This window comes from Crassostrea angulata, chromosome 7 (assembly GCF_025612915.1).
Source record: "Crassostrea angulata isolate pt1a10 chromosome 7, ASM2561291v2, whole genome shotgun sequence".
Taxonomy (NCBI): domain Eukaryota; kingdom Metazoa; phylum Mollusca; class Bivalvia; order Ostreida; family Ostreidae; genus Magallana; species Magallana angulata.
Window position 1 is genome coordinate 56,533,152 of NC_069117.1, and position 257,928 is coordinate 56,791,079.

Genomic DNA, 257,928 nt, shown 5'->3' on the forward strand with positions numbered 1-257,928 from the left:
TATTCTTTATACATGTAATTGGATTTCAAACATCGGGCTCAAAAACAATAAAGGCTCCTACCCTGCATGGGGGCTTAAATTTTCGGTGTCATCTACTAGTGGTATACCACTATCACTGAACATATGTCTAGAATTTGAGATTCGGGTCCCGGCCACTTATAGAACACTATTCAATCATTATAATGGGGTTTTAATCATCGGGCCCTGAAACATCAAGGGCCCCTACCCTGAGAGCTGAAATTTTCAGAGTCATCTTCAAGTGGTAAACCACTGCCACTATAAAAATATGGTGATATGGTCATCTCTAGTTTATGAGACATTGGACCCTAAAGAATATGCACTATAATTATTAAAATAGGATTTAAAAAATCGGGCTCTGAAACATCGGAAACAAAATTTCTCTAAAACAGAGGTTTAGCCTGGATGAAATTTTCACAAACAGACAAACAGTCTGATAAATTTATCAAGAAATTCTTAAAACATTCTCGTTAAATACAATTTCAGAACACAGAATTATGCATATAAGTGTATAACTTGTAAAACTTTTTTCAATAAATTACCTAAATTAAGTTCTATGTGTAATTCCATTACACATAATTATGTTCAACTTTCAGCATTGTCTATAAAAATAATAAATCGGCAAACCGAAACTTAACCTGTACAGATGCATGTATGCAACCTGGGAGTGTAGAAACATTGATTTTAATCCTTACTGGATTTCCATAAATATTTTTTATAAAATCTGAACCAAAAACGCGAGGGAGAAACCCTACTATGGGGGAAAAGCTACTATATAGTAACTTTTCCCCCCGGGGGGAAAGGCTACTATATAGTAGGTTTTCCGGGGGGAAAAGCTACCATGGGGGAAAAACTGCTATACAACACCGGTATGGTTTTTTTTACAAGACCGATGATTTTCTCAAATTAATCTTTTTCACTTTTTACAATAAATTCCCTCCAGTCTACAATTAGAGATGGGGGTTTATCCCTTCGTTGGTTCCATTTTAAAGGCGATTGTTCGGAAGACAAATGAATGGGCTGATGTGTTTTCGCGTTCTTTTAATTTTCAGGATGATTGCATTCACTCAACAAGCTCGGTGCATCTGAATTAAGACCAATTGCTTTCTTCTCAGATTTGTTCAATGTGGTTGAAACTTTAACTGACATTCTCGTTTTTACAGCGGAAATTTCTTTCAGTACCAAATATCTGTCTTCATATATTTTCATCAAATAATGTCACTGATGAAAAATTGTTGATATCTTCTTTGGATCTACAAACATCAATTCAAATCAATTGCAAGACAGTCAATTCGTTGATCCAGGGGAATTAATATAGACCCAATTTGTCATTTTCAAATTAGATAGATAGTTTCTGACCGGTTATCAATCCGATGTTTATGCGGCTCATGGGAATACTTTCATTGGATAAACTAAATATAATTTGAGTGTAGTGGTTTAAAAATTGTCCATGATGGCCAAACTTCAATCGAGTGGTTATATTTCGCTTATCCAGGGCTTTTTAGTTCATACTATTTCTTTTTCAACTTGCACTTAATTCTTCTGAGCACTTCTCACCGCTAATCCCTCATAATGATAGGTAAATTGAGAAGCCATAAGCGACCCTGTCATGCTCATTGATTTTCTATCACGTCTGCTGAGTTCTCTACATGATTATCGTGTTAACTTTTGGACGTGATAAGCGATTTTCGGATAAAAACGGACTTATCAATCTATCATTAATCACACCGTGACCAGAGTGAACTCATGTAGCCGGACAGTCAGACGTCGGCAAGCCAATGGACCGTGAAATTGACCAATTCATCCAGTTGACCAATACGTCTGATTAACTGTTCTGTTCAGATAACTTTTTACTATATTTTGTTTTTATAGCGGCTTAGCCACATCGAGATTATTTCAATAAGATAACAATAACCCCCTCCCTCATTTTTTGGTGAAAAGTTTGTCAGGTTATAACTGTATAGGATGAATGCTATAGAAATAACAAATTTATAGATCCTTTTCCTACATGCAACACGCTTGTTGAAATGCTAATCTTCAAATCCACCAGATCTAGAATCACTTTCGAACACGAAGATTTTCTCAAACATTAAATTAGATGCTGAATATGAATTCCATATGCATATATTCATCAAGGAGCCAGTACTCGGCCTAAACTCAGAGGAAATAGTAAACAACACGTAATCCAAATTTTCCTTATCAAATTTTGTCTGTTCTATCGAGGCTGATCAATCTTTTTGAGGCAACGAAACGGATTCTGGGGAAATAAATGGGGAAATAATGAAAGAAAAGAAGTCAATTTCTAATCTTGTAGATTTCTCGTGGTACGCCAAAAAACTAGTAGGTTGCTCTAATCATGTGATGGATGCTGTGCTTGATAAACCTTTTCTTCTTCGTCTTCGACGTTCGTCATAATTATGAGCACAACATAATTACAAAATTGACTCTCCGTCACTGCTGGGAGATAACGCATGATATAAGACATTTTGGTGAATATTCTATCTTAAATGAATTACATTATCGTGTTTTCGAATCTTGACAAGAAAATTAGATTTTTCAATCAGGAGAAAGTGGAGGCCATTAATCAAAGTGTCTTTGCAAAAAATCAATTATTAATTGTTATTTGATGTCAATTTCGGATTTAAGTGATTAAGATATTGAGAATGTTTCCTAAACCCATTGCAACTGATGGTGAGAGAAGATGCGGGTCGTCCCGGACAGACCTATCGCTTTCTAGATTGAAGTTTTCAATTAGACATATTTTGATGAAAGATTTTTAAAAAATCCCAATATGAAGAACGAATCATGATTTTTGCGGCGTGTCAGCAGCGATACGGGTATATACAGAGACTATAAAGCGGGGATCGGCAGTATTTATTAGCAATATAATTTGATTAACGAACTGTTTCATCTCTTTTTGTCAATTTTATTACATTTCTATTCGCGGCCAGATTTAATAATCTGGCGACCTAAGCATATGTCACTACATTTCCCCACACGCGTAATTGTGAGGTCCCCGCGGTTATTAGATCCCTGATTTCATTAACTATCGGGTTTAAATACTGAGATTGCTTTCTTTCGTTTCGTCCACCTTTGTGCTAGGTACCTAAACAAATTACTTAATGAAAACTTGGGCTCTGCGTTCTTACAAAGATATAAACGTGCTCCTTACATTCAATATAAGTTGACCGTGGGTAGAAAATTGGAAATCACACTGCGTTTTCTCTTACAATGGTAGCATAATCTGACTCGTAATCGGGAGTGGATTTTACCATTTGAGGATTGACAATAAATAATCTGTTCTTTTATTAATTTCGATATCTTGCCGTTATGCAATTTCATTGTACTCTCGGATAAATTGATATCTGAAGCGGCTCAGGTATGCTCCGTGGCCCTACTGATCTTATCCAATAGGAATATGATATGATGCAAAATTTGATGCCTTGATCAATCTTGATTAATCTTGATGTATAATAATATATATAGAGAGAGCATGACTTCGTGGACCACTGTGGGTAATTGTTCATAATTGAAGAACTGGAAATTTGCCACCATCTTACCGAAAGAACCGGACAATGGTGTGATGTAAAATTTGTTTATCCGATCCTGGCATTTTTTTCATCATAAAAAAATGTTATTTTTCCTTCAAGCCTTATCAATGAAATAAAATAAAAAGAATTTTTTTTATGTTAACCATGATTTTGGCCACGATGGATATAATGGAATAAATTCAAATTAGAAAAAAATGATGGTGTCTCGAACCCTTTACCCTAGTACTAGGTCTCGTGAACCTACTAAGCCAAGTAGCTCATTGCATGGTGTGGATGATATCAACACTATAATGCTAATCAAATTTTTTTTTACACAAAAAGCAGATTTATAGTACGAATAAAAAAACAACAACCAAAAACCGAATAATTTAGAGTTATCGAACATTGTTGAGGATTGGAGATCGCAGTTAATCTAAAGCGACAGAAAATTCGAAACAATGAATAAGATCTAGCGTTGATTGATTTTGATTACCCCTACACACCCTGACCAAACCCTAACTTTTTCACAGTAGCAGTATCAAAGCGATGTTAGATTATAAACACTTTTTTGTATATAAAATACTCAAATATGTTTTCACACAGTATAATTTAATGATCTTGTTAGTTTGGTACACTATCTTATAGCTACTAGATATCACAATAGAGACATTTTTGTCGAATGTAACAAACATTTATTGTGAGAGTACAAACCGGTGAAAAAACAGTTTAAAATTCAATACAATTGAACACAAATTTAATTTTACTCAAATAATATCTTATTTCCTTATCTGACGAGAAGAGGGATTTTTGCTTACATTGTTTAGAGTACCATAGAAAAAAAAGGCTGTACTTTCCGTTAGTACATAAGGTGTAACGGGTATATGCATACGCGTGTGCGTTGGGGGGGGGGGGGGGGGGGATTTGCATCGGGATCGAAATTCTAAATTTTAATGTCCTTGACAGGTGGCGCTGCGTACACACTCCGCCATATTGCTGTTGCTGATTCACAACATAGTGCACTACATCTATTTGAAGATTAGAGGAGGTATAAGATAAAAGAGATTTATGACTAGAAACTACATAAATGTTAAAAACATAAGATTTTGAATCGAACTGTTTGATAAATATTTGTATCCGTGATAGACAACAGTCGGTGTTTACAAACATGAAAATGACCACCCCCTTCAGTGCTCTTTGCATTGCTTCAGTTTTCGTTCAAGAGAAGGAAAGAAAAACATGTAGAGCTACACAGGCTTAAGATATGTCAATCATATAGCTTAAGCGACATGAAAATCAAGATGAGAAATTTAAAAGTTTCGTTACAGATGTTTTTGTTATCCAAAAATCATAATTATTATGATAAAGACTGATGAATGTTTTAGTCCCTTTCAAGATATCTTGAACTATGGTTTGGGGCATGTCATCAGGTCATTTTATACTAAATAATGTAATTTTGATGTCAGTGTTTTATTCAGCATATGCAGTAAGCTAATTTCCTTCCTCTTTGCCCAGATCGACAGGTGTAACCATGGCGGCTGGCCCTTATAATTACTCGTACATATTTAAGTACATCATCATCGGGGACATGGGAGTTGGAAAATCCTGTCTTCTCCATCAATTTACAGAAAAGAAATGTGAGTTTTACAGTAAATATGGTTAAAGCGAATCACCCAGTAGCTGCAGGTCTGTAGCTCCAGGTCTTAAAGATAAATTGGTTGAAGAACCTGGGAACTACAGTTCTGTACATATTAAAAAGGTACAATTTACAATTTACAGTGCTCAAAAAATTGCGCTAGACTTAGACTGATTAATCATATTTCCAAACACATTTTGACTCTGTACAAATACACGATTGAAAAAATTACCTCAGACATCTCACTACAGATATTGTCTCTTTACTTGCTCATAACATTCTTTTAAACACCATAACCAGCCCTGTATTGTGAAGTAGTGTAGTTGTTGCATGTATAAATGGCGACCCTGGATCAGCAAGTAAATTTAACATACTTTTTTTTTCTAGGCCTGTTTAACAGAAAATCTGAGGCAAAAAATCAATGTCTTCAGTAGTAAATCTGAAGAATTTAATGGTACAGATTTTTTCCACATAATTTGAATATTCACTCTAAAACTATTGGAAGTTTTGTGGGCCATAAATTGCAACTTTTTAACAGGCAAGGAACTGTAGCTCTCAGGTCGTCCATCCAAATATTTTCAGATGGTGATCTACAGAGCTGCAGCTAAGAACCAGGGACAAGTGACTTTGATTTGCTTAGCACTCGATAATTTTATTATGCAATTTTACATATTGGAAATGATATTGAATCTGCTAAAATCATTACAGTAAAAATTTAGTCATAGCAAAGCCATAAGGACCAGTTGTTTTACTTGATTTATAAGCTGTATCACAAATTGTTGAATTCGTAGTGATATGTATAGCAAATTTGTTGTAATATACATATTTTCTCCTACCAGACTACAATTTATGCTAACTGAGGCGTAAAATGAAGAAAAAAAACTATTATGTCAAATGGTATTGTTAACTTTGTAAACTATAAAGAAATTTGTTAAATGTTTTAGAATTAATCTTTTTTTTACCTCTATAGGATTCAAAATTAATTTGCTATATCTGTAATTTCGTTATACATTTGTATATCCAAATTTATTATAACCATACAATTTTTCTTGGATTTGTTAAATAATTTTTACGGGAACTTCCAAAAACTTTGCTATATCTGAGATTTCGCTATATCGGTGTTGGTACTTAACAAGTTTTACTGTATTCATTTAAACATTTCTGCTTAAGTGTCAATCTGTTACCTTCTATTTTACAAACAATTCAAGTATTTCAACTGTATTTTAATTTATGAATTTATCAATTAAAATTTTTTGTAAGAGAATTTAAGTACATTTTGTGAGATAGTCTTTTCATCATATAGTCTATGTTATGTAACTGCATTATTTTTTTTTATTATGTCCATCTTTTTCCTGATGGACAAAACTTTCTATAGTACCATACTGTAGCATTTGATATACAATAAAAATGTAAAATTGTGATTCTAAATTCTATTACAGTTATGGCAGACTGTCCACATACTATTGGAGTTGAATTCGGAACAAGGTATATTTATTACTTTTATTCATGACATTTGTGTGATTTGTATTTATTAAATGATCCTATCAGATTTTTTTTCAGTTGATGTGAGACTGTAGGTGGGTGGTCACCAATATGTTTATGTTTATTGTTGGGCCATTCATCTGAGGACATTTGATTTATTTATGCAAGTTAAAAGATTTTGCCAGTAGTTTCAACATTTTAAAATAGATAGCAATTAATGCTATGATGTGGTGCCAAAGCCAAAATGGAAGATATCTAAATAGAATAATTCATCGCAAACATAACATGAAAGTATAGATGTTATCTTATTAGTTAAACTTGATGCTACCTTAGTCTTCTGTATAGTACACACTTGTGTAAAATACGCACTCCCAAAGTTGGTTGTAAAATACTGATGAAAAAACAACGCTGTTTCTTTGTATAATATGCACCGTTAAAAAATGAAGAAATTTTGAAAAAACAACTAATGTGTATGCATTGATAATGTATTCCAAATGGATTTGATGTCTTGACACAGGAACAAAGTTTTAAGTTTTAGAGCGTGTCTCTGGATAGTGCGAGAGTTTGACTGACGATATAGTGTTTATGCAAGTTGTATGAGTTTTATCAGTACATACATAACTTATTCTGTCAAAAAATATTTTGTTTTTAATTTTTTTTTCTATGTATTAGAATATTTCTCCACTTTTCCTTACTTCAAAAAAGTTCTCACTAGTGTATTATTTGCCATTTCCAACACATGCAAATAACTCCCTGTTTCACATCCAAATTTTTTTCTCAGTTTTTCATTACTCCATATGTATTACAGTTATAAAATGATTTCTTTGTTATGGTAGTGTTTTGTTTGAACAGTCTCCTGATTTTTGTTCCGAGAAGAAAGGAAACGGGATGTTTTTAAATAAGATATTTTGCAAAAATTAAATTCAATAGAGACTTATTTTGATTTACTTAATATATTTTGAATTCTTTTGAACTTGCACAGGTGTTGTCTACATGTAGATATAATTATGTCCATCACACTTGTAAAAGACCATGACCATTCAGGTGTTTATAACAGTGATGTTATTTAGTACTTATTGATTTTTTTTCTGTTTACAAAGAATTTACAATTAATATACTGAAAAAATCTATACTGTTGAAAGTGTGCTAGATTTTTAAATTCAACAAATAAAAATCATTACCATGAATTTGATTAATATGATACACAAGTATGTATTACATTTAAAACTGCATTAAGATGTACCATGCAAGTTGCCATTACATCTTTAGAACTTGTCTTACCAACTAAAATTCACATACCACACCTGTAGATTTTATGTCATTCTCTAGTTATCTCTATAAGTATGAATGTCATTATCTCTGAAACCCTAAGAAAAAAATGAAATTTTGTTACTGTTAGGATTATTGAAGTTTCTGGACAGAAGATAAAGTTGCAGATTTGGGACACTGCTGGACAGGAGAGGTTCCGGGCGGTGACCAGGAGCTACTACAGAGGAGCAGCAGGGGCATTGATGGTCTACGATATCACAAGGTTACTGCTCATCTTATTACAAAAAATATTTTTAGAAAGTAAAGGCTTTGCAAAGAAGTTGGTGTTTGACAATTGAAAAGTATGGCTTTTATGTGGTACATGTACTAACATCAAAAGAATAGTTGGAAGTAGTTTCCCTTGTTTGTACTTGTATCCAAAATTTGTAAGCTGCAATCAGAATTCAACATATTAAAAATTGATATGCTAAGATAAGTTTAAAGGAAATCAACATTCGGAATGTAATTAAAGAGAATCGATTATATAACACACTGACAGTTTTTTGTCTGAACATTGAAATCATCCTTAGTCATGAAAATATCAGAGATTTTTTTTTTCAATGTTAAAGATTGTTTGTGATCAAGAGGAAAAGAAGAACCATGATCTGATATTAATGTATTTCTTACTAGGAGGAGCACATACAATCACCTAAGTAGCTGGCTTACAGATGCGAGGAACCTAACAAATCCCAACACCGTAAGTTTGTGTACTGTTGTGTGATCACATCACCACGAATAGGCACTTAGTGTTAAATCAAAGGGAGAGATATAAAACAAAAACAGACCTCCCTCATTGAAATAAAACTACCAGAACTATGTTGTCCCCTTCTGTTTATTCATTTTCTCCTTTAAAAAAACATGCTTAATATAATACCTGGATTAGCTGAATTACTTTGTACGTTAAGTTGATTATCTGGTCACTCTTTGTGGGACCAGTGCCTTTGCACTAATGCGTGAAATTACCACATGTTACAATTGATTTACTACCGTAATTGCCCTCAGAACTTGATCTTAAATCCATATACCCGGTATATGTATTTTCAACCTGACCTGATTAAAATTGACCTTTTATAGTTTAATTGAAAATTTTACAGTATTTTTAGCTCACCTGAGCTGAAAGCTCAAGTGAGCTATTCTGATCACATTTTGTCCGTCGTCCGTCTGTCCGTCCGTCCGTCTGTCCGTCTGTAAACTTTTTACATTTTGAACTTCTTCTCTAAAACTGCTGATCCAATTTCAACAAAATTTGGCACAAAGCATCCTTATGGGAGGGCGACTATAAATTGCAAAAATAAAAGTCCGATCTGTATTCAAAGCGGAGAAAACCTTGAAACTGTAGAAAAAGGGGGGTGCATTTTTAAAAATCTTCTTCTCAAGAACTACCGAGGCAAATTCAACGTAGTTTAGCATAAATTATCCTTATGGGAAGGAAAATATAAATTGCAAAAATTAAGGGATAATTCTGTTTCAAATCTGAGTTATTACGAAAATAATAATAAAGGTAAGGCGTGTTTCAATCAGTTTAATAGCTTCGGGCTCGGCATCCGGTAAAATGGGTAGGCAAGACTTGGCCTGGGCAAAACCAAAGATTGGCAGTTATTAATCTGCCAGTTTCATTAAAATTTTAGGATATTTGATGGACTAGTATATTTGTATTCGCTGTAAATATTGCTACAAAATAATGCGTATTTGGAATTGACGATTGCCGATCTGCCCCGGCTTTTATTTTGCCACGGCCCGGGTTTGCATACCCATTTTACCAAGACTCGTATTCCATACTTCTAAAACGAGGTTCTTTGTTTAAAGCAGCCATGACATTATACGAAAAAGGGTCGATCTGACTATGATGAATTTGCTTGTTGTGCAACAGCTCGCGTATGAAGGGAAATTTTGAAACATGAAAAATATATTGGTGCCGATTTTGTGAAGTAAATTGAGGCTAAATATTTCAATGCGTTGACAGTTTTCACACATGACGTTGGTGTTAGCTTGTTCTGATTTTCGTTTCGGTTTCATTATTTATGCTTTGTAACCTGGAAGCTATCGTCTGCATTTCGTGATTTTTACGTATCAAATCAAACAGAGACTTCGGTAAATCAAACAGTTGCGTTAACTGTTTACCTGCGCAAATTAAGCAAAATCTGATGTAGGTGTATTGAAGTACAATTCATTATATCGGTAATTCGGCATTATCTTTTGCGTAATGGTAGATTAATGCAATAGGTTTTGTTGAGATGCTCGGCATTTTCTTGAGTTTATTCAGTTTAAATAGAGTTTGATATCGCTGACGGAAATATGTAGGTATATACATGTATATATATGATTCATTTCGACAAAATAAATTGTGTTCTTTATTTGTTATATATGTAGTGCATGTTTCTTGTGTTTAATTATTTACAATTTCTATTTACTAACCATATTTGAGTGTTAAGCTTCGAATTATAAGCAAGATACAGAGATTTGCTCACAATTCTATGTTTGTACACAGATCTTAAAAGCTAAAGATTAAAAAAGTAAAAAATTTGTCAATATTCATTACGAAAATTTTCAAAGTCTGTTCTTCCAGAAACCAACCTATTGAATTGTAAACTTAACCCTTTTAGCTCACCTGAGGGTGGGGCCACAATGGGGGGTCGAAGTTTAACAAATGAATATATAGAGTAAATCTTTAAAAATCTTCTTCTCAGAAACTAATCGGCCAGAAAAGCTGAAACTTGTCTGGAAGCATCCTCAGGTAGGGTAGATTCAAAGTTGTGAAAATCATGACCCCCGGGGGTAGGGTGGGGCCACAATGGAGGATCGAAGTTTAACATAAGTTTAACAAACTAATCCGCCGGCAAAGCTGAAACTTGTGTGGAAGCATCCGCAGGTAGTGTAGATTCAAAGTTGTGAAAATAATAACCCCTGGGGGTAGGTTGGGGCCACAATGGGGGGTCGAAGTTTAACATATGATTATATAGAGTAAATCTTTAAAAATATTCTTCTCAGAAACTAATTAGCCAGGAAAGCTGAAACTTGTGTGGAAGCATCCTCAGGTAGTGTAGATTCAAATTTGTGAAAATCATGACCCCTGGGGGGTAGGTTTGGGCCACAGTGGGAGGTCGATGTTTTACATAGGAATAAACAGAGTAAATCTTTAAAAATCTTCTTCTCAGAAACTAATCAGCCAGGAAATCTGAAACTTGTGTGAAAGCATCCTCAGGTAGTGTAGATTCAAAGTTGTGAAAATAATGATCCCCAGGGGTAGGGTGGGCCACATTGGGGGGGGGGGGTCAAAGTTTAACAAAGGAATATATAGGGTAAATCTTTAAAAATCTTCTCAGAAAGTAATCAGCCAGATGATTCTTTTTAATTGTTAAGACTTTGGCCCCAGGACAATTCTTTGGCCTCACGAGAAGGTTCAGAGTATGATGTACGTTTATATCCCATATATAAACTATTGTTAGGGATCTTTTTGAGAACTGCGATACTCAACATATGATAAAATCATCCTGTTAGAAAAGGGACTAATGATTATAAACATAAGAATATCCAGGGGAAAAATGGATTTTATTTATATAGGATCTACATGTATTATTGTACATTGTCCAGATAGTTTGTATTATGACTCCATCGAGCTGATTTTATCATACCTATTGTTCCTCAGGTGAGCGATGTGGCCCATGGGCCTCTTGTTGTAATTACTATTGTGTATACCCAAACCAAACCCCATAGAAAAGGCCAATATTAGTCAAAATCATTCATAGTTTTTACTCACCCATTTCATGCAACTTATTGAATAATTTTGACTCTTGTTAGAAATGAAATTCAAAACTTACATGTACATTGTAGTGTTTTTTCTCACAAATGTAAATATTTACACAATCATGCTATTATGCTCAACACTAGTGACACCGTGAAAAAGAAAATGTCTGCATTTATATGCTGTAAACCAGCTTTTGTTTGCGACCACTTTATTTGTAAAATTCGTTGATATAAACTGGTTCCCAGAGACTAATTTTTATGATCAAGATGTGAAGCGTGTTACTAGAGACTTTTAATACCTGGTTAGCTGCAAGAAATATTTGAAATGGCAAAACTTTTGAGAACCTTGCAAAAATGTATTGCTTGCAAATAAAAGTCGGTTTACAGTAAGTTGCTATTTTACAGAATGGCATTTACTACATACATGTACCAGGTATTTAAATAAGAGCAACTTGTTTGCAAAGAAGTAGATCATATTGATGTACACGTGAGGATCTTTTTGATTAAGTATGTCTTTGTGATTTTGTAGGTGATATTTCTGATTGGTAATAAGTCTGATTTAGAAGCCCAGAGAGATGTTACATATGAGGAGGCTAAACAGTTTGCTGATGAAAATGGTAACCAGATCTTTTAAAAGTGTTAATTACATGATATTTATGAATATTTATTATTATGAATACAACATGTTACATGGGATTGTCTGATGTCTATATCAACAAAATTAATAGATGTATACGAACTATATATACAAGATTCTTATTCTTGTAAATAGTTTTTTCTTGCTGATAAATAGTTATTAGAAAGTGTAACACTAAATGCGCATATTTAGGAAGAGGGTGTTATTTAAATTCAGATAGTATCAAAAGTAACCCATTAATAGTCCTTGGACCTCCCCAAATATCATCCTTAGGACAACCCTTGTATTGGAAAAAATAATTCTGGATCTGTATATGGTAGCTATTCAGGTTACCTACATATGCTCTTTTGTGAGAATTAGTGTGGACTAACTTAATGCTTATCACTGGTAAATCCCAGAATCAAGTTTATTTGAATAAAAAAGGTTGGTTTACTGCATGTAAGAGAAATAACTATATTTGAATTTACTGCATTTTTTAATTTTCTAATGTAGTTAGAGTGAATGGGGTTAATTAAAACCTTAGCAGATTTTTGTATGTGCAGTACCGTTATTTATTATAGACTTGTGTATATTATTTTCTGTTTTATTTAATTTCAGGTCTAATGTTTCTTGAATGCAGTGCCAAAACGTAAGTGCATCAGATACTTTAACAACAATGAGAAAAATCTTTTGGGCAGAAAAGATTCCTAGATAAACATGTAAACATAACTGATTCCTAAGTGTAATTTAGTGAAAGTTTATATTTTTCTGGGGGAAATGGTTTATGCGTAAGATTAATTGACACATAAATAGCAAATTAAAAGGGGGATCGGAAAATGCTGCTTTGATGAAACTAGTCAATCAAATGTTAACTATCATGTATGGAGTAATTTTGAGTTTAAACTATTGTTAACATTGCCAATGTTCACTTTTGTATTGTACATTGCACTAAATGCACATTACCACTTTGACCTAAATATAGTTCAGGAGTATATATCACTTTCTTGAATAGAATCTCATTTTGAACATTTATCAACATATCAGACTCAATAAATTTTTCTCTGTTTTTAGGGGTGACAATGTAGAAGATGCATTTTTAGACACAGCAAAGAAGATTTACCAGAACATTCAAGACGGAAGGTAAGAAGAAGAACCTATTTTTCATAAATTCATTCCTATAAAATAAGGCTCAAAGCTGATTTGCTAATGAATTAATAAAATAAAAAAAAACCCAGGTTGTTTATATATCGATTTGCCAACATAGTGTCTACTATAAACCAACTTTTATTTGAATGCTAGAAAACTTCAGAAGGTTTGCCAAACCCCCATTGTATTTTTCATTTTTAACCAATCATTCATTTGTTCAAGATGATTAATGCCAGCTTGCTTGCAAAAATTAGTCATTGCAAAGCAGCTAGCCACTGGTAAATCATTAAGTAAAGTTGTGCATTATAAGTTAGATCATAGTACCGGGTACATGTGTGGTCATTATGCTAATGTGATGAAACTGATCTTGAAGTGAAGTCATCATGATTAAACATTTCTTTACAGTATATGTATAGAATTTATGCTAATGCAAGGAAACTTATTCTTGTTTGGTAGCTTGGACTTGAATGCAGCTGAATCAGGTGTTCAACACAAGCCAGCCACCCCCAGAAATCCCATTAACACAGACCAAGCTCCCATTGACAAGGGCTGTGCCTGTTGATGACCCCGCCTCTGTCCTAGACAGGTTGATATATAACTGTGTATTCATTCCAAGGATGTGTGCAAACTGTTCTCTTGATCAAAATGGTTCCAGTCTCGCAGCACCATGCTGTAGAATCTTCATGGGAGTTGTGGAGTTTATATTGCATTCTATTTACTCTGGATGTAGGTCTGTTATAGGAAATGAAAACAAATTGTGATCCAAGGCTGTGGTGGAAGACTTTTTGCAAATAATCAATTCAGAGTCATAATCTCTCTTTATGTAATAATGGTGCAATATTTCTTTATTTATTTAAAATGGGCTGATGAATTATTTTGATCATTGAACACATGCATTGACTGCAATTCATTTTAAAATGAACACGAGTCATATTAAACTGTGTTTTATTTGGGACCTGGATGGTGTGTGACAGTGTGTGAGATTTTCCAAGCAGGGGGAGACCCCTAGTCATGTGGTAGAACTAAAGAATATGATGGAGATAATGTGATTGTTCTGTTAATGTTACTGTTTTGTTAACTTATGTATCAACTCCTCGATGTACGTGTACTCCCGTGGCTGTTGCACTTTGATATATTGATAGATTCGCTGGACCATTCTTTTAATATTGACATTGAATGTTTTTTCCCTACCAATTTTCTTATGATTATAAACCAAGTGTTTAGCTTCATTTAAATTTAAGGGGAATATAGGTAATAAGAAGTTAAGAACATGATAAATTACCAGTATTGACCAATAGATAATTGTGGTACTTGCTTTGGGGGGGAGGGAAATTCACATCACTTGGGCAGGCCCAGTTACTAGTTATTGATGTTCTAAAACATTAGGATGTACATATGTACTCATCACTCAGGCTGTAATTGTACATACCAGTCGTGTAAATACCACCCCCATGTCGGCTATATGTAGCATGTATATCAACATTGTCTTTCTAGCCTAGTTTGTACTTGTGTCCTTATTTTAATGCTTCTTGTGATATTGAAAAGATTTTGTAAGGAATTTCACATTACACCATCATCAGAGGCCTATGCTAACCCAGTGTATGGGTACTGTCATAGGCTCTGATGATATTACATATCTCTGCAAAAAATTTTGTTCATGGATTTATGAAATTGTATTTGTTTTTATGTATGTGTATCAAGAGTTGTATAGCTTTCCATCTAAAAATTAGAGCAAGTGCTATTTATATTGAGTGCTTATACTTAAGTGCTGTAATTTAATTTGATTTTAAAATTATCTACCATCAATTATGGATTGTGCAAATTGATTAGGTCACCAGGTCATCTACAAGAGCAGATTCCTGGTAGGATAATTTATCTCATATTATCAGGGTCTGTTTCTGTGTTAGTAATTTATTGTTCCCCTACATGTAAATAACCAATACATAGACAATAATCCACTGATTGATATGAACTAACAGTTATTGCTTTATCAATAATATTACGTGGGCGTTATTTAAAAACATTCTAGGAAAATTAAATGTAGAAAAAAATTGTGATACCTTTACATGTGTAAATTACCTTCACTCATTTAAGATAATATATTGAAGTCTAAGAATAAATAATGAAATGCAAATGCACTTGTTTGTTATTTATGAAACTACACACTGGCGTTCTAAAGGTCATCTCTGCAACATGTAGGTCACTGCCTCCCACAACTTTGGCCACTTTCTGATTTCCCTTTTTATAGATAAAGAACTACAAAGCTGTGATTTTGGTGGGTTTTTTTTTTTTTTTAATTTTTTATAGCACTCCTGTAAACATCAACAATACTGTGCAGTGAGATACGTACATGAAGTGTTCAACCTCCAATTATCAGAAACTTATTTCCATATTTTGATTTAAAAATGACGAAAACATTTTTTATTAACAATGATAGTAGACATTTGTCATCAGCAAAAAATGATGGTTAGAGAAACACAGTGGCAAGTCTTGCTAATTTCGAGCCTTTGTACAAGTTAATTCTGTAAAAATAAAAAGATTAATAGATATAACCATTCAACCATTAACATATCAATTCATGTAAAAAATTTACAATTTGATCATTACTGGAACATAATGGAACAATAAAATCATTAACAAAATGTAAATATATTTATATATAAACAAGAGTAAGTATCACAGTTTAGACAGAACAAAACAATATTAAGTTCTTCAGCAGAGATTGGCCTCACAGACCTGATGTAGCCTTTAGCTCTCTGGTACTCAGTACCGAGATTGAGCAAAAATTGCATAAATATAATACTGTATCAAAATACTTCGTTAAAAGACATATCCTAAATTATAATTAAAAATTTATCACCAAGGTAAAAGAAAAACATTTATTAAAAAAAAAGTAGAGAGGGAGAGAACCCACTAAATGCTCAGCATTGAACAATTGAGGATGCTGTTGTTTCTTCTCAACAAAGTCTCAAAACATGAGAAGATCTACGGCAGATATATTCTATGAAAATCTACCTGGGATACACATGCCAAAATAAAGCAGCTTCACAAGTGTTACATATAATACTGATTTCTAATTGGCTTTTTGCTACAAGCAAACATGATCACTATGTATAAATACAAATTTACTTAAATTAACATTAACAAACATGTTTAAAACAACAAAAGCACTGGCATTTTCACAACTTGTGCTTGCTTTTTCAGATCACATAAGCTAGGCAGACAATATCAATAATTTTTTTTAAAGTCAAAGGTGCACATGATCAAAATCAATTTCAGTGTAAATACTGAAATAAAAAGTAATTTGCATGAAGATTGCTGAAAAAACATTAAGATGCCAAAGTTCTTCAAAAGATTCATGATCACACAAAGTCCAATTGTTAGAATGCTTCTCCCAGAGTCCATCTGTGGTCAGACTTTCTACGACGGAGCCGAATAATACTGCTGTCGACAGAAGAGGCGAGGCCTTTTCCTTTGATGTCATTCCTGAGGCGGAGCTGAGACAACTTGAGGAGCCCGATGTTACGGCTGGTAGCAGACAGTGACTGAAGCAGACCATCTCCACTCTGTCAAAACGAGGTTAGAAAAGGTCAAAAGATTTCATTGGTTTGCAAAAATTGTTCATTAACTTTTAAACTAATGCAAACCATTTAAATTTGTGAGGTCCATTTTTTTTTTCATTGGCTGTTTTGTGCATAAGCATGTTATTTCGTAGATTTACTTCAATGTTTCATAATTTGTTAATGAAATTTCTGTCCAAGGATGCCCATGAAATCCACAAAAATTGAGCCATCGCAAATTTTAATGATTCCACAGTATTTACCATAGGTATTTGTGTTGATGATGCATATGGTATGGAATTCTCATAGATTGTATACCTTATCAGAATCTGTTCAGTTTAAATCATTCTCTAAGGGACATCATCTTTGAATAATTTTTTCTCTCAAAATTTTACAACCCCTACCCTGATAATTTCCTGGGCCTCTGGCAGCTGAGTTCCTGGGTGTCTCTGGAACACTTTGACCATTGGACGATCCAAACGCTCACGTGTTGCAATATCAGAATAAGCAACTGGACCCTATATCAGATAAAAAAAGTGTAAAAAATATGCTAATTTTTGCATTTAAAAGAAATCCATATGGGTATTTTTCTCCCTCTATATTAAAGAAGAATTTATAATGTTGACTGCTTTAAAATATTAGTTTGAATGAAACTACCAGTATTTACCATTGTGTATCCTCTAGCTTTGTCGGTGGCATCGTACCATCTCTGTGCACGGTGGATACCATGACGATTCTCTCCCAAGCCAACCCCAAGGTGTTGCTAGAATACGAAATAATGTCATGATAAATCTGATATACACAGAAAATATTTACAATATTACAGATTATGGATATGCAGATAATTTACTTTCTTTTTTTATACAAGATTTCTTTCTTTATGAAGCTTTATTGGAGATAGTTCACTATCAACACATTATTGCCATTTGCCATCATAATTTTGAATGACTATTCTACATCTATGAGTTTTACTGATTCAGTTCAGTGATGGTCTAAGGTATGTATATGTTTATTTTTTTAAATATCCATCTCTGACCTTGAGGGTGATGGTTTCGGCCACTTTCTGTGTGATTCCGTCATTGACAGATTTGTGAGCGGCTTTCTGGAGTTTCTCCGTTCTATCTATGGCATCCTTCAACTCTCGCCTCAGGTATGCAGATCTGGCTCTTGCCTCCTCAGCGTCCACCAAAGCTTGGTCAGCTTCAGGGGTGTATGGACCCAGGGGGTCGGGCTGACCTGTATCAATGCAAGGTCAACAATGTATGACTTGTTCTCCTAAGGAGATAGCAAGTTTTTAGATTAAAAAATGTTAAGGTTAAAAGGTTTCTTTTTATATTAAGTAAGAAGAGTCCAAAAAGGTGAATATAACATATGTCTATAAGTTAAATATTAATTTCATTATTAGAATAGAATTACTGAAGAGAGAAGTTCTTATTGTTAAATCTATAGAGGGTTTATATATAAGGGTTTTTTAAAAGTTATTTTAAATACATCATTAATTATCAAAAGTATTTTATATTTCAGTTGAAAACATGCATATGACTGAAGAAACATTGGTTAGAGTACGCTGTAGGTGAACCAGGCATTAACAGTTAGTTGATTGTGCATCACGACAATCAAGAAATTAGTGTACAGCAATAAAGACTGCAGAAAATTCTGTCAAGGTTAGTGGTTAATATCAAAATAGATTAGAGTGTATACAATGTTAGAGAATGGTTACAATCATGTGGATGGAACATTTTATATTTGATCTAATGAACTGATGTGAAGGAAGAATTCCAGACAAAGCCAAGGCAGATCAACTGCCCACTGAGAGAAAAGGCAATTCTTAGACACCCCCACCCCAAAAAATATAAAATATTGGGATAAAAATCATATAACCCAATTAAAAAACAAACAATTTATGTACTAATAGGACTTTTTGTACCCCAAATTTGTTTTACGATAATTTTCCTTCAATACATCGAAGAAATGCCAGTGTACACAGATTCACATCATCCAACATCTAACGACTTTATCAAAGATTTTATTTACCTAGGGACATGAATCCTAGTTTACCTGACATGTCTTGTAACCTAGACAGCCGACCATCCATTGAGGTACGGCTTCGCCCCACCCCAATGGGGGCGCTCTGACTGCCGGCGTTAGCAGCTGAGAGGGCGTGGTTCAAGAGGTCCATCACTCGGGATCGCTCATTCAGAACGTTAAAGAGCCGACGTCTGGCTGCATCTAGGACCTATAACAAAAACATCATTCTTTGCATTTAAAATCAAATGTTGATTGGATGTAAATTGGTACTCGAATTGCTTTTTATATTAAATACATTTTTGTTTAACTTTGTCTTTTGTTTCAAAATTTTTGAAGGATACATGCATATGTGTGAAAAAAACCACTACCCATTTTTTTAATTATATATAGTCAAATTATTTAAATAATGCTTATATCTATAAATTATCTTTCTTTCCTTATGGAGACTTTGCCTTAAAATTTGTCTCTTATTAATATCTCTTGTTAAATAAAATGTTGATAAACAAATTAAAGAATGCTGAATGTTTTTTTTCCTCTGATTTTGTTGTTTGGGGATGCAGTACTATGAGGACTGGCGAGGACTGACCTGCAGCTGTTGTTGGACGGAGCGCAGCTGGGCTTCCAGGGCTTTCTTACAGTTCAACAGATGGGCCCGCTCAGCGTTCAGCAAGTCGTCAGCACCATCATGCTCCTGTAAAACAAGAGATTCACCTTGTCAGAGATAATATAATGACACACCTCAATGGAAGGAAACAAAGCTATGTTAGTGTAACTGAATCATTCTAGCAAATTTCACTTTGAAATCTACAAAAGCTGAAAATTGTTTAGTCATTATTCAGATATATAAGATAAAGATAAAACCTATGTATGATTTGATGAAGACTATCATTAGAGTATCTTTCAAAGGAGAGTGTGATGATGAAATACTTCCAGTGTTCAATTATTTGAATTTCTTATCTCTCTTTGGTTCAATGGAGCTTATCTGAACAATTGTGTCAGTATCCCAACTTGAAAAGCCAAGCCTACATGCTTGATTATTTATTTACCAGTTTCTTAAAAACTTTAATGTAAAAATTGTAGAGTATTTATTACCAATAAGTAAATTGAATAAACCTATATACAATTACTGTTTGTTGGATGTCACTCAGGCCTCATTCGTTGGAGCTTATCAATTGTTTGTGTGATTACTGAGGCATGGCTCTGTTTTTAAAACATTGTATACAACACACAATTTATGAAGACTTGGCAGCAAAATGCAAGCTTCTAGAATTGTTGAGCATATTATGGTTACTTATATACTCTTGGTTTACAACTGTTTTTATGAACTTGGCTATTGATTAACCAGGCACGGGCAACCAGTATGTAAAGCTATAAACACACGAAAACATATACTGAAATGTCGTGAATAATTGAGTCACGACCTTCTACCATATAAGCTAAATAAATGTTTAATGCCACATTACCCTGGATCAATAGTAAAAGCAAACACAGAGTTTTGTCTCTACCCCTTTATAGCTAAATCAATACACTGCTTCAAAGGTAAAGAGTAAATTCTCTATAGATGCAATTACCAAAGAATTTGCAAATATACACTGTACTTTTTACTTGTTGTGTGTTAAGACTTCCATATATATTTATATCACAATATATGCATGAACAAACTTTTATGAAGGCTGTGATAGAAATTATTTTCATAGCACTGACCATCCTAGAACATGTATATAGCATTAATTTGACAAATTTGAACATCAAGCTAGGTGATTGCATCTTAATCATCTAAATTCTCTATAGATTTACATGCATCGTAAGGCCAGAGAGATATTTTAAACATGATATTCCAGCCTATTATAAATGTAAGACTCTAAAGTGTGATGGTCTGCGCTAAAGTCTGATTGCCAGCCACACCAAAGTCTGCATGATGCTGTCTGAATATGTATGTTACATCACATCATTGTGACGTCATTGCTAAAATCATTGCCATCTTCAAAATCAACAACCAAACATGGATAATTGAGATAAAGATGAGTGGTAAAATTTAACAGTGACAGTTTGGGAAGGTCTTTGCAGCAGACAACCTTTGCCTTAGGCATGTCAAATGCAGTAGGTTCCAACCATCGTAGTTTGTCGCAGACCATCGGACTTTGGCGTGACAATCAGACTTTAGAGTCCCACAGCACTCTGGAGTTCTACATATATTTCATTTACTGGTATTTCTCAATAGAAAAAGTCCTTTTTTTACAAAGGCATACATCAACCAACCACTGTTAATATTATTGTTTCTATAACTGAAATGAACAGAATTTTTTTTTATCTGAAATAATCTGCATTAAAAATAAAGGTTGAGTACATTAAAATAATAATAAGTTTTTTTTAACTCTTATTTTTAATATTTAAGATGCCAAAGTCTTTGATTAGTCTACATTTAACCAAAAGGTGTCAGGTAGTTATATTTTTCAATATTCAGTAAATATTATGTTTTATTATAAAATGATATCATTATAATAAGAGCAAGAGCATATATTGGCTCATTCCCTCACTCCAACAATTCATTTTTTGAACATTTCTTTTGTACAAATATTTACATTATGAAAGCTGATTATGGTGGTTTCGACTTTCCTTCTAAATTTACTGCACTTCTTGAATAAATAAAACCTGTATATTTATTTATACTTCAAACCTTTTTACCCCCATTGTAGCTCGTTTAAAAATTTTTTGAATGAACTTTGTTTCAGAGGTTCTTGGCATACGTCCATATCAATTTCACACATGGAAACAGTAACTGTTGAGTTTTTGAAGAAATGAATACCTTCTTTCTGACCCGTTTCTGACCTCCGGAAAGGCTTATGTCAAATCATAATGTGATATTTTAATTGCTTATGTGAATAAATGTATTTTCATTGTATGGTATCTACCGTAGATCAGTTTTTACTTTTAAAAATCCCCACATAAATATCTGCAACATTTGTTGAAATTTTAGAGTACTTCTTTTTAATTTGTGAGTTTCTATGATAGTATTTTTAATTAAAGATAAATAAGATTCATTTAATTTAAGCATTAAATTATCTATATCAATAATCTCCATAAAAACACACGTTTATCTTGTTAAGAGTTTTAATTAGTTACTAGGAGGCTTGATCTAGATGTTCTTTTAACAAACACAAAGATTTAAATTCTCAGGATCGTGTTGTCTGGAGTGTTTGACAACAGATTTTGCTGTTGAACAGTGTTAATAGCCACAACAAAAGGAATCTAATCTGTTTGAAGATTTCTGATATTTACACAAACACAAATGTACATATATTTCCCTGGACTAGATTGATTTTTATTCAAAGTTGATCGATCAAAACTCAATATAGTCCATTGAAATTTGAAGCTGTACCACTGTCAGATGCTCAGATCTTTATCGGGATACATAAAAAAAATTTAAACAAAAAATTAAATAAAGAAAAGAAATAAAAAATAGTCTAGTGAACTTTTAAATAAATTTTGAAGGTGTTCATGAGTATAGGTATTAGGCCCTTACTATTTATATGTGTACCTAGCCTTAACTTCTGCTAAAATGTTAGCTAGAGTAAATTCTAATATAATAATTGATTTCTGACTAGGATTTTAAAGCAATATGAGCTGCAATTTTCATGATGAAATTTTTTTCACGAAAATGTTATTTTCTACAAAAATATTATGGTTTTAAAAATGTTTTTCGCCAAATTTTTGAGAAAAGGGCCGTTATTTTTAAGAGCCTTAATTGGAGCAAAATTGAATTATTGTCGCCCTGTACAAAAATTGATATGCTATATGTTCCTTAGAAGAGATATTTTTCCTCAATTAAATGATTTTTTCCAACCTTATTTATCATAGAAGTTTAAGTTACATGTACATGCAGACTTAGCATACTAGCAGGTTTTTATAGCAAAATAAAATTCTAAAAAGTACAGCTCATATTGCTTTAAACAACAACAATGAACTTTTATCTTGACATTGCTAAAAAAAATCAATAGAACATTTCTGTTTTATTTTGAATAATGCTACTTTGTTGAAATGTTTAATCAATAAAGTTGTTTGTCCAATATTAATTTCTAAAAATATGGATAATAGATGACTTTTGAAAAGGATATATAAGGAACATTTTAAATCAATGAGGAAACAGCTGAAAAATAATGGATTAATAGTTTATATGGATCCATCAAACCATCAACCCCCTCCCCTATTCCCTCTCTCTTTTGTCCAATACTAAAAATACCTTCTGTCCTAATTTCAAACCAGATTGTGATTTGGCAACATGCATGCAGGTAGATACATTATAGTACTTGGTTCAGTAATAACAATATGAATTACATGTACTGTTTATATGAAGAGTCAAGAGTGGACTGAAGACTTAAACTCTGACAGGTAGCATTGCTAGGGAAGGAGGAGGATTTGATTTGGAAAGGATATAAAAATTAATCAATAAATGAATCATTTTTAAACATAGATTTCTGGAGTCTGTGGCAGTATCACACATATTTTATGATATGTTAAATTTTATCCTTAGACCTTGAGAGATTTAAGCTTTAACATGAATACATGTATTTCGATGTAAATTTAGTTGCATGTATTTATTTGCAATTCATAATTTTCATAAATCGTTATGTCAGATTAATTAGAATTAAGATAAATTTTTTTTATTTATGAGACATTTGCGTACAATTAAAAATGGGTTATGGAAAGTACTTAATTAAGACTGATGCATGATCTATTGAAAAATTAGCTTTTTGTAATTTCTGTATAAGAGTTGAATGGAAACAATTTTTGTACTAGACAGTATAATTCTGACATTGATATTGTCATAATGGTACATGTACTTCTTTTCAAAACTGTTTTAAGGGGTCATAAATATTTTAAAACTTTAATTATTGCAAAATTGCAAAAATTTGCCTTATGCAAATACTTTCAGGCATACAGTTTATAGTGTGATAAAGTCTAGAACATGTTGTTTCTTTGAAGTTTTGTGCAAACATCTTGTTGTAAATTTTATGGTATGTTATTGACTGTGGATAAGGAACAACATTGTTAAGTCATTTACCTATTTATTTATGTTGTCATAATGACAAAACTGGAGATATATTGACTTAACAAGAGTCATTGCAATGCAGAAAGGTACAACAAAAATTAAGATTTTAAAACATGATGTAATGAATGATGTATCAAAATTAGTAAGAAAAGGGGGTTTTGGAAGAGGTTTGGTGTTCAAAATGCCAGCACACTATTATCAAAAATTCTATGCATGATCGAAATGCTTTGGGTCGCCATAATAGCTGATAGATTTTAGTAGTTTACTTCAAATTGAATTATAAACTTTTAAATAATTGTGTCGTGATGACCCACTGTTAACTACCTAGGTAGGGAATAAAAGACTGACACAGTTTATAATAGAAGAAAGGTGGATCTTTCTCTCCTATTTAAAAACAAACTACTGTGGACCCAAATTACTTCTTAACAGAGTTTATAGAGGTATTACAATTTATTCTTATTACCAAGTAAAGAAATCTCCAGATATTCACACCTTGTGACAAAACAGCATCCTAGCTATATATAACACACTCTGTGCAACCTTACCCTTTCTCTGGACGGTCTGGAGACTCTTATTTCTTGGCTGTCTTTATTCAGAGCAATATCTTTTCTTGTGTGTTCCAGAGCCTTCTCCAAAGCCTCCTTTCCTCTGGTGAGAGCTTTTATTTCTTCGTTTGTGTCTAGTAAACTTTCACGAAGTTTAGCTACAATAACCCTGACTTCTCTTGTGTATCTGTGAATCTCGTCATTACTTAGCTGTGCAACTGTGTCTCTTAGGTGAGGAAGGGGATCCAGTGATCTTCCAACATCACAACTTTTATCACTCTTCTGAACTATTGTTTGTGATAGTTTAATTCCTTTGAGTGTTGAATTTCTCCATGATTCGGGTCCAATCGTGGTGGCAGCCTTATTTCCCAACATGTTAAAGATGTTCAATGTTCAAACTTGCTATATAAGCCGCCTTCCGTTCGGCGTAATTGTGTATTCACTACTAGTTTAATTAATGCAGGCCTTGGTAATACACATTTGGCGTCTTCTTCCCCTTGACGTTGCTCTTGGAAACGCTATTAACTTCCGCCCAAAGAATCACTTCCGCTGAAGACTAGACTGGACTCTCATTGGACAAAATTTTAACGTACAAAATATTAGAAAATTATCCTCTCTTGAAACATAAGATTTCGATAAAATTGCAAAATACATTTTAAGCATACTTCAAAACTGTATCTATATTTGATAACTTTAAGTAGCGTAAAAAGGTCGGGTTAGCAACCATGTTGGTTTGTGTGCTGTGTAGTTTTCGCTTTCGATTTCAATAAAATTTCTTATCATAATATTTTTTAAAATGCTTAAAACTGCAAATTACATTGGTTATGTAAATAAAGAAAACATTCGCAAACACTAAGTTTTTTAAAGTAATTTTATTTATCTGAATAAAAAAATATTCGCTGTCGGTTGGCTCGCACTTGCTTTACTGTGACGTCACCGGTCTGATATTTGCGGAGAACAGAGGTGTATCCGGAAAAGAGGAATCCACACAACAACACAACCAATGGTACATACTCTGTTGATATTATGTTTTCCTGACACGTGTTTGTGAGATGGCTTCAGTCGGTCAATGGAAGCCGAATCCAATTCCTACCAAGTTTTACTTAGATCGAGAGGAAACTGACAGTAATCAAATCAATTCTGACATTCCACCCACGAGTAGAGACGGTTTCTCATTCACTCGTTCTCTCTCGGACGATAAGGACGGCTCTCCGGGCACACTACAATCGGACAACAGGAAGGATCTTGCCATAAGAAACTCATCTGACAGGTTAAACGGAAATAATTGTGAGGGTTATCAGGATATAAATAAAATGGGTAAAGATACATTACAAAACTCATCTCCGGCTGATGGCCACTCAGGAAATGTAATCACAAGTCACTTAAAACATGTACAAAGTAACCCTTTCTTCTTAAACTGTGGGGTAACTCATCCTCATGGAAGAATTTTGGACGATCAACAAAAAAGGAAAACGTCATTACAAGAAGACAGGGACTCAGAAAGTGGTGCTGAATATGGTGTAAATTCGGGATTTGTGAACAAACTTAAACAGAAATTCACAACCTTGAATCAAAGAGAGGAAAGTAGTAACAGATTTCCACCAAGAAGGTTTGCAAGTGTTGAAAATTTACTCCAGTCTTCTGAAAAAATTACTTTTGAGGAGAGGACAAAACCATTTGGTTCGGCAAGGTCTAAAACAGTTGAACAGAATTCAAATTATGTTAGAAAGAAGCCTGCTTTGCCAAAACCTCAAAGACCTCCAAAGCTAGCGCCTGAGAGGAAAAGAAGTGATTCTGAAGTAGAACTCAAACATCACAAATCCTCCTATTCTGAGCATGAAGCACCAGACATCAACAAAATTGGTAGAAATGACATAATTATTATTGAACACTCTAAACCTGCCCCAATCAAGGACAAGAGTAAAGAAGAAGAAACTCCGACAAAAATGAATGGCCAAACCATCAAGGCTTTAAAAGACAAAAAAAATGATGATGATCTTCCAAAGCCAAATACTGTGTCATCCTTTCGATCTATGTTTGAAAAGAACAATTCTTCAGTGTCCAGGAAACTTCTGCCTGATGCTCCGAAGGTAACGAGTGCAAGACCAAGTAAACTCAGAGTAAATCGCAAAGAGGCAGCTGGGAGCTCTCCTCTCTCATCGCCAATAAACAAATCACCAGATGTCAAGGAAGAGAAGCCAAAAGACGTACCAGCAGAGACGACTAAAGAAGTAGTCAGACCTAGTACAGTGAAAGAGAGGGCTCAAGAAACTCCCCGATCCCTGGACTCGCCTGTTACCAGGAAGAAAACTTATGCTGAAAAGAAATCTATCTTTGATTCAGACTTTAGCATCAAACCAGTTAAAAGAGAGGTAGGCGTTAAAAGTCACCAGCAGAGGACCAAATCGGACCCGTCTGGGATTGGTAATGAGGGTGATGCAAAAACAGAGGAGAAAATGTTAATGAAACTCAAACCTGTAAATGACAAAAACATTCTGAATGAAACGACTGCAGTTAATAAGGATGAAAAGAAGGATGAATACTTTCCAGCACGTAAAGAAATATTTGATTCTTCTCTTATAGCACCAAGCCCAAAACAGGATTCTAAGGAGAATATTATTAACTCAATCAATGATAAAAAGAAGGTAACTTCTCCAAAAGCTAAAGCATCTGAAGAGGCATTATCAGGCAGAAAACAAATCTTTGACTCCTCCCAGATTTCTTCATCTAACTCCTTAAGTTCAAGTTCAGCAAAGAAAAAAAGAGCCCCTAAACCACCAAGTTCTACTTCTGCATCTTCTGTGGAGAACAAGCCAGACATTGCGGCCATTGATGTAGTAAAAAAATCGGAAACTTCATCTATTGGCACCACTAGTGTGGTAACAAAGAAGCCAGAACCTGCGAGTATCCCTACCCCTACTCCTGAGCCGACACCTCGCACCCCCCGGGCTCAGCCCAGCAAGGTTATAACCACCTCAGAACCTTCTCCGGTTCCTTGGTTGGCGCAAGATCAATTCTCATCTAAATCAAGTAAAGTGGAGAAAACAGAAAGTGTGGTTTCATCAGGGAAAGTGAACAATTTTACTCCTATTGAAGTGTCTTCAAGTAATGATAATAAACCCACCAGAGGGTTACCCTCTGTTATAGCAAACAGACTCAGTAAGAAAACCAAGAATGTTCCTGATAGCAAAGAAGATAATGATGTATCAAGTGATGACGATGTTCAACCAAATCTCGTTAAACCAAGTCAGTTACGAAATAGCAACTCCTTGTTCAAAGTCTCAGATAGTCCTTCTGTGCCAAATACACAAAACTCTGATAGTCCCAGTGAAACCCAAAACTCAAATACTAATGTGCCAGTCAGAAACATTGAAGATCTCATTCGAAAGAAGCGAGACAAGCCCGCTGCTTTGTTTGACTCCAGTAGCATTGTGCCCAAAGTCCAGAACGGCATTCCACCGCTGGACCTCACAGACTTAGTTACAGACCAGCAGAACCACCCCTACCAAGAGGGCTACATCCCAAGCAAGATCAAGCCCTGCAACATTGTGTTCCTGGGGTCCGGGGTTCTTCTGGAAACAAAACCACTCAAAAAGAGCAGGAGTGGTCACTCAGTAAGTGTATTCTAGGAATTACATATTCCTTTATGTTTTTAATAAGATTGTTACAGTTATGAGATCAAGTTGAAAGGAAAATCTATACACAAGAAGTACATGTACATTAGTTTTTGGTTTTGCCTGTACTCATATTATCACAATCATTGCAAAGGGGAAAGTGTAGACAACTGTTTAAGCACGTTTGAACTCATCTTTAAAGATAGAGTTTATTTTTTAACACATTCCAGTGTGAAAAACTCTTATATGGTATAGATAAGAGATTGGTATGTTGTAGATATAAGAGGATTCTAGACTTCCTTGTTTGTTGTCAGACATCCTCAGAGAGAGCTTAATAAGTACGGTACTAGGGAAGTTACGATTTTGGATTCAACCTTATTTATAGATAGAAAGTCAAGATGTTAGTTTACAACCTTAAACATGTATATACATATAGAATTCAAGATATATACCACAGACAAGTCCTTGTCTGTGTATTTACAGAAGGTCAAGATACTAGAATTACCCTATAATTAACATAGAAATTCAAGAAATTGGATTTTGACCTTATACATGTATATTACTCCATAGATATTAAGTAGAGATAGATGCACCAGATGTAGTATTTCTACGTGTGTATATTTTTGTTTTACTTGCATCCTTTACACAAACATGTATTTACTGTATTTTCTTGATAATTAGATCAGGTGCTTCATTAATTAACCAGCATTGATTCTGACCCTGTAGCCAGGTACTAGACCAAGAAATAATTCAGGTCATAAAAGTCAATGCGTAACTATGGACTAAACCTGTATAATGGTTACCATAGATATTCATTTGGACATAAAGTATGCATGTTGTCATAACTGCAAATGAGCTGGATGTGTATTGACATTTCAGAAGTATGTACCTCCTGTGGTGATAGTGAATGTACACACAATCTATAAACAAACTCTGCACCAGGAACGTGTTAACTATGACCTCATGTGAATAGTTTTGGGGCTAGAGATATAGTTTTTATCTGCAGTAGGTTATCAAATAATAACATAGGACAACTACTCTCTATAGCCATCGAGAGTGTTTGTTCAGCACAAACTTCAATGCTGCCAACTATTAATACATTGGTTTTGCACACAATTTGTTTTTGAAATTCGTATTTATAATGACATTTGGTATCATGTAATAAGTATGAAAAATTTAGAATTAGAAATTACGTCTTCATTAGCCTCACTTTGCGGTGTATTTTGAACCCCACCCCATATAATTAGAGCGACCTGCCACCAGCTGGTAGTCTGAGTATGTACAATGAGCGGATGTGGTGATGTCTATGAAAGGAAATAGGTATAGACGCCCTTGATGTCTCTTTGGTTTTTAAGAGTACAATAACAAGTAGTCTCTATTTATATAACTTGATGTAATGTCATTGGTCAGTGTTCACACTGTTCCCTTCGCCAGGTGCTTTCGACCATTTGTGAGTCTGTATTAAAGTCCACTCGGAGAAATTAGACTCCATACTTGTACTATTTTGTTTGTTTATCTATAATTGGTTTGGTCAATTAGTGATTGATTATGCTGTTTCTTAACTTTCTTTTTATATTATTTTTTTGTTTGTTTATTTCAATGTGATTTGGTTAATTTTTTATCGTTAATGCTGTTTCTCTGTATGAAGATATTTGTGCCATCTCTAATGGTTTCCATACATCAGAGAAATCTAGATCATTGATATCAGTCACTCTTCATTGGTAGTCACGAATCACATGAAATATGGATATGAAAAAAATGCAATCATTCTAGATGGTCACAAGAGACTAGGAGAATTGAGTCAATATTGTAGAGAACATTATAGCAAAAGATGATGGAACGATTGCATTAGGGTGTCGCTTTTAAATGATATTGCTTCAGCAAGGAAAGTGCTTCAGCAGGGAAATGCTGTGTGATCACATTGTGTGTGAAGATGCTTTGGGGATGGAATGGGTTTACTCAAATCTCAACGGCATATTCATTGCTAGGATTTGGAAGGTCCTTCTCTTGTGCTTATGTCACAAACATTCATAATCTGTTGTAAAAATTCAGGCCACTAATACTCGGGTCAGTATTGTGGAATTAATTGTCAATGGCTTGTAGACGTCCAGGCAGTGATGTCTTTATTATTCCTCATGACAGGGGTACACACTTTTTTGTAGCTGTGTCCAGAAGCTCCATAGATAAAGCACACACAGAAACATGATGAAATCTATTAAGAGGCTAATTTTATGATGAAGTGATATCATTATACAAGTGTTACAGAAAGGTAATTAATAACCAGACCTTGGAAAAGGTTTGCCAATCAGGTCTTTTGTTAGGCCCAGGTTATAACAAGGGGACGTATAAAAGGAAGACCGAACCTGACATACCTATGTGAATTTGTTGTTTGATGAGCTTTTGTGTTGTACATAACAGACAGCAATACGTGTACAACATGTTTTGTGTATTGTCAGTGATAAGAGCTCTGGGAAAAAATGTGCATTCACATCAAATTTCAGTATTTAAATATTTTAGATATAAAGAATAACAAACACACCCTCAAACAATATTTCAAGATGAAAGGATTCATAGAAAATTAAATGGTTGGAAAATATCCCCATTGTACTGGTTATCCCTAGCTTAAATTCCTGTAATATTTGCAGTATTTGGTGTGATAGTAAATCAAGGTGTTTGAGGTCACTCCACTTCATAATGACCAATGTAAGGTAGACAGAGCCGGTATATGTAAAGCCTTATCTATTTATCAACTTATCCCAGCCTCAGTTTATTGTCCATGAAGTGACTGCATTTAGTGTCATTGTAAAAATGGAAATCTGGATATATGTGAAATTTATCTTAAGTGAATGTCTTGATAATGCTTTGATAGTGCCCACGCCTATGAATGTTGACAAATGGAAGAAATGCACCCTGGGTATTTTTTCACCACCAAGGTCAACATATTTGTGTAGATAAAAAGCGTTTCACCTGTACAAGGCTGATGGTGCTCTCGCCTTACAGCAGCTCCCGATCATCGCAATGTTTCACCTGGGCAACCATTGTAACGTGTGACCACCAGGGGATTATGTACCTGCCAACATCAGCCAAACCTCTCTAATTGCCGGCTTCTTAGATTGAACAAAGTTTTGGCTGTTTTCCTGCAAACATCACTTTCTCTCATAGTGACATATTGCCTTTGTCAATACCTTGAGGAAATCTTTCAAAAATATAGATTTTATTTGCCATGCTTTGTAGAAATTGTTTTAACAAGAAAATACACTTCAATCTCATTATGAAAAGCAAATTGTTACAGATGTTTTGTAATTGTTGGACTGAAATCATGTTGTATTATAATGTAAGACTTGTGCAGTGTGTCCCTAAAATGAGAATCAATTTCATGACTCATCTCTTTGTGTACAATTCTGTATGGTTTTGTCGGAGAGAAAAGTACAATGTCTTGTGAAATGCTGACAAAAGAAACATGGTCTGATCACTTGAAATTCTTTCCCCGTAATGCTTTTAAATTGTAAAATTATTTACTAGCTTCTTTAGAGTTTAAAAACCAAGAAACTTTTAAGTTTCTTAATCTTTCAAATTATTCATGGGGCTAAAAAGAGTTAAAATGAAAACCTAAACATGGCTTTTGAAAGCCTAGAGGACGGGCTTTACCCCTGGTGTTATTTCGTGTGACAATATTTGTAGATTAAGACATAGCAGATATATGTTAACAGTCTATCACCTTCCATTAATGAAGACGTATTGCCACGGGCTAAGCTAGAGACAGGCCCACTGAACACTTAGTCTCGCACCGCACTGACCAAAATATCGTTGTACTTTCAAAGAAAAAAACATATCAGCTGTTCCATAATTAATGAAGAAACCTTGTCTTGTCATCAGAGGTGCACACTGTCACAGAGAGATGAACTAGAGGAAAGCCTGCCTTTGTCTAGACCAAATATGTCCTCTTGGTGTATTGGTGCAATCAAATCAAAACAGATTTCCTCTCTGTTTGTGATTTAGAAGATAACAGAAATAAGAAAAGAGAGCTTGAGTTTATAGATAGTTTGATTCGATCATTAATATTTTATTGCACTTGATCCCATCTCAATTTACATGTAAAACTTTGCATAATTTTTTAAAGGTCTTTTAAAAGAACACCTTTTAGTTGCCTCCTCTTTTAGAATTAACGTCTCTCATGTGTATGTATATGTGAATAAATTTTTTATTGAAGACTTTTAAACCGTTTACAGGTAAAAATAAGGTAGAACCTATTGATATGCTCGTCTGATCACGACTTACATCAGTTGATTAGTCATTAGAGGCGTTCATCTCGTTTACATAAAGGATAGACTTGGAAAACATTTAAAACAACAGCGCAGCCCTATTGTTTGATTAGGGGATATTTATGTTGTTTATTTGACGGTTTAAGAAAAAACTAGATGACTCTTGATCCTGTTCATTAGCTATAGAAAACCAGACTCCATTTAGTAACCTTTGTCCTGTATATATATTTAATGGAATTCTGATATTATAGGATGGATTATTAATTTATCATATATACTCATCAAATGAATTCCCTTACACAGGATATTAACAATTAAAAAAAAAAATTAGTTCATCTACATGTGCTTGGTAGTTTGATGATTAATTTAGCAAATCATGTGAACAACACGGCGAAAAAATGACAGTTTGCAAATTATCACCACTAAAACTCTGCTAGAATCATAAATATAGTGAAAGGGTGTCTGAAGGTGTGATCGACTAAAGGAAATAAAGATCAAATCAAATGTATTAAACACGTATCTGACCTCTAGAATCTAAACACACTTAATTTAAAAGACATGGTCATCTAAAGTAAATAATCTATTTTATACTTACTCCATTTGCCTCATTTAATTTATTTCCTGTTTTTAATATTTAATATAAATTTCCTCAAATCTTAATTATCATGGTCCATGTATAGCATATATATATTTAATTATATATTATATTTAGTTTTGTTTTGCCTCTGATGAGACAGATTAGCTGTGGAATATGACTTTGCATGCATTATAGGAGACCCTGAAAGCTTGTACTTTGCAAATTAATTAGGGTCTTCCGTTTTCAACGGAAGACCCTCTTGTTATTCTATTGTTTCTTTTTCATTAGGGTCTTCCGTCTTCAGCGGAAGACCCTACTATTATTCTATTGTTTCTTTTTCAATTTTCGTATTATTATTATTATTCTTTTTTTCCTTACACATTTTGTGCAGGCGATTTCTCGGAAATGGCTGATTTGATTTCCTTCAAATTTTCACTGATGATGCCTCGCCATCTGAAGTTTGTACCCCCGTGACATTTTTTCAAAATTCACTTCCGGTCGGAAGTTATCGTCAATAAACGATTTTAAAAAGTCAATTTTGTCTGTCAGGTTTCTCAAAAACGAGTAAAGATATAGAGCTCAAATTTTCAGAGATGATAGACCTACCGTTTTTCTGGTGCACCTCGGTAAAGAGAATGTCCGCCGTCACTTCCGGTCGTCATCGGAAGGAAATTTCAAAAATTGAATTTTTCGACTTTTTTATTTTTTAATATTTTTTTTTTGAAATTTTTTCACCTTATAGTGACCCTTTTTCTTATTCAGAATATGTAATTTGTTTTAAAATCGATCAAGGCGTTCTCGGGAAATTAAGCGTCAAAGTCCTGAAGCAAGAGTCCGAGTAGCTCAGTCGATAGAGTCGTGGACATGGCCAAGGCGACCCGGGTTCAAGCCTCGAGTGCCGCAAAATTTTTTTTTACTATTTTTTGCTTAGATCTATGGTTTTATCTTTGAATTGATAAGTTTGATCTAATCTATTCAAAAATCGGACGGAAGACCCACTCGTTGCTTGCAACGAGATCGAATCTAGTTATTATTATTTTTCTTTTTCTTTATTTTTCTGACTTTTTCAAAGCTTAATATCTCAAAACGTTTTGAACAGATTTACATGAAACTTTCAGGGGTTATGAAGCATTATTGTGCCTCAAAGTTTTAAAATTTTCAACTACAACGTCACTTCCGTTTTTACGTTACGTCAATTTTTAAATTTTAAAAAAGTAATTTTGTCCAGGGCGTTTTTCAAAAACGGTTCAAGATAAAGACTTGGAATTTTCTGTGTTGAAGCAATGATCGTTTTTATTTGGACATAAGACTGGAAATTAGTTTCCGTCACTTCCGGTCTAAACCGGAAGTGTTTTAAAATTTTCGAATTTTCGAATTTTTCGTTTTAATTTAAAATGTTTACGAGGTTTGTAGAGTTTGTTATGCTGAACACGAATCTGAAATCCGTTTGAAAATCGGACGATGCATTACAGAGATATCGGGGGTTAAAAATTGATTTTTCCGGAAATTTTGATTCCGCGTCCTTGGTTTAAAAAATAGCGTAATATTCAAAGTAAAATTAACTCATACCAAAAATAATTGTTAAGTCGTACTTGAAGACATTCGGATTTTTTTTGTTAAGTCGTTCTTGAAATCGGAAATGTTTTTGTTAAGTCGTACTTAAAATCATTCGTATTTTGTTAAGTCGTACCAGGAATAATTCGATTTTTTCATCTTTTTATTTTCGTTACTCTTGTTGTTGGTTTAAGAGCTCTGCTTCTGAAAGGAACTTCCAGCTTTACTTCTGACATTAACGGAAGACCCACTCGTTGCTTTGCAACGAGCTTTGCTCTAGTTATTATTATTATTATTATTCTTTTTCTTTATTTTTTTCTGACTTTTTTAAAGCTTAATATCTCAAAAAGTTTTCAACGGATTAACATGAAACTTTCAGGGATTATGTAACATCATCGTCCCTAAAAGATGTTAAATTTTCAACTACAACGTCACTTCCGTTTCAACGTTACGTCAATTTTTATATTTTAAAAAAGTGATTTTGTCCAGGGCGTTTTTCAAAAACGCTTCAAGATAGAGACTTGGAATTTTCTGTGTTGAAGCATTGATCGTTTTTATTTGGACATAAGGCTGGAATTTAGTTTCCGTCACTTCCGGTCTAAACCGGAAGTGTTTTAAAATTTTCGAATTTTCGAATTTTTCGTTTTAATTTTAAATGTTTACGAGGTTTGTAGAGTTGGTCATGGTGAATACGAAACTGAAATCCGTTTGAAAATCGGACGATGAATTACAGAGATATCGGGGTTTAAAAATTGATTTTTCCGGAAATTTTGTTTCCGCGTCCTTGGTTTAAAAAATAGCGTAATGTTAATAGTAAAATTAACTCGTACCAAAAATAATTGTTAAGTCTTACTTAGACACATTCGGATTTTTTTTGTTAAGTTGTTCTTAAAATCAAGAAGGTTTTTGTTAAGTCGTACTTAAAATCATTCGGATTTTGTTAAGTCGTACCAGGAATTATTCGTTTTTTCATCTTTTTATTTTACTTTCTCTTGTTACTGGTTTAAGAGCTCTGCTTCTTACAGGAACTTTCAGCTTTACTTCCGACATTAACGGAAGACCCACTCGTTGCTTTGCAACGAGCTTTGCTCTAGTTGCCATTATTATTAGATACTGAAGTATTCAGATTTACTTTTCAGAAAATAAAGTTTTAACTGCTCTTTGAAGAACCATCCTTACCCCTTTTTCAAAAGAAAATAAGGGTTGTTTTGGGGATTAAGCCCAATATAAAGTCACCTTTTTAACATATATATTTTTTCTACCTCCTGACTTTCAAACTAAAATGTCTGTAGCATCGTCTGGTTGCTAGTCCCCAATCATTACAAAAGGTGTTATGGGATCTGGGGCTATTACTTGGAGATGGGTAAAGGTAGCAATTTGGATGAGGTCTACTGTGTAACTCAACATAAACAAAGCTATCCTGATGATAGGCGCTGACATAATATGCAAACTTGTCTTATTCGCCTATCGGACCAGAATTCCTCGGTGAACAGCTCCAGAAAAGTGACTCAGGAAGTTTACTTTTCTTTGCTTTATTTTTCGTTTTGTGGCCTTCCCCCCATTTACGTCGAGCACTTGCAGTGACAACAGGAGACACGTTAAGATAATGATAGAACCTTTGCTGTGAACTCTCTGGGCCGAACAACTCCATTTCTACGTGTGATAATGCCACAGGCAGATGACAATCACTCTGTTCTGTAGTGCTCTTTGTGTGATGACTGACAATTGGTGACGCTTCAAGTTACCTGGATTTAATTAATTTACAAAAAGGAATAATTAAATAACATAATTTATTAATCTGACGAAAGTTATTGGGAAGCAAACAATAACAGTGTGTAAAAATAAAAACCTAATCGACAATGAACTGTTTGCTTCAAGCAGTTGTGAGGAAAATTTCAATATTGGAAAAAGGATTTTGAAATCTTCATGCCAAAGACATTTCCCTCAGCTATCATGATGTCGTCCCTAGAGTATGAGGATCCTTACCGGCGGGGATGTACCCTGATTTGGGACTCGGGGAGATTCTTGTCAAACAGTCAGAGGAATGGCGGCAAACGAAAAGTCTATCTCATCGAAGGAAACTTCCTACAAAAAAGTCGAGTGTTGTCCAAAATTAAATACTTTGAATCCAAAGACACTGTCAAGATGATCTCTAAGACCACTAGAAAGGTATCAGTCATTGCTTTCAGAATCCCATCTCTTTGTGAAAATAAGTGTTTGAATTACCAGTAGCTTAATATTTTTGTTTTGAAGACCAGTAATGAAGGTTTGTTGTGTAGAATATTTTGCCGTAATGTTGTCTTGCAAGTTATTTCTCTTGTAAATTGTAGACTACATAGGTCCTAGACTAAGATATCAATTGGTTCTTTATATATGAAGTTACAAATTTACAAAAACGTAAAGACTGGAGGGCTGTATTGGGGCTATATCAGATTTTTATTGGAAACATAAATGTGAGAACGATCTGTATTTTGTTGAAATAAAATGGAGAACGAATGTGATGACCCGCAGGCTGCCCGAGATCAACAAAGTGTTTTAAAAATTCCTCACTATTGTTAATAGGAGTTAATAAGCAATTTCTCTGTCGGAGGTGGCCCATTATAATTGATGTCATTATTTCGGGTAACGTCTCAATCTCCAAACCATTCACACTGCCCAGCTCTCTAGATCAGACGGTAGCTTGATTTTGTTTTTTATTTTGGGAATATGTTTCATATTAATATTCTTTTTTTTGTACATTGGTGAATATTCTTTTAAATGAAGATTCATTATTGGTGTAAATATTTCAACTTTTGATAGGTATCAATATACATTTTAATTTATTGCCAAGAACTGAGTGTTCACCCTTTCTTTATAACATACTTGTACTTGGGGTATATATTGATTTAGTCTGTTTTATCAAGTTTTTTATGGCAACCAAAGCTTGTAAATCTTTTCTTTTTCTGTTTTTTAAATGGAGCTACAGGGTGCTTTTTTCCCGGAACTGTATGTTTACATTTCTCTTATCGGTTGCAAGTTATGCTGTCTAATGCAGTTAAATAAAGAAAGAAAAATCGATTGTTAAAGAACAAGGAAGAAATTTGAAAAAACTTTGATGGGTTATAAGTTGATGACTTGTCACAAATGATAAAATTGAAAAAGCCAATCACCTCGCAATCTATTTTTGACCTGGAAGTGTGTGAAAAAAAAGACAAGTTTGAGTAATCGATGTGAAGCGAAGCACTGACAGTCTATGAATATATATTGGTGCACGGCAACCACATGGTTACCACAGCGACAGGAACAAAAGATGGATGTCACCACATACTGACACTGGTCTAAGCCTCTTCCTGGAATCTTTTTCTACAGTGCATCAATGTTAAGAATCCAAAAAGTAAAACACCAATGTACCTGTATTTTACACATATTCCCATTGATAGGTGTTTATGAGCATGCATTTTTTAAATGTAGGGATTTTGAAAATGTAATAAACATGTTATTTTTGAACTAGAAAGGTGCAGAAATAATTTGAAACAATGTACAACTGAGCATGTATCAAAGTCACCTCTCACTAATATACTTTCTAAAAATCTACATTATGGAAATGCTGCTGTCAGCAATTGTTGCTTCTTTTCGTTTTGCAACTCTGGTTCCTGAAAATCTACTTTATGGAGATGCCATTGTCAGATTATCAAGTTTTTTGTTTTGGAAATCACTTGAAATGAAATATCAGAAAGTATAATAGACCAGCCAAAAGGACCAAGCTCGGTGTGAGAATGAAAACACAGGAGGTTCTTGTCACTGTCTTCTTGTTTCATAATAATTTCTTTCTACATATAAAAGAGGGATGGAGGAAATGTAATCCAGTTACAAGTTATAAATAACATAAGTAATTTGCGGCCACAATGATAATCCAGCTGATAGAATGAAACAGCATAAACTATAGAGACGGAATATTAGTCGGTGGAGTAGTGTGTCCCTCTCATAGTAAATGGATCACAGCCATGGTCTATTGACCAAGAATAAAGCACAGAAAAGAAACAACTTTCTTAGATAGAGTCTCCAAAAAATAGCTACATGTATCATCTTTGCATATATTTCGTAAAAAAAAAAAAACCCTAAAGAGTTTGCAATTTTTCCTCTCTGGCCATTAAGTATATGTATAGTGTCTGGACTTTGAGTCAAGGGGTCACATGCCATACTTAATTAAGGAAATCACAATCTAACATGTTAACTTGTACACATATATAAAGCATTGTATCTGTATTAAACTAGAGTACTGCAGAGTGGTACATTTGAATTTTTTGCTAGATAGTTAATAACTATAGTCAGGAAGAGGAAAACAGTGCTGTGTGGTATTTCACTATAATCAGATGAAATGCTGAGAGATTTCCTGATCATTTGTGAAAGAAGAAGCACTGATGTACGATTGATAGAGTTTTTTGGAGGATTTTGTGTGTTTGTTTGTCTGAATGTCATCCTCAAACTGCAAACCCAAGTCTTTACAGGTACTTGTTGGTCATTGATTCAATTGAATTCAACATATTTCATTGTATAAAACATATACAAAAGGATCAGTTTTGTACTTGATTCAAATCTACATAGAGATAGTTGTTGCTCAACTGCATGATGAGCAGATAGTTGGTGCCTTGGTGCTCAACTGCTTGATGAGCAAACTTGATATTAATGTTGTTTATGGTTTACAGACAGAAGAGAATTTTTGTTGGTACATGTATTGAGTTTACCATAAGCTTTCGTGAAGAGAAAAATTGGTAAAATGTAGTTCATATGCTGGAACCTTCAGCTTCACAAATATGAAGAAATGGGAAATATGTTTTTGTGTCATTAGTCAACATGTAGCTTGTGGTTTAGTTTTGGAAAAACAAGAAATTGTGGTTTGAGAATACACTTGAGAATTTCTTTTTAAAAGCGATCTACATTAGGTTATTTCTCATACATGTAGGGAAATATAAATAGGCATAAGAATGTCTATCAAGGTATATTATAAATAGACATGAGAAAATCGAGGTTTATTAGGAATAGACATGAGTAAATAGAGGTTTATTATGAATAGACATGAGAAAATTGAGGTTTATCATGAACTGACAAGAAAAATTGAGGTTTATTATGAATAGACATGAGAAAATTGAGGTTTATTATGAATAGACATGAGAAAATTGAGGTTTATTATGAATAGACATGAGAAAATTGAGGTTTATCATGAACTGCAAAGCTACTTTAACTATGTGGGAGAATCTCCACCTTACTAACTTGACTCTTGGGGATATTTTGCGTAAACGACATTTACCGGTTAATGTATTGTAAAGTTTTTTATACATACATAAATGAGAATATTGAGACTTACCAAGAGCAGACACAAGTATGTTGAGGTTCATTATGAACAGTCATGACAAAATAGGTTTATCATAAATAGACATATATAATTGAGGTAAATAATGAGCATATAAAATAGATATAGAGATCTGCAGCAAAAGCAGCCATTAAAATATTTGAGGCTGTATGCGGACTAATGAGAATGTCAAGAATCTTCCTTGAGCAAATGGGAGAATATTGAGGTTAACCGTGAGCAGACATGAGAATATCGAGAATTGTTTTGAAATGACATTACATTATGGTGATACTTTTTCAGCTTCGCATCCAGTTTGATGACAAAGCAGTATCCACTCATGAATATCAGTCGGAGACCTCGGCACTGGCACAGTATCTGGAGGAAAATCCTCACGAAAAAGACGTAGTGGAGAAAGAGCAGGCGGACATCGAGCAGACGTCCATCAGTCTAGATCTGGAAAACTCCGAATCCAGCGACGATGTTGTGGAAACCCCGAGAGACACAGTAGCCATGAAATCCAACACCGCCATTGGAGCAGGTACGTCAGTCGTCAGTAAGGATGTGTATCATAAGGGGAAAGAGTATCACGACACGTTACTATATAAGGAAAATACATATCAATTATCATGATGTATCAAGTTCTTATACTATTTTCAACTTTGACTTTTTCTTCCATTATATGTTTTGATTTTTATTGGAAAAAAGTAAGATTCTAACAAATTTTTCACATATCTCATTCCTGTGGTCTTTAATTAATACTTTTTAACTAAACAAAGATTAAAGTAAATCAAAGATATTTCTTTAACACGAACACTGGGTTGTTGTTTACCAATAGAACAATACATGTACTGGCTACCAATACATTGATATATTTTTGCACCCTTAGAGGTCAGTGATGTCGCATTCTCAAATTTTGTTCAAACGTTGAGTTATATATTTGGTTTTTTTTAAAAAAGAGATTGACTAAAAAATATAAGTGAAAATGCACATACGAGACACCAAGAGACAAAATGGTGTACTGATTAAAAAGACATAACCACAATCCAATACAGGAAATAATTAAGTTTCGATAGCAACTTTGTGGAGATGATGTATTAATTTATAAGATCAGATCACACAAAAAGCCATTTATGTGAACTCATTTGTTGTAATCTTGTACGATAAAAAACCCCCAAAGGAACTGTGTTTTCATCTGATGCGCAATCTCTGACTGAGAGTGTTTGTGTCATATTGATTACAAACATTGACCTCTCTTTAAACACTACATCCATTCTCTACGAGTCTGACCTTGATTTATTCACCCTAAATCAAGACAAAGGAAATATACTTAGATCAGGACTGGCCCTTGTCTAGGTGTAATGTGAACTAAGTCACAAATTTGTTTAAATCCTATACAAATGCGCACTAACAGTCTAAGCTTGTTTTGACTTTGCGTACTGTAAAAAGAAATCCCTCAAGGGCAGTTAGACTTAAAACCACCTTTTTAGAAGTGAACTTTTAATCGGAGGTCGTAATTAGGCTGTTGCTGACAGTCAGTTGATGATTCATCTTGTGTTTTTGTATGTAGGTGTACTAAAGCAGGGGATTACATCACTGCTCAGGTCACAATTAAAACAATACTGCCTTATATCCGGCTAATATATTCTTCCTTTGTGCTGTTCTTTGCTGGTCTTCTGATATAGCAGTATGGTACAATTGGTTAAACAAAATGCTCAATGTTTAATTCGGACATCTTTGTCCCTCCCTTTTAACTAAAGAAAAAGTCACCTTTTTTAGTTGCTATACACTTGATAAAGTTACGTAATGTGAGTGTTCATAAGCTGTTAGCCGGGTAGGGAAAGGGAAATTTTACTGCTGTTCAAACAGAAAGAAACTTTAAAGTTTACATAAGTTTATACAACCAGTGGTTTCTGTTGCACTCCACTAGTTCATTAAATCGAGTTTCCACCACATGAAGTCTGCATCAATTTAAATCGACTGGATCTACCCTAGAGATTATTATCCATGCAAGAAAAGACTAAAATTGAATTCAAAATCACTGTTATCAAGTAGTTTTTTATTCAATAAAAATAGAGTCTAAATTTTGTAGAGGAAGGATGTGTATCTGTAATTTCCCCACAATATTTGGGACCTTTTCAATTTTTTTTTTCATTTTATCAAAACGTGCATAATCCTTTCAAGTCTTTTCCTATTCTGGACACGTAAGGAATTTTCGTGCCCCACAGAGATTATAGATTATTGCACCTGCCGTTTGTAATCAGATTAAAGCCAGACTTGTTACTGTGAGTTTGATAATATTACTACTGCTGGTACCAGACAAGGTGTACCAAATTCTCCAACAATGGGCCCTCTAGTTGGGCAAGGATTAGAAGTTAATGAAAGGGAAAGTGATACAAGAGATTTTGACTCATTGACAAGCATAAATCCTAAAGGTGTGTCATTAAAGCTAACTCCCCTTCCTTGTTGATTTTAATTAATGTCTTGTATTGAAGGAAACAATTAGGAACATATGAAACAAACTGCACTTCATTTCCTCAATGTCATCTATAGAATTATGTCAACTTCACTAGTTGTAACAAGATATGTGCAGGTACATGTATCAAACATACTGTAATCTTAAATATCTGAGGTATTGTTGTTGACCTGAATATTTTCTTTCTGTAACAGGAGAGCTCAGTAACTACAAGTCCAAGATCCAGTTAGAGGAGTTTCAGTTTGGGATGTCCATGGCAGAGCCGGAGCCAAGTCCAGCCACCACTCAGGAAACAGAGGTCAATCCAGATGACCTTGACCTTTTACCTGCAGAGGATGAAAACTCTATACACTTCACTGGGACTGAAACATCAGACATGTTGTTCTGATCATCACAATCATTCCATGTGTAACCTAATTTGGGATTCACAATCCTGATTCATTACATGGTTGGGATTATTAACTTTTTCGTCTACTTTATATTCAGCCTCTTCTGTTGGAAAGAGGACCCTGAATCAATATAAAGTATAAACTAGTGTTCCTCAAAATGAATTTGCATGCATGTGCACAGATTGTGCTATTGTCTCCAGTGCATCATTGTGCTAGCTATGTGACAATTGAATGCTGATGCAACATCAGTCAGAATTGTATTACGTACCTATGACAAACTCTTCATTGAAATCATCTAGTGCTTTATGACATCCCATTATTTTGGTCTGTTTGCTTTTTTGGGGAGGTCTGAATAGTGTGTAGTCATATTGATTGCAGGACTTTGTGAATACAGGACCACAAATACCCAGAATGTGGGGAAATTAACAAAAATCTTTAGGGTAACCCTGTCACAGATGTGATGTATTGGGTAATTAACGGATTTCTGTTTGTTTTGAATGTGTATAAAAAGAACACACACAAATGTGATTTAAAACCAAAGATAGAAAAAATCATTCTAATCTCACCAAAGAATGCCCACATTCCTGTTAATTAATTATAATAAGTAATAATTCTGATTATTTAAAAGAAGCATTTCCATGGTGACTGGAAATCTAGAGCAGGTCACTACCGATGTCATTGCTAGTTTACACGTCAAAATTAACTTAGCATTTGAACATAGTATAAATGAGAACAGCTTTATCATAGCACATTCCAAAGCTTTTTCATATGTCTAGAGAGCATGTTATTTTATATACTGGCAACATTCTTATCAGCTTAGCATTCCAAATATAATATATATATTTTTTGTTCATAATTTGTATAACTCTTTGATATAAACGATTTTTGTTATTTATGCTCAATATGGCTCCAATGAACCTAATTTGTTGATTTTTTTTTACATTGTAAATTTTTACATTAATTCAGAGCTTTTAAGTGATTAAGTGTGTTATACCAAATGGTCCTGAATATGGATGTGTAATTTGTGTGTTATTGATGGTCTCTATTGCTCTAACTTATATTGTAACGGAACAGAAGTGTGACAAAATGAAGTCTGTAATCATGTGACCTTTTATGAAGTCCTCGTATTGACATCGATCAAATGCCTTTAAAGAATTGTTTGCGGGATTTATTTTTTTTGAAATTGTGACTTATAATTGTTGTAGGGATTTTTTTTTTTACATGTATTGTTGAAGAGAAAGAGGAAGAAGAAAAGGAAGCATAAATGTATTGAACTGAGTGATTTATTGGCTCTGATGTCTTGACAGGGTACATGTTTTTATGGTTCTATAAATGACAGATAACAAACACAATTTGAAGTCACCAGGGAAGTCTTGGTCTCCACAGAACAAAAATCAATTTCTGATATCCTTACGAGACATTTAAATATTCAGCTCATTTCACTGGTTATATAAAACTTAGAGAGGATTTTGAACAATTTTGTTTTTCATTGTTGTTTATTTCTAGGATTGGATAAGATGTAATTATTTAAAGGGCAATCTAATACATGTCTTCATATATTAATATTTTTGCAGTAGCTTTGTGCATTCCATCGACAGACAGAAATATTACCCTCGTTGTCTGCACCACCATGACCTCATTACATTCCTAATTGAAGATTGTACTGTAGAATAGCATTTACTTAATTCTATTTCATTATGTTAATGAATTAATCAGGCACCGCATTTAGACTAAACCATGGATATACTGGTACAGTGTACACATTAAAAGTTGTCATCTCCATTTAATATGCCCGCTCTCGTGTATACGAGTTGTCAGTAGAAAGTCTTGTATTTATATGATTATAATATAATCATTGCATAACACTGTATTTAGGTCTCAACTATTCAGATTCCAGATCTGTATATGCGTTTCGGAAATTATCTTTATGAATGAGACAAAATGTCCTTTCAATGTCCAATGAGGTCTCTGTTTTCTGCGTGATATGGATGAAGTGTGTAGACACCTCATGTGGAGATGATGAATTGGGAAGGAAGAAATCCATCGTCCTGTTATCCATTTTCCTGTCTCTCGTCACTATACAGGTTTATTTAATTCAATTAAAGTGATATCCTTGTCTCTAGAGTTAGGTCCCTTGACTGTTTTACGAGTTATTGATCTGTTGTGGCTGTCTGTCTGTGTACTCATGCAAGCTTCTAGATACTCGAGTATATTGTCTCATATGAATGCTATGTATGTATATTGAGCTCATTTTTCCCTGCAGAGAAACAACAACATACTATGCAAACTTTTGTAGCTAGTAGGAAGTACTTAGCACTGGTGTGTATGTAACACAGGAAACAGGTTATTCTATTGTATGAGGAGCTCACACTATGTGGTCATGTTACAGAACACTTGACTCCATATTGTTTTGTTATTGGGTTTTGTAGAGGGACTATAGACATACATGAATCTTTCACCCAGATTTTTTGGTTTCTTTGTTCTCATTTCTTCTGTGATTATATCAAATATTTGTTATGTCAGATTAAAGCTTGCATATGTTTTATCATTTTCTGTATCATATATTTTTTTTCAATAAAGTCATGTATATTCACACTGGTTTTTTTTTGTCTTATAACTGTCGGAGAGAAATGGATAGCCAATAACATAAATGCGTTTGCTATGCAACACATAACCTGTAGGTAAATCTCTGTGACATGAAATTATTTAACAGTCAGACAAGGTGATCAAAATGAAGTTTTTGCAACTACATTTCAATTTTATGACTTGCTTGTATTTCAATTGCTCCACAGTATTTTGACCCAACTTTTGCATTAAACATGTCAAAACAACAATCTTTTAAACCTGATCACTATAAGATTTCGAAAAATGTTATTGTATGTATTTTAAGTGTCTCGCCCAAATTCAGATATGGCCATGTTCATTCCCTCCCCCTCCCTCAAAGAATTAAAACACTATGTATAAATTGCACATATTTTGTAACAAAATTAAAATATACAAATTCTAAACATACAAAATAATTATACAAATTCTAATTATTTGTTAGAGCTGTTCAGATAGAGCGTAACATCTCGTTAAATCGTGATCACATATGAATTTTATACAGCTTCCTACAATTTGTTCTACTTCTGACTTGGTTACTCATGTAAATTTTCCATCTTTGAGGCTATAGCAGATATAGTTCTAGAACAATTTATCAAACAGAGATACAAACCCAAATCAACTACGGTATTTTATCCTACATTTCTAATGTAGGTCAACCTGATGTTGTTATCTTGATTTTTTTCCCTGTATGTCTCATATTGACAAATTAAATTTTCAGGAAACAATAGCTGTGTTTGTGTACAGATATAGAGAGCACCTGATCAGAGATTAACAAGTTAAAATTAGTTCAGTCCTTCTCTGTGCCATTAAGGTGCATAAGGCTGGTGCTTATCTCTGGTTCCCAAGGTGCTGAGTGGATGAGAGTCATTGACTCCCCCTGGATCGGACACCAGTCCATCCCAGGTTAACCCCCCAGTGTAGGCTGTACCCGACTCCAGCTAGTTGACTGAGGCAATGTAGATTAAGTGCCTTGTCTAAGAGCACAACACACAACATCAAGTGACCATTGGAGTTTGAACCAGCAACCTTTTGGTTACTGGCCTATCACCTATGACCACTGAGCCACGTGCTCCACAGAATTTAATAAATCAATAGACAATTAGCTCTTGGATTTGTGCTAAATAACTAAAGATTTTTTAACGCAAAAGTTGGAGTCCAAATTCATTGGTCAAAATTGAGCACAAGAATAAACAATAAAAAGGTGTTTTTTATAGATTTATTTCACACATATCTGGTGACATGTACATCATATAAAACAAAATGATGATAACGATGATGATGATGATGATGATGATGCCAATGATGACATGGCCATGTGTCTACAAAAATTATTCGTCTACTTTATGCCTCTAACAACATAAAGCTGATCATTTGTTGAATGCATCACCATCCTACTTAAACTAATATATCTTTTGTATTCATGATTTCCCATAACAAGATGTACAAGTAAATATACAGAAGATACTTATGTATCCTATATATTATATATAAATAATGTCACTGATGTACAAATCGATTGCTGCCTTAGAATTCTCAGAGGTGACCTGAATGACATGCACATCATAAATATGTTCAGACCCAGACAAATCTAGATCTTAAGCTGGCTGATGACGTGTACACTGTGTAAAAAAAAATAACAATTTGATAATGTAAAAATGATGATGATGATGATGATGATGATGATGGCTAAGAGAGCCTGTTTACAACAAACATAATTCATTCATTAAAGCCTCTTGCACACAAATAACCTGACCAGTTAAATACATAACATAATTTGTCTTATTATAATATTTTAACTCCTTCATGTCCCCTTCTACCTGTTTATGTACTGAAATGATTCCTTGTGTGTCATCAGATAAACCCCTGCCATCCTCAACCTCTCAGAGGTGATACAAGTAACAAACAGAGAGAACACGGCCTATAACAAAACAGTGTTAAAGACCTAAACAAATATAGATCCAATGCACACTGCCCCATGAATTTCTGTTGTTAACAACTACAAGATGCACTTAACAGGCATGTCCAAGGAAGAGCCAGTAGGTAAAAAGCACTTTAATATAGCACTGTACAGCTAAACAACCTGAAGCATTTACAGCATCTTTACTGGCTACATGTCTCTCAACCAAATGTACATAACCTCAATGTAATGCGTGATTGCACACTTACCAAGAATAAGTCAAATTGAAAGACGTAATAGTTAAATCACTTCTTCAACAGAATATTCTTTTCCTCAGCTCACTTGCTGGATGAATTTAGTTGTGCATATTCTTCACACTTGGATCTCCTCTGAGGAGTTCAATAGAACCAGACAGTTCTCCATGTTGGACCCTAGAAGAATTCATCGATGTCGAAGCCATCATTCCCTGACCCTGACGGCTGCTCCGTCTCCTGTTCGCTGTCAGACTCTGACACCTGAAGGTCAGTGTTAATATCAGTCTCCATAGCAACAGGTGCAGACCCCTCCCCTGACTCCTCCTGCTTGATTTGATTGGCTGCTGCCTCTTGTGCGAGTGAGCTGTGCATGAAGAAGTCAGAGGGATCGAAACTGTTTTCATCCTCCTCCTGAAATTGGACTGGGTACTGGTAGTACTGCTGCGAGTTTTCCCCTTCAAACTGAGACATGCTGATATCTCCCTGATAGTTCTTACTATCCTGATCACCTGCTCAAATAAAACAAAAATTATGTTTACAAATATCATAATGGTTTATAACAATCTGCAGTTTTTCTTCTTTGATGACTGATGACTTGTATAAAAGTCATAGAAGTAATGTTTTTTTTTTTTTTAAAGATTTAGGTACCTGTATCTTCATTGTCCGAGTTTTCAGGAGTTATCTGTAAATCCTGAGCCAGACCATCTCCTTGTCCTGAGGCATCCTTTAATTTCAATTTCAAAATAAATGTCAATTATCGATAAAAGTATGGAACATTAAAATTCTTTTTAAACACTGCAATTTGAACCAGTACCCTGATAAATGAAATCATTGCTCAAGTAATTTGATAAACGTTAGCTCAATAAGCCAATCATTTTGAAAGTAAAACTGTCATTAAGCTACCATAGACATTTAAGTTATTTTTCCATTTTCCTTTCACAGATTGAATCCTGCATATACTCAATGAGTGAGACCTCACCATTCCTCCCTGGATGATCTCATCGTCTCCCTCGATGTCCACGTATTCCGAGTCGTACTCTGAGTGACCAGACTGGTTCAGCTGAAAACGTAACAGCTCAATCTTTATACCTCCACACATACACAATAATAAAGAACTGGGATTTATTCAGAATACTGGGCTGATTTTTACAAACAAACTAACAAAATAATGACCAATCAATAAAATAAAGATAATCATCAGCAACTGAACTAGTCACTTTGATACCATTAAATTATAAAAATAGAGATTTGAAATAAATGTTTATAAATGCAGTCTTGGTGGATTTATTACAGCAACACATGCATTAAGCATGGCATCACTTCCTGCCTTTGTGTCTATTCACATAAAATAGGTCATTAAACTGACTTCTTTGACAACAAGGAATGTTTCCACAGACAAGGTTCATCCTTACCCCTTTCCTGGAGTTATTCATCATCATGCTGTCATCATTTGTATCCTCTGCAATGGTGATGTTTTCTCTTGACATAGACATATTAGAGTCATCAATACTCTCATTGTCCATTCCTAAAAAAGAAAGGGACTTTATTGCTTTTAAGTTAATCTTTTTTTTTGATAGAATTATTTTGTGTTTATGCCAACATGAGATGGTGCATGAATGCTACCAAAATGCTACAGATTATCATTTGTTTATAAATTTATTATCTACTAGTTATCTATGACATTAAAGATTTGCTGAAAACAAGGCAACAATAAAGTTGAGGCTTTCATCCTGATCCAATTTAGAATTATTTTGTCAAAACACCAACATGAGATGAGCAAAGCTTAAATGCTTCAAAAATTTTCATTGAAAAGTTTTAACCATCATTGCTACAAATGAACTGAACATAATACGGTAATGGACGTGTCGTACCGAACAGGCTGCTGTCCTCGGGGTTGGCGGACGTCCCCGTCATGATGCTGTCCGTCTCCACTGCCTCCAGAGCTGCTTCCTGTGCAGCGCGGATATCACTCTCCATCTGACTCAGGCTCTCCTCATTCTGAAAACACAAAAATTATGTCTTAACAACATATATATAGCACACAAAATTAATGTGTCAATATGTCTAAAGACAGAGACTTCTCTGATCAAAACATTTCCTATTGTCTCTAGAACAGGTCCCATATAATCTACTGCAAAAACATTTTCACTACCAATATATTGTGTGTTACTTTGTTATGCAAACTTCAAAACTTCAACAGCATTTGTATGGCTGGCAAAATAAAGCAGACATGAAAATGAACCCAATGACACTAAAACACTGGAATGATCACCTCCTCATGTTCGATATAAATGTACCAACATGTATAATAAAAACAACTACATAACCTTTTCAACTTTTACATGATACACAGATCACAGAGCTGAATTGATTGGTTCCCTTACTTCTTGTAGTCACTTTCTACAGAGATTTGACACTGTACCAGAGACCATGAAACTACATTGAAATGACCAGTCTCCTTACCTCTTGGAGTCTCTCCCTACACAGGTCACTCATCTTGAGGGCCGTCTTGGTGTAGTTGCTCCCCGGCCCGTTATATTTCTCACAGTTCTGGTGAATCAGGTCGACGTCGTGTAGGAACTGTTCCCGCGTCTGATACTTGTGACTTTGCACATTCTGTAAAGGATACATCATTTTGTTGAGACTGACAAACACATCTTATCTTATCAAATTCTATACAATGTCATGTACAAGGAAGTTTGCTTCAAACATTGATTTGCCTTATACTGTGGAATCATCGTGTGTGTGGTTTGATGTTTTTGTGGATTCTGTGGTTAAGAATTATGCATGAATTTACATCCTGGTAAATTTGATACATGTATACCATTTACATGCACACACAAAAGGGATATTATTTTTTTCAACAAAAAAGTATAAAATCATATCCCCATATAGCAATTATGTTAATACACCCATAAACACAGTTTCCTATGAAATGATTCCACAGTACACTGCAATACCTACACTTTTATCAGTTCACTGCTTATCAAAAATGTTTATACCAGAATTAATGGAAAAGCCCATTGCTCATCAATAATAAATAAAAACATAGATCAAAATAATCCGATTGAGAGAACATTGAGTAAAGCTCTGCTGTACCTTCAGTAGAGTGGATAGATCCATCGGATGTTTGATGACGTCGTAGTAATCTTTGACAAACTTCCTGTTCACAGGTTGATGGAAGGGCCAGGACTGCAAACAAAACAGCAGATCATAATTACAATGCAATGATTTATCAAATAAATATCCATTTCTTTGAGCTACACATTGCAACATATAAATGTCCTCACATTTTCTATGGCCTTCATCTGTACAATGATATTCTCTAGGATGAAGGAAAAGGCCACTTGGTCGTTATCATCTAACAGAGGGTTAATGGCCTTTTCTATCCTCATCAGCTTGTCTTCTTTCTGTAAAACAAAGCATAACAAATCATGTCTACCCTTGTACTCTGTAGCTAAGTTTCATACAAAGAACAACAATGGCCATTTTGGCCATTTCATTACACATGTATAGAGTTTATGACTGGACCAAGGGGGATAATCTAAAACAAATGTGTTGGAACTTTTCTACTCTTGCAGTAACAACATAATAATTTTACCTCTGCAAATCTCTTGAAAACTAGCTCCATCATCTGCTGAGCTGTGAGAGTCAGGGCACTCTTTGGACCTAAATAAAGTTCATATGAAGTACTAGATTTAAACTAACACTATATCCAACCAATGAATGAAAGGATTACATGTACTATAGTATATCCAGACCCACACCAAGACAAAGCATCAAACTAAAGACCAGTTGTTGATGAGTGATGCAAAAACCTACCATTGTAGAGTTTAGAAAATAAAACTTCTAGTACTGTGGTTTCATTAATATTCAAGGGTATCAATTTTCGTGGATAAAGTGAAAATCACAGCTTCAAGGATACGTAAATTCGCGGCCAATGACCCTTTCAATACAAAATGTTAATTGTTAATAGAAATTGCATTTCAATGAACATTTAATTTCATGGATCAACTCAACAACGAAATCCACGAAAATTGGTATTCAACGAATATTGATGAAACCACAGTATTTGATCCAGAGAGTTAAAGAGACGATTTCCTCCAAACCATGACAAAACATCACTCTAAAGGCCAATTGTTTAGCGGTGTAGAAACCTACCATTGTAGAGTTTACAGTTCTCCACAATCTGGTTGACATCGATCAGAAACTTCTCTCTTGATTCATACTTCCTCGCTCTGATATTCTGAGAATAAAGCACACAAAATGTAAACGTAAACAGCTGAAAATATTTATAAAGGGATAATTCTGATATTAATTCAACTAAGAGCAATCACATACTTCTCTCATAGTCTGTAAATCCATGGGAGTCTTGATGACTCGGTAATAATCTGGGACTTCCTTAGCACTGACAGGGAACAGAAATGGCTGGGTCTGAAAAACATAACAATGGATCATCTAGTATAGTCCATATCTTAGTTAAAAAGTGAAATTAACGGTAACAGACTACAGTTTTAGTACCTACAATCAAAATAATATTAAATATTTTGAGGTAACAGTTTATCACCAGAAGGCATTCAAACTCACTGCACACCTGTTTAAGGTAATGATCCATACCACGCGAAATAACGCTGCCTAACGTTATTCACGCGTCACGTTATTACGTCAGTCCGTGCCCGACGCTTAGAGTAATGGCAGACGTCACCCACCGTGACAAAAACGGTAAATTCATTTCCAAAAAAAAGGCTAAGAAACTTCAAAACTTTCATAAATTTTATTCATTTAATGTTAAAAATCAGGAAAAAGGTGAAACAGATCACAATTATTCAAAACCCGTAAATAAATTAGAAAACAAAGAGGAAATTCACGAGGACTTTCTGGTGTCCAAATCCGAAACAAAAATAAACAACAATAATGAATACTTATTGGGCCGACGTGTCGTCGATATTCATCATATGGCAGACCAAATGGTATGTGAACAGTGTGGAACATTGCTCCATCTTCGGGACATAATTTCAGAAAAACTTTATGGATTGGCAAGTGTGTTTACGATGTTGTGCCGTTCCTGCCACACAATCAGAAAAATTTCAAGTGGAAAGAGAGATGGCTGTGGAGGATTCGAGATTAACTACAAAGTTACGATAGGTATGTCAATCAAGTACAAAAAAGGTGCCTACCCTAAAGGTCACAAAGTACACGATAAACGTATATTTATAACTTACCCTATCAAGACTAACCCTCTTTAATTATCTCATAATATATATATTCCGTAATCTGTAGTAGGGGTTAGCCTACAGATTATTTTGTCCTTAGGCACATCCATTAAAGGCCATTCCGGGTACCGCATCCATTCCAGGTCCGTTTAACGGTTATGAGTACACAAAAACACATTGAATTAGAATATTGCCACTCTTCTTACATATCTTCCGCCAAGTCGATTCCCCATATGACCCGCTCAGAATAATGAAAATATTAAAGCTTTATAAATCACTCTTTTTGAAAGAAATATTCCCAGCGACTGTTTCTCACAATGAAAAATCTACGAAATGACGTCAGTGATCAGGGGGACACAATTTGCAAGGGGGAATAATTTATTAAATGCAAATGCTGTTAATATTTTGTCAAATACCATAATTACGGATTTACACACACTCTGACAATTTCAAAACTATTTATCATGAACTATATTTGTACGTCACCAGCAAGTATGCAAAAGGGAGGGAGGGGGTAAAGATTATACCACTATAAACATCTTAGTTTGCATCTATTGCGCAGATACGAATGCATTAAAAAATTCTCCTATAAAGATCTTAATTTATTCTACATTTCATTTTCAATAGGCAATTTGCTATCAAAAAAAATAAATGAAGGTCTTTGAATCAAATATTTGTCCACGACCACCCTGAAATCTTCACACACAAATTAACGGTGGCATCGGAGGCAAATTGAAAGTAAAAGGGGGGGGGGGGTAGGCTTCACTAATGATCGACTAGCAAACAAAACCAAAAACAAAAATTCACATTTCACTCCCTCAATATTTTTGACAGATCCTTCTTTACAACTGCAGATTCTGTCTTTAAAAGAAAGTGCCATTTCCCCCCCAAAGTTCAACATGTTTTGTTAAATCCTATATTTTTTTTTTCAAATGATCCTCTTCTAATTTTTAAGCACAAAAAAATGTATTGCTCCTCCAACACTTTTTGGAAACAAAGTAATTAAGTAAACTTAACATATTTAGTATAAACCATTTTGGATTGGTCAAAACAAAAACTCCATGAATTTTCTAAATTACCTTGTAACAAATTCAAAAACGATATCAGAATATAGAAACACTAATTATTTTTTAAATGAAAAAAAAAATTAGTAGTATACTAATCATTCTTAAAATGGTTTAAGTTAATAACTTGATTTTAATTTGAGAAGGACCAACTTTACCATCAGACGTGAATAAGCGTAAATTAAGTTTATATATAACTACTGCTTTGTTGGTCTTTTTGATATTTTTTCATCCACTTTATAACTTATATACGGTATATATTTATATAACCTGCCTCCCACCTGTACCCACAATTATTGTAAAGTACTGTTAAATTGTACGTTATGGCAATGTATGTAATGTATACGCCAATAAACTACTATTAAATCTAAATTTCATTTGACTACCCTATATCTAAACAGTGTATAATGTATATTCATTGTGCAGAATCATCAATTTTTTACACATAAAAGTAACATCCACAATAATAATAATCCAATCTAACTAAATTTTCATATTCAATCACTTGTTAGCAAAGCCATAGGCCATGGCAATTTTTCATTTCTAATAAACTTCAAAATATACAAGGTGTACACTTGTAAGAATAACAAGAGGCTAATGAGCCACATCACTCACCTGAGCAACAATAGGCATGATATAATCAGCTTCATGGAGTCTTTATAAAAAATATCTGGATGTGGTATTAAACATGTAGAATAGGTCCTTTATACACAAAAAAAAATCTGCCCCCCTCCCTTGGAAACATCTGCTAAGAAAATGAATGGAAACTACAAATACTCCCCCAATAATTGAAATTTTTCTAAGTCCAAGACACATAACTGTCAAAAATTGCTCGATTGTACCCAAAATTTAACTTGATCTAGATATTATTATGATAAACCTGTATACCAAATTTTATTTCAATATGTACATCCTATGGGAAGAAAATTAACAGTAACTGCAAATATATGGAATTTTTCTATGTCAGAGGGGCATAACGTTGTCAAAATTGCTTAATTGTACCCAAATCAAACTTGATCTAAATATTATTATGATAAATCTGAATACTAAATTTCATTTCGATAAGTTTAATTTCTGCAAAGAAAATGAATGAAAACTGCAAAAAATTGGAATTTTTCTACGTCCAAGGGGCACAACTCTGTCGAAAATTGCTCATTTGTACCCAAAACGAACTTGACCTAAATATTATTATTATAAACCTCAATACTAAATTTCATTTCAATAAGTTCAGCCTCTGCAAAGAAAATGAACGGAAACTGTAAATAAATGGAATTTTCCTACATGTATGTCCAAGGGGCACAACTCTGTTGAAAATTGCTCGATCGTATCCCAAATCGAATTTGACCTAGATATTACATGTATTATGATAAATCTGTATACTAAATTTCATCTCAATAAGTTTAGCCTCTAAGAAAATGAATGGAAACTGTTGGTGGACCGACCAACAGCAGCAAAGCAATAGCCCCCCCCCCCCCCCCCCTCCTCTTCAAGGGAGGCATAAAAAAGATTTAAAGATATTTCTCTATATATCCCTATGTAAAGATTTACTCTATATATTTCTATGTAAAAAGTTGATGCCCCATTATGGCCCCATCCTACCCCAAAGGGTCATGATTTTCAAAAACTTTAAATCTACACTACTTTAGAATGCTTCAACATAAGTTTCAGCTTTCCTGGCCAAATGGTTCAAGTTGCCTGCTAGATGCCCATTACTAAGTGGAATTTTTATCATTAGATTTAGTGCACAAAGTAACTGATTCCTCAAACTAACTATTTAAACAGGGATCAAGGATTTGAAAATCTCAGTAGAGGCCTTTCATCTTCACAATGCACTGCTTTAAGTCCAATATCAAGCAGTAGAAAATTATTGAAGTCATCCATGTGATTGTGCATTCAAACTAACTCCTTGGGGTTTTGACCTAATATATGTTTCTCAAGATAATGTGTCAATATGTCTGACCGTTTTTTAATTTATAACTCTATACAGCAGAGTCAACAATTTCCACCCACAGGGTTTTGTGCTTAGCCCCATCTCATATCCCTTGGACCCGGAAAACGTGACTGACAAACTTAATGAAAATTTAAGTCTTTTCCTGATCTGTTGGAAAGAGAAAATAAGTTTTTTTGACCCACAAATAATAGATTACCATTTTTGTTAAGATGCACATCTTCTCATTATGTCTTGGTAAACTATTTAATTTCCTAAAATTCTGCTGATGATGATTTATGTGTATGTATATAAGAAAAATAAATAAACAAAAATGATAGACTGGTTGGCAGGAATATAAAAATCTAGCTATACTTTATGTAAAAATTTCAGCATTAGTTTGACTCTTCTCTGAATAAAAAATAATGTCTTGCATTTTCCTTTCAGGCATGATCAATTCTGGTATGGGTCCCAGACATGTAAATACTTTTTTAACGGCCTGTGATATTCCGCCAATAAACCATAAAACTATAGCCAAAAAAGAAAACATCATTGGGCAGGTAATTGAAGAGGAGGCCAAAAAATCTTGTGCAAGATCACTCGAGGAAGAAATTCAATCCTCCAATACTTTGGAGTGCAGCTATGATGCCGGCTGGCAGACTCGTGGCACAGGGTGGAACTACAACAGCATTTCAGGCAAGTACAGTAGTGTCCGATCCTCATCAGTCTGTGTCCGATTAAAATTATCTGAAATAATGAATATTAGTTCCTTTACAAATGAAAAAAGGTAACAAACAAGATTATGTGCAACATTATATTGTAGTGCAGTGTACAGTTGTTGTTATTCTTCTTTAGAGTAAGAGGACCTTCCAAATACAGTAAATTTAATTTTGAACACAATAGTGTATTGTTATACATGTACTTTCATGTTAAATACTGAAATCTGATTGGTTAAGACGCAGTTCATAATCCGTTCTATTACCCTCAGCGTTAGCAACGCACTTAGCAACGGGTAACATTACAAATTGTTACATGCGCGAAAATTATGCGTGTACAGTTCGCTGTAGAATTCATGTTATTCCTATATAAAAGCAGTAAAATTTTCTTAAAATTAAGACATTCAGTATAACAAAACAATAGTGCCTGTTGGGGAGGATAACAGTTGAAATTGACACCCCTCGAAAACCATTGTCAACCTCCGCTTCGCATCTGTTTATTTTTTCATTTTATTCCTTTTTATTTAGTTCAAAATGTTCTATTGTTTATTTCCTCCCTTCTCATATACTTACCTGCCTACTGTACATGCATACACAATTAGCTTAAAAATGGATCGATATGACAGTAAAGTATGGCTCTTGCTAGTTTATATATATATAATCATCGGTTGACAATGGTTTTCTCGGGTTGTCAATTTCAACTGTTACCCTCCCAAACAGGCACTATTTATATAATGTGATATAAGAATGGTCCACTTACTTCGCATGATACTTTGTATGTTCAATCTTCAAATGTAATTTTCATGTCATGTTTTTCTACAGGACATGGAACACTGATTGGGAAGGAAACTGGCAAAGTTCTGCAGTTTGAGACAAGGAGTAAAAGTTGCAGTGTCTGTGACTACCATACAGAGGGTCCAATACCAGTACATCAGTGTACAAGAAATTGGGATGGATCTAGCAAGGCCATGGAGCCAGACATGGCCATGTCTATGCTCCACAAAATGAAAGACAGTGGCCATCCAGTGCAGATCATTCACGGTGACAACGATTCCACCACTTCTTCCTCTTTGAAATTGGAGTTTCCTGAAATCAGAAAAAAAGATGACAAAAATCATATAAAAAAGGGAATTTCAAAAAAGCTGTACACATTAGCCACAAAGTGGAAGGAGCTTAAGTCCCAGTCATCTGTGATTCCATACCTAGTGAGGTGTTTTATGTATGCTCTTGCCAAGGCCAACACCAGTGATGATGTCCATGAAGGACTTTCACAGATTGTGCCTCACATCTTTGGTGAACATAAATTGTGCAGTGACGACTGGTGTTCATTCTCGAGAGATTCTTCAAATTTCAGGTAAGAAAGGAAAAATTTATAAGTGTTTAATCAAATTTAAGCCCTTAGATTAATTAAACTTATCTATGTTAGGTAATATGCATATCTACACATTGTGGCTTAAATACTTACAAAATTCTGAGCAGTGGTGTAAGAGGAGTTGTACTTTTAAAACATTAGGACTGGCTGGGGAACAGGTAAAAACAATGACAACCACCCCCCCCCCCTTCCTCTGGCAAGTTTAAAATAGAAGTGAATAAGATTTTCTTAGATTTATACATTTTCACAATATGGCCATATTGGCCTTGGAAGCCCTATGGCCTTCCTCCTGATGCTCAGATGCTTTACATCATTTTTGTTCAAAATAACCTCAGTAGTTTGAGAGAAGATGCTGAATATGTATTGGTCGTATACATATATTTCTAAGACAAAAGATAACAAAACTTTTTTTAAAATTCAGGTTCAAACACCTACCAAATGGACAGCCACTCAAGGAGGAAGGTCTCAGGCATGCCCTTGAAGAAATGGTAGAAATGTATAAAAAAAAGAGCTGACCAACTCGTTGAAATGGGATCAACCCAAGGAAATGAAAATTTCAATTTTATCGTTTCCAGCAAAGCTCCAAAAAATCGGTTAGTATACTCAATATAAATTTATTTAATTAATTGAAACTTTGAAGTATGTACACTATCATTAAAATGATATGAAAATTTAGGTTAACATGAACATCAATATACAAATGATAATGAATCTAATCATGAACATCTAGTCATTGAATCAAAAAGATTGCTCCCTTTACATTCATCTACTGCACTTCAGAACCCTTTTGACTAACAATTAAAATGTTTACCTAGATATCGATAATAAATTACGGTACAAAAAATAAATACCATATTAGAAATGTTTTTTACCTTTTCATATAACTTTTTTTTAGATGTTATGGGCGTTCACGGTCTTTGATGCACAGAGTATCAGCAGCAGTTCTGCAAAAAAATGAAGGGCATACTTGGATTAACAAGGTATTAACTGTTAACAATATTTCAATTCTTAAAATACATAAATGTTGGTCTAAAAAATGCATAAAATAATAGACTCATATATTTATAATATTTCTTTTCCTTACAGGTATGTCAAGCTGCAACACTCTCTCCAGGGCACTATTCCAGTATTCTTGGCAAGCGTCTTGACAGAAACCGTCTCTGGCAAAACACACGACAAAGGCTAAGAAAAACTAAGAAGAGACGTCTTGAACTGAAAAAAAGGAAATCCTCCGAAGCTTCTTTAAGTACTGTGAGAGAGGGCACAATCTACTCTGAAAACATTGAATTGAGTTCCCCTATGACAGATGAGGAAAATTGCATCATTCCTTCCAGACCAACCCTCAAAGGAACGAAAGTTTTGTCCATTTCGACTTGGAGACAACAGGCCTCGAAAGAACTTCTGATATTGTACAGTTATCTGCAGTGTGTGGAACAGCTGTCATGAACAAATACGTAGTGCCCAGGAAGAGGATGTCACTAGCTGCAAGCAGAGTCACTGGAATTCGATTTTCCTCCAATGACAACCAAATGTTTTGCAAAGGTCAAAGAGTTGAAACTGTAAACGTCCATGCTGCTCTCCTAGACTTCATCGAGTTCTTGAAAGGCTTTGAGAATCCTGTGCTAGTTGGACATAACATCATCTCTTTTGACATTCCTGTGCTCCTTCACAAACTAAGTGAATTTCATCTGCTGAACGAATTTCTTTCAACAGTTCATCTTTGCATTGACACATTAAAATTATCCCGAAAATTATTCAAGAAAGAAGAAGTTGGAAATTTCAGGCAACAAACCCTAGTTTCAGTTCTCCTCAAGAAGGAATATTCAGCTCATGACGCACTGCAGGATGTACTTTTGCTACAAGAGCTCTTCATGGGTGTACTGAATGAAAACCTGTCCAAGAATGACCTGTATCACATCAACTTCAAGGACCTATTGTCTTCATTTACACCTCTGGTTGAAAAAAAGTGTATGTCTTCAACAAGTGCCAGAAAACTTGCTCAACAAGGGATTAGACTTTGTCATTTGCAGATTGCACAAAAGAGAGATTCGTCTTCAGGCGTTGAAATTATTCTTCGCAGTGCATCTCTGAGCAAGAAAGTCGCATCCAAAATTTGCCAGTACCTGAAAGAAGAATGAAATATGTTTTTCTTATGATCAAAAATATTGTTTAATATTTTTACTGAAACTGAATTTGGTCATATTGATTTTTTTTCTTCAGAAACATGCTAATTTTGAAATATACATGTAAAACAATTGTGATTTCCCATGTCCAGCATTGTGCTTCAGCCTTATACAGGTCATTGTGTTTCTTAAAATATGAATTGTAACAATAGTATACTACATCTAATAGATACTAACAATACTTCCAAAATTGTGCTGTAAAAATATGATTCGTAAAAATATTACTAATTGTACAATTAACTGAGTTTTGATAAAATTATTCTTTTCAAAAATGACCCCATAAATATTTTGTATTGTTCAAGTTAACAGAAAATGCCCCTTTCAACACATGTCTGCTCTGTATCCAAACCCCATACAATACATGTACTTATAAAAGAAACTGTCTTTCAATTTAATAATTAATTCTTTTATTTAACAGTTTATTGAAATTTATTTTTGTATATTGATAATTGTTTTACTTTAGGAATGTCCCTTAAAATAGACGTTGTTTGATGGAATCTGTAAATTCAATTAAATATGATTCATAAATGTAAAGTAAATACTCTGTACATGGTATCATAATCAGTATGTCTAGTATTTATAAAGCCACAAAGATAATAAATGCTTTCATAGTTGATTAACATGATTTTGGACAATTTTAGATTGATTTTGGTTAATGTGTATGTCTAGTGGTTCACCTAATATAGCCATTCCATGATTAATTTTTCACACTTGTTCAATGATTTTTGACAGTTACTAAAGAACTATCTTTAATGTTATATATCTGGTGTTTCACCTACCAATAGCAATGGTAGTGATTTCATAGTTGTTTGATTTCTGATTAATATTTTTGAATGTGGTATGTCTATTGCATGGATGGGGTAATAGTAATTTGTAATTATAATTGAGTATATTTAATTACAAATGCAATTGAAAGTAATGTATAATTGACCTGTTTTTCAATTACATGTAATTGTAATTTAGTTAATTACTTTCAAAAAGGCATGCAATTCAAATTACTCTTCAGTCACTAATACTTTCAATTACACACTGATGACTGTATATTATATGAATAAGAAAGCTTTCCACTATCCAACCCCACACTTCCAATAGTACAAAAGTATAAAACAATACAAGATCAAATTAGGAAGAGCACTGAAATGCATTTAAATTTAAGCAAATATACTTGTAGTTTTTTTTATATAAACTTTTTCACTTATTCTGCACTATCTAATCATGAGGTTCCCAAAATTATGTCAAACATGAATATCAAAGTTTGTAGAATTTATGAATTTGTTAGGGACCAAATATGTTTTATGGCATGCTTAATCTCTTTTACCTAAAGATTTGAATATTTATTGGATAACATTTATAGTCTGCTCTTGATCGCAGATTTACCTAACCTGTAAATATTTTCAATTTGAAACAGATTTAGTGGAGATAGCTGTTCACTTTCAGTGTTCCATAAAAGACCTATAAACATGATAGATATAGATACTGAATGATTAATAATCATTAAATGAAACTGTAAACACATGCAGGGGTTGTAGCTAAATCATAAGTAGAACTCTATGTTTGTCTGTCGGTATGAATGAATAAGGTGATGGGTTTATAAATGTAGCAATTTGTGTTCATGTATATGTTAAACAACAAATTAACTTGCAATTTATAATTATATGACAAAAGTCAAGCTTATTTTTAATATCCAATTATCCTTGGTCTTGTATACAAAAAAATAGTAATAATATATCACTGTATAAACTGGTAAATAATACTATATACTATATTCTATGATTATTTTTTAACACCACTTCTTGACTTTGTATTTTGGAGAGCGTTTATGTAGGCTTTGCCTGTTGCTTAATCCATTTAATTACTCAATAAAATATGTTTAAATTATAAGTAGATTTTCATGACAAAATTTGTACATGTCATATCTGCTTTATAAATTCAATGTCTATCAATCAGTATCATTCTAAAATGTAATGTGCAATTTGATTTAATTACATTTGCAAAGTAATTGCAATTTAGTTATTTATATTTGAAAATCTTTGTAATGGTAAAAGTAATTGTAATTTAATTCATTTCTTTCAAATGTAATTGACACTATCTCTGAGTCAATTGTTTCAAATACATGTATTAATACCAATGCAATGGTTTCATAGTTGTTTAATGGCAATTTCAGATCAATTTTTGATGAATTCTTGAGAACAAAACTTAAGGAATAAGTTATCTGTGTTATTAAAACAATCAGCATGAATATATGTGTAGTTCAATAGTATGTCTTGAATAAAAATTTGTAGACTTTCAATGAAGCTGACTTTGATTTTTGTGTGTGCATATACAACAAGTCTTTAGCAAGTGTATAATTTATGCATTAATTCATATAGCCAATTATATAATTATTAGAGTAGTAATAATCAGACCAATTTTTCTATCGATAATCAAATTGAATCAAAGGCAAACAATAGATTATAAAACAAATACTGTAAACTTTCAAATTCCAACAAATTTAAATTTCTTCCTCCTGAGTAAAAGATATCAGCATAAATGAAAACAGCTTTTTTATTTATAAATCAGAGATAGATTGATTTATTGAATGAACTTTTCTTTAAACAGATTGAATGTATACCTTGGGACCAACAGAGGGCAAACTTGAATTTAATGCCGTGTATTTTGGAAATATAATTTCAACCATTTGACCCAATTACAATTGTAATGTATTAGATCTGTTTAATGTTGACGATTATTTATGCTTTAATTTGGCAGAGTTATTAACTAGTTACAAGTTCCCAACTAAGCGTAATAACAGCACAATGTACTGTATAATGTCATTGTGGTTGCATCAACCGTATTTATATTAACCCATAAAGATAAGACAGTCGTCACTTCAACTTCTTTTTCTGAGGAAATTCTGGGGAATTTACTGATTCGTCACTGTATAATAATACCTCAGTCATATGTAATATGTATACTCTACGCAAAATGGTTATCAGTCAAGTGACTGGATTTTAGCGACAATCAATGATAAAAATGACTATCGATTGTCGCCAACTTCATCAATGATTTTTTAATAGTCAGCAACTATCGTAACAACACTAAACTTGATTATTTATTTCTTCCAGCTATGGGCGCCGCCATATTGGCAGCCATTTTGTTTTTAAAAAGTTAGTTCAATCATTGATTGATCAGTACTTATCGATGTTTGTTGCCCCTAAACTCGATTAAATAAGTTCCAGTGTTTCAATAGAAGGTAATTCGAATAAAAAGAAATTAAAAAGGAAACCAGATAATTTTCAATAGTGCTTCAATCAAGAAACACGACATGTTCTATGTATGTCTTATCAAATTATCAGATGGAAAATAAAAACATTAAGGTCAAAGAACTGATCTTTTAGATACCGAATAAAGTATTCAAATTCATTACAGCGGCATTTATATGAATTAAATTGATGAACAATGAAAGAAGAAATAAAAAAAATTGGAATCACGTAACTCTCTTCGGCTATTTCCGTAGACAAAACTTGAACGTTTTATGTCTGAGATATGACGTCATAATGTAGACTGAGCATGCGACGTTTAGTTTAACTTTGACGAATGATTTGAGTAGGCAACCATGCAGGCAGATCCTACTGTGTGCGTTTTAAATAGATTTTATCACACAAAAATCAAACTGCATTCTGTTAAATCTGCGCTCGGTCCAACGGTCACACCGTTTACATATTATAGAAGTTGGATAATGAAAAGAACAAGGTAGCTCATAGTTTGGATCTGTTGCACAAGATAGTGAATACCCAGCTCATTGCTATATTGTATTGTGTTTTTACTATACATATTATTTTTAACAAACTTAAAATCGAAGCGAAGAAGATCTGCTTTGTGGTTGTTACATTGCAAGTATATGGGACAAATTCTTACTGTGAGCAGAGACATAAATAACATAACAATAACAATGTTATTTATGTTTCTGCTGTGACTTGAACCTCACCTGATTGCTGGTCACGGTAAGATTATTCTTTCTGCATGTAGGTTGTTGGGCAATAAAAATGCACAACGGAAACGGACTTTTAACATCAAATGATAGAGTAACAAACCTCTAAACTACAAGGCTACTGTGAAAAAATCTATGGATTTTTTACGGTTAAAATTACCCCCACAAGATGGCGACCAAGGGACATAATTTTTGTGAAGTGCGGATCGATAGGTCTACAGGTTAAACAGTTAAATAGTAAATTATTTTTACAAAAGCTGTCCCATGCCATCTAAAACACGATAGCATATCACTACTAGTTAAATTTACCTTGACTTGGTAAGCTGTAAGGCAGGTGCTGCATAGCATGGTTTTGAGACCACAAGTGATGAAAGAGGGAATATTGGAATCGATGTAAATCACCCGTGGTTTACCGGCGATGGCTCATTCATCTCAAATCAAGATAAAGAACGATGTATTTCCTTTCGTCATCTTAGGGAAATCTGACATATAGTTTGGAACGAACTTGTTGATCTGTAAAACTGCCTTTTCTATAAATATTCGTATCATATTCGACCGAACACTGCTTATTCTCATTCATCATCATTTCATGACTTCGAAATCCCGGGAACATTTCCCGTGCGCATGCGCACTGAGGAAATATGAATTTTCTAAACATTGAACCCGATGTCTATTAAGCACATTGCCCGCGAAAGTATTTAACTGCGTTCTATACTTCAAGTAATTTAACAATCAGTTTATAAATTTCGTATAATTGTTTTATTTATGGAAACCTTAATTTTCCAAACGATTATTGTAAAAAAATCATAAAAAGTATGAATTTTAATGAGATTTTTCATTTCAACACTTTTCACTAGATTTGACTTAAAATTATATATTTTTCTTGTAAAACACCCGCTGCTCCAATAAATTTGTATGCCAAAATATGTACATATCATTGGCATAAAACATACTCATTTTAAAAAAAAATCTGTACGTAAAATATCTAGCAGCAACTTGATTTTTAACGACATCACATGCCCAATTTTTAGTTGCATATCTGCAATTCCCCCCAAATATTCCAGATATTGGGTCAGTAGATTAAAATAAATGATAAAACTGCTTTATTAGCATATTTTGACTATATTGCATATGACAGTTTATTTATAAACTCCAAAGTTTTAAAATTAATCACTTAATAGTTTTAATATGGCCTAGACGTAAATTCACGAGACAATGTCTATTTTTAGTAACTGCCCGAACAAAATGAGGCCCGGTTGACCTAAAAATTTACACTTATATTGAAAGCACATATACTTAGTTATAGTTATGTGAAGTTTGGTAGAAATCTGTAGGCTGTATATTTTCAAAGGGTGGTATGGACCATCACCTTAAGACTTATATTACATTGAGTAACTTTTCATCTCATTGCGACATGTTTCATATTACATTTCTCATCTCTTTGCATACCTGTATTATTTACACTGGTAGATATCTCATTAGCAGACCTATTATAAACTTACATTGGGTAGGTCTCTCATCTCATTCAGAATGTTCTCAAATATGCTGGACAGTGTAACAACTGGGTCTGTTCTCCTTCTGTTGGAAGTTTGCTTGGGTTTCTAAGATTCAATAAAATTGCAGTTTAAATCTCTCATTAACTGTTTATTTTTTTAATTAATCGCTAACACTATTGTATTGTAATCATTTAATCTTCAAAATTGCACAATTCATCTCACCTTTAAATAATCACAGTGAATAACAGATCCAAATCTCTTCTTCTTTTCAGCTTTGGTGACTTGTTTAGGGAATTTAAGTACCAGTGATTTCCTCTTCACTTGTTCAGCACTTGAAATAGACAAAATAATGGTCAAAACATACAATAGGTATTAACAAAATGTTGGCAAACTTCATTTGAAAAGGAGTTAGATCATTTTTACAAACTTTCAGAATTTAAACTAAAGACGAAACCGGTAATTGTTGGAAATGTAAACAATTAAACTTTTCACCACAAAAGCCAACCTTTGCAGAGTCTAACAAAAATTCACCGATATGCAGCATTCAAAACCCTTGGGTATGAATCAAGTTTAACAGAAAATGCCCACATCAGAAATGTATATAAGAGATAAGAATCTATAATATACAGTATTAGAAGACATGACTCACTGTTCAACTAGGTTCTTTGAGAACATGACGCGGGTGCCCTCGACCTTGATGAGGTCATCGTTTTGGAGGAGACTCTTCTCCTCTTCCTCCTCCTGCTCCTCCGTCATGGCGACCTGTACGGGTGCGGCGCTGGGACCCGACTTGTTGTACATAGGACACTCCTTGTTTGTCCTCATGTGACCGATCTGTCCACAGGCACCACACTTCAACTGTCACACAAAATATTTCAGGCAAGTTTGATTAAGCCCCATAATTTATATAACTAAAAATAATTGTAGTAGTCAAAGAGACTCAACTAAGGTTATCAGCAGATTTTCATATCTGAAACCAGTTTCATAAAGCCCATAGTTTATATAACTTACTCTTAAAATTGATTTATATAGACTTAAGAAATGCCATTTCTTAAAATCAGATTTATTCACAAATGTATAAGACAGTAAAAGACCCATTTATCGAGTCCTATTCTACCTTGCTATTGAATGGAGTTTCCTGCTTTTTCTTCTTTTTGGTTGGGGGTGGGGCCAGCTGGGCTTTCTCCTCATTCCTCTTGATTCTTCTCAGCCTCTCTTGTAATCTGATACAACAACATGTAACTTTGTACAAAAGTAACTTAATGTATGTAACAGGAAACATACAGTTACGACAAATATCATATAATCTACATGAAGTGTCGATGAATCCAACAATCTTTATGTACATTGACTGTAACTTTACAAAACCCACTCAATATTCCTACACTAACCTTCTCTTCTCTCTTCTCATTTCTTCCTTCAGCTGCTCATCAATCAATGCAAAAGATTTTCTACAAACATAAATTAGATAGGTTAATGTATTGCCAATCTAACAGAGCAAGCAGAAATGGTTTTCCACCCCCTTGACCCCACCACACGTCCACAGAATGGGTACTAACATGAAGGAGAGGTCCTTCTTCTCCCTGATTCTGACGTAGGTATCGATGACCGCTGGCTTTACCACCCACTCTGTTCTTGTGTACGTCGACCCATTGTCATCCTTAAATGTTCTAGTGATCTTAAGTTTTCTTCCAACCTATAAAAACACACAAATACTGCCTTAAATCTTTGAGGCCTTGTCACATTTTAAAATTTCAATCCTTTAAGTCAGCTACTGTGGAATCATTTTTATTCGCGGGGGTCAATGTTCATGGGCAGCCAAAATTTTCCAGGTTTGTGGGGACATAATTTCATTGGTAGCAAGTTTGGGATTATTTAAATAAGTATTGAACAAATGCTTGCATATACATTCCTGGGATATAAATTCGTGGGCAAGGGTTATCCACAAAAGCCAGGAACATTGGTTCCCCATGAACAATGATGATTCTACAGTATCAGATATCTGGTGTAATGTTTTATGATATATAATTCTAAGACGTTTCATACTGCAGGTCCGGAGTCGTCATCCTTGGACTTGGACTTGCTGGATTTATCTCCCTTGTCCTTCCCGTCATCGCCCATCAACATCTTCTGGAGCTCTCTTCTCTCGGCTTCCTCCTTCTCGTGAGACAACTGTGTACAAAACATCAACATGATATAGTCATACTCTTACTGTATATCTGTATGTGATTACATGCAGAGAATCTGTACGCCCTGTACAACTTGATCTACATGTACAGTACCATTAGTGAAACTCTCACCTGGGAGCTGGTCTTCTTATTGGACAGCATACTCTCCAGATTTTTCCCCATTTCCTCAAAGTCAGAGTCGTTGTCTGAGCTGGACCCTTCATCTGTGGATAACACTTCCTCTGATGCAAGGACTCTAGAGAATTTAAAATTAAAATGTGTTATCTTATTCAGAAGTGATGGGAAACATTCCTTTCCAGGAACAGTATGATAAATTCTTTCAATATAACAGATGAGACACCATTTTTTTCTAAAATACTCCTGCATTTAATACAGGACATAAGAGAAGCAAGTTTTCACCTTACACTTACAAAAGACATGAAATATGACTTTACCTGTTCTGAAGATCAAATATTCTCTGGCATTCTTCTCTATACCTTTCTTGATGTTCTGCTACTGAGAATCTGTTTCCTCTTGCAAACTTACTCATTCCAGCTGTGTATGAAAAGTACTTTCTTAATTTCCTATCTCTTCAATGAAATCTGTCCTAGAAATTTCCATAACATGATCCTTCCTTACCTTTCCCCTCCTGACCGGCCTTGGCTTGCTCTGTTGACATAGTTCTAACCACATCAATAACCTCCCATCTAGATAGCTTCTTTATCTGTTATACACAATGTCAATTCTTAAGAGTAAAACAATTTATATTTCTATACAAAGAGAGAACTGCTAAATTTTATAATATCTGGGTCTGGTCCTACCTCAAAAGAATTCCTCAACTCAATTCCCAGCCTCAAACTTGAGGTCTTACCTTTAATTTTGGCCTATTTTTTAAGGTCTTGAATTTCGAATTTCATGAAAGATTGTGGGGCTAGCTGCTCTTTGAGAATTCTCAAAACAATTCTTAACTATTGATAACTACTCAGCCAAGAATATTCATAAAATCCCCACCATTAAACAACTTGAGAAAATTCTCAGACTTAAGTATGGTTTATAGCTGCTGACCCTGCACTTACCTCTGAGTCTGGAACTTGGAACTTTCTAAGTAGCTGCTTGGCGTCCTTCAGACTGAGTTTCCTTAGATCAGCATCTGTGCCCGTCACAGTCTTTTTCTGAGGGGTCTGTTCTTTACCCTCCTCCTTGGGCTGTGGTTTATTGGGGACCTTAACATAGGAGAACCCCTCCCCACAGCCAGTGGGATCAGCCGGACCATTCAAATCCAGTAAACACTTCCCTTTCACAGCACTGATGTAAGCTCTAGTGGTGTTCCAGGGGGCAGTTTTCACCTACAAGTTTTGGCATTTTACCAGTTAAAGGGGTTAAAGGTGAATATTTTGATTGCTGATATCAGTATGCCAACCATTTGGTTTTTCTCATTTACCTCATCTTCTATCTTGGACTGTGTATCCTCTTCATTATCATCTTCTGGAGCAAATAATGACTTCTCCCCATAACCAGCGTCCTACAAACAAACAACAACCAGTCATTACAATGTTTGCGTCTCTATGATACAGCCTTCTACTACAGCTTCACTCTGACCCTAACCTTGAGCCTCTGTTCCGCGGCCAACATGCTGAAGTACCCACAGCACTGCTCAGGGGACACCATGGCTCTCATTTCCTCCTCTGTCGGCAGACGGAAGTCTGGCTTCACGACCCACCAGTTAGAGTCCATTCCTGTTGATTACGATGAGATCACCAAGTTATTAACAGAAATTTCATTTTTGAGTTTAGCTACAGTAGCTACAGATACAAGAATGTATCAAGCTGGTCTTTTTATTTAACTAACCTGTTCTCTTAAAATCTGCACACAGTTTCAGCCTCTTTCTGATACTGCTTTCTGAGTGGTTAGGGAAAGCTTTCTTAATGTCGTCCATTTTGATTCTCCTCGGATTGTCTTTGCTCTTCCAGAATAGTCGATATATAAAGACCTACAAAACCAAGCACATATAGGTAGATAATAAACAACTTTCACTGGAACAGTAAACAAATACTGAATATTTTAACTATAACATTGTACATTACATTGCTGTATAATACCTGTAGAAAATCACGAATAAAATTGTTGGCCCGTTTGGAGTTTGGTCCAGGTACTTCAAACATCGGGCACTCCTGACCCACTGTATAGATAGTGTTTACATCTCTTATAAAGAAACTGAAAAGCAACAAGTTCTTTGAATTACAAACAATATACAGCACTAAATGTGGTTAAATATCTGCTTATCTTTTAGTTTCAACTTTCTCTCGACTACTTCAGATGTAATTGATCTTACTTTTGTCTATTTCTGATGATAAGGAAATCAGTATCTGGAACTTTGTGTTCATAAATGGGAGCTCTAAACATGTTATTCTCAAATGCCTGGATGGAGTTTCCAGGCACGAGGGTTCCAAGGAATGGAGAGGTGTGGGCGTAGGACAGCTCCCCATACTTGTAGGCAGGTGGCTGGGAATCCTTTCCTGGTTTCTTTAACACAGAAGAAAACAAACATTGATGCAAATGCATATAAATATTTCATCTTTAAATCTATATGGAAAGAGAAATCTATATCCGTTATCATTCAAACATGCTTTCAAACTTAATCAGTTATATACCAGGAAATATAAATCATGGGCCTTTCCCCTTTCTCATCTATCAATTTAAAAACATTATAGTGAGATATTTGACTTACTCTTTTATAATAATTCTTGATCTTTGTTGCCATGCCGACTTGCATCAGTAGGGGAGGATACTCCTCAGAGTACTCGGCCATAATGAGTTCCCCGTCCATCCCTGACAAGTCCTGGGGGGTCCTCATAAAGAAAATGTCTCCCCCGCCAAAGGCCAGCCTCTCCTGTTCCCTCAACTGTTTACACAATTTAATTTTTATTAGTGAATGCAGTCAAATATATGCTAACATGTAAATATTCAAAACAATGGGTAAATATAATCTTTACATTTTTCATGGGACAATTTTGTCGCGAGTGTAAAGATTTGTGCTATTTTTCTATAAATATGGTCAACCATAATAGATGATTATGTACAGCATCTTTGGTATACTGTACATGAGTAAACAGTAATTAAATGTACATATTTATAAAATATTACAGGTTAAATGATTATAATTACCCTGGCTTTCCTCTTAATCTGTTTGAGGAGTGGAAGGACTTGATGAGGACTGAACGTAGACATGGGGCCATGGGAATACTTCTTGAGTTGAGGGCGGTGGAAGCTCCTCAGCTTCATAGGGCCCATGTGTGTGGGGAAGAAGGGCTGCCTCAGCTCAAGGGCTGGGGTGGAATGCTATAAATAACACATAGAAACTTAGTACACAGAGAAACTCAGTAAATGCAGTAAGCAACTGAGGATTACTGAGCTGAGCCTTGGCTAAATACACAGAAAAAGACAATAAACCTCAAACAAGCACAAGGTACATGTAAACCCTTTATTACAAGAAATAAACTGTCCAAAATTTAATGACTACATTGGTTCTTCTTCATACACTGGTTGCCATACCTGAATGAGACTGGTTCCTATCCCCCCTTTGACAGCTCCTTCCATTAACTTGGGGTTGTAGAACTCATCGTTGGACAAGTTGAATGGATCTTTACTCTGCATGTTAGGGCCTTGGTCCTGTATTACAAAGTGTAATTCAAGGAATAATGTTACAATGAAAGGAATGTTATCTTTGTCTAAATAAATTTCATGTTTGTGTAATGTAAATACCAGCATGTATAAATTAAACCATAAATAAATGGCTGCTATACTATACCTCTTCTTCTTCACCATCATCTTTGATGATGCCAGCCTTCCCAAGAAGCAGTTTGGATTTTTTCACCTCAGCCTGGAAGTGTCAATTAATAAAAAATTAAAAATATGTTTAAAATACATTCAATAACAACTATGGTGTAACAAAAAAATAAGTTTATCCAAATTTTTCTCAAAACCTTTGGTCAAAAATAATGATACTAAATCAAAGGCCTGAAGGGCCACAATGGCGTCGAGTTCAAATTAATTTGAAGAGTACAAAGCTGAACAACTTTTTTAATAAGTCAGAATAAATTATGGTATTCCATCATTGATCACACATACACTTGATTAAAAAAATCCTTAAACAAATTATGATTCTGTAACTCTTAAGAAATGTACGCACAATAACATGAGACCAACTTTTCTTAATGTTTTGCTGGAAAATAATTTTTTTTTTTAAATTGAGTCAGGCGGTCAATTTAAACAAATAAAATTTAATATAGATTTTATGCAGTCAACTAAAATAATAAAAATATCAAAATGAACTGGGATCTCTTTTATTATCAAAAGCCATTTTAATTTGGTTATTGACCATTCATTTAAAAATTGGTATCAATTATATTTCCTTTTTAAAAACAAATATATTAGACAAAATACATCTGTCGACTACTTTCAGATAAATAAAAAATATGTTTTCATCACAAAATTAATCAAATTTCAATTCATTACAAATTGACTCACCTTATTCCTAAAAAGTTTTGAATGTTACTTAAAATTTTTAATACCGAGCGCAGCGAGAGGCGGGCAAAGCCCGCCTCGCGAAGCGAGGATTAATGGTAACACGTATATATAAGAAAATCAGTAAAAAATAAAAGTTGAATCAGGGGTACTTAGGCCAAAAAAAATTTCTTCCAGCCCTGGGTTGCTGCCATATTGGCAGCCATTTTGTTTTTAAAAAGTTAGTTCGATTATTGATTGACTGGTACTTATCGATGTTTATTGCCCTTGAACTCGATTGAATAAGTTCCAGTGTTTCAATAGAAGGTAATTTAAATTAAAAGAAATTAAAAAGGGCACCAGATAAGTTTCAAAAGTGCTTCAATCAAGAAACACGACTTGTTCTACGTATGTCTTATCAAATTATCAGATGGAAAATAATTACATTAACGTCAAGAAACTGATCTTTTAGATTCTAAATAAAGTATTCAATTTTATTACATTGGCATTCATATGAATTAAATTGATGATCAATGAAAGAGGAAATTTAAAAAAATTCGGAATCACGTAACTCTCTTCGCTTATTTCCGAAGACAAAACTTGAACGTTTTACGTCTGAAATATGACGTCATAATGTACACTGAGCACGCGACGTTTAGTTTAACTTTGACAAATGATTTGAGTAGGCAACCATGCTGGCGGATCCTACTTGGTGCGATTTAAATAGATTTTATTATACAAAAATCAAACTGCACTGTGTTAAATCTGCGCTCCGTCCAACGGTCACACCGTTTACATATTAGAAATATTCTTGGAGTTAAAACATTGTAGATATTTTTTTTTCTCTATTCAAATAGAATTAATTAGTATTAAAAGTATGACTGTATTTAATTCTATATTTTGTACATTGCTGATAAAAACTCTGTCTCTTATTATCAATTGATTCAAAAATCCTATGGGTCCAAATGACCGGACCGAAAAGATCAGGGGTAGATATAAGAAGGCCCCCATTCATATTGTTTACAGTTAAAAGTGAAAGTACGCTAGTTGGTTTAAAGTTACTTAGATTGATATAGTTCTGTGCAGGAAGTTTTTTGTTTCTAAAAGATCAAGCATTTGTACATAGTCAACATTCGATATGGATTCAAAATAATCTGTTTTGCAGGCAGGTATATTTTATAAACAAATTGAGTATGTAGGCCTAACTATCGCAAGTGTGTGAAGTGTATTCATCCGCTGAAACCAAGACATATTGTTTACAATAAAATATGAATATTGTCAAAGACATTATAACTATTTGTTATCTGCCAACTTGTTATATTGACGTACAGTTCTGTTCTAAATGGAAGCAAGTCTTCTTTTATTTCTCAAATACTAAAGAAAACTTTGCACTCATTTTCGCGGATTTATTGATAGCATGCGTTGTTCAGCTCCTTACACTTCCGGTGGACGTACGATCCCTAGATGGCTTTCGAGCTTCGCTCGACGCCATAATAAATATATGAATGATAAATATCAAAGAAAATATTCTGGGGAATTTTCTGAGAATGCATTTTTAGACCAATGGTCTACTTTTACCTTCTCCTTTTTGACTGGTTCTGTCGTTTTTTCATTGGGATCTTTATCCTCGGGAATTTCCAGAATAATGTTGTCGTCATTTGGGTCCAGGGTCAACACTGGGGGAGAGGGAATTTTCTCCATATTCTACATAAATAGAATGTGGTAAACCTCAAACTATTTTGAAAATCTCATATTACATGTACATGAATTGCCTGTGTAGATACATAATCATCTCATGGCAGTATAATTACCTCAGCATCCCAGATGATGTCATCTTCCCATCGCTTGTACAAAAGGTCTTGATTCTCAATGGGGAATATAGAGTACCAGGTCTCTTTTTCCTTACTTTGGTCCTGACTGTCTGAGCCTTCAACAAAATAATCACAAACACATCCACTTATAATTCTGTATGAGAAAGGTATTCTTAGCTATGAACCCTCCCCCTTCTTTCTTCCTCTGATTTCTTACCTGACTGATTTTGTCCAGGCTTGTACACAGGGGAGATCCCAGGGAGAGTTTTGGAGAAACCAGGAGTCATAAAGTTAGGAACCATTTTGGGAGACATTCCAGAGACTGGAGTATGGACTAGTGAAATGAAATCATGAACAATCTCTGATTACATTTTTATTTTTTAGATTTCTTTACCATCTGTATTTAAATTTTTCTGAATCAAAAGTGATTTGTGGTAGAATCTGATGTTAAAATTTAAGCAAATTCATACTTGCAAATAAATTTCAACAACTACTTTTGTTAAGAATTCAAGTAGTATGCTGTTCCATGTATTAAGATCTTGGTTTACCTTGCTGGGTGAACATGGTGGCTGTCCTGTACTGAGTACTTGGGATCCAGCCTGCAGCCAACGCCTTCTGTTTCTGGGACTGTAGAATTTTCTGCTTCACATCCTCTCCATTCCAGATTATATCATCCTCCCAGTTCAGCTGAGTGACCATTAGAAAGGTCTCGGGGTTCACCTTTATATTCTCCAGTTCCTTTCTGTCTGTCTCTATTTCCTCTTTCTGTTGCAGAATATGTACAAATTCAATTACTTATAAATCCAGATACATACAAAACAATATGTTACCAATTTTATATGTATAAAAATCTTAAGCTCACCGGTTTCATCTTGAATCCATAGTCAAAGTTTTCCCCTGATTCGTCGACTCCCAGAAGATCGTACCAATACTGGGCAGGGCCGTATCGCCACGGTGCTATCTTCACACCCCCACTCTCTTCCTTACCCTTGGAGGTGGTTCCAGACACTGATTTATGCTCTAGCGGCTTTAGAAGCACCTCCTACAGCATCAAGCATTCAAAAATGATGAATAACTATCACAAATATCAGTCTTGTATAATGGAAATTTAACATCAGTTTAAAAAAGTTACAGTAAAAGGAAAGTATTACACAATTTCACAGTTGCACATAGACAAAATGCTGGGTCACACAATCAAATATTTATCCCACATCAATCACTTAATTAATAGTCTTAACTTCTGGTAAATTTTAAACAATTTTACAGTTGCATGCCAATGAAGCGTGTGTTTGGATATCTTATTTTAAGACTTCAGCTCATACAGAATCATATGATATTTTCAGATTCTTGAAAAATAAAGATACCACCAAATCATAGTTGGTTTATTTACTCAACTATCTGTCCAGGTCTTTTAATTAATCAATCTGTGTGAGAATGGAAAAAAAAAAGACAAAAAAAAAGACAAGGAATAATAACCTCATCATCTGACAGGCATTCCTCTGGTTTTGGCAATCTTCCAAAGTCGAGTTTGATTGGCTCCTCCCACTCTCCTTCATCTTCACTAATAATTGGCTCCTTTGTAGAACTCTCCTCTTCCGGGGCTATTTCTTGTGATTTCTTATAATTATCTGCCTCCGCAATAACTCTTTCTAATGGAGTCAGTGAAAGGTGATGCTCCTCTTGTTTAGCTCTTTTCTCTAAAAACAAAATCAACGAAAAAACACCAGCATTTAAGTTTTGCATGTTTCAAGTCACTTTACTGACAAATATTTAGTTTTTGCCAAACCTTCTTCCAACGCCTCCTTTTGTCCATCTTTGTCCTCATCAGATGGTTTCTTTTTCTTCTTTCTTTTGTACAAGTGGTGTACATATTGAGGTCTAAACAATCTGGAAAACCTTAATACCTATAAAAAATAGAGTTGAAAATTTTTTTTAACTAAAAAAATATCTACCTTTTCTACATTAAAAATATATTTGTGAACAGAAGACACTTCAAAAATAATTCTAAATTCATATAATGAAATTCACTGAAAATGGAAGAATTTTTACTTGGATAGAAAAAAGCCATCTATCTGTGTAGATTACTAATGACAAGATCAATGTTATTTTCTTTACTCACCTGCCCATGTCTGAATTCTGGAAACAGGGCTGCAACATCAATGTTACTAAGCTCTTGGGGTAACATGGCAGCCAGGGGGGTGTTAGCCTTGCTTTTATCAGGACTGCTCTGGGGTGAGGATTTTTCCGATTTACCATCACCTGATTTAATTCCCTTTGGTACAAATGATGGAGGTGGCATTAGTTTGAGGTCTTTCTCATCGTCATCGTCATAGTCATCATCTTCTGTACCTGCTGTATACATAGATATAGCTCATATAGAGCTTGTTATACAGCAACATCACATAAAAATTTACTTTATTCTTGTAGTCTACAGATTGACCAATGAAGAGCTTTACATCATCAGTTGTCATATATATTGACTGACATACATAAGTATGTTAGCCAAAATCTTTGTTCTTGATAAAGAAAAATACATAATATTTCAATCATTTAAACTAGCTGCTTGGTATTTAATATAGAGTCAATTTTCATGTAATTTATCTCTTCCCCACCGGATAGCAGTTTTGATTTTTGCAGATTCATTATATAATTGACAAATAGCTGGGAGTTACCATTTGCAGGCACAAGAAGACCATGCATGGCTTCCTTCACCCTCTCTGTCTCTTCATCCACTGCCTCTGTTATGTCAGAATAATCAACTGCAGTTGGAGACTTCGCAGAAAAGTCCTCTTATAAAAAATATCAAAGAGAAGAAACTTAAAATTAGTGCATAATTTCAGTATGTCAAAAGTCATCAACAGTGTACGTCACAATGATACAGTGACAGTCTGTTGTGAATGTCAGAGGACTTACCTGACATACTGTCATCATCATCTTGTCTGTCATTTTCTTCATCCCCGGTAATCTCCTTGACCATTACTCCAATACCACCAAGAGAACTAAGGGATCCCAAATGTCTTTTTGATTCCTTTATAAAAAATACAACTTTCACCAACTCATTCATCCAGATGTTTTAAACACCAGCCTATGATGGACCAATCATAATTTATTCAATTTTCTTCATGAGTTTACTTTATTTGTATTTTTATCTTTAACCTACTCGATGGGCATTGCCTACCTCATCTAGAAAATCCTCCGTCAGGTCACCTTTCTCATCAATGTTACCAAAAAGGAATCCTGTCATGGAGGACATTGTTCCATGACTGTCCGAGGGGTCATGTTCATCTTCACTATCCATATTGGAGAAGTTGTGCCTCCAAATCTAAGGAAGCTTATTTCATAGAAAGATCTCAGTCATTATCTGTTGACATGTGTCCATCTACATGACAGTATTCAGCACCAACAGTTCCAACCTACAATATTAAAGAATTAAATACAGTACATCTTCATAAAGTTGATTTAAACATGTTAGCTCCGTTACATCCCAGACATACAAAATCAAATAAAAAATCCACAAAATGGGTAGAGAGTCAATAGTAATGTTTCAAGTTATGGGGATTTTCTTAATTTTTTATTTATGTTTATTTTAGGAAAATTATTCTTTGGTATGTTTTCCATTCTCATTCTGAAATGTAACTGCCTTAGAAAATATATAAACACAATAAAAAATATATATATTTATATATATGCATATATTTGAAAATAATAATTCTGCATTGTAATGAAATGCATTACACTGTAAGTTAATGAGCATCTGACTCTTTTCACTTGATGAAGTTGATCAACTTCAACTTCGACGAATCGACGCCATATTGTTTTATTTCTAAAATAAAGAACCGAACGGACAAGCCGTAACAATCCGGATCATTTGATAACAAAAGAACTTACGACAAAATATATCTTTACAGTCATGTCTTATTGACCCCAACGAGTAAAATTTATACAAAACCTTTACATCTTAAATATTTCAATAATATAAGTATGTTGTATTGATATAAGTTCAAACATTTGGTAGCTAGCATGTTGAACTGAATAATGACTGAGCATTTTCAGTTACTTTGCAAATCGAAAGTTCTTTCGTAAAGCGCAGTCCTCGGGACGTATATAAACTGCTATATATTATATTTATCAATGCTTAACATTTTTATGAATTCCCAAAGGGAATTTCTTAATCTGATTTTTTTTTTTTACATGGTATGCAACCGTGCGTTTTTCTCTTTATTTACAATAAACATGCTTGAGAAATGTTCATCACCTGGAATCTTATTACTCACGAGAATGACAAAAACTTGATATCATTAGTTATAACCACAATTAATGACCGAATATGAACATAAGAACTATAAATTGAAAAAGTTGAAATAAGTTATTCTGACATCAGTAGAATACGCTGCATGTCCGATCCTCGGGACCATAAACTGGACATAAACTACAGTCATTTATTTTTATAACAGATTTTAACAATAATTTAACATTTTCCTTTACATGCTTTAGGGGTTGTACACCATTTACTATAAGAGAGAGAGAGAGAGAGAGAGAGAGAGAGAGAGAGAGAGAGAGAGAGAGAGAGAGAGAGAGAGAGAGAGAGAGAGAGAGAGAGAGAGAGAGAGAGAGAGAGAGAATATATATATTCCGTGATTTAAAATTGATGACTTGAGCAAATTTAAAAAATCAATAATTTTTACACTAGACTTTGTTAATGGTCAATGTGCCGTCTGTCGATTGTTAAGGAATCCTATCTTGTATCTTTTTTAATTTTAATCCACGCAGGAACGCAATATATGTCTTCATGTACCGTGGCATTTAAATGATCTACCGCAAATCCATGATAGAATAATTAAAAAAAAACTTTTAACATCTGTGTCTGAATGTTTGACCACGATTCTGATAGAGAGTTACTCTTGTTGCAAATAAATTATATCCCCCTTTGAGCACCCCAACCCCAAGCTTTAATACACACCTTAACACTATGTAATGCACATGTATTACTAATTAACTTCAACGCTTTTAAAGCTTTGTTTTTTGGGTTTTTTTAAGTTTTGTCTATCACAACAACTGTTACAGACCTAATTATATGAAAATGGTATTTCAAAAAGGTATTGTCCAAGGCATATCGATTTTCCAAGAGTGTTCAAATTAATTCATACGTGGATAGTTTACGGATTTTTTTTTTTTAAATATTTTTCACTCTTCGCTAATTATAATTAGCACTTATGAGTATTTCTTCAGTGTTTGCACAGTATGGCACGGCGATTAGTTAACAGGCTGTGTAATGGCTGGATTTGACATGTGTACATAATCAGCTCGTAATTACATGTAGAGGCCATGTGTCAAATCACGGGGATATAGTACTCAACGGCGGAAAACATTTACCTATAAATCTGAGATCAATGAGTTACTAAAAGACAGAAAGTTACTCGGCATAGAGAGCGGAGTTTCAGAAATCTTCAAATCCAGCAAATCTGCAAGCTTCCAACAGTAGCGTAAACGGGAGAAAATAATAACTTCTCCCCGTTGTGCATAATTCATTATTTGCTATGAATAAACAGTGATTGTGAATGCAGTAGTACAGACAGTGATATCATGTGGTGATTTTGACCGATAATCGGGTGATTGTTTATGTTTGATCATTGCCCACCAGAGATAAGATTCACGCCCGGATTTGTGGTGGGGAGAGATATCTGATCACCGTAATATCCTTGTAAGTGGATCTGGGAAAGCCAGAGTCTGGGCAGCCATGTCGAGCCTGTTTTCATGCTTTGGGAAGAAAAGCAAAGTGAAGAGAGGAAACAAGGAGCCCAAGGACAGGAAGGTGAGACATCGCTCTTTGGTCTTTATTCGTGTCATCCTGATTTTAACTACAGAAATCATTTGTATTAATTAAGCTTCCAAAGCATCGATTTTTTTCTTTGTGTAATTAACAAGTTTATGTTTGTGTATGATGCGTAAGATGTGTATCTCGTTGTCAATACTATAGCCAGCAGTTATATATGAACATCACCGATATATCCAAAACATGTACAATTTATTGGTTTTTCGTAAATCATTTATACCTCGGCTAACAACTAGGGAACGACATCAGCTGACTGGGACATCTTCCGTGACCATGTGCCGGGTTTTAGTTCGAGTAAATAATGTGCAACCTACACGTGTTGTAAATATGAGTCAAAACAAATAATTTATCGACGGGCTTCACACACAACCTTAAAAATTGTCTTTTTTTTAATTTCTAAAATTTCAATTTTTCTAATTGGGAGACACATTATTGATTTTCTTATTAAGTGTTAATTGGGAGAAAATTATTCCTCGCGATTTTTGCCTATATTTTTACTAGATAAGTGGAATAAATACGGTAGCGAAACAATCTTGAAGGGAAGTCGAATTTAAACGTTCTGGTAACTCGCTGTTGCATGGATTAATCCAGATTATGTTTACCGGTCACTAGCTATATTAAATATGCCCAAACCCGGTATATAATTGCTGTAAGAATTAGATAAAAACGGGCATTTAACAGCCGCATTACGTGCAGTGACCGTGACCTTAAAAAGGGACCGGTTATTAATTCACTAAAACCTTGTTTTTCTCCCAAAACAGAAAGATGGAAAACACAGAGAACAGATCCCGGCTCCCATTGAGGACGAACGAAAACCACCGGTAGAGGAAAGTATTCCAGATAAAGCCCAGGTAATTACTTAATTACGGATCACAATGGATCTGTATACATTAATAGTGTTAGCATTGCAGTGATGAAAGAAGATGGGGAAAGGGGGTGGGGGGGGGGGGGGTCGTCGCTCTTGGTAATATTTGAAGTAAGTGTAATGATCATGCATTGGCTCAGGAAATTTTATTTTGCACAATCAGATTTATGACCTTAACAGTAAACACTACTTTTGTTATGAGTTGGTAACATGATTAAAATTGTACATCAGCCCAAACAATTTGATAAGCACATCATAATAAATCGTTATTTTGAATTTAGCAAAATGGGGACGTACACAAAGAGGAGGCGGAAGTGCCACCGCCCGAGGAGACCAGCAGTCCTTTGATTAAGGAGCTGGAAAACAAACTGCAGAAGAGAAGGGAGAAAAATAGTACATCTGACGAGCATACAACAGAAGCGAAAGAAAATGAAGTCATCCCACAGCAAGCTAAACAATCGGGACAAACAATTCCTGAGCAAATTCCCCCAAAACCCACCCGCTCACAGTCGGAGAAAAAATCCGCTCCCATCGCGGCGGAAAAGAAAGATGCAGAAAGCGATGCACTAGAGAGTCAGGTGGAAAAGCTACGATCGGAGATCGCACAACTAAGAACAGAGAATATTAAACTAAGAGAAAAGGCGTCCGAGAATGACAAACTCAAGAAAGCACAGACAGAAAAATTAGAGCTGGAAGAGAAAGTTAAAAGTCTGGAAGACTTGAACCAACAAATACAGGCGCGAGAAAAGAATATGTCCTCTGAGTACGCAGAGTTAAAGAAAAAAGTAGCCAAGGAAGAAGATAGGATGAATGACGAAGTACAGGAAAGGTTAGGAGTTGCTCTCAAAGAAAGACAAAATATTTTGACATCGTTCGAGGAGTTAAGCCAGTTGTGTTGCAAACTTGCCCCTAGACTTGATTCGATCGAGTCAGCAAAAGAGAAACAGAAAACACCGGACGATGTGTTACCGCGCGTGGAAACCTTAGGAGAATCCCAGAAAATGGTCAGTAAAGACGTCACAACAGTAAGGCACCATCTGGATGAGCTGGAACTTCGTATTATTCGTCTGGAGGTGGATAAAGACAATCTGGAAGATTCAAATGGCGAGAAGTTTGCTGCTTTAGAGGATATGAAAAAAGAAAACACCGCTTTGATGGCAAAAATAAAGAAATTGGAAGTGGAACTGGAGGGGAAGAAATCGAATTTGCTCCGTGTGGAGAACGAGAAAGCCTTGATGTCATCACAGCTGTCAGTTCTCATGACGGAGGTGGAAAACCTGAAAAGGAAGATGGACGAGCTGTCGATAGCTCATGGCGAGAAAGAGGCAGAATTGGAGATCTCTCTAAGAAAGCACTCGACGCTGAACGAAGAGATCAAAGTTCAAGGAATCAAGCTACAAACAATGGCGGCACTTGTCAAAGAAAAGGAAGACGCGTGCAACAAAGCCGAGAAGAAAATGAGGGAAGCTAAAAAACTTAACGAGGAACTCATGAAACGGTACGCGATTTTAGATAATGTAGGCAACCTGTACAAAGCACCCGTGAACAATACGCAATTTATTATTCATTGTAAAGTAACATATTTCCGTATACGAAATGAAAACCAAAAAGATGTGTTTTTATTTTAAGTGTTCCTTTTTTGAACCACAGATTACACGAACAAGAAAAGAAAAGTCCCGCCAAAATGAATGGCACCGCTTCACCAGCTGCGCCTCTAGCAGACGACATGGACCGTATGCGGAAAATATCAGAGCGGTTTGCTGTAGAACTTTACGGAGGTTTGTGGCGGGAAGCATTTGAAAAGCTCACAACAGTATTTAAAAGAGAGGAGAAGAAATCGCTACAGATACTGATGGACTTCTGCACGGTAATCTTCATACTCCCAAACATAAGATGTCAATTTTCTAGAAATATCAGTAATTTTCCAAAGGCTTCTGTAGACAGCGTAAAACAACATTGTAATCTCTATTGTTTCAGGAGGCGTACCTTCATTGCCGACGGACGGCCAGGCAACAGTTGGACTCCGTGTACTCTCTACTGACGAACCCCTCCGTCGCTCACGGACGTAACAGTATCAGCAGACGATCGCCCTCATCTGTAAGTATCAATACTGATTTCTTTTCGATTCGATTTCTTCCTTCTTGTTGTGTTGTTATTGTTATTGTTGTTGTTGTGATTTGAACTCTTTTATAAAATCTTGTTTTAGAATATATATAAGAATATTATTATACAGAAACAGTCGACGCCCGAGAATATTCCGCCAAGTCTACGTCACCAGATTGTACAGTTCCGCAAGGATCCAACCAGGGACTTCCTTGATAGCTTATACGATGTAAGATCTCTAGGTTTACCTTGTTTAAACCCAGTTTTAGTCTACCAATAACAGAACCGACTTTATTACATGTAATTATTTTAAAAGTTGTCTGGATTACACTAGGGCTGAATACGGTAGCATACAATCAGTGCATGGTTATCAATTTTGCAACTGTATTAAAAATCATATTGGTTTTTGTATTGCATCAGGGGAATTTAAAAGTACATGTTCTAAAATGTAATATATAGGGAAAAATTCTGATCCACAAAGATAAGAAGGGCAGAATAACTTATTTTTAGAACAAACAAAATTTTCGAAATGTAGAAACCATTTCACTTTGATTATCAGCATAACTTGGAATTCTCATTGAATGTTTTTGATTTCCAGGATTTCCTGAGTGTGTTAGACTTCCAGAAGTCCCGTCACCTAAGAAGCTTCCACATGAAGGAAGTAAAGGACATTGCCCCCTACATCACCAGATGTCTTGCCATTAGCTGGGAGATGGTGGTCCAAGACCCACCCATGTACCTGCAGTTCAAAGTTCGGCACGGAACACCCGTGGATCGAGAAAAGTACAACTTTTACACCACAGAAGGGGATGTGGTAGACTATCTTGTGTGGCCCGCCGTTTTGAGGGAGGAAAATGGCGCGGTGCTTCAGAAAGGGAAAGTGCAGGCTATCTCCCCTAGGCCGGTGTAATGGTCCCAATATTGTTGGGTCGTTCTTTTGCAAATCAAAGATTGACAAGGGTCCACGTTAAAAATTATTTTTTAACCCTGCTAATAGGGATTGTTCAGGAAGTCGCCATTTTGATCAATGCTTGGCATTTAGTTTTTCCTTAACAATGACGTCATGTTGTATTGTAATTTATTTTAAGTCTTCGATTTTTTAATGTGTTGTTTTACATGCATTGTGTTTACTAATACAGAGCCCAGTCTGTACCACTGCCTTCTAATAGTCGTATTACAGATCTGGATCTTTTATAAAGAAAAGGGTCTTTTGAGATGTAAATATTTTTTTTGAATGTTTATTGCATTAAGGCAAAGATTTTTATTATAGTCAGAAAATGTTGGACTCGTCTCGCTTGTTTTAGTTCTTGTTTTTAAATTAGTATTTATTCATCTTTTATTTGTTTTTGCATTTAATATACCAACTCAGCACACAAAATAGATGGGTAAGGTGTTTTTTACGAAGAGGGTGAAGAAATCAATTGTTTAATGATGCTCACGCACTGTCTAGTCACCGGATGTTAACAGCGTCCGGTTGTCGTAATTCTAGTATTACACTAAATGCAATACTTAACGATATTTTTATCTAATTGGTGCCATTTCCCCGGAGATTTTATTTTACACCGTATAACTATATAGAAGTAGAGACTACCATCATATATTTGATAAGGAATCCATTTACCCTGTGGTTTTTAGGACGTTTATTTGTAGTAATTTTTATTGGGTGTTTTTCACTCCCTTTCCATTAGATGGTTGGATGAGTTGTATCAGTTGTTAGTGACATTTTTTTGCTTGGCATTTTGCGGTTGTGTATATCCTGTACATCTGTTGTGTCTATTTTGTTGTTGAGAATAAAATGATGTCAAAGTATATTGCTTTGTGGATTTATATTTAATGGAATTTCTAACAGAAAAAAGTATACATAAAAATAAATAAATACATATACATGTAATATTCAATGTTTGAGATTAAGAGGCGCATTTTCATAATTAACATCATTAATTGAACATAAAGCAAAACATATTTTTAGATACTAGTAGTTTAAACAAATGTCTTATTGACATAGGTGGTTAATTTTGCCATTGATTCTTAATGTGCAACATAAAATTGACGGGTAAGCTTTTTTTTTATAAGACTGGTAATTGCTCATCGAGTTGCTTTCTTTAAATAAGGTCGAATAGAAAACAAATCAAATCGTGAGAAACAAATCGACCACTCTATCGTTACATCGAGAAAAAAAGGTAAGGTCGCGTTCGTACGCGTTTGATGGGATTTTTTTCTTTCATCTTTCATTTTTCCCGTTCAACTTTTCTTGCCTCTTCTCCTCCTGATGGCGATTGGACTGTGAACATGCATATAAAGTAGAATCGGCCTTTACTATAAGGGCCTCTCTATCTGTGCTCTGATTAGGGGTAATAATGCCATCCTTATGTTAACAGAGATCTCAATAATCATCCAAGTGTCCACTGTGCTGTATGCAAGGTGGATTTTCTTGTGCTAGTCTGATTGCATTTCAGGATGACGAACCACCTTTTGACAGTGGCAATAGACGGCCCATCACTTGATGACTGTAATGCAGAAAGGGCAATCCACATTTGGTACACCAACAGACAAAAACGAGGTACGAGGTATAGACCACATTTGGTACACCAATGGACAAACACACGGTGGACCACATTTGGTAAAACAACAGACAGAGACAAGGTGGACAACATTTGGTACACCAATAGACAGAGACAAGGTGGTCCACATTTGGTACACCAACAGACAGAGACAAGGTAGACCACATTTGGTACACCAATAGACAGATACACGGTGGACCACATTTGGTATACCAACAGACAAAGACGAGGTAGACCACATTTGGTACACCTATGGACAGAGACGAGGTGGACCACATTTGGTAAAACAACAGACAGAGACAATGTGGACCACATTTGGTACACCAACAGACAGAGACAAGGTAGACCACATTTGGTAAAACAACAGACAGAGACAAGGTGGACCACATTTGGTACACCAACAGACAGAGACAAGGTGGACCACATTTGGTACACCAATAGACAGACACACGGTGGACCACATTTGGTACACCAATAGACAAAGACAAGGTGGACCACATTTGGTACACCAACAGACAGAGACAAGGTAGACCACATTTGGTACACCAACAGACAGAGACAAGGTGGACCACATTTGGTACACCAATAGACAGACACACGGTGGACCACATTTGGTACACCAATAGACAAAGACAAGGTGGACCACATTTGAAGTAGACAAAGGAAGAGGATGAGGATGCTTTGCTGAATTTCTTAATTGCATATGACCCCTGGCTCAGTGTACAGTTTAAATGATGACTTTTAAATACATAACAAAAAATGACACTTTACTTTGTCTACAGTAATACTGTTTACTTCTTTAATACGTTATAATAAAAAGAATGTGTAATGTATATGCATATTCGGATATTGAGTTACTTAGATAAAATTATTTCATGTTTCTTCTTCTTCTTAAGTACTCGGGCTACCAATTTTTACATTCGGGCTAGTCAGAGCTTGAGTTCACTTGCCCGACGGTCAAGGAGATTTATAGGTTGATGTCTACCCCTGACTTATAAATGAGAAATTCTGGTTAAGAGAGATGATGATATAAACAGCAAAATGCTTCTATCAGCAGTTCATACGGAATAGCGAACCCTTCGGAAAAAATTTCCGTTTACATACTCGGTATAACTTATCCATTAAGGATACGTATCTTTAAAGTTTAGAATCAACACAGCTGTTAATCTTTGATATTAGGTGAAATTAGATTTTGTTTTTTAATTGTTTGTATGGTTTCAAAGGAAGTAACAGATGTTAGTCTCCACGGGAACGACTACAAAAGGCTCATGGACTGCATCTCTCGCCTGAGCACACTGGCTATACCAATGTACATGTACCGGTATTATATCTTTGACTTTTCTTTTGTATTAAACATTTCCAAATTCATGAAATTATCACATCAGTCACGCCAGTAAAGACAACTAGATTTGTTAACAACTGCATATACATCTACTGAGTGCTACAAGTATTTCCCTCCCATTTTATAAGTTTCAGGTTGACTACGTATTGATTAATTATTTCTCTGTCGTGTCGAACTTGGCTATATTATTGAGAGTACAGAATGCAAAGACTGCACGGATGCACGTTACACTTCCAAATAGATGCAGTATATATATATATATATATATATATATATATATATATATATATATATATATATATATATATATATATATATATATATATATATATATGTTTATAAATAGAACCACTTCTACTTTTAAAATGTTTGACAGAAAACGAATATACATATCAACTTTATTATTTAATTAACTAAAACTAAAAGTTGACAAGATAAATTTAGCATATTTTTTACGCATGCATTCGTAAGAAAAGTGAAGCGGCGAGATTAAGTGCATGCATACGCATTTTAAAAGCATTGCTGGCACCAAGGTAAAGTGGTAAATAAATAGCCAAGACTGTCCAGAGTTGTCGTTCCCTTCTCCACTAAAATTACTTTCACTTTGCCTTTCAACAAGACACAATGAGGCGTTTACTTTTAATTTCCAATTCCACTCTTCATGGAGGTGGTTATCTAGATCACTGCAAAGAACAGATAAAATCCTTTCTAAGTAGGTAAGTGAATAAATCAATCGGTTGTATAAAACTCTTTCAAGATAATCGTAAATGGGGGCCAAGAAGGGGGCGTGTACCATCATGTGCATGTACATCATAATTATCACAGGCCTCTGTCAATATAAGCCGTAAATGTATGGAAAGAGAAATAAATATACCCTCTCTACATACTGCATATATATTTATATATGTAGATTTAATTTGATTAATGATCTTGTTTCAGTTCAGTCCAGAAGGTTTTGTTTGTCCCCTATGCTCTTCATGACAGGGATGCATACACAAAGCTTGCAAGAACAGCATTCAACGAGATGGGTACGTAAAATGTATTTAGATCATATATTTTGCGATTATAAGTACATGTAGTATGGTATAAAAACAGCTCGAGCACTTAATTGTCACTTCAACAGGAATAGTCATACTATACCTCTGAATATTTTTGAAGGCTATGATCTTGATGGAATCCATGAACATAAAAGTGCCGTAGAGGCAGTGAATGCTGCTCAAGCCATTTTTATAGGTGAGGTTCTGAACAATTTTACAATGTACATGTATATTGTCTTCATAAATTAATATTTTAAAACACTTAATTATTGATCTTGCTATGCTTTTAATTGTAAATCTAATCCTCAGGTGGAGGAAATACATTCAGACTGCTGAAAACACTGTATGACGAGAAAATTGTGGAGTTGATCAGGGAACGAGTTACCAATGTAAGAGACAATGCAACATAGCTCAACTCTTTATATTAAGCTAACTCAGCTAAAAGAGTAGAGCACCCATATATAACTCCCTTCAAATTGAAGCTCCTCAATTCAATCCATGCAGTTAGCTGTGTTTTGCTTTCCTATTATACTAGTATGTAATCTCAATGTTTATTATGGATCTCATTTAACAGGAGAATGTGCCATATATAGGGTCAAGCGCTGGAACAAATGTGGCCACCCACAGCATCAATACAACCAATGACATGCCCATCGTTCACCCGCCCACATTTGATGCCATCGGACTCGTTCCATTCAACATAAACCCTCATTATTTGGACCCTGACCCCAACAGCAAACACATGGGGGTCAGTATCCATTAGGAATACTGTATTCAGGAAAATATTTGCCCTCGTTTTATTTTTGCCCCTTTCGCCCTTGTTGCCAGCAGGTGAATCAAGACTTGGCAGTTCCATTCTCAAATTATCTCTCTTTAAACACAGCTGTGTCTGGGCTAATTCAAGACAGGGCGAAACTGTCTGTAAGAGTAGAAGGGTGATTATTACCCGTGGCGAAAATAACCCTATATACAGTACTTCATTCCTTAAGTGTTTTTTATTATTTGTAAGTTTTAAAGTTTTGAAATTGATTTGTTTCAGGAAACCCGTGAGGCAAGAATCAAGCAATACCACGAGTATGAAACATCACCCCCTGTTCTGGTCAGTAAGCAGACTAATATGTAATGGAAACCTTGTTTTGTCATATCATCAATAGGTTTTGTGAGGAAATAAGTAATTAGTTCTAATTTAAATATCTACATGGATTTTAATTTTTTCAAAATCAAGTGCAATCATTATTAATATAATCCTGATATTGTAATGTTTATCTTATAATGGTGACATGAACTGCAAATACCATTTCATTTACCACTCATTTTGATGTATTGGCATAACAGAATTCTAAGCCCTTTCATGAAATTAGAAAAGTTAAACTTATGTTTCCATCAAACACATAACCTCTTTATACATACAAATACATGTGGAGCTCATTGTTTGCAGGGACTCAGAGAAGGCTGTATTCTTTTAGTGGAGGGAGACAAAGCAACATTAAAAGGCAAAACAGGGGCAAGGCTATTTGTCAGGTGAATATACTATCTAGCATCTACTAAATAATATACTGGTACATGTATACATGAACCTGGGCACGACTGACATCTGAAAGGTTAATCCACGTACCGGTAAAAATACACAGAACAAGGAGACTTCCATAAACTGGCTTGAACTGTTTGTTACTTTAAATTGTTTGAGTTATATATTGTATCTATTCTTTAATATTATGTAATCTGCGTTTATCTTACTATATTTATTATGTCATCATTGTAGGGGGAAGGAACCAGTCGAATACCAGCCAGATGATGATTTGAGTGCTCTTCTCAGTAATTAGTTCTATCATAGACAGACATTTGACCACAACAACTTTGTTTCTGTTTAAAAAAATACAATTATAATTTAGATAAATATTGATATACAGGATGTTTAAAAATGACATTTTTTCACAGTAAATACATGTACCGGTACGTATGTGTTTACTTATTTAACTACCTGTTCTTTTAATTGAACTGCCCAGGAATAAAATTTAGACTGAGAAATTAGAATTTGGGGGGAGGGGGTGTTACACTCGTGTATTTAAATATCAAAGAAAATGTCCAGAGACTTTTTTATTGGTCAAAACATTCTTGAAAGACATACAGCTTTAAATGGAATATAGTCAGGAGAGAATATTGGCTTGGTGAACTCACAGATAAAGCATTGGCAATAGAGGTTTAGTCATCATGTTTGCAATTCAGCCATTTAGCCAGTAAAAAACATTGTTGAAATCAATTATAAAAACCAAAAATCAGGTGCCCTTTTTTGTATCTATACAAAGTACTCTAAATATATACACATGTATATATGGCATATATTTGTACGTTTTTGGCGGACAACAGCTTTTCAACAAAATGACATGAATTTGAATTAGCATGTTCCCAATCATTTCTTTTCTTAAATATGAACATACATACATGCATGGCACTTAGCTATGTACTTGAAATTAAATGGAAGCTGCTTTATGCCAAAACACTAAAAAGGATACACAGCCAAATATAATATGTTTACAGTATGTGGTACATCTTACAAAGGGATTTAAACACAGATTGTTGAGGGAAATAGACTAACAGAGAATCAACATACGAAAAAATCTGGAATAAAACCGTATTACAACAAGAAATTACCTAATGTACTTATAACAAATATTAACCATGGAATGTTTCATAATGAGATGAAAATCTGCCATGATTCTCCTCCTTAATTAATAATTTCTGTATTAATTAATTTTAAAATTAATCAAAACTTGAAGTAAAAAAATTCACATTTGAACTTACAGTAAGTGCAGAAACATCTTAATTTAAAATTTTTCTTTACATCAACTATGGTAACCATCTGCCCTTACCATAGAAATTTACATTTTAATGTCTGAGATAACACTACAAATTGAATTTCTTTATAGATGTGTTTAAAAAAAAAAAAAGAAAAAAAAAAAGGTAATTTGTATAAGGGCCAGATCCCATATTCCTCATAGAAATGTAAATTTCAGAACCCATAATGATCCTTGGTGTATCGTTCTCAATACTGATATCATTAAAAGTATGCTGTACTATGTCCCCATATATTTCTGCATCAACTAAATTTATTGACTGCATTATAAGAGAGGTTAAGCATTTGAATGTGTACGTGTACTAGTATTTGTAACTAGGGGAATTCCCTAATTTTACAAGTATTACATCCTAATTTCTGCATACTGCGTAATTCTACAAGTTGTACAAAATGGTGTAGAATCAAAAGTACAAGGAGGTGAAAATCTTTTGGAATAAAAAAAAAAAAATATAAACTTTGTGCATAACAAACGTTGTTTTATATAAAGCAAACAATAAATTGAGGAAGACTCCTGTGCTTTTGGTTTTTGATAAATTTTTTGAATTTTGAAAATTTTTTGATAACCAGTGAGAGTAACTGAAATGTTGAAAATGTTAAATTTAATTATTTTACATGTTTGCTTACACGCTCAGTTTATCAAACATAACCTTATTTGTATGTGTACGTGTAAATATACTTGTAGCTTCACACGTACCTGTGGACGCACACATTCAAATGCTTAACCCCTTTACATATAGTCTTATATTCATAAATAAATGCAGCTAAAAATGAAAAATCTTCAAAAAACATTACATAATTTTCAGCCTTGTTAAACATATTAAGCAATTTTTAAAAAAAGAGATGCAGTAAAGAGAAGGGGGATTACAAAAAAATAAAAATAAAAAGTTTGACAATCAAAATTGCATGCACATTCATGGTTGTACAGAAAATAAAAGTTACAAAAGTAAAAAAAATTCTGCCAAAATGCCGAAATGAAATACTGTAATGTACAGGTAGTTGGCTGTCTTTGAGGTAATATGAAGGATGTAATGGATTGGGTTCAAAATAAAACACTTGTGTAAAAACTTGCAAACAATTAGCACAAATGAAAATGGCTGATATAAAAAGGTAATAAAATAAGTTTCAAAAAGCTTTTTTAATGAAAAATAACTCTGTTTCAGACAATAACACCTCATATCATGATTAACTTCTAAAATGGATGCTGAGCAATCAGTATTATTGAAAGTAAGTGTGATATAAGAACTGCTTATTGATGATGTTCCGTGTGCAGGCATGTATAGGTTTTGGTTTTGTATTGTTCCGAGGAGTTACCACCTCTGCTCTCATTGACGATTTCCTCATATCTATCTGTATCATTTGTGAGAATGCATCTTTTTTGTTCTGGCTGGCTGAGAGCAGTAAAATCCTACCCCTGTAATGGGTGAACCCTAATAGAGGCAGATAGGAGGGCGAGAGTTTCATCAGAGGCTTGAAATTCAGTTTGTAATCCTCATCCTTTTTCATGATATCAAACTTTATTATGTCACCCTTGGCATTTATAATGAAATTCAGACGTCCAAATGAAGACACAGCAACCGGCTGCTCCAGATCCAGTTGACCAACAACTTTGCATTCCCTCGTTCGGATTTCAAACACCTGTATGTCTCTGACATAAGTCCCATTTTGATCGATTCCACCAAAAATATAAATCCTTTCTCCGATCACTGTAGAGGCTGCAGAATGGACTGGTGTCATTAGCTCACCCATGGCTCTCCATCTCCGTCCCCTGATGCTATACTCCTCAATAGAACTCAACACATTTTTTCCTTCCTTGGCTTTTGGATTTTTCCCCCCGATGATATATATAGATTCCCTCACAGCTACCATGATGTGGCAGGAGCGACCTCGCTTCATCTGAGCTTCCACCAAGTTCCACTCATTTCTCTCTGCATCGTAATGCAGCAAGTTCTTTGAATTGTTTGTTCCTCCTGACAGATACAAGTCACTTCTGTAGGTTATCATTTGGAAGTCCATCCCAGGGTTTTTGTCCAGTGGGATTGGTGCCAGTGTGTACCAACGGTTCTGGTTAAAACTGAAAGCCCACAAGCACTTGCCATCCTGATAGAATGATCCAGATCTCTCCATGTCATACTCCGTAATCACCATAGTAACCTCCTCAAAGTCATCACTATTGCGCAGGTGAAATCTGGTGGAGCAGAACTCTTGTTGTCTGGCTGGCAGCATGTGATAGTCCCGGGCTTCATCCAACATCCTGCAACAATTGACGTCTTCTGTCAATAAGTCCTCACTATATAATTCAGCCAGAAGATACTCCGGACTAATTTTAACTAATCTCACGTATCTAAACAGTTTGTCAATGTGATCCTCCCTGTGTTTTTTATCCGCTTTCACCCAGCGGATTACGGCCTCACATATTTGTTCCTCATCCACTGGAACCAGATCATCGTCTTTGACGATGTCCAAAATGTCATCCACATCAAGATCATCAAATTCTTTGGTTTTCCACAAACCATTGAAACCCTCCATCACATAAGGGCGACATTTCTCGAGTAGGATTTTGCCTCCAAACTGACGAGCCAGTTTGAAGACTTCAAGGCAGTTTTCTGTATCCATTTCCTTGCTGAGATATTCTTCACAGGAATCTTGTAAAGCCTGTACCTAAAATGAACAAAATGATGCATAACTTTTAATTCTAACCTAGAACATAAGGTGTTATTACTGCTACTGGTATTTGACAGATTAAACAAAATTAACAATGACTAATACTTGCATTGGGATCAGGAAAGTATTACCATTGAATATTTGAATACTTGTATTTTGGAATCATTAAATTCATGGTGGCTCAGTTTTGTGGATTTTGTGGTTACCCCTCATTATTAACATTGATGTACCGATACAAGGTATTTTTTAATCAGGTCTCAATGGTCTTTTGTAATGTATTAATGCAAAATCAAAATCTGTTTATGATATAAAGGGGGGGGGGGGGTCTTTTGGACAGATTTTAGCAGAGCATTTTTTTAATCTATGCACTGTCTTTAGTACTGGAACATGAAATTGTTTTAAATTCATTGCAAACTATCTGCAAGACATGGATATGTATAATATGCAAAGTTGAAGTATTCTAAATAAAATATAACTGAATGAATGAATGGCTGAATAAACAAGGGGAAGCAATATACCGGTACACCACAATGCCACATTCCCTTTGAGAATTGCTGGACTACCTGAAATATAGCGGCTGCCCTCAGTAGTTCAACCACATTCTCGCTGTTTATATCCTCCTGACCTGTGTATATGTAGGTTCTAAATGCCTTAAATGTGGCTTTTTGAATGTCTGGTAGCTCCAAGGTTTTGCTAGTTGTCTCTAACATCCCAGAATTAAACATTGACTTAAAATATGGCGAACCTGAAAAAATGAAAAGTAAAATTAGGATTCTAAAACAAATGTCTGTTTTTCTGCTGATCACAATTTTCTACTGTGTGAAAAAAATTGACTTCAAAGAGAAAATCAGGCTCTTAGATTTTTTGGATAGTATCGCACACATGCAGGTAAGTGATTTTTTACTTTAAACATTTTATTATCAATAAGTACCATAGTATATTCAATAACACATCACAAACTTAATTACACATTTATCCGAGTTATTTCTGATAAACAGTAATTTCAAGTAATTCTCAAATTATTCAAACATGCATATTAAAAAATAACAACTCTGAATATAGTTATGGTCTGTCCCAAGATATTTATGCAGCTCATTTGGACGATTTTCAATAAAAAGACACGCACCCGTGAAAGAAGTGCAATTGAAATAGTTGAAAGGGATAATTTTCAAGATAATTTCATTGACACATTATCGTCTCTCACTCATAAAAATTCACAGGAAAGAAAACAGATTCCTTACAGAGATTTATAATGGGGAATGTTTACATCTTTCCTCCATTCGGAATACATCGCGTAATTTTACAACGTTATCATCTGGGCTTGTTGCAATACAAAATCTCCCTATAGACATCACATTTTTTAGCATTGTATTGAAACCTGATGGAGTAACAGGGGCATTTCAACTGAGAAATCTTGGAAATTTTTCATACTTTTGAATGATGAACATCATTTGAACCCTGAGGTATTTATAAGTAAAATGCAATTAAGCAAAATGTAAATCTAGGATATCTTGGGACAGAGTATATAATGGCTTTTATTATGCATAATCAGTGCATGAACAGTGTTAATTTGTTGTCGGACACCCACCTGCAGCCAGTAGGAGTTTGTGGCAAGGAAAGCTCTCTCCCTCCACTATAATCTCCACGTCAGAGTTCTCTCCCTCCATTCCCATCTCCATGATACCCGCCATCATGCTCTCTAGGTAGCGCTTCCTCGCACTCTCAGACATGCTGTTGAGAAATGACTGGCCCATACCCAATTTGCTCCCTTCGCCGGGCAGCCTTGATTCAGCCATAGTGTGCTAGATCTCAACAGCTATCACCTATCAATAGAAATAGACCTAGTGTTTTACTTATAAATATCTAGAACCACACATTGCCCCAGTTTTCAAGGAAGTTATACAAGGAGATTCAAATACTAGTACTATTAATGCATCTACAGGGAAGTACACAAGTAGACTGTAGTCTGTTGTAAAAAGAAATTTGTCACAAAATATTTTGTATACAAAGATCACCTTGTGTTCACTGATCCATGTACGTTCTTGTCTACCTAAACTGCAAGGGCAACATATTTATAGCTATAGCTAAAACTTAATAAAATGGTTGTTTAAACACAGTGCAAAAATTAAGAAAACAAACCTCTGATACAAAATCCTACAATACGCAAATGTCATAGCTGCTCAGCGGAAATGCTTCTCTAAAGCGAAAGTAGAAAAATCGAGTAAACAACTGTTGTTTTTGTTGTTGTATTTTAATATGTTTAACACATACTGGGGCTATAAGAATATCCTACATTTTAAAAAAAATTGTTATGTTAAATTCACTATAAATAAACACGTAGTTTATTCTAAAGAACAAATGGTCATATTATATCGAAATATTTATGGTATGAGTGAATTATTTTTTTTTCATGCTTTGTGGTTGTGGGGAATGACATGACGTTAGTTGTGTAGGGACGTAACTGGAGTCATTTGAAGGTATGTTATAAGATAAGAAAATGATCTGTAGCATATTTGCATCAGCGTATTGCTCTTGATCAGCTGATTTAAAGTGTATTGTATTAGTTCTCGAATTCATTATGACGTCATAATGAACAAGTTCCCTTTACACCCCCCCCCCCCCCCCCCCCAAACTGGTCCATAACCATACATAAATGTATCGAATTTCAACAGTTGATGGTTATTGATTAAATGATTATGATTATCATGTAATGCCTTATTTTTTCCTTTATTTACCCAATAATAGTTTGATTCTTGAAAAATAAAAGTCCTATATGCACATTCTAACGATTTTTGTAACAGTCATCAGTCTCATCAACTTGGACTTGGAACACAAGGCCTCTGGCATAGTCTGCCAGCGGATTGATCCAACTACTGTCAGAGATCGACCTGATAAGTATGTATATTAGCTATGTAAATTGACTAACATGCAGTTATAAGTACATGCACCTGTGAACACATTGAGTTATTCCTCCTCTTGGTAGAAATTATTGATAGTCCTCAAGTTTATAAGTAAAATTCTATGAGTGGAGGAATGCAGCGTGAGGCATTCTCCTAAGTGGTTATGTTCTGTTGGCTTAACTCTGCTTAAAGGTAACAGGCTGATAATTTAAGGTGAAATCGATGTGAAGTCTCAACCAGGACTCGAACCCAGGGCCTTTGGCATACTATGCCAGCGCTTTCACCACTCAGCTGTGAGATTTGATATTTTGACTACCAGTCACACACCTATTAAGCCGATGGCAATAAATTTTCTGAATGTCAGATGACACTACCCAACTTTTGATAATCTTATATAATTCTACTCTCACTTCCTCACAAACTTTATTAAAGATTTCCATAATGACATTGATCAATCTTTTGGTCTTATATTACTGAGCTATTTTCAAATATGTAGAAAATAAAAGATTTTCTTTCTATTTTCGTATTTGATTTCACATGAAAAAATCCTGTTACCTGGTGTTTTATATACATGTGTGACGGTCAGACCGGTTCAAATACCTGCGCCAGATAGCTCAGTTGGTAGAGCACATGACTAGAGGTTCAGGGGGCCCGGGTTTGAAACCTGGTCTGGTCCGTCATTATTTCTCCCATCCCTTTACATTTGGTGCCGTGACCAACCCCTGGAACTGACAGGTGAACTCCTGCCAGGGGAAGAGTCTGGGGGTGATCTCTGGGGACGAAGATCATTTAAGGGCGGAGGAATGTGATTGTCAGACCGGTTTGAATACCGGCGCCAGATAGCTCAGTTGGTAGAGCACCTGACTAGAGATTCAGGGGGCCCGGGTTCGAAACCCGGTCTGGTCCGTCATTATTTCTCCCATCCCGTTACACATGACTGTGTGTTAATTAAAATTTATAAGATGAGGTTGAGAACATTTAACTATTCAAACATCTATATATATACCGGTACTTTTCCTGTGAAATGATGGGGAATTTGGATACATTTCATTTAATTGTTTACAAAAATAAAACAACTTTTTGATTATTTTATCAATTTGTATTGAATTTAAATGTTGGGTTAAAACACAATTTTTCATGTTATAATTTAAGAATTTAATACCGGTACCTTTTAAATTTGAGCTGTAAGTATGATTACTTTTCATTTATTAGATTTAATTGACGTAAGTAAAGATTGGCATTGGGCTGAGTGCATGCATGACTGTCATCTTCACACTATGGAGCTCGGGTGACGAGGCTAAGCATGCATGTGTATAAAATCATGATGATATTTGAACGATCTGCACTTTGGTCATATAGAAATTCTCATGAAAACTCATTAACCTTTATGATGTTTAGTCATGTGCATCGAGTCCATTAATTATTATTAAGTCATGAAATTTTTACAGAGTCTCTGATCACATATATACTGCCAACCTGATTAAGATCAGCTGTTCTGATATGGGCAAGAGCGGTAGTGTATCAGAACAGTTGATTTTATTCAGATTGATATACTACTTTCGGTTGTATAAGGAGTAATTGTGCGCATCATAATTTTGATTGAAATGATAATTAATATTTGTGAATGAATAGATTGAACATTGCACAGATGCACACTGAAAATGTTTTTGATTCAGAAGTCACATCTTCCGCATATTGTATATCAAATATCTAAATAATTGTATTGGTTATACAAGTACTGATATATACGGGTACTTTCATATATATAACAAAAGTGTTTCAAACAAAAATCTTCAAACAATATAGTATAAACATCAATAATATTATTATAACAAGAAAAATCTAGTTATATCATGCAGAACTTATAAAAAATGTTCAGGAAATACTTTTACTTACAGTCTCCTTTCTTACCAAGGATTTGTGCATTGAACAAAGGTGTTCTCATGTTTTTGATGGTGGTCACAAGGCCTACACGTAGTACATAAGTTAAAGCTTGTGATATCCTGTATTCATAAAGTGAAGCACAAGAGAATTACATGTATTTTCTTTATTATGCTTCCTTATACACAATTAGTATACAAACTGGGCAGGTATTGCAGGTGGCAGTAGTTCATATTTGTTACCTGGTGCACATTATATGATACACATGCATTGGCATGTAACAGTTGAGTATAAATACACTGTAGTATCAAATGATTTACTTACTAAGTTTGTGTCAGTTATGTCATAAAACAGCAGTAGTAATGGCAATCGTTAATACACTGTACAAGTTTATTCATTATTGATCGATGCATTTATAAAATTTGTTTCTTATCCTACTGATACATATATTATACGTAAATAGGAACAAAATTGTTTTAAACTGCACTCTGAGCAAAAACAGGAATTTTCCACTCGTATAACTTCCTTTTACTAGGACTATCCCCAATGTGTTAAAACTACACACCAACTTTATTGATAGTAAGTGTGGTACATGTATTGTTTATCAATAATCCCTTTATGACAGGAAAGAACTGGTTTAGGTATAGTGGTATTTTTGGAGCTAATACTGACTGCTGTCTCTGTCATTGGTGATTGACTTATGTCAACCAGCGTCATTTTAGAATAAACGTCAGGTTTCTTTGTACTACTCGTCAAAACAGCCAATTTCCCACGGTAGTTTGCTACTTCTAAGACAGGACGTAAAGTTTTAGACAGGGTTTGATTAAGGGATTTTATTTCTACTTTTATCTTCTCTTCATTTATCTTCCTAATGTTTACTCTATAAAGCTGGCAGTCAGATACAATGATATAATCACTGCCTAATTTTACTAATTTAAGAGGTTGAGGGATGTTGCTAGGAATCTGAGAAATAATGGACGATTCTCGTTTCCTGGTGTCAAAGACTTGAATGTCACTGGTCCATGTTCCATCTTGTTGTATTCCTCCAAAAATAAATATCTTCTCCCCCATGACAAGGGAAGAAGCTGAATGTACAGCTGTAGGTACCTCCCCAATGCTCTCCCATTTGCGACTCCGGATGTTATAGGCCTCCACGGTGCTCAGTACATGGGAACTGTTTTCTGGCCTTGACTTGGGATTTCTGCCTGCTATCATGAAGATGGATTCCCTAACAGCAGCCATGACATGTCCACATCTCCCCCTCTTCATACTGGCCTCACAGAGAGTCCATTCGTTTCTCTCATTGTCATAATGGAGCAGGTTTTTGGAGTGATTTGTCCCACCTCCAAGATAAAGATCATTCCTGAAGGACACCATCCGGAATTCTAATCCAGGATTAAAATCCATGGGCATTGGAGCTATTGTATACCATCTCTCCTGCTGAAAGCTGAAGGCCCACAGACACTTGCCATCCTGGTACATCTGAGCCGTTTTTTCCATGTCGAATTCTGTTATAATCAGAATCACTTCCTCTAGGTCATCACTGTTTCTGAGCTGGAACCTAGAAGAGCAATACTCCTGTTGCCGAGCAGGAAGCATGTGGAAGTTTCTGGCTTCATCCAGGTACCTCTGGCAAGTGTGATCATCTGTTAGTAGGTCATCAACATAGAGCTCATGAATCAGGTACTCCGGACTGATCTGGATCATCCTGATGTAGCGAAACAATTTCCCGATAAATGATTTTCTGTTTTCTCTATCATGTTTCACCCAGCGTAGAACTGCTTCACATATTTCTTCTTCATTAACAGGAACTAAATTGTCATCCTTAACAATACTCTCCACTTCATCAAACTCCAGTTCCATAAACTCTTGAGTCTTCCACAGTCCGTTAAACCCTTCCAACACATATGGCTTACACTGCTCGAAAAGAGTATGGCAACCAAACGTTCTGGAGATTTTGAACAATTCCAAGCAGTTATCGTTGTCCATTCCAGTCCCAAGAAATTGTTCACAGCTCTTTTGAAGCCCTTCAACCTGTAGAAAAGAAAATACTCCTTTAAGTACTATACTCAAGATGCTTTAATGATAAAATTCAGAGAATATTTGCAAGATTGAATCAAATTTTGTACCTGAAATATGGCAGCTGCGCGGAGTAACTCAACAACATTATCCTGGGTGATATTCTCATTGCCTGTGTATATGTACTCTCGGAATGCAGCAAAAGTCTCTTTCTCTATATCAGGAAGCTCCAGACGACTGCCATGTGTCTCCATCATGCCAGAACTAAACATGGATTTAAAATATGGAGAACCTGCAAGAAGAAAAGATAACTGAATAGTTATATTTTATCAGATTCATTGTCATGCCTCAGAAGGTACATGTACTTGCATTAATTAGATGCACATGAATTGCTATATTGTCAATGTACAATTTATGAGATTAATTGTACCAGAGTCCATTATATGCCATTGTAAATTGGGGAGATTATTTTTATCATGCTTCAACTTTGTTTTATCTTTGCAAATATACTACCATTCATGTACAGGTTTAGTATAACGCATAATCCCTTTTGCAGGCATTATCAAGGTGTACCAGTGATAACAAATTATTTATTGCATGCATTCAATCCATTTCATATTGAGGTAATACATTCATTTCCAAGCTGTTACACCATTTAATGATTTTTTTGTTGAACCTTTAATATTTGAAAATGTCGTACTAGTATTATTTTTTATACATGTATGAGGTCGGTTCTCTCTTATCACTGTTTCCAGAAACAATTACATGTATTTGTTTGTCAGATGCAATGAATTTTGGGCGTTCTGGCACTCTCTCTTTCCTAAGAGCACTTGATTTAGAAAATGTGACGCAGAACTCTTATATGTGTTTTAGTCAGCCAGACTGATCGAGCTGTTAAGTAGGAAGTACCGTTTATGATTATTTATGGTGGTGTTCTTCAGAGTTTTTTAATCCTTGATATCCGTTTTAATCCTATGCATCATTTCTTGTCACGATGAGCTCTCCTGGTAAACTTAATGTTTTGAATGTAAACTTTTTTAGGGTTTGAGATATAGTAAACACATTTTGGACTAGACTAGTATATGTTATTGCATAATTGATTGAATACAGTTATTCAGCTGATTCATGCAACAACAATAACAGATTTAATTTAGACTCTTTCTGAGTTATTTTGGACATTTATTTTTTAAAATCCCTCATTGTACTACATGCATTTTTATTTGGAGACAGTAATCTGAGTATTGAATGCTATATTTAGGAACTTTTCATTTTCAGTTTCGGACTGAAAATATGAAGTGAAACTAGCTGTACAATTTGGAAGATCATATATCATTATCTCATATTCAATCTCTATAGGAGAAATGTGCAATATACTAGAATACATGTAGCAATATTGAAACTTTTTTTCCAGGACATTTTACCGCTATTATTCACTTTGGTTTAATCAAATTAATATTGTGTCAATATTTCTTGTTTTTATCAGTGGATACTCCTCAGAGTCAATGACAAGTACCTGCTTGTATTCAAAATGAAAGTAGGAATTGTTACCTGCAGCCAGTAGGAGTTTATGACAAGGAAAACTCTGTCCCTCCACGATGATATCAATGTCTGAGTTTTGTCCCTCCATCCCCATCTCCATGATCCCCTGCATCATGCTCTCCAGGTAACGCTTCCTAGCACTGTCCGAGAGGTCCTTACCCCAGCTGGAGGTGAAACTGACCCCTCCTCCACTGGCCCCACCCTGCTCTGCCATGCTGCTTGTGTGTGACTGAGGTCGGTGTGGATGTGGCTGAGTGAAGTCTCTGCGACCTGTGGAGTCAACAGTACACGCTGAGCCCATTAGTCAGTTCACGGAAACAAGCCATGCATGATTAAACTTCCTTGTTGAAATAGTCAAGTCCCGGCTTATCTGTCTTTTCTCGGTAACACTGCAGTTTAAATCGATCTGAGTTTACTTGTTCTGTCGTGCATATATATGCCTTAGGCATTTGTAGAGTTCTCATTTAATAGACAAAACGGCCAGTAAATCTAGGAGTGTAATAAACTTTTTCCTGTTATAAATACAAGAAGGGCATTTAATGGCACCCCCCCCCCCCCCCACCACCACCAACAACACACACATACACACAAAAACAAGTACAAACAGAAAAACAAAAGGAAAACATCAAACTGTTGAATAGATATCATGTTCATAGAACGAGCCATATGGCCTTTCACTTACAACCACACACAAACAAAAGTTTGTTCTATTTTAGTCCTGTCATCAATGTTTTTCCTATATCCCTACAACACACATTTATAATCATGCATTTGTTAATTCTATTTTGTGTAGTAAACTGTTCATAGATGTATTTAATTTTTCTAAGAAAAATTATTCATTGATCCTGATTCAGTTTTGTTATTTAATAATAATTTGTTCTTTTATAAAAAAAAATAAACTGCATGAGGCACACATTAAGTGGGACATTCTAATTGGTGTAGCGATTTGTAGTACAAGAAACTAATAAATGTCAGATACCTGAGTATTGTGACAGCTGATGTTACTTATTAAAGATGCATTTATTTACACAAAACAGGAGGTGATTATGGATTGGATTGCAAAGATTTGACTTTAAAAAATGTAAAAGCTTTAAACAAAAAAAAATCAGTCAAACCAACCCGAACATTCCTTCTTCTTTTAAGTTATTTGCATACAGATGGATTTTAGTATAGCACTGTTCCTAGAAGGTCAATCTCAAGAGCTTGGGAACACAAACTGTACCTTTAATACGTACTACATTGCATTTTTTACGTTGACTCAGTGAGACAGAATTTGTTCTTATCAAATTTCAGTTTGTTGTGAAATAATGTCCAGTCGTCCCTGAATTCTTGATTGATAAGGTATCAGTGCTTTCATACTTACCGGTACGATTCTGAAGGCGTCCATGTTGCCGAGTCCATGCCTTCTCTCTTGGATTATCTAAATCCTCAGGTAAGTCCATGATTATACAGTCTTCTTTTTTTGTTGCTTCTCGCCTACATAGACTGTATCTTGAACAGCAGATAATTAACTTTATCTACAACTGTGTTCATTAAACAGTCAGATGAGGTGTCAAAGTCCACCAACAAATGATATAGTACATATACATGAATTAATTCTGATAAAAAATATGTCCTTGTTGCTTGAGTTTTATCATTTCTCAAAATTTCATTGGCGTGGTATTTTTAGTGTTTAATTTTGATGGGAATATTAATGAAGGAAGTGTAAATTAAAGCAAACTTGAAAGTTCCAATCGTGCATACTTGTTTTGTGAAATTTTGAGTATGTATGTGCTAAAATATGATATGTACTGGAAGTGTGAACTAGGTAATTGTTTAATGTAATTTAATGTAATCGTTTATGGAAAAGGATCATATTTAAAGCCCCCCCGTTAAATTGCTCTCCCTTTATATGAACACAATGTAGGATTATCTTGTCATAGTGGACACTGTTTTCAGGTGTGTTTGATTTAAATCATTGTTTCTTAGGTGGGTGTGATGATGAACTTCTCACCCAAAGGCCAGAAATTTTGAAGGTCACATGATCAAAACTATAACACTCAAGCTGTGACAATGAAAAACAAACTGAAAGGACTATGTCCCTATGGTACTGCAAATTGGCTCTCTAAGTTCACATTCTGGTAAGTAACATAATTATCTGTAAATAAACACTTTATGTTATGGACAAAGAGAATTCAACTTTTTCTATGTATCTAGACTTATTTTTTTTCACAAAAGCACTAGGTTTGTGGAAGCTTACAGATTGAGATTTAGAAATTTCTAAAATAAATCAAATATAAGATCCAATGATGGGACACTCATAGAATTACAATAAGAATATGTTGTAATATTTAAGCATTGAATCATTATTTTTTTAAAGAAAATCTCATAACTGCAATGGTGTGTGCATTCAAACTGAGTACTGTAAATTCCTGATTAAACGCGAGGAATTTATGTCCGCGTAAAATCGCGAGAAGCACTCCTTGCTGATTTAAAAACCTTGCCATTATTTACTGAGAGTTGGGAACTATAAGAAATATGGATAAATGTTCCGCGTTCGCAATTTTATATTCATGCGATTTGAAACAAAACAGTGGGATCGTGAAATTAAGTACTCGCTTAATTTACAGCAATGTGCACTGTGTTACGGTGTTATGAAAATTTTGCTTGGGACTCAACAAAACTTTATTATATCTGAGATTTAGCTATATCCATGTTCATACTAAAAAAGTTTTTCTGTAATGTCTTTGGTAATGTAGGCATTTTCTATTTATTTGTTGAAAGTGTTTTTGTGATTTAAGTGGGGGATATATTTATTGATAATTAATGTCTTTGGTGATGTAGGTGGGTTTTTCCGCTGTTCCGTTATGGTTTCCGCCACCCCTTGACACAGGATCATCTGTATCATGTCTTACCAGAGGACCAGTCCGACCTGTTAGGGGATCGCATGGAAAAGTAAGAAAAGTCATGCACACGCATAAATTGTTTCAATAGTCATAAGATTCTTTCTATGGTTTGGTTCAATTATTTAGAAATCCGTAGAATGAAAGCAACTCTATAAATATTTTGATTTTTTCTTTCCCGTCTGTTGCATGCTTGTAGATCCTGGAATGCCCATGTGAAAAAATATGAAGATAAAGGGAAAAAGCCAAGTTTGTACTGGGCAGTGATTGCAGAGTTCAAATGGGAGTGGGGCGTTAATGGCATCTTTCTAGTCGCCTCTGTAAGCATTATGTAAATCATGCACCAGCAGTGTTTTAACTTTTGACATTTATAAATTTTCTGTGAAATTGTTGCTTATTTGTGATACAAATTAAAATTTAAGTAGAAATTTGTTATACCATGAAATGAATCCTAGCGGGTAAAATTTAACTTTTACCCGGGTTTTCCAACGGAAAAATCCAGTTATTAAAATGGTGAAAATGGCGGGGGGCGGCTGCCAAAAGGGTACCCTCATTGTACGGATAACTCCTCCTACAGTTTACAAGATAGGAAGTTGTTCTTTTGCAGATCAATTAAACATATATCGGAGGTATGCATATTGCTAGGATTTTAATTTCTGATAATTTATCGAAAAAATACCAGCTTTTGAACTTAGTCATTTTTTGGCAAAATATTGCATATAGGGTACCCTCATTGTACGGATAACTCCTCCTACAGTTTTCAAGATAGGAAGTTGTTCTTTTGCAGATCAATTGTTCATATATCAGAAGTATGCATATTACTAGGATTTTAATTTCTGATAATTTATCGAAAAAATACTAGTTTTTGAACTTAGTCATTTTTTGGCAAAATATTGCATATAGGAAACCCTCATTGTACGGATAACTCCTCCTACAGTTCTCAAGATAGGAAGTTGTTCTTTTGCAGATCAATTGTACATTTATCAGAGGTGTGCATATTGCTAGGATTTTGATTTCTGATAATTTATCGAAAAGATACCAGCTTTTGAACTTAGTAATTTTTGGCAAAATGTTGAATATAGGGTACTCCATTTCATTGGATACGGGTTGACATGGATTATGGATACAGTTCACATAAAAGAAAACCCGGTTTGCTGTCACATTGACAGCTTTTTACTTGTTGTAAAAACATATGGTTATTTGTGAATCAACATGCTATTACTAAAAGACAGATTAGATTACCTTGTACTTTGTTACCAGATTTAGAAATAGATGCTTTTTTTTGTAAGTTTTGTTTTCACATAATGTGGAATCATTAGATTTCGTGGTGGCTCAATTTTCGTGGAATTCGTGGCTACCTCTCATCCACGAATATACACCCCCATGAACTAATACTAGGGCTATTAAGTCATAATCCTTTGGTATGTATACGAAAAAACACGAAATTTCGTCCCCTCGAACCTGTAAAATTTAAGCAATCCACGAAAATTGGCCCCCACGAATTTTGATGATTCCACAGAACATTAATTTCTTCTTCCACCTGTGTCCATGTAGGAAGGTATCAGGATTGCCCAACCCTACCTGATTGGTCAGATCATCTCCTACTTCCAGCCTGGCTCCACCTTGTCTCAAACGGAGGTGTACATCTATGCGGTGGTGGTGGCAGTCAGCCACATTCTACAGCTGATTGTCAATCCCAAATATTTCTTCACTTGTCACCATATTGCTTTGAAAATGAAAGTAGCTGTGGCTAGCCTCATTTATAGGAAGGTAGGACAAACTCTACAATTCATGGTGTTTACCCAGGGGTGCATGTTGAGGAAGCATATGTTATTCCGCCAAATACCGGAACTAGTAACAAATGTTTTATTATGTACATATACAAATATCAAAACAATTTAAGGAATCTAGACCAAAAACAAATTTAAATAATCAGAGAGAATTTTTCCCCATAAATCAGAATGTTTTTTGTAGATTTTAACATTGCTGACATCATGACTGAAAGGGGAATATTATGTAAATTTGAACGGAAAGCACTGTCAACAGATTCAAAAACAAGAAATCTAAGAACTCAAATAAATTATTTTGGTGTGATTTACTGAAAATTGAACAAAAGAATAATGGAATAGATGTTAATTGTATCAAATATTAGTGAAAAAGTATGTAATGATGCTTTTGTTTCTTGACTAGGCTTTCTTCTGTCCTTGTTTACAATATAAAAATTCGACTGGAACAACACTAACCTATATATTTTGAACTTCAAATTTAACAAGCATCAATATAAAGTTTGATCAATGTATGAATTGAAAAGTGCAACATACTAGAATAAGATAAGTCGAAATTACTCACATGTTTCCTTAACTTACTCTATATTGATATTATAATTCCACTGAATCTAAAATTACTTTAAGTTTGTATTTTTATCCATATCCATGCAATGAAGTTCTCCATGTAAAAATTTAAATCTTGACTTTTTTCATGGTCTGTAAAAAAAAAGGTGACATTTCCAGATACTAAAAATGAGCAGCTGGTCAAAACATTCCACAACATCAGGGAAAATTGTCAACCATTTGTCAACGGATTTAGAGAAGTTTTCATATGTAAGAAAATGTTCCCTAGGTAAATTAATTGAAACAATTCTATGTTTTTTTTGTTGTTGTTGAGAAAAACTTGAGTTTCAATTGAGTGCATACCTGTTGTGTTACTCAGACGATCGAGAGCTTCCATTTTTGTTGGCTGGGTCCCCTGGAGATTGTGGCTATCCTGTACTTGTTGTACCAACAGATCGGTCTGGTCAGCCTCCTTACTCTAGCCGTCACCGTAGTTCTTCTACCCTTACAGGTCATGCTGGGATGGATCTATGGGAAATTGAGGTGCAGATATTTACTGGATTTTTCAAACTGAAGCATATTTTTTTAGTATGTACAGTAAAACAAAAAAAAAACCAAACAAACAAACAAAGTGCTAAATATGCATAACTTTGATTTGCTATAAATGTAACAAATGTAATTCATTATACATGTATCTGATTAGTAATAAAAAAGGTAAAGGGAAATAAAACTGACCTCACTGTAAGGGTGAATTCCTTATAAGTGCATGAAACAAGGCAGAAACGTCTTTCAACATCAACCCAGGTTCATTCTTTTCAGTTTGCCTCGGAATTACAAAATAACAAAGATAACGAAGATTTACAAATTTATTAAGCAAAATCAAATATTGAACATAAATAACATTGTTTGATTCCGTTTATAACCTAAGGAGGAGAAATGAAAATTTACCTTAATGAATGCCGAAAAAAGAGAGAGGGGGGAGAGCTTTATGTCAAATTTTCAATGGTATTTTGGGTTTCAGACTGTACAGGGCATATGTTTACAGTAGGAACAGATTCACATGAACCTTCGTTTCCCGATTCACTATTCAGTTGACAACTTTTAAACATCCTGGTCACGGCACCAAAAATGTAGAATAAATAAACAAGACGGAAACGTCTTTCAACATCAACCCAGGTTCATTCTTTTCAGTTTGCCTCTGAATTACAAAATAACAAAGATAACGAAGATTTACAAATTTATTAAGCAAAATCAAATATTGAACATAAATAACATTGTTTGATTCCGTTTATAACCTAAGAAGGAGAAATGAAAATTTACCTTAATGAATGCCGAAAAAAGGGAGAGGGGGAGAGCTTGGTCCGTAGACCAACAAGAGAGTCTCCCGAATGCCCGATGACGGTTGTATTTATACACTTACAGACAATAGAATTTAAATAACAATAGACAGGGCATCAATAGTCTTAAACAAAATATAAACGGAGTATAAATTTCCGGAATCAAACATATACAAATAAATATAGATATACCACATAAGCATATCTGCTGTAACTGTGATTTACTGTATTGAGAGGTTAATAAACTGTGACAGTGTATTAAAATTATCACAAGTTATGTATCATGAGTTAACTTTCGTGAAGGATGAAGATAGGAGCTGCAGGAGACAAAAGGATCCATTTGATGAACCAGATAATTGCTGGGATGAGAGTGATCAAAATGTACTGCTGGGAGAAACCATTCAGTGAAATTGTGTTTAACATCAGAAGGTAACTGTTACTTTCATTGAGTCTCTGGTATCTGTCATTGCTAGGTTTTAAATGCTGTTTGGCTTTACTGAATTTTTGAAATATCATGAAAAGTGTTTTTAAATCTTTGCTTTATTTATAAAATTGATGAAGTTTTACAATTCAATTATTTTGATTTCAGGTGGGAAGTATCTGAGATATGGAAAGCCAATATTGCCAAGTCCATCAACATGGGATTGTTCCAGAGTGCCTCTGTGGTCATCAGCATGGCCCTATTTGGAACAGCGTGGTACACGGGGGTTCCCCTATCCGCCCAGAGGATCTACAGCACCCTAGGCTGGGTCTTCTGTCTGCGACTGACCATCTTCCTCTTTATGATGTACCTGGTGGAAGATAACAAACAGCTGGCATCTTCCCTCAAAAGAATACAGGTAAACTCTCAATAAATCAGAATACTATCAATGTGTACTCTATTATTTAGTCTTTTTGCCAAAAAGTGGCTTCCTCGTTACCAAGTATATTAATAAAAAATCTTCTTTTTAATTACTTGTCTTGTAACATGTCTGAAACATTACTACATATGCTTTACTTTTTAAAAAAAATTTTTTATAGTCCTTCCTCACAGTAGAGGATATGAAGGTCATTTCTGAGTCTGAAGGGACAACCGAGTCAATGGAGAAGGAGGGTGTGTCTATCTCTATCAGGGACATGACAGCCAGCTGGCTTGGGCATCACCCCCAGGACAATGAGGGTGTTGCCGATAAACTTCTGGACCAGGTGAGTTTGCATGATAAAAATAAAGAATTCAAAGTGACGATTAACAATTTAGTAATGGTTATTAATACCAGTCAGACCTTGCAAGGGTACTGGGTTATTTTTAAATTAAGAGTTAGTTGCAAAATTATAACTTCACAACAAAATTTACTACACAACTCAGTAGTATTCAAAAGATCTTTAATTTCAAAATACTTATAATTATTAAAACATTTACATATTTGCTTTTTAATGGCATCTTCTTTTCTGAATAATATTAGTGATATAATTCAGTTATGATTGTTTATATAAATTTATGTAAATCACAATACATGTATTAAAAAGGCAAGGTTACAATGTTGTTTCATTTCAGGAAATGAGTGAGGCATTTTCTTTGAAGAATATTAATCTTGAAGTTAAAAAGGTAGGAGATGAATGTCAGTTACAAAGTTCTGATATCTTAACTGTTATGATGATTTTTCTTGGGCAGGAAGTTTTCATATCCTTTAAATTTCATAATTTTATATGAATTTCACTTTTTATTTTAGGGAGAACTCCTGGCTATAGTAGGACCAGTTGGTTCTGGAAAGGTTTTTATCTAAGTTCTTTTAAATATATATTTGTAATTTGTTGTTCATATATGTATAGACTGCAAAAGAGTTTTATAATATATTGTCCCCAACAGACATCTCTCCTGTTGAGCCTGCTCAAAGAGCTTCCACCCGAGACAGGACAAGTGTGTGTGCAGGGCATGCTGGGATACATGGCTCAGACGCCGTGGGTCATGTCCGGAACCTTTCAGGCCAACGTCACGTTTGGAGAGAATGTAGAGCAAGAGAGATATCGCCAGGTGTTGCATGCCTGTGCTTTATACAAGGTAATTCCAGGCTCAGTAACTCTGGAGTTAGCCAGAAACTTTCAGAAGCAGACCTGTATTTCAGTTGTCACTTTTCAATCACCACAGTTGTACACTATTTACATTTTCCTTCTGATCCTTGCACTTGGGTTTGGATGGAAGTTCTTAATATCAAGGTTTTTTAAAACCATAAATAATGGAAGTACCTTATCATCTTAAGAAGATTACATAACTGGTTGCTCTCTTTTGTATGAACAGGTGTATGTTGTTATTGAATTCTTAATAATTGTACATAACTGCACACTCTTTGTAGGACCTGGAGCTGATGAGACTGGGGGACCAGACCTTGGTCGGGGAGCGAGGCTTGTTGCTGAGTGGTGGTCAGAAGGCCAGGCTCACACTCGCAAGGTACTGACAATTCTGTGGGGGCTTTCTTAGGTAACCCTCAGCCATGAATCAAAACCCCCTACAAATTATGAAACATTCCCACTTCATTAAATTCAGAAAATTATATTTACATTTGCAAATATAATTCCTTATATTAACCTATAGAATAACAAAAACCTTCAATTCTGTATGAACTTTTTCATGACATCACAATGATCATAGCACGGTGCGTGCTATCGCTTGTCTGTTGGACTATTGTAAACATTACAAACCCGGTTAATTTAATGAATCTGAATGGTTAGTCTTTTTCAAACGTAAATGCAAGTAATAAACAGGAATGTAAAAAAAGTTCACCTGGATATGAACTTGGTTGGTACGTGATCAAATCTTCTGAGAAGCCCTTTGGGCTTCACAGGATTTGATCACATGACCAACCAAGTTTATATCACAGTGCAATTTTTAAATTGCTGTTTATTTCTTAAACATTTCAACAAACCTTTGAAAAATTGACAATTCATGAAAACAATTGGTTCCCTTAAATTCCAGTGAATCAAGAAACTGAGGTAAAAATCAGAAGTGAAAGTTTTTAGTGTTTTCTTTTACTGGTAATTAGGGTCTTCCGTTTCCGACGGAAGACCCTCTTGTTATTCTATTGTTTGTTTTCCTTATTATTATTTTATTTTTTATTTTTTTTCTGGCTTTTTTCGAACGCTATTTCTCGTGAACTACATGACCGATTTGCATGAAATCTACAGGACACATTGAGCATCAAATATACTTGATATTATAAAATTTCTGGCTTATGACGTCACTTCCGGTTCGAGATTTTGAGGATTTAGTGAATTTTTAAGGACCATTTTGTCCACGTAACTTCTCAAAAACTACTTGCGATAGAAACGTGAAACTTTCAGGGATAGTAGATGAATGTCTGTAGATGATCCTATTTATTTGATATTTTGAAAAATGCGCAAGGCGGCGAAGCTCGCCCGAGCTCAAAAATAGGAACCAATTTTTTTCACGAAATTTTCGCACATTTTCGGCCCTAGCTTATAATGTGTAAATATTTTGTTAAGACATGTAATGCAAAAGTTGTTCAGATTAACTAGGACTTGCGTTTGATTTCAAGAAAAAGGGGCTGGCCCCTCAAATAAGGGGCCAAAATGGCTCTTAAGTCTTTTTGCAATAACTCTTTACTGAAAAATAATGTTATCAATTATAGAACCAAAAATGTTCATTGTATATCTGTTTATTTATACAGTACCATGCCTAAGTCATATGTTACGTAATTAGGGGTTTCAAGGGGCCAGAAGTTCAAAACTTTAATCTTTAGTATCTAGAAAAGGAGAAATATTTTGATAGGCATTATAGAACAAAAAATGCTTAGAATAATGTTCTTAACAATATGCTACCTTAATAGTTTTTGTTGGTGGCCCCAGTAAGGATTTTAAGGGTCAGCCCCTAAAACACAATTGTTCAGATATCTTTAGAACGGTCAACAATTTCTGAACACTTGTTGAGCAAAATGTGTTTATATTTACAAGACCTTTTATTTGATATCAAGGAATAAGGGCTGGCCCTTCAAATAAGGGGCCAAGAGGGCTCTAAAGTCTTTTTATAATAAGTCTTTACTGAAAAAAAATTTGTTATCAATTATAGAACCAAACATGTTCATTGTACATCTGTTTATCTATACGGTACCATACCTAAGACATATGATACGTTATTAGGGGTTTCAAGGGGCCAGATGTCTAAAAATTTGGTCATTAATATCTAGAAAAGGAGAAATATTTTGAAAAGCCTTGTAGAAGAAAAGTTGCTCAAAATAATGTTCTAAACGATATGGGATCTAAAAATATTTTTTTGGTGGCCCTGGTAAGGAGTTTAAGGGTCGGCCCCTAAAACACAGTTGTTAGGATATCTCTAGAACGGTTAACAATTCGTGAATACTTGTGTTACAAAATATGTTTATATTTACAAGACCTTTCATTTGATATCAAGAAAAAGAGGCCAGCCCCTCAAATAAGGGGCCAAAAGGGCTACAAATTCTTTTCATAATAACTTATTTTTAAGCGATAATTAGTAATTAATCACAAGGCAGAAAATAAGAGCTTATTATTCATAATTCAAAACTGAAATCTGTTTTAAAATCGGACGATGCAATACAGAGATAAAGAGTTTTAAAAATTGATTTTTCCAGAAATTTTGATTCCACATTCTTGGTTAAGAAAATAGTTTTATGTTCAGAGTTAAATTAACTCGTACCTAAAATTAATCGATAATTGTTAAATCGTACTTTTACAGATTCGGATTTGTATTTGCTATGTCGTTCTTGAAATCGATAAGGTTTGTTAATTCGTACTTGGTATCATTTGGATTTTGTTAACTCGTGCCAAGAATAATTCGATCTTTTTGGTCTTAGTTTCTTATGTTTGTTAGTTTAAGAACCCTGCTTCTTACAGGAACTTCTAGCTTAACTTCCGACATTACCGGAAGACCCACTCGTTGCTTTGCAACGAGCTTTGCTCTAGTTCTTTTTCTATTTGGTGAATTTTAATCTTTTAATGATAATTTCAGCTTGGTAGAGTGCAAAAATGAAGTATGGATACTTTCATGACATTAATACATGTATAAACTCAATTGAAGTTCATGTTGAAATCAAGACATCAATGAGTTTAGCATCACACTTATAAACTGATAATCCTCTTCATTAATTTTTAGGACGGTGTACAGGGAGGCAGATGTGTACCTGCTGGATGATCCCCTGGGGGCAGTGGACACAGAGGTGGGCAGTCACCTGTTCCAGAGGTAAGAGAGAGAGAAAGAAAAAAGAGAGAAAGAGTATTACTTGAGAGAGAGAGAGAGAGAGAGAGAGAGAGAGAGAGAGAGAGAGAGAGAGAGCTCAGTGTTGTTAGAGAGAGAGAGAGAGAGAGAGAGAGAGAGAGAGAGAGACTACAATGGTGATGTCTTTCTATTCAGGTGTATTTGTGAGTTGTTGAGAGGGAAGACCAGGATTTTGGTGACTCATCAGCTGCAGTATCTAAGGTCAGCTGACAGAATTGTTGTTCTGACCGAGGTTTGTTCCACTTAATCTGACCAATGTTGTAGGCAACACTGATGCTTATTCTCAGTCATCTATATAGTCAATAATGTATTTGCTTTGGTCAGTTTAATCCCTTTACTTCTTTGACTGGGAATTATTATAAACTTGTTGTTTTAGGGTAAAATAGTTTGTGTTGGAACGTATGATGAACTGGTGAAACAGGGGACAGAATTTTCCTCCATCCTTACCAAGCATGACAAAGACATGGAAGAAAAAGACGAGAGGCAAGAGAAATTGGACAATGAACAAGGAGAGAAGGTAGGTTCCTGACCTTGTAATGGTTACTGACCTTTGATAAAACTAAAAATATGTCAAACTGAAACTAGATTGATTAGATTGATTAAAAATGGAAATTTTTATGTTATTCGAAACTAGAAAATTCTAGGCCAATTGAGCTGAGGATAAATTTCTTTCTTTAGAGCACTGAGGCGGTCGGTGACGGTGAATATGCGGAGACCGGGGGCATTGGTTGGAATGTCTACAAGGACTACTACCTCTCCGGTCGGCCATGGCTGTATCTACCAGTGACCTTGTTCCTTCTTCTGATTGCCTATGTCAGTGAGAGTAGCTAACAAGATTGCAAGTGTGGGTGTGGGATGGATTGGGGGGGGGGGACAGATAGAATCCATGATATGCAAAATACTTGAACATCTTATAAAGTGGAACGTGTACTAAAAATACTTTGAATTTCCTTTAGGTCATTTGTATCCAGTAACACTGTAAAGAAATTCAATTTGCTATAAAATACATGTACAGTCAAACTTGGTTATCTTGAACTAGATGGGACGGATTAAAAACTTTGAGATATCCGAGTATTCGAGATATCAAGAGTAAAATACTTACAAAATAAGTGGTTTGGACTTACAAATCACATGACATATCCATTGTATACGAGATACATGTATTAGTGTTTGAGATATCAAAGTTCAACTGTATATCAATATTCAGGAAATTTTTTGTAGACTTTTTAATAGGAGAGATTTTACTGAAATATGAAAAGTTTTTGACTACATAGGATGAGTACAAATATAAATATACATTGATAATAATTTTTATGAATTTACAGGCTGCTTATGGATATGGAGACTGGTATCTAGCTAAATGGTTAGTGTTACATGAACCACCCTTTTTCAAAGTATATCTGTACTGATTGATCATGTATAAACTTTGACTTTTCCTATATCATCTATTGGTGTTGTGAGTCATGCCAGTCAATATATAAATGTTTAGACTACTCACCTAGTTATAATCTTACTTCACATTTACATTCATCTGTAATTCCTAAATCTTTTGGATCCAGGGCTGAACTCTCCGATTCTCTGAACATAAAGGCACAAAATGAATCCTATCCGCTATATCCAGTGATTAATACATTGAACCAAACACTGGGATTAAACACATTGTACAACATAACACCCCTTCTACAGACCAGTAACTCTACCCCTGAGGGGTCCCTGATCACCCTCCAGGGAGATGAGCTGATGCAGCAGTACCTGGTGGCCATGTCTGTCTTTGTGGTGGGAATCAGTCTCTTCAGCCTGGTGTATTTCAGAATGTCAGTCATCATCAGCAAGAGACTTCACAACAACATGTTCCAAGTGGTGATGGGGGCCAAGACTCATTTCTTTGACTCAAACCCTGTGGGTAAGGAAATATATATGGAATTTATGCCTGTCTGTCTCCATTAGACCAATGAATGGTTTTGATAATTTTGTATCTTCTAGTAAGAGTTTGTCAGTGGCAGATTTAAAAGATTCTTTTATTTAAGATGTCCATCATCTGTCTCTCAATCAGTCTCTCAGCCTCAATGCTCATGCTTGACTCTGCCATGCTATGTTTTCTTTCAGGTCGAATATTGAACAAATTTGCAAGAGACTTGGGGCTGATAGATTCTGTCATACCTACATTAACAAACATCGTTTTAGAGGTATGTTTGATATTTTTTCCTAATAGCAACTTTTTTTAAAACATAGAATATCATCATTTTGAGAAAACAATCCTTAACTTGAATTCAAGTGTCAAGATGTGGATCTTGGAAAAAGCTACAGCATACCAGTCTTCATTTCGGATTACCAGTAAATTGCCCCAAAATTCACATCAATATCATTCTTTATTTCATAATTTAAAGATAAACTGATGCATTGAAACAAATTATGTCTTTTTTTTCAGGTGACCTTTAAGGCCCATGGGTCTATTGTGATGTTCATCTCAGTTATTTTATTTTGTATTTTAATCTAGATAATCGTTCACTTGGCCATGCAAATTGGTATAACCTGTATCATCAATCCATACTTGCTGTTACCTCTAACTCCCTTGGTCATAGTGATTTACTTAGTAAGATGGTTCTCGTTACCGACCACCAGAAATATGAAACGCTTAGAGGCCATGAGTAAGTGTTACAAGTAAAGGGCTACATTCAAGATCATAGCAGATACTTACTATTAACAATCTTGAGAATTATGCTAGCTAGGCCAAAACAAGCGTAAATTTAATCAGTACATTCAATTATACCCAGATATATAACCTAGCAGGCATGTTATCTGCTATGTACTTGAATGCAGCCCAGGTTAAATCATCTTTTGAAAAATCTAAAAAATTTGAGTTTTTATCATGCATACTTTGTTCAATCTCCTGTTCTTTGTTAAGCCCAGAGTCCTATCTTCTCCCACATCTCTGACACTCTGGTGGGTCTCCAGTCAATCCGTGCCCTGGGGATGAGTCGGAAGTTCCTGCAAGATTTTGACAGATTCCAGGACCGACACACCAGCGCCTTCTTCCTGTTCCTGTCCGCAAACCGCTGGTTCAGTCTGCGCTCTCTCTTCTTCCTTGATGTCTACTTTGTCCTTGTCATCCTGTTGTCATTGGTTCTCAGGGATAGTAAGTACTAGTAGTAGTATCAAAAATACTAAGAAGTGGTCTCAATAAGATGTTATCCTAAGCTGCATTTAACAAAAGAACCTAGAACAAATTAAGTTGCAGTTTGTTGTAGCTGATAAATACTAAGTAATCAGCATTTATGGCCATTAAAAGTAAGTTCTCTTGGGAAACTCAGCCCTGGATCACTTTATATTTACAACTGATAAAAATTAACAAATACACACAATGATTGATGATTTTTTAACCAAGTATGTTAAAATGCTTCAATTTTATCAAAATAGAACTTACCGGTACTTGTCTGCTTCAGTGATTGGATTATCCGGGGGACTGTTTGGAATGGCTCTGAACTATTTGCTGACAATGGCCGACCCTTTTGAGAGCATGATGAGAAGATCTGCTGACCTGAACACACAGGTAGGAATCTTTTTTAGATCAATTCAAATGTTGTTTTGATATCCAGAGAAGAAATTTTCTCATTTGTTAATTCTTCTTTCAATCATTTAATAGATTCTGATTGTAGATGACATCTGTGGAAAGAATCATATCCTACACAAAGCTAGAACAGGAGGCCCCCAAAGTCTCCGATTCCCCGCCCCCTTCCTCTTGGCCTCAAAATGGGGAGATTAAACTAGTCAATGTAGGACTACAGTACTCATCTGATACTGACCAAGTCTTACACAATATAACCTGTCTTATCAACAGCAGAGAGAAGGTAAGTCACGAGTTAAAATAAAAAGGTAAGACACCGTAAGAAAGAGAGACAGACAGGCAGACAGGTGGACAGACAGGCAGACAGATGGACAAACAGATAAGCAAGAAATACTGTTAACATACAGATATATGGATGCCATCAATTTTGTAACATTACATTGGTATTTCAGGTTCTAATGAAGCATGCTTTGACAATGTGATAAGTCTGGATCTTCCTTTCAGATTGGGATTGTGGGGAGGACTGGAGCAGGGAAGAGCTCTTTACTGGCCGCTTTACTGAGGTTAGCGGAGCCTACAGGAGAGATTTATATCGACGATGTCAATGTGTTAAAGATCGGCCTCCACGAACTCAGGAATAAAATCTCTGTCATTCCACAGGTAGGGTCACTAGTTAAGTACCTATTATATGAACTCAGAAATAAAATCTCTATCATTCTATAGGTATGGCCAACTTGACAAGTCACACACCAATTTAATAAATTGATTCAAACATTTTATATGCGAGCACATGAAGTTCATTTCCCTCAACTTTTCTTGTGATCTTAAACTCAACAAGTCTCATTTCAGGGTTTCATTATGTTGGCATTGTTTGACACTTTGGGTCATTGAACAGTGAAGTTTTCTTTTTATCAGGTCTGTTCTCACATGTGTAGTTTATACAGGATCCCATTCAAATGACCAAAACTTTTGCCCTCTGTTGCGAAGAATACTCTGTAAATTTAAACCATGGAATGATGGGAACTGAATTGATAAACTTGTTGTTTTTAGGATCCAATTTTATTCAGTGGTACTTTAAGGAAGAATTTGGATCCTTTTGAGGAATACACAGATGACCAGCTATGGATAGCACTAGAACAGGTACTGACATAGCAGTATAAGACTGGTAGATGTGTGTTGCAAAATTGTAAAAACAAATTATAAATGGTATAAAGTCTTTTAAATGTGTTCCACTCACTAATTAAAGTCTGAAATTGAAATTTAACCAGTGTTTAAGTCTAAGTTATAAACATGGCAGCAAGACTGGCCGATGTTTGTTACAATATTATTGTTGTAATAAGTCTTGAAATTTAATCAGTGTTTACAGATGCATTAAGTCTAAGCTACATTGCATTCTATTACAGGTTCAGCTCAAGGTGAAAGTTCAGAGTGAGAGAGAGGGTCTGTACATGGAGGTGTCTGACAGCGGACAGAACCTGAGTGTGGGGCAGAGACAGCTGGTGTGTCTGGCCAGGGCCATCCTCCGACAGAACAACATACTGGTGCTGGACGAGGCCACGGCTAATGTGGACCACAAGTAGGTCATGGAGTCTAAAGAGGGGGGTGGGATGTCACAAGTAGGGCAAATAATCCGTAGGGTTCAAAAGAAAGTCATGGAGTTTGTGGGGGCTCAGAATTTTCAGAAGTCTAAGTAGGTAATAGAATATGTACAGGTAAAAAGTAGGTCACAGGATATGTGTAGTAGTTGCAATAAGATCGCACAATCTTTAAGAGTCACGAGTAGGTCAAAGAATAGGGATTGGTTCATTAAATCTGTAAGGTCAGAGATGTAGATCACTCAGTCTATAGGTCACTGGATCTGTTGGGATCACATATAGGCCTCAGAATATATTGGGGTTACAAGAATGTCACAGTCTGTAGGGGTCACAGGGAGGTCACACTCACAAGAAGGTCACACAATCAGCAACGGTCATGAGAGGCTCACTGACTCTGTAGGAGTAACGTGTAGATCACAGAATTAATTTTTAGTGGTCACATGAAGGTTACACAGTACAGAATGTTTGGGTAACAAGCTGGTCACATATCTTAATGTCAAATATAAGTTCATTAGGTCAAATATCATAGAATTCATAGAGGTCAATCATGCTGAACTCTTATATTGATACATATAAAAAGTAGGCCTAAAGTGACTGAATGTGTATACATGTAAATCTTTAATCATAGCATGAGGTTATATTCAGTAGCTGAGTTTTATTCTGACAGCACTGACAGGTTGATCCAGGAAACAATTAGAAGTCGGTTCAAGAATTGTACGGTCCTAACAGTTGCCCACAGGATTCATACCATTATGGACTCCAGTCGAGTCATGGTAGGTATCCCTGCCTCATATCTCCACATAATCACTTGTTAAAAAAAGCCAACTTTGCAGTGTACAAAATTTATCATATACCGGTATGTTCTTACTGTGTAAATAAATTCAATACATAAATAACAGTATGTATGGATATAAATAATTTCAAAACACCTGCATTCTTATATTTCTTTCTTATTCCAGGTTTTAAATCAGGGAAAACTTGTTGAATTTGATACACCATATCAACTTCTACAGATAGAAGATGGATTCTTCAGAAATCTGGTCCAACAGACTGGAAAAGCCCAGGCAAAAGTTTTACAGACATTAGCTGAGAGTTTCCACAAAGAGAGATCTTGATATATGTTTTGGTTTAGAACTCTTTTAAAGATTTTTATCAAAATAAATTGATGAATTCAGTAAATTTGTTGCCTTTGATCAATGTGTACACCAGGTCACATGATCCTCACATCGTCAGTGTTAGCTTGATGACGCGACCTCTAAATATAGAATGGCCTTTGATTTCTTTGATTTCCATTTCCTGCGTGTCTTGATCAAAGACAACGTTGAACCTTTCACCTTCAGTATACTCTTTAAGGTGGCCTGGTTAGTGTTTTGTTATGTTTTCTCCATATTTAATGTGTACAATGCTTCAATAAGGCATTTCTAATGGTCAACCAAAATTTTGGTGTCAGTCGTTCAATTATAAGCAATATACACAGCTCATAATGCTTTGATACATACATGTATATGGAAATATTTATAGCTCGTCTTTTTTTTTTACATTTTGAATTTCCATGTTTAGACCTAAAATAAATATGACAAATGCTGGGAACTGTTTATTAGTGTACAAAACAAGTTAGCAGATAGAAATTAAAACTTGTGTGCATGACATTCGTAGAGTAATAAGCAAGTTACAAGGCTCAGAATTCTTGTTATGTAAAGAAGGCTAGCCTTGTGCCATGTTTTTGTTTACATTGGTTCAATATACCGGTAAATTTAAAGTTCTTTTTCAAGATGATTCTATCTGATAATTCGTTTTGAACATGAAACAGTCATTAGCGTTTGTCACATTCATTGACATGTGACAAATTTAGGTCTAAACTTCGAGTTTTCTTTTGAACATTTAAAATGTAAATAAAAACATGCCTTGAGCTTTACATAACAAAAAACTGTAAGCTCTGTAGCTTACTTATAATTTCAACCGAAACTCAAACTTTGGTTGAATATTAAAAAAGCACTGGTTACATTAAAACAGAATAAAACAAATTTTGACCGAAATCGTAACATAACATAAAAAGAACTTCTACTGGTATGTTGAACCAATGGAAAATGAAACATGGAACGAGCCTCGTTTAAATAACAAATAATTATGAACTCTGTAACTTGCTTAAAACTCTACGAATGACATTCAAATCTTAGTTGATCATTACAAATGCATAAAATAATGCCTTAAGCATCGTTAACAAAAAAAAAAAAGAAAAAAAAAATTGAATTCAATTCAATTTATTGACAAAAAGCATACGTGGCGCAAGTCATACATGCAGTATACAAATATAATTAGTACATAGATTTTCTTATGTAAAATGCATCACGTATGGAGTTACAAATATTTTTGTTGATTGAACATCTGATGGGTTAAGATTGTATAAGATATACATGTGTTATTAAAAGATGAACAATATTCACTTCGTTGTTGTTAATAAAGAGGACATACAAATAAAAAATGATATTCAACTTCAACAACAGTATGACGATTAATACAATATCTATCGTCCCTTGGAATAATAGGGTTACAATACCTGTCAACCTCTATTTGTAATTTATGTGCACTTATTCTTACTTGAGTAAAAAAGGAACGAATTTTCTTGGAAATGGAAAATCTAAGAATGGTTGAATTTCAAGCTTGTTTAGATATTGTGTACTTATTAACTGGCTGTAGAATGACAATTTTCCATTGTTAATGTCTTTGAAAACTATATTTTCAAAATAGTTTTTCAAATTATATTAAAAATCATTTATAGATACTGTATTAGTATGTGAACCAATAATATCGTTAAGGATTCTTCGTATACAGTAATGCCAACAAGGTTTTCCATTTCCTGCAAGTTTTTCATCCTCTAAATATGCATGTTTTAAAAGCCAATCTGAGTTCTCTTGATCTGAAAAAATTTTCTGCACTCTGAAATAATATCTGTGTAACGACTTATATATTCTGTTAATAATAGAAAGTGCACCAAACTCTATTCTAACTGCTAAATTAGAAGCTTTATTATGAATGAAGTTTTGTCAAAATCTTTTGCTATACATGTATTTTTAAAATCACTTATCCAAATTTCTGAGGCATAAGTCAAAATTAGCATAATGCATGATTCATAAATCTTATATTGAACCTTTCCTGAAAGACTGTGATTGTTTGGTAGCTTTGATTTGTATGTCTACACTAAAACTTGGCCACAAAAGGCGCCAAATCACCTACCTCTAAAGTCAGCAACAAAAGGCACTAAATCATCTACCCCTAAAGTCAGCTTCAAGAGGTGCATAAGTCAGCAACAAACAGGCTCCTAAAGTCAGCTACAAAAGATTCTAAACTATATACCCCCAATGTCGGCGACAAAAGGTACCAAATCTTCTGTACGTATATTCACCCCTTTGCATTTTCTGAATCATCCCTGTGTCTTTACACATTAAAAGTACTTTGGATGTATATTAAATTTTGCAAAAGTACTTGTTCAACAATTAAATAGTGTCTTAAGATAGTGAGGTTGATGCATAGAATGGGTTCAGAAAAGATTCAATTTCCAGGGGAAATGCAAGTAAGGCCCGCAATAATTATCATGTGTTGACTACTTTTTAGAGTTGTAGTTAGGATTGAAATAATTCGTGTTTATCCCTAGTTACCCATTGATTTTATATCATGTATCCGTAATAGAGAAGAAATATTTTTCTGATTAAATGAAAGTAATAAAGGGTACAGGCAATTTGTTCTCCTTCCAAATTAATTCAAACAATTTAGAGTATTAAATTCACCTCACGAAAAAGATTTTAACTTGAGAATTTTAATTGTATAACGTAAACAGAGATAGAATGAGTGATCTGCCACTGTCTTTCTCATTAACCCGTGTTGATGTAATTAATTTGATTAAAATTAGTTGCTACCTCGAATAGATTTGAAAATAAGAATATTTTGTGCTTTTTATCTCTGATTTTTCGAGGACATTTAATTCAGGTAGATTAAGTTCATTTATTACCACATTTTAAATTAAGGTTTTGGTTCAAGAGAGTTGGTGCTATTTGAAGATGACATTTTAAAGACTTCTTTGGTAAGGAAGTTTAATGCTTTTTGTTGCTGACATTTTATAAGGAAGTTTAGTGCTATTTGTTGCTGACATTTTAAAGAATTCTTTGGTAAGGAAGTTTAGTGCTTTTTGTTGCTGACATTTTAAAGAATTCTTTGGTAAGGAAGTTTAGTGATATTTGTTGCTGGCTTTTCAAAATAGTTTAAGTTTTGGAGATTTTGGCACTGTTTGTTAAAATAACAAGTAATTCTTTAGGTTTGGGATATATGGTTCTATTTGGTGATGACCTTTCAAGAGGGTTAATGTTGAGGAGATGTAGTGCTCTCCGGTAATTTGTCGCTGACTTTTAAACGGTACTAGTTAGATTTTTGAGGTTAGGCGCTATTTGTGGTTTATTTTTCAGAAATATTTTTAAAGGGAGGGATCATTTCTTACTCAAACGAAAGAAAAAAAGTTTAAGAAATTGAACTCAACACATATTGTGACTTCTTGCGCAGTCTATAACAGATTCCTTGGGTAGCTCAATTCACAGCTCCCATTATTTTAATTAAATTTTTTTATATTTGAAATATATGTAAATAATCTAAACCCTACATGTAATTCATTCTTTCTCATTATTACTTACTTATATATACACATGTATCTTTAATTTTGATTCGTTCACTGTAATCTACTTGTTATTTGTATAATTCGAATTTCGATAATGGAGGAAATAAAAAGATGAATACTGACTTTTCAACGGTATTATTTAGATTAGGTATATTTGGTGCTTTTTGACTGTCACATTCGCTTGAGGATTTCAACCGGATCCCCATTTATAATCTCTTGAGGATTTTGTAGCGTGCAGTACAAAAATTCTTGAAACAAATGTACAGAACGGGTGAACTCATGCATAAAAAATGTGAATAAAGCTTGATAAGAACGTTTCTATGCGAGAATTGATACCACTATCAAAACTCTCTATTTTCTTAATTTTATTCGAATTTAACTAAGTTTACGTGACAAATTGTACAATTTAACATTATGGTAACTATGGATATTCTCAGCAACAGAACTAGCAATCTTGTTTTTGTTAACGCCAAAAGTTACGACCACCCTTGTCTAGGCGTAGATATTTGGCTTAACTTAGGTCGGCGCAAAGTTACGTTTTTTAGGAAAACATACCTTAGCCCAAATATTTGATTTATGCCACGCGTAAGGTTACGCCGGTCGTACGCCTTTTAGTGAAATAGGCCCTTGGATTTACAGTGGGTCTCTTATGGCTCCGAATCTTCATGGCTCCAGCTCTTATAGCTAATTATTGCAATTGTTCGAAAAAATTACAAAGCTAGGAAAGACTTATTCAGTTACATCTAAGGGTTTGTACAAATTAAAGTCCGCAGGCATTTGAACTGAATTGTATAAATTGGACAATTTTTTTTTGAAACATTTTATTGAAATTCTTTTACAATTTTACATGGAACAAAAAAAAATTAATATTTAGCGTAATATTTGGCAAAAGAGTTATATATCATAGAGAGATAAAATAAAACAGACAGGCAATCACATCATGTACATCAAACATAAATCAGCTATATTGTAATGGATATTGGGTTTCTAAGTTCAGTATAATAGCTAATATATATGCTACCTACAGCAAATCACAAATTACTTTCCAATATCTTTTATATTCTAAATATTTGCAGTTTTTTAATAGCATAAATTTTTGAATAAGGAATCTATCGGCAATTATGATACTTAAACTAAGAAAGTAAAGTTTTTGGATAGGTTTGAATTTACAGGAAAAATGTATTGTTTTACAAGTATCAATAAGTTCTGAACTCTGTATAATTTATTATTGTTGTATTTACCGAAAAGTATGCTACTTTTATCAAAAACAAAAGAGACATTATATTTTGTTAAGAACAGCTAATCAATTCTATACCATATATACTTAACTTTGGGGCATTCTGTAAATACATGTTTTATTGTTTCAATGTTTAATTTACGGAAGCTACAAAGAGGATAGTCCTTAAGATAAATTTTATAGAGATAATATTTTGAAGGAACAGTTCTATGTAATATTTGATATTGCATCCATTGGAGTTTAGATTCAAGAGTAACTTTAAATGGAAGTTCAAATATATTTCCCCAGTCAAATTCATTCATATCATATCCTTTTTCTCTCCAATTTATTACCGAGGTAAATTGCTTTTTCTTTTCTCTAGGAAGTAAATTGTGCATATCTTTACATTCTTTTTTACTTTTTTACTTTTGTAAAACACTTTTAGGGGCATTGGTATATATGGCTGAATCTTTTGTTTTACTTGTGTCATATTACACGTCCCTATATATTCAAAAATTGCGTTGCTCAGTCCTACATATATTGTTTTTACCTTTGAGTTAATAATCGTTTCATAAGTTACGAAATTACCATTTGGATAAAAAAGGAAGGTCAATAATATAAACCATACCATTATTAAAATGTTGTTTTAGAGACACAGATGTCTTGTTTATTTTAATTCTTGGATTATACCATATATGTTCAAATGGAATTAATTCTTTTATAAGTATCTGCCAATCAGTTATTTTAGTCCAGCTCAGAAGTACTTCTTTCCAGAAACAATTATGTAATTTACATATTTTTAGAATATATTCAGTACCTCTTGACCATAAGTTGCTAACACTAGTATTCATTTCAGCTTCTAAAATATGTATCCATTTAGGCGAGGGATGAAGAAGTCTTCTTCTCCAGGTTGATTTAAGTGCTAACATAAATTCCTTGTAATCGATCATCTTAAGCCCTCCCTGATTGTAGTCTTGAATGATTGTATTTTTCTTAATTTTGTGTATATCTGACCCTCAGAGATAATTGAATAAAGCTTTTTCATACTTTTGTATTAATTCATGGTTGGGGTTTGGTAAGGTTAAAATCAAATGATTCTTTTTAGGTAAAATTAAAGATTTTATAACAACTATTCTTCCAATTGGAGTTAATTTTCTTGATTTCCATTGTTTAATTGTTTGTTCAATTTCCAAAAATTTACTTTTATAATTAAGTTCTGGCATTTCATGTAAGTTAACTGAAAATTTAATTCCTAGTAGATCAAAATATTTGTATTATTCTAGGTCAGTTTCCATCTCGAGTGATGAAAAACATCTTTTGAAATTTTTTACTGCCTATCCAGACCATTTTTGTTTTCGTAAAGTTAATTCTTAGACCTGAAATACTCGCAAAAATATCTGATTGTATAAGAATCCCATTTAATGGTGATCCATTTGATTTGTAACAAGAGATGTATCATTGAGAGAATATATATTCTTCTCAATCTCTTGTTATTCCTTTAAGATCTTTGTTATTTCTTATCAAAATTCATTATATTTCAGAAGATAATAAAAATAAATTAAATTGGGTCACACTGCCTACAGTCTCTTTGGGGTTTAAAATATTTTGAAGAGAATCCATTTCGTCAGACATATGAATTTATATCATTATAAAATGTTTTAACCCAATCTTTGATAGGTTGACCAAAATTGAATGTCAAGTGTCTGATAAATCCCATGATATCGAATCAAAATCTTTTTCAAAATCTATCATCATTAGCAGACCAGGTATGGAATTTCGTTCTGTATAGTTCATAATATCATATATACCGTAATCCTAATGTTTTCACCTATAAATCTCCCTTTTATAAAACCTGTTTGATCTTTACATACGAATTTGTCTAGAAAAGTTTTAAATGCGTTCTGCAATACAACCTGAAGCTATTTTATATATGAAATTAAGAAGACAAATTTTGGGTTGGGTTTCTAACATACCAAAAATAGCGTTAAACGGCATATATACCTGTAACCCTCCCGCAGCATAAAGTTTTTCGCTAATAACACCCACAAACAACCCTAACTATTAAAGTACTGAAACTCCTTGAAGCGGAATGACAATATCTGGATTGTCACAGTTTGTATGGCCTCTTGTAGTAACTAATTCAGATGCATGCTTGGTCACTGTTTTTCATGTGTATTTGATTTGTTTCTTAGGTGAACATAAACATGATATACTAACTTTAACTTAAAGGTGATCAAAATAAAAACATTCAAGACGATAAAATGGAAGACAAACTAAAAGGACCATGTCCATATAGTACAGCTAACTGGCTCTCTAGGTTCACTTTCTGGTAAGTCATAATTTTTTTAAACACACTGCAGCCTTTTGAAAAGAAGGCCAATTAAAAATTCAACTTTCGTAGAGATTTTGCTTTTGGTCTTTGTTTATTTTCGTGCGTCGTCCGTTTTACAATTTTATCTTCTCCATAAAAACTTGAAGTCCAGTTTTTACTATCTTTTTAAGCACTGCAAACAGATAGCCATGCTGTGACCCTATTGAGTACAAATCGATTGTATGGCGAATTAGTCATGAATATTTTGATTCCCATTTTCTGTGCAATAGTTGTTCAAATGCAGAGTGACAGAATGCACTTTGTGGCCTGACGATGGCTTTTGTAAGTACTGCAAAATTATACTGCGCAGTAGTCTTAGATAATGTTATGCTACCAGGTTCAAGATAGGATACGGGCACAATCATATCCAAATTGAGAGTTTATAAACAAGTCAGATTTGGCGACCCCGTGTCCGCATCGATATCACTTGTACTAGATACTTAGCCATGTATGTTACCTTTGTAACCTTTAAAACCATGTACTTATATACCGGTATGTTTCTATATATGATCTATCAATATTGCACGTGGTCTCATAACCATGCCGGAGGCTCAGAAACCCGCATCCCTAGACTATATGATGGACAGTTTTACAGATTGTTTTACTGTATTTGGAAGTGAAATATACCTTCGGAATTTATATAGATACTTGTGCTGTTAGAATTGAGCTTACAATTTTGTAAAACTATACGATCACAATGTGAAAAAAACCTGACATAAAGATCTGACAAGTCAACATAATTATCTGACAAGACGACATCAAGATCTGACAAGTCGACATGGATATCTGACAAGTGGTGGCAGAACTATGCCACCATTCAAAAACCCATTAAAAGGTATATAGATGAAACAGATGCGTCTAAAGAAAGTCCGTTTTGGAAAGACCTTAAGAAACAGACCCTAAACAGGCGTTAGCAGTAATGCGAAAGACTCAACATAATTCTTATGAAATTTTTCCGTTGCTTGCTGAAAGACTGTCATAAATCGTGGAAGACACAGTTGTATATTGGCATAGTGATCAAACATTCTTGACCATACAAAGTCGATAGAAGCAATTTAAAACGTGTCAGTGTTTTACAGTGAGCACATTTGACAAACGTCTACCTGGATATAACCCACGTGACTACATGTATTTGAAATGATTTATTCCATACTTGGATTCAACATGGATCACGCAGGTAATAGCTTTGGCTTGCTATCGGGAAAAACTTGAAGTTTTTCATTTCTTTAGTACTAGTCTAATGTTGTACAAACTTCACAGGAGTATTCTAAATGTATAGTATGTAAAATGTTCGTCTTTCATATTTCCCACAAGTTCGTAGACGGTTAGGCTGGCAATAAGCAATGGCTTTGAAATGAATGCCTGTCCTCGATATACTATATAAATAATTAATGAATGTCGACTGACCCTTACTATGTTGCAAAGCTTTGTGGTTTGCTACAAACTAAATTCAGCGCTAACTTGTTGATTCATATGGTTTAGATATCAAGAGATGATGTGAGATAAAAAATTATGCTGAACTTGAATCTTTATTTTTTCACTATTCACCAGGGCCTATAAGTGCACTCGTTCTTTAGAGCTTTGGTATATACTGGTGAAGCTGTATCTAAAATCAGTAAGACAATGTATGATAATCTATTTTCCAGTCCCAAGTTGTTTAAAAATGACATCTCATTTCTATAAGCAGCAAATGGCAGTTCTTTGATTGCGATTAGGTAAATATCTCGTTTAAGATTACAGATTAACTTTAGAACACAATCTTTATTTGACAAAGGGACTCAACAGGGACAGTGATAGGCTCAAGAAAAAAGATGTTCGTTTGAATACTCTGATCATGGGCTTCTGCACATAGATGGCAAAGTATATTCGGAACTGAAAAAATGTTTACACATCTTAACTATTGTAAGAACACCTAAGAAATTTATTATGGGACTAAACACTGTGACTGTATTATTTGGAAGAATAAACAACAATTTCACTATAGAAGAATGTGACTTACTTGAAGTAAACAGTATAGAAAATAACTGCGTAATGGAGGATCCATGGCTATATTTAAAGACACAGTTTGTATAGTTCGAAAAGACAAGAGGTTTCTAAAAATCTTCCTTAATTAAACCAACAGAAAATATAAAATTAAAAGAGGTACATCGTAGGACGTGTTGTCGCATTAAAACCCAAAAGAAATCTCAGAAATACAGACCACTCAAATCACAGAAGACAAGATTGATGTGCCAAAAAGAATCTCAACACTAAATCAAAAGACTTGTAAACAAAAACAATGATTTATTTGAAAAGAAAAAACAGTAATTTTAGAGTGACTGATACTGTTATGATTAAGATGGAAACTGGAGATCATCATCCAATAAAGAATATACCATACAGTGTAACCTAAATAATAGACAGATAATCGATAATGCCGTTACTGAAATAATGGACTTAAAGTTTATTGAAAGATCACAGTCGCTTAGGTCATTTCCCTTAATAGTGGAGGAGAAGAAAGACGGAACAGACCGGATATGCGTCTATTTTAGAAGTTTAAACAAGAAACTAAGACCTATATCATTCCCACTACCATTGATTAATGACACCCTTTGTTTGTTTGGCAAAGCAAAGTACACTGCAGTTGACTGAAAGATTAAATCAAATACAAAACAGATTTTGCATGTCACAAAGGACTATTCCAGTTCAACCGAATGCCATTTGAGCTGAGTAATTCACCAGCAGACTTTTATGAGCTGATGAATATAAGCATAGTCCTTCAAAGACAGGAGGAGTTTGCCATCGCATACCTGAACGACATTTTCAAATTCTCAAAGACACCAGAAGATCATCTTCGCTATATTCAAAATCTGTTTAATCGCCAAAGAAAAAATGAACAAAAACTGAAACTATAGAAATGCAGTATGTTCAAATCTTGATTTTATCATCAATTAACATGGCGTTACACTTGATTCGAAGAACATCGAAACTACCAGGTTATACGCGCCCACTACAGTCCAAGAAGTGTTTGGCCTTTTAGGTTTGTGTAGTTATTACAGGAGATTCTTACCAAACTTCTTCAAGATTCAGAACCATTGATTGACTTACGAAAGATTTATATGGACACCATGTTGTCAATAAGCGTTTGACTTTCTCAAAGAGAGTTTAACAGTTGTACCTTTGTTAGATTATCCAGATACTAAAGCCGACCTTGTCAGCAAATACAATAATCCACTTGGTCGCATGCTGACCGACGTTTTCCCATACTTATTGTTAAACCATAATTTCTCACCTAATTGTCTACGGATTTTTCGGTTTTCCCGATTACGACAAAGAGCACACGGTGGGTGTGAAAAGGTCAACAGAAGATACTCACTCCTGCATGGCACCTTATTCTACTTCTAATATTATTAGAGGTCCGTGTTTGCTCTACTTCTGTTGTATTTTTTCTTTGGACTTTTGATTTGATCACTGTTCGTTATCACCACATATAATCTTTTACATAGATGTCAGCGACAATTGTATTGGGGCTTGCCTTGCCCAAAGGACAAACGAAGGAGAAAATAAGTCAGTATACTTCTTGTCCCACGAGCTGATCATGAGTAAAACTCAATAAAAGGTCAACCATAGAAAAGAAAGTTTTTGCAACCCACAACGCCCTACAGAAGATGGACCATTACCTACACGGTGCTCAGTTTACTATAAAAACAGATCACAAGCCGCTAAAATACATCTTAGAACACTATACACAATAAGAAAATTCAAATATAGGCATTAAGTATCTCAGGATGTAGGTACATGTATAAGGTGGAGTACACAGAAAGAAGATTTAACTGCTGTGCAGAACTTATTATTATTATTATCTAGATTACCAACAGTTCCCCCTGACTTAGAAGAAGGAAAACAATCTACACATGATGAACCAGTTGTTAAGGTCAGTTTCTGTCAGAAGAATTCACTGAAATCAAACGTATTCTAACCTAAAATATTTGCCAAGTAAAAAGCTAAGCAGCACGACGAACTAATCAAACCTTTTATCAATCTACCAGAAAAAAGCCAACATAAAAGAAAGTCAACAAAACAATGAGCAGATCAAGAAGCTAAAGAATCGGCTAGAGATAGGAACATCAATAGCAACTGAAGAAAAGAAGTTCCTAGAAATAGACTGTTTGATGCACTATCTTTCAGATAGAGACTCATAAGGTCCAATGTTTCGCCGGTATGTAATTTGGAACTTTTGGTAGTGCAGCAATACCATGATGAATTTGGACGTATGGACGTTGACAACACATATGACGTAATCAGACAAAAGTACTTTATGCCAAATATTCCTTTGAAGAGGGATGCATAGTATGCCAAACGAGGAGCATTTAGAAGACTCATCCCCACTTCAATAAACATACTACCTTTTCCAAAGGCTAATGTTGGACTGAATTTATTAGGATGATATCTGACATTCTTCTTAGGAAACAAAATAGTCTCTTTTCATGACATTTACTCTGGATCGCCAGAAGTCTTCCCTGTTTCTGATAAATCAGCTGGCAATATAGTTCAATTTATATTAGAAGAAATATATTCAAGATACGGTTGTCCTCTTCAAATCCTCACAGAAAAGAGAACGTGGATAACAAAGTGGAAGAAACTTTAAAAGAACTGGATATCAACCACGTCATAACATCTTATTACTGTCCTCAATCTAATGGCAAAGTGGAAAGATTTCATCGAACCCTTCACGGTGTAATTGCTAAGAAAATAACAGACAACGCTCAAACATAGGATCTGCATTATAATCATGTCCATCTTAATGATTCGTCGTGTCACAAGGTTTTATACTAGTACATTGTAACATGAAAAAAGAAGAAAAAGAAAGCTCAAGCCGATAAGTAGAGTAAAGACGAAGATTTTTAGGTAGGAGACTCGGTCTACCTAAAAGGACCAGTTAGTTTCGTGGTGAGAGATTAATTGACTGGATTAACCACCAAATGCCATGCACAATAATTTATAATGGCTGATAGTTTTCATTGATCCCTTTCACAAGCTACTGAAGATAGCAGAAGAACTCTGATAAAAATTATTTTGTACAACCTGAAGACGAGCCATCATCGGAAAATGTAAATGTGCAACCGGAACCATTAGATAGAGCTATACAGTTTTAACAACAGGAAAGCGAACAGTCGTTAGACAAAGAAGACACATCCCTAGCAAAACTTAAATGAAGTATAAGAATTAAAAATGTCATTGATTTTGAGTCGGGATCATATGAAACCCTTGAGTAAGAACATTGTGAAGATAGAGGTCAAAACTATGAAATAACCCTAGATAACCCAAATGTACCCTTAGACGAAAATATGGAAATAGATAAAATAATACGAAAAGTAGGTCTATTCTTCAAGCTAACCACTAACCCATGTAAATTACTCCCTAAGCCCTGTAAAGAAATGATAAATAAGAGTAAGCAATAACGATAACTTTAGGGCATTGTTTTCACAGACGTAAAACTATTATCGGGAGATATATGTTGATGTACATGCTGGTCAGTTTGTCAAAATAGGGATGATACCTGGATGAGAAAGGTTCTTCCAAGGACGATTTGTTCTGTTGTGTGAATCCAGAGACACGAACCTTTAAAGAAACAATTGAATTGGAACACATAGTGAAATACACTTTTATCCCGAAGAAACCCGGAAAGCAGTAAAATAGAAGCCCTTAAGATGGTTCATAGCACAAGGACAGTGTCTTCCGACTTAGCAAGACAATTACTCGGAGAGATGAATGAAGAAGAATCTCACTGTGCCAAATACTATAGATCGAACCTACAGCTGGCATGCAAATACATTGAAGAAAAGGCCGCGATATCATCGCAACAGAGGAACACAGGAGATATTAGATCAAGTTCTTCACAAGGAAAACACTCTTTCTTTTCAACCCAATTTTTCATCATCGGTACTTCGAAAAAAAAATTTGGTGCATATTGCGAGACGACTTCTCGCGAAATATCTCCTGCGAAGTTTATACTCCGAAATGAAGCTTAAAGCTGACATGAATTTATAGATACGCATTATTTCCCTTTTAACTCCTACTACCGCCATATTAGTTGTCGATTTCTATTGTTCTGCTCAACGCTACACACCCCCTATATAAGGCTGAGAGCACTATTCATGCCTCACCGCATTCAGGTATTTCATACACCCGAACACGTTACCTTTGAGAAAAAGACGTGAAGAAACGGGTTTTTAACAAAAATATGATAACCGCTGCACTGGCAAGGAACATCCAATAAACGACGAAACAAGAAAGACTGAAATTCAGGCACAGATACTTCAAAAATCCTTGATTATTGTAGACTTTTTTTTCCTGTGTATGTTATAACATCGTACATGCGCAAACAACACATTGTGGCAGATCGAGCAATGTCAATGATTGCATAGATTTTAGAAATTGAGCGTTTTTGTAGAAACCAATGAAAACGATGTTGCATTGTTACTTTCTTGGATTTACTATCATTTATTTACTGTGTTAGATGTAGTGCTACCAGGGTTTTCAAAAAGATGCAGACGTCATGCACTCTGTATGAACGACACACGTCTTTGATATGCATATAAATTAAGGCGACATTATCTGTGCAAAATAATACGGATATCTTGGACATTCTTTCAGAGAATAAATATATTTTGTGTTTTATTGATTATTGTTTTCTTTATTCTTTATGACAAAAATTTTACTACAATGTGTAGATCATGCATTTAGAAGTCCGTGCAACCTGAATGCATCGATCGGAAAGCAACCGACCATAACTTTCTTAACCGGAATATGTATCCCAGTGGCAGGAGTAGAGGAGCGATCGAAACTAATCTGGCGACCAAATGCTTTTATGAATTCATGTCGGCTTTAATGAAAAAATGACAATAACAAACCGTCAACCATCTCAAAAATCCATAAAACGAAAAACAAATTCAAAGTGCCATATTATTCAGTTGACCATCAATGCCGGTGACCAATCTCAAATGAAAGTAAGCTGAGTACAATGATATGAATATTGTACTGTACATGATATTATTTTAACCATGTTACTGTGATGTTTGTGGGTGATGTTTTTTTTAATAATGTCGTTGGTGATTTAGGTGGGTAAATCCGCTGTTCCATTATGGTTTCCGCCACCCCTTGACACAGGATCATCTGTACGATATCTTACCAGAGGACCAGTCCCACTTATTAGGGGATCGTATGGAAAAGTAAGGAAAGTCTTGAACGTTAACGTGAACATATACTGATTTAAGTGTAAGATTCTCTCACTGGTTTGTCCGATGATTTAGAAATCTGTAGAATAGTTTATTTAAATTGGATTTTTTCGCATGGAAAAGTAAGAGAAGTCTTGCACATGTCGTATTTTGATATATTATATGAAACATTCATTTTCGTTATTATCATTATAGTACACAACTTAATTGTCATTCTTTTCCGATGTCGACACGAGAGCACGTCTGCATAATACGATATTACACGACTCGACAGAATAATTAAAAAAAAGTGATTGTGAGACAAAATGCAAATGGGAATTATTAGATGCATATATTGAAATAATGTGCAAGATATTCTTTAATCATATTCTAGTAAGTCAAAGGTTTAATTTCTATTTTTTGTTGTTACTCGTAAAACATCTAGTTAACCCTTCTATCTATTTCCTAATTCCTTAATTAGTTTAGTAAGTCGAATACTTCTACTTTTTGTGTGCAATAAATAAACAGATTTTTGTATGGACGGAACCGTAGCTCCGAAGTCCGACAACCCAAATCTTCAGTGGAGCTACGCATAAAGTTATGCAATATGTAGCTTCTAGGTCGTCCATCCGATTTTTTTTTTTGAACGGGGTCTACATACCTGCAGCTTATTAAGATAGGGATTGCTTGAATTCGTTAATATATGCGCTAATAGTTATTTAAAAAGATTTCAGAATATTTAGGGTCTTCCGTCTTCAGCGGAAGACCCTACTATTATTCTATTGTTTCTTTTTCACTTTTCTTATTAGGGTCTTCCGTTTCCAACGGAAGACCCTCTTGTTATTCTTTTGTTTCTTTCTATTATTAGGGTCTTCCGTTTCCAACGGAAGACCCTCTTGTTTTTCTTCGGTTTCTTTTTATTATTATTTTATTTTTTATTTTTTTCTGACTCCTTCTCGGCTTTATATCTCAAAAAGTTTTCATCCGATTTCAATGAAATTTTCAGAGCATTTGTAAAGTAACCGTGCCTAAAGGATGTGAAAGTTTCAGCATTTATGTCACTTCCGTTCAAATTTGGCGGCCATTTTTAAATTAAAAAAAAGTGATTTTGTCCGGAAGAAATCTCCGTAAACTTTAAAGATATCGCTTTGAAATTTTTACTGATGATAGATGTATCAATTCTATACTGTACTTGGGGGTTTAAAATTTTGTTCATCAATTTTGCTCAAAACCGGAAGCAGTTCCAATTTTTGGAAATTTTCATTTTTTTGAACAAAATAAGACAATACCATCGTCTTATAGAACTTGCCATGGTGAATTCAAATCTGAAATCTGTTTGAAAATCGGACGATGCATTACAGAGATATCGGGGTTTAAAAATTGATTTTCCGGAAATTTTGATTCCGCGTCCTTGGTTTAAAAAATAGCGTAATGTTCATAGTAAAATAAATTCGTACCAAAAATAACTGTTAAGTCGTTCTTGAAATCAGAAAGGTTTTTGTTAATTCGTACTTACAATCATTCGGATTTTGTTAAGTCGTACCAGGAATAATTCGATTTTTTCATCTTTTTATTTTAGTTACTGTTGTTGTTGGTTTAAGAGCTCTGCTTCTTACAGGAACTTCCGACTTTACTTCCGACATTAACGGAAGACCCACTCGTTGACAACCGATTTTAATGAAACTTTCAGAGATTATGTGAAACTATAAAACCTCAAGGTTTGTGAAGTTTCTCTAAAAACGTCACTTCCGTTTTTACGTTACGTCATTTTTAAAATTTTCAAAAAGCCATTTTGTCCGCGGCGTTTCTCAAAAAAACGCTTTAAGATAGTGGCTTGAAATTTTCAATGGTTATGATTTGGTCTATTTACCTCTGTAATAAGGCTCGAAATGAAAATCTGTCACTTCCGGTCGAAACCGGAAATGAAACAAATTTTTCGAAAAAATGAATTGTCTGATCAAATCAAAAATGAATATGTGTTTTGTAGAGCTTATCAAGCTGAATCCAACACTGAAAGCCGTTTTAAAATCGGACGATGCATTACAGAGATATCCGGAAATTTTGATTCCGCGTCCTTGGTTTAAAAAATAGCGTAATGTTCAAAGTAAAGTTAACTCGTACCAAAAATAATTGTTAAGTCGTACTTGAAAACATTCGGATTTTTTTTATTAAGTCGTTCTTGAAATCGGAAAGGTTTTCGTTAAGTCGTACTTAAAATCATTCGGATTTTGTTAAGTCGTACCAGGAATAATTCGGTTTTTTTCATCTTTTTATTTTAGTTACTCTTGTTATTGGTTTAAGAGCTCTGCCTCTTTCAGGAGCTTCCAGATTTACCTCGGACATTAAAGGAAGACCCACTCGTTGCTTTGCAACGAGCTTTGCTCTAGTTATTCTTTTTATTCTTTTTTTGTCTTACAAATTTTGTGCAGGCGATTTCTCGAAGATGGCTCATTCGATTTTCTTCAAATTTTGAGGGTTGATGTGTCGGTATCTGACGTTTGTACCGCCGTTTCAATTTTTTGATAATCACTTCCGGTCGGAAGTAATCGTCCGTTTACGATTTTTAAAAGTCAATTTTGTCGGCTAGAGATATAAAAAACGAATAAAGATATAGGGCTGAAATTTTCAGTGAAGATAGTCTTCCACTTAACCTGTTGCAACATGGTCATAAAATCGTCCGCCGTCACTTCCGGTCGTCACCGGAAGGGAAGATAAAAAATCGGTTTTTTCAACTTTTTATTTATATATATTTTTCTAACGGGTTGATAGAGACTCTTTTACTGATTAAGAATATGTAAAAAATTTTAAAATCGATTGATGCGTTCCCGAGATATTAAGCATCAAATTCCTGAAGCGAGAGTCCGATTAGCTCAGTCGTTACAGTGGTGGACATGTGCCCAGGCGACCTGGGTTCAAGCCCTGGGTGCCGACATTTTTTTCCCTAATTTTTTTGGCGTTAATTAACAATTTAGTCTTAAAAGTGAAGGATTTAATCTCATTTACTCAAAAATCGGACGGAAGACCCACTCGTTGCACGCAACGAGAACGATCTAGTTTTATTTCTCTATCTTTTTGCATAGACGGCTTTCTTGACAGTAATTACTGAGAGAGATATAATATAACTATTATGGACATCAGTTTACGGTCAATATGTGGTTTTATAGACCAATGTCAAGTGATATGGACCGAAGTCACGGAAAGTGATAATGTATGCTTAATCCATATCGATTTTTGTGTACTCAGTCAATATCACTTGACATGGGTCCATATAACAACATATCGACTTACAAATGAAGTAAATAGTTGTATATTGTAAGATTCTCTTATGGTTTCTTCGATGATTTAGGAGTCCATAGAATATTATTTTAAGTCTTTAGATATATTTTCTTTCTTAATGCCTGCAGATCCTGGAATACCCATGTGAAAAAATGTGAAGATAACGAGGAAAATCCAAGTTTGTACTGGGCAGTGATTGCAGAGTTCAAATGGGAGTGGGGTGTCAATGGCTTCTTTCTTATCGCCTCTGTAAGCAAATTGGCCGAATGTTATGTTAAACCTATCAACTTTTGGAATTTCTTTTGAAAGTGTAACTCATGCATTTTCGACCAAACATAATTCTTAAAACAATTGTTATTGCTGGCATATTCATAAAATAAATGTGATTTTTAATTATACATATGGTTGGGAAACAAAAGTCGTTATAGAAATCATTATCCTGTTCTGTCTATTGGAGTTAAAGTTATTAGTAGTTTTGGTTTATCACCCCTTTCAATCCTTGTTGATCATGTTGGACATGAGAGTATATATGCAGCCATGATAAAGGTTTTAGTTAGATGCAGTCTTAGTTGAAGACAAAGTCTAAGTTGAAGACGATTACCTCATTCTAAGTGAGAACTTTGATAAGAGGATAAGTTTGAAGCACATGTGCTCCATGATAGAATATGTGTTTGTGTATATTATTGATTAAAATATTTGTTTAAGAAAATTTATAGCACGGTTAATTTATATATTTCTTAAATAAGCAAGCTAAGGGAGAGCAACCTAATACTTAAAAACATTACAGTTGAACAAGAATCACGATGCCTCAACTAAATGACAGATTAGATTACATTGAACTTGTAGCCGGATATAGAAACTATAATGCTGTCTCTATAAACAATTGTAATTTTTTTTCCGTTTCTTCTTGTCGCGTATTTATATAGGAAGGCATCAGGATTGTTCAGCCCTACCTTATTGGTCGGATCATCTCCTACTTCCAGCCTGGGACCACCTTGTCACAAACGGAGGTGTACATCTACGCGACGGTGGTGGTAGTCAGCCACATTCTACAGCTGATCGTCAATCCCAAGTACTACTTCAATAGCCAACATATTGCTTTGAAAATGAAAGTAGCTCTGGCTAGCCTTATTTATAGAAAGGTGAGACAAACTCTACAATTGACTGTTAAAAAAATTGATCTGTAATTTTATTCTTAATTAATGGAGTTCTCAATGTAAAACTAGATTGTTATTTCATAAACTAAAATAAAAATTTTCAGATACTGAAAATGAGCAGCTGGTCTAAACATTCGACGACTTCTGGAAAAATTATCAACCATTTGTCAACGGATTTGGAAAAATTCTCATATGTAAGACTGTAAATTCATAACAACTATTGAATGATAAGATTTTTTGTTGTTGAGAAAAAATTAATGTTCCATTGATTGTGCAGCTGTTGTTTTACTCAGACGATCGAGAGCTTCCATTTTTGTTGGCTGGGTCCCCTGGAGATTGTGGTTATCCTGTACTTATTGTACCAACAGATCGGTCTGATCAGCCTCCTTACTTTGACTATTATATTGGTTCTGCTACCCCTACAGGTCATGCTGGGATGGATTTATGGAAAACTGAGGTGCAGACATTCGTAATTCTCTGCTAGTGGAAACACATATTTCAATTATTTACAGTTACAGGCGCTTTGAGCAAAACGCCAGAACCCCCCCCCCCCAAATTTTGATTCATTTTAATCTTATGTTTTAAGCCTTCACAATCAGCATGAATCTGTAATATGCATGCTTATCATAACTGTGTTGAACTTTATAAGAAGCTGCTAAATGAAAAGTCTACTGTTTAATACTAATTATGTTGAATGTAATTATGTAGGATGAAGATAGGAGCTGCAGGAGACAAAAGGATCCATTTGATGAACCAGATAATCTCTGGGATGAGAGTTATTAAAATGTACTGCTGGGAGAAACCATTCAGTGAAATTGTGTTTAACATCAGAGGGTAATTGTTACTTTCGTTGAGTCTCTGGTATCTGTCATTGCTTGGTTTTAAATGCTGCTTGGCTTGATTGAATTTTTAAATATCATCAAAATTGTTTAAAATCTTTGATTTATTTATGAAGTTGGTGAAGATTAGCAGTTTACTTACTTTAAGCTTTGTTTTCAGTTTGGAGGTTAAAAAATGTCAATTATTTATCACAAGTTATGTATCAAGAGGTCACTTTCGTGAAGAATGAAGATAGGAGCTGCAGGAGACAAAATAATTCATTTGATGAACCAGATAATCGCTGGGATGAGAACTATAAAAATTTACTGCTGGGAAAAACTTTTATTTACTGTTATTGAGTCTCTGGTGTCTGTCATTGCTGGAATGTATATGCTGCTAAGCCTTATGTGGGAAATCGTGAAAAGTATTACAAATCCTGTCTTCATTTTATCCTGATAAATAGAGAATAATAAAAGCAAAATGAATATTACACCCCACGTCAACCCGAGACTGTAAAATCAGCCCAAGGACCAAAGACCAGAGCAGAGGACTGATTGGTCGATGGTTGATTTTGATACAGATTTTGACATGGATTTTTGTGTTTATTAAACATTTGAATTAATAACACATCTTTATGTTCATGTCAAAAACTTTTTAAAACTTTATCATAGCTTTTCTATCTCCCTACCGGCATGTTTTGACCATTTTATGACAATATATTCATGTCATTTAATCATTGTTCAAACTACAGATTATGCATCAATATAAGAGAAAAGATCTGAGGTATTTAGGAAAAAAGCAAAGGTGTTCCATAAAGGTGTTAGTAAGGGTGTGCTAAAGAGTAAAAAAAGGTGATGCCATACTGGATGTGATGAAGGCGTTTGCCGTTGTTCATTGTTGTATCAGGCCTAGGGAAGCAAAGGCCCTGTATTTTATATCAAGTATAAAATAAAGATTCTTAATTTAATGTATTTAATACATGTATATTGAATTTAGATTAGAGGTGTCCGAGATATGGAAAGCCAATATTGCCAAGTCCATCAACATGGGTTTGTTCCAGAGTGCCTCTGTGGTCATCAGCATGGCCCTGTTTGGAACAGCGTGGTACACGGGGGTTCCCCTGTCCACCCAGAGGATCCTGGGCTGGGTCTTTTGTCTCCGCTTTACCATCTTCCTCTTTATGATGCATCTGGTGGAAGATAACAAGCAGCTGGCATCTTCCCTCAAAAGAATACAGGTAAACTGTCAGTAAATCTGCTAAAGAATATGACGTTGTATATCTTTTTATACATTTAATTAGGAAACATATCAAGGTTGTGATTCCTCATCCCGCCAATCTTTAAGAGTACAATATCTTTATGAAAAAAAATATGAAATACAAATGTTCTAATAAGTCACAGTGCTTTTCTGCCACATTGAGTTGTAATCAAACAAAACAAAATAGGAACCATCTGTTTTAGAGTTTTTAACCTTCACATTTTTAAACATTCTAGTGTATGCATATGAAACATTGAGGCATTTATTTATAAATTACATAATATGTAATATATATGTATATAATTTTTTGATCACATTTTTCCAAACTACATGCACTTTGTCATTATTTTGATTAATTGTCTTTTTACATGTCTGAAAAATAACTACAAATGCTGAACTTTTCTTTCAGTCTTTCCTCACAGTGGAGGATATGAAGGTCTTTTCCGAGTCTGAAGAGACGGCCAAGTCGATGGAGAAGAGGGGTGTGGCTGTCTGTATCAGGGACATGACCGCCAGCTGGCTCGGGCCCCACCCCCAGGACAAGGGGAGTTTTGCCGATAACGTTCAAGACCAGGTGAGTCTGCATGAAAAGAAAACACAGAGACCAAATTGATATGTTCTACCAATTTTATCTTAATTTTTTTTAAATAAAAAAATTTAACAATGTACAAAACTAACGACCATGTTATACTAGTGTGTAGAATGTGTTAAAGTTATAACTTTGGATTTAGAATCTTTTATTGAAAACTTACAAAATCAATTTGAATACAATTCAGACATTAGAAGTAAAGAAAACCTAATATTGATAGTGAAGGGTGATATATTGTGGGCATTTCAGGGGATGAAAAAACCATTTTCTTTGAAGAATATTGATCTTGATGTCAGAAAGGTAGGAGGTGAATGTCAATCACAAAGTTCTAATGTTTTAACAGATCTATTCTTTTACAATTGAAAGAGTCTATGTCTCTTGAATTTCAATGTCGGATGATGTTTTGTAATTCTCTATTTCCGCCGTCAAAACTACAATGCCAATTATTTCACTTTAAGTTTAAAACATCTTGGGATAAAAGGAATCTTAATTATGAAATTTATGACCTTACCACCCTCGGGACCTCATGGACAGGACAAAACTTTCAAAAATTCTCTCTACTCCCACAAATGCGAAAGAGACCTAATTACATGGTTATGATGTCCATGAAGCTCTCTCTATAAAAAGTTCATGACCCCTGGGCCAAGGGTTCAGGCCCTAGGGTTGGGCCAATATTACTATATCATGGAAATTTATTAAATGAAAAAATGACAAAATCAAACTGTCAATTATCTCCAAAATCCATAAAACGAAATACAAAATCAAAGCAGAGCAACACGGACCTCTAAAAAGATAGAGGTAGGATCAGGTGCCATGGAGGTATGAGCATCCTCAGCTGACTGGTCACACCCGCCGTGTCCTCTTTGTCGTAATCGGAGAAAAACGAAAAAGTCCGTAGACAATTATGTGATTAATTATGGTCTAAAAATTAGTATGAAAACGTCAGTCAGCATGCGACCCAATGGAAGATTGTATTTGCTGACAAGGTCGTTGTATCGACCATAGAACCTACGAAAAGATGACTTCAAACGAGACTGTAGATAGTCCTGTTTTATCAACTTGTTTGTCAGTAGCTTGCCTTGCCTTAGAAACTGTATATACGAAGAGTATGTCCTTGTGTATCGAATTAACTGAGAGACAAAAACACCATATGCAGGTGATGAAGGTATATTGCTACATAATTAAGGAAAGTTGACTATAGAAAAAGTCATCGCGTTTATCATAATGTTTTGTTGTTAGGTTACCATCAATGTCAATGTCCAGTAAAATATTCAAACATGAACCAGATGGCGCAGACTCGGTGGTATCTTTTATTTCAAGTTCACTGGCATATATTGAGTCGACTTAAGTATTGAAATAACAATTGTTAATTGATAATCTGTCGTCAATATCTGAATGTTGAGTTGAAGGCCACAGCGAGTGATTTATTTTTTTCACGTACAAGTTTTTGAATAAATTCTACTACAGAAGAATACCAAAATAGGTCTGCTACCAATGGGACACAATTGGTACCCATGGGAATTCCAACAGATTTTTGGAAGATTTGATTTCCAAAAACTGCATAAATGTTGTCTATCAGAAACTGAAGCATTTTTTTAAATCTGAAAAACTGAAATAAAAATATTCTTCACTCCAATAAATATTTGAGAAAAACTGAATAAGCAATTATGATGTCCATGAGGCCTTCTACCTCTAATGAAGCCTAAAATGCAAACATTAGTCAAAATAAAGGCTATGGTACTCAGGGCTTTTGTTTATCATTTCAGGGAGAACTCCTGGCAGTATTGGGGCCAGTTGGTTCTGGAAAGGCTTGTATCTAGATTCAACACTGATTATTTACATTTTTAACGCTACATTTACGTATAGTTTAAAGTATTAAATCATATTTTCCTCAACAGACATCTCTTCTTTTGAGCCTTCTTAAAGAATTTCCGTCTGAGACAGGACAGGTTTGTGTGCAGGGCAGGCTGGGATACATGGCTCAGACGCCGTGGGTCATGTCTGGAACCTTTCAGGCCAACGTCACGTTTGGAGAGAATGTGGAGCAAGAGAGATATCGCCAGGTGCTACATGCGTGTCCTTTATACAAGGTACATATGGGCTTGTTCATCATTGAGTTTTTCAGAACCTTTAAGTGCAGAAAACCTTATGCTAGACTACTAGTAGAAGTTCTTTTCACTCTATATTAGTGACTATTAATGCTGTACCAGGCCATTTGAATCATGAATAAAGAAAAGAAAGTCTGAAAGTACTATCTTAATTTAAACTCTGTCTTTAAGCTATGCTTAGGTATTTATTGGATGTACATGGCTACACACTCAATTACAATCGGTTGGTTATTAAATACATGTACCATGTACTAATTGAGTGTGCATGACTGCATACTTTTTGTAGGACCTTGAGTTCATGAGACTAGGTGACCAGACCTTGGTTGGTGAGAGAGGTTTGTTGCTGAGCGGGGGTCAGAAGGCCAGACTCACACTTGCAAGGTACTCAGTGATGTTTAGTGAGAACCTATCACTTTCAAATGAACATCTCTAACAAATTATGAAACACATGCTTAGTTTAATCTATGCAGAAGCAAATCCATGAAATTATATTCCATCTTGAAATTCCATAAAGATTAACTCTCATGAATTTATATAAATCACAAGTCAAGCTCACTCAGTGTAATATAAACACAACTACTGTGAAATCATTAGATCTCGTGGTGGCTCATTTTTCGTGGAATTCGTGGGTACCTCTCATCCACGAAATAACATCCATCACGAATTTATGAATTAGGGTAATAAAGTCATATTCCCTTTTGTAGATACATATGAATACACGAAATTACGTCCCCACGAACTTGTAAAATTTAAGTCATCCACGAAAATTGGCCCCCACGAAATTTAATGATTCCACAGTATATAAAACTGAGTTTGAAATAAAGATTCAAATATGAGTTCAGCTTCACAAAAACTAGTCCTGCCATTCTTTCTTCTTTGAATTATAGGACGGTGTACAGGGAGGCAGATGTGTACCTTCTGGACGATCCCCTGGGGGCGGTGGACACAGAAGTGGGCAGTCACCTGTTCCAGAGGTATGAGAAAGAGAGAGAAAGGATGTACAGGAAGGCAGATGTGTAGCTGCTGGATGATCCCCTTAGGGGCAGTGGACAAATAGGTGGGGGAGTCATTTGTTCCAGATGCAAGAGAGAGAGAGAGAGAGAGAGAGAGAATATACTTAAATGCTGATGTCTTTCTATTTAGATGTATTTGTGAGTTGCTGAGAGGGACCACCAGGATTTTGGTGACTCATCAGCTGCAGTATCTAAGGTCAGCTGACCGAATTGTTCTTCTGACAGAGGTTTGTTCAACTTAATCTGATCAATGCTATTGGCAGCATTGATGGTTATTCTTAGTCATCTTGAAGTGATGTTTATTGTTGATCAATTTAATTTATTTTTTCTCAGATTGAGAATTGTTGAGGAGAAAATGTTTTTATATATACATAAAGCTTTTCTTTGTAGGGTAAAGTGGTAAGTGTTGGAACATATGATGAACTCGTGAGACAGGGGACAGAATTTTCCTCGATCCTTACTAGGTATGAAAAAGACATAGAAGACAAAAATGGGAGGCAGGAAAAATCTGTCAATGTACAGGGAGAAAAGGTAAGTTCCTGACTTGGAAATCGCAACTGACCTTTTATAAAACTGAAAATATGTAATCATCAAATTGAAACTTGAAGATATTTGATTTTCTGTCAGCATGGAATTTATTATATCATTTATAACTTAAAAAATCTAAGACCATTGAGCTAAGGATAAATTTCTTTCTTTAGAGCACTGAGGCGGTCGGTGATTGTGAATTTGGGGAGACCGGGGACGTTGGTTGGAATGTCTACAAGGACTACTACCTCTCCGGCCGGCCATGGCTGTACCTACCACTGACCATATTCCTTCTTCTGATTGCCTATGTCAGTGAGAGTAGCTTACAAGAGTGCTTGTGCTTGTGTCATTCTATTAGTGTGGGAAGGGGGGTGAGGGAGTGGGGTGGAGGTTTGGAATCAATTGTGTCCATATAAGGATATGCAAAATACTTGAGCATCTATTAAGTGCAACGCATTCTGAAAATACACTGAACTTTTAAAAATACGCTTAATTTTTTTTTAGTTAATATGCAGGTGATGACAAATAAAAGAAATAAAATACGTTAATGTCCAGGAAATCTATAAGACATTTGTAGGGATTTTTCAGTATTATATATATAAAAATTAGATCTTTGACAAATGCAAGATTGAGGGTGGCTTGAATAACAGGTCTAGAATTGTTTAAACAATAAATCTGTTCAAACTGTTAAGGATTTTAAGAATATATTTCTAAGTATCTTTTAAAGGTCCCAGTTTCGGACTACATACTTTAATTTTATAAATAAACTTACAGGCTGTTTATGGATATGGAGACTGGCATCTAGCTAAATGGTAAGTGATGTGTTAACGACCTTTTAAATGTATATATCTGTTCTTGATACGTGCTGTATATAAACTTAGAATTAACTTATTTCTGTGGGTGTTGTGAACCTTGTCAGTCATCTTACAACAAAGGAATAAGTGATAAAGTTTGTTCTTGCATAAGGATTATGCTATCTATGTCCGAACTATACAGGTCAAAACAATTTAACTTTAAAGGGATAATCTGTAATTTTAAATCTTTTCAGGGCTGAACTCTCAGATTCTCTTAACTTAAGGACACAAAATGGATCATATTCGCTTTATCCAGTGATGGATAAAATTTCCCCTGTACACCCAACTCTCCTCAGCAACTTTACCACCGAGGGGTCCCTAATCACCCTCCAGGGAGACGAGTTGATGCAGCAGTACCTGGTGGCCATGTCTGTCTTTGTGGTGGGAATCAGCCTCTTCAGCCTGGTGTACTTCAGAATGTCAGTCATCATCAGCAAGAGACCTCACAAAAACGTGTTCCGGGTGGTGATGGGGGCCAAGACCCATTTCTTTGACTCAAACCCTGTGGGTAACGAATCGTTTATAAGACTTATACTTGACTGTTTGTGTTGAAGTTGAATGGATGGTTTCATTTATACCTGGTGACTTTGTATTTCTAATCAGATTATGTCAGCTGCAGATTTAAAAGATTCTTGTTTTGAAATATCCCACCAAGAAGAATATCATCATTATGAGAAAACAGTCCTTGACTTAAATTTTTCTTTCATGCCGCGGGTTTTGGAAAAACCTATAGCAAACCAGTCTTTGTTACAGATTACCAGTAATATACCACAAAATAGATTTCAATATCTTTCATTTCACAATTCAAAGATAAATTGAAGTATGGAAACGGATTGTGTCATTTTTTTTCTCAGGTGACCTTGAAGGTCCATAGGTCTATTGTTATTGTTTATCGTCAGTTGTTTTATTTTGTATTTTAATCTAGATAATCGTTCGCTTGGCCATGCAAATTGGTATAACCTGTATCATCAATCCATACTTGCTGTTACCTCTGACTCCCTTGGTTATAGTGATTTACTTAGTAAGATGGTTCTCGTTACCGACCACCAGAAATATGAAACGCTTAGAGGCCATGAGTGAGTGTTACAAGTGAAAAGCTACATTGAAGATCATAGCAGATACATATCATTAACAATCTTGAAAAAATATACTAGCTGAGCCATAACAAGCATTAGTTTAATCAGTGTATTCGATTTTAGCTAGATATATAACCTAGGAGGCATGCTAGCTGCTATGTCCTTAAATGCAACCCAAGTCAAATTATCTTATGAAAATTCTTAAAACAATGTTAGTCTTTAATATCTCCACTTTGTTCAATTACCTGTTCTTTGATTAGCCCAGAGTCCTATCTTCTCCCACATCTCGGACACTCTGGTGGGTCTCCAGTCAATCCGAGCCCTGGGTATGAGTCAGAAGTTCCTGCGGGATTTTGACAGATTCCAGGACCGACACACCAGCGCCGTCTTCCTGTTTCTGTCCGCCAACCGCTGGTTCAGTCTGCGCTCTCTATTCTTCCTTGACATCTACTTTATCCTTGTCATCCTGTTGTCATTGGTTCTCAGGGATAGTAAGTAGTGGTATAAAAAATACTAAGACGTGGTCTCAATAAAATGTTATCCTATGCTCCATTTAACAAAAGAACCTAGAACAAATTAAGTTGCAGTTTGTTGTAGCTGATGAATACTAAGTAATCAGCATTTATGGCCATTAGCAGTAGGTTTTCTTGGGAAACCCAGTCCTGGATCACTTTATGTTTACAACTGATAAAAATTAATTAATACACACAATGACTGATGATTTTTAACCAAGTATGTAAAAATGCTTCAATTTTATGAAGATAAAACTTACCGGTACTTGTCTGCTTCAGTGATTGGATTATCCGGGGGACTCTTTGGAATGGCTCTTAACTATTTGCTGACAATGGCCGACCCTTTTGAGAGCATGATGAGAAAATCTGCTGACCTTAACACACAGATAGGAATCTTCTTTAGATCAATTTAAATGTACGTTGTTTTGATATCCAGAGAAGAAATTTTCTCATTTCTTTATTCTTCTTTCAAGTATTTCATAGATTCTGATTTTAGATGACATCTGTGGAAAGAATCATGTCTTACACAAAGTTAGAACAGGAGGCACCAAAAGTCTCCAATTCCCCGCCCCCTTGCTCTTGGCCTCAAAATGGGGAGATTAAACTAGTCAATGTAGGACTACAGTACTCATCTGATACTGACCAAGTCTTACACAATATAACCTGCCTTATCAACAGCAGAGAGAAGGTTAGTCAAGAGGCAAAATCAGCAGGTAAAACACCACAAGACAGACGTAAAACACCACAAGACAGACAGACAGACATTCAGATGAGCAATGTAATAATGTTCACATGCAGATATCTGGATCCCACCAATTTACTTGTAGTAACATTTCATTGGTATTTTAGGCTGTAATGAATCATGTCTTGACAATGAGATAACTCAGGGTCTTCCTTTCAGATTGGGATTGTGGGGAGGACTGGAACAGGGAAAAGTTCTTTACTGGCCGCTTTACTGAGGTTAGCTGAGCCTACAGGAGAGATTTACATCGACGATGTCAATGTGTTAAAAATCGGCCTGCACGAACTCAGAAATAAAATCTCTGTCATTCCACAGGTAGGGTCAAACTGGCTAGTTTTTTACGAATTATATGAAAATTTCTGTAATTCCAAAGAGAGGGCCAACCTCACAAGTCACACACCAATGTGAAAAATTGATTCAAACATTTTATATGCCAGCACATCAAGTTCATTTATCTCACCTTTTCTTGTTATCTAACACTCAACAAGTTTTAGTTCAGGGTTTTGATACGTTGGCATTGTTTAACACGTTGGATCAATGAACAGTGAGGTTTTTTAATCAGGTATGTACATATTTGTACAGTGTATACAGGATCCCATTCAAATGACCCAAATGACCAGAGTTTTTGCCTTCTGTTGTGGAGAATACTTTGTAAATTTAAACAATGGAATGATTAGAGCTGAATTGATAAACTTTTTGTTTTTAGGATCCAGTATTATTCAGTGGTACTTTAAGGAAAAATTTGGATCCTTTTGAGGAATACACAGATGACCAGCTATGGATAGCACTAGAACAGGTACTAACACAGCGGTAAGACTGGCAGATGTGTGTTGCAAAATTGTAAAAATAAATTATAAATTGTATAAAGTCATTTAAATGTTCTACACTCACTAATTTAACTTTGAAATTGAAATTTAATCAGTGTTTTCAGATGCATTAAGTCTAAGCTGCATTGCATTTTATTATAGGTGCAACTCAAGGTGAAAGTTCAGAGTGAGAGGGAGGGACTGTACATGGAGGTGTTTGACAGCGGACAGAACATGAGTGTGGGGCAGAAACAGCTTGTGTGTCTGGCCAGGGCCATCCTCCGACAGAACAACATACTGGTGCTGGACGAGGCCACGGCTAATGTGGATCACAAGTGGGTTACAGAGTCTAAAGGGGGGGGGGGGTCACAAGTAGGTCACATAATATGTAGGGTTCAAAAGAAGGTCATTGAGGTTGTGGGGGGTCAGGTAATAGAATATGTACAGGTCAAAAGTAGGTCACAGAATATTTTGAGGTTGCAAAAAGATTGCACAATCTTTAAAGTCCCGAGTAGGTCAAAGAATAGGGATTGGTTTATTAAATCTGTAAGGTCAGAGATGTAGATCACTCAGTCTATAGGTAACTGGATCTGTTGGGATCACATGTAGGCCTCAGAATCTATAGGGGTCACAAAAAGGTCACACACAAGAAGGCCAACCAATCTGTGAGGGTCACGAGAGGCTCACTGACTCTGTAGGAGTAACATGTAGGTCACGGAATTAATTTTAGCGGTCACAAGAAGGTTACAAGTTCGTCACATTTAGGTCAAATATCCAAGAAATCGCAAAGGCCGAGCGTGCTGGATTCTAATGTAGATATATATAACAAGTAGGCCTTAGGTGACTGAATGTGTATACATGTAAACACTTAGGCATAGTGTGATGTTATACTCAGTAGCTGAGTTTTATTTGACAGCACTGACAGGTTGATACAGGAAACAATTAGAAGTCGGTTCAAGAATTGTACGGTCCTGACAGTTGCCCACAGGATTCATACCATTATGGACTCCAGTAGAGTCATGGTAAGTATCCCTGCCTCATACCTCCCCACAATCAAATGTATAAAAAGCCAACTTTGCAGTTTTCAAAATTTATGATATACTAGTATGTTCTTATTTTGTAAATAAACTTGATTCATAAATAACAGTAGGTATGGATATAATTAATTTTGAAACACCTGCATTCTTATTCCAGGTTTTAAATCAAGGAAAACTTGTTGAATTCGATACACCATATCAACTTCTACAGATAGAAGATGGATTCTTCAGAAATCTGATCCAACAGACTGGAAAAGCCCAGGCAAAGGTTTTACAGACATTAGCTGAGAATTACCACAAAGAGAGATCTTGATTTATGGTTTTTTTAGAACTCTGAAAAAGATTTTTATCAAAATAAATTGATGAATCTAGTAAATTTGTTGCATTTTTTATCTTTGATTTTGATGTTCTGCATACCTTGGGGGCAATGTTGTACCTTTTACCTCAGGCAAGACGGATTTCTGAGGGTCTCATATAATTCTTTATTTCAGTTTACTCTTTACTGAGGCATGGTTATTTCTTTTTTTATTTTTTTCTCTCTCCGTATTCATAATGTTAACAATGGTTCAGTAAGGCAATTTTTAATGGTCAACCAAAATTTTGGTGACAGCCGTTGAATTATAAGCGAGATACACAGCTCATAATGCTTTGTTACATATATGGAAACAATTATAGCCCAAATCATTTTTTACATTTTGAATTTCCATGTTTAGACCTAAAATAAATATGACAGACGCTTGGAACTGTTTATTTATGTACAAAATGAATAAGCAGATATGAAATAAAAATCTGAGTGTCATTCGTAGTTATAAGCAAGATACAGAACTCACAATTCCTGTTATGGAAACAAGACTCGTGCCATGTTTTTGTTTACATTGGTTCAATATACCGGTAAAAGTTCTTTTTCAAGCTGCTTTTTTATATCTGATAATTTGATCGATTTGAACATGAAGGTGTTATTAGCGTTTGCAGAGACATAAATAACATTGTTATTTATGTCTCCGACGTTTATCACATTCATTTTAGGTATAAACCTGGAATTTTCTTTTGAAAATTCAAAATGTAAATAAAAACATGCCTTGAGCTTTGTTTACGTAACAAAAAGTGAGCTCTGTAGCTAACTTATAACTTCAACCAACACTCAAAATTTGGTTGAATATTAAAAAAGCCTTACAAAAGCACTGGTGGTATTAAAAACAGAATTAAAAATTTCCACCGAAATCGCGAACATGCCCCTTTTACAAGAACTGTTCTACTGAACCAATGGAAAATAAAACATGAACTGTAGCGTCCTTGGATGCTACACATACGGATTAAACCAGATTAAGTGTATCAATAAATAACATGTTCGTTATTGAAGACCTTTATTACCCCTTAAACAACGTCACACCTAATACAGGGGCAATAACCCAACATAACACGATAGGGGATGGTATAGAGTTATCTCTCTTAGCATACATAAAATGAATTACAAACACAATATACCTTCTTTTCTCGCAATACATCTATGTTCCAAATAAAAATAATGCCTAATAATCAATTTCAACACACATAAGAATGTCATACTATTTTGTACTTTCGCACAAAATAATTACTTGCGTTGACAATGACATAATGAAATATTCTTAATTTAACATGAAGATTTCCAATTACATTTTACCCATACCAGAAAGCCATAATACAGTTTTTTGCCAGGAAGTTATTAATCCATAGAAATCCATCAAACCTTGAAGGTAGTTTCTCATTTCGTACAGGTCTGCTTTAAACACCAAAAGTTTCACTATATGTATCACTGGACATACTGACAGTCTCAGTGCTACATTAACTTTGTGAGTTATAACTAACATTTTCACTTGGATGTGCCTCACAGTTTTAATCAACTCTCTCATCAATTTCACTCAATTTTGGTTCATCTGACAAACAATTATGTTCTCTCTCCTTGAATTTCTTCAAATGTGTAACATTTCGTTTGTACTGTACACCATCTGATTCAATAACTCCACTATTACCATTCTTCTCAACAACTTTAAACAGTGTTGTATTGAATGGTGTGGATAGTTTGTGATCGCAATCTAGTTTAACAAGAACTTTAGCAACGGTATGAATATCGGATTTAACTGCTCTACGACGTTTATCGGAAGACAGTTTGCCCATTTTCTTCTGTTCCACATTGCCATCGCATACTTCAAGATCATCAACTTTGTAGTAAAAAGGAAATCAATGCCGTTATATTCTCAGAGGAAATACTTTTCGTGATTGCGACTTCGAACTACCTACTATAGTAATCAACTGGTATGAATATGTACTCCTTGCTCGGCAATGGACCTAAGAGATCCGCGGCGAGATGTTGCCAAGGCGCAGAAGGCAACTCATAAAAACAACCTGTGACATGTTCAATTGACATTTGTCCCTATCAAAGGTAAAACCTTTCTCATACAAGACTTTGACAACATTTTCAAGACATCTATCATTTCTATCATCGTTCTTCTTGACTACTTGCATGTACAATGATATCATCCATAATGTACATTTAGACAACGATACGGTACTTACCTGTAGGATAATTGGGATTATCCGAGTCCTTGTCGTATATTCAGAGCTAAATATGCAGTATCCAGCGCATGCGCAGAAAATGACCATTAATTCATAGAAACAATAAAAGTTTTAGCGCCACTACCCATCATAGTTATGAGGTGTGGGCAAATGAGAGAAAATGTGCCGATAAAAACTTTTAAAAAACCAGGGATGGGTAAGGAGGGATTTAGCTATGACTGTATCACAAGGACTTGGATAATTCCAATTATCCTACAGGTAAGTACCTTACCCTTTTCATGTAGTATATTATCCTTCGTCATCTTACTTTTATATCTAAATATGCAAACTTCATAGCATGTATATATTCTATACAGCCTAAGCAGAAGATTGTAAAATTGTCTTTCCAAAAGAAACGTCCAATGACCCAGTCACTTTTTTGTAGAATTTGTTGAAAGTTGAAGAATTTGACCAGTCAGCAACATTCATGATATCTTTTAATAAAAGTCCTGCTTCTAAGGCTGCCGAAGTGGATGCGCTTCTTGTAGAATGGGCACCATATCCGGTGATTCCGGACCTTATCAACACAGATTTAATCCATCTGGCAATAGTACTTGAATTAACTTCCTTATGAGGTTTAAAAATTGAGATAAACAGCATCGAGTTACTCCGTAATTCTTAAGTTCTATTAATATAACACTGCAAAACTGACTTTTCACACAATTTCGACCACTTTGTTTAAGCTGGTAGAATTATTCTTTTGGCCGGCTTGGCTGGTTTAGTCGATTTGTTAATTACAAAGATTGCCTTTCTCGGAAATATCTTCAAGTGATAAAATCCAAAGTGAAAATGATTGTCTGCAGAAACGAAAGCTATCAAAATAGCTAATGTGTCCATTAAATCCTTTAACGATAGTTCGTCATTCGGGTTACTGAATTAAGAAATGTCAGAACTACTGAAACACCCCACACACAAGCATATTTTGGTACTACTGGTTTCAAATTATATACACCTTTCAGAAACTGTACAACAGTTGGGTGCTTTCCAATCTGAAAACCATCAATCCGTGGAATAATGGTAGATAGAGTTGAGCGATAACTGTTAAATGCACTATATGACATATTTCTGAAATTCACAAAAACAAAAATTCCACAGCTTCAACTATAGATGGTTGAAATGGATCCACACTCCTGCTGCTACACCAGCCCAACCAGTCTCCTTGCAGATTGATAGTGTTTATTAGTTCTGCTTCTCCATGCCTTACTAAGTATTTCCGCTGTTTTCTTTGAAAAGCCTCTTGCAATGAAATGTTTCCGCACAGTGTCCACGCAAGTAGCTTGAGGATCTTCTCCATAGTGTGCTTCTGTTCTTGGTCCTAAGACAATGCCCCTAAATTGTTCACTGTTGGAGGGATAATTGGGTTTTTGCAAGACAAATGAAGAACTTGTGGATACCATGGTTGTGTTTTTCAAATCAGAGTTATCAGTATTAGAAGAGGATCGCCCCTTAATAATTTCTGAAGCACGGCAGATATTTGGTTGAATGGAGGAAATGCAAAGACTGTTAGGTTCTTCCATGGAATTGAGAAGGCATCTGTTGTCCAAGCCATACGATCTGGTTGCCATGACACATAACATGGAATCTGGAAATTTAGGCGACTTGCAAATAGGTCTACTTCTTGCTGGAAAAGTCGTTTAATAATCTTGCAAGTAATCTGTAGATTTAACTGCCATTCCATTTGATCCATAAAATGTCAACTGAGAAAGTCGGCATTCGTGTTCTTCACTCCTGGAATGTGAACCGCTGTCAAATGAATCTTCCTCAATGTTGCCCTCGTTGTTGGTTCATCTCTTCCTTAGCCTATTTTGGAAGCAGCTGTAGTTATAATCATGGTCGGATCTTGAAATTGTACTGGCTTCCCATTGTGAATTTCTAAATTCTGAATCCACTATTTTGATTCCATTATTAATTCTGAAGATAATGTCAGTTTCCCTTGGTACGATTGAACTTGAAGCAAGGCTTTTGTTTTGTCTCTTTCAAAACAACTATAATGGAGACGGCCTTGGTAAACTGCAGGAAAGGCTGCAACAAAGAGCCCTATGACATGTGGTACGGAACGAATTTTGGGTTGTACTTGAAGAAGTAAAGTTTGATTTCTTCGAGAATTCGCTGAACATTCCATTGTGGTAAAGAAAGTGTTATCTGTACTGTATCTATCACGGTTTTAGGGAAGATTTCTATTCGTTGATTTGAAAACCTGCTTGTGAAATACGTTCACTACCGGTGAACCTGGTTCCTTCACTGCCTGTGCACTCTTTGCCATCCACAGAGAAAAGTCGATTTAAATAATTGTCGAGAATCGTCGATTTAAAAAATTTCTCGATGAAACTTCAAGGCTGACAAAACTGGCTTTGTGGTTTTTTTAAAACTTCATCGGAGCAGATTTTAATCCAAATGGGAGGCATTGAAACTCGCACCTCATGAATTTTTCAAACAGATCTTTATTTTCGATATTGATAATGAATTGAAATGCATCTTTCAGATCAGCACTGACCAGACAATCTCCTTTCTGCAGTAAATTTAGAGCTGTTTGAAGAGTCTCCATATTGAAATGAAATGTTTCCATAAAATTGTTCAAGGGTTTCAGGTTTAATATTGGGCACATTCCTGTATATTTCTTCGGAACCAAGAAAATTGTGGATATAAATTCCTGTGGAGTTTCTTGCACTTGAATAATTGCATGCTTCTGAAGTAATGAATCTATTTCCTCTTGAAGTAATTATTTTGTAACTCTGAACTGTTTCTAAAATGTTTGCATCTGAAATTAGCATTGTCCAAAATTCTAAATGTTTCTTTTGAGTTTTTTTGTCGTAGACATTTTTGAAGTGTTCGTTGTTGGAGAATTTGGGTTCCATCTTAAGTTTTTTTTTTAATTCTTTTGACCGTTGGTTTTGTAATTGCCTTTGATAAATCGAGAGAAATCACTGGGACATAGACGAAAGGAATGAAAGGGACCTGAGGCTAGGATTTGTTGTTCTTAAAAATGTTGGAAGTAGCCCTTGAAGCTTTTGAAATGTTCTTTCAAGCTTGAAAAAGCTCTGAACCAAACAAGTTGTCGGTAACTTCTACAAAATTTTACACAAATCTTTATAATTTCCTTGAAAGAAATGTTTCAAGTGTTCTTTTCGAGATAGTGACATCAAAATTGAAGCATGTGATAACAAAAAAGTTGCATCTTCAGATAGAGTAAGCAACTCATTAATGATTTCATTTTCAGGGTTTGATTTTTTCAACTCATTCAATTTGTCTGCGAGCATACTAGTAGGATAGAGGCCACTACAAATGTTACCTTGGGTCTTTTGAAGGCCATGATCCAAGTCTTTATCAAACCTAGACACTGGTCGCAAACAAAGACTTTGATGGAGCAGACTGGCAAAGTCAACGTATAGGTGAACATTGCGCCAAAACAGAACCACTATGAGTAGGCCGAGAGTATAATGGCTGGCGTATCAAATTACCACTGGTGGGTCTATCAGCGACTTCGAATTCGAATTTTTTTGTCAGCATTAACAGTGATATAGTGTAGCAATGCCACAGGAAATGTGGGATCAGAACCACAAATGATTGGCATTGAAGCATCTGTGGGCATGATAGTAAGCTGCTCTGAGGCAGCGTGCCCTTCAATGGCCAATGGCGTCAGCATCCCCGGAAACAATGTCGATTCTTTCGCAGTACGTTTGCTAGGGGAGCCCGGGCGCTGCTGGATGATGATAAATTCCTGTTTTTCATCCATATTAATCTAATATAGCACGAAATAAATGAAATGTTTTCACAAAAAAATTAATAAAAAGGAAACAAAGTTGGTGTAATACGCGGGTGGTATTCTCTGAGCGAGCGCTTAATTAACTATGATGGGTAGTGACGGGAAAACTTTTATTGTTTCTATAAATTAGTGGTCATTATCTATGCATGCGCTGGATAAATATTTAGCTATGAATATATGTAAGAGGACGAATGATAATATTGTGTACACCCTCACAACCTTGCAACACTTGTTGCATGACCTTCTGATACATTTCAGGGGCACAAGTAATACCAAACATAAGACGTTTGTATCTAAATAAACCCTTGTGTGTTACAAAAGTAGTGCTTTCTCGAGATTCAGGTTTCAATTCAATTTGGTGATATGCCCAAGTAACATCAAGTTTGCTAAAAATAGTACTAGTGTCCATTTCATGCAAAAGTTCATCAACGGTTGGAATAGGATGACGAACTCTCTTGACGGCGGTATTGGCCTGGCCCATGTCTACGCACAATCAAATGTCATCACCTGAATGTTTCGGAACGCACATAATGGGCGAAACCCACGAACATGGCTCTTCATCGCGTTCAATGATGTCCAGGCCCCAAGATTATAAAAATTAGGCGTGGTCACTTTTGATCTTTTACACTAAATATTCCTTGTGGAAAAGTGAGACTGACTGAAATCAAAAGTCAGCTGGTCTAAGTTTTATGGCACCGGGGGCAGGTCAAGCAGTTCATCTAGCTTGTTGGCGAGTTTGTCACGCAAACTATACGGTATCCGCCTCATTGGTTGAATCAATAGCTTAACACCTGGATCAATCGGAATTTCGAGTTGAAACGATTTCAGCTTTCCTACCCCCTTGAAGCACTGAGGGTACTTATCAGACACAGAACAATTATCTGCGTTGACGGCATTACTAACGCTGCACACAACCTGTAGAACACCCCTATAGAGCTGTATCACGACCAAGTAGGGCCTTTCCCTTCCTATCGATGACCATGAAATCCACATCCGGTATAACGGTTTGGTTGTATTTTACGGTTGCTGTAAATTTACCAGCTACCTTCAGGGGCTCTTGACTTCCATAAGCGACAATATGCTTGTCAGCTTTTGATGAAACACATTAGATACGCTTGTCCCTCAGACTGTTCCATAACGGCATTCCTATGATGTTACAACTTGCTCCTGAGTGGATAATCATATTGAGTCTAACACCCCCAACATTCAAAATTATTCATTCCTGATTCAGTTTTGTTGCGTTTAATGGAGGATGCCAGCGTATTTGTTATTTAATGATAATTTGTTCTTTTATTGTTAGTTTTTGAAGAAAACAAAATTTTAACTGATGCACTCATTAAGTGGGAGAAGAATTTAGAAATTCTAGTTGGTGTGTAGAATAAAAAACCATAAGCTAATAATTGTCAGACTTTAACATGAGTATCGTGAGAGCTGATGTTACTTATCAAAGATGCAACACAAAACATGAGGTGATTATGGATTGGATAACAAAAATAATTAATGGACTTTAAAAGATGTAAAAAAAACCTTATTTTAACAACAAAAAATTCCCAGTTCTTTTTGTTTAAATTTATTTTCCGGTGCATACAAATAGATGTTAGTAGAGCACAAGCTGTTTCTACAATGTCAATCTCAAGAGCTAGGGAACACATACTCTACCTTTATTACTGCTTTGCATTTTTTACATTGACACAGTGAAGCAGATTGTTCTTATCAAATTTCAGTTATACCGCATAGTAACTAGTACGATTCTGAAGGACACCATGTTGTCGAGGACATGCCTTCTTTCTTTGATTATCTAAATCCTAAGGTAAGTTCTATAATTATATATCCTTCTTTTTATGATGCTTGTCACCCACATAGACTGTATCTTGAACAACAGATAATTAACTTTATTTACTGTGTTCAACTAAACACTCAGATCAGAGGTGTTAAAGTCCAGCGTACCAACAGATGATATCGTACATTAACATGAATAAATTCTGATAAAAAATATATCCTTGTTGCTTGAATTTTATCATTTCTCAAAATTTCATTGACGTGGCATTTTTTGTGTTCAGTTCTGAAAGGAATATTAATTGAGGAAGTGTAAAAGCAAACTTAAATGTTCCAATCGTGTATACTTGTTTGGTGAAATGTTGAGTATGTATGTGCTAAAATATGATATGTACCGGAAGTGTAAACTATAAGTAATTGTTTAATGTAATTGTTTATTAAAAAGGATCATATTTAAAGCAGAAATTGAACTTGGGCCCCTTCATATCGAGTAAGTCTTATAGATATGTTAGGCTAGTATACATGGTCCAAATTATTAGTTTTAAATACTGCTTTCTCCCCACCCCTACCCCCTCCACCCCACCCCCTCCATCCAATTAAATTTCTCCCCTTTCTATAAACAAAAGGTAGGTTTACCTTGTCATAGTGGTATCATTGGACTAAGCAACATTGTATACACTGCCAAAATAAGGTACCATCGGCCATGACATATCATCAGTAGTACGAAAGGAGGAATGAACAGAAAAGAGTGAAAGGTTGATCCATAGTAACTTAGTTCTGGTGCTCCTTCACTGAGCTATCTTTGGAGAGTTTTCTGACCTGTTGTAATCAGATACTAATTCAGAAACATGATACTGTTTTCTGGTGTATTTGATTAAATTCATTGTTTCTTAGGTGGATGTAATGATGAGATACTCGCCCAAAAAATAAAAACACTTAGATAGCTGTGACAATGAAAAACAATTTGAGAGGACCGTGTCCCTACGGTACTGCAAACTGGCTCTCTAAGATTACATTCTGGTAAGTTCCATACACTTTTTTGTAAGCACTTTATGATATGAATTCCAACAGAATTCAACTTTATCTAGACCGACTGTTTTGCAATAAGCACTAAGTTTGTGGTAGCTTACAGATTGAGATTTATGATTTGTAAAATAAATCAAATATAACATCCAGTGATGGGACACTCATAGAATTACAATATATACTGTAACATTTCAGCATTGAATCATTATTTTTTGAAAGATAAAATCTCATAATTGCAACGGTGTGTGCATACAAATTGAGTAATGCGCGTAAGGATGTTATGAAAATTTTGCCAGGGACTCGACAAAACTTTATTATATCTGAGATTAAGCTATATCCGTTTCTATACTAAACAAGTTTTTATGTAATGTCTTTGGTTAAGTAGGCATTTCTTATTTTTGTTGATAGTTTTTTTGTGATTTAAGTGGGAGATATTTTTAATGATAATTATTGTGTTTGGTGATGAAGGTGGGCTTTTCCTCTGTTCCGTTATGGTTTTCGCCACCCCCTGACACAGGATCATCTGTACGATGTCTTACCAGAGGACCAGTCCGACTTGTTAGGGGATCGCATGGAAAAGTAAGAAAAGTCATGCACACACGTAAATTGATTCAATAGTCATAAGATTATTACTATGGTCTTGTCCGATGATTCAGAAATCCGTAGAATAATAGCTACTCTATTATGAATATTTTATTCTTTTCTTTCCCGTCTGTTGCATGCTTGTAGATCCTGGAATGCCCATTTGAAAAAATGTGAAGATAAAGGGAAAAAGCCAAGTTTGTACTGGGCAGTGATTGCAGAGTTCAAATGGGAGTGGGGCATTAATGGCATCTTTCTTGTTGCCTCTGTAAGCATTATGTAAATCATGCACCAGCAGTGTTAAAACTATTGACATTTGTATATTTTCTGTAAATTGTCGCTTATTTATGATACAAATAAAAATTATAGTAGAAATTTCTGATACTGTAAAACGAGAAAATATGGCGCACTACAAATTTTAGCGCCTTTGGCGCAACTGCCTCTGAGCGCTAAAATTAATAGTGCGCCAACGATTTTCCATATGTATTAAATTTCTTCAAGTTGAAAAACAATAACGTCAGTCCATTTTTTAGGCTATAAAGAAGTGTTCATTTAAATATCAGATGCTGTCGGTTCTGTTTGTTTAAACAATTACACAAGTAAACGGTATGGGTTATCGGGTATAAGTACCTAAACATGGATTAATTAATTCAGTTTTAATTGCTTTTTAATATCTCTCATTAGCACCTTGAAAACTGGGGTTCTCCCCATGCCACTTCCATTTAGCGCCTCGAGGTGAAAATGCGTGGCGATCGTTAACGCTGACAATACATGATTGATCATAATTTCTTTGATCTCTGATTAGTGGATATATAGATAACAAGACGATACCTATTTTTGTGTTATTTTAATGTAAAATTACTGTGAAAAAGATTCTCTCATAGTGATCGAAACTCATGGTAAATGTAGCATTCGATTTCACTTTAAGTTTCGGGACTCTTCTAGTGTTATCAAAGTCGACACGTTAAATTCAAAGTCTGATAACTCTAATTTGTTTACCAACAAAAATTACACATCGTTGCCAATAAATGAAGTTTTCATACTGACGATTTACACAAAAGTAAGTGTATTGTTCTCAACGACAGTTTACCGTGCATGCGAGATAGAAATCAAAGTCGTTGTGTTCACATGCTTGAGTGAACACAGAACTAAATTTTGGGCGTGATCGTTTTTTAAACAACAACATTTTTTGTATTCTTTTTTAAAGAAAAGATGCATGCGCTAAAATATAATTGCGCTATTGTACTGGCACTTGCGTTTGCGCTAAAATACGTATGCGCCAAATTTTCTCGTTTTACAGTATCATGAAATAAATCCTGGTAGGTTTCAGTTTAATACATTGGTTGTCCAACAATCAACATGCTCTAACTAAAAGACAGATAAGAATACCTTGTACTTTTTACCAGATGCAGAAATAAATGCTTTTTTGGATGTTCTTTGTTGGTTCACATACAATAATTTTTTTCCACCTGTGCCTGTGTAGGAAGGTATCAGAATTACCCAGCCCTACCTGATTGGTCGGATCATCTCCTACTTCCAGCCTGGCTCCACCTTGTCACAAACCGAGGTGTACATCTACGCGACGGTGGTGGCAGTCAGCCACATTCTACAGCTGATCGTCAATCCCAGATATTTCTTCAATTGCGATCACATTGCTTTGAAAATGAAAGTAGCTGTGGCTAGCCTCATTTATAGGAAGGTAGGACAAACTCTACAATTCACTGTTTACCCAGGGGTGTTAAGGAAGCATATGGAATCTAAGTTACATGTTATTCCTATAAATACTAGTAACAAATGTTCGTTATTATGTATCTATAGAAATATTAAAGCAAAGAAACCTAGATAAAACGCAAATTCAAAAAAACGGAGAGAATTTTTCCCCCATAAATTATTATAGGATGTATTATGTAGATTTATGCATTGATGACATCATGACTGAAAGTGGAATATTGTGTAAATTAAAACAGAAAGCATTGTCAACTATAAAATACAAGAAATGTAAAAAAAAAAAACCCTCTAAGTATGTTTGTTTTATTTACTGAAAATTGAACAAGAGATCAATGGAATAGATGTTAATTGTATCAAATATTAGGTAAAAGGTATGTAAAGATGCTTTTATCTCACGACCAAGCTATAATTCTTCTGTTGTTGTTATAATATAAAAATCCAACTTGAACAACACTACCCTATATATTTCTAATTTAACATGTATCAAGAGTTTGATCAATGCTTAAATTGAGAAGTGCTAATTACTAGAATCATGTTTTCTGTAATACTTTGATGCCACATGAAGTTTTCTGTGCAAACTGTATAAAAGTAGAAGGTTTTAGGAGAACTCGATGAATAACTATTTAATCTACATTGTGTAGGAGAATATATAGGATTCTAGCAGTAATGTATATAAAGCTGAGATGTTTTGTTTTTACTTGATATGTTAATTGTTTAGTGCAAACTTTGAGGTAGTCTTGTTCAAACTCATTTGATATGGAGGGATATATCTATTGCAGACTATTTAAATTACAGACATCACGTGATAATTAATACACCGAGGTGGTAGTAATGTACACTTAAATAACTGATTTATTACATTGACATCTACTTAAACGGAAAATACTAAGTTTTTTGGTTTGATTCAAAACAATACTGTAATTAATTTTACAAAATTGTGTATTACAGTCAAGTCAAAATTGTTCATATGCTTCCTTAACACCATATTCATATTAGTATTCCAATGAATCTAAAATTGCATTAGTTTTTATTTTTATCCATAGCTAACGAAGTTCTCATTGTGAAATCTTGAATCTTGTTACGTGATAAAAAATGACATTTCCAGATACTCAAAATGAGCAGCTGGTCAAAACATTCCACAACATCAGGAAAAATAATCAACCATTTGTCAACGGACTTAGAGAAGTTTAGATATGTAAGAACATTTTCCGTAGGTAAATTTAATGAAACAATTTTATGTTGTTTTTTGTTGTTGAAAAAAACTTGAGTTTTATTTGAGTGCTGACCTACTGTTTTACTCAGACGATCGACAGCTTCCATTTTTGTTGGCTGGGTCCCCTGGAGATTGTGGCTATCCTGTACTTGTTGTACCAACAGATAGGTCTGGTCAGCTTCCTTACTCTAGCTGTCACCCTAGTTCTCCTACCCCTACAGTTCATGCTGGGATGGATTTATGGGAAATTGAGGTGCAGATATTTACTTGCTTTTTCAAACTGAGGCATATTTTTTAGTATCTAAAGTAAAACAAAAACACAAACAAACTATGAATGCCGAGTATGAATAATTTTGATTTGTTATTAATGTAACAGATGTAATTCATTATACATGTATCTGATACGTAATGAAAAGATTAGGGGAAATGATACCGATTTCACTGTAAGGGTGAATTCCTTTTAAGCATATCTGATGCAACTGTGATTTACTATATCAAGAAATGTTCAATATTGTTAATGATTTAAGAAAATTTGTATTAAAATTATCACAAGTTATGTATTATGAATAATTTTCGTGAAGGATGAAGATAGGAGCTGCAGGAGACAAAAGGATCCATTTGATGAACCAGATAATCGCTGGAATGAGAGTGATCAAAATGTACTGCTGGGAAAAACCATTCAGTGAAATTGTATTTAACATCAGAGGGTAATTGTTACTTTTATTGATTTTAAATGCTGCTTGGCTTTATTGAATTTTTGAAATATCAAGTGTTTGAAATCTTTGCTTTATTTATAGACATAATGATGTTTTACAATTCAATTATTTTAAGCATTGATTTCAGGTGGGAAGTCTCTGAGATATGGAAAGCCAATATTGCCAAGTCCATCAACATTGGATTGTTCCAGAGTGCCTCTGTGGTCATCAGCATGGCCCTGTTTGGAACAGCGTGGTACACGGGGGTTCCCCTGTCTGCCCAGAGGATCTACAGCACCCTGGGCTGGGTCTTCTGTCTGCGACTGACCATCTTCCTCTTCATGATGTACCTGGTGGAAGATAACAAACAACTGGCATCATCCCTCAAAAGAATACAGGTAAACTCTCAGTAAATCAGAATACTGCTAATGTGTACTGTATTATTTAGTGTTTTGGCAAAAATGGCTTTCTTCTTACCAAGTAAATTAATGAAAAATCTTTTTTTTTAATTTATTGTCTTGTGACAAGTTGGAAACATTACAACATATGCAACTCTTCTTACAGTCTTTCCTCACAGTAGAGGATATGAAGGTCTTTTCCGAGTCTGAAGGGACAACCAAGTCGATGCAGAAGGAGGGTGTATTTGTCTCTATCAGGGACATGACAGCCAGCTGGCTTTGGCACCACCCCCAGGACAAAGAGGGTGTAGCCGATAACCTTCTGGACCAGGTGAGTTTGATTGATAAAAATAATGAATTTAACAATTTATTAATGGTTATTTTTAACACTCAGAACTTACCAGGGTATTTTAATAAAATTTCAATAGTTTAAAATCAGATATTAAAATGTAAACTGAACAGCTCAGTATATTCAAAGGATCATTGATTTCAAAATACTCTATTTCAATCACTATTTACATATTGGCTTTTAAATGGCATAATTTTTCTGAATTAAAATCATTAATGATATAATTTAATTATCATTGTTTAAATAAATTTATGCGAATCTCAATATTTAAATGATTGATAAAAGTCAAGGTTACAATGTTGTTTATTTCAGGAGCTGAATGAGGCATTTTCTTTGAAGAATATTGACCTGGAAGTAAAAAAGGTAGAAGTTAATTGTCAGTAACAAAGCTCTGATATTTTAAGGTCTGGGTTTTATTCTTTGACAAGAAATTCATATCCTTTTTAATGAAATAAATTTCATTATTTTTATATGAATTTCACGTTTTATTCCAGGGAGAACTCCTGGCAGTAGTAGGACCAGTTGGTTCTGGAAAGGTTTTTATCCAAGTTCTTTTATTGCGTGGACCCTGAGGTCCACGCAGAAAATATATAAGCGAGGTTAAACCGGATGCTATGGTGAAAATTCAGCCTGCGCATGAGCTAGCCTGGTTCCTGTGTGTAGTGGATAGCTTAGGGAACCAGGCTAGCACACGTTTATCTGAACCGGGATCAGGATTCCGTGCCATATGCACACATAAGTTCAGAGGCGCTGTAATTGTAAAGTTGTCGGTAAAGAGTACAGAAACAAAGTATTCCTTTTAAAAAAATGATTGGCATGTGATATGAATTATCAGTATTATGAAATAAGTTCATATCATGCCGATACTACAACATGCATCAAATAGCATAATTTGCAATGTTTTGTTGTTTTCCGAATACATATGTAACTTAACTTTACATTTATAGTATGCGAGGCTAGAGAACTTCCTGATTAAATTTTTTTAAGCATTTAAGTATGATTGAATAATTTTGTCGCTATAAAAGTTTAAATCTCCAGAAAAATGCATCAAAATATGAATTTTTTAATTCACACAAAGCTGTCACTGCATAGTTAACAAAGTAGTGCCAATCGTAATGTGTGCGATAATAGAAGAATTCATCGAATGCCTGATACTATACATGCAAACTTCATTCATAGATAGATCATAATTATTTTAGAAGTATGGATCCTTTAAATTCTGAGATAAAAAGTCAGGGCTATACATACATGTATACATAATACAACGTACAAATTTAGTGGTTAAAAGCAGAGGGCTAGAATCGGTGGAATCTCTGATAATCTTAAGGCTTTCACGTTTTCGTTGGAAACGCATGCAAATGGTCCACGTATTGTAGTCCTTTTTTTAAGGACAGCAACTTGTATATACATTTGTAACTTGTTGTCGTATATGTATAGACTGCAAAAGAGTTTTAAATATATATTTTTGCCAACAGACATCTCTCCTGCTGAGCCTTCTTAAAGAGCTTCCATCCGAGACAGGACAGGTGTGTGTGCAGGGTACGGTGGGGTACATGGCTCAGACGCCGTGGGTCATGTCCGGAACATTTCAGGCCAACGTCATGTTTGGAGAGAATGTGGAGCAAGAGAGATATCGCAAGGTGTTGCATGCTTGTGCTTTATACAAGGTAATTCCAGGCTCAGTAACTTGAGTTAGCCAGAAACTTTCAGAAGCAGACCTGTATTTCAGTTGTCGTCTTTTCAATCACCACAGTTTTAGATTCCATTAACATTATCCTTCTGATCTCTGAACTTGGGTTTGGCTCGTTTTTAAAAACATAAAAAATGAAATAACAAAAGGACAATACTATCGTTTTAAGAACCTATTGAGTCTCTGTTTGATTGCTCTCTTTTGAAAGATCTGGTAAATGTTATTATTGAATTCTTAATAATTGTACATAACTGCACACTCTCTGTAGGACTTGGAGCTGATGAGACTGGGGGACCAGACCTTGGTCGGGGAGCGAGGCTTGTTGCTGAGTGGTGGTCAGAAGGCCAGGCTCACCCTTGCAAGGTATTAACTTCTGTTTGGGCTTTCCTAGGTAACCTTCGACCATGAATCAAAACCCCCAGCAAATTTTGAAACATTCTTATTTCATTGAATTCATAAAAAAACGTTTCAACAAACCTTTGAAAAAATGATAATTCGTAAAAAATTGCCCAACCCAATTTTAAAGAATTCACATACTAAGGTAAAAATCAGAGGTGAAAGTGTTTAGTATTTCCTTTAACCAGTAAAAAAATGACAATAACAAACCGTCAATTAATTCTCTTCCTCTTTGGTAAACTTTAATCTGTTAATGATAACTAAGCTATGTAGATTGCAAAGACAAAGCATCAATAATTTCTTGACTTTAATAAATGTATAAACTCAATTGAAGTTCAGGTTGAAATCAAGTTATCATTTAAGATGAGTTCAGCATCACACTTATAAACTGACCATGCGCTTCATTCTTTATTGATTTATAGGACGGTGTACAGAGAGGCAGATGTGTATCTACTGGATGATCCGCTGGGGGCAGTGGACACAGAGGTTGGAAGTCACCTATTCCAGAGGTAAGAGAGAGAGAGAGAGAGAGAGAGAGAGAGAGAGAGAGAGACTATAAAGCTAATGTTTTTTTGTTTCAGGTGTATTTGTGAGTTGTTGGAAGGGAAGACCAGGATTTTGGTGACTCATCAGCTGCATTATCTAAGGTCAGCTGACAGAATTGTTGTTCTAGACGAGGTTTGTTCCACTTATTCTGACCAATGCTGTAGGCAGCATTGGTGCTTATTCTCAGTCAACTATATAGTCAATAATGTATTTGCTTTGGTCAGTTTAATCCCTATACTTCTTTGACTGGGAATAATTGTAAACTTGTTGTTTTAGGGTAAAATAGTTTGTGTTGGAACCTATGATGAACTGGTGAAACAGGGGACAGAATTTTCCTCCATCCTTACCAAGCATGACAAAGACATGGAAGAAAAAGACGAGAGACAAGAAAAATTGGTCAATGAACAACGGGAGAAGGTAGGTTCCTGAGCTGGGAATGGCAACTGACCTTGGATAAAACTGAAAATATGTCGAACTGGAACAAGATTGATTAGATTGATAAAATATTGATATTTTTATGTTATTCGAAACTAGTAAAAAACTAGGAAAATTGAGCTAAAGAGAATTTTTTTCTTCTAAAGAACACTAAGGCGGTCGATGACGGTGAATTTGCGGAGACCGGGGGCATTGGTTGGAATGTGTACAAGGACTACTACCTCTCCGGTCGGCCATGGCTGTATCTACCACTGACCTTGTTCCTTCTCGTAATAGCCCATGTCAGTGATAGTAGCTAACAAGATTGCAAGTCTGGGTGTGGGTGTGGATATAGGGGGACAGATTGAATCCATGATATGCAAAATATTTGATCTTCTAATGAAGTGAAATTTTTCCTGAAAATACATTAAGTTTCCTGTAGTCCATTTGCTTACAGTATTACATCACACAATAATATCAATGGATTATATATATTATAAAACATATCAATATTCCGGAAATTTTTGCATACTTTTAAATAGTAAGGATTTTACAGAAATATGAAAAATAAGATTTTTGGGACAATGCAAGAATGAGAATGATTTGAATAACTTTTTTAAACTTTTTAGCAAATTCTACAAAATATTTTTGGGTATCTGGTTGCCCCAATTTCAGACTACTTAGGACGAGTACATAAATGTACTTTAATAATAATTTTTATAAATTTACAGGCTGCTTATGGATATGGAGACTGGCATCTAGCTAAATGGTATGTGTTAAGTGAACCACCTTTTTGCAAGTATGTTTTTATTGACTGCATGTATAAACTTTGACTTTTCCTATATCTGTGGGTGTTGTGAGTCATGCCAGTCAATATATTAATGCATGAACTACACACCTAGTTATAATCTTACTTCACATGTACATTTATCTGTAATTCCTAAGTCTTTCGGTTCCAGGGCTGAACTCTCCGATTCTCTGAACGTAAAGGCACAAAATGGATCCTATCCGCTATATCCAGTGGTCAATACATTGAACCAAACACTGGGATTAAACACATTGTACAACATAACACCCATTCTACAGACCAACAACTCTACCCCTGAGGGGTCTCTGATCATCACCCAGGGAGACGAGTTGATGCAGCAGTACCTGGTGGCCATGTCTGTCTTTGTGGTGGGAATCAGCCTCTTCAGCCTGGTGTATTTCAGAATGTCAGTCATCATCAGCAAGAGACTTCACAACAACATGTTCCAAGTGGTGATGGGGGCCAAGACTCATTTCTTTGATTCAAACCCTGTGGGTAAGGAAATATATATGGAATTTATGCTTGTCTTTTCTCAAGAAGTCAAATGAATGGTTTTTATAACTTTTTATTTTTTAGACAGAGTTTGATTATAAAGATTCTTTTTTAAAAAATATTTTCCACCATATGTCTCTCAATCAGTCTCTCAGCCTCAATGCTCATGCTCGACTCTGCCACGTTATGTTTTCTTTCAGGTCGAATATTGAACAAATTTGCAAGAGACTTGGGGTTGATAGATTCTGTCATACCTTCATTAACAAACATCGTTTTAGAGGTATGTTTAATAGTTTTTGCTAGTACATGTATCTTTTTCAAACATAGAATTTCATTATTATGAGAAACCAATCCTTGACTGGAATTTAAGTTTCAAGCCGTGGAACTTAGAAGAAGCTATAGCATACCAGTTCTCATTACTGATTATCAGTGAATTGCAACAAAATTCAAATTAATATATTTCTATACTTCATAATTTAAAGATCAACTAAAGTATGGAAAAATTGTGTCATTTTTTTTCAGGTGACCTTTAAGGTCCATGGGTCTATTGTTATGTTCACCGTCATTTGTTTTATTATGTATTTTAATCTAGATAGTCATTTGCTTGGCCATGCAAATTGGTATAACCTTTATCATCAATCCATTCTTGCTGTTACCTCTAACTCCTTTGGTTATTGTGATTTACTTAATAAGATTGTTCTCGTTACCGACTACAAGAAATATGAAACGCTTAGAGGCCATGAGTGAGTGTTATAAGTAAAGGGCTACATTGAAGATCATAGTAGATACTTAACATATTCGATTTTACCTAGATACGTAATCTAGGAGGCATGAAAACTTCTCTGTACTTGAATGTGTCCTAGGAGGCATGCTAACTTCTATGTCCTTGAATGCAGCCCAGGCTAAATCATATTTTGAAAATTTAAAAAAAATTGAGTTTTTATCATCAGCACTTTCTTCAACTCCTTGTTCTTTCATTAGCTCAGAGTCCTATCTTCTCTCACATCTCGGACACTCTGGTGGGACTCCAGTCAATCCGAGCCCTGGGGATGAGTCGGAAGTTCCTGCGGGATTTTGACATATTCCAGGACCGACACACCAGCGCCTTCTTCCTGTTCCTGTCCGCAAACCGCTGGTTCAGTCTGCGTTCTCTTTTCTTCCTGGATGTCTACTTTGTCCTTGTCATCCTGTTGTCATTGGTTCTCAGGGATAGTAAGTAGTGGTATCAGTAAAATAATAAATAGTGGTGCCAGAAAGATAGGAGGTACTGTAGATTCCTTATTTTACGCGAGTACTTAATTCTGCGATTCAACGATTCTCCATCAAATCGCGAAAACATAAAATTGCGAATGCCGAAATTTTATCATAGTTTCATGTAGTTTACATTTGTCGGAATATCAAAAGCGAGATTTTAGAATTTGCGAGACGAGTTTCTCGCGATTTTACGCTGATATTAATTCCTTGCGTTAATTAGGAATTTACAGTAGTGGTTTTCATGGATAATAAGTAGTGGTCGCAGTAAGAAAGTAAGTAGGGGTCACAGTAAAATAGTAAGTAGTGGTCCATATATGAAAGTAATTAGTGGTCCAGGTAAGATGGTAGGTAGTTGTCCAAGTAAGATAGTAAGTAGTGGTGCTAGTAAGATAGAAAGTAGTGATCTCAGAAAGATGTTATCATAGGCTGCATTTTTGTAGCCGATGAATATTAAGTAATCAGCATATATAAATCTGGCCATTAGCAGTAAGTCCTCTTGAGAAACTCAGCCCTAGATCACTTCATTTTAAGAATTGATAACAGAAACATACAATGAATAATGATTTTTTTTTACATAATATATAAAAACTGCTTCAATTTTCTCAAGATAAAACTTATTGGTACTTGTCTGCTTCAGTGATTGGATTATCCGGGGGACTGTTTGGAATGGCTCTGAACTATTTGTTGACAATGGCTGACCCTTTTGAGATCATGATGAGGATATCTGCTGACCTTAACACACAGGTAGGAATCCTTTTTAGATCAATTTAAATGCTTTTGTACTTTTACTTCAAATAGAGTTTTGATTTATAGCGAAGAAATTTGTCATTTGTTAATTCCTCTTTCAATCATTTAATAGATTCTAATTTTAGATGACATCTGTGGAAAGAATCATATCCTACACAAAGCTAGAACAGGAGGCCCCAAAAGTCTCCGATTCCCCGCCCCCTTCCTCTTGGCCTCAAATTGGGGATATTAAACTAGTCAATGTAGGACTACAGTACTCATCTGATACCGACCAAGTCTTACACAATATAACCTGTCTTATCAACAGCAGAGAGAAGGTATGTCATGAGTTGAAATAAAAAGGTAAGAAACCTTAAGAAAGAAGGACAGATGGGCAGACAGATGGACAGACAGGCAGACAGATGAACAGAAAGATGAGGAGCAAGAAATACTGTTAGCATACGGATATCTGATTAATGCCATCAATGTTTTGACATTACATTGGTTATGAGGACATAATGAAGCATGCTTTGACATTGGGAAAACTCTTGGTCTTCCTTTCAGATTGGGATTGTGGGAAGGACTGGAGCAGGGAAGAGTTCTTTAATTGCAGCATTACTGAGGTTAGCGGAGCCTACAGGGGAGATTTATATCGACGATGTTAACGTGTTAAAGATCGGCCTCCACGAACTCAGAAATAAAATCTCTGTTATTCCACAGGTAGGGTCAAACGGACTAGTTAGGTACCAATTATATGAACTCAGAAATAAAATATCTGGCATATATAATAACCTGACAAGTCACACTCCAATGTATTAAAAAATGATTCAAACATTTATTTGCCAGCATATGAAGTTCATTTCCCTCAACTTACTTTTCTTTTTACTGTAAACCAACTTTTATTCGCGTGCAAGAAATTTATGCAAAGCTCGTGAGAGCCTCTTCGTTGCAATTTTTTCTCGCTGTAAACCGGTCCTTGTCATACGTGTGTTAAAACAACATGGTTGTAGATAAGGCTTGATTGCAAAAAATAATCGCCGTGACCAGGTTTATCACAGGTTATTCGCAAAATAAAGTCGTTGCGATTAAAAGTTGGTCTACTGCAGTATATTACACTAAACAAGTCTCAGTTTAGGTTTTCATTATGTTGGCATTGTTTATTATTTTGGGTCATTGAACAGCCAAGTTTTCTGTTTATCAGGTCTGCATATCTGTGTACTGTTTGTAAAGGATCTTATTCAAATGACAAGAGGTTTTACCTTCTAATGTTGAGAATACTTTGTAAATGTAAACATAGGAATGCTGGGAACTGAATTGATAAATATATTTTTTTGTTTTTTTAGGATCCAATATTATTCAGTGGTAATTTAAGGAAGAATTTGGATCCGTTTGAGGAATACACAGATGACCAGTTATGGATGGCACTAGAACAGGTACAAACATGGCAGTAAGACTGGCAGATGAGTGTTAAAATATTGTAAAAACAAATTATAAATTGTATAATGTCTTTTAAATATGTTACACTCACTTATTAAAGTCTGAAATTGAAATTTTATCAGTGTTTACAGATGCATTAAGTCTAAGCTACATTGCATTCTATTACAGGTGCAGCTCAAGGTGAAAGTTCAGAGTGAGAGAGAGGGACTGTACATGGAGGTGTCTGACAGCGGACAGAACCTGAGTGTGGGGCAGAGACAGCTGGTGTGTCTGGCCAGGGCCATCCTCCGACAGAACAACATACTGGTGTTGGACGAGGCCACGGCCAATGTGGACCACAAGTAGGTCACGGAGTTTAAAGTGGGGGGGGGGGGGGGTGGGATGTCACAAGTAGGTCAAATAATCTGTAGAGTCCAAAAGTAGGCCATGGAGTTTGTGGGGGTCACAAAAGTTTTTGGAGTCTAAAGTAAGTTATACAATATGTACAGATCAAAAGTCACAGAATATGTAGGGGTTGCAAAAAGATCACACAATCTTTAAGAACCACAAGTAGGTCAAAGAATTGGTAGGGATCATTAAAAATGCAAGGGTCAGATGTACATGTAGGTCACTAGGTCTCTAGGTCTTTGGATTACTCACACTTTAGAGTTGTCAAAAAGGTCACAATCCATAGGGGTCATAGGGAGGTCACACACACAAGAAGGTCACACAATCTGTATTGTTAACTTTTGATAACTAGAAGCTCACTGCCTCTGTAGGAGTAATATGTAGGTCACGGAATTAATTATTAGCAGTCACATGAAGGTTGCAAAATAGGGAGCACAGAATATTTGGGTTACAAGTAGGTCATTTATCTTAATGTCGACTATAAGTTCATTTAGGTGAAAGAAATTGTAGAGGTCAAGCTTGCTGAATTCTATATTGATACATGTAAGAAGTAGGCCTAAGGTGACTGAAGGTGTATACATTTAAACACTTAGTCATGGTGCGATGTTATCCTCAAAAGCTGAGTTTTATTTTGACAGCACTGACAGGTTGATCCAGGAAACAATTAGAATTCGGTTCAAGAATTGTACGGTCCTAACAGTTGCCCACAGGATTCATACCATTATGGACTCCAGTAGAGTCATGGTAAGTATCCCAATATAAAATCTGATGCTTTGCAATGTGAAAAGTTCTCATATATCTAATTTCTGTTTTTATTACCGTGGTATGTAGGTAAATTTAATACATAAATAACAGTAGGTATATATATAAATAATTTTGAAACACCTGCATTTATTTCTTTTTTATTCAAGGTTTTCAATCAGGGAAAACTTGTTGAATTTGATACACCATATCAACTTCTACAGATAGAAGATGGATTTTTCAGAAATCTGGTGCAACAGACTGGTAAAGCCCAGGCAAAGGTTTTACAGAGATTAGCTGAGAAATATCACAAAGAGAGGTTTTGATATATATTTTGTTTTAGAACTCTTTTAATGATTTTTATCAAAATAAATTCTTGAATTCAGCACTTGTGGTTGTTGTATTTGTTATCTTTCGTTAGTTATCATGCCCTGTATGCCTTAAAGACAATGTTGTACCCTTCAGCCGAGACAGGACAGAGCTCTCACAGTCTCTTGTTAATAATTCTGTTTTTTTTAGTTTACTCTTTAAAGCTGAATACCGCTCGTAAATAGGCAAATTACTTGCGCATTTTTTTTTTGTTTTTTTGTTGTTTTTTTTTATTGAACTTTCATATATTCACATACCAGAGTCCTTTTTTGTGAAAAAATCGTGATCTTTTCTGATCGCAATTTTAACCTGCTATACAGTAATAGAAATACTGATATTTGACAAATAGATATTTTTTAAAAATCAACAATATTGATATTAACATTTAATGAAAAATAATTCATTAAGGTTTTCCGCTCTCAGCGGAAAACCTTACTATTATTCTGAAAAATTTTCAAATTTCTTATTTTTTTTTTCTTCTAGACGCCAACTTTGATCCTTAATATCTCGCTCGTTTGTTCACTGATTGTTTTGAAATTTTCAGGACTGATAACATGCCGCGTGATGTTGTCGTTGCATATTTTAGTCTCCATCCGGTTTTGAGTTATTCCCCTTTTAGTAAAATTTAACGACTTCTTTTGTCCAGGGGTTTAGCTTTAACGATGACTGGCAGAGTCTCAAAGATGGGCTGGTTTGAAAGCTAATACATTGAATTTGTGCTAGATATATTTTATTTATTATTTAAATGCAAATAAAAGGGGTGGTATAGATGTTGAAACAAAGGTAAGAAAAAAAATCAAAAAAATTCGCGTATTTTCCGTGTTAGTTTTCTACCTGATAAAAATTTGTTATAACATGTATTTTAAAAGTTATTGGTCTTACCCAGACCTTTCATTCGGTATACCGAAAAAGGGGCTGGCCCTTATAATTAGGGAGTTAGAGGTGTCCAAATTTTCTTGTCAATAACTTAAAAAGGAATAAACATTTCTAATGCATTATTGAAGCAAAGTTGTAAAGAAATTAATTTTGAATCCTTCTATAGTATTCAATTTAATGTTTTCGCAATTTATAGTCAGTTTTTGCAGAAACAAATGTTGTCAGTTGGGTCCATTTTTGTGGGGGTGCGCACGTTTATGAGGTTATGAAAGGGCTTCTTGTAATGCACAAACTGATACATGTAGCGCGCAAAAATAATTCCACATAAAATTCCCAAATGTTTTATACATATGTACATTTTCATTTCATATAGATAAACCTCTTTGACCATATTTTTGTTGTTTGTTTCATTACTGTGCCCCTGTCTATATTAAGATGCATTACGAGACTCAGGTAACCGATCGATAGGAGAGTCGCTAGCTGTATTCAGGCCGTAGCCTAGACGACAGTGCATGTGCTTGTAGAGCTGGACGCACACGATTAACGCCCCAGTGTGTTACTGTAACAGAGACATTTTGAATTGTTTCAGTACTGGAAGATGTGTTAATAAAATGGTTCCAATGCATGTTAATTAAACTCAACTTTTCTAAATACGTATACACGGCCGTCATATAAAGCACAATGTGTATTACTGACATGACAAATGGACGCTGGCAATTCAAACGAACGCGGGATTGCTCCCGATAGAACAATTCTTTTAAAGCAAAAAAAAAAAATACTGATTTGCGATGGATATAATATAATTATCATCGTGGAGATGATTTTAAAAAGTGAACTTAATCTTCGTATACGATAATATTTGAATCCAAAGCCGCTAGTTTTAAGTTACGGTAATTAGGGATATTAATTATGACTTGCCCCGCGTTTCAGGTTTTTTACTTGCAAAACATCTACAAACGAAAATACCAAACAACCTTCAGCAGCAACTTATAAATTATTTATTCCATACACAATTCTAAAGAGGTAATTAAATAAATTTTATAAATGCTTTATACTTGTATTCGCTATCTTCCATGGAAAAAAGTGGCATGGAAAAAATGTTGTTCAATGTTCATCAAATCGAAAATAATTAACAAACTGTATATTGATAGATTGACATATCAACAAACATTCAGACCCGCAATGTGTTTTCTTACAAGTTCTATAAAACGTAGACTCAATGACTGAATTCTTTACCGTTTTCCGTCTGGGTTATTTTGAATCACGTGTGTACGTTATGTGTTGCCATATAGATGAACACTTTAATTAAGTGTTTAATTTTTGACAGAAATTGTGTACATGCAGAGCAATGCAATGCTAGGACAATAAAATTCCAACAATGTATATGGTGAGGCCGGTCAGACTGATACTGGTTCTGCTTGTTCTACAAATAGCGAATGTAAGACGAAGTATTTGGGTGTTATATTTTAAACAAATATAAATATTGCTTTCTTAAAAGCTTGCATTACTCAACAAAGTATTTTATTGAAATCATATTCTTAGTTACCTTAGCTGCATACATGTATTATACCGCTCGGTCTGTATCCCGCAAAAATTGACTACCATCCGAAATTTTTCATACAAGGTCTACAGACTTGCAGCTAACATTACCTTTAAAAATACATTTTAGAATTTGCGGCTGTTTCTAAATTAATTAAAAAGACGCGCAGAGTCAAGTGGTAATATGTCGTTTGATATGGGATTTATGACGTCTATTTATATTGTTATCATTAAATTTATTTCATTATTTCAAGCTTGTGGGTGGAATGAAATCAGTTTCACATGTTATATGACATAAAGATGTCCTCTCCCCACTTTTTCTCGAAGCAACTATTTTTATAAAATTTACATTAAAAAATTGAATTATCATGGAGTTCCGCCCCCCCCCCCCCCCCCCCCCCATTTTGGTAGCATGTAAAAATGATGGTATGAAAATCATGAAATTATGAGTGAAATTTTGAAAATTTTAGAAAATTAAAAAAAATAATTTTTTTTTGCTTGTCAAGATTTGTTGGATGAGTTTGCCCCCCCCCCCCCCCCCCCACACACCCACACTTTCAAAAACGATGCTCCGTGCTTGGAAACTACTCATTTCTTTATTCCCCTCTTTAATAAACAAAACAATCTAACAAACATAACCGATCCAGATAAATATAATTATATATCAAAAATAAACTTAAAAAACAAACTACACATTCATCCTTCACCCACAATATTGCCTTTTCGATATTTGTCATCGTTGTAGACCTGTGGAACAATCGGTTAAGTAGGTGCTTGCACGAAAAAGAACCCCTTGCTGATTTACATTTTCATTAACGCATACAAAGAAAAAATATATTTTGATTTATTTTTGAATTTCTTTTGATGTAAAAAAAAAAAAAAAAAAGAAATTTGTTCTCAGTCTCTCTTTATGCCTGTTTGTTAGCGATTAATCAAAGTTCATTTTGAATATCCTTTTGTATTTTAAAAAGGGCGATGTAAAATTTTTTCATGCAATATTTCGGATAAAGCAATGAAGAGTTGTTTCTTGAAATTTTATTAGACCATAAAATTGTAAAATGCTAACATTGAAAATTGTGCCCGATTTCTTTCTTTTTTTTAAGGTAAAACTTTATTGATTTAAAAAATGATTCTTTGAGACAAACAAATTGACATAATCAATAAGAGTTTGACAATCTCTAACTGCAGGTCTGTAGCTTTTAGTCAGAAAAAGAATCGGATGGACGACCTAGGACACATATCGTCTATCCGAATTTCTTGAAAATTGCCATTTTTTTTTTGACGCGGACGCAATACTCACCGAGACTAAATGGTTCGTATCTTAAGTTTTAAGTTTTAACTGCTTTGAAAGGTAATACTGGTTTTCTGATGATTACATGTATGAACATGAATAATTAAATAAAATGGTTAAAATTACAGTAAAATTACCGGCATCGGTCTTCTCCGTGCGCGGATCTAGAAGGGGAAGTGTTCCAGACCCCCCCCCCCCCCCCCCAGCGAAATTTCTTTCAATTACGTGTACATTATAAACTTACCAATTTGCCTCGGACATCCCTTGGCAAACTCAAATAACCGTCTGACTTTTCAACCCCCACCCCGGAAAAATTTTCTGATTCGCGCATGTTCCCTCTCCTCGAAATACAAAATTATTCCTCAAAACCCCTTGTAAAATTTCCAGGATCTCTGCATATATACTGAGAGATTCATTGGCGCTTGCGTTCGATAAAAATGCGTGTAAAACGTTTGCCAATGGTCTTTTTACCTTCGTACCGGGCATAACCACAGTCCAACTCTGAATAAAATGCGGCGAATCAAACTAGAGAAAACGCGTGTTAAGATCTGTATTTGCTTATAAACATGTAGTATCATCGTGCAAAATGCACTGTTCAATTATAATTTTTTTTTTACTTTACTTGTAAAATTCAACATCTGTTTCGTTATTTCTCTCACAGTATATTTCTTACATAGTTACTTTTTTTAAATTACTGATTGACACTTTTCAGACTTTATATGTGATTTCAAAGAGACAGTGTCATTTCTCAAGGACTGTTAATCTCTTAAAACAACATTGTGCAATTATCAGATTTTCATTTCTTGGACATCAAAGACTCATTAAGTTTATTTAATTATTTTATATCTGTGAACCTTTCACTCAACTTACTTATATCATTGCCTTTCAATTGCAATTTATACTCATTGTAAAGATTCTTATAAATAGTTATGTACAATTGTCAATGCGCAGTCTGGAATACGGCGGCCAGCCCCGGCCACGTCCGACTCTCCCAGAGTCTTGAGTCCGGAGGCCACTTCTGGCCATATCCGACTTGTTTGTAACATTTCTGTCTGTTAAATTGTAATAATGTTGCCATCGTTGAGTCTCGTCCAATAATGTGGAATCCTGCATCAGTTGCCTGTTTATTTCTCTGGAACTGTATACTGGTGGACCTTCGGGAATACGGCAAACCTACCCTTTGTTTTAGCTTACGGCCCACAGCGCGCCCCAACCTTTTACCTTATACACTTTACGCCAACATTCCCTCACCCGGTTCGTACTGCACACCATCGATGCAGATCCAGACGAATTCTCTATCACCGTAAAATCTACGAGGTCACAGAAATATAATACTTTGATTCTCAGTGTTTACACATCTAATATTGTACTATGGCCAGCTATCAATTTTTTGTAATACGTCACAAGTATGACGCAGCTACGACGGAAAACCTAATTGTTGCTTGCAACGAGCTCGTCTCTAGTTATAGAAATAATTTTAAAAAATTCTACAGAACATGCACGTACACGTATTCATCGCTCAAAAGAAATATTTATCAACCGTTTTTATGTCGGAGGAAAAATGAAATTGTTACGTTCAAATGAAAATAAAAAAGACAGAAAATGTAAATGGCTTTTTGATTTTAAAACATTAAAATTGAAATCAGTATCATTACAAACGTAAATCGATTTTTCGTTATACGGCGGTTTCATTTTTCAACATTAGGGACTGTTATTATTGCATTGACACAGCATGGATCTATCGCTTATGAAGATAACCTTTTGAACAATGCGATCTGACAGCCAAAAAAACCAAAGAACTGAAACTCCCCGAGGTGGAATGACATTTTCCGGATTGTTTCATTCCGATTACAAATACAGGGGCATGCTTGATATATAGTTCACTGTTTTAATGTGTATTTGATTTTTCTTAGTTGGATATTTTAATGAGATACCCAACCATAACCACTTGAACGTGACCAAAATACAAACACTCAAAGTGACTCAATGGCAGACAAACTGAAAGGACCATGTCAATATAGTACAGCCAACTGGCTCTCTAGGTTCACTTTCTGGTAAGTTACATTAATTGTAAGCACTATCTTTAAGATAGATGGGCGAACAGAATTTAACTTTTATAGAGACTTTTGCACAAAAGAATTTAGTAGCTAACAGAATGTGTTCAATTTTTGAAATGAAACAATTTGTAAAAAAAAATTTGTGTTATTTACGCCCTTCCTGATTTGCAAACGGTTTAGCCTTTTCTTGAATTCGCCCAGATATATATATTTTATATTTTAAACTTTTTTAGAAAACTACAAGGCCAATTGCCCACCTTAGATTTTAAAAGAAAATTAAACAATATTTCATTTAAGTTTTTTTTTTATAAATTTACTTGATGGTGTTGGAAGTGGAATAAACAAATACAATAATAATGTACAAATGAAGTACTGCCCAAATTTATTTTAAGTTGAACGGCTATTTATACTAATTGAGAATTAGATTTATAAGATAAAAATTTGAACCAATGAAATTAAAGAACCATAAGCGCGCAATAAAACTTCAAATGTTAATTCGTCCTCGAATTAATATAATTGATACATATAAAATATTCAGTTATACGATTACAACTAACTATATATTACAACCATTTGCAGTCGAAAATATATTCACATTTCACGTATTGACTGGTTTAATCCCAAACAATTCACAGAAAACACTATTCACTGGCTTTCTCACTGTACACGGATTTATACGGTTTGTCTACGATTACATAAACTTCAGGTTTCCATTTGCCCTGAATTTTGTCTTTAAAACCTCTGTTTTGAATATAGATTTTGTTCTTTTTCCGATCTCCATGTCTATGCTTTCTTGCTAATTCATTTCTGTTGAGTTCTTCTCTGGCTCTGTTGTAAGCAAATAAAAGTTTCTCGGAATGTAAATCCGCCCGTCTGTCAATGTTTGTTTTCATTTGACGGTTTGGTACTTTAAAAATCCATTGGAAGGTATGGATGTCGTACATGCATCAAGAAGTAAGGGAAACTAGAGCAGAGCTCGTGGCAAAGCCCCGAGTAGGTCTTCCGTTGTTGCTGCGAGTTGAAAATATATGTTATATGGTGTCAAACGATTTTAATAACTATACTTTCAGTTCTGCTTTTGTTATAAAAACGTGTTATGATTGAAAGCCTGTATATAAAACGTGTTTTGAAAAAAGAAAGGAAGAAAATATTTTAGGAAAACTATTTGTCGAGCAGAGTTTATGTAATCGTTTCAAACATTCTTTGAAAAATGAGATGTTTAATGGCGAGTTAAATTTTCAAAGGGTAGCAAGCATTGTTATAAACAGTATGTACTCGTGATTCATGTCAGGAATTATAGTTCTTTTTTAAACTAAACCCGCCCTAAAAAACACGTAAACTTTTCTCAAAGATAACTTCTATATTAAAATATTTCTAAATTTTTGAAGACTATGTGCAAGTTTAGAATTGCGTGCTGACAAAATGTACAGACCCTAAAACGTACTACTACACCAAAAAAGCGTGCGGCCTACGTGCGAGAAACGTTTCGTGTAAACCTTTTAGAGTTTCATGTAAACCGTTCTGCGTTTCGGGCAAAGCGTGCGAGAACCGTGTGAAACGTTCATCAGATTTCATTCGGAACTCTCTGACAAGTTAATTGTTTCAAAATGGCGCCCGTGTTTTACATTACTTTAACAAAATTGAACAAATTTTTAACAAACAAAAGAAAGGTATATGTATTAAAAGACGACTAGTTACAGAGTACATTTTACGTTTTCATGCGATGTTTCAGTACTGAAACAATATTAAAATTCGCTATACATAAAAAATATTAAATACAGTTAGTGAAACATGATTTCTATTGGAACAAACCTAAATCAACTTTAACTTGCACGATCATGTTTTGATAGGCATGTATTTTTATTATTTATTTACATCGATAACTCTTACTGATAACTCTTACTGAGACCATTCGGCTGTATACAAGCAGCACACATAGCCTCGGACATCGGGTGAGACCTGCACTTGGCTGAACCTGTCAATCAAACTCTGTGTATTTGTTTTCATTGGATGGTCAGGCGTCTCTCTTTTGTCAAAAGCCAATGGAAAATGAATGACTTCAAGGTAATCGGAATCAGTATTTGATGAAGCACACAATTTAAATGATAGAAAATTTATTAATTATTTGAACAAAATTAAATGTAAACATAGAAAGGAAATAAAAAAATTAATTATTATGGGAATCTATACGCATGGTACTCAATTCAAGTAGATTATATTATGATTTTATTATTTTATGTAGTAAAATCACCCTTCCAACTGTTACTCAATTACATAACAATTGATGACCCGGGGCTATAAATGTTCTGAGCTGTGTGCGCTGAAGCGACACAAGATTCTCGGTCGCATGCGGCAATTGAATTAACACAGACTGGCCGAATAAACAAAGGGGTGGGAAAGTGAAACAAAATGTTACACATAAGAAGAAACCACCAAAAATGATTTTCGACAGATCTTGCTATCTTTTCTCCAATTAAAAAAAAATTCCAGCGCGAGCACCTGTCAGCATGGTCAGCAGGGTGGGAGGAGTGGGGGGGGGGGGGGCAGCATTGAGTTCGCTTCCACAATGAAACTACAGAAGTGATTAATATGTGAACGATAGAATCTAATCTAAAGTTGTTTAAACTCACGTGAATATTTTTTAAAATAATCATCGAATGCCTCAATTCAGGGCATTCCTTTATCGTGCTAGCACCTACCGCAATCATGGAACTTTGATTATAATTTGATTTCATGTTTAAACTACCTTGTACGCTATCGTATAAATCAATGCTTAATCAACTGTACAAGTAAAATAAATTTATCTTTTCATCTTAAACCAATATAATAGTTGAAAACATAATAAAATATAGTTGTGTCCGTGTAAAATATGAAACATAAACGCGTCATAAGGTACATGTAGAAGAACACGAACCGACCGCGGATCACTTATCCACTCGCGCCGGATCTCCACAGCCATGTGCGAGGGATGATCATCATTTAAAGGTTTAATATTTGAAGGGGGGTTATTTAAAACATTAATTGTACAGTTTTTAAAGTACTTTACGTAAAGAAACCAACCATTAGTTTATGTCTAACGATTTTTCCGATTTGGAGTAATATCTTTCATTAATATTCATTTACACTCAAATATTTAATTAAATATTTATACAAGTAGGACAAACTTTTATAACATAAAATTAAAACAGTTCTTGTATATACGGCTATATTAACTCAAACACGTCCATATGCATGTAAGTGTAAGTCGCGGTGTGCGAATCTTGTGTATTAAATAACCGCTTACCGCTAGGTAATGCAGCCGTGGCTGATCTCCTCGGCCGTGGGCGAAGAATAGATTACGTAAAGGTACAACGCACAGAAACGCACAGCTCAGAACCAAGGAAGATTTGAAAAGTTTGCAGTATAATGACCTTACTCTATCAAATAGAAGTTATATATCTATAATTGATCTATGTCTATTATTGCTTTAGAGAATGACATTGCTTTTATTAATTAAATGAACTATTTCTTACTTGACATCCAATCGTTTAATCCACAAAAGATTTTGTGTAATCAAAACTAAAACAATTCTTGAGTTTGCGGCTAAATAAACGACGCAACTCTTGTGTATTAGATAACCGCTGACCGCTAGGTAGTCCAGCCGCGAGCATGGTAACCGATTTTCTCGGCCGCGGGCAAGGGAGAGCTTACGTAATGGTAAACACACACACGTGCAGCTCTGATTCAAGGTAGATTTTAAATGCATGGAGTTAATAACTAAAATGTAATGCATAGAGTTTTTTAATTCCATATTCTGTGGTTTACTAGAAAAGAAAAAGAATGTTTTGTTTTCCAATTGCCGTTTTTAATGATTGTGCACTATAAGAACTTAAAAACAATGACTTTAACTCCTAAAGGAAAAGCTTATACTCCAACAACAACAAAAAATTCTTATGAATTAATGCCTTCTGTATAAACCAGCATACTTTCTGCGGCAACTTTATGCCAGTTGTACGCACAAAGACTTTCGCTAACTTGTCAAATGAAAACAGGTACATGTCAACATGTAAAGCTTTTTACACTCATACTACACAAATCACTTACAAAATAACATTGTTACGACCTTTATGAGATCCCAACAAACAACTTTTCCAGCGAAAGCCATATCGAAATCCTAACCGTTTTTGAGTTATTAAGCTAAAACTTTTAGGGGCTATTGGCCCTTAATTTAAGGGGCCAGCCCTTTTTTATTGGTGTTAAATGAAAGCCCTTGATATTCTGCACAACTTTTATTCTACATGTTTTAACAAAATATTTTTCATTAAAAAGATATGAAGGAAAATATGTCTAAATTTTTGCACTTTTTGGAATCCTGCTTTTTGACCCCTTACCTTTTCCTAAATAAAAAACGTAATCTAAAAATAAAAACTAATGTGCACCACTACAATGTCTCTGCTATTCAAATTCGTTCGATTCCCATTCCCTGCTATCATAGTCTCGGAGCCTTTGTCTGGAAACCAAAGGCCCTAAAAAATTTTAAAAGGGGAATAACTCGTTACCGGAAAGGGAATTCTAACTTTTATGAATTGATGAAGATAGTGTTTTGTAAAGTCCATTAGCCCTGAAAATTTGAGCAAAAACCGTTTACAAATGAGCACGATATGAAGCCTCAAAGTTCGCGTCTAGGAAGAAAAAAAAAAAAAAAAAAAAAAAAAAACTAGAGCAAAGCTCGTTGCAAAGCAACGAGTGGGTTTTCCGCTAATGTCGAAAGCAACGCTAGAAGTACGTCTAAGAAGCAGAGTTCTTTATCTAGTAACAAAGAAACCTAAGTACAAAAAGATAAAAAAAAAATCGAATGATTCTTGGTACAACTTAACATAATCCGAATGTTTTTAAGTACGACTTAACCAAAAACCCTTAACCATTTCAAGAACGACTTAACAAAAAAAAAAACAATGTGTTTAAGTACGACTTAACAAATTTGACTTCATTTTAGGAACAAGTTTACTTAGTCTGGTACCCTTCCCACAATTCCGTTCGCGCACTCTCTACATTGTTGTAGAGAGTGCGCGAACGGAATTGTGGGAAGGGTACCAGACTACAAGTTTACTTTACCTTGAACTAACATCTTGTTTCTTAACCCAGAATGCAAAATTAAAATTTACGTAAAAAATCAATTTTGTTTAAAACATAATTCTGAGCAACTTTTTCTCTTCACTGCTTTTCAAAGGGTTGACCTTTCGTACTGTGTGCTTGTTGCGTCATTAATTGTCAGAAACTTATCGATGTAAAGTTTACTTTACTGTACCTCTGTGAATATTTTTTATGTAAAATTACTATGAACCAGACAACATTGAAATGGTGAACATTTCAAAGGGCCCCGCTTATGTTATTTCAGAGAATTCTGCTTTGACCTTGACCTATAACTTGAAATTTTTCCAGCTGGCATAGAACTTTTAGTTCAATTTCATTCCCCCTAACATACATGCATTTTTGTTCAATCTGACCAAGATTAAGCATATTTGGAAAATAATCTACTGTCTAAAACTAATTTTAAAAAGATCTGCTATGACCTTGGCTTCACATTGACAGGCTTGGTTCAAGGTCACTGCACGCCATTAACCAATAAACTCTGTAAAGGTAAAATATTAGCCAAATAGGGGCTAAAAGGAGAGTATATCTATGCTCTTAAAATATGGATTTTTGTGTGATCTGATATGACCTTGACTCTTCATCTACAAATATCATTCGAGGTCATTGCATATATTTTGATCAAAGGCATCATGTGGGTGAAGTATGAGGCTGAATGGAGCAAAGGGAGAGAAGATATACTCCGGACAAGGATTTTTAAAAATATAATTCTGCTATGACCTTCACAGTTTCTTTTCACTGAAAATAGGTTCAAGGTCACTACACACCCTTTCACCCTTTACTCAAACGCTCTGCTTATGTGAAGTCTGAGCCAAATAGGGGTTAGTAGAAATGATATATGCTCTCAAAAAAGGATTTTTGCATGATCCGATATGATCTTCACCCGTTACCTAGAAATTTCATGCAAGGTCACTGCACATCGTTTAACCATTGAGACACTCTGTGAGTATTAGCCAGATTGGACCAAAGGGAAAAAAGATATGCCCCAGACAAGGATTTTATATATATAATTCTGCTATGACCTTAACCTTGTACCTAAAAACATGGTTCAAGGTCACTGCACATCCTTCAACCAAAGGAACCCTGTGGATGAGGTATGAGCCAGATTGGGCCAAGGGGAGAGAAGCTATGCTCCTGTCAAGCCATTTCGGATGGACAGACGGACAAATTGATCACTAGAAGGCGCCCGCATAAACATGCCATTTTATCTAATTTAAAATAGTATCCATGCTATCTGCCCATGGTGAATAGTCATCAAAACCATTCATCAGCAAAATTTGATTTCCCTCCTTTTTAAGGTAGTATGGGACATAGATCTGTCGATATTAATGTGGATTAAAGTACTATATAATTGAAAAATTTTCACTGGTTTAGAATTTTCAAATTTTACAATATTTAACCAAAAAATAGCTTTTAAAAATATTTGAAAAGGTAAAAATTGTAAAAACCCCAGCGGGATTCGAACTCATGACTTACAGGTTCCTAGTAACCCTCTAACCCACTGTGCTAAGGAGTTAGGTGACTATTTTTGAAAAATAACTACATGTACTTATATAATTACACTTTATTTTATTGTTTATTTCGATAAACAATACGTCACAACATGGAAGTGTCCCATATCACCTTAAACTCGGAACACCTCTGACCTAATAAGATCGCCGCATTAAATACAAAGTTTGATTTAACTCTAATTTGTTTATCATCAAGAAATTCTGCATCGCTGACAAATAAAGTTTTCTTCTGTATAATGAAATACCAATTAACTGACTATTTGGACAATAGCAAGTTTATTGTCCCACTCCACAGCAACTATTTCCCTTGGCTTTGCCTCATTAAATAGTTGCTGTCTTTGGGGACAATAAACTTGCTATTGTCCTCATACCCAGTAAATACTAAATAGGCATATAATATCCCATCCACCTACATTTCATGTTATATAACCTCCCGTTTGTAACCTTCAATTTCACTGTAAAGTCAACATATCTGTCATAGCCGCAAGTTTCACAATTTATTTCTGCTTCTCATGTACTTAAAATTAGGGGCCTTAATATTGCTTACCAATTCCAACAAGAGACATCCCTCTAACTATTGATAATCATTAAAATTCATTTCATGAATCTACGCAACAATGATAAACCTTCAAGTACAGTCACTCTCAATTTTACAAAAATATTGACGGTACTTTATCCGAAACTGTTCCTTGTACCTTTAACTCAGTACACTAACATTTTTATGAAAAGACTAAGAAAGCTAATGCAATTCTGAGAAAAAGAATACCACATATTGCCAATTCCATTGAGGTTTAATAAAAATATGGCCATTTAAGTGAACCCACCATTTCCAATTTCCTTTAGTAAACACAGATTTACAGGGTTCTCCATAGTAAAACATCTTTACCTGACCTTTTAGAGGTCAACTTTTGTTCAACCACCTTTAAAAAGAAACCTTATTCAATACAACATATGCCTACATGATATAATCATGATAAAAGCTTCACATCACTTAGAAATACCCTTACATGTATACCCCCCACCCCCCAATCTTTTGATTTTCATAAAAAGTCATGGTTTGAAATGTTTTACCTAATTTTATGAAACGTGTGGCAATTTCCTTGAGTAATTTCTCACACATATTTGAAAACAATCATCAATGATTCTAAAATTTGATCTTTATTTGTTTATTGTATGATTTGTACCATTTTAATTAACAAATAGACAGCTGTCCTGCTTGTGATTTCTTGTTTTCATGAAAAAAGTAAGCTAACAATCATATTTAGTGAATATCTAATCTATTCTGATTTCTAGTCTCCTTCTAACCATGCTAAAACAGTAAGTTACAACCTACAAGTTAGACATCTGCCTTAAATTAAAATTAAATTCAAACACACCCAGGTAGCTGGAGACAGATCGAGTTGATTTCCATGAAAAATTTTCAAGTTTGACATGTTTTTCTACTTTTTTTTTATGCATATATACCTTAGAAAGGTAGAAATAGGTTGTTTCTTGTTCATTTCAAAAGTAATTATCATAGCAGATGTTATTTCAAAGTCAAATGTACATTTACATATCCTACATGTAATCTTAATGCAGACAATTAAATAGAGGGGGGGGGGGATTTTTCAATTATGTAAACACATCTAAATATCTTTATGAAATAAAAAATAAAGGAAACATAATTGCATACTTTTATTGAAAAACAAATTTTCACAGCAATTATGAATTTCTTTATAAACAGCCTTAATTTTGTTTTCATAATTTCTTATCAAACACAAACCACAACATGGCATGATGCTTTCTTCAAGTTCCATTATTGTTCATGCATTATCGGATTTAATTTGAATTACCGGTAAATAGTCTGTAGAACACAAGGAATATGCATGTGGATAGAGGTGACAGGTTAATCTCAGGAGCTGACCCACAAGAATCAACAGGTACCGGTAAAAGCAATGTGGTAACAAGAGTCTGTTTTGAGCTGAAATAAAAAAAATAATAATTAGCTGTGTTTACATACATGTACTAGTAATAGCTGTGTTTATATTAACATATGCATAGTATATCTGGAAAAAATACACTGACCATGCAGTGTAATAGGTATGACATATCCCAATACATGACATAACATTTAGGCAGTACAAGATCAAAAATTTGCATATCAAGTCATAATATAATATTAAAAAATTTTCATAGGTATAAACACTTATCAAATTGAGAGAGAGAGAGAGTTTGAGAGAGAGAGAGTTTATTACCATACTTGTAGTGCAACAGTCAATATTTCAATTCGTAAATTACAAACGAATATTACCCACCGAACAGCGTCAAAGTACATGTACTGGTATTAGCTTCTGGTATACCATTTTTTATCAATTCTACTGTGTTTTTTTTTTTGGCAAATAAATTAGCGAGGGTTTTTGCTTATTTTCTTATAAATCACATGTTTTAAAAACAATACTATGTGTAATAAGCATAAAACATGTATGAGTAAACTTAATGAAGAATTTTTAATAGATTATTTTTCACAGAATGTGGTACATTACATGTATGTCAATCTTTATAAAACTAGCGTATATTTCGTGCGCCATAAATTGCAAGTTTTTTGTAAATATCATTTACTTGCATGATAGGTATATATGGTCTAACCAAAATTTTCTTCATAAAGCTACAGCTGTATGTACCACATATATGTTTTGTCACAAGTATACATTTTTTAAAAAAATACCCAAATTCCAACAGTTTAAATAAACTCAACTCATTCTCTGATAAGTTCATTGTGTTTTGTGCGTGCATATCTTATTTGTCTGCTGCAACAGCAGCCAATCAGCGGTAAGCTGAATCCACAAAAAGAAAGTTTGTGTTTTAGGACCGGGTAAATTGTTTATGCGACACTGTCAAGAAAACCACACCAAATAATAACAAGAAACATAAATATTCACTTATATGTATTGTGTTGTAAAGTAAAAGTTTTTAACACTTATTGCATCTTGCAAAACATGTGATGACCCTTAATCATCTGTCATATATCTGATATACAAGTATATGTAAAAGATGGGAGAAATAACGACGGAACAAACTGGGATTCGAACCTGGCCCTCTGAATCTCTAGTCAAGTGCTCTACCAACTGAGCTACATGTATCTGGCACCGGTATTCAAACCAGTCTGACCGTCACATTCCTTCCCCTTAAATGATCTTCACCCTCGAAGATCAACCCTGGCAGGAGTTAACCTGTTAGTTCCAGGGGTTGGTCACAACACCAATATTGTAACAGGATGGGAGAAATAATGAAGGACCAAACCGGGATTTGAACCTGGGCCCCCTGAATCTCTAGTCAGGTGCTCTACCAACTGAGCTATCTGGCACTGGTATTCAAACCGGTCTGATCATCACATATATATAGAATTATTTTAAACAATGTTGTTCAATAAAAAATAACACGCGCAACCTTCAGTTTTTGTCTGTAATTAATCAATATTGGCGTGCGATCAGTTCTCGCCGAGTACCATTTCTCACCAGTGCATTCACTGCATTGTTACGTCATTTTATCAACACATAAAATTATATACGAAAATATGATGTAACAGTGCACCAGCGAGAAATGGTCCTCGGCGAGAACTGCTCGCAGGCCAGTACTGCCAGTAGTCAGATTAAAAAAAGAGAATAAAAAATTACATTTAAAACATTAACAAGGACAATTTAAGTACACATCATAACTGCTAAACAAGAAAAATTATGTGAACTGGTAGAATAGTACGCATAGTTCTAACTTGTAACCTACATGTACAAGTACATGTACCGGGTACCCGTTGGTCTGCTAAACCTTTCTAATGATACAATGATTGGCATCATAAAGATATTAAAGTCATGTTTTAACTCTGAAGTCTGAAGTATACAATTTTATTTACTTGAAGTTATGTCTACAGGATATTCATGACTACATTTGGAGTCTTCTGCACAAGAATATATGATATGTTTCTAATTAGACCCTGCTTTGAATTTTGAGTTGAAAATTCACAATCGGTTATTTTTTTAAATAGATAAATTCAGTTACCCTTTCCAGTCCCCCATGAACCTCGAGCGAGTCTAAACATCCATGAAACATGTAAAAATTACACGTTATAGTAAACAAACACCCACACCATAACAAAAACAAACAGTGTGCACGTACTTACATGTACATCTAAACTATATACTAAATTTTAACTTTAACTTTTTTAAACTTTAAAAGGAGTAAAAGCCTCACCTTCTTCAGTAACATCCACATAAATCACACACTTTAATGTCCATCTTTTCTCCTTTATTACTCGTAGCTTATCAACGGCTGATCGTCGACAGAAGTGTGGCTGTCAGAATTTCCTCGTAAACGATTCACACGAGAAAAATATCCTCCTTAAACAAATATGTAGTATTGTTCCCTGTGCATGTTCATATGTTTCACAGTAAATTGAAAATGCATTTGTACATCGAAAGAATACACAACTTCTCTTCTGCATTACGGCTCTCTCTTTTCTACAATGCCGTTCGTTACTGTTTACATTCGGCGCGCGCGCGGGGGTTACAAACAGGGGCGCCCCGACAAATAGTTGCACATAGAACGTTAAAATAATGTGTGTTCATTGAATTCATAAATGATATAGATGAAAAAAATGAAATTGAATCACAACTATTTATCTAAGACGCAACACAACGTAATGCAGTAAATGTCTGGGCCTTAAAGTGGCATTTGTTCGCTTGTGTGTCTATGTAGACAAATTAACTCGTTCATGTAACGTTACGATTCACACATATTTGTTTTATGAAATTTGAAAAAAATAGGGCACAGAACTTTTTAAATTTGATACCAAATGACATCATTTAATATATTAACAATAACTGAATTATTTTTTTTTCATAAAATGATAACGATTTTTGCTATTAGAAAAATACGTGTATGAGCTGCTGACCCCTAATTACAGGGGCCAGCCCTTTCTTCTTAATTTTAAATGAAAGCTCTCATTATTCTAAACAACTTTTGTTCTATATGTATTAACAAATTATTTTTAGTTTAAAGGTTATTATACAAAAAGCAACAAAATTTCAGACCCCCCAAAACCTTAAACTTTACCGGCAAATAACTTAAAAACTAAAAAACAATTTTCCACAATTTTCATGCCAGCAAAACTATAAAATGTTACCAACAATCCTGCTAAATTTCATGCAACTATCTTTTGTAGTTCCCGAGATCAACTCTGGACAAAAGACCCCCCAATTTTCAATTAAAGGGCAATAACTCATAACCGGAAGTGAATTTTAAAAATTTGAAAAAAACGTCCCCAGATATTAATATTGTCTACATACCCTGAAAGTTTCATAACAATCAGACAACAAATGTACGAGAAATGGCCTACACAAAATTTGCGGATAAAAAAAAAAAATAACTAGAGCAAAGCTCGTTGCAAAGCAACGAGTGGGTTTTCCGCTAATGTCGAAAGCAACGCTAGAAGTACGTCTAAGAAGCAGAGTTCTTTATCTAGTAACAAAGAAACCTAAGTACAAAAAGATAAAAAAAAATCGAATGATTCTTGGTACAACTTAACATAATCCGAATGTTTTTAAGTACGACTTAACCAAAAACCCTTAACCATTTCAAGAACGACTTAACAAAAAAAACAATGTGTTTAAGTACGACTTAACAAATTTGACTTCATTTTAGGAACAAGTTTACTTAGTCTGGTACCCTTCCCACAATTCCATTCGCGCACTCTCTACATTGTAGAGAGTGCGCGAACGGAATTGTGGGAAGGGTACCCTTCGCGCACTCTCTACATTGTAGAGAGTGCGCGAACGGAATTGTGGGAAGGGTTCCAGACTACAAGTTTACTTTACCTTGAACTAACATCTTTTTTCTTAACCCAGAATGCAAAATTAAAATTTACGTAAAAAATCAATTTTGTTTAAAACATAATTCTGAGCAACTTTTTCTTTTCACTGCTTTTCAAAGGGTTGACCTTTCATACTGTGTGCTCGTTGCGTCATTAATTGTCAGAAACTTATCGATGTAAAGTTTACTTTACTGTACCTCTGTGAATATTTTTTATTAAAATTACTATGAACCAGACAACATTGAAATGGTGAACATTTCAAAGGGCCCCGCTTATGTTATTTCAGAGAATTCTGCTTTGACCTTGACCTATAACTTGAAATTTTTCCAGCTGGCATAGAACTTTTAGTTCAATTTCATTCCCCCTAACATACATGCATTTTTGTTCAATCTGACCAAGATTAAGCATATTTGGAAAATAATCTACTGTCTAAAACTAATTTTAAAAAGATCTGCTATGACCTTGGCTTCACATTGACAGACTTGGTTCAAGGTCACTGCACGCCATTAACCAATTAACTCTGTAAAGGTAAAATATTAGCCAAATAGGGGCTAAAAGGAGAGTATATCTATGCTCTTAAAATATGGATTTTTGTGTGATCTGATATGACCTTGACTCTTCATCTACAAATATCATTCGAGGTCATTGCATATATTTTGATCAAAGGCATCATGTGGGTGAAGTATGAGGCTGAATGGAGCAAAGGGAGAGAAGATATACTCCGGACAAGGATTTTTAAAAATATAATTCTGCTATGACCTTCACAGTTTCTTTTCACTGAAAATAGGTTCAAGGTCACTACACACCCTTTCACCCTTTACTCAAACGCTCTGCTTATGTGAAGTCTGAGCCAAATAGGGGTTAGTAGAAATTATATATGCTCTCAAAAAAGGATTTTTGCATGATCCGATATGATCTTCACCCGTTACCTAGAAATTTCATGCAAGGTCACTGCACATCGTTTAACCATTGAGACACTCTGTGAGTATTAGCCAGATTGGACCAAAGGGAAAAAAGTTATGCCCCAGACAAGGATTTTATATATATAATTCTGCTATGACCTTAACCTTGTACCTAAAAACATGGTTCAAGGTCACTGCACATCCTTCAACCAAAGGAACCCTGTGGATGAGGTATGAGCCAGATTGGGCCAAGGGGAGAGAAGCTATGCTCCTGTCAAGCCATCTCGGATGGACAGACGGACAAATTGATCAATAGAAGGCGCCCGCATAAACATGCCATTTTATCTAATTTAAAATAGTATCCATGCTATCTGCCCATGGTGAATAGTCATCAAAACCATTCATCAGCAAAATTTGATTTCCCTCCTTTTTAAGGTAGTATGGGACATAGATCTGTCAATATTAATGTGGATTAAAGTACTATATAATTGAAAAATTTTCACTGGTTTAGAATTTTCAAATTTTACAAGATTTAACCAAAAAATAGCTTTTAAAAATATTTGAAAAGGTAAAAATTGTAAAAACCCCAGCGGGATTCGAACTCATGATTTACAGGTTCCTAGTAACCCTCTAACCCACTGTGCTAAGGAGTTAAGTGACCATTTTTGAAAAGAAACTACATGTACTTATATAATTACACTTTATTTTATTGTTTATTTCGATAAACAATACGTCACAACATGGAAGTGTCCCATATCACCTTAAACTCGGAACACCTCTTAATTAATAAGATCGCCGCATTAAATACAAAGTTTGATTTAACTCTAATTTGTTTATCATCAAGAAATTCTGCATCGCTGACAAATAAAGTTTTCTTCTGTATAATGAAATACCAATTAACTGACTATTCGGACAATAGCAAGTTTATTGTCCCACTCCACAGCAACTATTTCCCTTGGCTTTGCCTCATTAAATAGTTGCTGTCTTTGGGGACAATAAACTTGTTATTGTCCTCATACCCAGTAAATACTAAATAGGCATATAATATCCCATCCACCTACATTTCATGTTATATAACCTCCCGTTTGTAACCTTCAATTTCACTGTAAAGTCAACATATCTGTCATAGCCGCAAGTTTCACAATTTATTTCTGCTTCTCATGTACTTAAAATTAGGGGCCTTAATATTGCTTACCAATTCCAACAAGAGACATCCCTCTAACTATTGATAATCATTAAAATTCATTTCATGAATCTACGCAACAATGATAAACCTTCAAGTACAGTCACTCTCAATTTTACAAAAATATTGACGGTACTTTATCCGAAACTGTTCCTTGTACCTTTAACTTAGTACACTAACATTTTTATGAAAAGACTAAGAAAGCTAATGCAATTCTGAGAAAAAGAATACCACATATTGCCAATTCCATTGAGGTTTAATAAAAATATGGCCATTTAAGTGAACCCACCATTTCCAATTTCCTTTAGTAAACACATATTTACAGGGTTCTCCATAGTAAAACATCTTTACCTGACCTTTTAGAGGTCAACTTTTGTTCAACCACCTTTAAAAAGAAACCTTATTCAATACAACATACATCTACATGATATAATCATGATAAAAGCTTCACATCACTTAGAAATACCCTTACATGTATACCCCCCACCCCCCAATCTTTTGATTTTCATAAAAAGTCATGGTTTGAAATGTTTTACCTAATTTTATGAAACGTGTGGCAATTTCCTTGAGTAATTTCTCACACATATTTGAAAACAATAATCAATGATTCTAAAATTTGATCTTTATTTGTTTATTGTATGATTTGTACCATTTTAATTAACAAATAGACAGCTGTCCTGCTTGTGATTTCTTGTTTTCATGAAAAAAGTAAGCTAACAATCATATTTAGTGAATATCTAATCTATTCTGATTTCTAGTCTCCTTCTAACCATGCTAAAACAGTAAGTTACAACCTACAAGTTAGACATCTGCCTTTAATTAAAATTAAATTCAAACACACCCAGGTAGCTGGAGACAGATCGAGTTGATTTCCATGAAAAATTTTCAAGTTTGACATGTTTTTCTAGTTTTTTTTATGCATATATACCTTAGAAAGGTAGAAATATGTTGTTTCTTGTTCATTTCAAAAGTAATTATCATAGCAGATGTTATTTCAAAGTCAAATGTACATTTACATATCCTACATGTAATCTTAATGCAGACAATTAAATAGAGGGGGGGGGGGGGTTTCAATTATGTAAACACATCTAAATATCTTTATGAAATAAAAAATGAAGGAAACATAATTGCATACTTTTATTGAAAAACAAATTTTCACAGCAATTATGAATTTCTTTATAAACAGCCTTAATTTTGTTTTCATAATTTCTTATCAAACACAAACCACAACATGGCATGATGCTTTCTTCAAGTTCCATTATTGTTCATGCATTATCGGATTTAATTTGAATTACCGGTAAATAGTCTGTAGAACACAAGGAATATGCATGTGGATAGAGGTGACAGGTTAATCTCAGGAGCTGACCCACAAGAATCAACAGGTACCGGTAAAAGCCATGTGGTAACAAGAGTCTGTTTTGAGCTGAAATAAAAAAAAAATAATTAGCTGTGTTTACATACATGTACTAGTAATAGCTGTGTTTACATTAACATATGCATAGTATATCTGGAAAAAATACACTGACCATGCAGTGTAAAAGGTATGACATATCCCAATACATGACATAACATTTAGGCAGTACAAGATCAAAAATTTGCATATCAAGTCATAATATAATATTAAAAAATTTTCATAGGTATAAACACTTATCAAATTGAGAGAGAGAGAGTTTGAGAGAGAGAGAGAGTTTATTACCATACTTGTAGTGCAACAGTCAATATTTCAATTCGTAAATTACAAACGAATATTACCCACCGAACAGCGTCAAAGTACATGTACTGGTATTAGCTTCTGGTATACCATTTTTTATCAATTCTACTGTGTTTTTTTTTTGGCAAATAAATTTAGCGAGGGTTTTTGCTTATTTTCTTATAAATCACATGTTTTAAAAACAATACTATGTGTAATAAGCATAAACATGTATGAGTAAACTTAATGAAGAATTTTTAATAGATTATTTTTCACAGAATGTGGTACATTACATGTATGTCAATCTTTATAAAACTAGCGTATATTTCGTGCGCCATAAATTGCAAGTTTTTTGTAAATATCATTTACTTGCATGATAGGTATATATGGTCTAACCAAAATTTTCTTCATAAAGCTACAGCTGTATGTACCACATATATGTTTTGTCACAAGTATACATCTAAAAAAAAAAAAAACCCAAATTCCAACAGTTGAAATAAACTCAACTCATTCTCTGATAAGTTCATTGTGTTTTGTGCGTGCATATCTTATTTGTCTGCTGCAACAGCAGCCAATCAGCGGTAAGCTGAATCCACAAAAAGAAAGTTTGTGTTTTAGGAGCGGGTAAATTGTTTATGCGACACTGTCAAGAAAACCACACCAAATAATAACAAGAAACATAAATATTCACTTATATGTATTGTGTTGTAAAGTAAAGGTTTTTAACACTTATTGCATCTTGCAAAACATGTGATGACCCTTAATCATCTGTCATATATCTGATATACATGTATATGTAAAAGATGGGAGAAATAACGACGGAACAAAGTGGGATTCGAACCTGGCCCTCTGAATCTCTAGTCAAGTGCTCTACCAACTGAGCTACATGTATCTGGCACCGGTATTCAAACCAGTCTGACCGTCACATTCCTTCCCCCTTAAATGATCTTCACCCTCGAAGATCACCCCTGGCAGGAGTTAACCTGTTAGTTCCAGGGGTTGGTCACAACACCAATATTGTAACAGGATGGGAGAAATAATGAAGGACCAAACCGGGATTTGAACCTGGGCCCCTTGAATCTCTAGTCAGGTGTTCTACCAACTGAGCTATCTGGCACTGGTATTCAAACCGGTCTGATCATCACATATATAAAGAATTATTTTAAACAATGTTGTTCAATAAAAAATAACACTCGCAACCTTCAGTTTTTGTCTGTAATTAATCAATATTGGCGTGAGATCAGTTCTCGCCGAGTACCATTTCTCACCAGTGCATTGTTACGTCATTTTATCAACACATAAAATTATAGACGAAAATATGATTTAACAGTGCACCAGCGAGAAATGGTCCTCGGCGAGAACTGCTCGCACGCCAGTACTGCCAGTAGTCAGATTAAAAAAAGAGAATAAAAAATTACATTTAAAACATTAACAAGGACAATTTAAGTACACATCATAACTGCTAAACAAGAAAAATTATGTGAACTGGTAGAATGGTAGGCATAGTTCTAACTTGTAACCTACATGTACAAGTACATGTACCGGGTACCTGTCAACTGGTCTGCTAAACCTCTTTAATGATACAATGATCGGCATCATAAAGATATTAAAGTCATGTTTTAACTCTGAAGTCTGAAGTATACAATTTTATTTACTTGAAGTTATGTCTACAGGGTATTCATGACTACATTTGGAGTCTTCTGCACAAGAATAAATGATATGTTTCTAATTAGGCCTAGACCCTGCTTTGAATTTTGAGTTGAAAATTCAGAATCTGTTATTTTTTTAAATAGATAAATTCAGTTACCCTTTCCAGTCCCCCATGAACCTCGAGCGAGTCTAAACACCCATGAAACATGTAAAAATTACACGTTAGTAAACAAACACCCACACCATAACAAAAAAAAACATCTAACAGTGTGCACGTACTTACATGTACAGACCCTGAAACGTGCTACTACACCTCTAAAACGAACCGTACCGTTCCGTGCAAGAAACGAATCGTACCGTTCACAAAACGAAACGTACCGTTCACAAAGCGTACCGTACCGTTCACAAAACGAACCGTACCGTTCACAAAGCGAACCGTACCGTTCACAAAGCGAACCGTACCGTGCAAAAAGCGTGCAAGATAATTTATGCAAGACCCGCCTCTAGACGGACAAAAAAGCGTACCGTACCGTGCAATAAGCGTGCAACTTCCATATACGGCTTATTGACCTAATTTCTTTAGATGAGTACGGACGGAGATTATCGCTGACCAGATAAGTTCAATATTTAGCTAGATTTTTTATACGGGATAAGATAAGACATATTAAGATTTAAAACTGTTATTCTTATTAAAACAGTTACAAAAATATTTCCTTTCTTAGACCGTAATCATTTCTTTGTTTTTCGACAAAACTTGCATCGCCGATTTCTTAAACATTGTAAACTATTAACGTTCACACAATTATATTTATTAAATAATTGTATTAAATGCAAGCATTGAACGGGAAAAAGTACACGCATTCCATAAAATAACTTTCAACTTTATTTCCCGCATAGCTGGTAATGGCGTCGTGATTTCACATGAACAAAAATCACTCGCGCGAAACACGAGTACAGAAGCTGATCTTTGGTTCTATACACAACAGGTGTTATTGTCTTTCTTTGTTTTTTAACAGTTATTGTACTTTACAACTAACTCTGTATATTTGGACGCTTAAACAGGTGTACACGAGATGCCGGTATTCGCACCTTTCCACGGACACCTGTTAGCTAGGTAACACATCACAATCTGTAGTGTGTATAGTCTAAATATATCTTACTTATACTTTGTTAGTTTCATGGCTTTTTTCAATCTCTAGAAAACAAAAGAACTGTCTGTAGAAATGAACACAAACAACTACACGTAAGACTATCGGCGCGTGGATCCGTAGAACAATTCAGCGACTCTGTACATGCGGGATTTTCACATATTGACGTGCGATAAAATATCATTTACCGGGTACATTAATGTATCAAAAAAATGATTAATTACATCATAAATAGTTGAATGAGATGACAAGTACATGTAAGCACAAACACAGCTCTTTTTAAATTTATTTTCAATCTAATATCTGTGATGTGAAATAGCGTCGAAATTTTAACCGTCGAGATCAATCTATATGTACATCGTCCACTGTACATACTTTTAGTCATTTTGTTAAAATCGTTGTGAAAACCATGAGTCTAAAATAAATGAATTAAATTCATACAAATAAAAATCTAATAATTCAAAATTGTTTGCACACAATCACATGTACCCTCAAATTGAGAGAGAGAGAGAGAGAGAGAGAGAGAGAGAGAGAGAGAGAGAGAGAACTTGTGTGTTGATTATAATACTTAAATTTAAGTTTTATTACTGAACTTTATTATTTCGCATTAAGTTTCTATAGTTGGTCATTTGAGCGGGATTTTATCTCAGGACTCCACGTGCTTCGCCTGTCAATCAGTTTAAGTATAACAGTACAGGCCATGCGCCGCGTGCGACTTGGCTCCTCCTATAGGGCTAGAAGAAAATTATCGAATGAAACATTTTTGTTTTATGTTTTCTTAAATCCCTATTGAAAAGAGTGTTCCTATTATAAATTATTCAACAATAATTTCTTTCCGATTTCATGATTATAATTCAGGTACTGGTGACCAGAGTCGTTTTCCCTCGCTTTCGTATTATTTTGTTACTTGATAAATTCTTATATATTTATCACTTTTAACATTCATTTGTTGATTACCGGGTATTTTTGCGTGTCCTATTTACAACAAGTTTGTGTGTAAAAAGGTAAATAAAATATAAACAGGTTAGTCAGCATTTGTAAAACGTCAGCTAAATCGCATGCATGCAGTGAAGAGCGGACACTTGTTCAACAGAATGATAAATATCGACATTACATATATAAAAGTTATTGACTTGTTGTGTATATCCAGTTGTGTACATATCGTAAGAATGTTACATGTAAATGTATAGTTTAACGGAAAAACAGAAACTAATTGTCATATTTTGACTTTACACGCGATCTTAGTTCAGATAAGAGAAGCGATGACGGGTTACATGTAGGTATCATCTGTGTATACGAACAATTGCAGAAAATCATAGAATCAATATTTAAATGAATAAAATTCGAGTCAAAAAACTATATAACAGTTTAATTCAAGATTTTTAATCTGAAATTCATTGTTTATCTTTTCATTAATTTTACATCGTCTATTCACTAAGGCAATCGGCGATCAGCAGTAGTACTACAGTAGTACGCAATAAAGAATGATCATACGAATTATGAATAATAACAACTAGCCGAGAATCAAGACAACGATAAAGGAAACCAAAGAAATATCGGAATAAAGTCGGGGCAATTTTTTGTAGAAATTTTTAATGGATTAGAAATATTTAATGACTTCAACTCGAGTACATGTATAGAAATAAAAACTTAAGACGATTTGTAAAATTATCGACAGCTCGCTGAATTAACAAAAATATATCGGATTAAAGTCAAACAGTTCTTTTAATCTATCTTAATGATTACATTTATCTAAATTTAATACTAATAATAACAGATTGATCAAAATTAAAATTACCCCCGCTTCCCGGTTGTCACTGAGTGCACGTTTCGCGCAACGTATCAAAAACGGGGGAACGGATGGAAGTCCTGATTTTAAATAGATTGATTGAAATACTTTTGTAATATACCATGTAAATAAAGAAAAATTCTTGTCATAATTACCACCATGCTGAAGTAGATCGGGCAAAAACTAAACAAAATTATATCGAGAAAAATCAAAGCGTGCAGGCCACGCCTACCTCATTAATGAAGCGCGCAAACCGTTCACAAAGCGTGCAGCTATTTATAGCAAAGCGTACCGTGCAAGAAGCGAACCGTTCCGTTCACAAAGCGTACCGTACCGTTCACAAAGCGAACCGTACCGTTCACAAAACGAACCGTACCGTTCACAAAGCGAACCGTACCGTTCAAAAAGCGTAACGAACCGAACCGTGCAACTGGTGTAGTAGCACGTTTCAGGGTCTGTACATCTATACTATATACTAAATTTTAACCAGTTAACAAGAAACTTTAAAAGGAGTAAAAGCCTCACCTTCTTCAGTAACATCCACATAAATCACACACTTTAATGTCCATCTTTTCTCCTTTATTACTCGTAGCTTATCAACGGCTGATCGTCGACAGAAGTGTGGCTGTCAGAATTTCCTCGTAAACGATTCACACGAGAAAAATATCCTCCTTAAACAAATATGTAGTATTGTTCCCTGTGCATGTTCATATGTTTCACAGCAAATTGAAAATGCATGTATACACCGAAAGAATACACAACTTCTCTTCTGCATTATGGCTCTCTCTTTTCTACAATGCCGTTCGTTAGGCCTACTGTTTACATTCGGCGCGCGCGCGGGGGTTACATACAGGGGCGCCCCGACAAATAGTTGCACATAGAACGTTAAAATAATGTGTGTTCATTGAATTCATAAATGATATAGATGAAAAAAATGAAATTGAATCACAACTATTTATCTAAGACGCAACACAACGTAATGCAGTAAATGCCTGGGCCTTAAAGTGGCATTTGTTCGCTTGTGTGTCTATGTAGACAAATTAACTCGTTCATGTAACGTTACGATTCACACATATTTGTTTTATGAAATTTGAAAAAAATAGGGCACAGAACTTTTTAAATTTGATACCAAATGACATTATTTAATATATTAACAATAACTGAATTAATTTCTTTTCATAAAATGATAACGATTTTTGCTATTAGAAAAATACGTGTATGAGCTGCTGACCCCTAATTACAGGGGCCAGCCCTTTTTTCTTAATTTTAAATGAAAGCTCTCATTATTCTAAACAACTTTTGTTCTATATGTATTAACAAATTATTTTTAGTTTAAAGGTTATTATACAAAAAGCAACAAAATTTCAGACCCCCCAAAACCTTAAACTTTACCGGCAAATAGCTTAAAAACTAAAAAACATTTTGCCAAAATGTTCATGCCAGCAAAACTATAAAATGTTACCAACAATCCTGCTAAATTTCATGCAACTATCTTTTGTAGTTCCCGAGATCAACTCTGGACAAAAGACCCCCCAATTTTCAATTAAAGGGCAATAACTCATAACCGGAAGTGAATTTTAAAAATTTGAAAAAAACGTCCCGAGATATTAACATTGTCTACATACCCTGAAAGTTTCATAACAATCAGACAACAAATGTACGAGAAATGGCCTACACAAAATTTGCGGATAAAAAAAAAAATAATAATAAGAAACAGTAGAATAACAGAAGGGTTTTCCGTTGAAAAACGGAAAACCCTAATAATAAGAAACAGTAGAATAACAGAAGGGTTTTCCGTTGAAAAACGGAAAACCCTAATAAGAATAATCTTAACCAGCACAATAATAGAAAGGTCTTCCGTTGGAAACGGAAGACCTTAATAACCAGTCGATGCGTTTGGTGTACACGAACTCTTTAATGTACTCTAGCTACTTTCGTTTCCTGACTGGTGGTTAAGAGTAAGGCAAGTCGTGTAACGTTCTATTGAAGCGTTCGCGTTGCCCGTTGCCCCGAGGATGATACGTGTAGTTCTCGACCTCTTGATGTTATAAAGAGAACACAAGTGTTGGATTATTTCAGCTTCAAAGCACTTTCCTTGATCGGAGTGGATACGCTTGCATACACCAAATGTACAAAAGAGTTGTCTGACTAGCACTTTCACTTCAGTTTGAGCGGTTTGATCTTTAGTTGAAACTGCAATAGTCCATTTACTGAAGAAGTCCGTTAAGGAAGGAGTCTTCTCTGTTTTTCGACTTGTCAGACGTAAATTTGATTAATTATTTATTAAAGCAAAATGAAAGGAAATTAAAAAAAATATATTTGTCTTTCTTTTTTTATTATCATACAACTTGGCATAGAAAAAGTAATCAATGTTTAGAATCTAACAAGGACTATATTTTTGGCGTAATATTGGCGTAGGAAAATATAACATGTTTAACAATTCAGAATTGTTGCAGATTAATGAGTCTGTTTTAGCATTTTAAAACAATAACATTACTGTTTGATTTTTTTTACTAATGTGAACTAATGATATGGTACTTTGGTTTTAGAATACGTTTTTATAATATGATTTGCTTATCAGTGTACATTTTTATAAGCTTTTTAAAGCGCCGTTTCTATACATTTATTTTTGTAAAAAAATCACTAAAATTAGTTTTTCTCTCTTATTAAATGGTCAATATATTAGCTTTTCTTCATTATACATAAAAATCAGAAATATTGTATTATTGAAAGCACAAAAAAAATCAAAATGTCTTCAAAATTTAAGAAAATTAGAGGAAATGCGGACTAAGCAATATCAATTTTAGTATAAATATTTATTCCAATTTAGTAGTAAAAGCTTATAGACATTCTGATATTCTATTTTTTCTTTAAAGAATAGAATTTTCAATCTTTAACATATTTCTACAGAACTACAAAGAGCTACACTTATTTTTATCATCTTTTACGTTGAGGAAAATGTAGAGACCTCGACCTGACCTTTATGCGAAAACAAAAAGGTCAAATGTGATTAAACTGATAGAATCATTTGGTAATATGCATATGATCCGTTTTACTGTGTCAAATTTTCATTAATTTCTTATTATAAGAGGTATGTTTGATAACGAGAAGATTCCTTCCTTAACACAAGTTCATTTTCGAATCCTTGGGATTTCCTAAGAACCGTAAAGTCTATGGCAATACATTTCCTACGTTTTGATGCATTAATTGTCCCATTCCACTGTGAACAGTTGGTTGCAGTATTTTTGAAATTGCACATCTCTCACATTTTAGACAATAGGTCTTAAATATCCTTGTACATATTATACCAGTAATATCTTTGTCGGATTATTCTGAACACTCTATTGATTCCCTGATTTCCATTCTTATAGAGTAGACTTTGTAGAAATATTTCTTTGAGACACCAAGGCACTTAAATCTCACAACATTCTCGGGTACAAACCTTTATTTTATTTATTGGCAAGTGAATGCCTGCAGGTCTCTTTTACAACAAATTTAAAATTTTGGCCCATTGTGCTAGAGTATAGATAATCCGCTATTTCTCCAACAAAGATCGAATAATAAAAGCAAAGGAATCAGTCATAGGAATCTGGGATGATGGCTTTGACTCCAAAATGAAGCTTAAAATGCAAGCATCAGACCCCCTAACAGGCTATCGTACTCAGAGGCCTATGAATTAATTGCTTGTTTATCATGTTTCTGTGATGTTTGTGGTGATACTCTCATTTAAGCTGCTTGGTCCGATTTTTTTGTTTTGTTATTACAGTACCAAATAATATTCCATACAAACCATTTGTCATAAAAGTTATGGACTTTCTCCTATTTACACCAAAAAAATCGGTCTCCTTTCAAAGTTACAAATATTCAAAATAAATTTCTTTTTGAGCAAACGAAAAAACAAATGAAAATGCATCATCGGATGTTTAGAAAAGGCAACCGTTTGGTTTTATCCCCCAAATGATTGGGGTTATACAACCCGCATGCTATGCATCGATTGTAAACAAAGCAAACCTTAAAAATATCAGTAAACAAAACGTACACAGGTTCATTTGTAATTTGCCTGAACATGATGACCTTTATTTATAGCAATGTCAAAGTTGTAATACAACCATACCCGTTTTGACGTCCGGGGTGAATTTTAACATGAGGCGAAATAACGCAATACCCTTTTATGTCGTTTGTTTTGTTAACAAATTTTGTACATAAAATTTTTTCATTGCAATTTGGCTTAATTGACTTGGAAAACTACTGCAATGTCTACTAATATTATACCCACACCTTCTAAAGAAAGTTTGGGTATATTGTTGTTACCCTGTTCCGTCTGTCCGTCCGTCAGTCCATCTGTCACGTTTTATTTTCTCAAACTGCTGTTACATCTTAAAAACCATCAAACTGAACTCTTTTAAGTTTGATTTGGGGTGTCATGTTGTTTTGTAAAAAGGTTTCTGGTAGTCTTGGGGTCAAATAATTTGTAAAAAATGACGTTTTTTTAAACAAAAAACCTTCTTCCTCGAATTCCTCTTTAACAATAGTCATATCATCTCTTGGAATATGCTATAGGATATCCTATAGATGCGCAATAAGGTTTCGGAAATTTCAATTTTGTTCTGGGGGTCATTAAATGGCTGAACAATTACTGTTTTTTTTGTTTTGTTTTGTTTTGTTTTTTTATACAAAAAACTGGTTTCAAAAACGTCATTTTGTTTGCAGTAGCCACATGATCTTCTAGAATATGATTTGGGTTGTCATATTGAAGTGTTCCAGAATTATTTTTTTTTTATTAAGGGGATCAGTGGGCAACAGAAAATGACGTTTTTTTTGCAAAAAAGTATGGTTCCCAGAACTTCTCTTACAACTTTTGGAGTAGATACGTCATCTCTTGGGATATAATGCGGCCTGTCCTATAGATGTGCAATAAGGTTTTAAAAATTTAAATTCCATCCTGTGAGTCAAATAGAACCAGAAAATTGACGTTTATCACTCAAAACAAAAAAACCCCAGAGATCCTAGAACTCCTCTTATGATTTAATGGATAGACACATCATATCTTGGGATATGATAGGGACTGTTCTACAGTGTATAGATGTGCAGTAAGGTTTTAAAAATTTAAATTTCATCAAGGGATTCAAGTAGTAGCAGAAAATTGACGTTTGTCACTCCAAAATAAAACATAGATCCTAGAACTACTCTTATGTTTTAATGGATAGACACATCATATCTTGGGATATGATAAGGACTGTTCTATAGAATTGCAGTAAGGTTTTAAAAATTTAAATGTCATCCAGGGAATCAAATAGTGGCCGAAAATTGACGTTTATCACTAAAAAAACATAGATCCCAGCAGAACTCCTCTTATGATTTAATAGATAGACACATCATATCTTAGAATATGATAGGGACTGTTCTATAGATGTGTATTACGGTTTTGAAAAATTAAATTTAACCCTGCGTCCCATTACCTACATATCGTTTGATGCCCTTTAAGGATCAAGAATATCTATGGTTACGGGATGGGGATCTCAACCGTTTTCGAGATACTTGTGCACTTTCTGTTTGTGGGGAGTCACGACCATCCCCGGGGCCCATGACCTAAATACCGTTTGATGCCCCTTGACACAAGGAACAAGAATATATATGGTTTAAGGGTGGGGATCTCAACTGTTTTGAATATATTAAGGGACTTGTTGTTCGAGGGAGGTCAGGACCAGCTACAGGGCCCATGACCTACATAACATTTGATGCCCCTTGATATAAGGAACAAGAATATATATGGATTAGGGGTCATGATTATAATAGTTTCTGAGATATATGGTAATTTCCAATTCCTGGGGGTGGGGATGACCCCCAGGGGTCAGTCTAATAACCCTTTATATTGCCAGTAACAGGCAATATATGATTATTAAAACCCTGCATTATTATCTTTAGTCCGTTTTCAAGTTACCATTTACAATAGAGACTCCAATTCTTCCCATAAGGTAGGTTCAATGTTAGACCCAACAACCTTTTGTAAACTACATGAAAATAAGATGAAAAGACGGCCGGAACTCACCATTTTATATTTTTGCAATTTGATGGAAAACAGTTGAATCGGGTAAAATAAGGAATCTATATTAGTCAAACAAAATTTGAGTGTCAGTCGTCGTTTTATATAATCAAGTTATAGAACTTTTAATTCTTTGTTACATGGTCGAGTTTTTGTTTACATTTTTAATTTTTAGACTTAGACCAGAGATAGTTGTGACAAAAGCTATGTACAAAATAGAAAAATCAGTTTGAAAAGAACTTAACTGGTAAGTTGAATTGATGTAAAATAAAATATGGCAAATACGTCTTGTCTACATAACAAGAATTATAAGCTATGTATATTGTTTATAACACACTCTACGATTGACCTTCACATTTTTTGTTGATCAATAGAAATGCATAACTTAAGCATTGTAAACAATAAAAATGATAAATGAAATTGACCACAATCGTGACCATCCCCCTTTGACAGTAACTGCATATGAGACGACTATGTCAGTGACAAAAGGCGCCAAACTTCTTGTATTTAACTCTACCCGAAAAATAAGCAAACATAGCTGTTAAATGTCATGATTTGATTATAACTGTATATGAGGCGACAATATCAGTAACAAAAGGCGACAAATCTCCCGTATTTAACTCTACCCAAAAAGTAAGCGACAATAGCTGCCCAATGTCATATACATATTGGCTGTTTCTTTTAGCTAATGTACTGATGTACATTAACAGTGATTTAGTTAATTTGACTCACTTTTTACAATCAAATTATTTATTTGTTAAAATTAGGTTGTGAATATAAACTATAAAATGCTTTATTCAATGATTCATGCGGGTTATGAAGGTGGCGATTATTGCAGAGAAAATGTACATAACCCGTGGGTTATGCATTTAATTTTCTGCAATGTCGCCACATTCATATCCCGGATGAATCACCAAAGAATGCATTTTGTTGTTTAAGTAATCTTAAATGCAGGAACATGCTTGGTTACTGTTTTAAAGTGTATTTGATTTAATTGTTTCTTAGGTGGAAATGGTATTGAAACACTTACATAAAGTCATTTGAATGTGATCAAAATTCAAACACTCAAGGTGACTTAATGGCAGACAAACTGAAAGGACCATGTCCATATAGTACAGCCAACTGGCTCTCTAGGTTCACTTTCTGGTAAGTTTGTAAATACTCTACATCTTTATAATAAATGGGTGAAAAGAATTCAACGTTCATAGGGACGTTTGCACAAAACAGTTGATAGCCAACAGATTGTGTTCATTTTTTGGGAATCCCCATTTTTGAGATAAAGAAATTTGTAAAATAAATCAAATATTAAATCCAATGATATGGCACTCATAGAATTGAAATATACAGTAAGAGATTAGTTTCACACCTACAAAATAAGTAGCAATTAAATTCTGAAATTTGTTACAGTCTAGACTATCTTATGAGACCATCCAAGGGACCAATAAAATGTCACTTAAGACAGGGAGTCACATCACACAGTCCAAGACTAATATCACAATCCCATATAGCACTCTATCTAAATTTTGTAATTAATAAACTTTTGAATCAGTAGCTCAGGCCCTAAGGCGTACCCAATATGACCACTGAGTGAAAGTGTATTTCATCTTAGAAAATCTCTAGGTCCACAATATAGTTGGAGATAAACAGAATGCATGGTTATGATGTTTATGAAACTGTGAAATTAATGGCCCCTGAATAAAGCTTTAGGCTCTTGGGTGGGGCCAATTTGGCCACATAGTAAATGAAAATGTCCTAAATACTAAGAATGCACGTCCGAACACAGAATACTTGCATTAGGCAGCCTCTAACACCTAATGGAAGTTGATAAATGCATGCACTTGCTCTCTAGCATGGGTAAGAATATTTTGTCAGTCAAATGACATAATCACTTTGCTTTACAGGACTCGTCACCAATAAGAGTAATGTCTATTATTGGCAGTAATATTGTTTACTAGGAGATTGTTAACAATGCAAAATTACAATGTTAACTGTTTGACATTGTTTATTGATTTAAATTACCAGTTATTTATAAGCTCAAGTGAGCTTTTCTGATCAAACTTTGTCCGTTGTCAGTCGTCATTAGTATAAACTTTTCACATTTCCATCTTCTCACAAACCACTGGGCCGATTTCAACCAAACTTGACACCGCATCACTGGATGAATGAGATTCAAGTTTATTGAAATTGAGGGTCACACTCATTTTTAAAGAGAAGATAATTTATAATTATTCAAATATTGTTGATATTTTTTTTTAAAATCTTCAAACAATCTGTAACTTGTATGGAAGCATCCTCAGGTAGTGTAGATTCAAGTTTGTTTAAATCATGGTCCCCGGGGATATGATGGGGCCACAATTGGGGATGGAATTTTACATAGGAAAATATAGAGAGAAAATCTTTTAAAATCTTAAAAACTTTTAGGCCAGAAAAGCTTAAACGTGTGTTGCAGCATCCTCAGATAGTGTAGATTCAAGATTGTTCAAATTATGACTCCAAGAGTATAATGGGGCCACATCAGAGGGAGGGGGTTCGAATTTTTACATAGGTAGATATAGTAAAAATCTTTAAAAATCTGTTCAAAAACCACTTTGCCATAAAAGATATTTGATTTTGATACTGTAATGCTGATTTGATCAGAGTTATGGCTAGTGTTTTGGTTTACATTCCTTTGCCTTCACACTACTTCAATAGCTGAATAGATTTAGAAAGGCTATTAAACCTTCCAGCATTCTTAGGTAGAAACTTTTATTTTACCATTGACAAGTGACATTAAAATCATTTAGGTCTCTTTTTACCAAAAGTTTACAATTTTTGGCCCTTGGAACTAAGGAATAGATAATTTTAGATTTCTCCAACACTGACCCCCTCTCCTCCTTTGGTAACATCAAATAACATTAAGAGTAACAGTCAGCAGTCAGATAAGGGTGTATACTCCAAAATGAAACTTAAAATCCAAACACAAGAGTTCATTGTAAGTCTCTCTAAGGACCATGGTGCTCGGGTGACTGTCAAGACCTGTAGTTTACTTTTGATCATCATGTTTCTCTGATGTTTGTGGACTATTGATGTTTTTATTTTCGGTGCATGTGATGTAGGTGGATTTTTCCGCTGTTCCGTTACGGATTCCGGCACCCACTGACACAGGATAATCTCTACGATGTCTTACCAGAGGATCAGTCCCACTTGTTAGGGGATCGCATGGAAAAGTAAGAACAGAAAATTCATACACATACAGTAAATCGATTTAAAGATCTTAAGTTCTTTGTTTATAGGTCAATGCTCTTTATTTATCTTTTCAATAAATTGACTTAAACCATCAACTGCCTCCTTTCTGCTCAGTTATACAATGTATATGGTTTGTCTGATGATCTAGGAATTGATCCAAATAATTATCAATAATAATGTAATAATTATGAATAATTCATAATCTCTATAAATATATTTTCTGTGTTTTCCATCTGATGCTTGTAGATCCTGGAATGACCATGTGGAAAAATGTGAAAAGAAAGGGAAAAAACCAAGTTTGTACTGGGCAGTGATTGCAGAGTTCAAATGGGAGTGGGGCGTTAATGGCATCTTTCTAGTCGTCTCTGTAAGCATTGTGTCAAAAAGGCTGCATGTGGTGTAAAAACTATTAATAGCGTTTGGAATTTCCTGTAATAGTGTAACTCATGCATAATTGAACTAAATGTAGGTCTTATTATTTTTATTAATGGCATTGTAACGCGAGTGGGGGGGGGGGGGGGTAATGTACGTTGCTTACGATTATGTCCAACTCCACTTAACCCTCAGCTAAGTCACAAAATTATGTGGTTCCTCTGCTATCCGCAACACGTGCGTCGGATTTGCGATTTTTAAAAATAGATCAATGAAGAGCAACACCGTGCTTTCATAAAACAAACTGTATTGTAACAAATGAACACCAATTAGAGTGAGGAAAACAAGAAAGAAAGAAGAAGAAGAGATCTACGTATTCTTTCACTTTGTATTTATACTAGGTAACAGCCTAACTATGTAAGGCTTCTAATATGCATTTATTAGGCTCCAAATAATCGGGTTTCCTGCTACCTTACAAGATTAGCCCACCATAAGTTGTTAGGCACCAAGCAATAGGGCGTCATCACCTAATATAATTAGGCCTCTGCCTAAGACACCCAATGTCATTAGAATGTCATTAGGCTAACCTACTGATAAATGACAAATAAAGCAAAGCATCTTTATTATGAAATACAACTAACATAAACAAATAAACAAATTATAAAATGAATGTAATTTTTCGTAAAACGGGTACACATGGTACACATGTGAAACAAATGTCGAAATCGGGATCATACACTGTCTATTGAAGCCGAGTTATCAGGAATGTCGGTTTATCACTCCCTTTCGATCCTTGCTGATCACTTCAAATGTGAGAGTATATAAGCAGCCACAAAAGAAGATTAAGTTAGTTGCATTGTTAAGCTGAAGACAGTCACTTTTCACTAGGTGAGAACAAACCATTTATCATAGGATAAGTCTTACGTGCCTGAATAAGGCGTTCAATACTTTAATGTTGTATTATAGCTAGTGTAACGTTTCTGAGTTCGATATGGGATTCGTCTTCTCTCCCTGAGCAACAAATTAAAGAGTAATCAAATAATCTATTTCCTCAATCACATATTTTAATTTGAAATATGTACAAGTATTGTCCCTCGGTTCTCTGTGGTGCACGCACTTTGAATGACGATTGCGTATGCACTTGTTTTAGACAGGAGTACACGCGCCGTTCCGGGACTGAAGCCTACCAACCATAGTCAATAAGCCAATCTGTATATTAATTTATTCAAATATACACCTATAGTCTCGAAAGCCTATTACAGGCACGTAAGACCATATATAGAGAGGTTAGTCTTTCCAACATCGATTTTTGTTCTGGCTTCGATGTGTTGATGCTTCTGCCGTCAAACACAAACTCTCCAATCCCACAGATTTTCTCAGCTTAAATACCCTTCAGGTACCAGATGATCAGCTGAGAATCGAATGGGGTGCGTACATGAAACTGGAAGTCAGTCACCACAATAGTACCACAGGGAACCAAAGGAATATTTTCGGTTTTGATCATAACTTCACTTCACAAGTAACGGCTTTAAGGGTTTATTGGAAGTGCATGCATTCAATGAAAAAAAGTATTTGTATGTTAAATAAATTAAAATATCTGATTGAGAAAATGTAAAGTTATCTTATATATTTCTGGATTTGCTCAGGCAGAGCAGCAGAATACTGTAAGCGTATTACAATTGGCTGTGTATTCTCTTTTGTGTGAAATAAGGCATCAACTGAATCCGGTACATCAACAAATGCCTGGCATATATGTTAAAGAATAGAAACACCAGGAGCATACTTATTCAAATCTATGCTAACTGGCTGAAAAATCGTTTTCTGCTATAATAGCATACACCTAATATAATACGTTAGTAACACGACTAGTGCTTGAGGACAAGAATGTACAAGAACCAACATGCTTTGACTAAATGGCAAATTAGATTACGTTGAACTTATAGCCAGATATAGAAACTATATAATGCATTCTTTTGAATATTTCTTTTCGTTTTTACTTTTCATGTATTTATAATAGGAAGGCATCAAAATTGTCCAGCCCTATCTTGTTGGTCGGATCATCTCCTACTTCCAGCCTGGGACCACCTTGTCACAAACGGAGGTGTACATCTACGCGACGGTGGTGGCAGTCAGCCACATTCTAGAGCTAATTGTCAATCCCAAATATTTCTTTAATAGCCACCATATTGCTTTGAAAATGAAAGTAGCTGTGGCTAGTCTCATTTATAGGAAGGTAGGACAAACTCAACAACTCACTTTTTATTGATGATTATAATTCTTGTGATTTTTAAATGGAATTGTAATTTTATTAAATCAAAACCAATGCTAAAATCTATTCTTCCATTTATTGTTATAATAAAAAGTAAAAGTGACATTTTCAGATACTCAAGATGAGCAGCTGGTCAAAACATTCCACAACATCAGGAAAAATTATCAACCATTTGTCCACAGATTTAGATAAATTTTCATATGTAAGAAAAAGTATGGAGTGTAATTTCATAAAAACAAACATATTATATTTTTGTTGCCCAGAAAAACGTAGAGTTCAATTGCATTAATGTGCAGCTGTTAATTATTTTCCTCATGCAGGCAGTTGAAAACTTCCACTTCTGTTGGCTGGGTCCCCTGGAGATTGTGGCTATCCTGTACTTGTTGTACCAACAGATAGGTCTGGTCAGCCTCCTTACTCTAGCCGTCACCCTGGTTCTCCTACCCCTACAGTTCATGCTGGGATGGATCTATGGGAAATTGAGGTGCAGGCATTTACACTAGTCTTTTCCACTTTAGATTGAAGTAGATATTCCCAGTATTTACAGCTATACATGATTAAAAAGAAGTGCCAGGAACAACCAATTTTGATTCATTACAAATGTAATTAGAAATATGTATTAACGGATTATAAAAGCTAGAGGAAAGGAAACTGACTTCACTATATGTACGAAATTAAACTGACTTCACTAGATGTACCAGCATGAATTTGTTATAAGCATGCTCATCATAACTGTGTTTTACTGTATAGAGGGGCTGCTTAATGAAAAGTCTGCTGTTAAATACAGATTATGCTCATGAATGTTATTATGAAGGATAAAGATAGGGGCTGCAGGAGACAAAAGGATCCATTTGATGAACCAGATAATCGCTGGGATAAGAGTGATCAAAATGTACTGCTGGGAGAAACCATTCAGTGAAACTGTGTTTAACATCAGAGGGTAACTATTAATCTCACTAAGTCTCTGCTTAGCCAGGTATATTTGGATCGTTTTATGAAAAAAATCACAAATCTTGACAAACTAAGTTATTGCTGTGATCAAGGCTATAGGTATAAAAATGTATTACTTGGAGAAACCACTTTTTAAAAAGAAATTTATTAGCTGGGCTCATTGCGTAAACAATGGCCAGGCGATAGTTACAGTGCATACTAGCGGATTTTGACTGAACAACTCCTAAAAAAATTTCTACGCACAAAACTGTAGTTCCAACTTCAAATAGGAGTTAGAATGCGAAGCATACCATTTAGTCATTTTGATTTTATATCTAACATATTAAATTATCACACACTACTCTTCTTCTCTGTAATATTCTAAATACTTCAGGATTATAGAGTTCGAGTACATAGTCAAATTTTGCAGGAGTTGTTTTAAGAACAATTATCTTAGTTAGGGTGTTAAATATCTTACCCTCCTACAATTTATTATATTTTTGATACTAGTATTAGTATAAATATGGCTATAAACTCAGTTAAATCCTGAATCATGATTCAATGTGTCTATTTTGTTTGTAATAATGCCATATTATGAAAACGTTTTCAATACACATCAAATAAGCTTAAATATCTGTACTCTGTGTACTTTGATTTAACCTTAGAGGGCAACTGCTACTTGCATGGCCCATATGTGATTTCAAGGAAAGCCTTACAAATCTGGGTTTTATTTATAAATATTGCAAAGATTGTATCAAACTTAAATATATTTGAAATGTTGATTTCAGGTGGGAGGTGTTTCAGATATGGAAAGCAAATATTGCGAAGTCCATAAACATGAGTTTGTTCCACTGTGCATCTGTGATCATTAGCATGGTCATGTTTGGAACAGCGTGGTACACGAGGGTTCCCTTGTCCGCCCAGAGGATCTACAGCACCCTGGGCTGGGTCTTTTGTCTCCGTCTCACCATCTTCCTCTTTATGATGTTCCTGGTGGAAGATAGCAAACAGCTGGCATCATCTCTCAATAGAATACAGGTAAACTCTCAGTAAATAAGAATACTGTTAATGTGAGAACGTTCTTCTTCACAAAGTATGTTGATGAAAATCCTTTCTTTAATTAATTTTCTTACAACATAATATGTTTCACGGTGCGACCGTTGCCCCCCCCCCCCCCCCCACCCTTTGGGATTTGGAGCATGGAAGAGAAAATAAAGAAACCATTGAACTACAAAGAGCTGAAGGATTAGAATTTTGATACATTATTGTATTTATTGTCTTGCTGATTCTCGTGAAAGTGTGAAGTGATAAAAATTGCTTTCATTACAGGGAACTACTGGGACGATTGAAACAATGCATTACTGGTCCGATTTACTGGCGCCAAAAAATCCTTTGAATGAATGTGCAACTAGTCCGAATTTTCTATTCACACACGCCTTGCTGGTGGAGTTCGCTTCGCTGCGCTCGTTATCAACAATACTTAGTATACCGTATATCATTTTATGCTTGTTTTTACAGTCTTTCCTCACAGTGGAGGATATGAAAATGTTCTCTGAAGGGAAGGCCAGATCAATGGAGAAGGGGGATGTGTCTGTCTGTATCAGGTACATGACTGCAAGCTGGCACGGGCACCAACCCCAGAGCAAAGAGGGTGTCACCGATAAACTTCTGGACCAGGTGAGATAGAAGTAACAAAATCAATAACAATTTGCTAATGGTTATAAGTGCTATTCAGAGTGTATTATAAGGGGAAGGAAACTCTTAAAGATATTTTATTTATACTAATGATTAAGCATTGAAAAAATTGAAATTAAGCAATCAATATTTCTTGATTTAAACATTATTCCAATTAACAATCACAGTGATTATTAATTGATTGATTCATTCATTGTACTAAATTTTTAAGTTTTCTTCCCTTTTAACATCTCAGTAGTATTCAATAAAATTATGTAAATTTCAATTTTGAAAAAGATTAACAAAGGTCAAGATAATTACGTAGATTCATTTCAGGAGATGATTGAGGCATTTTCTTTGAAGAATATTGATCTGGAAGTCAAAAAGGTAGGAGATGAATGTCAGTTACCGATATGTTAACTGTTACGATGATTTTTCTTGGACAGGAAGTTGTCATATCCTTTGAATTTTATAATTTTATGTGAATTTCACTTTTTATTTTAGGGAGAACTCCTGGCTGTAGTAGGACCAGTTGGCTCTGGAAAGGTTTTTTATCTTAGTATTATTCTGTATTCTTTTACACATACATTTCTTAATTGTTGTTCATACATTATATGTATAGACAACAAGAGAGTTTCAAATTAGAGTTTTAAAATATATTTCCCAACAGACATCTCTTTTGTTGAGCCTGATTAAAGAGCTTCCAACCGAGACAGGACAAGTGCGTGTGCAGGGCATTCTGGCATACATGGCTCAGACGCCGTGGGTCATGCCTGGAACCTTTCAGGCCAACGTCACGTTTGGAGAGAATGTGGAGCAAGAGAGATATCGCAGGGTGATGCATGCCTGTGCTTTAAACAAGGTAAATATAGGCTGAGTAGTACTTTATTTTGAAAGCACATGGATCAGTGGTCATAGGTGTTAGACCAGTAACCAAAAGGTCACTGGTTCAAACCCTGCTGTGGTCACTTGATACTGTGTTTTGTGCACTTTGACAAGGCACTTAATCTACATTGCTTCAGTCCACCCAGCTGGAATTGGTACCGGCTTGTGCTTGGCATTAACCAGCCATCCATGAGGAATAAATAATTTTCTTCCACTTAGTACCAAGGAAACCGGGGATAAGCACCTGCTTTATACGCTTTTATGGCACGGGGAAGGATTTAACTTTAATTAGTTAGCTATAAATGATCAGCAGTGGACCTTTATTTAAGTCAAACTCCTTTTCATTATAAGTCAAGCCATTGTTAGTTAATGATCATTTACTGTTAATGTAATAAATGTACCATGGTTTACCCTATTTACTCTGTCCAAGGATATTTTAAAATGCAAGACATTCTCAGGTTCAAATGATGTAATCCATTTCCTAGTACAAAAATGTATCAAAAAGTTCTTAAATTTCTCCTTTGAAATGCCCTTTCTAGCTTGTCAGATTTCAGTACACTGATAAAAATAAAGAGTCAGTGTCTATTTTCCTGTAAAATTGTATTATAGGATGTATTGTATATCAAGTTATGATTGAGTGATGCACACTCTTTGTAGGACCTGGAGCTGATGAGACTGGGGGACCAGACTTTGGTCGGGGAGCGAGGCTTGTTGCTGAGTGGTGGTCAGAAGGCAAGGCTCACACTCGCAAGGTACTCACAGTTCTAAGGGGGCTAAATAAGGTGAATTTCATGGGTACTTCTCACCTTGAAATTTACATCTCCGACAAATAAGGAAACACATTCTTAGCCGAATACATGTACAAGAAATTCCATGAAACACATCCCAAACAAACCTTTGAAAATGGAACAATCCATGAAAAATAGCTCGTACAAAACATGAATCGACAGATGTCATAATCATTTGGTATTAAAATATTAGAGGGCTTGATGGCTTTGGCTTTTTTAAACTGTATTGATTCCCTTTAAAAGAAGAGTTCCATAAATAAATAAAAAAAACACCCTATTAAAAAGATATATTATATGAATATTTACTTAAATTATTATATTTTATAGTTAACAAATCATGTGTTGACATTTTTAAAGATCTGCATGATGGTGAATTTGTTGACCATCCAGCTCCTTTATGGTTTTAATGTTTTCTAATAATTCTCTTCCAATGTATGTATGTATGTTTGTATGTATGTAGGGTGAAAATGCAGCGTGGATTAATTTCTGACTTTAAGAAAAACCCAACTTGAATTAATTTTGAAATTAAAGATGAAGACTGACCATGCTCTTAATTCTTTATTGAATGATAGGACGGTGTACAGGGAGGCAGATGTGTACCTGCTGGATGATCCCCTGGGGGCCGTGGACACAGAGGTGGGGAGTCACCTGTTCCAGAGGTAAAAGAGAGAGAGAGACAGAGAGAGAGAGAGAGAGAGAGAGAGAGAGAGAGAGAGAGGTAATAAAATGCTGATGTCTTTTTATTCAGATGTATTTGTGAGTTGTTGAGAGGTAAGACCAGGGTTTTGGTGACTCATCAGCTGCAGTATCTAAGGTCAGCTGACAGAATTGTTGTTCTGAACGAGGTTTGTTCCACTTAATCCGACCAATGCTGTAGGCAGCAATGATGCTTATTCTCAGTCATCTTTGTAGTTGTAAATATTCTTTGTTTAATGTCAAATATGACATTTTGACGATTTTTTCTTAGGTTTCTTTGACTTTGATTTGTTAAGAAGGATACTAAATACAAAGATATGTTGTTGTAGGGTAGAGTAGTTAGTGTTGGAACTTATGATGAACTGGTGAACCAGGGGACAGAATTCTCCTCCATCCTTACCAAGCATGACAAAGACATGGAAGAAAAAGATGAGAGTCAGGAAAAATCCATCAATGAACAAGGAGAGAAGGTAGGTTCCTGATCTGAAAATGGCAACTGACCATCATCAAATTGGAACTTGAAGAAGTTTGATATATTGTTTGTACGGAACTTTAATGTTATTTGAAACTAGAAAAATCCAGGCCCATTGAGGTGAGTGTAAATTTTCTTTTTATAGAGTACAGAGGCGGTCGATGACGGTGAATTTGCGGAGACTGGGGACGTTGGTTGGAATGTCTACAAGGACTACTACCTCTCCGGTCGGCCATGGCTGTACCTACCACTGACCATGTTCCTTCTTGTGATAGCCTATGTCAGTGATAGTAGTGCTTACAAGAGTGCTTGTGTCATTCTAGCATTATAGATAGATAGATAGATAGATAGATAGATAGATAGATAGATAGATAGATAGATAGATAAAAAGTAAAATAAGAAAACACGAAAAACGTTCAATATAGCTTAAGCGCTATACTTTAGTTTACTTACTTAGTTTATTTACTTTTTATCTATAACTTACCGATCACTGTGGATATATATATATATACACCCAGGATATCTTTGCAAACCTTTTTTAGGGACTTTATTGTTATATACATTTAAATATTTTGGAGAATGAATATTTGAGTGTGGCTTGATAATTAGAATTTTATCATTAAATAAATTTGTTTGAACTGTTCAGTAATATAATTCTACAATATATTTCTGAGTATCTGTTGAAGGATTCGGTCTCTGCACGACTACCTATAGAGTAACTACATAAATGTATATATAAAATAATTTTTATATATTTACAGGCTGCTAATGGATATGGAAACTGGCATCTAGCTAAATGGTTAGTAATGTGTGAACAACCTTTTTCAAAGTATATCTGTACTGATTGCACATGTTCAAACTTTGGCTTTTCATATATTTGTGGGTGTTGTGAGTCATATCTGTCAATATATAAATGTATAAACTACGCACGTAGTTATGATTTTACTTCAGATTTGCATAGTTATTTCCTAATTTTTTGGTTCCAGGTCTGAACTCTCAGATTCTCTAAACTTAAGGACACAAAATGGATCTTATCCGCTTTATCCAGTGATTGATACATTGAACCAAACACATGGACTTAACACAACATACATGTACAACAACACTCTACCTCTACACCCCACTCTCCCCAGAAACTCTACCCCTGAGGGGGCCCAGATCACCACCCAGGAAGACGAGTTGATGCAGCAGTACCTAGTGGCCATGTCTGTCTTTGTGGTGGGAATCAGCCTCTTCAGCCTGGTGTACTTCAGAATGTCAGTCATCATCAGCAAGAGACTTCACAACAACATGTTTCGGGTGGTTATGGGGGCCAAGACCCATTTCTTTGACTCAAACCCTGTGGGTAGGGAAATATACATAAAATCTATGTATTGGTTTCTTGATAAGACCAATGGATGGTTTTGAAATACATGTATTTTATACAGGAAATATTGGCTCCATTTTTTTAATTTTCGCTCATTTTGTCCTTGTTGCCGAGGCAAAATTAAGACTGGACGAATTCCAATGTTTCACATCTCTCCTTAAACATATGCAGTTGTGACTGGGCAAATTAAAGATGGGGCTAAACTGCGTCTAGAAGAACGAAAATAACAAGTGGAAATAACCCTATATTCAGTAACCTAATAATTTTGTATCTTTATGTTATAGTTTGTCAGCTGTGAATTTAAAAGACTAATATTTCTGAAGATGTGACATCTTGTCTGTTTATCTTAATCTCATGGTCACCCTCAAGCTTGACTTTAATCATGCTGTCTCTTTTAAGGTCGGATATTGAATAGATTTGCAAGAGACTTGGGTTTGATAGATTCACTCATACCTACATTAACAAGCACGGTCATAGAAGTATGTTTGATCCTTTTCCGAGAAACCATTTTTTTACACATTGAATATCTGCAATATAAAAAAAAATCCCTAAATTGAATTTGATTTTTGAAGCTCAGGACTCGGAAAGAGCTATTGCATACCAATCTTTTTGAATGGATTGAATTTAAAAAATAAGTGTCTTTTTTTATTTAACTATTTAAAGGTAAAGTTAAGTATGGTTAAACATTGTGTACTTTTTTCACGTGACCTTTAATACCCAGATGTCTATTGTTCTAAGTATTAAATGTCAGCTCTTGCATGTTGTATTTTAATTTAGGTATCTGTTCACCTGGCGATGAAAATTGTTATAACCTGTATCATCAATCCTTTCTTGCTGTTACCTTTTACTCCCTTGGTTATAGTGATTTACTTAATAAGATTGTTCTCGTTACCGACTACCAGAAATATGAAACGGCTAGAGGCCATGAGTAAGTATAATGCAAGCCCAGGGCTGTTTTCAAGACTTTAGCAGCTAACTAGTTCGATGTGGCCATTATAATCTTAAACCATGTTAGTTTAACCATAAGAAGCATTAACACATACAATGCATTCAGTAAGACTTGGATACATATATCTAACCTACAATCTTGCATGCAACCTTTGTCAAATCACCTTTAAAAGTAAAAAAAAAACCCACAATGATTTGATCATCATGTATAATTTTTTCAACTCCCTGCGTCTTTGATTAGGATAGCCATAAATCCAGTTTTAATCTTATCATCCACACTTTGTTGGATCCCCCTTTCTTTGTGTAGCCCAGAGTCCTATCTTCTCCCACATCTCGGACACTCTGGTGGGTCTCCAGTCAATCCGTGCCCTAGGGATGAGTCGGAAGTTCCTGCGGGATTTTGACAGATTCCAGGACCGACACACCAGCGCCTTCTTCCTGTTCCTGTCCGCCAACCGCTGGTATAGTCTGCGCTCTCTCTTCTTCCTTGACATCTACTCTATCCTTGTCATCCTGCTGTCACTGGTATTCAGGGATAGTAAGTAGTGGTCCTAGTTAGAAAGAAAGTAGCGATCTCAAGAAGATAGAAAGTAGTGGTCTAAGTAAGATAATAAGTAGTGGTCGCAGGAAACTAGTAAGTAGTGGTCTAGGTAAGATAGTAACTAGTGGTCTATGTATGATAGTAAATAGTAGACTAAGTAAGATAGTACGTAGTAGTCCCAGTAAGATCGTAAGTGATGGTCTTAGTAGGTTAGCAAGTAGTGGTTCCAGTAGGATAGTAATTAGGTATCTCTGTAAGAATGTAAGTAGTGGTTCCAGGAATATAGTAAGAAGTGTTCTCAGTAAGATAGTTAGTAGTAGTCGAAGTAAGAGAGTAAGTAGTGGTCGAAGTAAAAGAATAAAGAGTGGTCCGAGTAAGTAGTGATCTCAGTAATGTAGTAATTGAGGTCCCAGTAAGAGAGTAAGTCGTGGTACCAGTAAAATCTAAAGTCGTGGTCTCAGTAAGATAGTAGTGGTCCCAGTAAGATTGAAAATAGTGACTTAGTTAAATAGTAATAGTTGTCGCAGTGTGATGGTAAGTAATGGTCTTAGATAGATAATTAAAAGTGGTCCCTGTAAGAATCTAAGCAGTGGTTACAGAAAGAAAGTAAGTTGTGGTCTCATAAAAAGTAGTGGTCCATGTAAAATAGTATGTAGTGGTCTCAGGAAGAAAGTATGTAGTAGTCTGAGAAAAATAGTAAGAAGTTATATAAAGTAAGATAATACTTAGTGGTCCTAGTAAGTAGTGGTCCCGTAGATACTAAGTAGTGTCCCAGTAAAAAAGTAATTAGTGGTCACGGTAAGGAAGTATGTAGTTGTCACAGAAAGTATGTAAGTAATGGTCTAAATTATATAGTAAGTAGTTGTCACAGTTAGATTGTAAGTAGTTGTCACAGTAAGATCGATAGTAGGGGTTTCAATAAGATAGTAAGTAGTGGTCGCATAAATACTACGGAACCGATCAGACCCTACCTTACACCAGAGTAAACCCAAACTAAACCCCAGGTTTTTGGATTCACTTGGGGTTTACTCTTGGTTTACTTTTTGAAAATTTGGGTCCAATCGGGGTTTACTTTAGGTTTACATGGAAATTGCCTGTACGCAATGAAGTGTGAAGCAGACCCGTCTTTTATCTGACCATCCTACTGCCTGTAATTTCTGCCCCTTGTATATCCCGAATATTCAGTTAGCGTCTGCTTTTAGGGCTATACTTCTGACCAAGTTTTAGCTCTGGGTCCACTGTGGGTTTATTTTGGGTTTACTCTGGGCCCACTCTAGTAAACCAAGAGTAAACCGAGAGTAAACCCAGAATGTAAACCCAGGGTTTAACTGGGGTTTAATTTCTGTTAGGTTGGGTCTGATCGGTACTGTAAGTAGTTGTAAAATAGAGAGTTGTGGTCACGGTAAGATAGTTGGTAGTGGTCTCAGTAAGATAGTAGGTAGTGGTCAAAGTAAGATAAGAAGAAGTGGTCCCAGTAAGATAGTAAGTAGTGGTGTAAGAAAGATAGTAAGTAGTGGTGCTATAAATATTAAGAAGGGGTCCCAGGAAGATAGTAAGTAGTTGTCTCAGTATGATAGTAAGTAGTGACGTAGATAGTTAGAAGTGTTCCCAGTAAGATGGTAAGCACTGGTTGCAGAGAGAAAGTAGGTATTGGTCCCAGTAAGAGAATAAGTAGTGGTCTAAGTACAGATAGTAAGTAATGGTCTCATAAATACTAAATAGTAGTCCCGGTAAAATAGAAAGTAGTGGTTACAGTAAGATTGTTAGGAGAAAAAACCAGTAAAATAGTAAGTAGTGGTCACAGAGAGATGGTAAGTAGTTGTCCAAGTAATATAGTAAGTAGGGATCTAAGTAAGATAGTAAGTCGTTCTCATTAAGATAGTAAGTAGTGGTCCCTGGAAGATAGTCCTAATGAAGTGGTCCTAATGTAACAAACGAGTTTGTCTGACTTTCGTTTATCATCTATTTATTATGGTGACGCTCCCTAAATAAGGGTGAAAGGAACATATGATCTAAAAAGCTAGCCGAGTATATTTACAATTTCATGAACTTGTTGGCAAAATTAAAGTTTTCTGAACTGGCCTAAGCAATGTTTACAAACAAAAATGGCTATTGTACGAAATTAATAATCTTCTTGATAATTGCAAATCTAACAAAATTTAATTTCTTTAGAAAATTTCTTTCAAGAAAAATTATAAACAATAGTACACATTATGAAATATTCCATACATTATAATTATCAAAATAATTCTAATTCACATCAATGTCCAAAATGTTCAAACCATTTTTCTATAGATTAATCAACAGTCATTCTATGATGTAAAAACAAAAACATCTTGTTATATAAGTGTGTGTGTCCTACTGGATAAGACAGCGATCACTAGTTACAGCGGGCAGGTTCAATCCCCAGTAGAACCTCATTTTGTTAATCTTTATTGTGTTACTTATCTATAAAATATTTATAAAAACATAGTATTAACAATTCTTCTTCTCTCATATTCTCCCAGTTTGTTATGGTGTTAAGAATTTTTCTTGTGTTCACATTTTTCACTGGTCCTGAATTATCTGCTACGTAAAAAGAATATACATTATCACATAATCTCTCATGAATTTGAAAGAGTAGGGTCCCACACATCTTGAATTTTATTTCTTCTTTGCGCGCAATTTTGGGTTAATACTCGGATTCCTACAGGAATGACACTTTCTTTTGCACTTTTATTATAATGTTGTCTTCTCTCTGCGTTTTCCTCTAAATTTGTCCGTGCTGGATTAAATGCAGTTCAAAGTTTCTTTTTATGGTATGAAAAGTACTTATCGATGCTGTTTGAATCTGTAGTAGATATTCCTAAAAAATGGTCGATGGGTAACACTGGTTCACTACCGAAGATGAGAAAATACGGCGTATTTCCAGTTGATGAATGAATCTTTGAAGTGTAAATATACACTAATTTTGGTAGAATCTTTGCTCTGTCCACTTCCGTTTCTGTTCTGATAAGGTCTTTAACAAATAATGCAAAGTTCTGAATACATGTATCTTTAAACTTGTCTGTTTCCTTTTGGATAATATGGGGTGGTTCTACTATTCGAAACATTGTACATATCACACAGTTCTTTTACAATGGAACTGTCAAAGTTTCGCTCTTTATCACCCAGAATTCTCCTCGGTATACCATAATGGAAAAACCACTCTTTGATGAGAACTTTTGTCACTGTCAGTGCTTTTGGTCTTTCGTTGAAACAGCTTGTGTGAACTTACTAAAAATGTCTATCAAGCACATTCTTTGAGAAGTGTTCCATTTCTGTAAAATCTATCGCTAAAATGATCTGCGGCTGATATGCTAGTAAACTGGTTATCGATGTTCGTAAAGATGGAATAGAAGCCTTGGCTACCATGCATCTTTCACATCTTTTACAATACAGTTCTACGTCTTTCCTCATGGTTGGCCAGTACAACCGTTTCTGAATAAACGATAGTGCATTTTCACATTCGTGATGTCCTGCATGGTTATGGAGAGGTTCTAGCACGAGATCCTTCATGGTTGGAAGCACATTTAAGTTTATAATCCAGTTTCCATCTCTATGGTTCGATACTGTAACAATCACATATATCAGGTTAGCTTTACGATTCTAGACTACAGCCGCACATCTGAGAAAACGGCTTGATTCTACTACATCACACATGATCACGTCTTTTATAGAATTGTGGGTAATACCCAGCCGGGTTTAAATTCACAGGGCCGTAAAGCTAACCTGATATATGTCATTGTTAGCGATACAATATATCCTCTTCAAACATTAATTTGTCTCTTTGTTTCAGAAGTTTCCTGACATCTTTGTTTTCTTGCTTCAACTGTACGGTAGACGGTTGGGTAGGGGACCTCTACCAGTAAGTAACACGGCTAATAGATGGATCATTCCGTTGATATGACGCTATTTCTGTTGTTCCAAATCCTTGTAACGTTAATGTAACATATATTCTTGATTATGCATGTGTGGCGTTACCAGAAGAAGGCGTAACAGATATCTCCTTCCATAAATCCAACAACAGAGAACTACACACGATTCTCTGAACTGACATGTCACATTCTTAACTTTTGGCATAGGTTTTCGTCTTAATGCATCAGCATTTGATTCGATTTTCCAAATTCCATAGAGTCCTTTGGTACCAACTTTGAATGCTGTTTTGGGAAATGATTCCTTATCCATATCCACTTATTGGTATCCCTGTGCCAAATCTATAGAACTAAAGTACTTTGCACAATGTAACATGTCAGGAGTATCTTCTATCCTCCGGAGGGGTACGCATCTTTGATGGTAGACACATGGCCGTATACTTCCATCCTTTTTGTGCATAATAATGGTTATGCAAAAGGACTGTTACTTTTTCTGATGATTCCTTGATCCAACAGCTTACTAAAATGTTGTTCCATTTACTCCAATTGATTGGGTGGAATACTTCGATGTGGTACGCGAATGGGTATGTGTCAGTTATTTGATCGAATGTTTTACAAAAGATGCATGTCCCAAATCAGGATCATTTTGACAATATACATCAGAATCACCTTTAATAAGGTGCCAAACTGTGTTTTTTGTTCTTCGGAAAAATCTACATTACCAATGTTGAATACGACATCAGATTGACATTCATATTGTCTTCTGCTTTTTCAACAATATCATATAATGATCCCGTATTGACTTTATTATTTCTACTTTAGTTCCAATGCTGCTTTTGACTTTTAAACAAATATCTTCGTTTCCTAAATTTAAGAAAAGAACAGGAATCTTTCCATTCTTTACCTCACTTAGTGTGTCTATAACAAAAATATTTCGTTGCAATGATCCGGTTGCACCTTGAATCGCTTGAACGGCTGCTACCCCGATAGTTTTGGCCTCTGTATTTCGGGGAATGATTTGGTTCAGTATATCTATTTGTTTTTGTTGGTGTTCCAACATATTTTGTTGACATTTCACAGGTTCTAACAGATCTTCGTTGAGCGAAGTTTCAGTTGATAATTTGTTGACTTGAACTGATGATGTATCATCAACCCACTCTCGCATCCACTGTCTGGATTCAAAAAACGATAATTAAGGGTAAAATGCAAATCGACGCACTTCTCTCTTGATATGTGAATCCATGATACCATCTATGAATTTATATGTCACAACTTTGTCAATGGTTTTCATATCACAACCCACTTTCTTCGCAATCAATGACGCTTATTTCATGAGAGCCAGTGAATATGTTTCTAATGTTTCACCATCGTTCTGTCTTCTCTCCTAAACTTTCTGACGAATTTGAGTAAAAGTGTTTTGCACTTAAAAAGTGTCTTCAATGATTTTAAAAATATCCTCTGTTTTCTTCAGCTCTGCTGGTATTGCACTAGCTTCTGCTTTAGTCTGCTTTAGCAGATCCAATGAGATGGTCATTAATGAATTCAATGTTTCCTTCTGTTGATGGAAAACTTAGTATATGTTTATTAATATCCGTTTGCCAATCGTCCACATCTGGATCACAGTCATATTCAGGTCTTCCTGCAAACTTACACAGTTTACGTTCAGATTTGATGTATACTGTAGACGATTTCAGCTTCAATTCATTATGGGCAAGCTGTTAAAGTGTAAACTTCTCTTTCACGCTGCTTTAATTGCAGGATCCATCGCTAATTTCAAATACAAAATAAATAAAAGTAGCAAAATGTTTCTCAACGTCATTAAATCTCTATCTTGATTCAATGCCCAGCTCCCCATTTCGTTTATTATTCATACCTTATGGTGACACTCCCTAAATTAGGGTGAAAGGAATAGATTTTTTAATAAGCTACCTGAGTATATATATATAATTACATGTACTACTTTGCAATATTAAAGTGTCCGAAATTAATAATCTCCTTGATAACTATTGCAAATCTAACAAAATCACTTTTACTTTCAAGAAAAATTATAAATCAGTACACAATACCTTACATTATCAATATCAAAATAATTCTAATTTACAGCAATCTCCAAAATGTTTAAACCATTTTTCTATAGTTTAACCAACACTGATTTTATGATGTAATAAAAAAATACATCTTGTTACATAAGTGTCCGTGGTCTACTGGATAAGACATGAGTCAACAGTTCCAGCGGGCAGGGTTCAATCCCCAATAGAACCTTTTTTTTATTTTACTTTTTTTTTTACTTATATGTGTAAAATACGGCGGCGTGGAAGGGCCGGATGAGAAAAAAATTTAATCTTATTTGTTCGGACAAATTAGCTATTTGTTCGGACGAATAAATTATTTGTTCGGACGAATTAGGATTTGTTCGGACGAATTAGGATTCGTTCGGACAAATAAATTATTTGTTCGGACGAATTAAGATTTGTTCGGACGAATTAGCTATTTGTTCGGACAAATAAGTTATTTGTTCGGACGTACTAGGATTTGTTCGGACGAATTAGGATTCGTACGGACAAATAAATTATTTGTTCAGATGAATGAAGATTTGTTCGGACGAATTAGCTATTTGTTCGGACAAATAAATTATTTGTTCGGACGTACTAGGATTTGCTCGGACAAATAAGTTATTTCTTCGGACGAATTATGATTTGTTCGGAGAAATAAGTTATTTGTTCGGACGAATTAGGTATTTGTTCGGACAAATAACTTATTTGTTCGGACGAATTAGGATTTGTTCGGACGAATAAGGATTTGTTCGGACGAATAAGTTATTAATAGTGGTACATGTATGAGAGAGAGAGAGAGAGAGAGAGAGAGAGAGAGATGTCATAATCATGGATACATAAATGTGAAAAGTCTAATCAGTTTACATAATCATGCGCGGATCCAGAAAAATTTACCGGGGTGGTGGTGGTGGGGGGGGGGTCTGATAAAAATAAGTTTGTAATTCGTCCGAACAAATAAGAATTTTATATTTTTTCATCTGGCCCTTCCACGCCGCCGTAGTAAAATAAAAATAAAAATATAATTTTTACAATTCTTTATCCACATTGATAAGGAAGTTAGTAGCGGTGCCCGTTAGATAGAAAGTAGTGGTCCAAGTAAGATAGTAAGTAGTGGTCCCAGTAAGAAAGTCAAGAGTAGTCCTATTCAGATAGTCAGTAGTGGTCCCATTAAGATCAAAAGTAGTGGTCTCATTAAGATAGTACGTAGTTGTCTCAGCATGATAGTAAGTAGTGGTCTTAGTAAAATATTAAGAAACGGTCCAAGTAAGATGAAAAGTAGTGGATAAGTAGATAGTAAGTAGTGGTCACAGTTAGATAGAAAGTAGTGATTGTCTGCTTCAGTGATTGGATTATCTGGGGGACTGTATGGAATGGCTTTGAACTATTTGCTGACAATGGCCAGCCCTTTTGAGTATATGATGAGGAAAACTGTCGACTTAAACACACAGGTAAGAGGCCATTTTAAATCCTTTTACATCTTTCTGTACATATATTCTATACATTCTTGGGTGTTCAGGGAAGATATTAGCTCAAATGTTATTTCTACTTGTTAGCAGCAGTTTTAAACCACTTTGATTGTAGATGACGTCTGTTGAAAGAATCGTGTCCTACACATGGCTAGAACAGGAGCCACCAAAAGTCTCCAATTCCCCGCCCCCTCACTCCTGGCCTAAGAATGGGGAGATTAAACTAGTCAATGTAGGACTACAGTATTCATCTGATACTGACCACGTCTTACACAATGTTTCCTGTCTTATCAAGAGCAGAGAGAAGGTAAGCCAAGAGTTAAAATTAGCCGGTAAAACATCATAAGATATACTGGCAGACAAACAGATGAGCATTAAAATAGTGTTAGCATACAGATATCTGGATGCCACAAATGTACCGGTAGTAACATTCCATTGGTACTTTAAGCTCTAATGGAGCATGCTCTGACAATGATATAACTCGGGGTCTTCCTTTCAGATTGGGATTGTGGGGAGGACTGGAGCAGGGAAGAGTTCTTTACTGGCGGCTTTACTGAGGTTAGCTGAGACTACAGGGGAGATTTATATCGACGATGTCGATGTGTTAAAGATCGGCCTCCACGAACTCAGAAATAAAATCTCTGTCATTCCACAGGTAGGGTCAACCGGACTAGTTATGCACCAATTATATGAACTAAAATATCTGACATAATAACCTGACAAGTCACACATCAATGAAAAAATTGATTCAAACATTTTATATGCCAGAACATGAAGTTCATTTCCCTCAACTTTTCTTGTTACTGTAAACAAACTTTTATTCGTCTGCTAAAAATTTATTGCATGGTTTGTGAAAGCCTCTTCGTTGCAATTTTGTTCTCGCCGTAAACCGGTCCTGGTTATACAGCTGTTACAAAACATGGTTGTAGATAAGGCTTGATTGCAAAAAATAGTCGCCCTGGCCAGGTTTATCACAGGTTATTTGCAAAATAAAGTCGTCGCGATTAAAAGTTTGTCTACTGCAGTATATTAATATCAACAAGTCTCAGTTTGGGGTTTCATTATGTTGGCATTGTTTAACACCTTAGGTCATTGAACAATCATGTTTTCTTTTTATCAGGTCTGCATATCTGTGTACTGTTTGTACAGGATGCCATTCAAATGACAAGAGATTTTGCCTTCTAATGTGGAGAATACTTTGTAAAATTAAACCATGGAATGCTGGAAACTGCATTGAAAAACTTTTTGATTTTAGGATCCAATATTATTCAGTGGTACTTTAAGGGAGAATTTGGATCCTTTTGAGGAATATACAGATGACCAGCTATGGATGGCACTAGAACAGGTACAAACATGGCAGTAAGACTGACAGATGTGTGATACAATATTTTAAAAACAAATTATTAATTGTAATATTTCTTTTTAATGTGTTACATGCACTAATTTAAATTTGAAATTTAATCAGTGTTTGCAGATGCATTAACTCTAAGCTACATTGCATTCTATAACAGGTTCAGCTCAAGCTAAAAGTTCAGAGTGAGAGAGAGGGACTGTACATGGAGGTGTCTGACAGCGGACAGAACCTGAGTGTGGGGCAGAGACAGCTGGTGTGTCTGGCCAGGGCCATCCTCCGACAGAACAACATACTGTTGCTGGACGAGGCCACAGCCAATGTGGACCACAAGTACGTTACGAGGCTTAAGGGGGGGGGGGGGGCGGTGGGATGTCACAAGTAGGTCAAATAATCTGTAGGGTTCAAAGTAGGTCATAGAGATTGTGGGGGTCACAAAACTTTTAGGAGTCTAAGAAGGTGATAGAATATGTACAGGTAAAAGGTAGGTCAGAGGATATGTATAGTAGTTGCAATAAGATCACACAATCTTTAAGAGTCACGAGTAGGTCAAAAAATAGGGATTGGTTCATTAAATCTGTAAGGTCAGAGATGTAGGTCACTAGGTCGATAGGTCACTGGATCTGTTGGAATCACATACAGGCCTCAAAATATACAGGGGTCACAAAAAGGTCACAGTCTGTAGGGGTCACAGGGAGGTCCCATTCACAAGAAGGTCACACAATCTGTAACGGTCACGAGAGGCTCACTTACTCTGCAGGAGTAACATGTAGGTCACAGAATTAATTTTAGCGGTCACATTAAGGTTACATAGTACAAAGTACAGAATGTTTGGGTTACAAGCTGGTCACATACCTTCATGTTAAGTATAAGTTCATTTAGGTCAAATATCATTGAATTATTAGAGGTCAATCATGCTGAACTCTTAAGGTTAAGCGTGCTGAATTCTAATGTAGATACATATAAAAAGTAGGCCTAAGGTGACTAAATGTGTATACATGTAAACCTTTAATCATAGCATGAGGTTATATTCAGTGGCTGAGTTTTATTCTGACAGCACTGACAGGTTGATCCAGGAAACAATTAGAAGTCGGTTCAAGAATTGTACGGTCCTGACAGTTGCCCACAGGATTCATACCATTATGGACTCCAGTCGAGTCATGGTAGGTAACCCTGCCGCATACCTCCACACAATCAAATGTTATTAAAAAGAAACAACCTAGCAGTGTGCAAAATTTATCATATATGTTCCAAGTGTGTAAAAAAAACTTGATACATAAATAACAGTAGGTATGGATATAAATAAATTCAAAACACCTGTATTCTTATATTTCTTTCTTATTCCAGGTTTTGAATGAGGGAAAACTTGTTGAATTTGATACACCATATCAACTTCTACAGAGAGAAGATGGATTCTTCAGAAATCTGGTCCAACAAACTGGTAAAGCCCAGGCAAAGGTTTTACAGTCATGAGCTGAGAATTACCGCAAAGAGAGATCTTGATATATGATTTGTTTTAGAACTCTTTTAAAGATTTTTATCAAAATAAATTGATGAATCTAGTAAATGTGTTGCATTTGTTATCTTTGATTTTCATTTCCTGCATGCCTTGAAGACAATGTTGTACATTTCACCTGAGGTTGCACCCAACGTTCTATTCTAGCGCAGATCTTTGACTTCGCAAAATAAATACATTCAAGCGTCTTTTGATCAGTGATTTCAACACTGATCTCAACACAGTAGAGATAAACATGAAATCTTTCACATGCCCACACCAGTGCTAACGCCTCTTTCTCCGTCTGAGAATAACTACGTGCCGTATCGCTCAAACTACGGCTTGCATATTAAATAACACGAAATTTATCATCTTGCTCTTAAACAAGTACTGCCCCTTATCCAACGGGACTAGCATCGGCTATCACTGTAGTCGGTGCAGATTTGTCATAGTAGCTTAACTTTTCGGCATCCGCAAGACGACACTTCAGTTCAACAAATGATTCTTGTTCCGATTTTCGCGTCAACTCGCGTTATGGGGCAGCAATTGTTGCTTGATCCAAAATAAATTTACAACTGTAATTCACAAGTCCCAGAATGCTACGAACTTCTACTGAAGTTTTTCGTTCGCACGCGTTGACGACAGCCTTTCATTTAACATATGCCGGACCTATGCCACGACCAGACAACACATGACCCATAAAAACAACCTGTGAAATGTTCAATTGACATTTGTCCCTATTAAGAGTAAAACTTTATCATACAACACTTTGACAACCTTTTCAAGACATCTATCATTTCTATCACCGTTCTACTTGACTACTTGCATGTACAATGATATCATCCATAATGTACACTTAGACAAGGACGGTACTTACCTGTAAGATAATTGGGATTATCCGAGTCCTTGTCGTACATTTAGAGCTAAATATGCAGTATTCATAGAAACAATAAAAGTTTTATCGCCACTACCCATCATAGTTATGAAGTGTGAGCAAATGAGAGCAAATGAGAGAGAGTGTGCCGATAAAAACTTCCAAAAACCAGGGATGGGAAAGGAGGGATTTAGCTAAAATTGTCTTTCCAAAAGAAACGTCTGATGAATTAGTCACTTTTTTGTAGAATTTGTTGATAGTTGAAGCATTTGACCACTCAGGAACATTAATGATATCTTTCAATGAAATTCCTACTTCTAAGGCTGCCAAAGTGGATGCACTTCCTGTAGAATGGGCTCCATATCCGGTGATTTCGGACCTTATCAACACAGATTTAATCCACCTGGCAATAGTACACGAAGTAACTTGCTTATAAGGTTTGAAAATTGAGATAAACAGCATCGAGTTACATGTACTCCGTAATTCTTTAGTTCTATTAATGTAACACTGCAAAACTGACTTTTCACACAATTTCGCACACTTTGTGTAAGATGGTAGAATTATTCTTTTGGCTGGCTTGTCTGGTCTGGAGGTTTTAGTCGATTTGTTAATTACAAAGATTGCCTTGGTCGGAAATATCTTCAACTGATTAAGATCCAAAAGTGAAATAGATTGTCCCCTATATGCAGACACTAAAGCTATTAAAATAGCAAATTTATGCTTTAAATCCTTAATGATAGTTTGTCATTACACGTTAATAAATTAAGAAATTTCAGAACTACTGAAACATTCCACACACAAGCATATTTTGATACCACTAGTTTGAAATTTCAGAACTACTGAAACATTCCACACACAAGCATATTTTGGTACCACTGGTTTAAATTTTATACACCTTTCATAAACTGTACAACAGTTGGGTGCCTTTCAATTGGAAACCCATCAATCGGTGGAATAGTAGATAAAGTTGAGCGATAACTGTTTATTGCCCTATATGACTTATATTTCTGAATTTCACAAAACAAAAAATCCTTAACCTCAATTATAAATGGTTAAAATGGATCCACACTCTTGCTGCTACACCAGCCCAACCAGAGTCTATAAACAGATTGATATTGTTAAATAGTTCTGGTTCTCCATGCCTTACTAAGTATTTCCGCTGTTTTCTTTGATAAACCTTTTAAAATGAAATGTTTCCGCACACTGTCCACGCTACTAGCTAGAGGGTCTTCTCCATCGTGTTCTTCTGTTCTAGGTCGTAAGGCAATGCCATTAAATTGTTCACTGTTAAAAGGAGAAATGGGTTTTTGCAAGACAAACGATAAACTTGTGGATACTATGGTTGTGTTTTCCAAATCGGACCTATCAGTTTTAGAAGAGGATCGTCCCTTAACACTTTCTGAAACACTGCAGATATTTGGTAGAATGGAGGAAATGCAAAGACATTTAGGTTCTTCCATGGAATTGAGAAGGCATCTGTTGTCTAAGCCATACAATATGGTTGCCATGACACATAACGTGGAATCTTGAAGTTTAGGCAAATTGCAAATAGTTCCACTTCTGGCTGAAAAAGTCGTTTAAATGTCTTGCAAGTTATCTGTTGGTTTAACTGCCATTCCATTTGATCCATAAAATGTCAACTCAGAAAGTCGGCATTCGTGTTCTCCATTCCTGGAATGTGAACCGCTGTCAGATGAATATTCCTCACTATTGCCCATTCCCATATTTTCTTTGCATGAGTGTTCATTGATGTTGAATGAGTTCTTCCCATGTGATTAAGGTAAGCCCCCGATGTCTTGTTGTCTACTTGAATTTGGATATTCTGACCATAAATTTGATTGGTCAAAGTCATTAGTACAAACTGAATTGATTTAGTGTTAGGAAGTTGATATGGAACTGAGTCTCCTCCAGTTACCATCTGCCTGACACTCGGTGTTGGTTCATTTCTCCCCTAGCCTTTTTGAAAGCATCTGTAGTTATAATTATGGTCGGATCTTGAAAATGTACCGACTTCCCATTATGAATTTCTAAATTCTGAATCCACAATTTTTAATCCATTATTGATTCTGTAGATAATGTCCTCTTCCATTGGAACGATTGAACTTGAAGCAAGGCTTTTGTTTTGTCTCTTTCAAAACAACAATAATTGAGGGGACCTTGGTAAACTGCAGGAAATTCTGCAATAAGGAGCCCTATGACATGTGCTACAGAACAAATTTTGGGTTGTACTTGAAAAAGTAAATTTTGAATTTCTTCGAGAATTTGTTGAACATTCTCTTGAATTAAAGAAACTGTTATCTATTCTGTATCTATCACGTAGCACAAGAACGTGATTAATTGAGTCAGTTGATGGGAGTATTTTTATTCGTTGATTTGAAAACATGCTAGTTGACATATGTTCACTACCGGTGAACCTGTTTTCTCCACTGCCTGTGCACTCTTTGCCATTCACAAAGAATCGTCGATGTAAATGATTCCTGATGAGACTTCAGGGCTGACATAACTGGCTTCGTGCATTTTTTGAATTTTTTGGAGTAGATTTTTATCCAAATAGGAGGCATTAAAACTCGCACCTCTGATTTTTTCAAATACATCTCCAGATTGATGATGAATTGGAATGCTGAAACATGCATCATTTAGATCAGCACTGACCAGACAATCTCCTTTCTGCAGTAAATTTAGAGCTGTTTGACGAGTCTCCATCTTGAAATGAAATGTTTCCATAAAATTGTTCAAGGGTTTCAGGTTTAATATTGGTCGCTTTCCTGAAGATTTCTTTGGAACCAAAAACAATTGTGGATATAAATTCCTGTCGAGTTTCTTGCATTTGAATAATTGCTTGCTTCTGAAGTAATGAATCTATTTCCTCTGAAATAAATTTATTTTGAGCGAAGTTTTCGGAACTGGCGTTACCTGAGGAATGTGTTGATATGGCTTTGTTGAAAATTCTATTTTGTAACCCTGAAGTGTTTCTAAAATGTTTACATCTGAAGTAAGCATTGTCCAAAATTCTAAATGTATTTTTTAATTTCCCTTTTTTATTGAGACTTGAGGTTTTTTTAGCTCACCTGAGCTGAAAGCTCAAGTGAGCTATTCTGATCACATTTTGTCCGTCTGTCCGTCTGTCCGTCTGTCTGTCCGTCCGTCTGTCCGTCCGTCCGTCTGTCCGTCTGTAAACTTTTTACATTTTGAACTTCTTCTCTAAAACTGCTTATCCAATTTCAACCAAACTTGGCACAAAGCATCCTTATGGAAGGGCGAATATAAATTGCAAAAATTAAAGTCCGATCTGTATTCAAAGCGGAGAAAACCTTTAAACTGTAGAAAAAGGGGGGTGCATTTTTAAAAATCTTCTTCTCAAGAACTACCGAGGCAAATTCAACGTAGTTTAGCATAAATTATCCTTATGGGAAGGAAAATATAAATTGCAAAAATTAAGGGGTAATTTTGTTTTAAATCGAAGTTATTACGAGAATAATAATAAAGGAAAGGCGTGTTTCAATCGGGCTCGGCATCCGGTAAAATGGGTAGGCAAGACTTGGCCTGGGCAAAACAAAAGATTGGCAGTTATTAATCTGCCAATCTCATTAAAATTTCAGGATATTTGATGGACTAGTATATTTGTATTCGCTGTAGATATTGCTGCAAAATAATGCGTATTTGGAATTGACGATTGCCGATCTGCCCCGGCATTTATTTTGCCACGGCCCGGGTTTGCATACCCATTTTACCAAGACTCGTATTCCATACTTCTAAAACGAGGTTCTTTGTTTAAAGCAGCCATGACATTAAACGAAAAAGGGTCGATCTGACTATGATGAATTTGCTTGTTGTGCAACAGTTCGCGTATGAAGGGAAGTTTTGAAACATGAAAAATATATTGGTGCCGATTTTGTGAAGTAAATTGAGGCTAAATATTTCAATGCGTTGACAGTTTTCACACATGGCGTTGGTGTTAGCTTGTTCTGATTTTCATTTCGTTTTCATTATTTATGCTTTGTAACCTGGAAACTATCGTCTGTATTTCGTGATTTTTACGTATCAAATCAATCAAAGACTTCGGTAAATCAAACAGTAACGTTTACTGTTTACCTGCGCAAATTAAGCAAAATCTGATGTAGGGGTACTGAAATACAATTCATTCTATCGGTAATTCGGCATTATCTTTTGCGTATTGGTAGATTAATGCAATAGGTTTTGTTGAGATGCTCGGCATTTTCTCAAGTTTATTCAGTTTAAATAGAGTTTGATATCGCTTACGGAAATATGTAGGTATATCCATGTATATATATATGATTCATTTCGAAAAAATAAATTGTGTTCTTTATTTGTTATACATGTAGTGCATGTTGTTTACAATTTCTATTTACTAACCATATTTGAGTGTTAAGCTTCGAATTATAAGCAAGATACAGAGATTTGCTCACAATTCTATGTTTGTATACAGATCTTAAAAGCTAAAGATTAAAAAAGTATAAAAAATTGTCAATATTCATTACGAAAATTTTCAAAATCTGTTCTTCCAGAAACCCACTTATTGAATTGTAAACTTAACCTATTTAGCTCACCTGAGGATGGGGCCACAATGGGGGGTCGAAGTTTAACATGAATATATAGAGTAACTCTTTAGAAATCTTCTTCTCAGAAACTAATCGGCCAGGAAAGCTGACACTTGTGTGGATGCATCCTTAGGTAGTGAAGATTCAAATTTGTGAAAATCATGACCCCCGAGGGTAGGGTGGGGCCACAATAGGGGATCGACGTTTTACATAAGAATATATACAGTAAATCTTTAAAAATCTTCTTCTCAGAAACTAATCAGACAGGAAAGCTGTTGAAGCATCCTTAGGTAGTGTAGATTCAAAGATGTGAAAATCATGACCCCTGGGGGTAGGGTGGGGCCACAATGGGGGATCGAAGTTTAACATAGGAATATATACAGTAAATCTTTAAAAATCTTCTTCTCAGAAACTAATTCGCCGGCAAAGCTGGAACTTGTGTGAAAGCATCCTCAGGTAGTGTAGATTCAAAGTTGTGAAAATCATGACCCCTGGGGATAGGTTGGGGCCACAATGGGGGATCGAAGTTTAACATATGATTATATACAGTAAATCTTTAAAAATCTTCTTCTCAGAAACTAATTAGCCAGGAAAGCTAAAACTTGTGTGGAAGCATACTCAGGTAGTGTAGATTCAAATTTGTGAAAATCATGACCCCTGGGGGTAGGTTTGGGCCACAATGGGAGGTCGATGGTTTACATTGGAATAAACAGAGTTATTCTTTAAAAATTTTCTTCTCAGAAACTAATAAGCCAGGAAAGCTGAAACATGTGTGAAAGCATCCTCAGGTAGTGTAGATTCAAAGTTGTGAAAATAATGATCCCCAGGGGTAGGGTGGGGCCACAATGGGGGGGGGTCAAAGTTTAACAAAGGAATATATAGGGTAAATCTTTAAAAATCTCCTCAGAAACTAATCAGCCAGATGATTCTTTATAATTGTTAAGACTTTGGCCCAAGGACAATTCTTTGGTCTCACGAGAAGGTTCAGAGTTTGATGTACGTTTATATCCCATATATAAACTATTGTTAGGGATCTTTTTTAGATCTGCAATACTCAACATATGATATGACGTTAGAAAAGGGACTAATGATTATAAACATAAGAATATCCAGGGGAAAATGGATTTTATATATACAAGATTTACAGCAAACGTTCATCAACGGTTAGAATAGGATGACGAACTCTCTTGACGGCGGTATTGGTTTGGCGCATGTCTACGCACAATCTAATGGCATCACCTGAATGTTTCAGAACGCACACAAAGGGCGAAACCCACGAACACGGCTCTTCATCGCATTCAAGGATGCCCAGGCCCGGGATCATAAAAATAAGGCGAGGTCACTTTTGATCTCAGTCTAACTTTCCACTAAATATTCCTTGTGGAAAAGTGAGACTGAGATCAAAAGTCAGTTTATCAGTTTTATGGCACTGGGGCCAGGTCAAGCAGTTAATCTAGCTTGTTGGCGAGTTCGTCACGCAGATTATACGGTATCCGCCTCATTGGTTGAATCAATAGCTTTACACCTGGATCAATTGGAACTTCTAGTTGAAGCGATTTCAGCTTTCCTACCCCCTTTGAAGCACTGAGGGTACTTATCAAACACAGAGCGGTTATCTGCGTTGACGGCATTGCTAACGCTACGCACAATCTTAGAATGTAGAGCTGTATCACGACCGAGTAGGGCCTGTCCCTTTCCATCGATGACCACGAATTCCACATCCGGTATAACGGTTTTGTTGTATTTAACTGTTGCTGTAAATATAAGAGCTACGTTACCTTCAGGGGCTCTTGACTTCCATAAGCGAAGAGTTGCTAGTCAGCTTTTGATGAAACACATTTGTTGCCATTAATGGAGCATGCCGGCGTATTTGTTATCTAATAATAATTTGTTCTTTGATAGTTAGTTTTTGAAGAAAACAAAAATTAAACTGAGGCACTCATTAAGTGGGAGAAGAATTTAGAAATTCTAGTTGGTGTGTAGAATATAAAACCAGAAGCTAATAATTGTCAGACTTTTTTTTCCTTTTTTTATAATTTATTGTTTTTGTTCCATACATACTAATACTAATGTTGACATTAATAAATTCAGTTTTTATAAATTTTATACACATGCATACTCACTCACACACAAGTAAATTTACATACATTTTTCAATATTAGTGGTAAATGGTTACTTTGCTTCCAAAAAAAAAATAAAAAATAAAAAACAAAAAAATAAATAACAAATAATAATACAAATAGTAATAATCATAATATCATAAACTAATCTAAAATGTTTTTTCCATGTAAGCCACAATTTTTCAAAATTGCGCAGCTTTTGATTTTGGATAGCAGCATATTTTATACATGGTATTTTATTCTTATATGACTGAGTAATCCAAGAACATTTGGCATTTTATTTTGCATTAAGGATATAAAAATATATTGTTTAACATATAGAATTATGAAGTTTATAGCCCTGTTATTGTTTGACAATGGTAGCTCAACAAGTATAACATTCGAAACATTAAAACCAACTCTTTCATAGGTCTTTCTGTCTATATGAAGACTTAAATCACTCCAGAGTGTTTCTACTTTAACACAAGCAATGAAAACATGTATTATTGTTTCAACATTTTTTAACAAAAACCACAACAATCAAAAGTTTTAATGTTAATTTTCTTAAGGTATTTTCCAACAGGAACAATTCTATGCAAGATTCGAAATTGTAACCACTGGTCAGAAGAATCATTAGTGGTTTTATAACAAATTTTAAAAACATCTTGCACCGATATTGTGTCTACTCCATATGGCATAAGCTCTGCCTCCCACTTACTGATTGAGGTTGGAATAGCCTCATTTTTATTCAAAAAACAAGAGGCCCAGGGGCCACATCGCTCACCTGAGCAACAATTTCCTTAATTCTGATCAAATTAGCATTACAGTATCAAAATATCTTGACAACTGAGTACAGTAGATCTTGCTAAAAAATTGAAAATCTGCCAATTTTTATCCACCTCTTATTACCACACCTTAATACCAAGCCTCTTTTGTTGTTGTACCTGTAAGAAGATTTTTCTCTATTCCTATATACCCCCCCCCCATTTCGTGGCCCCACTTTTCTCTAGGGAATCATGGTTTCATCAAACTTAAATCTGCATAACCTGTGCTTTCACACTAAGTACTGAGTTTTGGACCGAAAACTTTCCCAGAATATTTTTACGGATTTTCTCTATATATTCCTATGAAAAAAATTAAACCGCCACCACGGTCCCACCCAACCACTAGGGACTGTGATTTTGCAAACTTGAATTTACACTACCAGAGGATGCCTCTACACAAGTTTAAGCTTTTCTGGCCAAATAGTCTTTAAAAAGAAGATTTTTAAAGATTTTCTCTATATATTCCTAAGTAAAAATTCATCCCCCATTGTGGCCTCACCCTATCCCCGGGGACTATGATTTGAACAAACTTGAATCAACACTACCTGAGGATGCTTCCATTTTAATTTGAGCTTTTCTGGCCAAATAGTTATTGAGAAGAAGATTTTTAAAGATGTTCTCTATATATTCCTATGTAAAACTTGATCCCCCAATTGTGGCCCCACCCTACCCCCGGGGATCATGATTTGAACAAACTGGAATCTACACTACCTGATGGTGCCTCCACACAAGTTTAAGCTTTTCAGGCCGAATAGTCTTTGAGAAGAAGATTTTTGAAAAATACCAACAAAATTTCAATAATTCTCAATTATCTCCCTTTCAAAAAAGGCGTGGCACTTCATTTGAACAAACTTGAATCCCCTTCACCTAGTGGTCCTGTGTGCCAAATTTGGTTGAAATCTGCCCAGTGGTTCTTGAGAAGAAGATGAAAATGTGAAAAGTTTACAACAACGACGACGACAACGACGACGACGACGATAACGACGACAGACAACGGACAAATTATGATCAGAAAAGCTCACTTGAGCCTTTGGCTCAGGTGAGCTAATTATAAAAGATTTTTGAACATTTTTCAGAAGATATGAGAGGTTAAAAAAATAAAGGTACATATGGATTAGGAAGTCTTTTGAAAGAAGACCTATCTATTAACAATGATTTCAAATATTTTGAAATAGCTGTAACAATGCTATTGTATTGCATCACACAACTGTCAGATAGATTGTATGTGTTTTTAAGAACTCCAAAGTCTAAAAGATTACAAATATCATTAAAAAAAATCTTGCATAACCTTTATTCCCTTTTCATACCAGGATTAAAAAAAAAAACTGGTTGTCAGACTTTTACCTGAGTATCGTGACAGCTGATGTTACTTATTAAAGATGCAACACAAAATAGGAGATGATTATGGATAGGATAACAAAGATAATTAATGGACTTAAGAGATGTAAAAACTTCTTTTAAGAACAACATATTTCCAGTCCTTTTTGTTTAAATTTATTTTCCGGTGCATACAAATAGATGTCAGTAGAGTACAAGCTGTTTCTACAATGTCAATCTCAAGAGCTTGGGAACACATACTCTACCTTTATTACTGCTTTGCATTTTTACGTTGACTCAGTGAGACAGATTTTTCTTATCAAATTTCAGTTTATCGTCAAATACTCTCCAGTCATCCCCGAATTCTTGATTGATAAGGTAGCATTGCTCTCATGCTTTCCGGTATGATTCTGAAAGACACCATGTTGTTGAGTCCATGTCTTCTCTCTTTGATTATCTAAATCCTCAGGTAAGTCCATAATTATATACCCTTATTTTAATGATGCTTGTCGCCCACATTGACTGTATCTGGAACAACAGAAAGTTAAATTTATTTACCGTGTTCAACTAAACAGTCAGATCAGTGGTGTTAAAGTCCAGCGTACAAACAAATGATAACCTACATATACATGAATTAATTCGATAAAAACATATGTACTTGTTGCTTGAATTTTATCATTTCTCAGAAATCTCACTGGCGTGATATTTTTAGTGTTCAGTTCTGATAGGAATATTAATGGAGGAAGTGTAAGTTCCAATCGTGTACACTTGTTTTGTGAAATGTTCAGTATGAATGTGAACAAAAAAAGAGTATGTACCGGAAGTGAGAACTATAAGAAATTGTTTAATGTAATTGTTTATTGAAAAGAATCATATTTAAAGAGAAATTAAACTTGGACCCCTTCATATCGAGTTAGCCTAATATATGTGTTAGGCTAATATACATGGTCCATAATTAATAGTTTTAAATACTGTTTTCTCCCCACCCCAACCCCCTTCCACTCCATCGAATACTCCCCTTTCTATATACAAAAGGTAGGTTTACCTTGTCATAGTGTTATCATTGGACTAAGCAGCATTGTATACACTGCCAAAACAAGGTATCATCGGCCATGCCATATCAGCAGCAGTAGGAAAGGAGGAGTGAACAGAAAAGAGTGAAATGTTGATCCATAGTAACTTAGTTCTGGTGCTCCTTCACTGAGCTATCTTTGAAGAGTTTTCTAACCTGTTGTAATCATACTAATTCAGAAATATGACTGGACACTGTTTTCAGGTGTATTTGATTTAATTCATTGTTTCTTAGGTGGATGTAATGATGAGCTACTCACCTAAAGACCAGAAATTTTGAAGGTGAAAAAAAATAAAAACACTATAGCTGTGACAATGAAAAACAAACCGAGAGGACCATGTCCCTACGGTACTGCAAACTGGCTCTCTAAGATTACATTCTGGTAAGTTACATACACTTTTTTGTAAGCACTTTATGATATGAATTCAAACAGAATTGAAACTTAAATAGACCGACTGTTTTGCAATTAGCACTAAGTTTATGGTAGCTAACAGATTGAAATTTACAATGTGTAAAATTAAACAAATCAAATATAACATCCAGTGATGGGACACTCATAGAATTACAATAAGAGTATGCTGTAACATTGAAGTATTGAATCATTATTTTTTGAAAGATAAAATCTCATAATTGCAACGGTGTGTGCATACAAATTAAGTAATGCGCGTTAGGGTGTAATGAAAATTTTGCCAGGGACTCAACAAAACTTTGTTATATCTGAGATTTAGCTATATCCGTGTTCATACTAAACAATTTTTTCTGTAATGTCTTTGGTAATGTAGGCATTTGCTATTTTTGTTGACAGTGTTTTTGTGATTAAAGTGGGTGATATATTTATTGATAATTATTGTCTTTGGTGATAAAGGTGGGCTTTTCCGCTGTTCAATTATGGTTTCCGCCACCCTTTGACACAGGATCATCTGTACGATGTCCTACCAGAGGACCAGTCCGACTTGTTAGGGGATCGCATGGAAAAGTAAGAAAAGTCATGCACACACGTAAATTGATTCAATAGTCATAAGATCTTATCTTTGGTTAGTCCGATGATTTAGAAACGTAGAATAATAGCAATTTTACAAATATTTTAATTTTTTCTATTCCGTCTGTTACATGCTTGTAGATCCTGGAATGCCCATGTGAAAAAATGTGAAGATAAAGGGAAAAAGCCAAGTTTGTACTGGGCAGTGATTGCAGAGTTCAAATGGGAGTGGGGCATAAATGGCATCTTTCTTGTCGTCTCTGTAAGCATTGTGTAAATTATGCAGCAGCAGTGTTAAAACTATTGACATTTGTATATTTTCTGTGAAATTGTCGCTTATTTATGATACAAATTGAAATTATAGTAGACATTTCTGAAATCATGAAATAAATCCTGGTAGGTTTTCAGTTTATTACATTGGTTGTCCGAGAATCACCATGCTATAACTAAAAGACAAATAAGAATACCTTGTACTTTTTACCAGATTCAGAAATAAAAGCTTGTTTGGGTGGTTTTGGTTGGTTCACATCGATTAATATCTTTTTCCACCTGTGTCTGTGTAGGAAGGTATCAGGATTTCCCAACCCTACCTGATTGGTCAGATTATCTCCTACTTCCAGCCTGGCTCCACCTTGTCACAAACGGAGGTGTACATCTACGCGACGGTGGTGGCAGTCAGCCACATTCTACAGCTGATTGTCAATCCCAAGTATTTCTTCAATTGCGATCATATTGCTTTAAAAATGAAAGTGGCTGTGGCTAGCCTCATATATAGGAAGGTAAAACAAACTTTAAAATTCACTGTTTACCAAGGGTGTTAAGGAAGCATATGGAATCAAATTACATGTTATTTCTATAAATACTAGGAACAAATGTTCGTTAAAATGTATCAATACAAATATTAAAACAAAGAAACCTAGATGAAACACAAATTTAAAAGAGGAAAGAATTTTTATCCCAGAGATTATTATAGAATGTATTATGTAGATTAATGCATAGATGACATGACTGAAAGTGGGATGCTGTGTAAATTGGAACAGAAAGCATTGTTAACTATAAAATACAAGAAACATAAAACTCAAACAAAGTATTTTTGGTTTTTTTTTGTATTGAAAATTGAACAAGCATTCAATGGAATAGATGGTAATTGTATCAATAGCTAAAAAGGTATGTAAATATGCTTTTTCTCATGACCAGGCTTTAATTCTTCTGTTGTCGTTTACAATATAAAAATCCGACAAGAACAACACTACCCTATATATTTTGAACTTCAAAGTCAACATGTATCAATAGTTTGATCAATGCTTAAATTGAGAATTGCTACATACTAGAATCATGGTTTCTGTGTAACTTTGATGCAACGTGAAGTTTTCTGTGCAAACTTAAAAAAGTAGAAGGTTTTAGGAGAAATGGATGAATAACTATTTAATCTACACTGTGTTAGAGAATATATAGGATTTTATCAGTAATTTTCATAAAACTTAATTTTTTTGTTTTTTTACTTGATATGTTAATTGTTTAGTTCAAACCTTGTTCAAACTCATTTTATATTAAGGAATATATCTATTGTAGACTATTTATACTGTAGTTATCACGTGTAATTAATACACCGAAGTGGTAGTAATATATCATCTATTTAAACAGAAAATACCAAGTTTTTTGGTTTGTTTCAAAACAGTACTGGTAATTAATTTTACAAATTTGTGTATTACAGTCAAGTCAAAATTGCTCATATGCTTCCTTAATCTACTCCATATTCATATCATAGTTCCAATGAATCTAGAATTGCTTTAGTTTTTATTTTTATTCATAACTAACTAATTTCTCCATGCAAAATATTGACGCTTATTACATGATCTAAAAATGACATTTCCAGATACTCAAAATGAGCAGCTGGTCAAAACATTCCACAACATCAGGAAAAATTATCAACCATTTGTCAACAGATTTAGAGAAGTTTAGATATGTAAGAAAATTTTCCCCAAGTAAATGTATTGAAAAAAATTTTATGTTGTTTTTTGTTATTGAGAAAAACTTAAGTTTCAATTTAGTGTTTACCGGTTGTTTAACTCAGACGACTGAAACCTTCCATTTTTGTTGGCTGGGTCCCCTGGAGATTGTGGCTATCCTGTACTTGTTGTACCAACAGATAGGTCTGGTCAGCCTCCTTACTCTAGCCGTCACCATAGTTCTCATACCCCTACAGGTCATGCTGGGATGGATTTATGGGAAATTGAGGTGCAGACATTTACTGGATTTTACAAATTGAAATATATTCTTTTAGTATCTACAGTAAAACAAAAACACAAAAAAGTGCCGAGTATGAATAGTTTTGATATTTTATTATTGTAACAAATGTAATTTACATGTATCTGATACGTAATGAAAAGATTAGGGGAAATAATACCGAATTCACTGTAAAGGTAAATTCCTTTTAAGCATATCTGCTGTAACTTTAAATTAATATGTCTATTTTATTTATCACATTATGTATAATGAGTTAACTTTCGTTAAGGATGCAGATAGGAGCTGCAGGAGACAAAAGGATTCATTTGATGAATCAGATAATCGCTGGGATGAGAGTTATTAAAATGTATTGCTGGGAAAAACCTTTCAGTGAAATTGTGTTTAACATCAGAGGGTAATTGCTAGTTTTATTGAATACATGTATCTGGTATCTGTCATTGCTAGGTTTTAAATGCTGCTTGGCTTTATTGAATTTTTGAAATATCAAAAGTGTTTAAAATCTTTGCTTTATTTTTAGACATGATGAAGTTATAGAATTCGATTATTTTAAGCATTGATTTCAGGTGGGAAGTATCTGAGATATGGAAAGCCAATATTGCCAAGTCCATCAACATGGGATTGTTCCAGAGTGCCTCTGTTGTCATCAGCATGGCCCTGTTTGGAACAGCGTGGTATACGGGGGTTCCCCTGTCCGCCCAGAGGATCTACAGCACCCTGGGCTGGGTCTTCTGTCTGCGACTGACCATCTTCCTCTTCATGATGTACCTGGTGGAAGATAACAAACAACTGGCATCTTCCCTCAAAAGAATACAGGTAAACTGTCAGTAAATCAGAATACTGTAAATATGTACTGTATTATTTAGTGTTTTGGCAGAAAATGGCTTCCTCCTCACCAAGCAGATCAATGAAAAAAAATTTGAAGTAATTGTTTGTAACAAGTCTGAAACATTACTAAATATGTAACTTTTCTTACAGTCTTTTCTCACAGTAGAGGATATGAAGGTCTTTTCCGAGTCTGAAGGGACAACCAAGTCGATGGAGAAGGAGGGTGTGTCTATCTCTATCAGGGACATGACAGCCAGCTGGCTTGGGCATCACCCCCAGGACAATGAGGGTGTAGCCGATAAACTTCTGGACCAGGTAAGTTTGCATGATAAAAATAATCAATTAACAATTTATTAATGGTTATTTATAGCAATTAGAACTTACCAGAATATTTTAATACAATTTTAATATTTTAAAATTAAGAATTATTTTCGAAATTATAAAATGTTAACTGAACTCAGTACATTCAAAAGATCATTGATTTCAAAATACTCTTTTCAAACACTATTTACATATTTGCTTTTTAATGGCATATTCTTTTCTGAATTAAAATCATTAATGATATAATTTAATTATCATAGCTTAAATAAATTTATGCGAATCTCAATATTTAAAAGATTGATAAAAGTCAAGGTTACCATATTGTTCATTTCAGAAGATGAATGAGGCATTTTCTTTGAAGAATATTGACCTGAAAGTAAAAAAGGTAGGAGTTAAGTGTCAGTAACAAAGCTCTGATATCTTAAAGTATGGGTTTTGTTCTTTGACAATACATTCATATCCTTTTAAATTAAATAAATTTCATTATTTTATGTGAATTCCACTTTTTATTCCAGGGAGAACTCCTGGCAGTAGTAGGACCAGTTGGTTCTGGAAAGGTTTTTATCAAAGTTCTTTTTTATATATACATTTGTAACTTGTTGTTCGTATATGTATAGACTGCAAAAGAGTTTTAAAATATATATTTTCCTCAACAGACATCTCTCCTGCTGAGCCTTCTTAAAGAGCTTCCACCCGAGACAGGACAAGTGTGTGTGCAGGGCATGCTGGGATACATGGCTCAGACGCCGTGGGTCATGTCCGGAACATTTCAGGCCAACGTCACGTTTGGAGAGAATGTGGAGCAAGAGAGATATCGCAAGGTGTTGTATGCCTGTGCTTTAAACAAGGTAATTCCAGGCTCAGTACCTCTTGAGTTAACCAGAAACTTTCAGAAGCAGACATGTATTCCAGTTGTCATCTTTTTAATGACCACAGTTGTGAACAGCTATTAACATTCTCCCTCTGATCTCTAAACTTGGGTGTGGCTTGGAGTTATAATTATGAAGGTTTTTTAAAAACATAAATAATGAAATAACGAAAGTACAATACTATTTTTTTAAGAACAGATTGAGTCCCTCTTTTGAAAGATCTGGTGAATGTTATTATTGAATTCTTTTAATTGTACATGACTGAACACTCTCTGTAGGACCTGGAGCTAATGAGATTGGGGGACCAGACCTTGGTCGGGGAGCGAGGCTTGTTGCTGAGTGGTGGTCAGAAGACCAGGCTCACACTCGCAAGGTATTGCCTTCTGTAGGGGCTTTCTTAGGTAACCCTCAACCATGAATAAAAACCCCCAACAAATTTTGAAACATTCTTATTTCATTGAATTCATAAAATTACATTTTAACAAACCTTTGAAAAATGATAATTCATTAAAAAAAAGTTGCCTCCCTCAATTTTAAAGAATTCACATACTAAGGTAAAAATCAGAGGTGAAAGTTTTTAGTATTTTCTTTAACCAGTGAAAAAATGACAATAACAAACCGTCAATTAATTTTTTTCTCTTCGGTGATCTTTAATCTTTCAATCATAATTAAGCTATGTATAGTGCAAAAACAAAGCATGAATAATTTCTTGACTTTAATACATGTATAAACTCAATCGAAGTTCATGTTGAAATCAAGTTATCATTTAAGATGAGTACAGCATCACACTTATAAACTGACCATGCTCTTCATTCTTTTTTGATTTATAGGACGGTGTACAGGGAGGCAGATGTGTACCTGCTGGATGATCCCCTGGGGGCAGTGGACACAGAGGTGGGAAGTCACCTGTTCCAGAGGTCTGTGAGAGAGAGAGAGAGAGAGAGAGAGAGAGAGAATGAGAACGTGAGAAAGAGAGACTACAATGCTGATGTCTTTTTATTCAGATGTATTTGTGAGTTCTTGGAAGGAAAAACCAGGATTTTGGTGACTCATCAGCTGCAGTATCTAAGGTCAGCTGACAGAATAGTTGTTCTGAACGAGGTTTGTTCCACTTAAGCCGACCAATGCTGTAGGCAGCAATGATGCTTATTCTTAGCCATCTATGTAGTCAATAATGTATTTGCTTTGGTCAGTTTAATCCCTTTTCTTCTTTGACTGGGAATTGTTACAAACTTGTTGTTTTAGGGTAAAGTAGTTAGTGTTGGAACGTATGATGAACTGGTGAAACAGGGGACAGAATTTTCCTCCATCCTTACCAAGCATGACAAAGACATAGAAGAAAAAGACGAGAGACAAGAAAAATTGGTCAATGAACAACGGGAGAAGGTAGGTTTCTGAGCTGGGAATGGCAACCGACCTTGGATAAAACTGAACTGGAACTAGATAGATTAGATTGATTAAATATTGATATTTTTATGGTATTTGAAACTAGAAAAAAAACTAGGACAATTTAGCTGAAGATGAATTTTTTTTCAATAGAACACTCAGGTGGTTGATGACGGTGAATTTGCGGAGACCGGGGGCATTGGTTGGAATGTCTACCAGGACTACTACCTCTCTGGTCGGCCATGGCTGTACCTACCACTGACCTTGTTCCTTCTCGTGATAGCCTATGTCAGTGAGAGTAGCTTACAAGATTGCAAGTCTGGGTGTGGGTGTGAATAGGGGGGGGGGGGGCAGATGGAATCCATGATATGCAAAATATTTGATCTTCTAATGATGTGAAACTTTTTCTGAAAATACACTAAGTTTCCTGTAGTTCATTTGCACATACTATTTAATCACACAACACTATAAATGAATTATATTTACTATAAAATATATCAATATTCAATTTCTGCAGACTATAAAATAGTTAGGATTTTACAGAAATATGAAAATTAAAATGTTTGGGACAATGCAAGAATGAGAATGATTTGAATCACTTTTTTAAACTGTTTAGCAAATTATACAAAATATTTTTGGGTATCTGATGGCCTCAATTTTTGACTACTTAGGGTGAGTACATAAATGTACTTTGATAATAATATTTATAAATTTACAGGCTGCTTATGGATATGGAGACTGGTATCTAGCTAAATGGTATGTGTTAAGTGAACCAGCTTTTTGCAACTATGTTTTTATTGACTGCATGTGTAAACTTTGACTTTTCCTATATCTGTGGGTGTTGTGAGTTATGCCAGTCAATATATAAAGGTATAAACTACACACCTAGTTATAATCTTACTTCACATTTACAATCATCTGTAATTCCTTAATCGTTTGGTTCCAGGGCTGAACTCTCAGATTCTTTGAACTTAAATGCACAAAATGGATCCTATCCGCTATATCCAGTGATTAATACATTGAACAAAACACTGGGATTAAACACATTGTACAGCATAACACCCCTTCTACAGACCAGCAACTCTACCCCTGTGGGGTCCCTGATCACCCAGGGAGACACGTTGATGCAGAAGTACCTGGTGGCCATGTCTGTCTTTGTGGTGGGAATCAGCCTCTTCAGCCTGGTGTACTTCAGAATGTCAGTCATCATCAGCAAGAGACTTCACAACAACATGTTCCAAGTGGTGATGGGGGCCAAGACTCATTTCTTTGATTCAAACCCTGTGGGTAAGGAAATATATATGGAATTTATGCTTGTATTTTCTCCAGAAGTCAAATGAATGGTTTTTATAAGCTTTTATCTTTTGGACAGAGTTGGATTATAAAGATTTCTTTAAAAAGATTTTCCACCATCTGTCTCTCAATCAGTCTCTCAGCCTCGATGCTCATGTTTGACTCTGCCATGCTATGTTTTCTTTCAGGTCGAATATTGAACAAATTTGCAAGAGACTTGGGGTTAATAGATTCTGTCATACCTACATTAACAAACATCGTTTTAGAGGTATGTATAATAGTTTTTGCTAGTACATGTATCAAACATAAAATTTCATTATTATGAGAAACCAATCCTTGACTGTAATTTAAGTTTCAAGCCGTGGGACTTAGAAAAAGCTATAACATACCAGTCCTCATTATGAATTATCAGTGAATTGCCACAAAATTCAAATCAATATATTTCTATACTTCATAATTTAAAGATAAACTGATGTAGTGAAAATTTGTGTCATCTGTTTTTCATGTGAACTTTAAGGTCCATGGGTCTATTGTTATGTTCATCTCAGTTAATTTATTTTGTATTTTAATCTAGATAATCGTTCGCTTGGCAATGCAAATTGGTATAACCTGTATCATCAATCCTTTCTTGCTGTTACCCTTGACTCCCTTAGTGATAGTGATTTACTTAATAAGATGGTTCTCGTTACCGACTACAAGAAATATGAAACGCTTAGAGGCCATGAGTGAGTGTTATAAGTAAAGGGCTACATTATAGATCATAGCAGATACATACCATATTCGATTTGATCTAGATATGTAACCGAGGAAGCACACTAACTTCTATGTACTGAAATGCATCCCAGGTTAATTCATCTTTTGAAAATTCTAAAAAAAAAATGGAGTTTTTATCATTCACACTTTGTTCAACTCCTTTTTTTTTCATTAGCCCAGAGTCCTATCTTCTCCCATATCTCTGACACTCTGGTGGGACTCCAGTCAATCCGAGCCCTGGGGATGAGTCGGAAGTTCCTGCAGGATTTTGACAGATTCCAGGACCGACACACCAGCGCCTTCTTCCTGTTCCTGTCCGCAAACCGCTGGTTCAGTCTGCGTTCTCTTTTCTTCCTGGATGTCTACTTTGTCCTTGTCATCCTGTTGTCATTGGTTCTCAGGGATAGTAAGTAGTGGTCCCAGTTAGATGGTGGGTAGTTGCCCCAGTAACATAGCAAGTAGTGGTGCTAGTAAGATAGAAAGTAGTGGTCTCAGAAAGATGTTATCCTAGGCTGCATTTTGTAGCCGAAGAATATTAAGGAATCAGCATTTATAAATCTGGCCATTAGCAGTAAGTCCTCTTGAGAAACTCAGCCCTAGATCACTTCATTTTTAGAATTGATAACAGAAACATACAATGAATGATGATTTTTGTACATAGTATATAAAAATGCTTCAATTTTCTCAAGATGAAACTTACCTGTAATTGTCTGCTTCAGTGATTGGATTATCCGGGGGACTGTTTGGAATGGCTTTGAACTATTTGTTGACAATGGCTGACCCTTTTGAGAGCATGATGAGGATATCTGCTGACCTTAACACGCAGGTAGGAACCTTTTATGATCAATTTTAATGTTTTTGTACTTGTACTTCAAATAGAGTTTTGATTTCTAGAGAAGAAATTTTGTCATTTGTTTAGTCCTCTTTCAATCATTTAAAAGATTCTGATTGTAGATGACATCTGTGGAAAGAATCATATCCTACACAAAGCTAGAACAGGAGGCCCCCAAAGTCTCTGATTCCCCGCCCCTTTCCTCTTGGCCTCAAAATGGGCAAATTAAACTAGTCAATGTAGGACTACAGTACTCATCTGATACTGACCAAGTCTTACACAATATAACCTGTCTTATCAACAGCAAAGAGAAGGTAAGTCACGAGTTAGAATCAAAAGGTAAGACACCTTAGGAAAGACTGACAATAAGGCAGACATATGGGCAGACAGGCAGACAGGTGATGAGCAAGAAATACTGTTAGCATACATATATCTGATTAATGCCATCATTTTTTTGACATTATATTGGTTTTGAGGACATAATGAAGCATGTCTTGACAACAAGGTAACTCGGGGTCTACCTTTCAGATTGGGATTGTGGGGAGGACTGGAGCAGGGAAGAGTTCTTTACTTGCGGCATTACTGAGGTTAGCGGAGCCTACAGGGGAGATTTATATCGACGATGTCAATGTGTTAAAAATTGGCCTCCACGAACTCAGAAATAAAATCTCTGTCATTCCACAGGTAGGGCCAACCGGACTAGTTATGTACCATTCATACGAAATCAGAAATAAAATATCTGACATAATAACCTGACAACTCACACACCAATGCAAACAATTGATTCAAACATTTTATATGCCAGCACATGAAGTTCATTTCCCTCAACTTTTCTTTTTACTGTAAACCAACTTTAATTTGCCTGTTAAAATTTATTGCAAGGCTCGTGAGAGCCTCTCTGTGCAATTTTTACTCGCCGTTAACCGGTCCTTTTCATCCGGGTGTTATAAAAACATGGTTTTAGATAAGGCTTGATCGCGAAAATTAGTCGCCGCGACCAGGTTCATCACAGGTTATTCGCGAAATAATATCGTTGCGATTAAAAGTTTGTCTACTGCAGTATATTAATATCAACAAGTCTCAGTTTGGGGTTATATTACATTGGCATTGTTTAACACTTTGGATCATTGAACAGTCTAGTTTTCTTTTTATCAGGTCTTCATATATGTGTACTGTTTGTACACGATCCCATTCAAATGACCAGAGCTTTTGCCTTCTAATACTGAGAATACTTTGTAAATTTAAACCATGGAATGCTGGGAACTGAATTGAATTTTGTTTGTTTTCAGGATCCAATATTATTCAGTGGTACTTTAAGGAAGAATTTGGATCCTTTTGAGGAATACACAGATAACCAGTTATGGATGGCACTAGAACAGGTACTAACATGGCAGTAAGGCTGACAGATGTGTGTTACAATATTTTTAAAACAAATTATTAATTGTTATATATTATTTAAAGTGTTACATGCACTAATTTAAATTTGTAATTAAATCAGTGTTTGCAGATGCATTAAGTTTAAGCTACATTGCATTCTATTACAGGTTCAGCTCAAGGTGAAAGTTCAGAGTGAGAGAGAAGGACTGTTTATGGAGGTGTCTGACAGCGGACAGAACCTGAGTGTGGGGCAGAGACAGCTGGTGTGTCTGGCCAGGGCCATCCTCCGACAGAACAACATACTGGTGCTGGACGAGGCCACCGCCAATGTGGACCACAAGTAGGTCACGGAGTGTAAAGAGGGGTCACAAAGTAGGTCATGGAGTTTGTGGGGGTCACATAATTTTTAGGAGTCTTAAGTAAGTAATATGAACAGGTCAAATGTCACAGAATATGTAGGGTTTGCAAAAAGATCACACAAACTTTAAAAGTGAAGAATTTGTAGGGATAATTAGATCTGTTAGGGTCAGATGTCCATGCAGGTCACTAAGTCTATAGGTATTTAGATCTGTAGGGGTCACAAGTAGTCCTCAGAATCTACAGAGGTTACAAGAAGGTCACAATCTATAAGGGTCACAGGTAGGTCACACACACAAGAATGTCACACAATCTGACTCATTAGGAGTAACATGTAGGTCAAGTAATTAATTTTTAGCACATGAAGGTTATTATATGGAATAGGGATTACAGAATATATGGGTTACAAGTAGGTCACATATCTTAATGTCAACTAATGTCAACTATAAGTTCATTTAGGTGAAAGAAAGAAATTGTAGAGGTCAAGCATGCTGAATTGTACAGTTGATCCATGTAGGCCAAAGGTGACTGAATGTGTATATATGTCGTTGTGTGATGTTATACTCAGAAGCTAAGTTTTATTTTGACAGCACTGACAGGTTGATCCAGGAAACAATTAGAAGTCGGTTCAAGAATTGTACGGTCCTAACAGTTGCCCACAGGATTCATACCATTATGGATTCCAGTAGAGTCATGGTAAGTATCCCAATACGTGTACCACCACACAATCACTTGTTAAAAAAAGTCAGCTTTGCAGTGTACAAAATTTATCATCTACTTTATCTATGTTCTTATGTAGATAAATTTATTACATAAATAACAGTATGTATGGATATAAATAATTTCCAATTTTTTTCACCTGAAGTTCTTTATTCCTTTCTTATTACAGGTTTTAAACCAGGGAAAACTTGTTGAATTTGATACACCATATCAACTTCTACAGATAGAAGATGGATTCTTCAGAAATCTAGTCCAACAGACTGGTAAAGCCCAGGCAAAGGTTTTACATACATTAGCTGAGAATTACCAGAAAGAGATATCCTAAATTTTTGATATATTGATCAATGTTTTGTTTTAGAACTCTTTAAATGGTTTTTATCAAAATAAATTCTTGAATTCAGTACATGTGTTGCATTTGTTATGTTTGTTTTCATGTCCTGCATGCCTTGAAGACAATGTTGAATCTTTCCGCCGAAACAAGACAAAGCTTCCACAGTCTCCGATTTTTAATTTTTTTTTTAAGTTTACTCTTTAAAGCTTAACATCGGTCGTTAATATTTCTTTCTCACCACTGCTGTCCCTTCAACCCCTATATAAGGCACATATCTCTAAACAGTTCAAAATATATTGCTGTTGAGATCTCACCTGTGTTGACGTACATTTTGCCTCGGCGTGTTAATTGGTTGCGACGAAATTATCGAATTTTACGTTCTTTTTTCACACCATTGGAATACTAACATCAATTCTTTTGTACTTGCACTTAACAAAAGCAATAAACACAAAAACAAAATACAATATTTATTTTTTGCATTTGCGTTCTTGCATTACAGAAAGTCACTCCCACACAATCTGCAATATTCAACATCAATATTCTGCAATATTCAACATCAACCACATCTGAAAACTTCTGAAGTTTTCATTTGACAAGCAACTTGTCATATTTGCTCAAGAACACATTACCATAATACCGGTATACTCAATAAGAACCTTATCAAGTACTGATTACCACAACCATACACTTTAAACTTTCCCGTGCAAAGTTTGAACGTCAGAATGAATACATATCGAACACGACTTACCTAAAAAAAAACCTTAAGCCCCGCCCCTATTTCTTATTGGCGTTTCCACAAAAGAAAATAATTTTATTCTAATTCACCGAGTTCAACCGAAATAAATTATATATCTCCATATATCTTGTTTACAATGCTTTAGTAAGGCATTTCTAGTAGTCAACCAAGCTCTGTAGCTCACTGATAACTTCAAAACCGACACTCAAAATTTGGCTGGATATTAGAAATGCCTCACTGGATCCTTGGTTATATTAACGATCTCTGGTTTTAAGCAATGTTTGATATCTTTAAGTTATCTGTAATGTTTTTATACGTACCATAAATCTGCCTTTTGTATAAAAATTTTTTAGAAGTCTTGAAGTGTTAATATTACAAAATGCCTGTACCAGAGTACTTGCTTGCACCTTTTGTATTTCAACACATGTGTGGTGATGTTTGTAAGGCATAACTGAATTTTAATTGATAAGTTTTTATTGTGAAATTAATCAAAAACCTACTTTCATTTTCGATAAACAAGCCCGAAATAGCAAATATGAGAGTACGGTGGTGGACACGCTTTGGCGGATCCAAGTCATGTATAGTCTTGATCAAAATATATACTTGCAATTAAAAAATAATAAATGTCAATATTTTTTTTGGTCGTCCTATATAGAGAATACACAGTAGTTGAGATTTGACAAAAGTTGAATAAATAAAATGAGCTAATTCGCTCTTTTAGTCGGTGATTTTAGTTTTTATACTCATTTGCTTGTGAAGCATGACCTCTGGTGAGAGAATAGGATAGAACTTTTTAGAATGGGGTAACAAAGAACGTGGATTGACTCATTAACGAAAAGTGAAGGCGAGTTCATCATATCGCGGGCAGATACCTTGGGTCGGAATTCGATTAATAAGAAAAGTTAATAGATAAATTACTACAATCAATGCGACTTTAGTATAAATGAAAAGAACATTCCAGAACGGGGTACCCAGAAACGGGATGACTAATTGATATCATGGCGCACAGTGTAGGGCAAGTTACATCGGGCAGATTCTTTGAATCTGACAACTTTGGTTTAAAATATGCATGCAAATTGATAATAATGCATAATCTAGCGTGTTTTAATTTCATACCTTTATATACCACGACAGATCATTTGTAACTCTTAGACATAAACCTTAGGTATTTGTAAACATGAATTATTAATCAACAGATTATTGTACTCTACGTCTATATGGATGAATGATGTATGTATATGACGGAAAGTTTAATGGGAACACCCCCCTTCAGATAATTATATTGACTTGTCAGATGATTATGTCGACTTCTCAGATACTTATGTCACTTTGTCAGACCTTTTTGTTGACTTGTCAGAAAAAATCGTATTGTGTAGAAACTCAATAATTTGTTGTCAAAAGCGTTATATTACCACTAACTGTCATTAACTTGTCATCATAATTATCTGACAAGCCGATATAAAGATCTGATAAGATAACATAATTGTCTGACAAGTCGACATAATGATCTGACAAGTTAACATAATTATTTGACAGAAAAAATAAAATGAAGAAAATTATCATTCATGTTATATGTTGACTTGTCAGATAATGATGTTGACTTGTCAGATATTATGTCGACTTGTCAAATAAAAATTTTGACTTGTCATATAATTATGTCGAGTTGTCAAATAATGGTGTCGACTTGTCAGATGATTATGTCGAATTGTCAGATCCTTATGTTGACTTGTCAGAAAATATATGTCAACTGGATGGCACAAATTGGGCGTGAAAACGTTTAAGTGTTGACTTTTTCCAACACGTGAATAAGTGACAAGTCGACTTAATAATTTGACAAATCGACATTAAGATCTGTCAAGTCGACATGGAAATCTGACAAGAGATGGCAGAACTATGCCACCATACCTGCCAGATTGTTTTTTCAAAACAGTCTTTTTATCTGAAATTCTTATTTGGGACAGTAATAGAAATTATATCTAAAATTGACATAAAGAACCAAATTACAGAGAGAGACACTAAATACCAATTTACTGGTTTGAAATAAATACAATAAAAACGGTTTATTTTTTTAATCAACTGCAATATTCAAGAATAAAGCCACCTACATGTAGATATTAACCATTTCAAATTAGACTTTTCATCCCTGTCTCGCTTCTAAATATCCAACAATAAACGTTTTTTATTTCGATTTTAAAGAATAAGATAAGGAATAAAATCGGACAAAGTATATACAAAAATTATGGTGGCATAGATCTGCCATCACTTGTCAGATAATTATGTCGACTTGTCAGATCTTGATATCGACTTGTCAGATAATTATGTTCACTTGTCAGTTCTTTAAGTCGACTTGTCACTTATTCACGTGTTTAAGAATTCAACATTTTAACCTTTCCACGCCCAATTTGTGCCATACATTTGAAATAATATTTTCTGACAAGTCGACATAAGGATCTGACAAGTCGACATAATCATCTTTTAAGTCGATATAATTATTTGACTAGTTGACATTATATAAATAGTGCCTGTTTGGGAGGGTAACAATTGAAATTGACACCCCGAGAAAACCATTGTCAACCGACGCGAAGCGGAGGTTGACAATGGTTTTCGAGGGGTGTCGATTTCAATTGTTATCCTCCCAAACAGGCACTATTTATTTTGTTATACTGAATGTCTTAATTTTTAAGAAAATTTTACTGCTTTCATATAGGAATAACGTGAATTCTACAGCGAACCGTGCGCGCATAATTTTCGCGAATGTAACAATTTTTAATGTTACCCGTTGCTAAGTGTGTTGCTAACGCTGAGGGTAATAGAACGGATTATGAACTGCGTCTTAACCAATCAGATTTCAGTATTTAACATGAATGTATAACAAAATTATTTGACAAGAAGACATAATATCTGACAAGTCAACATCATTATCTGACAAGTCGACTTACAATATGAATGATAATTTTCTTTAAACTAGGGGCCATATTATTTTTTCTGTCAGATAATTAGGTTAACTTGTCAGTTCTTTATGTCGACTTGAAAGATAATTATGTTAACTTGTCAGATCTTTATGTCGACTTGTCAGATGATTATGTAAACTTGTCAAATATTTATATCGACTTATATGATATTATGATGACAAGTAAATGGCAGTTAGTGGCACTAACACACTTTGACAACATAATATTGAGTTTCTAGTCACTATGGTTATTTTCTGACAAGTCAACATAAAGATCTGATAAGTTGACATAAATATCTGACAAGTCGACATTATCATATGAGAAGTTAACATAATTATCTGACAAGTGGTGGCAGATCTATGCAACCATAAAAAATAAACAAAAAATTGATTCAGTATATTAAGCCTTATATCCTGAAAATGTGTAAAGTGTAAATTCTCGCGCTTGCGCGGGCTCTCATCTGGTTGTTTATAAAATTAAACGTTATTTCGACTTAACTCCGAACAAGTTTTCAAAATGCAATAATATCGACGATATTAAAGAGCACTGACTTGGTCCCAAAATTAACGCACTTTAAAAAAAAATTTCAAAGTGCGTTGTAACACACGGTCATACATTGGTGCATCGTCAAACGCTATTTACCTGACAGCTTTATTAAATGAATTTTTTTCTGACGTCGTGGTGTCGATAAGTGCCGGCAGTGATTATATTTACATCCTCTTATCGATGAAATTAAGAACTTTATCAAAATAAAACGGTATTTAGGAATTTTATATAATATTAAATATAATTATTTAATTATATAAAAATATTTATATTATAAAAAACAGCTGGTGTTTCTACTTTTTGAAACTAATATAAACAAGTATGAATGCATGGGACACTTATAAAGAAAATCCAAGGAAAGTTAAACGTTATGTAGGAATGTGGGCTTATTAATAAC

The 257,928-nt window shown here is 34.9% G+C and overlaps 12 protein-coding genes, 3 long non-coding RNA genes and 2 pseudogenes across 20 annotated transcripts; 11 read left to right on the top strand and 6 right to left on the bottom strand.

Annotated features, from left to right (window-relative positions):
- The first annotated feature begins 4,502 nt into the window (after nucleotides 1–4,502).
- Nucleotides 4,503–15,611, top strand: LOC128156291 (ras-related protein Rab-14). Its single transcript, XM_052818363.1, has 9 exons — nucleotides 4,503–4,593; nucleotides 5,061–5,182; nucleotides 6,621–6,666; nucleotides 8,063–8,194; nucleotides 8,602–8,668; nucleotides 12,245–12,332; nucleotides 12,950–12,980; nucleotides 13,403–13,471; nucleotides 13,934–15,611. Exons 2-9 carry the CDS (start codon nucleotides 5,077–5,079, stop codon nucleotides 14,037–14,039), a joined length of 645 nt encoding a protein of 214 aa, XP_052674323.1. The 5' UTR covers nucleotides 4,503–4,593; nucleotides 5,061–5,076; the 3' UTR covers nucleotides 14,040–15,611.
- Nucleotides 15,612–16,362: 751 nt separating this feature from the next.
- Nucleotides 16,363–25,187, bottom strand: LOC128156290 (coiled-coil domain-containing protein 105-like). Of its 2 annotated transcripts, none has more exons than XM_052818362.1 (7): nucleotides 24,661–25,187; nucleotides 19,652–19,756; nucleotides 19,096–19,273; nucleotides 18,074–18,273; nucleotides 17,705–17,800; nucleotides 17,442–17,555; nucleotides 16,363–17,043 (listed from the first exon to the last, which is right to left on the bottom strand). In XM_052818362.1, exons 1-7 carry the CDS (start codon nucleotides 25,033–25,035, stop codon nucleotides 16,858–16,860), a joined length of 1,254 nt encoding a protein of 417 aa, XP_052674322.1. In that variant the 5' UTR covers nucleotides 25,036–25,187; the 3' UTR covers nucleotides 16,363–16,857. The 2 variants fall into 2 exon arrangements, with proteins under 2 accessions (XP_052674322.1, XP_052674321.1); XM_052818361.1 differs by having other exon boundaries at nucleotides 19,072–19,273.
- Nucleotides 25,188–25,569: 382 nt separating this feature from the next.
- On the top strand, nucleotides 25,570–45,453 carry LOC128156289 (serine/arginine repetitive matrix protein 1-like). The gene is made up of 3 exons (XM_052818360.1): nucleotides 25,570–28,274; nucleotides 40,297–40,534; nucleotides 42,664–45,453. Exons 1-3 carry the CDS (start codon nucleotides 25,713–25,715, stop codon nucleotides 42,855–42,857), a joined length of 2,994 nt encoding a protein of 997 aa, XP_052674320.1. The 5' UTR covers nucleotides 25,570–25,712; the 3' UTR covers nucleotides 42,858–45,453.
- A 1,214-nt stretch (nucleotides 45,454–46,667) lies between these two features.
- Nucleotides 46,668–77,815, bottom strand: LOC128192971 (transcription initiation factor TFIID subunit 1-like). Its single transcript, XM_052866114.1, has 43 exons — nucleotides 77,772–77,815; nucleotides 77,215–77,449; nucleotides 76,950–77,064; nucleotides 76,709–76,825; nucleotides 76,156–76,388; nucleotides 75,823–75,940; nucleotides 75,513–75,733; nucleotides 74,899–75,078; nucleotides 74,585–74,801; nucleotides 74,254–74,370; nucleotides 74,037–74,152; nucleotides 73,804–73,929; nucleotides 71,531–71,602; nucleotides 71,275–71,391; nucleotides 70,888–71,061; nucleotides 70,451–70,624; nucleotides 70,055–70,245; nucleotides 69,822–69,936; nucleotides 69,571–69,712; nucleotides 69,328–69,458; nucleotides 69,164–69,244; nucleotides 68,799–69,068; nucleotides 68,362–68,446; nucleotides 68,178–68,277; nucleotides 67,855–67,978; nucleotides 67,601–67,726; nucleotides 67,114–67,250; nucleotides 66,946–67,005; nucleotides 66,672–66,777; nucleotides 66,204–66,412; nucleotides 65,777–65,885; nucleotides 65,561–65,659; nucleotides 51,955–52,047; nucleotides 51,775–51,859; nucleotides 51,215–51,282; nucleotides 50,904–51,023; nucleotides 50,713–50,805; nucleotides 50,077–50,229; nucleotides 49,485–49,611; nucleotides 49,026–49,138; nucleotides 48,593–48,673; nucleotides 48,262–48,337; nucleotides 46,668–48,122 (listed from the first exon to the last, which is right to left on the bottom strand). The coding sequence occupies exons 2-43, from the start codon at nucleotides 77,332–77,334 to the stop codon at nucleotides 47,791–47,793; spliced, it is 5,643 nt and encodes a 1,880-aa protein (XP_052722074.1). The 5' UTR covers nucleotides 77,335–77,449; nucleotides 77,772–77,815; the 3' UTR covers nucleotides 46,668–47,790.
- LOC128192972 (uncharacterized) lies at nucleotides 57,337–59,088 on the top strand. The gene is made up of 4 exons (XM_052866115.1): nucleotides 57,337–57,887; nucleotides 58,327–58,498; nucleotides 58,801–58,885; nucleotides 58,992–59,088. The coding sequence occupies exons 1-2, from the start codon at nucleotides 57,337–57,339 to the stop codon at nucleotides 58,418–58,420; spliced, it is 645 nt and encodes a 214-aa protein (XP_052722075.1). The 3' UTR covers nucleotides 58,421–58,498; nucleotides 58,801–58,885; nucleotides 58,992–59,088.
- On the bottom strand, nucleotides 57,488–64,473 carry LOC128192973 (uncharacterized). Its single transcript, XR_008244581.1, has 6 exons — nucleotides 64,368–64,473; nucleotides 58,990–60,028; nucleotides 58,778–58,849; nucleotides 58,341–58,381; nucleotides 57,736–57,874; nucleotides 57,488–57,619 (listed from the first exon to the last, which is right to left on the bottom strand). It is a non-coding gene; the product is annotated as an uncharacterized LOC128192973 (long non-coding RNA).
- A 1,496-nt stretch (nucleotides 77,816–79,311) lies between the features above and the next one.
- Nucleotides 79,312–84,648, top strand: LOC128156156 (uncharacterized). 2 transcript variants are annotated; one of them, XM_052818190.1, is made up of 7 exons: nucleotides 79,312–79,848; nucleotides 80,631–80,720; nucleotides 81,016–82,232; nucleotides 82,385–82,601; nucleotides 82,712–82,831; nucleotides 82,941–83,066; nucleotides 83,436–84,648. In XM_052818190.1, the coding sequence occupies exons 1-7, from the start codon at nucleotides 79,774–79,776 to the stop codon at nucleotides 83,745–83,747; spliced, it is 2,157 nt and encodes a 718-aa protein (XP_052674150.1). In that variant the 5' UTR covers nucleotides 79,312–79,773; the 3' UTR covers nucleotides 83,748–84,648. The 2 variants fall into 2 exon arrangements, with proteins under 2 accessions (XP_052674150.1, XP_052674151.1); XM_052818191.1 differs by having other exon boundaries at nucleotides 79,321–79,848; nucleotides 82,968–83,066.
- A 2,648-nt stretch (nucleotides 84,649–87,296) lies between these two features.
- Nucleotides 87,297–89,733, top strand: LOC128191818 (alpha-aspartyl dipeptidase-like). Its single transcript, XM_052864135.1, has 8 exons — nucleotides 87,297–87,456; nucleotides 87,680–87,768; nucleotides 87,899–87,973; nucleotides 88,087–88,166; nucleotides 88,352–88,525; nucleotides 88,817–88,876; nucleotides 89,216–89,298; nucleotides 89,540–89,733. The coding sequence occupies exons 1-8, from the start codon at nucleotides 87,365–87,367 to the stop codon at nucleotides 89,598–89,600; spliced, it is 714 nt and encodes a 237-aa protein (XP_052720095.1). The 5' UTR covers nucleotides 87,297–87,364; the 3' UTR covers nucleotides 89,601–89,733.
- A 128-nt stretch (nucleotides 89,734–89,861) lies between these two features.
- LOC128191406 (uncharacterized) lies at nucleotides 89,862–103,225 on the bottom strand. The gene is made up of 7 exons (XM_052863466.1): nucleotides 102,995–103,225; nucleotides 101,641–101,901; nucleotides 100,203–100,384; nucleotides 98,650–100,107; nucleotides 94,881–95,094; nucleotides 93,856–94,037; nucleotides 89,862–93,289 (listed from the first exon to the last, which is right to left on the bottom strand). Exons 1-7 carry the CDS (start codon nucleotides 103,071–103,073, stop codon nucleotides 91,847–91,849), a joined length of 3,819 nt encoding a protein of 1,272 aa, XP_052719426.1. The 5' UTR covers nucleotides 103,074–103,225; the 3' UTR covers nucleotides 89,862–91,846.
- On the top strand, nucleotides 95,469–121,012 carry LOC128191811 (ATP-binding cassette sub-family C member 4-like). Of its 2 annotated transcripts, XM_052864117.1 has the most exons (31): nucleotides 95,483–95,769; nucleotides 102,925–103,063; nucleotides 103,600–103,751; nucleotides 104,455–104,565; nucleotides 104,713–104,833; nucleotides 106,068–106,283; nucleotides 107,024–107,113; nucleotides 107,223–107,386; nucleotides 108,484–108,609; nucleotides 108,770–109,019; nucleotides 109,201–109,365; nucleotides 109,715–109,765; nucleotides 109,890–109,931; nucleotides 110,027–110,218; nucleotides 110,511–110,605; nucleotides 113,303–113,389; nucleotides 113,561–113,657; nucleotides 113,802–113,942; nucleotides 114,104–114,238; nucleotides 114,751–114,788; nucleotides 114,985–115,328; nucleotides 115,532–115,611; nucleotides 115,923–116,073; nucleotides 116,331–116,561; nucleotides 116,869–116,975; nucleotides 117,082–117,273; nucleotides 117,495–117,650; nucleotides 118,041–118,130; nucleotides 118,394–118,566; nucleotides 119,253–119,358; nucleotides 119,545–121,012. In XM_052864117.1, exons 3-31 carry the CDS (start codon nucleotides 103,684–103,686, stop codon nucleotides 119,698–119,700), a joined length of 3,975 nt encoding a protein of 1,324 aa, XP_052720077.1. In that variant the 5' UTR covers nucleotides 95,483–95,769; nucleotides 102,925–103,063; nucleotides 103,600–103,683; the 3' UTR covers nucleotides 119,701–121,012. The 2 variants fall into 2 exon arrangements, 1 of the variants encoding a protein (XP_052720077.1); XR_008244461.1 differs by lacking the exons at nucleotides 118,041–118,130; nucleotides 118,394–118,566; nucleotides 119,253–119,358; nucleotides 119,545–121,012 and having other exon boundaries at nucleotides 95,469–95,769; nucleotides 117,069–117,273; nucleotides 117,495–117,628.
- Nucleotides 121,013–126,711: 5,699 nt separating this feature from the next.
- LOC128191821 (ATP-binding cassette sub-family C member 4-like) lies at nucleotides 126,712–150,172 on the top strand (annotated as a pseudogene).
- Nucleotides 150,173–157,846: 7,674 nt separating this feature from the next.
- On the top strand, nucleotides 157,847–170,956 carry LOC128191817 (ATP-binding cassette sub-family C member 4-like). Of its 3 annotated transcripts, XM_052864132.1 has the most exons (26): nucleotides 157,847–157,970; nucleotides 158,831–158,956; nucleotides 159,431–159,541; nucleotides 159,692–159,812; nucleotides 161,028–161,243; nucleotides 162,378–162,467; nucleotides 162,575–162,738; nucleotides 163,067–163,192; nucleotides 163,329–163,578; nucleotides 163,745–163,909; nucleotides 164,240–164,290; nucleotides 164,422–164,463; nucleotides 165,403–165,594; nucleotides 165,886–165,980; nucleotides 166,436–166,522; nucleotides 166,595–166,691; nucleotides 166,836–166,976; nucleotides 167,141–167,275; nucleotides 167,705–167,742; nucleotides 167,933–168,276; nucleotides 168,474–168,553; nucleotides 168,866–169,016; nucleotides 169,255–169,485; nucleotides 170,165–170,271; nucleotides 170,387–170,591; nucleotides 170,818–170,956. In XM_052864132.1, exons 2-25 carry the CDS (start codon nucleotides 158,889–158,891, stop codon nucleotides 170,504–170,506), a joined length of 3,222 nt encoding a protein of 1,073 aa, XP_052720092.1. In that variant the 5' UTR covers nucleotides 157,847–157,970; nucleotides 158,831–158,888; the 3' UTR covers nucleotides 170,507–170,591; nucleotides 170,818–170,956. The 3 variants fall into 3 exon arrangements, with proteins under 3 accessions (XP_052720092.1, XP_052720093.1, XP_052720094.1); XM_052864133.1 differs by lacking the exons at nucleotides 170,165–170,271; nucleotides 170,387–170,591; nucleotides 170,818–170,956 and having other exon boundaries at nucleotides 168,991–169,016; nucleotides 169,255–169,479; XM_052864134.1 differs by lacking the exons at nucleotides 168,866–169,016; nucleotides 170,165–170,271; nucleotides 170,387–170,591; nucleotides 170,818–170,956 and having other exon boundaries at nucleotides 169,255–169,466.
- Nucleotides 170,644–173,144, top strand: LOC128191407 (ATP-binding cassette sub-family C member 4-like). The gene is made up of 6 exons (XM_052863467.1): nucleotides 170,644–170,667; nucleotides 170,818–170,973; nucleotides 171,597–171,686; nucleotides 171,859–172,031; nucleotides 172,716–172,821; nucleotides 173,043–173,144. Exons 1-6 carry the CDS (start codon nucleotides 170,644–170,646, stop codon nucleotides 173,142–173,144), a joined length of 651 nt encoding a protein of 216 aa, XP_052719427.1.
- Nucleotides 173,145–187,251: 14,107 nt separating this feature from the next.
- On the bottom strand, nucleotides 187,252–190,296 carry LOC128191822 (uncharacterized). The gene is made up of 2 exons (XR_008244462.1): nucleotides 189,816–190,296; nucleotides 187,252–187,551 (listed from the first exon to the last, which is right to left on the bottom strand). It is a non-coding gene; the product is annotated as an uncharacterized LOC128191822 (long non-coding RNA).
- Nucleotides 190,297–194,641: 4,345 nt separating this feature from the next.
- LOC128191823 (uncharacterized) lies at nucleotides 194,642–200,612 on the bottom strand. Its single transcript, XR_008244463.1, has 2 exons — nucleotides 200,321–200,612; nucleotides 194,642–194,941 (listed from the first exon to the last, which is right to left on the bottom strand). It is a non-coding gene; the product is annotated as an uncharacterized LOC128191823 (long non-coding RNA).
- A 6,247-nt stretch (nucleotides 200,613–206,859) lies between these two features.
- On the top strand, nucleotides 206,860–230,271 carry LOC128191408 (ATP-binding cassette sub-family C member 4-like; annotated as a pseudogene).
- A 9,653-nt stretch (nucleotides 230,272–239,924) lies between these two features.
- LOC128191812 (ATP-binding cassette sub-family C member 4-like) lies at nucleotides 239,925–253,368 on the top strand. Its single transcript, XM_052864118.1, has 30 exons — nucleotides 239,925–240,405; nucleotides 241,243–241,390; nucleotides 241,874–241,984; nucleotides 242,129–242,249; nucleotides 242,551–242,766; nucleotides 243,864–243,953; nucleotides 244,062–244,225; nucleotides 244,503–244,628; nucleotides 244,798–245,047; nucleotides 245,210–245,374; nucleotides 245,715–245,765; nucleotides 245,896–245,937; nucleotides 246,037–246,228; nucleotides 246,528–246,622; nucleotides 247,080–247,166; nucleotides 247,254–247,350; nucleotides 247,495–247,635; nucleotides 247,789–247,923; nucleotides 248,354–248,391; nucleotides 248,582–248,922; nucleotides 249,117–249,196; nucleotides 249,503–249,653; nucleotides 249,857–250,087; nucleotides 250,401–250,507; nucleotides 250,636–250,827; nucleotides 251,042–251,197; nucleotides 251,803–251,892; nucleotides 252,058–252,230; nucleotides 252,838–252,943; nucleotides 253,137–253,368. Exons 2-30 carry the CDS (start codon nucleotides 241,323–241,325, stop codon nucleotides 253,290–253,292), a joined length of 3,972 nt encoding a protein of 1,323 aa, XP_052720078.1. The 5' UTR covers nucleotides 239,925–240,405; nucleotides 241,243–241,322; the 3' UTR covers nucleotides 253,293–253,368.
- Nucleotides 253,369–257,928: the final 4,560 nt, after the last annotated feature.

Bases quoted from the DNA above. Each gene is read 5' to 3' on its own strand.
- LOC128156291 (XM_052818363.1), top strand. From the start codon at position 5,077: ATGGCGGCTGGCCCTTATAATTACTCGTACATATTTAAGTACATCATC. The intron at 12,333-12,949 runs GTAACCAGATCT...ATTTAATTTCAG, and splicing joins ACAGTTTGCTGATGAAAATG to GTCTAATGTTTCTTGAATGC. The intron at 13,472-13,933 runs GTAAGAAGAAGA...CTTGTTTGGTAG, and splicing joins CAGAACATTCAAGACGGAAG to CTTGGACTTGAATGCAGCTG.
- LOC128156290 (XM_052818361.1), bottom strand. From the start codon at position 25,035: ATGTTGGGAAATAAGGCTGCCACCACGATTGGACCCGAATCATGGAGA. The intron at 19,757-24,660 runs GTAAGGTTGCAC...CTTGTTTTACAG, and splicing joins CCAGACCGTCCAGAGAAAGG to GAGCATGATGGTGCTGACGA. The intron at 17,556-17,704 runs GTAAATACTGGT...TATCTGATATAG, and splicing joins AAGCTAGAGGATACACAATG to GGTCCAGTTGCTTATTCTGA.
- LOC128156289 (XM_052818360.1), top strand. From the start codon at position 25,713: ATGGCTTCAGTCGGTCAATGGAAGCCGAATCCAATTCCTACCAAGTTT. The intron at 28,275-40,296 runs GTAAGTGTATTC...ATACTTTTTCAG, and splicing joins AGAGCAGGAGTGGTCACTCA to CTTCGCATCCAGTTTGATGA. The intron at 40,535-42,663 runs GTACGTCAGTCG...TTTCTGTAACAG, and splicing joins CAACACCGCCATTGGAGCAG to GAGAGCTCAGTAACTACAAG.
- LOC128192972 (XM_052866115.1), top strand. From the start codon at position 57,337: ATGTCATGTTTTTCTACAGGACATGGAACACTGATTGGGAAGGAAACT. The intron at 57,888-58,326 runs GTAAGAAAGGAA...TTTAAAATTCAG, and splicing joins AGAGATTCTTCAAATTTCAG to GTTCAAACACCTACCAAATG.
- LOC128192971 (XM_052866114.1), bottom strand. From the start codon at position 77,334: ATGGATAGTGAAGATGAACATGACCCCTCGGACAGTCATGGAACAATG. The intron at 69,069-69,163 runs GTAAATGAGAAA...CAAAACTTGTAG, and splicing joins AGTCCAAGATAGAAGATGAG to GTGAAAACTGCCCCCTGGAA. The intron at 67,979-68,177 runs GTAAAGTCATAT...TAAATTCTCTAG, and splicing joins ATATTTGATCTTCAGAACAG to AGTCCTTGCATCAGAGGAAG.
- LOC128156156 (XM_052818190.1), top strand. From the start codon at position 79,774: ATGTCGAGCCTGTTTTCATGCTTTGGGAAGAAAAGCAAAGTGAAGAGA. The intron at 82,602-82,711 runs GTAATCTTCATA...CTATTGTTTCAG, and splicing joins TACTGATGGACTTCTGCACG to GAGGCGTACCTTCATTGCCG. The intron at 83,067-83,435 runs GTAAGATCTCTA...TTTGATTTCCAG, and splicing joins TCCTTGATAGCTTATACGAT to GATTTCCTGAGTGTGTTAGA.
- LOC128191818 (XM_052864135.1), top strand. From the start codon at position 87,365: ATGAGGCGTTTACTTTTAATTTCCAATTCCACTCTTCATGGAGGTGGT. The intron at 87,457-87,679 runs GTAAGTGAATAA...ATCTTGTTTCAG, and splicing joins ATAAAATCCTTTCTAAGTAG to TTCAGTCCAGAAGGTTTTGT. The intron at 89,299-89,539 runs GTGAATATACTA...TCATCATTGTAG, and splicing joins GGGGCAAGGCTATTTGTCAG to GGGGAAGGAACCAGTCGAAT.
- LOC128191406 (XM_052863466.1), bottom strand. From the start codon at position 103,073: ATGGACTTACCTGAGGATTTAGATAATCCAAGAGAGAAGGCATGGACT. The intron at 100,385-101,640 runs GTAACAATTCCT...TTCTTCTTGCAG, and splicing joins TAAACTCCTACTGGCTGCAG to GTTCTCCATATTTTAAATCC. The intron at 93,290-93,855 runs GTAGTCCAGCAA...TGTTCATTTTAG, and splicing joins GGGCAGCCGCTATATTTCAG to GTACAGGCTTTACAAGATTC.
- LOC128191811 (XM_052864117.1), top strand. From the start codon at position 103,684: ATGAAAAACAAACTGAAAGGACTATGTCCCTATGGTACTGCAAATTGG. The intron at 106,284-107,023 runs GTAGGACAAACT...TGACATTTCCAG, and splicing joins CTAGCCTCATTTATAGGAAG to ATACTAAAAATGAGCAGCTG. The intron at 113,390-113,560 runs GTAAGAGAGAGA...CTTTCTATTCAG, and splicing joins GGCAGTCACCTGTTCCAGAG to GTGTATTTGTGAGTTGTTGA.
- LOC128191817 (XM_052864132.1), top strand. From the start codon at position 158,889: ATGAAAAACAATTTGAGAGGACCGTGTCCCTACGGTACTGCAAACTGG. The intron at 163,579-163,744 runs GTAAACTCTCAG...CTCTTCTTACAG, and splicing joins CATCCCTCAAAAGAATACAG to TCTTTCCTCACAGTAGAGGA. The intron at 166,692-166,835 runs GTTTGTTCCACT...TTGTTGTTTTAG, and splicing joins GAATTGTTGTTCTAGACGAG to GGTAAAATAGTTTGTGTTGG.
- LOC128191407 (XM_052863467.1), top strand. From the start codon at position 170,644: ATGGGCAGACAGATGGACAGACAG. The intron at 170,668-170,817 runs GCAGACAGATGA...TCTTCCTTTCAG, and splicing joins GCAGACAGATGGACAGACAG to ATTGGGATTGTGGGAAGGAC. The intron at 172,822-173,042 runs GTAAGTATCCCA...CAACTTCTACAG, and splicing joins TGGACTCCAGTAGAGTCATG to ATAGAAGATGGATTTTTCAG.
- LOC128191812 (XM_052864118.1), top strand. From the start codon at position 241,323: ATGAAAAACAAACCGAGAGGACCATGTCCCTACGGTACTGCAAACTGG. The intron at 245,375-245,714 runs GTAAGTTTGCAT...TGTTCATTTCAG, and splicing joins CCGATAAACTTCTGGACCAG to AAGATGAATGAGGCATTTTC. The intron at 246,229-246,527 runs GTAATTCCAGGC...CACTCTCTGTAG, and splicing joins ATGCCTGTGCTTTAAACAAG to GACCTGGAGCTAATGAGATT.